This window comes from Copadichromis virginalis, linkage group LG3 (assembly GCF_057382275.1).
Source record: "Copadichromis virginalis isolate Kocher_CV1m ecotype Utaka linkage group LG3, C_Virginalis_male_GT1.1, whole genome shotgun sequence".
Taxonomy (NCBI): domain Eukaryota; kingdom Metazoa; phylum Chordata; class Actinopteri; order Cichliformes; family Cichlidae; genus Copadichromis; species Copadichromis virginalis.
Genome location: NC_140620.1, coordinates 33,368,937 through 33,657,294, shown reverse-complemented (window position 1 = coordinate 33,657,294; position 288,358 = coordinate 33,368,937). Strand labels below are relative to the sequence as shown.

Sequence of the window (288,358 nt, the reverse complement as noted above, 5' to 3'; positions counted from 1 at the left end):
AGTGATCCTGTACGTGCCAGGAGTATGAGAACAGTTGAGATGCATTTTTTCTAAGCATCGTGTCTCCGTGGCTTTTAAACCCCAAAACACTCCAAAACTTGCTCCACCCCAAGGATCGGGTCCCCTGAAACAAACAGAGTAACATAGTGTACGCTGTTAAGTGCCAGGAGGATTGCCAGGATTTATACATCGGGGAAACCACACAACCTCTGGTAAAGCGTATGGCACTACACAGAAGAGCTACCTCGTCAGGCCAGGACTCTGCAGCCTATTTACACCTACAGGCAAGTGGACACTCTTACAAGGATGAGGATGAACACATCCTGGACACGGAGGAACGCTGGTTTGAGCGTGGAATCAAGGAGGCCATTTACGTGATTAGGGAAAGACCATCTCTGAATCGAGGAAGGGGCCTTAGGGTACATCTTTCACCATCTTACAATGCTGTGGTTGCAGCCATTGCCCAAATCTCTGTCAATGGTACTCATGGCCATTGATCAGTGGGTTTTGATCAATGGTCATGAGAATTTGCATATTAATGATCAAGGTGGATAAGAGGGTTTGTTCCCTGCGCCTTAGGGTCAGGGAATGGGTCCTGACTGTCATCTGCGCTTAGGCGCAAGAGTTTGGAGAGGCCATGGAAAAAGACTTTCGGACTGCCTCGAAGAGATTCTGGCAAACCATCAGGCGTCTCAGGTGGGGTAAGCGGTGCTCTACCTGCACTGTGTATAGTGCTGGCAGAGCACTGCTGACTTCGACTGAGAAAATTGTTGGGCGTGGAAGGAATACTTTAAGGACCTCCTTAATCCCACTGGCACGTCTTCTGAGCAGGAAGCAGAGTGTGGGGATGAGGGGGATGACCCGCCAATTTCCAGGGGTGAGGTCACTGAGGCAGTTAAAGAACTCCTTGGTGGCAGAGCCCCTGGTGTGGATGAGGTCCGCCCCGAGTTCCTGAAGGCAAGTTATTGTAAATGACTGAAATGAATCTATAAATCTATAAAGACAAATTGAAGACAACATTTGTGTAAAAAGTTAAAACATGTTGTATCCATGAAAACCTTCTCTTACAGTGGCTGACAAAACAGTGTGAGCCAGGGGCGATTCTTTGGTCCAGCAACCAGGCGATAACAGCTCGGATGGCCAACTACTTCTCTAGTAGCGACGGTGAAGCTGATCCGGTGGTCGACCGTGTAGCAAGCAGTCACAGCGCGGTGTCGGCAAGCCGAGGCTCACAGGCAGCCGGGTGCGCATGCAGCACGCGAGACCACGAGGCGCTACAGCCTCTGGTGGAGGTGAGGCTGGTCTGACCCGCCGGCCGACCTCGGGCTTACGTGCAGGCTCCCCTGGCATGGGAACCTCCATTCCTGAACCTCCGGCTTCTCCACTGCTCCTTGCTGGTGCAGGTCGCATGCACGGTAGTTACTCCACGGCGCTGGGATCAGCGCAGGCACCTGCTGGCCACTAGCCTCTCCCACCCGTGGAGTGGGGACATATATAGCTGCAGGCTGCGTCTTTGCTGATCGCACACTGCGGGCAGGCATGGGTGGCCCTCCACCGCCAGAACTGTTGGGGAACGCCGGTGGTAGTGGCGGCGGTGTCAGCAAGGAACCAACCCAAACTGCCAGACTTGCCATAAACTGCAGGTGGCGCTTGGATCAGTCCTATGGCTCTTCCCCCCAGCAGCGATACACCGCCACCTGCTCCTTGTGTGTGGCCACCAATTCGGCCACCTTTTTTGCCAGCTCCTCCCTTTGCTGGTCTGGTCCTGGGTCTGCCGCGCCCCCCTCCTGGGTTTCGGCATCACTGTAATATATCCATGGCAGACCAAATCACATTTTACTGCTTTCCAGCATACTTTATGCACGGTTGCTGTTCAGAAACACACACACGGCTGCAGCATTTCAGCCGCCAGCTGACCAAATATCAACAACAACAACATGATAGGACCCAGTACAGATTTTAAGTCCACGGATGCCGTGCAGGTGTGTTCGCCTTCCCTGTATGGCACTGCAGACCAGTCCCCGCCGAAAGGATACAAGCACATAAGAGAAGAAACATGCACAACATTGTTTTATTAACTAAACACAAAGAGGCAGTGCCGCAAATCTTCAAGCAATTAAAGTAGAATACAGACAATACAGACACTGGAAAATCACCTTTCCACTCCATACACAAAGCAAACTTGCCCAGTAAGAGCGCTGCTTTTATATGAAAAAGAATAGATTTGTAGTAGAAACCAGCCTATTCAAGCCATGCTTAGAGTAATATGTACCCTGTTAAATGCTACTATTCATATCATAAGCTACTGGAAACCACAAAAATCATCCATGAAGTGCATGGATGCAGGCTGGAGATCCATATTTAATAACAGTGTAAGAGACTACTTTATAATGTGAAATCACCAAAAGGGAATGCAGGCAAACAGAAGCTACATTGGCTTTATTTTATTTTATTTTTTATTTTATTGATTGGATGGCCACTATATTTTTTTTGCTCCCTCTCTCTCTCTCTCTTGCTGTCATCATCCATGTTTTAAGGTTTCAAGTGACAGTGTCATCAAGCTTATTATTATCAAGTATAAAGTGACTTGTCTGCATTGTTAAATAAAAGATAAAAGAAAATAACTAACAGCAAATATCTAGAAAATTTTATATGACAAGAAAAATAAAAGTAAGATAAAATGTGATCTTTTAAGCTCTGTTTGTGACTAAAACATAGCACACATATAAGCTCTTCTATCAAAATATATGTATTAATGTAAGTATTATACTATAAGCATTATAGTAGTATTATAAGTATTTCCCGTGTATATTAATAGTGCATAAGGCTGCGAAGTGAATGGTGGCTCTAAAATAAACAAATGTTTTCTAAGTTTCAGTTATACCAAATAATTTTTTAAAAAATCCCTGAGAGAATACTTGGAATTAAGCCAACAGCAGGTGGAAACACTCGCTGCTGAAAACAGCTCAATATGGGACTTGGTCAAGTCTCTAACTGAGAATGTGACCCATCTTGGTGAAGGAAATAAAAAAAAATTAATGAAGGAGACTGTCATTGATCTTCAGGCCTGTGGCATGAAAGATAACCTTGTTTTTTTCAGATATCCCAGAGTCTCCTGGAGAGGACACTAAATCAACAGTTAAAAAACAGTTAAGAACATCTGCTTCAACAGAGTCCATCGTATCGGAGCTAAGAGGCCGGGTGCTGGGAGACCACGTCCTGTTGTGGCCAAATTTAATCTTTTCAACCAAAAGGAGCAAGTGAAGAGTCGCTGCAGGGAGCTGAAATGAACGGACTTCAGCGTGAACGACCAGTTCCATAAAGAAATCCTGGAATGACGCATGATCTGACACATCTAAATTCAGAAGGGCTCAGCAGTGTTACATTAATCACAATTTCTTTTTTTATGTTTCATCTCTCCCACTTGCCCTTTTTCACAGGTCTCTTCCCTCTCCCTTTTTTCACTGCACTGATCACCTATTCTCCCACGCAGTGACACACAACACCCTGGATCTTTACACATTTGCATGGCATGATCACACATGCACTCAGCGTCAGCACATCCACTACAGCCTCACAGCACACGCTGACATATAGGACACACACACACACACACACACAAGCATGTACATGCTAGTTCATATAAGTTAGCATGCACACACGTCACATGTAGCATCCAACATTAGTTAAACACAAACAATTAGGGGCACATTAAGGATTGTCTCATGTGAATATGCATGGAGCCGGCTCCAGAAAGAAGAAATTAAAGATATTTAACAAGCTTAAAAAAACTATAGGCATATGTTGTTTTATTACAAGAGACTCGTAGACCTGCCAAAGCTACAGATGAACTTAAAACACCTGAGTTTCCTAATGTGTTCTCAGCCTGCTATAACTTTAGGCAAAGAGTATTAGAAATCTTAATATGCAAAAATATTAATTTCACAGTACTCAATACAGCTGTAGACACAGAGGGTAGATTTGCAATCATTAAATTATCTATACTTAAAGAAAGTAGAAGATGATCTGGCTAGATGGAAATCTCTACCCATATCACTTGGGTCGCTACAATAAAAATGATGGTCTTGCCAAGAATAAATTATTTATTCTCAGTGATCCCAAGTAAACCATCGCCACACTGGTTTAGTTCTCTGGAATCGTCAGTTCCAGTTCCAATTCCTTTGGAAAGATAAACCTGCGTATTTTAGTTTAACAATGTGACAAACGGCCAAGGATAAAGGAGGATTTGATCTGCCTAACTTTCAACACTACTTCTTGGCCAACAGGCTACGATTTATCTCAGGGTGGTTAAAACATACTGTGGCGGGGTATGATTTGTGGCTCAGCTGCAGGGGAGGGGTGGAACAGTGGGTTCAGGGTGTGGTGGGGAGGCTGACACATGCCTGAGCTCCATCAGCTCATCATCTCTCCCCTATAAAAGATGTGCTATTCATCAGATCCAACATCAAAACAACATGTATGTTTTAAAAGCATCAACATCAGCTCCTCTCTGACAGCATGTTGGGAGTTTCCATGACCAAGTTTCAATTATCCCATGCAAACGTACACCCATTTGGAACAACCCTGACATACTACAGAACAATAATGTAATTAACTTCCTATTTGGAGTTGTAAAGAAATAACATATTTGGAGCATATATTTGAAAGAACAGACTTTATTCAGTTTAACAAATTAGTTATACAATATGGGTTTAACAAGAATAGATTTTTAAAATATCAAAAATTAAATCCATAGTAACACCCAGAGCTGAGTCATTCGTGAATAAAAGCGCACTGTCATATCCAACTTGTGCCAGCGGATCCTCTTGCTTTGGCTCTGAACTTGTCTTTCCTGCTTGGCTTCTCTTGTCTAGTCTCGTCTAACTTGAATCCTCAGGGAGTCTCTCGGTCTTGTTCTCTAAAACCTAAAGAATATTGATTTGATTAACTGGTCCCTCAACACAATTGGCACCCCTTTCTCAACGAGAAGCCTGGGTTCAGGAGAGCCCGATTCTTGATCATGAGACTGTGTTATGACTCTCTATGCCCATATCCTCCCAAGGTCACCTGCATCGGCTGCGGACTGTTGACTTTCACTTTACTGGTTGGAAGGTCACTCTGTCAAGCTGAACACAGGACACATACACACATGCATGCACGTACAGAGTTCGGGCGATCGTGGCTCAAGAGTTGGGAGTTCGCCTTGTAATCGGAAGGTTGCTGGTTCGAGCCCTGGCTTGGACAGTCTCGGTCGTTGTGTCCTTGGGCAAGACACTTCACCCGTTGCCTACTGGTGGTGGTCAGAGGGTCCGGTGGTGCCTCGCGTCTGTCAGTGTGCCCCAGGGTGGCTGTGGCTACAATGTAGCTTGCCATCACCAGTGTGTGAATGGGTGGATGACTGGTTGTGTAAAGCGCTTTGGGGTCCTTAGGGACTAGTAAAGCGCTATACAAATACAGGCCATTTACCATTTACCAGAGTTACGCACTCACCCCCGTCCCCCATTCCAAAGGCCTCTGCTGCTTGCCCCCTACCCAATACAGACGGCAGGTCGACTGGACCAGCGCAGTCATGCCGCATGACTGGATGCTCACACTGATCCCCTATCAGGAGTTCAGTCTGAGTAGAGTTATCATTTTTCTCCTCGACTCCCCTATTCTGTTGTACATTTTACTGTTTTTCTTTAAAGCTGACCTGTCTACCCAATGTATGTATGGTTGGAAGGTCAACAGTGTGGAGTCGAGCGATGTGTCATTATAGTCCCCTGATATTATAAAAAGGGCTCTCAGAGATTGGGTTTGCAGTCTGCTGACTACAGAGAGTCACAGACTGCCTCCCCGCATGCTAACAGCTAACAGCTCAATGTATCTGTTGCAGAGCTATTCTTTCATAGCGATGTACCCATGGTTACACCATCTGTCATTTAACAAACACTGCCAGTCCCCCTCCTTTCCTCTCACTGCTGTCTCTCGTCCTGTGAACCGGCAGCAGCTGGAAACCAGGCAGCGCCACATTCATGTCCGGTGTTAGCCAGGACTCTGTTAGCATCGTAATGCTACACTGCCCGTACTCCCTCTGTGACTGGGTCATTAGTTCCTCAATCTTATTAGGGATTTCCAATGATTACATAACGTCTCCTTTTCCAGCAACAACACCCCCGTCTTTTCATCCTCAGCTTACTTGGGATGTCGGTTCTCTGTCACGAAGCTGCAGGGCCTCCAAATATGGGTGGAAAAAGTGGAGACAAAAGAAGAGAAAAGTAAACAGAACTAGCACGAAACGGTAGTGCATGATGGCAGAATATTATTGCTAAGATGTAAGACGTAAAGTATTCTGTCGTTTGTTTGCTTGATCATGTGTTAAACACATCAAAATGCATAGTAGGATTATAATACAAGTGAATACTGGGACAAGCATTGGTACCGAAAAGGTAGCAAGGCGAATCTGTGATGAATTAGTGTGGTCTGCACTTCTTTCTTCCTTGATTGGGTGAAAGGAGTTAAAAGTAATTGGATGAGGGAACCATGAGGAGTGCCCTGCATAATTTCAAGAAAACGGCGTTTTAAATGGCGTCACAGCTGATACTGAACAAATGTGAATGTCTGTGTGTGTGGTGATCATATATGTGTGGTGATTGAGGTGTCTATAAACAACAAAGCAAAAACAGCTGTAGATTTCATTTTAATTGTCTTGGTGAAGGCCATCTTAGGTCACATGATCCTGTGGGTGGAGCTGAGCAGGTATATGTAGTAGATGAAGTCAAAGTTAGGTGTAGTTAACATTGGTTCTTCCACGGATGTTCTGTTTCTCTGTGATCATCATTCTCTTATGCAAAGGTGAGGAAGACTGACATTTATTTGAATTACTGCACATTTTTCTTATTACCTAGCTTAAACAAAGAATGGGCAGAGTAAAACAATAATCACAAAAACAAAAGCAGACTTTATCACTTATCAGCCCAACTGGCATCATACTAGTAAGTTGCTGCAAGATGGGAAAGGTGATCAAAATGGTTCTAAATAAAATGAAAATGCAATATCAACAGGAGTGGGTCACAAAAGAAAATATCACCTAGATCAGGGGTCTGCAACCCTTAAGACCCAAAGAGCCATTTGGACCTGGTTTCCACGCAAAAGAAAACACTGGGAGCCGCAAATACGTCTAAAATGAAGATAACACTGCATATATTGTTTTTTTACCTTTATGCTTTGTGTGAATAACTAAAGTGTGTTGCTTATTAAATCCATGAAGTGCTAATGAGAAAATTACATTTTATTTATGTAATTAACACATTTTGAACTCTTAAAGAAATATAACAAAAGGAAAGACACCCAGCTGAACTAAAATGATCCATGTAGCAAACAAAAACTGTTGTGAGCCGCCACCCTTATATCGCCTTTGGGCTTTTGGAGCCTTGACCTGACTTTTAAAAAATAATTGGAAAAAAAGCACTATGCTGCTAAAAGATGAAAAATAGATATTTGCAAAATTCTGCCTAAATATGTATTTTACCTGGTTAATGTGTGTGGCGGGGGGGCTGCAGCGCCGCTGCATGGGAGTCGGACGCACCTGAGCGGCACCCGCAATCATGCCTCGCCACCTTAAAGTCTGTGCTCTCTCTGCTGTTGTGTTGGTGTGTGTCGGGCAGTGAGCTGAAAAGCTACAGCCGACTGTATGCGTACAACAACCGTGTGTGAAAAGTGGTCAATAAAGAGATGCTGAAAAGCACCGGGTCTGCAGTGGTATGTTTTCAATGGAACTTCTGCTCCTGAACCTCTGCGCACAGCGTCTGCAACGAAGTCACTTTCATCTTTACGCAGGACTGTAAGCTGTCGTCTATGAGGCGTGAGTGGTGTTTGTTTTTAACATGGTTCACGGTGGTGGCTGCTGACGTAATGTGGATCTGAAGATCCATAATTGGCCTACCTGGGGTTGAAAGTCTCGATAAATGCATGGCGTTTCGGCAGGTATACTGGCTTCCGCAAGTGTGACGCTTATTTTGAGCGAAATACAATTTTATTTTTATATTTCAATATCACAATAATCTTCCAATTTAGAACTACAAGTTAAAAAAAAGAACTAAACACAAATAAAATACACTTCAGCTAAATACTTCTAATTTATTTTCCCAAACCACCCGGAGCCGCAGTATAAGGACAAAAGAGCCACATGCGGCTCCGGAGCCGCAGGTTGCCGACTCCTGACCTAGATCAAGGCACGGTTAGTTTTGATCGTCACCATATTCCTTGCAACCAACTATGTTTCTTTTAGTTTTGTTTTCTATTATCATTTAAATATCAAACCAGTGATACATTAAAATGAGATTAGTTACTTGGGATTCTTTAGGTTTTTGCCTTTTCTTTGAAACGTTAATGCATATCCACAAGTGGAAACTCAGTACAGTTAAAATAGTGCTAAAGTCAGTAACATATTTAACCCTAAGTTATGTTAATAATGGATAACTTCAAAGTTACATTTCCATTGAGACTTTGTTTGCAGTTAATAATTTTTAATAACTAGTGAATAACAGTAAACCAGTGTTGTATTTATGAAAAATGTGTGGCATATCTACAATATTATTTGAACACTTGTTATAATGTTGAAACTAATGTTTATATCATTAGCAGTATGCATAGACTGGCAGGGCAGAACTAGTGTGAATGACAAGAACAAACCAGTTATTTTGGTAAATTTCAGTTTTAATTTAAAATATTCTGGTTGGATGATCAGCATTACCAACCAACATTATTATTAGTTAAATGAAACTAAATTAAAAAGTAAAACTAGATGTGAAAAGGCCTTTTACTAACCTAAATATAAAAATGCCATCTACAATTTGAAAAAAAAAAACTGAAAGAATTTTGTGAAGTTGGAAAAAAGGGTGCATTCGATCCTCAGCTGTAATTGGTCCAGCGCAGAGTCAATCATGACCAATTGGCTCCTCAACCACCTTTCATTGTTATACCGTTATAAAAAGAACAAAAAACATCGGCCCATGAAAAAGAAAAATCACAATTGGCCCACCTGGCAAATGCCCTGTATATCCGATGGCCAGTCCAGCTGTGATCCAAGGCCCGCTGTTAGAGCCAAAAGTAAAAACGTGTATATGGTGGATTTTTCACCATAATTTGGTCTTTCATCAATACAGGTTTTGAAAGAAGTTTACAACATATGTTGTACAGTCCCGATCAAAAGTTTAAGACCACTTAAAAAATAGCTAAAAATCATATTTTGCATAATTGGATCTTAATAAGGTTCCAAGTAGAGCTTCAACATGCAACAAGAAGAAATGGGAATGAGACAAAACATTTTTTTGAGCATGCAATTTATTGAAAAGAATGCGTGAACTGAGACAGGCTGTTTTACAGCTCATCAAAAGTTTAAGATCACATGCCTTTAAAACGCCAAATCTGTGCAGAAATGTGGATTCATAGCCTGTTTCTGTTTAAGGGTTGTTTTCAAGAAATTGCATGCTTAAATTTTTTTTGTCTCACTCTCATTTCTTGTTGTTGCATTTTGAAGCTCTGCTTGGAATCTTATTTAGATACAATCATGCAAATATGATTTTTTTGCCATTTTTCACGCGATCTTAAACGTTTGATCGGGACTGTATGTATGTGCAGTATGCTGTTTTCACTTGTGGCACCAATTGAGTTTGTCAGTATTACAAGCATGCCAAGCCTTAATGAAATTATTTTGCCTTAATCTAAAAAACCCCAAAAACAAATGAAAATATCAAAACGTACTTGCTTACTTATTTTGCATACTAGTTAATGTTTTAAAGCCATAAATTATGCATGTTAGGTTGATAGATTTTATAGTAACACCAACATCCACCTCCAGGCTGGAGAAAACAACCTCCAACCACAGCCTTTAGAATAGTTTCTTCTCTTACATAAAATTTCTATGAATCCCAGTGTGTATTTCCAAGAATGTGTGAATCATTTGAGCTTTTATCAAACATCGGCACACAGACCGACTTATTTGACTTGTTGCTTTATCTTTTGTTACTATTGTTATTTCAGTGGTCATTGGGGGGGAGGTCAGATCTGGGTGCATCAGGCTGTGGGTGAAACCAACAAACTATAGCCAGCATAATCAACAATGGCCCTCCAACGGTTCCTGTGCTTTTTCTCTGTGATGATCAATCTTTTTGGCAAAGGTGAGAGAAAAGTTTAAGTTGTATTTGCATTGTTAAACATTTTTCTTATGACATAGTTCACATGAAATGTGAACTATGTCATAAGAAAAATGTAGTTAAACTTTTAAAATCTGTAGTTAAACTTTTCACATTTCATGTGAAAAGTTTAACTACAGATGTTAAAGAGTTTTATACTCTAAAAAATATATTTCTGGATACTATGAAATGTATCCTGCCTGTACATTTCTGTAAGATAGGATAGATAATTTTTTGACATTTTTAAGTTCTGCTCTTGTCACCTCTATTTCATTATCTAATTTCTCTTTTAAATTTGTAAGTAATAGTAGTTAATGATACTAATTAAGTAAGTACTAATTACTTACATAATTTTTTTTTTTAAAGTGAAGTAATTTCACATTAGTTGGGTTTAAATAGAATTTCAGTAGTAATGACGTGCAATACCACTGGTTTGATATATCGGTCTTTGTGTTCCAATTTTCAGATGTTCATTCACAGCATCCTGGTAAGCATCCAAGAACAATTTTGCACGATTCCCCATTTCAGATGTGCTGTAAATACAGTTAACAAACATTACTGTAACTCATTTGTTTCAGCAAGAAAACAATTTTGGCTGGGTCTTTTATTTTATTTTTATTTAAACCCACACCTGTTGTTGTCTGAGCTACATATGTCCCAAGATGGCAACTAAAACAATGAAAAGCTTTTTTTGAGTAGTTGCTGCTTCCCTTCATAATCTTTTGAAATTTACAGTGTAAATGGTATTAGTAATTTACAGTTCCAGGCTGATCATCGTATTCACTATTGAACTTTTGTGTCTTCTTCTGTCAGCATGTGGCAGAGCTAATAAAAATGGCAGGATCGTAGGAGGTGAAGATGAAGTCCCTGGAAGTTGGCCCTGGCAGGCATCTTTAGCCAATGCTGGCTTTTTTTTCCTGTGGAGGGTCCCTAATCACCGACCAGTGGGTGCTGACAGCTGCTCACTTCATTACTCCAAATGCAGTTACTGTGACACTTGAAAACATCATCTGCCATCCCGACTACAATGCTTTAACATATGAGAATGACATGTGCCTCCTGCAGGTGTCGACTCCTGTGAATTTCACAGACTACATTCAGCCAGTCTGCTTAGCCTCAGCAGGCAGCACTTTCTACAATGGCACCAGCAGCTGGGTCACTGGCTTTGGTGACCTATCAAGTAATTTATAAAATATATATTTTTCTTTTATATTAGTGATACATGTAAAAATGCTCTTTCTTTTAAAATTTCTCAATTAGGTGGTGGTTCCACCCCAGAGACTCTGCAGGAGGTGAATGTACCAATAGTGGGAAACAATGAGTGCAATTGTGACTTACAAAACTTGGTTGCAATAACAGATAACCTGATCTGTGCTGGATTGAAAAAGGATTCATGTCAGGTGACTACCACTTTGTGCTTATTTGTAATGTAAAGCCTAATTGACTGCATTGAGTATCAGCTTTCAACCACTCACTGTTTTTCTGTAGTGTTTATGATTATTAACATTATAGCCCTTTTCCATTAGCAGTTACTTGACTCAGCTCAGTTTTCAGGGTTTTCATTAGGTGGTAGTACCTGGTGCCAGGTACTTTTTTTGTACCTACTCAGCCAGTATTCCAAGCGGGGGAAATTGATACGTAAATGTGATGTCAACAGACTGCATGTCACTGATAGGCCAGTCAGTGGTGTAGGTCGATGAGTCATGAGAGGGACTCCTTAACAGTAATGAAAACCGCCGTTTTTGAAAGAGAAAGAGAAAAAGCTAAACAGAAACCAGTGCCATGGTCCCTGAGTCTGACAAAATGCCATAGACTGAGCAGCAGGTATACCATCGCCTCAAAGTAGTGGTAATAATAACAATAATAATAATAATAATGGATTGCATTTATATTGCGCTTTTCGAGACCCTCAAAGCGCTTTACAATTCCACTATTCATTCACACACTGGTGGAAGCAGCTACAGTTGTAGCCACAGCAGGCTGACTGGCAGAAGCGAGGCTACCATATCGCGCCATCGGCCCCTCTGGCCAACACCAGTAGGCGATAGGTGAAGTCTCTTGCCCAAGGGCACAATGACCGAGACAAACAGAGCAGAGGATCAAACTGCCAACCTTCCAGTTGCAAGATGAGCTTCCCATACTCCATTGTTGTGTTTTGGTTGTTTTTTGGCCGTGATGTATACAAATGATGTCACTGGACTTTTGGCCCCATTGCTATAATGACCCAATGCACAATCAACTGTACGACAAAATGACCAAAACTGAGTAGAGTCGAGTCCACACTGAGCACGAGTGAAAATGAGGCCTTTATTTGTTCAAGTTCATTTATTCATACATCATTTCACTTAGATTTATTTCAAGTTTTGTGATACTCTGTCAGTGACTAAAAACGATTTAATCATGTGAAGGTGAGAGTGTTGGATGATACTATAACTAATCAGTACAAGTTATGTGTGTCTGATTGACGGTTAACACGAACAGCTCCAGAACCATTTTATGCATTTAGTAGAAATTAAGTTCCATGAGATGTTCAACTGATCTAAGTCTGTTTTAAGAACTTACACATTTTTTACAGGAATACTCGGGGGTACCACTTGTGACAAAAAATAATATAGGTATCTAGATCCAGAGTGGAGTTCTGAGTTTTGGTGATGGCTGCACCCTACCTAGTAGAACAGGAGTCTACGCTCGTGTGTCCCAGTACCAAAACTGGATCAGTGCCACCGTGACCGGAACACCACCAGGCTTTCCCATACGGAAAAGAAATAGTAAAAACTTATATGTGATTACTCATGAAAGTGGCCACTTTCATGAGTAAATCATATAAGGCTTACATGATTTACTCATGAAAGTGGCCACTTTCACATTACTTTCATACATTGTTTTAGTAAGAATCCAAAACATACAAGTTTCATTATATAATTTTTTCTAGGGGTCTACATTTATGCCTGTAGTACACTGCCGTGTAAATAATTTGCATTTACTGAATATATACTGAGTACCACTGTTCAAAAGTTGAATAAAGAAACAAACTAATTTTTGCCTCTTTTTTTATTAAAACCACCTTATAGAACATCACATCAGTTACAATGTAGAATCCATGTCATTTATAGTTTACAAATGACAAAATGTTTACACAAAATCATGAGTGTTTACATGATATCACCCACTACTAACATTACTTTATTTACTGTATCTTTTGAAAAAATACAGCAATTTTAACAGCACAAGACTTAAGAACATTTAACAGGAGCAGGTTTCATTTTCCCTGGTTTTATTATCACACTGTTCACCAAACGCAGCAAACCTTCACCATCTTATCCAGAAGGGTCACCTCTTCACCCTCACATGGAAGAAGTAATCTGATTGGCATGGTGGTATGTTTGAAGCAGGTCCCTTGTGTAGCGCTGGAACTCAGTCACGATGTGTTTCATCTATTTCATAGGCTGGTTTGCTGCAATAATGCCAAATAATTAGCATCTCTATAGATAGAAGGTAGTTCTGCAAAATCACTCAGTAGGATGTTTGTTCTAATTTGCTATGAGCTCAGAGCGCATAGAAAATAATACTAATAGGCTATAAAGAGTGATATGAACATATTTAGAACTTACCGGAATGAAAATGTCTGGAGCACCAACAGATATTTGGAGATGGAAGAATCAGAATCAGAATCAGAATACTTTATTGATCCCTGGGGGAAATTATTTTTTGTTACAGTGCTCCATTTTAAACCAACATTAAGACAAGACAGACAATACGCTAACTAAGAATAGTACAATATATACATATATATACATACATACATACATAAGTCACTTATAAATAAATATTTGGAAAAGAAACATGTGTAGTTGTAGCAGCAAACAGTGTGTTAAGTGGATGCGTTGTACAGGGAGATGGCCACAGGCAGGAATGATTTCCTGTGTCGTTCAGTGGTGCTTTTCGGTAATCTCAGTCTCTCACTGAACGAGCTCCTGTGACTGACCAACATGTCATGGAGTGGGTGGGAGGTGTTATCCAACATTGTCTTTATCTTGGACAGCATCCGCCTCTCCGACACCACCTTGAGGGAGTCCAGCTCCATCCCCACAACATTGCTGGCCTTACGGATCAGTTTATTAAGTCTGTTGGCATCTGCGACCCTCAGCCTGCTCCCCCAGCATGCAACAGCATAGAGGATCGCACTGGCCACCACAGACTCATAGAAAATCCTCAGCATTTTCTGGCAGATGTTGAAGGACCTCAGTCGCCTCAAAAAATAGAGACGACTCTGGCCCTTCCTGTAAAGTGCTGTGGTGTTTTTAGCCCAGTCCAGTTTATTGTCAATGTGTACTCCAAGGTATTTATAGTCCTCCACAATGTCAACACTGACCCCCTGGATTGAAACAGGGGTCAAGTGTTTCCTGGTCTTCCTGAAGTCCACGATCAGTTCCTTGGTCTTTGCCACGTTGAGCTGCAGATGATTCTGCTCACACCACGTGACAAAGGAGTCGACCACAGCCCGGTACTCTGTCTCATCATCCCTGCTGATGCATCCAACCACCGCAGAGTCATCAGAAAACTTCTGAAGATGGCAGGTCTCTGTGCAGTGGCTGAAGTCTGTGGTGTAGAGGGTGAAGAGGAAGGGGGAGAGGACAGTCCCCTGTGGTGCCCCTGTGTTGCTAATCACCTTGTCAGACACACACTGTGGGAGACGTACATATTGTGGTCTTCCTGTCAGGTAATCAACAATCCAGGACACCAGAGAAGCATCCACCTGCATCGCTGCTAACTTATCACCCAGGAGGGTCGGCCTGATGGTGTTGAAAGCACTGGAAAAGTCAAAAAACATGACCCTCACAGTGCTCGCCGGCTGGTCCAGATGGGTGTAGACACGATTGAGCAGGTAGATGATGGCGTCCTCTGTTCCGAGACGAGGCTGATAAGCGAACTGAAGGGGATCCAGATGTGGTCTTACTATGGGTCGCAGCTGGTCCAGGATGAGCCTTTCCAGGGTCTTCATGATGTGGGAGGTCAGTGCCACGGGCCTGTAATCCTGGGGGCCACTGGGACGAGGCGTCTTTGGTACAGGGACGAGGCATGATGTCTTCCAGAACTGCACGTCAGCTCTTCTCACAGCTGCTATCCAGGCTGGACGCCTTCGTTTGGTAACATCAATACACGAGCTGCCTCATGTTGCTTCCAGGTTGGGAAAGAATGAAAAGATAAACCATTTTCAACCTTATTCTCTTGCCGGTCGTGTGATCGAACATTGCAGCCGACCACACAGCAAATACGAACCATGGCTGTTGTGTGTGCCTTCGCTCCCTTTTCACTTGCGCTAGACCCCCAAAATGGCGGATCGGGCCAAAATCCTTTCCACGCCCACCCCCGTGACATCACGCTCCAAAGCCCTATAAACCTAGTGGGAGTATCCCCCCCACAGAGGGACAAAAGGACCCCCTGATGATCCCCTAATCGCCTGAGCCAAGGTGTGAAACTGGGTGTGGGTGCCAATCAGCCAGGGTTTCGGGTGCGCTCATTGTGAAACCTGGCCCCACCTTATCATGCAAATTCCTGAGGTCAGATGGCCCAGGATGTGAGTGGGATACTCCCACTAGGTTTAAATCTGGGACTCCCCATCATTTGACCTTAGAACTGAAGAAGCTTCTCGGATGAGAGGTGAAACATCTTCAAGCAACTTAAAGAAGTCCAGACGCTTTTCTTTGCAAGCTCCTTTGACTACGATAACCTGGATGACTGAGAACCTTCACAGACATTACATTCTGTTCAGGGCCAGCTGTGGACGAATGAAGCCTCAATACATCTCCTCTTTAAATGGGTGTAACATTTCAAACATACATCATATTATTTGTTTTTCCTTTTGCAGAATGGCAATGCATTCGAGATTATTTTTCTCAGAAATTCTATTCATGACATCACACAAGAATAGACAAATTAGTTTGCATCAAAGTGGTTATATAATGTAACATCAAATATTTAGACTAAATCCAAGCCCATTTCTTAAGTCCTGAAAAAACACGTCATAACAACAGTCGTATGTTACAGTAAGTCCTTCCTTTTGACAGAAGAAATACCGTAATTGTCGCGCTATAAACCGCTAATTTTTGCACAAGCTTTGAACCCTGCGGCTTTTAGTCAGGTGCGGCTTTTCTATGGATTGTAAATGATTTTTGTCATATCGTAAGACGATTTGTTTTGTTTGTTCCGCTGTTGTACGGCACTACGTTGCCTGGCGGAAGGGCATGTGATCAGACACACAGTATTGGGGTTCAAGAGTAGTATGTTGGTCACATGTCCATCCGCCAGGCAACATAGTGCCGTACAAGTAGCGCGAAAAACAAACTTCAAAGTAGCGCTACACCTTCAGCAGGAGGCGTGGATGATGAGCGGCCATAAACTTGCGAAAAGCAAGTTATGCTCAACTCCACCGGTGGAATCTGATAGCGTGGAAAAGTGTGAAAACATCCACGATCACCAACGGATTTCGAAGGGCTGGACTGCTGCATGATGGAGAGGAGGACACCGCCACGGCCCTTCTGAAGGTGTTCGACTCTGACACTGACAACGAGGATTTCTTTGGTTTTGAAAGTGACAACGAAGGAGAGAAGCGGAGAGTGGATGACGAAGCCACCCTGAGCCTGTTCGTATCCGACACTGGAGAAGAGGACTTTGGTGGTTTTAGTGCGCAGGAAGATGGTGGTGAATGACTTGACTTTTCTTCTTGTTAAAGCCGTGTCACTGCACCTGAGCCTAAAAGGTAGTCTGAATCTATTTTTCTGGTGTGCTGTAGGTTATTTTTATGTACTACATTTGTTATCCATTTATGAAGCACGGTACATACGTACTTGTAATTACCGCTACTTGTACATATACCTAAAAAGTTATGCAAATATGTACCCATAACTTGTTTTTCAAAATATTAATAAAAGGGATGTGTCTCCAAACAGCCATCTCTTTCCTGACAATTCCCTTTGTGCATATTCTCTTACATATGATAAGTCAACATTGAAACACCTGCGGCTTTTAGTCAGGTGCGGCTAATGTATGTACAAAACAGGATTTTCCCCTGATTTTAGCTTGTGCGGCTAATATACAGGTGCGCTTTGTAGTCCGGGAAATACGGTAGTTCACTTTATTGAGCATGTATCTGTCATGGTCCTGGGCCATGTGGGCCCAGTATTCTTAGTTTTCATGTATTTTTGTATTTTGTTCTTTATTTAGGCCATGCTTCCTGGGTTGATCTGTTACGTTGTTCCTTATGTGTTTTCCCTTCGTGACTCTTACCCCCTGTGTGCCCCTCTGTGTATTTATGAGCCCTCGTCTCTCTTTGTGCTTTATTCTATGTTTTCCCCAGCCCGTTATGTCTGCGTTCTCCCCGTGCTCTCTCTCCTCCTGTTTGAACCTCTGTGTACTTCCTGCTTTACTTTGCCCATCTCCCATCAGTGTTACGTTCACTCCTGCCGTGTCTTGTTATGATTATCAGTGTCACCTGTGTTCCCCGTGTGCATCCACTTCCCCTGATCATCCCTCATGTGTATTTAGTCTCTGTGTTTCGTACAGTCTGTGTCGCGTCGTCTGTGTTCTCACCTCTATGTTTTCACGGTCAGTCCTTGCAGTGATCATCATAGTCTGAGTTTTCTTAGTTTGTCGCAGTATTAGTTTTCCCAGTTTAGTTATAGTCTAGTCACGCCATCCCTGCTTTGTTTGCTTTGTTTGTGCACTTTGTCTTCAGCCATAATAAAGGCTCGCTTTCTGTTAAGTCCACTCCCGTCTACTCACTTGTGTATGCACCTGGGCCCATCACACACACCACCGCACGGCCTGTCTCTGCAGACCGTGACAGTACGACGCGACCATGTTGGACCCAGCGACACAAGAGAGGGAGATCCTCCAGACGGTGGAGTCACTATGTGGTAAATGGCTGCGGTGCTCCGGAGAGGAGGAACGGGAGGAGTTAGCCCGCCAAGCGGGAGTATGCGTGTCTGTGTTCCCCTGGCTATGGGAGGCACTACACCCGCTGATCACTGACTTTCTCATCACCGCTCTCCAACTCTGTCCGCAGCCACGGCTGCCTAGTGTGCGGGCGGTGCCGCCAGAGCCCTGCTGTTGTCCCGTTTCCCCGCTGCTTCGCGAGCCGGAAGCAGTTGCGGTTGGAACGGTGAGGCTCGCCACCGACACACCCTCCGCTCGCGCCCCGTCGGCTTCCGCGTCTTCACCGCGGTCTGGCCGCACGGCGTGGCACACGGAGACGACGGAGGCCATAGACTTTGGCGAGGAAGAGCGGCAGCAGGTGTTACGGGCTTATCGGGAGGACGAGCTCCGGTGGAAGCCCTGGCTCATCCCGGAGGAGGACCTCTCACCTGCTGCACAGCCTACCAGCCGCTCGCCGTCTCCAATCCGCTTAGACTTTACTTCGCCTGCCTCATTTCTGGCAAGGATGTGGGCGGACGACCGGGAGATCGCCGCTACATCACCCCCTGCATTGATGCCATCAGCGCCCATCGCGCCAGCTACCAGAAGGGGGCGGCGCCGGCGCCGCCGTGGCACCGCATTAACTCCGGTGAGTGACTGCGTTTTCGTGCCTCACGTCCCCTCTACGAAGCAGAGTGAGATGAGCATTGATTTGCCGGGGCCGGACACTATGACTGAATCGTGTTCGGAGACTGACAGTACAGTGTTTAGTTGTTTAGAAAGACCTACTAAGGAAATCATGAAGTCCGGTCTCTGTGAGCAGCAGCAAGCAGCTTGCACCCACGTAGAGGAGGAGCTCCGGGGAAAGCCGTGGCCTACCCCCGATTGTCAGCACATCTTTCGGGGAACACGCCTGGCTCTCGGGGGCCCTCGGAGCCACCAGGGTCTGCAGCCTCTCACAACTCAGTTAGCTCCCTCGCAGCCCTTCACAGCTCAGTTAGCTCCCTCGCAGCCACCCTCAGTTCAGTTAGCTCCCTCGCAGCCACCCTCAGTTCAGTTAGCCCCCTCGCAGCCACCCTCAGTTCAGTTAGCTCCCTCGCAGCCACCCTCAGTTCAGTTAGCTCCCTCGCAGCCACCCTCAGTTCAGTTAGCTCCCTCGCAGCCACCCTCAGTTCAGTCTCCAGTGCCGCCTGTAGCGCAGCCACCCTCAGTTCAGTCTCCAGTGCCGCCTGTAGCGCAGGCCCCAGTAGCTCCAGTGCCGCCTGTAGCGCAGCCACCCTCAGTTCAGTCTCCAGTGCCGCCTGTAGCGCAGGCCCCAGTAGCTCCAGTGCCGCCTGTAGCGCAGGCCCCAGTAGCTCCAGTGCCGCCTGTAGCGCAGGCCCCAGTAGCTCCCGTGCCGCCTGTAGCGCAGGCCCCAGTAGCTCCCGTGCCGCCTGTAGCGCAGGCCCCAGTAGCTCCCGTGCCGCCTGTAGCGCAGGCCCCAGTAGCTCCCGTGCCGCCTGTAGCGCAGGCCCCAGTAGCTCCTGTAGCCCAGTCCCCGATAGCAGTACGGTCCGCTGGTCAGCTTAACATCCAGCCAGGGGTCTCAAATCTCTCTGGCTCTGCATCAGCTCCTGCTGGGAGCTCGGATGAGCTCATCCAGGACTCCGCGGCTCCCACGCCGCCACCTACCTCGTCAGCTGGAGGGTCCGAGGGGCCCGTTCAGCCTTCTGTCTCCGCTGGTGGGTCCGAGGGGCCCGTTCAGCCTCCTGTCTCCGCTGGTGGGTCCGAGGGGCCCGTTCAGCAACCTTCCTCGTCAGCTGGGGGTTCTGGAGAACCGCACCAGCCTCATGCCACGTCAGCTGGAGGGTCCGAGGGGCCCGTTCAGCCTTCTGTCTCCGCTGGAGGGTCCGAGGGGCCCGTTCAGCAACCTTCCTCGTCAGCTGGGGGTTCTGGAGAACCGCACCAGCCTCATGCCACGTCAGCTGGAGGGTCCGAGGGGCCCGTTCAGCCTTCTGTCTCCGCTGGAGGGTCCGAGGGGCCCGTTCAGCCTTCTGTCTCCGCTGGAGTCCGAGGGGCCCGTTCAGCCTCCTGTCTCAGCTGGAGGGCCCGAGGAGCCCGTCCGGCCTCACGCCTCGTCTGCTGGAGGGCCATAGGAGCCCATCCAGCCACCTTCTGCTACGCCTGGTCCAGCCTGTGCTTCGTCTGCTGCAGCTCCGGCCTGTGCTTCGTCTGCTGCAGCTCCGGCCTGTGCTTCGTCTGCTGCAGCTCCGGCCTGTGCTTCGTCTGCTGCAGCTCCGGCCTGTGCTTCGTCAGCTGCAGCCTCAGAGCCGTCATCCTCGCCCGGTCCGGCCTCTGCATCAGCTGCTCCTGCTCCGCCTGGTCCGGCTCCGGCTTCAGCCTCAGAGTCTTCGTCTGCTGCAGCCTCAGAGTCTTCGTCTGCTGCAGCCTCAGAGTCTTCGTCTGGTCCCGCCTTGACTGGTCCTGTGCCCACCGGGCCTCGGCCAGTACGCCTGACACTGGAGAGCCGCCGCCGCCTTGCGCACTGCCGGCCCCCTGAACTGCTTCGCCGCCGCCTTGCGCACTGCCGGCCCCCTGAACTGCTTCGCCGCCGCCTTGCGCACTGCCAGCCCCCTGAACTGCTTCGCCGCCGCCGTCCGCGCGGTCGGCCTCCGGATCTGTTCTGTCACCGTGGCCACCTTTCCCGTGGCCGGCCTCCGGAACGGTTGGACTGGACTTTTGTGTTGTCGCCTCCCGGGTTGGCCTTCGGGCCTCTTTGGACATTCGCCTTCCTGTTCTGGACTCTTTTGTGTATTTGTGGACTCAGTTTTGTTCTCGTGCTCCTTGTTTTTGGTTCGTTTTGTTCCCTCCGTCCTGGTCCCCCGCCTCCCGCCCTGGGTGGGGTGTTTTCTGTTTCGCTTGTGTTTTGTTTCTCGGGTTTGGGCTGTCGGGAGCCAGCCCTTTAGGGGGGGGTGGTGTCATGGTCCTGGGCCATGTGGGCCCAGTATTCTTAGTTTTCATGTATTTTTGTATTTTGTTCTTTATTTAGGCCATGCTTCCTGGGTTGATCTGTTACGTTGTTCCTTATGTGTTTTCCCTTCGTGACTCTTACCCCCTGTGTGCCCCTCTGTGTATTTATGAGCCCTCGTCCCTCTTTGTGTTTTATTCTATGTTTTCCCCAGCCCGTTATGTCTGCGTTCTCCCCGTGCTCTCTCTCCTCCTGTTTGAACCTCTGTGTACTTCCTGCTTTACTTTGCCCATCTCCCATCAGTGTTACGTTCACTCCTGCCGTGTCTTGTTATGATTATCAGTGTCACCTGTGTTCCCCGTGTGCATCCACTTCCCCTGATCATCCCTCATGTGTATTTAGTCTCTGTGTTTCGTACAGTCTGTGTCGCGTCGTCTGTGTTCTCACCTCCATGTTTTCACGGTCAGTCCTTGCAGTGATCATCATAGTCTGAGTTTTCTTAGTTTGTCGCAGTATTAGTTTTCCCAGTTTAGTTATAGTCTAGTCACGCCATCCCTGCTTTGTTTGTGCACTTTGTCTTCAGCCATAATAAAGGCTCGCTTTCTGTTAAGTCCACTCCCGTCTACTCACTTGTGTATGCACCTGGGCCCATCACACACACCACCGCACGGCCTGTCTCTGCAGACCGTGACAGTATCTACAATATGCAGCTTTTCAAATGAGAAAATGAAAATGAAATAATCATACCTAAAAATAATCAAAGTATTGAATGATGTCATAATTAAAACATTACCTTGGTTTTATAGTTTAGTTAATGTTTTATCTCCATAGATTTTCCATGTCATGACATAGATACGGTCTCATATTCACACCTGCTGGTTGAAGGAAGTGTTTCTCAGGAAAATAATCTGGGTAATTATTTCATTCATGTTCACTCATCCATTCATCTTTTGAATATGAACTTTGTTCTCATGTAAACGCATTGTTATTTATTGTATAATGCTTTGGTGCCACTGGGTTTTAGCATGTCTCAATGTCTCACACCTTATTCATGCCTTTAAACAGCTGGGTGATTTTATCTGATCTCCCACAGGAAGAGTCTTTTGTCTCTTCAACACTGTGAGAGGTAACAAGAGTGTGTGAACTTTTCTTTGGGGGAGGACTAAATGTGTGAAAACAGCACTGTACTGCTTTTTGTTTCTGTAGAAGGCATTTAAACTCAGGACTTTGCTGGGTTCAGGAGAGACTCTGCTAGTCATTCTTCCCGCAATGGCTCCTCTCACCAAGCTTGGATTTTTGTTCTTTTTTGATTAAAGGAGGTTAGCTTCCACTCACCGTTTGTCTGCAGGCTTTATTAAATGGAAACTTCCACAACAGCACCAAGCCCAACTTGTTTGACCTGGTTCCTTGTCTTTTGTTGCTTATGTAGGTCCAGTGGTCAGTGAGGGCAAGGACAAGTGTGGAGGCATGATCTCGTGGGTGGAGCTCACCAGGATTTCCATATTTAATACTTGAAGTCAAATTAAAACCGGTGTACTTAACAATGTCTCTCCAACAGTTTGTGTGCTGTTTCTCTGTGATCGTAGTTCTCTTATGCAAAGGTGAGAAATTGATTTTATTTGCAGTACTACACTATTTTCTTATGGGCTATAGAAGAGCGAAAGATTAATACAGAGATACAAAACATTAAACATTAGTCACATTTTTTCTGCCAGGTTACTATTAAAGGGCTCACTTGGCATATTCCCTGTAAGGACAGGAAAGTCACATTGTGTTATTTTATATAGACATTTCCAACTTATTCATCAATAAACTGGCAAGTATGTGTTTAGCACGTGTTCGGCAGAGCTGAATTCAGTAACCTAATAAAAACCAGTGTTTATAAGGGAAGAGACGATACTGGCACAAGTACAAATGACAAAATCTTTGATTTGATTGCTGTTGAATAAATAAATAAAATTGAATTGTTAGCAGACAAACGATATTAGAAATTGAATTTTTAAATTACATGGGCAATATCATAAGATGTAATATAACATAATATAGTATAATATAATATATTTAATTTGCTATTGGAAAAAACACTTTTAAATTTCCTGAAAGGACTGTTTTAGTTTTTAAATCACTCACTTTTCCTAAAATTCTGTGAGCAGGTCCAATTTCAATTTTTACATATTTGTTTCCTCTCTCTCTGACACGTGCTGACAAAAGCAAATCGTGATGTGCAATACACTGTTTTAACTAGTTATCGCTGTTTCAATTTTCAGATGCTGATTCACAGCAGCCTGGTAAGCATCCAAGAACAATTTTACACATTCTGCAAGCTTCAGGTTTCAACATGATTATTTCCTCCTCTCAGCTGCAGACAATAGACGATACTCCTCCCATTTGTTTCAGCAACAAAGGAGTGCTCGGAGTCTTTTTCATTTGACATTAATCCTACAGTCTACACCCTTGGATAGACGTTTTGTTAAGTTAAATATTAAATGCCAAAGTTATGAAACTATAAACAATGACTAAACATATTGGTTTTACAGCAAGGACAGGATACGATGCCAACATATTTTAGGATTGAATGTCTTGTCATGTCTCCCTCCCCTCACTCTCACCCACTCGTGGCATATGGCCGTCCTTCCCCTAGCCTGGTTCTGTCGGAGGTTTCTTCCTGTTACTGTAGGGTCTTTATCCTTACAATACAAAGCAACCTGAGGCAACTGTTGTTGAGATTTGACTTTGAAAATTTTAATTTGGAGAGGACCGAATATCCGTAATATACTGACCAAGTCACAGCTTTGATTGAAGTTACCAAACAGAGCAAATATATTTGTCTAACCCTACTACATGAGTTAAGACATGATCATTTTTACACCACCAATAAAATGTTGCATATTGTATTGCATTTTAAATTACAACTGGCTCTCTCTGAAAATCTGAAGAATACTGCAGGAAGTCTACCTAAAATATAGTATTATTAAGCCCTGTTTGCAAAAAACAAGAATCTTCACAAATATCAGCACCAAACTGAATAAAAAGCTGCAGTCTGGGGAGGTTTGAAAGTTGACTTACAGTCAGTGGAGTTTGTTGTACAATCAGCATGTTTTAAGAATCTTTGCATCTTTCTTAGTAAAGGCGCTTGCAGGCAGACACAATCAAAAACAACATGACAGATAAATTGCCAAACATTACGCCTAAAACAATAAGGAATGCTCTTTGCTTTACCAGTAAGAAACCAAGATGGCGCCGCGTATGGATGCCCTGGTGCTTCAGTGCGTTACTTTTGTCTTGTTTTTGTGCATTTCTTCTGTGTCTGGGCACTCCTCTGGATATTCTTACACCAGAGAAGAGCTCCTTAACTGCAGGACTACAACGCCTGTGGATTTATTTCCAATATTTGTCGCATCTGCGGCAGATTTACTGCTGACTCTGATCAGGAACGTGAGACGTCGAAAGAGAGGTAAGCGAGCCGGCGTACTCGTGCGTTTGAGGAAACGCGGACTGAGAACGGCCCTTCCTGGGATCTTCCTTTCTAATGTACGCTCACTCTGGAATAAGATAGACGAACTGGCCCTGATGAGAAGCATGAACAGAGACTTTGCCTCCTCCTGTGTCTTATGTTTTACGGAGTCGTGGCTCAGTGAGGACATCCCGTGAGTGAGGACATCAGATGAAAGCTGGAGGGCTTTCATCTGCTGCGCGCGGACCGGCAGGCCGCTCTCTCCGGTAAAACCAAAGGTGGAGGTGTCTGCTTCTACATCAATAGTGGCTGGTGCACAGATGTAACAGTGATTGCTCAGCACTGCTCTCCCTCTCTGGAATATCTTTTTATTCACTGCAAACCGTTTTATTCTCCGCGGGAGTTTGCTTCATTCATCCTGGCCGCTGTTTACATCCCGCCAGACGCGGATGCGCAAGCAGCTCAGTGCGCACTCGCAGAGCAGATTCTCCACACGGAGCGGACATACCCGGACTCTCTCATCATTGCTCTTGGGGACTTTAACAAAGCCAATCTGAGCCATGAGCTTCCGAAATACAAGCAGTATATTAAATGCCCGACCAGAGAGGAGAGGACATTGGACCACTGCTACAGCACGATCAGCGGGGCCTATCGCGCGGTGCCGCGCGCTTCACTCGGACTTTCTGATCACGTCATGATCCACCTAATCCCCGCGTACAGACAGAGGCTGAAGCTCTCCAAACCTGTCGTGAGGACCAAAAAACTGTGGAGCAACGAGGCTGTGGAGGAGCTTCGCACGTGTTTGGAGACCACAGACTGGGACACAATGAAGGCTGCTTCTAACAGCTTGGACGAGTTTACGGACACTGTCACCTCCTATATCCACTTCTGTGAGGACAGCATTGTGCCATCACGCACCAGGGTGAGTTATAACAATGACAAACCCTGGTTTACCCCTAAACTCAAAAAGCTGTGGCTGGAAAAGAGTAAGGCGTTCAGAAGCGGAGACAGGGACTGCTACAGAGAGGCCAAGTACAGGTTCACTAAGGAAGTGGACATTGCCAAACATCAGCACTCTGAGAAGATGCAGCAGCAGATCTCAGAGAATGACTCGGCCTCTGTGTGGAAAGGTTTTAGGAATATTACAAACTACAAGCCTAAAACCCCCCACTCCACTGATGACTTGCTCTTAGCCAACACCCTTAACGACTTCTACTGTCGTTTTGACGAGCCATCAGGCAGCCTTCACACCTCCAACGACCCCAACAATAGAGGCACTTTGGACACTCATTCCCCCACCTCTCCCCCCTCCATAGAGCCATCACCACCTTCAAACTGTTCACCTGCAACACCCGCCCCCTCACCCCACACAAAAGAGGATTTCACACCACCTCCTCCGACCACAACTCTTCATATTCATGAAGCAGATGTGAGGAAGCAGTTTAAGAATCTGAATGCTCGGAAAGCTCCCGGCCCAGACGGTGTGTCTCCTGCCACCCTCAGACACTGTGCAAACGAGCTGGCCCCAGTGTTTTCTGGCATCTTCAACTCCTCACTGCAGGCATGTCATGTGCCTGCCTGCTTCAAGTCCTCTACCATAATCCCTGTCCCCAAGAAACCTAGGATCACTGGACTAAATGACTACAGACCCGTGGCTCTGACATCTGTGGTCATGAAGTCATTTGAGCGCCTAGTTCTCTCCCATCTCAAGACCCTCACGGCCCCCCTCCTGGACCCCCTGCAGTTTGCATATAGAGCCAACAGGTCTGTAGACGACGCCATCAACATGGCCCTACACTTCATCCTGCAGCATCTGGACTCCCCAGGAACCTACGCCAGGATCCTGTTTGTGGACTTCAGCTCTGCCTTCAACACCATCCTTCCAGACCATCTCCGAGGCAAGCTTTCCCAGATGAATGTGCCTGATCCCATCTGCCGGTGGATCACTGACTTCCTGACGGACAGGAAGCAGCACGTGAGGCTGGGGAAGAATGTCTCGGACTCCCGGACCATCAGCACCGGCTCCCCTCAGGGCTGTGTTCTTTCTCCTCTGCTCTTCTCCCTGTACACCAACTGCTGCACCTCCACCCACCAGTCTGTCAAGCTAATCAAGTTCGCAGATGACACCACCGTCATTGGGCTCATCTCTGACGGGGATGAGTCTGCCTACAGGAGGGAGGTTGAACGTCTGGTGTCTTGGTGCAGCCACAACAACCTGGTGCTGAATGCCCAGAAGACAGTGGAGATTATTGTGGACTTCAGGAAGCACACAGCCCCACTCCCCCCCATCATCCTGACTGACACCCCCATCACCTCTGTGGACTCATTCCGCTTCCTGGGTACCACCATCACCCAGGACCTGAAGTGGGAGTCCACCATCACCTCCGTCATTAAGAAAACCCAGCAGAGGATGTACTTCCTGAGGCAGCTGAAGAAATTCAACCTGCCAACACGGACGATGATGCAGTTCTACACCGCAATCATCGAGTCCATCCTCACCTCCTCCATCACCGTGTGGTACGCTGGAGCCACTATCAGGGACAAACAGAGACTGCAGCGTGTTGTGCGCTCTGCTGAGAAGGTGATTGGCTGCAGACTCCCATCTCTGCAGGACCTGTACACCTCCAGGACACTGCGGCGTGCAGCCCGGATCTCAGCTGACCCTTCTCACCCTGGACACAGTCTGTTTGACCTGCTCCCCTCAGGCAGGAGGCTCCGGTCCATTCGCACCAGAACCTCTCGCCACAAGAACAGTTTCTTCCCCTCTGCTGTTGGACACATGAACAATAACCACATGACTGTCCCCGCCACTAACACATGACCCTACGCTGTGTCACTGCATCATTTCATGTCTGGCACTGATCACCACCTGCACTCATGTATATATCTTTCTACGTAGCACTCATAATTCTTATTCTCATGTATATATGTTTGGCACTGATCACCACCTGCACTCATGTATATATCTTTCTACGTAGCACTCATAATTCTTATTCTCATGTATATATCTCGTGTATATCTCATGCACATATCTTTCTTTCTACATAGCACTTTAATTCTTATTGTCTGCACTGAAGCACCGCAGCAATTTCCTAATGTTGTAAACCTCAACATCTGGCAATAAACCCATTCTGATTCTGATTCTGATTCTGATCTGATTCTGATTCTGATTTTTATTGTGGCTTATCAGCGTACTCACCATTTAACTTGCATCCATTTTTATTTATCAGCATGCGGCATGACTGCAAAACATAGCAGAATTGTAGGAGGTCAAGATGCACCCCCAGGAAGTTGGCCCTGGCAGGCAGCTTTATCCATTTTTGGCAGTTTTTCCTGTGGAGGGTCCCTCATCACCGACCAGTGGGTGTTGACGGCCGCTCACTGCATTTCATTGTAAGTCACCATTGTAAGTTTCCATTTTTAGTAATAATAATGTTCCTGCATGGTGTTGCAGGAGTTAGCACTGTTTCCTGACTTCAAAAAGTTCTGGGGGGTTTTTTAGACTTGTGATTTGTAAGAAAATGGATAATTTTGCACTTGTCTGGTTATCATGTGGTCCCTTTTTTTAAGCTATTTTTTTGGTTCTAATGACTGATGGCTAATACTAACATGAATAAAAGGCCTTGAAGAAACTGTTGCTGTTGCTTTGATTTGACTCTATATAAATAGCACATTAAATCACAGCCAGATGAGAAACTTTCCATCAACTGGAATATATATATATATATATATATTACTGCATTTGTTACTATGGTGACTGTTATAATGGTCAACATAAGATGCTATGAAAATAACTATATATATTTTTCCGTTTTTTTCCGTTTTGTCAAGACTTGAACTCTCCTTCACAAAGGTCCATCTGGGTCGCCACAGCCAGTCAGGTTTAAACCCAAATGAGGTGACACAGACACTTGAAAACATTGTTTGCCATCCCAACTACAACCCTTTAACAATTGAGAACGACATATGCCTCCTGAAGCTGTCGGCTCCAGTGAATTTCACAGACTACATTCAACCCATCTGTTTAGCCTCTGAAAACAGCACTTTCTACAGTGGGACCAGCAGCTGGGTCACTGGTTTTGGTAGTACGGCAAGTAAGTTACAAAAAATTTAGTTTATTTTACTTTACTTACTTTATCAAGGTTCAAAAAGAATAGTGAATAGTATGATGTACAGTTTGGAGATGGTGGCTCTAACAAGAAGACATGAAGCTGAGCTAAAGATGTCTAAGGAGCTTGTAAAGAAAAGCATCTGGACTCCTTTAAGTGGCTTGAAGACGTTTCAACTCTCATCCGAAAAGCTTCTTCAGTTCTAGAGTCCCAAATTTAAGTCCTGTGGCAGTGTCCCCCCAAGAGGGACAATGGACCCCCTAATGATCCTCTATCTAATCACATGAGCCAAGGGGGGACACTCTTGAGGGGTTACTCCCACAAGGCTTAAATCTGGGACTCTCAATCATTTGACCTTAGAACTGAAGAAGCTTCTCGAATGAGAGGTGAAACCTCTTCAAGCAACTTAAAGAAGTCCAGACGCTTGTCTCCACGTTCCTTAGACTATGATGACCTGGATGACTGAGAACCTTCATAGACATACTGAGCTAAAGATGTTTCGATTTTCATTCATGAGACCATCAGAGGGACAGCTCAGGTTGAGCGGTTTGGAGACATAGTTAGACATATGGTTTATACAGTGGAGAAGAGGTGCACAAGAAGGAACATGGTGGACAAAGGGTATTGAATATATGGAGCTGCCATGCAGGAGAGAAAAGAGCAAGACCACAAAAGAGCTTCATGGGTGTAGAGGAGGACATAGCAGGAAAGAATGCTAAGAATAGCATGAGACTGAGGCAGATGATCCACAGTGGAGGGAGAAGAAGATGGTGCTGGCTTCTTTAATAAAAGCTCTTGCATTTGAATTTTTTCCAATTAGGTGATGGTTCACTTTCCAACATCCTGCAGGAGGTGAATGTACCAATAGTGGGAAGCAACGAGTGCAAATGCTACTATCAAGACTTCAGTGAGATCACAGAGAACATGATCTGTGCTGGGTTAAAAGCTGGAGGGAAGGATTCATGTCAGGTAACACCCACTGTTTGTTTACAAGATAGAGTGGGATGTTAATAAAACAAATGCTGCTAGTTACTTTTTAAGGAAGTAATGCATCATGTTACTTCATTAATTCATGTAGAAATCATTTGTTACACTACTTGTTACATTACTGCACCATGGCCTCTTACTCAGACATGCAAATAATCTGTTTCATGTTGACACGATCCATACTTCACCAGGATTGATCTTACTGAGACAAGTCAGGACCTCTACAGGACGCCTATCTGTCTTAACTTTTATCAATTTCTTTTTACAGGGAGACTCCGGGGGACCACTTATGACAAAGAAAGAATCAGTCTGGGTCCAAAGTGGAGTTGTGAGCTTTGGTTATGGCTGTGCTGAGCCTATGAGACCTGGGATCTACACTCGTGTGTCCCAGTACCAGAAATGGATCAGCGACACCATCACCGGCAAATCACCAGGCTTTGTTACCTTCACCTCGCCAGGCACTGATAGTGATTTAGACTTCACTTGTCCGATAGATGACAGTGTGTTTGACAGTGGTGAAAACCTGATCCACTTCACTCACTTCACCTCTCTCTGTGTTCTTGTTGTGTTGCTCCAAGTGTTTGTTGGAAGTGATGGAATTTAACTCATCACATTTACTCAAGTTCAGCATTGAAGCTTGAAATAATTTTTCTTTATGAAACTTTATAACCTAGAGGTGAAGGCTACACTTTTTATTCCAATAGATTTATGGGGGAGCTTCAGTTTCAACTTACCCAATTTAGGATTTGAGTATTTGAGAATACACAATCTAAAATTTTTATAAATGAAGCACTAGGTATGAAAGTAATGGGAAATACTAAAAAAAAGTTGAGTCAGTGAGCATATTAGACATTATAACACAGAATAACTTTTTATCTGAAAATGTAACATGTTTACTTATCTCTACTGTCTAAAATATGGTGAATTGCTTTACTTTGTCTTACTTCATTTTAATCATTTAAGACATTTTAATGATTAAAGCAGTGGCTCCCAAACTTTTTTTGCTAGGCTCCCCTTTGTTTTACAAGAAAAATGTTCGCGCGCTCCCACCATTCTCGCACGCACAAACACATCCTCCAACCACACACACCCACATTTTGCTCCATTGCGGTTTCTTTCACACCTCAAACATTTAGTAAACAGTTAAACAAATACAAGTAATCTGGAATAAATTACAGGTAGTAAGAAAATAAACTACCAGGTTTTAGTTTTTACCAATTGTTTGCTAGTTTAGTTTAGTTTTTATTTTTTGAAAATCCTTAGTTTCAGTTTAGTTTTGATTAGTTTCAGTTATAGTTTTAGTTGTGTTTGCAATAATTAAGTGTAACAAAATCCCAGTTTCATCATATCAGTCATTCTCTTCTGCTTATCCTTGGGTATGTTGCTATTCCAGCTACCATACCCTGCACCCTGGACAGGTCACCTGTCTGTCGCAGGGCTAACACGCAGAGACAGACAACTCACATTCCCACCTATGGGTTCTTTAAATAAATAAATAAATAAAGGCAGATGAAAAACCATTGATACCAGGCAACTATAAAATGTATATCTTGGCCCCAATGAGACTATTAACTCTTGCAGCACCGGGTGTTCGTAATTTTGGTTCAAGTGAATTGATAAACTTTTTGAAGGCAATTGACTCACACAGTTATGTAGATATCCCCGTCCTGTTGTCTCGGGATGCATCACGCTGCCTTGCCTGGGGTTAGCTTCTGTTTCTGGGGATGAGAGTTGAGTGTGCTCCCTTACCTTCTCAAGGTAAGCTAGGTTAGCCTTCTTGTGTGAGCTTTTCAAGTGCACTTTGAGGTTTGTGGGATTTTTTTCCCTTTAGAAATGTCCCTCATAATTTGTCTCTTTCCACTACAAGACACTTGCTTTATCCAAAACACAGTCATATTCAAAGTAATCCCAAACTGGACTCTGGCGCTTTCTCCCGACTTTTCCTGACATGATTCTGCATATGGACGGAGCAGCAACACAGACGACTCGACTAACGTACTGCCACCTGCTGGCATAATTAGACAGCAAGAAAAAAATCTGTAAACTAAACTTCATTTTCACCCTTGACTATTGTATGACACGCACACATCAATGAAAACTAAACATGTTTTTGCTATAAATTCAGTTACTTTTAGTTAGTTTTGTGAACACTCATTACAGTTTTAGTTAGTTTTCCTTTTTTTAAATTTTTTATTTCCGTTAACGAAAATGTTTTTTCACATCTAGTTTTCGTTATTTCGTTAGTTTTCGTTAACAATAATAACCTTGCAAACTACTAACTCTTTTACGCTCTGTTCACACCTACACGGGTATTTTTGAAAACGCAGCTGTTTTGTCCACACGTAAACGGCGTTTCGAATCACCGAAAACTGAGATTTTTTAAAACTAATTTTTTGCGTTTACGTGTAGACGAGGAATACAGAGTTCATCACCCAACGTCAAAGGTATGTGCCTTTTTTTCACGTCATGCTGTGCGCCACGTTATTGTTTACATGAGATGAATTTCAGAATGGCAGATAGAGACAAAATACTGTTAATCTGACTATCTGCAGGTTTTACAGCTTACATATAAACACGCAGTTACTGTCCCTCCATTTAAAAAGGCAGAAGCGTCACGGTGTGATTATTTTACGTCTAGTTGTGTTTTTTCATGTGTAATAATATTCAACATTGCTATCAATGCATGTTTCAAAAAATGCCTCTCTGTGCAAAATGGGTTTAAAAACATAAACAACTGTGGGATACTGTTTGTCCGTGATTTGAACCGGGGAACAAATTGTGGCAGGATCAGCCTGATGTTATTTGTATCCCGCTGTAACTTTATTGTATAAAGAGCTAACATCTCCAAAATGTGTCAATCAGTGTCAATCAATGAACAGATGATGGATCAGTAACTACGACTGGATTGTGTTTGTTCTCTCCATCAGATTCCTGTCAACTCAAAATCGACACAAACACAATATGTCATGGTCCTGGGCCATGTGGGCCCAGTATTCTTAGTTTCTTGTATTTTTGTATTTCGTTCCTTATTTAGGTCATGTTTCCTGAGTTGTCCTATTATGTTGTTCCTTATTTGACTTCCCCTTGTGACTTTTATCCCCTGTGTGCCCCTCTATGTATCTGTGAGCCCTCATCTCCCCTCCTTGTTTCATTCCATGTTTCCCCAGCCCACTATGCCCGTGCTCTCTCTCTCCTCCTGTTTGCACCTCTGTGTACTTCCTGTTTTACTTTGACAGTCTCCCGTCAGTGTTGTTTACTCCTGCCATGTCTTGTTATGTTTATCTGTGTCAGCTGTGTTCCCATGTGTGGCCACTTCCCCTGATCATCCCTCTTGTGTGTTTAGTCTCTGTGTTTCATGTAGTCTGTGTCGCGTCGTCTGTGTTCTCACCCCCATGTTTTCACGATCAGTCTTTTTGTGATCATCTTCGTCTCAGAGTTCTCTTAGTTTGTCACAGTATTAGTTTTCCCAGTTTAGTTATAGTTTAGCCACGCTATCCCTGCTGTGTTTGTATTCCTGGTCTTCAGTCATATTAAAGGCTCGCTTTCTGTTAAACTCACTCCCGTCTACTCACTTGTGTACGCTCCTGGGTCCATTACACACACCACCGCACGGCCTGCCTCTGTAGACCGTGACACAGTAAACAAAATGGTAAATAAACGGTAAATGGCCTGTATTTATATAGCGCTTTACTAGTCCCTAAGGACCCCAAAGCACTTTACATTTCCAGTCATCCACCCATTCACACACACATTCACACACTGGTGATGGCAAGCTACATTGTAGCCACAGCCACCCTGGGGCGCACTGACAGAGGCGAGGCTGCCGGTGTTCTGACAAACCATCCTACTTTGGCAAAACGTCCTACCAGTAGGATAATTTTACGCTGCCATATGACAAACTGTCCTACTTTGGCAAAATGTCCTACTGTATGTAATTTATGCACATTTCTGCTGCCAAACAATAATTCCAGCACAAATTTAAGTAGGTATGATGGTTTGCCACTTAACTTTGCCCATCAGAGTATGTTTGTAGCTGATATTCAGTTCGGTTTGACACTTCTTTTTACCCATTAAAGTGTGCTTGTAGGTCACATTCACAAAGGTAGCATGTTTTGGCACGTAATTCTTCCTGTCAGAATTATGCTTCTACTTTATAATAACAAAGGTAGCATGTTTTGGCACTTGTTTGTAGAAGCAGTCTGCATGCCAAGGTGCTTAAGTTATACAGCTGTCACCACTGAAGTGATTGGAACACCTGACTATATAAACTTTGACAATGAACTCACTCCATTATAGTTACAGTATATATTTACTGAATATATTTACAGATACATATATTTGACATTTATAGATCCAACAGAACACAGGGAGAAAGAACTGAAAAAGAAACAGTGTACAAATTATGCACATTTGTCGCACAGGTACTTGACCAGGCTGCTCTCATATTGAGCACATCCAAAATGTGCCCATCTGGAACAAAACTCGCACTGCACCTGAAGAGGGAGAGGGGGGGGTGTTATATAAGTGTGTTAACCAACATTATGAATTTGATGAGAAAATAATTATTACAGTGGCTTGCAAAAGTATTCGGCCCCCGTGAACTTTTCCACATTTTGTCAGATTGCATTCACAAACATGAATCAATTTTATTGGAATTCCACGTGAAAGACCAATGTCTCTACCAGTCTCTAGCTGGTAGAGACAGACCCTAAAAGACTGGCAGCTGTAATTGCAGATAAAGGTGGTTCTACAAAGTATTGACTCAGGGGGCTGAATAATTATACACACCCCACTTTTCAGTTATTCATTTGTAAAAATTGTTTGGAATCATGTATGATTGTTGTTCCACTTCTCACGTGTACAGCACTTTGTGTTGGTCTTTCACGTGGAATTCCAATTAAAATTGATTTGTGTTTGTGGCTGTAATGTGACAAAATGTGGAAAAGTTCAAGGGGGCCGAATACTATTGCAAGCCACTGTATATTGCATTTGTGGTTTATTTGTTTTACCATTTCAATCATACTGGACTCAGGATCGGCTTCCAGCATGGAACAAACTACACAGCATTACCTAGAAACACACTGACATTAAACCTAACAGTTTTAAACAAAACTGAAAGTACTATTGCAATACAAAAGCACATGACTCAACTTACTTTGATGTTCTAGCAGTTCGCAAGCAATTTCAGTGCGGTGCAGCCCAATGGCTTCTGGAGTGGACAGCACCCTAGTAACCTCTCCACTCAGAAGGTAGTGTTCGGCAAACTGTAAAATATGTTACAGTAATTGCAATTGATTAACTTAATTCTAGTTAAATACATTAAATACAATTGCTTATTAAATACCTTCAACACTAAAACTCCACAACTGCTGGAGTCCATCTGCTTGTTGTGTGGCAGAGTCTCCATTTTCCAATCCACTCGGGACTCTTCCTTTCCTTTCATCTTCAGAAAATTCCTAATAAAAACAAAACAAGTTTTTAAAATGTAGCCAGCATTTTGCTCTAAATAAAAAGAAAAAAAACCCCACAAACCAAACAACCTAAAACAGATAATTAATGAATGATGAATACCTCCAGTTACGCATAACTTTCCTTTCATAACAACCTTCATTTCCAAGAGGGTCTAACAGCAGTACAGATTGTGAGGAGATTTTGACAACCTAAAATAAAAATTGTATTTAGTAGAATATGTGTATTACACTCACTTATAAGAATATGCTGCTAAAAATAACAGTAAAACAAAAAAAGAGAAAAAACACATGAGGTGTGAACATGTACCACAAGGATCCAGTGTGCACCAGAGTTCAGTGGGCACAACCAAATGTCCTCAGCCGGAAACAACATCTGTGGAATATTTTTAAGTTTATAAAAGGTTTAGATTTATTTACATAGCATACACTATATAACCAATATAACATCTACATTACCTTGCTGACACATTTAAACTTCCCAGAAAACAGAGAGGTTGCACGGGTTTCTGAAAAATGCAAGATTTTTTTTTTTTTTAAAAAGATTACAAAATTGTATAAAATACCTTTGTGAAATAACCGGCATACGTTCTTACTTGCCTTTTGTTTCTTAATGAGGCAGTGCAGGTATGCATCAAAGACCTGTTTGGATTAAAAGAAGATTATTTTTACAGACCACCACTAGGACCAAAAATGATTATTTCACTTACCTCATCAGAAAGCCACCCACTATCCTCCAGTGTGCGAAAAGAAGAGTCATACAATTTGTATGGCCCAACGACTGCCTCCACACGCCCGGTGTCTTTTGCAGCCCAAAGCCACTTCACTACAAAACAAAATATGATAAGTTTCTTTAGTAATAACAGTTGCCATTTGAAAATCACGGTCAATGGCCAACAAGCAGACAAGGGCCAACAGGCCACAAGCAGACAAGGGCCAACGGGCCAACAACATAAACATGCCAGAGGGGAGTAGCTTTATGTAAATCAGAAATTAGCCAAAATTGGACCAACAGGTCAAAATTAGCAAGAAGGGAGAAAAAAATAAAACATTCTATCCATTTGACTAGCCAAACTGGCAACAATTGACCAACCGGTCAGAATGAGATTTTTAGCTATGCCACCTTTTTCTTGCGTGCTGGGTTTCTGGGGGATCACTGGTACAAGCTCTTCTGGTGCTTGGACTGATTTTACCTGAGCTATTTTTGGTGCAAACTGAATGACAGAGGATCTGTTATTTTGCAGCGCTTCATGTTGATGCTGAGGACTGCAAGGCCACATCTCAGAAGATGGGCTACTCTCAACAGATTCAGTTGGAGTTGAGACTTGGACAGGGTGGCTTGTTCTATAGGGTTTAATGTGGTCAATACTGTATAGACCTTTTAAAGTATTTCCCTCAGCGTTTTTCAGTCTAACACATTTTCCACTGAAGTCATCAATTGTGTAGGGACCTGAAAAATCCGGTTCAAGTCTTCCTCCTTTTCGCCCACGTTTCCTCATATTTAGAAGCAGAATTTGATCCCCTACATTGTACACAACATTTTTGTACTTTTTCAGGGCCCGCTTGGCGTATGCAACCTTTTGCTTGTCTTGTGACTTCGCAATGTTTTCTTGTGCAGTTTCTTTAACTGCATGTTGTGCTTCACTTTCAGACTGTACATAGTCACTGTACCTTTTGTCGTCTGGCAGAATGATGTTGGAAATCTAAAATTTTGTAGATATTAGCAATTAAAACAAGATGATATCATATTCATAAAGACATTACTGGGTTTTTTTCTTAAATGGTTTCAATTCTTTGTTCTAACATAGAAAGAATTTGACAAACACTCACCGGCACTTCAGCAGGCACTTCTGATGGAAATACTGCTTCTCTTCCATACATCAGAAAAAAAGGTGTGTATTTTGTTGTGGTGTGTACTTTTGACCGAAGTGAAAACAGGGTGGGCTCTAGATACAGATCCCAGTTATTCTGCTGGTCATTCACCAGTTTTCGGAGGGCTCTAAATGCAGGCATAGAAATATGTAAACACAGTAAGTAAGACAGAAAGTTTAATTAGAAGTAAAGAAATTAATAAATTATTAAGTAACAATTAAGTTTGAATAACATAAGTAATGTTATTAAAAACTGATAGATAAAAATTAGGCATACCTTTTTATGTTGAGATGAGATGAAAAGACCAATGACAACATACCATCCACAGATGGTCTGTGGATGGTATGCTGCTGTGACACTTCTTTCAATTTGCAATAACTTGCAAAGATCAGAGTTGAGCTTCAACAGATAAGGACAAGGTTATACTTCTTATACAAGCACACAAGAAAAAAATCTTTGACCCCAGTGAAGTAAAGTTAAAAAATGTAACTGAAAATTATTTAACACTTACTTCATTCACAAACTCTCTGCCTTGGTCTGACAAAATCCTTTTGGGGCAGCCATGTCTATATATAATGGAGCACAAGTGCTGGGCTACCTCAGATGCAGATTTTGTTTTTAATGGGAAAGCTTCAACCCATTTTGAAAAGTAGTCAGTTGCAGTAAGTATATACTGGAAGCCGCTTGAAGTTTTAGGAAGAGGTCCAGTAAGATCTATACCAATAAGTTCCCACACTTCAGACACCTATCAAGGACAAATAAATAATTTGAATAACAATTTGTATAATGTACACATTAACATTGATGGTTAAAATTAGTTGGCAAAGCCTCCTGCCTTTATGAATATGAGCTACAAGCATAGTTTGATGGGTAAACGGGGCATAATATTTACCTGAATACACTGTAACGGTTGCACAGCAGTCAGTGGTTTCCCAACTTTTTGACACTGGTCACATTCCAGAATCTTTAAGGTAAAAATATTTATGGAGTTCACGTAAATGTTCAACATTCTCATTTGTAAAAAACAAAAAATAAAAAACACTTACCGGTAATGACATATTCTCTAACGAACAAAATATTTAGCAACAATAGTTTGTGTGCGTGTCTTCAAATCTCTGCCAGGCCTACAGGTTATTACTGTAATGTCACTAATTAACCATATTTATTTATATTTTGCAAGTGTACAGTTTCTCTTTTAACTGATATCAAAAAAATTGCTTATTTTAAACACTATTTAACAACAGTACAAACAGTTAATACATACCCATGTTTTAATGTCAACTGTCATACCAAACCAGTAAAATCTGGAATACACTGCATTTAGCGTTTTGTGTGTGCCAGTGTGTCCTCCAATTGGAGATGAATGAAACTCATGAAATATCTTCCTGGCATCATCCATGGTTTTTACTACTCTTCTGGTTCCAACAAAGAGTTCTCCATCTGCAGTAAAACAATATATATTTAGAAATTAATTTAATCACATATATGAGTTGTTAGTATTAACAATAAATTACTGACCCTTTTGTTTGAATTTTGAGGCATATCTTCTGAGGTTTTGCCTCTGAGCCTGGTCATATCCTGAAGGGTAGGAGCCCGCAGAAATGAACGCGTAAATCTCTTCCCACTTCTTCTCCATATCTACGAATGTCAGTAAACATTTTCTTATGAGCTTCAATATGTGCAGTTGACAATGCAAATAATTTAACTTATTAAATAACGACATTACCGAAACAGCCTTAAAACACCAAAGCTGCGGACTCAAAAGTGTTGTGCAAATACCACGTGTCCAGTAACTTGACAGCAGACTTCACCGAATCTGCAAATTCGACAGTTTTGTGCAGAAAGCAGATAGCGACTTCACTTTAATATTGACAAACAATCACAAAGGCTTAAAAAAAAAATCAAGTATCAACGTCAATAAAAAGTACTAATACTTACTACTTACCTATTCTCCTGAAAATATGACAATGGAGTAGCGTGAAATCACAGCCGGATGCGCTTAGCTTCCCTTTTTGTGTTGTGCGCATGCGCGCACATGCTCAGGAACAACGGGTAGGACGGTTTACGGGGTAGGAGAAATTCCCAGAACACCGGACACCACCACCAGTAGGCAACGGGTGAAGTTTCTTGCCCAAGGACACGACGACCGAGACTGTCCAAGCCGGGGCTCGAACCGGCAACCTTCCGATTACAAGGCGAGAGGCTGATGGAGAGGGTGCTCGTGGATATCCCTCATAGCCGCTGCGTTGTGTACCTGGATGACCTGTTGGTGCATGGTGGCGACTTCGACAGTGCACTGTCTCACCTGAGCGAGGTCTTGAGTGCCATCCGATGAGCTGGGCTGTGGCTCAACCCCGCGAAATGCCGGCTGTTGGCGAGAGAGACCACGTTCTTGGGCCATGTGATCGAGGTGTCGCCACTGACCCCGCAAAAGTGGCTGTGGTCCGGGACTGGCCGACTCCCGCGAACGTCCAAGAACTGCGGAGCTTCCTGGGCCTAGCCTCCTACTACCGTCGGTTCATCAAGGGGTTCGCGACAATGGCCAGCCCCCTCCACCGCCTGACTGACAAGGGGCAGCTGTTTGGCTGGGGGGGAGCATGGCAACGCTGATGCCCTCTCCAGACGGCCCTGCGTAGCCGTCGAGTGCCGCTACTGCCTGCGACAGGAGGAGCGGGCCCAGGAGGTGCTGGGGGTGGCTCCCATTGACAACGCAGCAGCTGAAGCGGGAGCAGGAGGCCGACGCGACGTTGGTTCAGGTGGGGGCCTGGCTGGAGGCGGCGCAACGCCCCGCCTGGACGGGGGTGTTGGGACAGGAGCCCCAGGTGAAGGCCTACTACTCCCACCACAACAATCTGGAGACCCACGACGGCCTCCTGTACCGGAGATGGCGGGCCCCCGGTCAGGGCAGAGGTCTCCTGCAGCTGTTGGTGCCTCGGTCGCTGTGGTCGCAGGTGCTTGAGCTGGTCCATGGCACGGTGGGGGCAGGACACTATGGGAACGCCAAAACTCTCCGCCGCCTCAGGGGACGGTTCTACTGGCCTGGCTGTCGACGGGATGTGGAACTTCATGTGCACTGCTGTGACACCTGCACGGCACAGAAGGGCCCAACTCAATGCTCCACTGCCCCCCTTCAGCAGTACCTGGTGGGGGCCCCAATGGAAAGAGTGGGAGTGGACGTCCTAGGGCCTTTCCCCGTCACAGAGTCAGGGAACCGGTATGTGTTGGTGGCTATGGAATATTTCACGAAGTGGCCAGAGGCCTACGCGGTGCCGGACCAGAGCACAACGACGACGGTGGAGGAGATGTTCACCCGTTTTGGGGTCCTGGCTGAGCTCCACAGTGACCAGGGGCGTAACTTCAAATCGAAGGTCTTCGGGGAGATCTGCCGACGACTGGGGGTGGAGAAGACAAGAACCACACCGCTCTGCCCACAAAGCGATGGCTTGGTTGAGCGCTTCAACCGCACGCTGGCCACCCAGCTCGCCATTCTCACCAGCCGCCACCAGCGGGATTGGGACCGACATCTGCCCCTGGTCCTTTGGTCGTATCGGACTGCGGTGCAGGAGTCCAGCCAGTGCACACCTGCCGCTCTGATGTTTGGACAGGAGCTCCGGACACCTGTGGATCTGGTGTTCGGGTCCCCCCCGAGCCGGAGATTGATGGTAGGCCAGAGATGGACTACTACAGGAGGCTGAGGGAGCGGCTGCAGGTGGTTCATGACTACACCCGCCAGGCCCAGGCCCAGGCCGGAGTACGACAGAAAAGAGCCTACGACACCAAGTGCCGAGGGGGGGTTTTCATGCCTGGCGACAAGGTTTGGGTGTACTGCCCGGTTCGGAAGAGAGGAGTGTCCCCCAAACTCTGCAGTCACTGGCAAGGGCCGGCGGAGGTCGTGGAGCGGCTAACAGACGTGGTGTACCGTATCCGCATGTCGGGCCCGGGGCGCATGGTGGTGTTGCACCGTGACAGGCTCTCAGCGTACCGACCGCTCGCTCCGGCAGACGCCGGGGCAGGGGATGATGGTGGCACCCCATGTTCTGACCCGAGTGACTTTTCCCACGCCGGTCGTGACCGGCCGGTGCACCAAAAGAAGGCACCTGGACATTTGCAGGACTTTGTGTGGGGTAATGGGGTCGTCGGGGACGACTGACCCCTTAGGTGGGGGCTATGTAGCGGGTAAGGGCTGTTCGGGGTTCTGTTTGTACAGTTATGTTTTGTTTATGTTGCCATAGTGACGGGTGACGCCCTCTCGCTGCGACGGCATGTCCTTCCGGGGTCAGAGGGCACCCTGTGTGTTGTTATTGTTGTTGCTGTGCTGTTGCCGCGCTGAGCAGTTAGCTAGCGGCTGTGTTCTTCTGCAGATGTCAATAAACGGCTGTGCTCCCTGGCTAGCTCACGGGAAGCAAGACCAAACAATACCTCCGTCTCCTCCTTGTCTGAGCTCGCCACAATATAATGCCATCCTGGACATTTGTTCCGACCATTCCCTAAAACAACAGGGGCTAGATGACTTCCAGCGCCTCAGTATTATCCTGCATCCTGTTATGAAAGGCAAACGCACCCATAGTCTCTGTTTTCTAGTGAGAATACTGCTGTCAGGTAACAGACCCAGGACACACAAAGCTGGAGACTTAGAAAGGTTAAGATTAAAAAGATTGTTCACAAGGTTAATGATCCCATACCACAAGTAATCATTTTTCCAGTATGCATACAACATGTGAACTAGGGTCCCGGCTTCCTCCTGATATTTCCAGCAGGTGTCATTGTCAGCAAACTTCAACCTGACTAGCTTACTGGGAGTCCAGTAATTTCTGTGAAGCAACTTGTATTGGATAAGCTGAGACTGTGCTTCATGTGAGCAAACACACCACGATTAAACCAGCTTCCTCCAACTATCCTCTAAAATCTGAATTCCCAGATCCTTCTCCCAGCACTGCCTCAGTCCTATGGGTTCAAATTGTGGTCATAAATATTTTGTACTTGTAAATCAGTTTTATACTTGCACATCAGGATTTATATGTTTAAAAATAATTTTTGACCCTTTTATTTCATTGGTCAATGTCATGTCAATCACAAATTTAACTATCCAATCAGAGAATTGATGGGTTTGGCTGTCGGAGGGGTGCTTTTGAACTGCAGGTTCTTGAAGGGTAATAGAGTTTGAAGCTGGAGGATCTCTATATAAATATCCCATAGAAGCTAGGTCCCCTAACTTTCAGTAGCTGCTAAAAGGATAAAGTTGTGGTATATCAATGGTTAGAAATACCATTATTACTTTAGGATTAGTTTAACACAAAGTCAGGGCTGACCCGGGAGTAGGGCTGGGACAATGTGTCGACGTAATCGATTACGTCAACGCGTAAAATATGTCGACGTAAAAACATTAGTCAGGCAGTCGCAGTTGACTTAAACCACTCCACCCGAACAGTTCTACAATAAGGGGATATTTTAACCGAAAACAAAGCAAATCAGTCATTTGCCGGCTTTGTGAGGTGGACATGGCCTATCATAAAAGCACGACGGCTATGCACCAGCACCTCAAACGATGACATCCAGGAGCAGCTTCTGAAAAAGACAAACCACCATAAGTTTTCAATTTTTTTACTAACGCTGGTTTTTACCCTTTAATTCATCCAGACACCCCCCCCCCCCCCCCCCCCAATCCACGTAGACATACACTCACTCATAGACAGAGATAAACACCCAACCTCCGTAAATGCAAAAATCATTTAAGATGCTTAGCAGTAACATGTAGCAGCTGCTGTTTAGTTGGTTTTTATTTCTGGCCCATGCTGGCAGGCGCATTCCGACTCGTTTTGATCATCCCTTATCAAAATCGGAGAAAGACAAAAATGTGAGACAGCGAATTGGCCACAGGAAAAATGTTAACAAGGATAATACACCACCTGCTAAACGGTGATGGTGATTATCATTAATCTCTTACTGTTATGCTATGAAGGCACATGGCATAACAGTGAGGCACATACATGGTATAGATAGATAGATAGTAGGGTGCAACGATACACAAAATTCACGGTTCGGTTCAGTTCGATATTTTGGTGTCACGGTTCGATATTTTTTCGATACAAAAAAATGTTCATGCCTTTTTAATTTGTCATTTATTAAAAGTATAAATATATATTTTAACTCAAAGGTACAGTTTTTAAATTTAATGTTGCTGAAACAACAAAATAATAAAAAAATAAATCTATCTGATCGAGAAATCACTCATCTTTGGAAAAGAGAGTTTATTACAGAGAAATGGCTCTTTCCAAAATAAAAGCTACACTATACGCTTTTGACGTCTGGAGGACTACTGTCAGAGAAGAAGTACACTATGCACCCCCCAGGAGGGGGCTGTACTTACCGAGAGCGTCTTATCTATGATTTTAAAAGACATGAGACCACTTGCTGTGGTTGAAGGTGAGGAATTCAAAGAAATGCTGACCACTTTCCAACCAGGTTACACTCTGCCGTCTAGGCGTCATTTTGCAAGCATGATAGAGAGAAAGTATGAAACTTCTGTGGAGAAACTAAGGAATTAACTAAAAAAGGCCACATCCAAAATCTCCCTTACCACTGATGCTTGGACAAGTCTGATCACAGAGTCCTATTTAGGGGTAACTTGTCATTTCATTAATGACAATTGGGATCTTCTCTCCTTCAATTTAGCAACACTGCCAGTTGAAGAGCGCCACACTGCAGAAAACCTTGCCTCCTGGGTGGAGAAGGTGGCAGAAAAATTCCACATTTCCTTGCATAATGTCCTTGCCATTGTGCATGATAATGCAAGTAACATAGTTTCAGCTCTTCACATCCTGAAAGAGAAGTTTGGAGTGGTGTCCTATCGGTTTGCCGGGCATACACTTCAACTGGTTGTAAATTATGCACTGAAAGACCCCAAGATTGATAAGGCACTATCAGCTGCACGGGGCCTTGTAAAGCACATCAGGAAAAGTGAGCCAGCTAGCACCAAACTTAAGCAGAAGCAAAAACAGATGGGTACAGCTGAGCATAAACTAATCCAGGATGTCACTGTCAGATGGAACAGTTCATACTACATGATTGAACGTCTGTTGGAACAGAGATGGCCAGTGGTTGCGACGCTTTCAGATCCAGAAGTCACACAGCGTGGGAAACAGTACCTAGATCTGAAAAAATGATCAGTGGATTCTTCTGGATGAATTGAAGGAGGTGCTCAAGCCTTATGAGCAAGCCACTAATGTTCTCAGTGGACAGTCTTATGTCACAGTCTCTGTTCTTCCCCCCCTGCTGAAAGGTCTCCTGAAATCCACCCAAAACAAATCATTTGATTCTGCTGCAGTGAACTCTTTCCAGAACTGTGCAGAAGAGGAAATCTTGTATAGGTCGCAGCCAGAAGTATCTGCATTTCAAGCAGGTTGGAAAAATGTGTCACTCATTGCTGCTGCCCTCGATCCACGTTTTCGTAAACTGAAATTCCTTTCTCCAGAAGATGCTCTGAAACTGCAAGCAAGAATACAGAGGGAGGCACTTGATCTCAAAAGGGAGCAGAGATCACAGTTAGAGCAGGAACATGTGGGACAGGAAGCCTCAGCAAGTCCCCCAACAAAGAAGAGATCTGTGTTGGACACTTTATTGGGTACAGATTCTGAGGAGGAAGATTTTAATGAAAACACTGACCAGGTTGGGGATGGAGAAAATGAGGCAGTGAGGAAAGAAGTATTGTTGTATTTTGGGGAAGCCCCTATTCCAAGGGATAATGACCCCCTTACATGATGGAAGAATAATGCAACAAGATTCCCCACACTAGCTACTTTAGCCAAATCATATCTGGCTGTACCTGCCACATCAACACCATCTGAAAGGCTTTTTTCAGTTGCTGGAAACATTGTCACCAAAAAAAAGGGCAAGCCTGACTGCTGAGCATGTAGAAATGCTAACATTCCTCCACTCCAATGCATAACTACTTCATGTGATGAACGTGATTGAACACACACACAAAAATAGAAGAGAAGGCAGCAAAATGGATATTTTGTTAACGAAGAGCACTTTTTTTGCAGAGAGCAAAGTGAATGTTACATTTTATTTGTTCAAAGACGCCATTGTTGCTGTTTATATTTTATTAATTTTTTGCTATGATTTCCTTTATTCATATTTGTTTTCCACAACATTTAATTTTTTGTTAAAAACAGAAGATTGTACTGCAATTTTACTGTGGATTTTATTTTTATTAAATCTCCAATGCATAACTACTACAATCCATAACTACTTCATGTAATTAACATGATTGATGATTGAACTCAAACACACACACAGAAATGTGAGAAACGGGAACAAAATGGATTTTGTTTTGTGAATGAAGAGCACTTTTTTGCAGATCTCAAAGTGAATGTTACATTTTGTTTGTTTAAAGACACCATTGTTGCTATTTATTTTAAATGTTTTGTTAACTTTTCCTCAATTTTATATATGTTTGCATATTTCATTTCTTGTTAAATGCTATCTCTTATATAAGATTGTACGACTACTACAACTTTATTTTAGTAAAGTGAAAGTAAATGTGAAATTGCTATACAAGTCAAATAATGGGGAAATAATTGATAATCGAATCAAATCGAAATCGAATCTGATTGAAAAATTAATCGTTAGATTAATCGATGCATCGAAAAATTAATCGCTAGATTCATCGATTAGGAAAATAATCATTTTTCCCAGCCCTACCCGGGAGCATTGCTGTGAGTCACAGTGCACAGCATAAAGTCCTTTCACATCGGACGCAGCATGTGCTGCTAATGCTAACTAAAAGCCAAGGATCCAGAATTTGTTGCGCTGGCTGCTGAGCTCTGTGGGTTTTTGCAGCAGCTCTACCTGTACTAGATGCACCTGCTCCTTGTCCATCTCTGACTTTATGTCCTCTACAAGAGTTTCTGTTTTTTTTTGCTGGTTCTTCAAATGCTCAATAAAAACATGTATGCTAATTCATAAAGAAGAAAGCTTTGTAAGTATCCCCACTAGTGAAGACTGTCATTTCTACGCACAAATTATTTTTACACACACAAATCTTTTTTACACACACGCAAATTCCTTTTACACATACAAATCCTGATTTACAAGTACAAAATATTTATGACCACAATATGAGCCCATACAGCCCCTCCAAATTGGGAGAGTGTGCCTCTCTGAAGATCCCATAGAATACCATGAGCTGCAAACACCTGAATACTAGATGAAGGATCTGGGTTATTAACCTCCATATAAACCTCCAAATTTCCCTTGGATCCAGAATAAATTCTTGTTTGATTGGTTGCCGCTATAAAAATGATGGTCTTACCAAAAATAAATTATTTATTCTCAATGATCCCAACTAAACCACCACAAGATTGGTTCAGATCTCTAGATTCATATATGTCCAAATTCCTTTGGAAAAATAAACCCCCACGTATAAGCTTAAAAACACTACAAAAGACCAAGGATGAAGGAGGACTAGAACTGCCTAACTTTCAGTACTACTTCTTAGCTAACAGGCTTCAGTTTATCTCAGGATGGCTAAAACATACCCTCTTAGATGAACCTTGGCTAGATGTAGAACAAGCACTTTGCAACAATCTAGAGATCTCAGACCTACCATTTATCAGCTCAAACATCCAACGACATGAATGCTTTAAAAGCATCAACATCAGCTCTTCTCTGACAGCGTGGTGGGAGTTTCTAAAATTGACGGCGTCTTCATTAATCCCATGCAAACGTACACCTATCTGGAACAACCCTGACATATTACAAAACAATAATATGATAAACTTTTCAGATTGGAGTGGTAAAGGAATCAAATATTTAGAACATATACTAGAAGGAACAGAATTTATCTCATTTGACGGACTAGTTACACAATATGGGATCAACAAGAAAAGATTTTTAGAATATCAACAAATTAAATCCATAGTAAAAAATAAATTTAAACCCGGTCAAGTTGAACTACAAACACCACCAAGTGTGGTTCAATTTCTTACTCTTAAAACCCCCAAATTACTATCCAAAATATACAGAATGCTTTCTAAAACAGATGAATCAATATCACTTCCTATTGCAAAATGGGAAGCGGATTTATCAGTTAACTTAGACCTAAACTTCTGGTCTCAGATTTGCTTAAAAACCTTTCATCTAATTAGAAATCCCAGTCTTCAATTAATTCAATACAAAATATTACATAGAGTGCACTATACAGGTCATCGGATGTTCAAGATGGGCTTTACGTCTACCAACAACTGCTCACACTGCCAAACCAATTCACCGGACAATTATATCCACGCTCTTTGGTTCTGTCCACCAGTTCAGAAGTTTTGGCGCGAGATATGTGAAGACTTATCGAAGTGTCTGAAATGTAACATTCCAACTTCCCCCTTAGTGTGTTTGTTGGGCAGCTTAGATAATGTCACTTCAGAAAAGAATATCGCCCATATGGTTTTCACTGCCCTATGCACAGCCAAGAAAACAGTCCTCATGAACTGGAAAAATAAAAATAATCTTAATTCTAACCAATATGGAAATTATCTATTAGATTACATTAGTCTTGATACAGCCTCTGCCACCACGTCAGATCAATTGCTCTGGGCTCCTTTGATCAGCTCCATCACCTAGTGGGGGTGGGGGGTCATAGTTTGGTCCCGCCTTCACTGTTGTGATTGGTGTGGGGGTAGGGACAGGTTTAGGGCGTCGGGGGGTTCCCCGGAGGCATCTTCCTTGGGGGGCTCAACCCGGGGTAGCTGTTATGTCCGGTTAGGGGCTCTGTTGGCTCTCAGGTGACTGTTTCCTTGCGGCTGCGTGCAGCGGGGCTAGGGGAGGGTCTGTGCTGACGGACGTGGGTTACTGACCTGGTAGCCTGGCTGCCCCTGGGTGGGTCCGGGATGGGCGTGAGGTTCTGGGGGCGCTCTGTCTCTGGGCTGGGGCCCGGGCCGGGCCTCGGGGGCTTGGGTCCTGGTTGGTGTGTTGCCGGGGTTGTGGGCGGGTGGGTGCATGGGGGCCCAGCCCTGGAGCAGGCGAGCCACCTGGGGGGCTCTTCAACTGGTGGGGGAGATTATCACATCTTGCAGGAGCTTTCCTCTCTTCAGGAGCTCTCTCTGCAGGAGGGGGAGATACAGGAGAGGTGGAGGAAGATCTCAGCCTGGGTGTTTATTGTCTTATGTAGTCTGGAAGATGAGTGGATGGTGGGGTGGGTGCAGTTTTCTCTGTGGTGGGGTTGGGTGGACTGTCCCGGGCTCTGTGGGGCTGGGAGGCGCTGCTGCACTGGGCCCCGGTCTGGATGGGCCTGGGCCCCCTTTCCCTGGCGGGTCGCGGAGTATGGGGGTGCCTACTGGGGTCAGCGGGGGAGCTGGCCCCAGGGAGGGGTCACTTGCCCCTCCCTTCCTTCCCTCCCCATCTCCAGCTGCCTCCCTCTTCCCGCTCCACCACAACCACCCACACATGCAGGACCTTGGAGTAGGGGTATGTCACCAGGGTGAAGAGGAGGCTATCCCCCCCTCTGTCCCCTTCTGGCTGCCTCTGCCTCAATTTTATCCCACAACTTAGACATTCACATTACTCACACTCTCATTACACATACATATAGGATCTTGGGGGTGGGCACGATACACGGAATCCAAAGTACTATCAGGGTGTACACCCCACCCCTGGCGTCGTTGCCCACCTCTCAATTTTAAATACACGTAGACATTGAGGGCTAGCAGGAGGGACCATGCGCTTACCTGCTGCTCTCTGGCAGGTAGCTCCATGCCCCCCTGGGTTTTAAATGCACCTTAGAACACACATGTATCAACACTACAATGAGCGGGTGGAGGGAGGTTTGGAGTCTTCTCTCACCCCCATTCTCTGCGGCCTGCTGGAGCGGGGGGGCTAGGAGGAGGAGTTGGCCGTCCGACTGCGGTCTGGAGTGTGGGGCCTCCCTGCTGCTGCGGAGTCGGGGCAGTCTGCCTCCTCCCACCGCAGGGAAAAGGGTAACACCACCTGGGTCTGGGTGCAGTTCCCCCCTCCAGGGGCAAGGGTACCTAGAACCGGTTTGTAGAGTACGCTTGGGGAGTGTGATCGTGTGTACAGCGTCTCTTTATGTCTGTCTCCACGTTGGTTGAGTGTGGAGTAAGTGCATATGAGAGCATGAGGGTGGGAATGGATGTTTGTATCTGTGTGTGCCTGTATGTCTGTGTCTATATGTCAGGTTGGGTGTCAGGCGCCACCTCTCTGGGGACATCTCAGGCCCTCCAAGGTTTGGAGGCCTATCTCCCCCTACCACCACTTCCCCTGCCAGTGGCGGACTCCCTCAGACATCGGTGCGTTGGTGGTTCTTTGTGTCCGGGGATGGGCGTCCAGGTACACACCGGCTCACTCCTTGGCGGCTGCTTATCGGGGCCTGGAGCCTGGGGCTCGCTCGGGCCACTTCGGAGGTGGGGTGCCCCCGGCCTCTCGGCCTGGGGCTCGGTCACTCAGGCACGGCTGGCTACCGGTGGAGCTCACGGGCGCGTCACTGCAACTCCCCCTGGCTTCTGCTCCGCGGCTGCTGAGTGAGCCCTCATCTGGGACTCTCCCAACCCGTTCTCACTCCCAAAGCGTAACATTTTACACTAGGTGACAAATCGTCACCATATTACGTTTTCGGCTACCCACCACGTTCCTAAATGACGACCTCGGAAAAAGAGGAAATATGAGAACCGTCTGGACTGAACCTACACATGTTCGCTCTTTTTCTTCAAATCGCTTAGAAACACGCTATTTAACATCATTAAAGTCCTGGTTAAGGTCAGGAATAAGGTTATGGTCAGGGCTAGGGATAAGGTTAGGTTTAGGGCTGGAATACAGGTCTGGAACGTCTACTACCACGGGAGCGTCATTGCACTGGATTCCAGCCATAACCCGCCGCGTACCATAAGAACGCCGAAGGTCTCCTTTCGCGTTCCTCAGGAACGCCGCGGGACGTGACAAAACGTCCACATGTTACGCCTCGGGAGTGAGAACGCTCTGGACTCTCCTCAGCTCTTTCTGGGACAGTGGTGCGGCTGCCCCTCTGTTGGTCTTCCTTGGTCTCTTGTGTTCTGGGGGCCTCTGGATGTCTGGAGTTTTGATCTCCTCCATACCTGCTTCATGCCCTGGAGGACGGGGCTGTGGCCCCCCCCCCCCACCCTCTAGCAGATCATTACATGAAGGAACCTTTTTAAAAAAAAAACAAGCGCAAACATGCTCACAGGTGTACACACGGGTGATCACACCCACAAACTACACCCTTTTTGGCTCCTCCCTCAAAGCACACTGTGTTCTGTTGATCTTATGTGCTGCACGATAATGTTTAATATTTAGTATTTACTGTCATATTCCCATATATCATTGTGATGTTGTTTATTCTAGTACTCTTGTTCTCTTCTGCTTGTTTTATTTTTTCTTTCTCAGCAGGTGATCCAGGTGATTGATATATGCTTTTTTTTTTCTGCTCATTCTGTTGGTTTTTGTCTTTTGCCCTTCTCCCCCGTCCCTCTTCTCAGCTGTTTCTCTTTCCCTCTTTCTTTCTCCCCTTCTTTCCCCCAGTCAAGTCTGTCCCGTATTCAGTAAGTGAAAATAAAATAAACAATAAAAGGTGAATCAAATTGACCATTACGGCAAGGCTGGGATGGTCAATTTGGTAAAGTAAATCCTTTGGGCATCTTTCTTTGCCTTTAGACAACAATTCTGATGGCAAAAGAGCCAAACGGGACAGGCAAAAAAAAATTTAAAAAAATAAAAAATTCTTGTTTGATTTCCGCAAATGGTTTCATGCCACTCTGCCCAAATAAATCACCCACCCACTTGATACCTGCCCTCACCCAAGCCTCCCACCTGAACGGTTTCTTACCAATTAATATTTTCTTATTATACCAGATAGAGGTTCTAGAGGTAAGATAGGGGCTAGCGCGGATAAATTGGTGAGCTCTAAACCAGGTCTCTTGTATAAAAGCCAATACTGGATCTTTAAACGGTACTGGTCTTCCCCTCTGAGTGAGGAAGGCCTCTAAAGATGAGGGAGCCACAAGACTTTCCTCAATCGCAACCCATGATGTCTTCTCCGTAGGGGAGTTAGTTATCTTAACTACCTGAGAGAGAGAGAAAGCATAATGATACCATTATCTTTTGCAGCATATAATTTGGACCGATTAAAGGATGGCTTTTTGCCTGCCCACACAAAACCCTCCACACATGTATTATAAAGCTTTAGCAAGTTATGTGGGACTGCTATAGGTAACATTTGGGGAAAGTACTGGAATTTAGGAGCAATAATCATCTTCACCAAGTTAATTCTGCCCAGAATGGACAGATTCGTTTTGGCCCAATTCTGCAAAAGCGGATGAATGTTTTGAGTTACTGGGGAGATATTTACTTGCATTATGTTATCTAAACCAGGGGTCAATTTAATCCCTAAGTAGGTCAAACCCTCGGGCATCCACTTGAACTGCCATGAGCTTCTAATGGCTGGAGGACACAGTTTAGAAATGGAAATAACTTCGGACTTGGACCAATTTATGGTGTAGCCAGAAATTGCAGAGAAAGAATCAATAATTGAGGAGATTGCAGGAACCACCTGTTCTGGGTTACTTGAAATCTATAAAATGTCATCCGCGTACAAAAAAGTTTTATGTTCTTCTTGACCCATATCCACCCCTCTGATCTGCTTACATTCACGTAGTGCAATAGCCAGAGGCTCCAAAAACAGGGCAAAAATGAGAGGTGATAAGGGTGAACCTTGTCTAGTGCCCCGACTTAACGAAAAGGAGGGTGACATTATCCCATTGGTAGTGACTGTAGCCATTGGATCTGTGTATACCACCTGCCTGAAAATGGGACGAAAACCCAATTTCTTCAACGTATATAACAGAAAGGGATACTCAACTTTATCGAAGGCCTTCTCTGCATCTAAGGAGAAGGCGACGACGGGATCTAAATTATTCCTGCTCTTCCAGAATATATGCAATATCCTACGTAAAGTATCTGCAGAACATCTGTTTTTCACAAAACCAACCTGATCCCTATGGACCAAGCAAGGAAGTACCTTCTCAAGCCTCAAAGCTAGTATCTTGGAGATAATCTTTTTGTCCACGTTGAGTAATGAAATTGGGCGGTAATTCCCACATTGCTGTGGGTCTTTCCCTTTTTTGTGTAATAACGTGATCACTGCCGATCGCATACTAAGTGTTAATCTCCCCTTTTGAAGTGCATCTTGATACACCGACAGTAGTCTTGGAGCTAATTCGTCTACAAACACCTTATAAAAATCTGAAGGAAATTACCTGGAGATTTGCCCAATCTAAGAGTACCAATTGCCTGCTTAACTTCAGCTAGTGTGACCTTACCTTCTAATACAGTTCTTTGGTCTTCGGACAGTTTGGGAATTTTAATAGAACAAAAGAAATCTGACAACCTCTGTACAGCTCCTGATAGAATTAAGTAAAAGCATCATTAATTTCTTTTTTACTGGTGGTCAACTCATCTAGATCGATCTCTAATCCCTAAATCTAACCAAGGAAGGAAAATGGCAGATTAGCCTGGGTAAAAGACCGAAAGTTGAGACACACAACGACGTGTGCTGCTGGCAAAGTTTCTGGGCTGCCTTTCCTCATAACAGCCATCCCTCAAGAGTCTCTCAATCTAAAGCAATGCATTATCAGGGACTGTAACATCTAGTCCTTTTAACTGAATTATATAGTTTTGCATGTGGCTCCTAGTTCCCATTTGTTTTTCCCACCTAGTTTCCATTTCACTGCTATTCTCGGTACTCCTCCATGCCGAGTGATTGGCAGGTTCATTAATTAGCTTTGGATATTTGTATGCACAGAGTCATGTCACTAAGGAAAAGTGTTACCCTTCCACCCCGACTGCTCTTAACTTTCTTCTGAGCAGACTGTGCTGATTACTGTCTGCCATGATGCCTTCGTGACTGATTGATTAATGGGATCCAAAGCATAGTTCATTTCCTGAAAGTGCTAGCCAAGAAAAAAGCTATATTTTTGTCGGAACATTTTTCCTGCCAGTTTGGAACAGGAGGCATGAAAGTTTTGCTTAATATGCTCATAAACTATTTCTTATGTATTCACTTTTATCTTAATATCACAATAATGGTCCTTAGTTTGTAATTCTACAGCTTTTCTATTTAAGATGAGTGTCTTGTCTCCTTGCTGATAAAGTGAGTGCACTGGAGGTGATATTGTGCAAAAGACGTAATTTTAGGATTTCCTTTAGTCTTCACGATGGGAAGTGGAAGAACAGAAGGGAGGTGGAGTGAAGTGACCGTGGAAAACAAACATATGCTCATTCGATTTGTTTCAGTACAATGCAAAGAACAAGTATTACTTCATAGGATAAAATCCCATCTTTTTGTTGAACAGTCTTTGTTTTTAATTATTATTTTTATTTTTTGCTTTTGAATGTTCTTAACTGAGTGAAATGTCACTGTGCTCTGTGTAACCAGTGCTATACCCTTCATTGTTTCTGTCTTCCATCTGGTTTCCATCAAGGCTCCTGCTGGCACACCTGCAGCTCATCATTTGCAATATATCAAGCCCGGCTTGTGAAACCACCCCTCGCCACCTCAAGTGTCAGAAAACATTGTTGGGCCAACATAAGTTTAGCGTCTTGTGCTTACCTCCTTTTTTCCATCTTTCTGCTGTTTTTGCTACCTGCCAGCAGCTCTCTACTTCTTGGCCTACCAGTTTATCCACTTGCAAGCATCACTCACCTGCCAACTTCACTCTTTGCCACAATTCCCTCTGCCTCACCTCCAGCCCCCCTCACGGCCCTCCCAACCACTCGATCTTCATTACTATCCTCTAAAATATAGACCCTTTAAACCTACTCCTGTTTGTGCCCTGTGTTTGAGTTTGCTCGCTGTACTTAACAGTTTTTAACAAGTATCACCCATAGCAAATACTGACTAAATACTTTAAATTCTGAAGAAATGTGTTTGTGTGCTTGTTTTTTCTAAATATCACTTGGCAGAATACCCTAGACCCTTCCTTGAGAAAGAAAATGAGATAATGCTGTCCCACATCTCCTTGTGGCAGCAGTGTTTAAGGCAACAAACACATAGATATATGGACACCACTTTGATGGGAACACCTGTTCAGCTTCCATCAAGTCAAATATCTCATCATCCAATCCCTTGGCAGAAACTCAGTGCATTTAGGCATCTATACATGGAAAGATGAACTTCAAACTGAACATCAGAATAGAGAAGAAAGGTAATTTAAGTGACTTTGAATGCAGTATTATTTGAGTGGTATGGTGTATGACAGGCTGGTCTTAGTATTCTAGAAACTACCAATGTCCATGTACCATGTACTATCTCTAGTGTTTACAGAGAATAGTCAGAAAAAGATAACATATCCAGTGAGTGGTAGCTCTCTGGATGAAAGAGTCTTGTTGAAGTTGGTGATTAGAGGACAATGGTCAGACTTCTTAAAGCTGATATAAAGGCAGAAACTCAAATACTCATTACTACAAAAGTATAAGAAGAAGAGCATCTCTAAATGCAGAACATACCAAAACATGAAGCAGCTGTACGACATTATCTGAAGATCACATCAGGTACTATTCTTGTCAGCTAAGAACAGAAAACAGAGACTACAATTCACACATGGTCACCAAAGTTAAAAGAATATTGCAAAAAATGTCTGGTCTAATGAGTCTCGATTTCGGCTGTGATATTAAGACAGTATTAACCAACAGCACAGGTCCATCCTGCCTTGTATCAACAGTTAAAGCAGCTGCTGGTGTTGCATTTTTTTAGCAACCCATGAGAAGATGCATCCATCTTCTGATGACTGTTTCCAGCAGGATAACACACCATGTCACAAAGCTCAAATCATCTCAACCTGGTTTCTTGAACATGACAATGAATTCACTGTAATGTTGAGGTAACACCATGGATATTCAGCTAAAGATCCTGCAGCCGCTATGTGCTGCTGTCATGTCAATATGGGCCAAAATATCTGATAAATGTTTCCAGCACTTTCCGTGTGCCACAAAGAGTTCTGAAGGGGAAATGGGGTCTACCCTGGTACCAGCAAGGTGTACCTAATAAAGTGTCCAGTGAATGTAACTTTCTACACTTTGTTAAACTATTAGCTTTGTATTATTGTAGTAAGATCTTCCTGTGATGATGTTGCTGACTATCACTCCTTTGTAAGATGGGTTTTGAAAGACGATTTTAAAATGATCATAGTGAAGTTTGTACCATGCTCAGTTTGCATTAGTCATGCACTCATTTTGAGCTTTGTTGTATTGCCAGCCAGGATCATATTTTTTAGTTGTTGTGTTTTTTTTGGCCTGTCCCATTTGGCTCTTTTGCCATCAGAATTGTTGTCTAAAGGGGAAGAAAGATGCCCAACGGATTTATTTTACCAAATGGACCATCCCAGCCTTGCCGTAATGGTCTATTTGATTCACCTTTTATTGTTTATTTTATTTTATTTCACTTGCTAAATACGGGACAGACTTGACTGGGGAAACGAAAGGGGAGGAAGAAAGAGGGAAAGAAAAACAGCGGGGAAGAGTGACGGGGATAAAGGGCAAAAAACAAAAAACAACAAAATAAGCAGACAAAAAATACATATATCAATCACCTGGATCACCTGTTGAGAAAGAAAAAAGAGAAAACAAGCAGAAGAAAAAAAAAGAGCAATAGAATAAACAACATCATGATGATCTATGGGACAGGTTGGAATATATCCCTGGGCTCTCTGTCCTGGTCGTTGTGTCCTTGGGCAAGACACTTCACCTACCGCCTACTGGTACAGCTGTGGCTACAACTGTAGCTTGCCTCCACCAGTGTGTGAATGCGAGAGTGAATGAATAGTGGCATTGTAAAGCGCTTTGGGTGCCTTGAAAAGCGCTATATAAATCCAAACCATTATTATTATTAAAGAGAAAACAAGGAGGAGCCCAGAGCAATTGATCTGATGTGGTGGCAGAGATTGTATCAAGTCTAATGTAATCTATAAGATAATTTCTATATTGGTTAGAATTAAGATTATTTTTATTTTTCCAGTTCGTGAGGACTGTTTTCTTGGCTATGCATAGGGCAGTGAAAATCATATGGGCTATATTCTTTTCTGAAGTGACATTATCCAAGCTGCCCAACAAACACACTAAGGGGGAAGTTGGAATGTTACATTTCAGACACTTCGATAAGTCTTCACATATCTTGCGCCAAAACTTCTGAACTGGTGGACAGAACCAAAGAGCGTGGATTGGATTGTCCGGTGAATTGGTTGGCAGTGTGAGCAGTTGTTGGTAGACGTAAAGCCCATCTTGAACATCTGATGACCTGTATAGTGCACTCTATGTAAGATTTTGTATTGAATTATCCCTCTCGAGGCAGGCGTTGCCGATTTGCAACAGTTAAAAACTAACAACCTGATTACCCCACATACATATTTTATGAGGTTTTTTTTACTCAGAAGTACCACTGCAGGACTTGGTTGTGCATTAGCAACAAAAAGTTTAATTTGAGCCTGAGAGGGTTAATTGAAGACTGGGATTTCTAATTAAATGAAAGGTTTTTAAGTATATCTGAGACCAGAAGTTTTGGTCTAAGTTAACTGATAAATCCGCTTCCCATTTTGCAATAGGAAGTGATATTGATTCATCTGTTTTAGAAAGCATTCTGTATATTTTGGATAGTAATTTGGGGGTTTTTTAGAGTAAGAAATTGTACCACACTTGGTGGTGTTTGTAGTTCAGCTTGACCGGGTTTAAATTTCCTTTTTACTATGGATTTAATTTGTTGATATTCTAAAAATCTTTTCTTGTTGATCCCATATTGTGTAACTAGTCTGTCAAATGGAATAAATTCTGTTCCTTCTAATATATGTTCTAAGTATTTGATTCCTTCACCACTCCAATCTGAAAAGTTTATCGTATTATTGTTTTGTAATATGTCAGGGTTGTTCCAGATAGGTGTACATTTGCATGGGATTAATGAAGACTCCGTCAATTTTAGAAACTCCCACCATGCTGTCAGAGAAGAGCTGATGCTGACTAGTGATGGTAAATTAGCTTGAGGGATATACAGGGCCTGGTTTTAGCAGGAGATTAATGTTTGCAGAATTCATATTTGATGGAAGTCTGGGTATCAAAAACCGGTTCTTGTTGAGAACCGGTTCCCACTGTTTCAATTCCTTGGAATTGTTTGCCATTTTTGCAATCGATTCCAGTTGCCCTGAATGATGTCACCACATTGCAGAGCATCATTTACCTGGCAGGAAACATGGCGCCTCAAACGCTCATAAGTTTGGTTATACTTTACGAGAACGGATGACAACAGGGCAACTTGCAATACTTGCAAAGTAGATATTTCATTTAAGGGAGGAAACACTACGAATATGCAAAAGCATTTGCTCACAAAACACGTGATGACCTTAAATGAATGTCGTGTTTTTAATTCCGCTCCGGAATCTCAACCCAGCAGCAGCGGTGGTAACGTTTGCACGTCCTCTCCCGTTAATGCGGCAGGTAAATAATCAACTAACAGTGCATATTATGTTAGCGCGATCTGCCTTATTACAAAACCTGCCATTACTGTGCATTTAGGTGACCATGATGAGAGAGACAGACAGAGTCTGGCTCAGATGCTGGCAGTTCTCGCTGCAGTCTGCCGGTAGCGTCTCCTTTCAGGCCAGGATAGACGAATGTCACCGAGCAGTGACTAAGTTTGTGGTAAAAGGCTTGCACCCATTTGCCACAGCAGATGCCCCGATTTTCAGTAAGTGAATGTGTTTAATTGTAGGCAGGGACATTACTGGATATCCTTGTATAATTGCTGCAGAATAATTTATGTTATACTTTGTTATTGCTACAGAAGAATATTTATTTTATTATTTTACATTTACAATGTTTTTTCCTGGGGACCCTGTGACACCCCATTGAAGAGCCATAGGGTGGATCTCTTAAGATCTCACTGCTGGGTTTGCAAGGCCATGTTACTCCTAAATTTCTATCTTGTTCAAAGAGAAGATATAAAACAAAGTTCTAAGCTATTCGACTTCAGTGTTCTCTTTTTTTAAAAAGAATCGATAAAGAATCGAATCGTTAAACAGAATCGAAAATGAAATCGGAATCGTGAAAATCTTATCAATACCCATTCCTATCCAGGAGTGTCATTATAGTCTACATATAGAGTCCATTCTTTTTTAAAATATTTAATAAAGTCTTCATCTTTAAGTAGTGATATATTAAATCTCCAGTTTTTTCTTGGCGTAGTATTATTCTTGTTCATTAGTGTTAAAGATACAGGAGCATGATCGCTGACAGCTACAGTGGGGCAAAAAAGTATTTAGTCAGCCACCGATTGTGCAAGTTCCCCCACTTAAAATGATGACAGAGGTCAGTAATTTGCACCAGAGGTACACTTCAACTGTGAGAGACAGAATGTGAAAAAAAAATCCATGAATTCACATGGTAGGATTTGTAAAGAATTTATTCATAAATTAGGGTGGAAAATAAGTATTTGGTCACCTCAAACAAGGAAAATCTCTGGCTCTCACAGACCTGTAACGTATGAATGGCACCTGTTTTGAACTCATCATCTGTATAAAAGACACCTGTCCACAGCCTCAAACAGTCAGACTCCAAACGCCGCCATGGCCAAGACCAAAGAGCTTTGGAAGGACACCAGGAAAAGTATTGTAGACCTGCACCAGACTGGGAAGAGTGAATCTACAATAGGCAAGCAGCTTGGTGTGAAAAAATCAACTGTGGGAGCAATCATCAGAAAATGGAAGACATACAAGACCACTGATAATCTCCCTCGATCTGGGGCTCCACGCAAGATCTCATCCCGTGGGGTCAAAATGATCATGAGAACGGTGAGCAAAGATCCCAGAACCACACGGGGGGACCTGGTGAATGACCTGCAGAGAGCTGGGACCAAAGTAACAAAGGTCACCATCAGTAACACACTACAACGGCAGGGAATCAAATCCCGCAGTGCCAGACGTGTTCCGCTGCTGAAGCCAGTGCATGTCCAGGCCCGTCTGAAGTTTGCCAGAGAGCACATGGATGATACAGCAGAGGATTGGGAGAATGTCATGTGGTCAGATGAAACCAAAGTAGAACTTTTTGGTATAAACTCAACTCGTCGTGTTTGGAGGAAGAAGAATACTGAGTTGCATCCCAAGAACACCATACCTACTGTGAAGCATGGGGGTGGAAACATCATGCTATGGGGCTGTTTTTCTGCCAAGGGGACAGGACGACTGATCCGTGTTAAGGACAGAATGAATGGGGCCATGTATCGTGAGATTTTGAGCCAAAACCTCCTTCCATCAGTGAGAACTTTGAAGATGAAACGAGGCTGGGTCTTCCAACATGACAATGATCCAAAACACACCGCCCGGGCAACAAAGGAGTGGCTCCGTAAGAAGCATTTGAAAGTCCTGGAGTGGCCTAGCCAGTCTCCAGACCTCAACCCCATAGAAAATCTGTGGCGGGAGTTGAAAGTCCGTGTTGCTCGGCGACAGCCCTAAAACATCACTGCTCTCGAGAAGATCTGCATGGAGGAATGGGCCAAAATACCAGCTACTGTGTGTGCAAACCTGGTAAAGACCTATAGTAAACGTTTGACCGCTGTTATTGCCAACAAAGGTTATGTTACAAAGTATTGAGTTGTATTTTTGTTATTGACCAAATACTTATTTTCCACCCTGATTTACGAATAAATTCTTTACAAATCCTACCATGTGGATTCATGGATTTTTTTTTCACATTCTGTCTCTCACAGTTGAAGTGTACCTCTGGTGCAAATTACTGACCTCTGTCATCATTTTAGGTGGGGGAACTTGCACAATCGGTGGCTGACTAAATACTTTTTTGCCCCACTGTATAGGGTGAATCTCAGTGTCTGAAATGTCGTTCAGCAGTGAGCTGCTGACCAAAAAATAATCCAGACAAGAGTAGGAGTGATGGACATGTGAGAAAAAAGTATATTCCTTACTGGTGGGGTGAAGGGAGCGCCATGAATCGCAAAGGCCGTAGTCGCTCATATACTGTTTGATTATATTTGTGGACTGCCAATTACGCTGAGTTCCCGCTGTATTGAGCCTATCCATGTCTTCATTTAGTCCAAGGTTGAGGTCGCCTCCAAGAACAAGTGTGCCATCTAAGTGTTCAGAGAGTGCACTGAAAAAACCGTGAAAGAATGAGGGATCATCAACATTTGGACCATATACACTTACAATACATAGCTTTTTATCAAGTATAGATAGTTTAATGATTAAGAATCTGCCCTCTGGATCTATAACTGTATCGAGTACTGTGAAATTAATATTTTTATGTATTAAAATTGCTACTCCCCTTTGTCTAGAATTATAACAAGCTGAGAACACATTAGGAAACTCAGGTGTTTTAAGTTCATTCGAACCTCTAAGAGGTCTGTGGGTCTCTTGTAAAAGGACAACATCTGCTTGTAGTTTTTTGAGTTGGTTAAATATTTTTAACCTGTTTTCTCTGGAGCCAGCTCCATTTATATTCCTTGTAACAAACCTTAGTGTACCCATAGATGTCTGTGTATAACTAGGGGTGCACACTGTGTGCGATGCTTAGACAGGTGGAGAGAATACATCACTTGTTCGTAAATAAAGAGAAGGAGAGAGAGAAAAAATGTGTGGCAAGATGCTCCCTGAGTCTGACTATGTGTTTGCATATTTACTAATATGAGTATGCTTGGCTTAAGTGTGTGTATCCTATATGTCTGTGTGTGCTGTCTGACTGATGTAAATGTGCTGCCGTTGAGGGCATGATTTTGCGTTATCGTGCTGTGCGTATAATGTCGAAATAAAGGATGTTGTTTGTGGATGAGTCTGGAAGCAGGTGATTGAAGCAGTGAAAGAAAATAAAAAAGAAAGAAACCAAGGACAAGGGTGAGCAGCATAAAAACAAGAGGGGGAAAAAGAGGATCCAGGATCTCTTTTGGGAACTGGTCGTTCACGCTGAAGTCCGTTCCTTTTAATTCCCTGCCGCGGCTTTTCACCTGTTCCTTTTGTTTGAAGTGGCCGAATTTGGCCACAATAGGACGTGGTCTCCCGGTCGCAGCCAGCATGGGGCTGATGCGATGCACTCTATCAAAGGCGATGTTCTTCACCGTGTCCTCCGGTAGCTTCAGGTGAGTTTTGATTAAGCTTTTCACTGTCTTGTCCAGCAGCTTCTGGAATACCAGAAAATACAAGATTACCTTGCATGCCACGAGCTTGTAGATCAATAACTGTCTCTTTTATTTTTTTATTTTCTATATTTAGCTGGGTAACGTTGTCTTTGAGACATTTCACCAACTCCTTTAGCGTGGCATTTTCAGCAGCGAGCGTTTCCACCTGCTGCTGGCTGAACTCCAGGGATTCTCGCAAGGATTTAAATTCCCGGTGAAGAATCTCTACCAAGGACAGCCTTGCATCGAAACTGGACAATCGTTTGTCGATTGACTCCAGTATGTCAGCAATATCTTTGCCGGCTGGCAATGTTGTGCCGGGGGAATCTGCCGGGCGACATCTTTTTGACGACGGAGTCTCAGATTTGGCCGGGGAAGATGCACTCTGAGCCTTCTTCATTACGAGATCATGGAAGCACTGATCAATGTCATCTTGGAGAGCCTCTAAACTCTCCCCGTTGTTCTCCAGGGTGTTGGAGATGATTTAGACAAATGTTGTTAGTTATAAGACAATTGATAAGTGTATTTGGTAATACTGAAGCTTAAAGGAATTTGTTTAATTCTAAGCTACCATTTGCTTTAATTTTCCGCCAAAATCTCCGGCGTCTGAAGTCAGTTACAACATGAGTCGCTTACCTTGTCTGTCACTTCTGTCACTTACCTTTTTTAGTATTATTTCAAACCCTTGTGTTAATAAGGTTTGACTTTGATCACAATCAAGTGTTTCATCAGAGTCACTCATGTTATTTGTTATAAACTGTTAGATTTGTATTGTTTATTGTCATTTATGCTTAGAAATATTTAACCATATATGCTTAGAGGTGTATAATCGATTGTGTAGTGATAGGATGTGGGATCTTTAGCAGTCTGCAAAGGCTTGGTGTGCATTCCAGAGTGTTCTGGCATTCAGACCCACATTCTGGGAGCATGGGAGAGGGCATACCTTCTCTTATTGTTTTATGGTAGGATAAACTGTCTATATCTGTTTTAGTCTAAGTGCCTTTTGTTTAGATGATCTGTTGGACTTCCAAACCAGCAGGGTTAGGGAAGTCGTTTATGGGGTCACACTCTGACCCCCCACACACACACACACATACTTACACAACGCACAGGCAAGGTACCCTTTGTTTGTATGTAGACGTCATATGTTAATGAACCTATGTATATTCATGTAACCTCAATAAGCAGTGTTACGGGGGAGCGGACAAGAGCGACTGGGGTCGAGCAAAGGAACGGCGTTTGTCCAGTTCTCTCCCGTGCACAAGAAACATAACGAACTTTGCCTACTCGTGTCTTGCTTTGCTGTGTAATTAAATTATCTTGAACGTTCCAGCGAATAGGTTTAAGCTACAAACCTATCATAAACTTTTTTTCATATTTGAGATAAAACTGAAACAGCAGTTTGAAATTAAAAATTTAATAAATAAATAAATAAATAAATAAATAAATAAATAAATAAATAAATAAATAAATAATACAAATCTCAGATTTGCCAGATGGAGGAAATTTTAAAATATCCAACTAATATTAGTGAAACAGACTCTGTTCAGGTTGTTAGGCTTGACATAGAAGTGGCATAGCAGACATACCACTGAAACCTCCTATATAGAATTAATTAGTTATCTACACATTTAATTAACGATTTATTATTTGAAGCAACAAGTTATAAGTAATGTCTGTAGCAGACTGTAACATTTAGAGTTGCTGTGACATCAAGGTTTTCAGTATGTATGTTGATATTAGCAGTCCCCACAACAGGCACAGGCAGTGTTGAGGAAATGGAAAATACCTGAATGTGGTTGGAAAGCATAATGACAGTCAGACTGCAGCTTAAGCCCCATCCTCTTGGTATAAAGAGCTTTCAAAAATGCACCTCCAGCCTGGCGTAGACAATGATAAGGAATCCATGCTTTCCACAGTCTCCCAACCAACGCAATACAAGTCCAGAAAGGCTCAAGTCCACATTGGCCTCCCTCAAAAAGTACAGTGGAAAAGAAATAAAGCATCTACATGGGAAAAATAAGCAGATTGTTTGCTTTTTCCATAACTTCCAAGAATTTAAAAATGAAATATGATGTCCTGTTTAGTATGGAACGCCAGGACTGCCATAATGAATTAATTAAATACACCATTAAATAATTAATTAAATGTGTCAATAATTAATTAAAATTGGAATTAATTAATTAAATAAATAGTTATGACACATGTAATTAATTAATTATTGACACATTTAATTAATTATTTATGTATTTCACATTTTAATTAATTATTGACACATTTAATTAATTAATTATTGACACATTTAATTAATTATTTATGTATTTCACATTTTAATTAATTATTGACACATTTAATTAATTATTGACACATTTAATTAATTATTTAATGATATATTTATTTATTTCATTTTGGCAGTCCTGACGCCTGGCTCTCGTCATGAAATAATTTTATCTGTCAGCCTCACCCATCAAACTCAGGGGGCGGGGTTAACGCTGCCCATGCAGCTTCTCTAACATTTGATTGGTTGCCGTGCAAAGTAAGTCAAAACAGGTCGATCCTAGATAATCGATTGCTTGTGTAGACTTGGGGCAGCCAGTTATCCCAGAATGCAGATCAAATCACAGGCAGCAATGGTGGTGGTGTAGTTTTAAAATACCCCGTTTTTCTGTCACCAGCTACACTTTTAACAGTGTTTTAGCCGCGAATGTCGCGCCGTATGTCTGGTCAGGTTGTCAACATAGAACATGCTTGCAAAAGTGCTCAGATGTTTTCAGAGATTTCACTAGCTCTGCTAACAGTTAGCATGCAGAGTGCACCGAGGGGGTTACGTTAACCGGTTTGTTTACATATTCCACTCTCCGTGTTCCACATGTTGCATTCGCAGATTCTCATTTTCACCGAACGATCGTCTCTTTCCGCCTGGTCTTGTGTCTCTGTGCTTCTGTAACATAAAGAACGAGCTGACATTTTTCTCACGAAACCAGCGATCAGCTCAGCAGACCCTCAGTTTACCTGCATGCATCCTCCTCCTCATCTGTCAGCTGTTTAACACCTGCTGCTAATTCAAGAAACACGCCTAGTTACCTGGTGATAGTCACAGTTTAACTGGGCAGCCGGTGCTCGATATAACGCAATGTCAGCGCATTTTTCTGCACAAGATAAGTAAATATAGTATTTTCCCCGAGCGCAGAGCTGCTGGAGCTTGTTTCCTTACAGAGCACTTTATAGGCGAGCCAGCTTTATCAGCGGCTGATGTCCAATCACCAGCACACAGCTTTGAAACCTCAGCTGAGTTTTAGCTCTCAGTGGTTAAACGCTGGACTTCATTCACTCAGGTTCTGTCTGTCGGGTCACGTTTACTTCGCTGTTTTATTTACAACTGAGCAAATCGGTTTGGCTGAGGTTAAAGTTACGTTTCATAACTGCATAGTTTCACAGACGTTTAATGGTTCACTGGCACATGTGTTAGACTGAACTATCATCTAAATATCATCTGTTTTTTAATAGTTATTCAACTGTATTCTAAGCACCAGCTGTCTGTTAGAATGTGATTTTTTTTCTCTCTCTGTTGGCAGAGGTATAAAAATGCGCAGGAAAATCTGACGTGCATGGCGAACTTCACCGACGATATTTAGGGAGGAATAAACACACATCAAACATAAATGAACCATTTGCCTGTCTCCATAATTGAGAGAATTTTCTCTTCTTATGTCAACACTCTCTCTCTTTTTTTTTTCTTTTTTTTTTCTTTTTCGGTCATGTTATGTTTACCTGTCAAAGGCTTGTTACAAACTATGAAACACATTGTGCAGACTTCTGGATGTTAGAAGAAAACGAATACTGCTCATGAATGAGACTAAAGGCAGGAAGGTGTCCTTTAAAACTAAACATGTTAATAGGACCTCCCTGTTTATATCATAGTTTATGATATAGCATGTGTATTTCAGTAATAGCCTGCTGAGGCCACTATACGTGCTGGCCTCATATCAAATGTGAAGGCAGACTGAGTGTTGGGTCTAAACTCAGACCCCGCTGTATCCAAGACTTATTCCCATGAAAGAAAAGCAAGGCAACAGTGTTCGATCGATTTCTTGCGCAAGGGAGGCCTCTCGTCTGTGACCAGCACGTTGAAATGACCACACTGGTGGCCTCCTCTCGCCGCCTTTTATTGACAAACTTCAAACAATAGTTTACAAAACACCTCCCCTTGCAACCCCCTTTGGTTACAAAGACAAGGCACTGTATGTAAGTGTGTGTGTGTGGGTGTTATGTGAGAATGTGTGTGTGTGTGTGTGTGTGTGTGTGTGTGTGTGTGTGTGTGTGTGTGTGTGTGTGTGTGTGTGTGTGTGTGTGTGTGTGTGTGTTTGTTGGTCAAAGGGTCATAAAACCTAAAAGCAGGAACAACATCCTTGGTCATAAAGAGGGTAGTCTTCCCCCACACCCAATGTATGGTTTACCAAAGATAACACAGTGAAACCATACAAAGGGTAGGAAGCTCTACCAAACATCAAACAGATCTTCAAGTTAGGATGTATCTACAATAAAACCTCCCCCAGCACAGAGTGGCTGGAGAGGTGGTCAGGATCAAAGGAATGGCTTTGATCCTACTGCTTAAACTAAGACTATACAAATTTAAGAAACACAATGGCGACATTCAACAATTAGACTTAACATTTCCCTCCTTTTTGTCATTGTATACTTAAATTTCAACTTATGCACCCTTTGTTTGACAGTGTCAGTGTAGATTTCATTCATGCACAGTAAACTACATCCTATACATAAGCAAATCAGTATCAACAGTTCAAAAACAGGAATTAATATTTTCAAAAGAAGATGCCACCAAGGACCAGACGGTAACCAAGCTATCCAGCCTTGTGGCGGATCTACTCCTGTCGTGCAATTCATTATGTATTTCTTCAAGTACACAACTGAATGTCAAAGGTCAAACAAGAATCATCATCATTCTCAAAAATCATATGTCTCTACAATCCAACTGTATACAGACATAGGTATTTAAACGCATCAGTTGACTTTATTGTTTGTCCATATGGCTCTCAGCTAACTTCAAAGCTGCAGCAAGTCAACACCCTTCTTTATTGACTCCTATCAACCCCCAAATCTTCTCACTGTAGGCATCCTGTGGGGGTTAGAGTCAACTTGTGAATTATCTGCATTTACAACTCTTCTCCTGTCCTGTTGTCACCACAGAAAAAGCTTTGTAAAGGAAATTGGATCAAGCTGTTTTGATCTTCTTGGCTCAAAACCTCAAGTGTTCATGATGTAAATGTAGACAAAAGGCTTCTCTGTTTACATCCTTCTTGCAAAAGACAAAAGAATAAGTGATGTTGCCATGTTCCATGGTTAATCTCCAACTTGGGCTAATCCATTGTCCTTCGTACACATAGGCAATTGGCCTGTTTCCAGTTCGTTTAACTGTATAATGTCCTGCAACAAGTCATATTCTTTGAGTCAGATGAGCAGGTCTGTCTCACCAGAGCAGTTCACCTTCCCAGCTACTGGTGAATCAACCTTCCATTCAGGTTCAGAGCAGTTGAAAAGTTGGCAGTGTTCCTGGATGTGTTGCTAAAGCAACCAAACAAACTGTCTCGCTCTCAGTGATGCTACAGGGCCACAGTCCAGAAGAATGTGTAGCCAGTGGCATCACAAGCATAACCATTGGTCTCGTTGTTTATGTGAGCGGTTGTGTTCTTAAACTGCCACCAGTAGTTGGTTGAAAACCCATGCGGGTACTGGGTGTGATTTGCTCTGTCCCAATGCGCTCCTGTCATCCCACTCAGGGTCCACAGGCACAAGAAGATGCACAGCACATTCCCAGCCATTCTGATGAGTACCTGTGGCTCAGTTGGTTTCTTCACCGGATTGAGACGAGGGGCCCTGGAGGCTTTCCCCCCCCTTTGTTCCCGGTCTTCCTGCCACTTACTCCGAGCTGGCCTGGATGTGTGTCACCTTCTTGCAGTGCGCTTGATATATCCAAGTGTTCCTTCCGGCAATCTTCACTGCTGTGGTCGTCGTCAGCAGCATCCGATATGGACCTTCCCATCATGGACTGGACCAGCACTTCCTCTCCATGGCCTTATCATCATCCAATCTCCAGACTTCAGGCTCTGCTCCTGCGAAGAAACAGAATCATCTGGCAGATCATTTGTTCTCATGACTACTTTACTTTTAAACATTTTCAAGCATCTAATCTGCTAATATGCTCTCTCTTCTGCTTTTCTATCATCACTACAGAAGACTGGAACTCTAACTCTAACTCTAAATCCTCTAACATGTGTAATCTCAAAGAGTCAGACCATTCTCTGTTGGAGTAATCCTCGTGTACTTATTCTATACAGTCTAACCATGTCCTGCCTGTCTTCCTAAATCCTAACTTTACTGTTCCATTAGTTCTCTCTGCAAAAAAGTTTTTTTTTTTAAAAGTATTTAATAATCCTAGAGTGAGTATAACGACTGCTCATCTCCCTCCTGTTTGAGACATGGTATAGCCAATGGCTCAAAATAGCAGCAGTCTTATACAAATTATTAGGCAGTACTGGTTTATCACACAGATAAAAAATCATCCTGCAAGCTTGCTCCCTCTGTAAGTCACAACTATTGTCCTGCAGTAGGTGAGTGGGCCTGCATGTCTGCTAATGCTGTACTGATAAAAGGTTAACACCATGTTTAACTAAAGCTGCCTCTTTTGCGATCTTATCTGCAAAAACTTTCCCTAATGCAACCGGATCTTTCCCTCACATGTGTGCTGCACATTTACAAACGGCAATTCCACTGGTTAACAACGCTGCCTCCAGCAGATTTTGCAAGAGTTTGGTGTGTTCTGCAGGTTTCCCTGTTGAGGTTGTCATACCTCGTCTCACTCACTGCACTACAAAGAAATGTACAGTAGCAAATGTATACTGCCTATCAGTGTATATTGTCTCTCTACAGCTTTACACGCTTCCGTTAAAGCTAGCATCTCTGCTGCTCAAGCAAACATGAAACATGCTAGTTGTCCTACATAGATAACTCTCTCTCACTGTCTGCTACAGTAAAACGTGTTCTAGTCTGTCCCTCTGCTGTTGTAAAACTCAAATCATCAACAAACCAAACCTTTCCCTCAACGAGTGGCACATCTATTAAGTCATCCCTCAGCTTACACGTCTTCTCCTCGCGCTCTCTACACTCATGAGAAGTGCCCTCCTCCGTTGGCAAAAAGGGTTTGGCAGATTCAGAATTCTGCACCACTTTATGGTAATATGTGTGGTTGTGAGAGTAACAGTAACATTAAAGACAAGTGTCTTGTAGGTGACAGAAATGTAAGTTTAGTCTGCAGTAGTAGACATCTACCTCGTGTGGAACTAACAATTGCAAAAGGTGAAATAAACTATTGAAACATTGTACAGCTTAAACTGCTGCACATACTGATCTCACGCATGGAGGTAAAGCACGAGCAACTAAAGCTAATCTTTTAGGATAGTAAGTTACTGGCTTCACTTGTGGAAAAAGTGCTGTTAGTTATTTTACAGTCACCTTGCATTTGTGCTGTTCACAGAACCACAAGTCCATCGCTGGACCTCCTCTGCGCTATCACTTTTTGGAGCTTGGCACGCTCCCTCAGGTTCCATTTTGTGGGCGATCTTCTCAGTCACTCCTTCTCATCATGGCATCTCACGACATCTACAAATTGAAAAAATGACACTCCTCTCGCCACACGGCTTTCGCCATGTGTCAACTCCCCAATGAGACATGTACAAGAGTGTTGCACAGTCTCCCTAAAACAATCTCCAGGGTTTGTCCCTTGGAGCAGCTTCACTCCAAGCTGTAACCCTGTGTAAAAACATTAATCAGCACTTAAATGTTCAGCTTGTTTAGCTCCCAGCTCCTGTATCACAGAAGACAAAGTCTTAAATTTAAAACAACTTCACATTCGCAACCAACTGTAGATCATAAGAGTAATAAAGTATTCAGCATCACAGAGACAAGTATCATTGCAGGTTTATTCTAAACTCATTAAACTCCTACGTTTTCCCATAATTTATTCCAAATTATTTAACATCTCAATGTTATTCCACATTGTAATCAGTGAACTTCACTTATAGGCCATCAAAGCCTCATCTGAACATGGATGCACCACTTGCATAGGTTTAATACTTGTAAATAAACAGCTAATCACACAAATCACTGCAACAATAATAGAAAACATTGTTTAATATTAATTCTGGACCCCACCTCTTGACGCATGGACACTTCTCATGCGTCAACTCACCAAACCTGGATCCCTGTCTTAAAAACTGGCTCCACCAGGAGCCTGCATACACAAAATCTGGAATAAAATCAAACTTCACACGTATAAACAATTATATCAAAAAAGTAATACGCATTCAGCACGGGCGAGACAAGTGTCATGTGCAGGTTTTCTCAAATCATTAAATCACTATCATTACCATAATTCGCCTCAAACATGGATCATCCCATGTGCTCAGTTAACATTAATGTAATCGGTGACTTCTCTTAAGCAAAGTCACTCCACTCATATATTATTATGGGTCCAAAAGTGGCCAGCAAATGAGCCCATAATAAACTATTCCATAAATATCGTAATCTCTTATTTGTTTTACTCATGTCACTTGTCCACTTCTGCTGAATGCTACATGCACTCTTAAAGAAAACAAAACCTGAAATAAAGAAACAAACATCCACCAGTTGTTCTGCTAAAAACCACATCATCAAATCACATGAAAAACTGCAATGCTGTAAGAAAAAATGCAAATGTTAGCGCTGCGCAGGTGTGTACACACTTTCTCACAGTAACTTCTGTGAGTACCACAAGCACACCTCTGATAGATTCACAAACATAAAAATGGCATTTAAAAGGTTAAACCATCACGCAACCTCAGATGTTGCTATCATCTTTCTGCTCCTGTAACAGAGACACACACAGAGATACATCCACACCTTTGTCAAGCGGGGGTTGACTTCACACAATGGTGTTAAGTCAGTCAGTCAGTTCCCCATTTATTTTAAAATTCTTACTCATTCACTCAGTGATTCCTTCTTTTGCTAATTGTGGAAATTATCGTCGCATCCGTTTCCACGCTCAGCAAAACAACGTCATTTCAAAAAGAAAAATAATTTAGACTGGATTTCCTCGTTGAATCCTTTTGGACAGGAACTTGTTTCCTGATTGTCCCAAATAAGAGCCCATTTTAATTTTGGAGAAGCTCACTTTGCAACAGTTTTCTCGACGACGCTTCGATTCTAATCGTGCAGATCTGCTCAACAGAGATCATCAAACAAAACTTTCAGTGCACCATGAAAGTAACAAAATAAAAGAAAGAAAATAAAAGAAATCAAAGAAAATAATGGAAAGAAAGGCCTTGTTTAAGTCATGACACGTGTTCTTCATGCCAGGGGGATAAATCGTAACAACCCAATTGGCAGGTTCAACTTTAGTAATAAAGACAATCAAACAGCCAGTTTAATCTCAAACATTCATCCAATCAGCCATACACACAACATACAGCATAACCCTGTTGTCTTAGCACATAATAAGTTTTAGTTCTCATGTAACTAAATGTGTGCCATGGTAAAACTTCTTCACACACCAGAAACTCACAATCAGCTCACTCAACTCACTCATTTAAGACCTCTCATCAGCATTCTGTTTCCTCCTCTATGATGCAACCATCTGTCCTCCTATAATATTCAGTCCACTAGTCTATGTATCACTTTCATCTTACTAGTGACTTGGACAAGATGACAAACAGAATCTCATGCTTAAGATGCTGTCTGGTCTCATGAGTATCATTGTATGTGTATATGCATGTGGGGTTAGTATAGTTAATGCATTTTCAGTATGTTTTTGTGTTCATCTCTCACCACACTTCCATTATTCTCATCACTGCTTAAAACAACACACATCTCTCTCTGTTTTTTTTCTTTAACTGTACTTTTCTCCAAAACAGAAAATAGCATTACAGCTGTTTCAGACTGAGAAACACCAAACACTCTTCGTGCCATCATTCATCCACACAACTATTTTATTTCTTTTTGTCCACTGGGCAGGTGACCTGCAGAATCACGTCTGCCCCAGCTGGATACCTTTCACACACACCATGACGTCAGACACTCTCACACTCGCGGAATTGATCAGGAGAAAAACTTTCTTCATCTTTTCTGTCTCCTCTCTTGCCTAGTCTGTCTTGGACTCAATGCTGCTCCTAATATGCCTCTAATCTCTCCTCCACTTCTGCCTCTGCTCTCTCACGCTCTTCTCTGACTCTACTTTCTGCTAACATTCTTGCTCTTCCTAATGCTTTTCTACGGTGTTGTTCTAGAGTAGTTGCAGTGGATTGAGCTGTAGTTTCATCCTCAGGTTTCACAACTACTTCTTGCAATATTGCTCTTTTAACATTCTGTGCTTCTCTCCTCTTCTGAGCCTGCTCCAGCCACAACTTAGCAACTGCAATTCCTTCCTCTGCTTCGCTTTACCTGTTTTACCTGCTACACTTACAGCTATTCTTTCTACCAGCATTTTACACTTAACTTCCACTAATGTCCCTTCAAATCCACATTTCTTATACCAACAACCTACATACTGCGTGCTGCCTGGTAAAACTTTCTGCATAAATTTTACATCTCCTTCTAAGGCAGACTTACACATTTTATTCTCCATTACAAGACAACAATCAGCCACACTCACGCAGACCACGTCTGGCCCGCACACACACACAACATAGGCCTATCGCTTGCGTCTGCACGCACAGCTAGCGCTCTCTGTTGAAAACTCTCAAACGCCCCATATGGCGGAGAATTCAACCTTCGGACACTCTCCAACGCCCCAAATGGCGGAGATTCCGGACTCTGAACCTAGGTTCTCTCCACGCCCCAAATGGCGGAGAACTCTCTACGCCCCAAACGGCGGAGAAGCCTGCGTCTCTCTCACGCGGCTAGCGCGCTCCCGGACTCACGTTTAACGCACAGCCCGTAGCCGCTCTCTATTGTTTTGGGTCCACGTGCGCTCTCGTGACCAGCGCTCCCCGGGACTCAAACGTTTCACGCAGAATCACGGTGACGCGTTTCTAGGATCCCACATTCATTCACGCGGTTATAGAGATGCTCTCTAAGGCCTTCTGTACTCACTGTTTGTTTACGTTCATGGGAAGAGTCTCTGGATCCCGTCAATCGTCATCCATCCCGAGGGGAGGTCAGGCGCAAACTTCCCGGCCTGGTGGCAAGCCAAAAACACCAGGGCTTTACGTCAATCATCCCAGACGTTGCGGTGGCGTCCTCTCCCTCTCCTCGGTGGATGCAATGTGTTAGGCTCCGGCTCCGAAGGACCAAATAAATGTTGGGTCTAAACTCAGACCCCGCTGTATCCAAGACTTATTCCCATGAAAGAAAAGCAAGGCAACAGTGTTCGATCGATTTCTTGCGCAAGGGAGGCCTCTCGTCTGTGACCAGCACGTTGAAATGACCACACTGGTGGCCTCCTCTCGCCGCCTTTTATTGACAAACTTCAAACAATAGTTTACAAAACACCTCCCCTTGCAACCCCCTTTGGTTACAAAGACAAGGCACTGTATGTAAGTGTGTGTGTGTGGGTGTTATGTGAGAATGTGTGTGTGTGTGTGTGTGTGTGTGTGTGTGTGTGTGTGTGTGTGTGTGTGTGTGTGTGTGTGTGTGTGTGTGTGTGTGTTTGTTGGTCAAAGGGTCATAAAACCTAAAAGCAGGAACAACATCCTTGGTCATAAAGAGGGTAGTCTTCCCCCACACCCAATGTATGGTTTACCAAAGATAACACAGTGAAACCATACAAAGGGTAGGAAGCTCTACCAAACATCAAACAGATCTTCAAGTTAGGATGTATCTACAATAAAACCTCCCCCAGCACAGAGTGGCTGGAGAGGTGGTCAGGATCAAAGGAATGGCTTTGATCCTACTGCTTAAACTAAGACTATACAAATTTAAGAAACACAATGGCGACATTCAACAATTAGACTTAACACTGAGTCTATGTTTGACGTTTGTTTATATCTAATCTTCCTTTTCAAACATTTAAACAGCAGCGAGTCTGCAGCTGAGGGAATACAAATTCAAATTGTCGGAACAGGTTTGCTCGTTTCTTGGATTCATTTGGTGATTTATTAAATGTATAACTGTTATTCTAATCTGCTGCTGAGTCTCTTACACTTTTCTTTATGCTGTATATTTTCACGTCTCTGGAATAGTTGGCAGTTAGATAGTCAGCTGGGAAACTTTGTGTTAACTCATGGAGCTGAGGATATCGTGGATATGCTGACCTCGCTGCGTGGTGTACAGAGCGAGGTCAGCATGATTAATATTCACAATAAAAATATTAGCCGAACATCATGAAGTCTGTATGTGTTTCATAGTGTCGAACAACCTTTGTACAGTTAAAGCCAGCAGTTACTACATGACGGAAACACCAACGTTATCTCTTTTATGTGTTTATACACAGGTCACGCTGATTACTGAACAAAAACCCAAAGATCAGATGTTAAACAGATTTATTTGCTCTCTCTCCTCCTTAAACATGTTTTTAATGTTAGTTATAATTCAGAATTGGCGACTGAAACACGTAGGACACATAAGAACATCAGGAAATAAAACATCGATAAATATAACCTCAGTAAAAGAAGTCAGCGGGGGTTACTACAGCTGTGTACCGGGGCCTGCGCTTTGTCGGTGGGATTGCTTGCGAGGCGAGCGGGTCTATCCCACGCTTTGCCGTGAGACTGGGACGACATCTCCGAAATCATCGAAACACTTTTGCAAAGAGGCTGTATCTTGACAAACCGACCAGACACATGAAGATTAAACCACTACATTCTCGGCTAAAAAAATATTAAAACGGTATTTGGTAACACACAAACAGGGTTTTTCAAAGCTCAGTTCTGTTAGCTTTCTGTTGTGTGCTAGAAACAATGGCCACCAGGCCAAAGCAATGGTTTTGACTCGATCAGCGTTAACCCCGCCCCCTGAGTTTGATGGGTGAGGCTGACAGATAAAATTATTTCATGATGAGAGCCAGGCGTCAGGACTGCCAAAATGAAATAAATAAATATATCATTAAATAATTAATTAAATGTGTCAATAATTAATTAAATGTGTCAATAATTAATTAAAATGTGAAATACATAAATAATTAATTAAATGTGTCAATAATTAATTAATTACATATATCATAACTATTTATTTAATTAATTAATTCCAATTTTAATTAATTATTGCCACATTTAATTAATTATTTAATGGTGTATTTAATTAATTCATTATGGCAGTCCTGGCGTTCCATAGTTTAGTCGGGGTTAAAGAAGTAAGTCCAAAATTTTCCCAGTGCACATAGCACTGAAGCACACACTGCACAACAGGGACTGATGAAATGAGACTGGGGACAGTTTCTACAATGAAGTCACCATCTGGTGAGTAACAGCCTCTGACAAACATTGCACTGGCAAGGTCAGGAGAGCCACGAGGGAACTCTGGTGTATAACATTGACTGTGCCGACCAGTTGAGCACTAGAAGGATCTTTGTGTATTTCACCCTCTCATGGGTTTCAGCCTAGACAGGTGGCAGCTAAAGCACATCTTTCAATAAATCTGCACCATCGCTATTTTCTGTGGTATATATATTCTGCTCTTCTCCTGTTAATGCAAAACTAGTGTGCTGTTTGCGGAACTTTTTTCATTTTTCAACCTAATGATGTATTATTTTGGTGTAAGTCAGCACACCAACAGTAAACCTTTAGATATGCATGAACTATTTCCGTTATGCTTTAATGGCATGTTCATTAGAGGCATGCCCTGTGTTCGAAACCCATATGAGGATCCTAATGACGGTGAACATGATGCCGTGAGCCTTCGCGCTTGTACCCTCCTGCTGTGATGAATGCCTCCTTGGTTTTGCCGTAAAGTGAGATGCTCAGCACCATCATTTTGCTTCATGTCTGACATTCCTCAGCTGCTGTTTTGTAGAACAGATTTCAGAAAAAGGCTGTTTGGCCCTTGATTTTCTGATTTCTCAGAAAATCCCCTGCCTGCCCTTTCACTGAACATAACTCCACATTAGCCACACTCATGTAAATGAAGCCTGGTTACATTATGAAATGCCAACACTGAATTTTGTTCATAATTTTTTTTTGGTAAGGTTAACAACTTGCAGTTGAACAGAGACAAAGTTGACGAGGAATCGGTTTTCCCAAGGGTCCACATAAGAAGCTCGGACTGTTGTGTAGACCCGTTCCGATAAGCTGAATTCAATATTATTTTAAACGTTTTATAACCTTATTGGTTAGTAACATCAGTCCCTAAGGTTTATTTTTCATAAAAGACTGATGGAGCTCAGAGGGTTACTGACCAATCTCTAGATCTCTATGAATGAGGCTTTAGCAATAAATTTCACAACAACTGCCAACAACCACTTGAAACTAGTCAGGAAATACAAATTTTTCCCATTTTTCATCTACCCCCATGGGGCTGACCATGGGATAAACTGAAACATTAAGCATAGATAAGACACTAATATTAGACATTATTACTCTCCTGCACCAGAAAAAAAGAGTAATGGAAAGTGGGTTAAGAGCTAGCCGGTTAGTGATTACTGGTTGGAATTACAGCAGGTTCAGCCTCAGTCTCAAACCAAGGCAAACTTCAGGAATTACTGGAAGCAGACAAGAGAGCAAGGATACCTGGAGCACAGAGCAAAGCTTTGTTTTTAACATGCAGAAGCCAACTTACCACAGTCTTACTGAGGATGGATACACAAGCCAGTCTTTAAATACTGCTCTACTGCTGGAGTATTCAGAATGTGCAATCATTGCCCTTGAGAGGGTGTGACAGCTGAAGCTTGGATAAAATAGAGGCAGGAAAACCCACAGGACTGCCTTGACCGTGACAGGAAGAATGAGGAGGAGGAAGAGGCTGGATGAGCAGGAAGTGGAGACCAACATGGTTGCTTGAACTGTTGTTAAAATAGAAATATTATATATAGTAATCTCTTAAATGTCTGTTAATTGTATTTACACTCAAAACTTCACACTTTAACTCAAACCTTTCTTTCCCTAACTTTTCTCTTGTGAACCAGTGACTCTCAGTTACTTCAGGACTTTCTACCCCTAGCACTCTTCGATTCCTTCTTTGGTGCAGATTTTCCTGTCATTACAGGCTGCTTACATCATCCCACAGTACAAAGGCCTGACACATCCGCTTAGATTCACAGTAAACGGATGATATGTGTGAATGTATCTCTTTAAATATCGGCTAAAGTGGGAAATTAAATTCTGGATTAAGGATTTAGGCCTTTCTTCCTCCTCATTCATCCCTCATCTTCATCCTGTAATCTTTTGTTCCCTCCTTTTAAAGCCCAGACAGCTGAAACCATCCTGCTCCTAGGCTGCTTCTTACAACCTAAAATGAAGGAATCATTTGTCTGTTCAAACTGGAGCACAGAATATATATATTAAAAAATAGATAGATAGATAGATAGATAGATAGATAGATAGATAGATAGATAGATAGATAGATAGATAGATAGATAGATAGATAGATAGATAGATAGATAGATAGATAGATAGATAGATAGATATCGTCATAGACGATTAAAGTAAATGCTGTCATGCTTTTTCTATATGTTATAGAATCATGACCAGATGTCTTGGATGATTTCAACCTGTGTAAAAATGAAAATGAAAAGCCAATATCTAATAAAAGCAAATAAAATCACAGCACAGCAAATTCAGTGTACTCCCAATTCCAGATACATGGGGAGGGTTGTGTCAGGAAGGGCAACCAAACGTGCGGATCATTAGGAAATATTTCTGTACCAGATCAGGAGGTGACAGTTGGGACTCTAATTGGTAAAGGGAGAGATTTAGCCAATATGAAAGCAAAAAGGACGGTAGCTATATTGTGTGTGCAGGAAATCTGTGTCAAAGTCCTGCTGGTTAAGACAACCTCTGACTTATTTATTAAAGTCTGGTGCTGATACTCTGTACTTGTGAGACTTGCTTAGGAGACAAAGTCAAAAGAGTTAGAACAAAGACACTTTGACACTGTCAGAGAAAAAATAAAATACTAGCAGGAAATTGAATTTTTAATGGTTTGCGTTGCATTCCTACAGTTGCTGTGTGTCTGTTTTGTTAAATACACAAATGATCACTTTTCATCCTGACATTTCTTGTCTAGTTAGGAATTAAAAAAGCATATCTATGACAACTAAAAGTACACATTGTTATTGTTTATGAGAAAAATGTTTTGTAGGTCAGATTTAAAGCCGTTGTCTCTCACTGAGCCCTGAAGGTTTGATGACATACTGCCACATCAGTCAAGAAGCTTGAGCTCAAACTGTTTGATGCTTTGGCTTTTATGTCAAAATCTGGGCAGGCCTGACAGCTGGTGATGGAAACTTCAGGAGATGATGCATCGAGCGATGGGGACAGGATGGCAAGATTTTGAAAGAAAGCTGAGACTGGGACAGACCAAAGGTAGTGAAGAAAAAAGGGATAAATAGCACGCACACACACAAACTGCTTCTGTAGTTTACATATATGCACATTCACAATTTAAACCATCCTCAGGGATTTGTTCTCATTAAGAAAACCAGCAGTGTTCGATGCAGTTGCCTTGTAGCATGACCAGACATGATTGTCCCACTGGACTTGTGCCGCACCCGTGTCAAGCTGAACCTCAACTAGGCCTGCTTGAAAAAGCAGAAAAAATCCTTGGGTTAGGAAGATATCACGGTTTAGATTCATATTCTTTCGACTGAGGTATTTTTTTATTAACCATAAGGCCTGTCTTTCCTCCTCTCTCTGGGAATCGCACTCCCAGATACACTCAGATTTTTTTCACTTGTCCAACTTTCAATCACCATTACCTGAAAGCTGGGCCCCATCTCCATTATCACCACTTGATGTGCAGGGACAGCAGAGGTCATCTGGAATTAGTGAGCTCTTCACCCCATGAAGAAAAAGGCCAGACACCCAGAGAAGCCAGATTTCGGCTCATTCTTGTATGGGCAATCGCATTTTTCTGTCGGTGACTCTTCGACAAGAATTATAAAGAAGTAGGGGTGGGTTTTGATAATCGATTTATCGATTAAAATCGATTCTGGCTTCGATAATGTGATATTGATTCATTAAAATCCTGAATCGATTTTTAAATATAAATTTATTTTGCCCGAAATGCCAGAATCTCTGGTGAAACCTCATAAACTTCGACAACCACCCAAACAGCTAAAACAGTAAATGAGAGCAGGTACACAGATTCTACACAAAGACGCAAACACAAAGCGCGGACCCGCGGATCAGAATCAGTGAGATGTCGCCTTTCTCACCCGACGGCATGGACACGGTCGGGGCTGAAAGCCGACAGCTCGCTGATTCTGATGTTTCCGCGCTTTGTGTTTACGTCTTTTGCGCTGATTCTAGAGCTGATAGTTTGATCTCTCTCCAAACAATACTGACTGAACCAGCAGTTCACAAAAACATCGTCATGAATTCACTCTGACTTTTGCTGTTTTGCTTCCACCACAATAAAATCACACTTCATGCACAGCTCTCTCTCTCTCTCTCTCTTTCTCTCTCTCTCTCTCTCTAACAGTTTCCCGTCTGAAAATCTGTTTTCTTCATTATTCGCTTGCTTGTTACGCACAAGTCTACCGTTGTTTACAGCGCGGTCGGCCGACGTTTTTTTTTCCCTTTTACTTACTTCCGAAAAGAAAACCTAATTTCTGCTGTTCAATACTGAACAAATTTAAACTTTTTAAAATGATGCAAAATGCAAAACGTTAGCCGTGTCTCTAATAAAACCGCTGTAACTTCAGAGGTAATGTTCATATGTTGATTAATGGTTTTCTTTCATTTTTGATGTACTGCAGAATATTTTTATAAAACCCAGGCCAGGAAAATCACCTTCATGTTTTTCTGTTTTATCTTCAGCTACTTTGGCACAAAGGCACCTGCTGTGATGCTCACACCTTGGATAAAGTCTGGAAAGTGTCAGCTTCCTTTTTATAGATACAAAAATATGTAAATGTACTGATCTGAATTATAATATTTCTGACTGTCTGAGGCAAAATTTCCCAGATTCGATTCGAATCGAATCGATTCTAGAAATCAGTGACGATACCCAGCCCTATAAAGAAGTCCCCTAAACAGAGATCTGCTCTGAGTCTCTCTGTTCACTCTCTATTCAAAGACATTCAAGCATTATAAATTATTCTGTACAGGAATAGTAATTAGATGTTTTTTCTTGAAAAGGCAACCTATAATCTTTGACACACACAATGTGGAGGACATTACACTGACTTATAGTCTCTTTTATTATTATAGTATATTTAGTTGTTGTTTCTGTGTCACATTCCTAAAGCCTTCACCAAGTTTTCTGGCATTCCGGCTAATCTTTCTGGGTTTGATGCTCATTCACCGAATGATTTGTGAACATCCACACAGGAAAACCAGAAGCAGCTTTCTTTTGGAGGAAGTGAACAGTGCCATATTGAAATATCTGACAAAAGATATGCAACAAAAATCAATTCATCTGCATGAGAAGCTTTTTGTTTGAAAAAGAGAACATTTTCATTATAACACAGTATGTGTATGTGTGGGTGTCAGGGTAAAAGATAAAGTAACAAAAAGAATAGCCTCTGGGTATTAAAGTGAAAAAAGCAACCCCACACTTGCACAGCATACACACTGATATGTTAACACACACACACAGTGAACTTCGCACAGGTCAGTGTCACTGAAGTTCAAAACCACCAGTGAATAACTGAGGAACCGACAAAGCTCCAATGTGATGTAAAACACATTAATGTGTGAGTATGACGTGAACGCAGGCAGAGTGGAAGACTATTAAATTCGCATTATTGCCTCATAAAGTTTATTTGCAAAGATGTTGCTAATGATTGCAAGTAAGAGTTTCATACAGACTTTTTTAAAGCCTGAAAGCTAACCCACCTGAGCCTGAATAAAACCCACTCTTTGATGCTGAAATGCACTCAGTATCCCTTGCTGACAAGACATTGATTTGGAGCTTTGTTATTGGTGTCATTTAGATGATTTTGAATGAAATCAAAACGTTGGCAGCTAGACAGTGTAGTGGCAAGACTACACACCTTTAGAAAGGGAGTTGTAAGTTTGATTCCCACCCAGTATACAGTAAGGGTCCTGGTTAGAACCCCCATGCTAAAACCAAGCCCTGGAATGGCGCGGCTACGTCCACCGCTTGGACTCAAGCATTTTACTACATGTTGTACTCTGTATGATTGTGTGACAAATATAGGTTTGTTGTTTGTTTGGACGATTTTGAATGAAATCATCTCAAAGATAATAATGCCTGCTGTGAGGCACTTCTTCTTCTTCTTCTTCTTAAGTCCCTTGCCGAATGGTGTTGACAAACATGGTCCTCCAAAAATGCCGTTTCTTCATCCAGTCTTTCATTCCAGCAGTGATGGTTTCGCTCCTTCTGCCTCTGTTTCTTTTCACTTTCATTTTTCCTAATGTAACATCATATTCCAATCCTCCTCTTCTCTAAAGAATCTTATCTCTGATGTTCTTATACACTGATCTTTTGTTGTTTGCTCTTTTTTGTATATCAAAGTTTTTTAAAACATTCCTTAGTCTTTTGGTGTATGATTGCCATCATCTTCATGATGAACCACATCTCTGCTGCATTAATGCTGTTGTTCATTTTCCAATCTCAATATGTGAGGATAGGTGTAATGTGTCTGTAAGTTAAAGGAAAATCTTTGCTGGATCAGAGAAAGCTTTGTTTGCCATTGCAATCCAAATCTTGATTTTATGCAATGTTGCTGTGAGATATAGCCCAGCTAAAAAGTCTGCGCTCTAGTTTTAGTGAGTGAAATTCTAGTATTTTTTCTTGTATGCTTGTTTGCACTAGTTGCCATGTATTTTTTTCTTTTCTTTTAAATGTTCCTGCACAACAATCATACCTAAAGCAATATGAAAGCTTAAAGGAACAAATGTTCATCTGCACATACTCTGATTCCGTCTCAGATGAACACACAGTTGCTCTTTGCAGCCACCTGATGTATTGCTGCTGCACACATATAATAATAGTTGCAGCATCTAAGTGGAAAGGAAAATACTTCTCTGAGTAATGTCTTAGTCTGACACAGTCATCCATCATAATCATGCACAATCAGATAATCAACATCTGGAATGAGATGGACATGAGTGCAAGTTGACCGTTTCCTCTGGGTTTTAAGATGTCTAATCAAAAAGTTTTTCATAAAAAGTCAAGTTCAGCTTGCACAATTGCTCCCTCTGCAAGCTGCTTTGCAACCCACTTCCACTTTAACCCTTAATGTTCTAACATTCATTGTTGTGACTGTCTTCGATCCCCGCCCAGTACTTGCTGCTCTCTCTGCTTTCCTCACTAAAGGGTGAGCTGGTCCCAGAAAAGACTAAAGATAGTAGTAAAAAGAGAGAAAAAAGAAATCTCTTTTGATTAAAGATGCTGACTGAAGTAATAATAAAAAAATACGGTCAGTTGTTCTTTATACAACACAAGCAGAGAGGGCAGGTAAATTGATTTAAAAAGGCAGCCTGGGAAGCATTTCTCACATTCACTGAAAGTATCAGTAAATCTGATATTTATGTAGAGATCAACTGTGAGCATAACTGGGGAAAAAATACTCAGGGGCTTCAAAATCAGTCGCCAAGACAGGAAATATTCGGAGGCTAGATGAAAGAACTAGAGTGGAATACTGAAGTTGTGAAATGCTTTTGAATTCCCAAATCTCATCCTTTACAGCATGAGCTGGTGCAAAGGTAGAGTTAAGTAAATAAGAACAGCGATAAAATGAAGAGGGTCAGGTCTGTTCAAAAGCATCTAACAAAGAAAGCTAAGAAATGGCAGTAAAACGAATATGTCTGGGTACACAGCAAAAAGGATCTTGCAGATGTAGTCACAGAGGCGAGAAGTGAGACAAAGCACTCTGTTTGGTAAAGATGAATGACAAGAACAGATGACTTGATTAATGTTGAGCTCAGAATGAATTACCTCGCTCCCAGGATGATGTGCATGCGTTTAATCATTTTCACCAAAATGTAAGTTGGTGAGATTTTAAAATGGCCAGATAGAGCTGGTGGAGAAAACTTTAACAACAAAAAGAAAAGACGGGGCAGTAATGAGAAGTGTTTTGCACTCTGATTAATGAGTCCCATCAGGTCCCTCTGTTAAAATATTCTTATTCAGTGGTGATGCAGTTGGAAGGCAAAAGATTTGGGAGTGGCTGATCTCCACGTGTACATATGCTAATTATTTCAACAGGAACAAACTGTTGACTGTCAACATGAGACTAAGGGAAACTAATGAAGGGCTAAAAACCCCAAACTAATTTCATACCATCCAAAAAAAACATTTGTTGACATGGGGAATAGATCTCTGATGCCCTTATGTTTAAAATCTGCATATTAATCTTCTCTGTATTTGTTTCACTGATAGACCCAACTTCAAATGGCCTTTTGTTTATAACCTGAAAAATTGCATTTTCTATCATCAGGACTGGTAAATTTGGATTTGCATGGAAGAAATATTTCAAGTTAGTACTCCAAAATTAATTCAATTTCTGAAAAAAAAGTTTAAAAAATCAATAGAAGTCAAAGGACTAAAAAGCTGAAATATGGATCAATTACAGTCTTTGCCTTCTACAGTAATGGTCGATTCAAGCTCTAAAGAAGTCCAGGAACAATGAATGAAATTAGCACAGTAAAGCAGTTTAAACGCATGAGTCCATTAAGTGTAAAATGTGTGCTCAAGCAGAAGCAGTTTTTAAAAAGGGTTTTTTGTTAGCTACAAATTTTAAAAAAGGAATGGAGGTGAAGTTTACCTGATAGGTCAGATGAAGTATTAGCAAACAAAATGCTGCAAGCTAATATGATGAAGGTCTTCCCATGAAAAAATAACTGATCTCTTCAGGATCATCCCCTCATACAGCGCCTACTTTGAGAGCTTCTGCCATTATAAAAAGTCCATTTGTACTTGTGCATCTGTGATGTGCTTTTGTGTTACTTTTGTGTATTAGTGTTGAAACATGTATTCAGTTAGCCTCCTCTGTGTATGTCACCAAGTTGAGAAGATGGTATAAGAAGTTGTATGCTAGTTTGAACTGTCAATTTGTCAACCGTGCCATGTTGGAGTGAGGACCCAAATGCAAAGACAGAGAGGCAGGGTTAAGCCTATGAGCCTATGCTAAACAAGGCGCTTGCAAAACACAGAACCTCTAAAATTAACCGAAACATAACAAGGCAAGATATGAAGACTTAATATCTTCACACGGGGACTTTTTTTTACAGACTGTTTTCATTACTAGCTAAAGATCAGAGTTCCAAAATTCAGGAAATTATTATTCCCCTTCACTGTCACCTTTTGCCTCCCTGCAGTCTTTGTTTTCCCCGCTAAGAAGTGTTAAAGTGACCTTTAAAGATATTGTTGAATTTTTAAACTCACTCGATCAGTCGTGTCTCTGATGATAGATCCGTTGGCCTTGCAGCTCCGACTGCTGCATCCATATTCATGCAGCTTGTTTCGGTTCTCAATCATCTGGCACTTACTCACACACACAAACACAATCGCTGGGCTCAAAAACAGCCTAAACCAAGAAGGCTCCATTGTTTTGGCTCATTCATTTTTCCGCCTCCTGCTCTGTCTTGCCACCCTCTATCCCTCTTTTCTCAGACAGGATGAGGTTGCCCTTTCCTTTTTGTCCAGCTGGGGAATGCTAATGGCAATGCAACGAGGCCAAGAAAATTAACCAGTAAACACACACACACACATACTATGGCGTAAGCAAAACTCAAACATGTTGTGCGTCAATGGACAACAGGAAATACACACTTGCAGGCTGAAGCCCATGTATAAAAGGAAACAATTGGTAGTGTCTAGCTTTTGTTTCTGCAATTCTGAACTTCAGTCCAGGACAGTAAAATAGAAGCGAGAGGTAGAGACAGAAATGTGAAGAAACAGATAGACTTTGCTAGTGCTAACTGCATGCACAATGAACGCTAATTTGATTTGTACAGGTTAGCTCATGACGGAACATGCAACACCATCTGCTGCACATGTAGCTCCACAGCCTCCCTCAAATCAGTACACTGTAAACTGACTGTCCACCAATCAAGTAAATTCCATTTGACCAGATTCCATTAAATGTAACATTTTACACTATGTAAGTAAATTACATGAAAAGATATACATGTAATTAATTAAAGTCAGCATTTTGGGTTAATTTCTAATAACCTTCACTTTTAAGGGTAGCAGTTGAAAACTAACCTGGGTAAAATACAAGCATGTTCAGCTGAGCAACTCAACTGCACAGAAAATCTCCCTAGGTGTTCCCATAATTGTTAAACTTAGCCGATTAATGATTTATAACAAATGCATCTCAGTGGTCTTTATGGTGATCTGAAAAAATCACTAAAGGCCAAGTGAGAGAGGGATCCCCCACCGAGTAATAGCAGATCTAAAGGGCTCTGGGGTGAGTCTTTGATCACCTTCCCTTGAACCCACAAAATGCTGTTTTTCACAGTTTTAACGTTGGGGGGAAAAATTAACTTTTAGATTATAATAAGCTGCAAAAGTAGATGGTATTCTCTGTATATCTATATATATATATATATATATATATATATATATATATATATATATACAAAATACACACCTGTATGTGTGTATTTGTAAAATACACACCTGTATGTGTGTATTTTGTATGCAGAGGAATTCATCACAAAACTACATTTACTTCTGACACAGATCCTCACCAAGAGTTTAGGATGTGAAGAAATTGCACATTATCTTATGTCCCTTGAGACCTCCAACCATCTCCAGAACCACAAACTTCACTTGGGTCTTTTCAGGAACACCGCTTGCAGGTTTTCCAGTATAAACCTGCATAAGTTTTCCTGGCATCACATGCTGTACATATCTTTATGCTGTGTTTAGACTAGAGATGGCACAATACCACTTTTTTATGTCCGATACCGATATCATAAATTTGGATATCTGCCGATACCGAAATGAATCCGATATAAAGTGTTTTTTAATCAATAAAACTGTTTTTTTAATATCTTGCTGCATTTTGTATAAGTTCATACTCAAGTTCAAATAACAACAACACTAAAGCTATTCTGTTATACCTGTATGTAAAAAATACACTGCACCCAAAATATTTCATAGTTCAGCAACACTGATCAATCTAATAAACTTAAACCTGCTCCATCCTGCCTATTCTGGTATTTTAAAGAGTCCTTAGCAGAAATATTAAACAACCTAACTAATAGGGTTGCAAGCTTCCAGCAAAAAAAAAAAAAAATAGGGAACCACACCCCACCCTCCACCTCATGATGCTTAATCAACGTAATCAACTTTAATTTGATGCAGCGTGAAAAAAATGCACAGAAATGAATTTTTTTTCAAGAATAATTAAATAGATTCAACATCTTTCTTCAACAGAATTGCAGACTGCACAGATGGTATCTTCCCAAAGGAAAAAGTACTATAGCTTACTAGGGTATATTAGACTTAACAGTTACTATATACAGTAATGGACTTCTATACATTTTACACCAGATTAAAACTTTGGGTGTAAGATTCAGATAATTATTTATTAAAAGCTAGACATTTTAAATGAGATTAAGAAAGAAAACTATGTCTTTGTGCCCCCTTTTCCCTGTTAATGCCCTATCGGCCCTCCTGGCTAAACTTTGCTAGATCCGCCCCTGCACAGTTACCAGCCGTCAGCTACTTAGAAAAAGATCCTGGTGTAGAAAGTGATATTAAATAAATTCTAACAACAGCTTATCAAGCTTAAACGTGCTGCTGTTGTTCAGCCGCTGGTTTCCTCTTTCTGGCTTGAAGTGAGCGATAAACAAACAAGAGACGGGAGTCACGACAGAAAAGCCGATCAGCTGATCATTGATCAGTTTCATGATTGAAGTGGCAGCAGGAGAGAGGGAGAGAGAGGCAGCCGCTCCATATATCGGTTGTTAAGCTTAACGCGGGAATGCTTTACAAACATTCAGAGATGAACTTACACACTTGCTTTACTTCTCTCTGGGAAAACTTCCTCGGAGATGAAATGCTGGTTTGGTAGCGAGGCTCCAAAAACACACAGCCGCTCTATCACGTGAGCACACTGCTCCTACGTGCTACGGTTATGAGCCGAGTTACGCCTTTTCACAAGTTTTGTGAGGTGCTTTTTTGATATTTAATGGATGGATTACATTTTTTTTATTTCTCGACCGATATCCGATCCAGTAATTTACGTCAGTATCAGACCGATACCGATACGTAATATCTCTAATTTAGACTGCTTGTTTGCTTGGCATATACTGTTCAGAAAGGAAGTATCCCCTAAAACCGATCAGATGCTCATCAACTGTGATGTTTGAACATGGGTTATAGATGAGTTGCTAGCACTCCACACACTTGTCCCAAACCTCTCTGATCTATGCCAGTTTGTCTTGTGGATGACAACCTAGTCTATCACGGCTGTCAAAGCAAATCAGCCGTAACAACATGTAAAACTTCTGCACTGACATTGTGGACCAAAAAATTGTCCATCTAAATTCTGCATCCCATAAACTGTTGGTAGATTCATTTCTAAATCTATACACACCACTCAAAATCAAGACTTGTGTGTGCTTTGATGTCTTTCTGGGTTATCTCTTTGCTATTGCCTTTGTAGGTACGTTTCCCTTCCAGGTTAGTCCAGGTTCTTTACATTTTGCTGTCAACAAAATTGATGTGAAGCTTTCTTCTGCCAACTCGATAGCCTTCATCCAGCTGTTCTACGATGCTAAGCCTGTCAATAAGGTTGCTATTCTCCAAGTGGCTACTTTTCTGTTAAGTATTTTAAGTTTGGGAATTCACTGTGGTCCACAAGGCTTTGATACCAGGACTTTGAAGCAGACATGGAAAGCACACCCCGCATTCAGTTAGTCAAACGTGTTTTTCATACAGCTTGACTGAGAAGGTCCATGTATATGTTCCACCAAAATCCATTGACTGCTGCTGAATGTTTCATTCTTGATAGTTGGGTCCATGCTTTTTAATTCTCTCTTTTTCTTCGACCAATGTAAACGTAAATGTTGCTGTAAATAAACAACTGAATGTAACTTTAAACTTGTTTGTATTGTATTGTTTCAACAGCACTCAAAGTTGCCATCCTGAGTCAAGAGCTAGCTAACAAGAGATGACTGTTGTTCAAGACAAGAGTGCCTGTGCTGTGACTATATGTGAATGATGTGAATTGCGAATTGAGAAGTGTCAACACAGGAGTTATTCGCGTGCACGAGAGGCTCTGCTGCTGAGCAAAGGTTTCCATAGTGGTTGCCAGGGAACCGAAGATGTGACATCACCAAGACTATACAAATGTTGAATGAAAGACAAAAATCTATGCAAATTAACCGAATTTATTTGGCATGTTCCTTTGAAGTATGTCAGTGATTTTCACTTTTCAGCAACAACTGGCACAATCACAATCCCACAAGCTCTCGTTATTGTTTAGATTAATATCCCTGTCCACCAGGAAACTACTGAGGCCAGGTACAATTACACAGAGTTAGAGGAAGTATGAGTGTGGGAGTATCTTGCTGCAACACTGAATCACATCACTCAACCCAGGGGTTTAATTATTTTGCTGTAGTCATCTGTCTGAGACATTCTCCAAAATGATTGCTCGAACAGCACACAGCTCACACATTCTTACATATACACTTATACGTTTAAGTGCACGTGTTTTACTCATCAGTTGTCTTAGACATATTGCATATTTTAATTAACAGTGGGCGTACAAAAAACATATGCTTGATTGTTATTCTAGTACTCATGGAGTTTCCTTGTCTTTGTCAAATGAACAAAGCAAAAACACAAAGTGTTTGGGGTTTTTTTTAATGTAATTTTGTTTAGTTTGTTCAGTGGCAGAAACAAATTTCCATACTAATCAGTGCCTTATGTTCATGTAGTGCTGTTTGACTTTTCATATTTGTAAAAGCAGATGTTTTAGCAACATGTCACTCATTGAGCCTGGATTCTGCTTTTATAATGGATTTTGTTCAGTTTCTCTACAGTTGAGTCGTTATTTATAGGTCATGGTGTTGTTCCCCTTTTTGTTGTCGAAACTTTTTCGTCAATTTGAGCCACAGTAGCTCATCTGTTGGATGGAACAACAAGGGCCATTGCTCCACCCTGTCACTGGTTCACCACTCTTCAATCCTTGGACCACTCTTGACAGACCGGGAACAAGAGCTGCAATTCAGCCCTTGTCAAACTCGCTCAAATCGTTACGTTAGCCCATTTGTCCTGTTTCTAACACATCAACCTTGAAGACAAAATGTTCACTTGCTCCCTAATATATCCCAACCACTAATAATTGCCATGATAAAGAGAGATAATCAGTGTTATTCACTTTACCTGTCAGTGTTCATAATGTTATGCGTGAGCGGTCTACGTCTGCCCGTGTCTTCTAAACTTTTCATGACAATGCTACAGGCCTACCCTGTCTAGCCTCAAACTAAATAAGGGAAGTGATAACTAGTATTTTCTATTGAATATTCAATGCAGATATCTGCTACATTAGTGGTTTAACATTAAATATCACAGCAATATAGGGATCATCAAGTTCATATGAAAAATCCAGTCTTTTTGTAGGTTTAATCAACCACACTAAATGATTTTAATCAAGTCACATCTCAAAAGCAGCCAGTCTGGGTGCATAAACACTTTACTTGAATTTGTTTCCAACCTCTAACCAGTTTTCCCATTTCAGTAGGAAGCCAGCATTGACTAATTCAGCCAGAACAGAGTTAGTCAAGTATATTTGCTCACATTCTTTAACAGTGATACCGAAAATACGAGAAATTCATGTGCTTCAATGATGTAATGTGACTGTGGCTGAGAAGGAAAAATGGGAAATCCCATAAAAGCCGAGCTATCTTTTTACTCTCCTCCTCTCTCTCATTTGAAGAAATCGTGCTGCAGCTGCAACTCCGAGGTGAGCACCAAAGACTGCAAAGCTGCCAGCTCTCAGTCAGCTCCCTCTGATTGTGCAAAGCCAACCGACTGAAAGCCCGTTTCCCAGCCCTCCACTGATCAATAGCTCATATACGGTTTGGCAGCGCCAGTTTAGCTGCGTATCACCCGGCCCAATGGGCAGTATCTGCACCAACACAATTTAATCAGCCTCAGTTATTGGTGGGTCTGTGACTGTGAATAGAACTGTGGGATGCACACACTTACACACACAACACACAACACATACACAATCAATTGATCAGGTGAATAACAAAGGAAGAAGATTCTGGAAACACATGCCAGTGTGTTCCAGTGGACTGTGTGTTTGTATGAAATTAAATTGGCAGGGATCTGTATACAGTATGTCTGTGTGAGAGTGTGCATAATAGACTAAAAGGATAAGCTTATGACTGAGCATGTGTATTCTCAGGGTACGGTTATTTTAAATTCACAGCCCACCTGTAATTATCCCCTTTTCTTTACTCATCAATCTGTTTCTGAGTTTAACTTGTAGACAGAAAGTAAACTAAGGTGTAGACACGTGCTCAGTGGTCCAGATGGTGGCAGGTTTGATGCAAATCTGTGTAGATGTACAAGAAGGCTTAACTACCATTTTTTAAAAATCGCCACAATCAGGTGTTCATGCTTAAAAAAAGTAAAATTACCTGCAAATCTAGACAGATGAGTCCCATTTGCTGCTTGCATTTACATTTCCACCTTAAATAACCTGCATTTCCAGGAGAACTACAAATGCATTTTGAGGAAGTGGTGCTTCAGAGACAGTAATGAAGCGAGGAATCCATCATTCAGAGGCGGATCTGCCGATTTCACAAGTGGCACCAGCCTTAAGGGACTGCGATTCAATGCAACATTGGGTTGTTGTCATTCAGCGATGATGTAGACGCGCTCCACTGTGGCCACTTAGACATAAAATCCATATCTGAATGCAGCACTACTCGAGTCCCACGCTTGTGGTTAAAAAGTTATTTGGGGAAATGTTAAGACTTAATTGAAGTAAAGCAGGAGAAGGCAGGTTGAGGGAATAATGAGGACATGCCCAGGTGGTTGAAAGTGGAGAGCTGTAGCTCGAGAGCCAACCTGCAACATGTGAGCTGCTGTAAATAGAATGAAGGCATGTAGCATGTTTGCTCTCAGGAGAACAGAAAAATGAAAAAGTACACTTTGCTACGGTCAAAAGTGGCACTCAGTCTGTCCCAGCTCCATCTGAAGACACAAAATCAATTTCCACACCTCTGCCCCCTGTTGCAGGCTGTCACTCGGCCACTGAAGGTGTCTGTAGGACGAAACCGAGCAGGAGGATTTTTCTTTTTTAGAAGCAGAGCACTGAACTTATTGATCTGGACAAATCTCCAGAGCTCAACTGCTACACTGATGACCGCCATCTGAGGATTTTAGGGGAGAAAAGCCGCAAGAGGCTTCTGGGAGTAGAAGTCAGGGACGCAAACTTCAAATTAAGGTTAAGATGCTGCATTCTTCACCAGTGGCTCGCATCTCAGTCATATGCAATTAACCCCTTAAACCCCAGGAGGCTGTTTGACTTTTCAAACTGTGCAAAAAGGTTTCGCTCTGTGGAGGAAGAGAATTTTGAAACACACTAAGTCTTCTTATCTCGACCTTCAAGACAGAGAGAGAATCGACAAATTCCTCCAAGTAGTGACAACCAACTTTCTCTTAATGAAAACTGTAACAGTGAGGCGATGACACTGATGTTATTGAACCAGTGCTAAAAAGCTGTCAAGAAATGACACGTTTGATGCAATAATCGAGGCACTAACTCCACACTATGTTATTTACAACTTCCAATAATGTTCCCTAAAGCAAGCTTGTGGTACAAAAGGTGCACCTGGATAAACAGGAAAACAAAAGCCTAAGGAGAACCTGGCTGTGTGTTTGATTATGTGGCATGGAGTGACCCTTGTTTCCAGAAATGGGAAATTTGACACGGAAGCCAGAGGCTAATTTCAATCCATCCATCCATGTGTGCTCTATGGCAGAGTTTCCCAACCTTTTGGAGCCACATATTTCACATTAGAAAAATCACAGGGCACACTACCAAACAAAAATGTCACAAAAAGCATATTGATCATTTTACCCGTGCACCAGGCATAACAGAATTGGTTCAGTTTGTCCTGGTATACCTTTTTTGCTTTCTTCTGACCAATACTCATGTTAGGGCCTTCATCTGGGTCGTAATTTTCTCCAGGACCATATTTATCTATTGCTATTACACGCTGCGTTTTCTCGCAGCATGACTATTATGTAATTTCTTTTTCGTCTTCTTCTGTTTTACTGGCAGTTGGCAACCCATTTAATTAGAGTAGGTAGTTATGTCTCTGGTAGAAGACAATGCAATTATTCTGTCCGTTACTCACACCGATCACTTACTCACTACTCTTTTTTTGGGTGGGGTGGGGTGGGGGGGGGGATTGCATAGGTAATGACTGAAGTGTGCTTTGCTCAGGTCACAAAGGATGTGTCTCCTCAGGGACAGGAGTGCCTTACCACAGTGGAAGAAGTCTGTAATAAGAGTAATAAAGGCGGGGTCTAGTGATTTCAGCCACAGATCCTTAGGTTTTGGAAGTAATCTCAAACTCTGACCTCGGACAATGTGGACTGAACAACTGATGGACACTGTTGATTGTGAGAAGATGTTGGAGAGGCTTAATTATAAAAATGAGATGGTTAAAGAGCAGTGGGACAGATTCTGTGAGTTCTTATCTAAAGACGAAGCAAAAGCTTAATTTGACGTAAGTCCGATAGCGTCGAATGGATGTTTAGTCAAAATGTTTTTCTTGTCTTTTCTTTTATTGTGTAGTGTTTTGATGGTTTAGCAATTAATTCAATAAAAATCCTTTAATAAAAAAGGCAGATGCAATAACACTTAAGGTAAAAAATGCAGAGGTTTGCTGTGACATGATGATCCACAGTGGTGACTCCTAAAGGCAGCAGCTGGAAAAAGAAGATGATGATATTTTACTGTCATATGCTTTGTTGTTTTTTGATGTTCTTATTTCAGTTTTTTGTAGCTCTTGCACATTTAAAGTTGTGCTTGATTTCTGAAAAGAACCTAAGCAAAATAACTAGAAGTTATTAAAGTATAAAACCCATAATATTTATGCAGAGATTTACTGGTTGCAGTTTTAACTGCTTCAAAGCTTTGCTCATCCCGAGGCTGCCGGCTTGCAGTTGTCTCCGAACTTTGGATAGCTTTAGCTTTAGCCACAGTCCTTTTTGTTTCGACTCTTCTCAATATTACATGCAATAGATACTTCACATAACTATAAAGAAGCATAAAAATGACAGCCATCAGCGTTAAACACACTCTGAATCATACTCTGACTAGACAGAATGCAAACACTAAATATAATTAGTCCATAAATATTGGCTCAGACTATGACACCACCACCATCTCCTCCCTAAATTCTCATTCGGTACTCCAATCTTTGAGAACGACCGATCTAAATCTTCACTTTTTTCTTTTCTAAATGCTACCAAAGCGCCCTGTGGTCAGCCTGGACGCATCCTGTCTAGACTTTAAACATCTGCTGCTCTCCGTTTCTGAACATTAATCCTTAACTCAAGGTCTGCTGAATTAAATCACACTAGAGATTAGAGGAGTGGATGAATTATTAATTATATTTGTTTATATTACAACCACAGCATCAATCAAAAGTCACTGTTTGGCCCACGGTGTTGAAAACACGCAGTTCTTTGAATCTTTGGGCTGAAGGAGGGACAATACTCGGTGTATAAATGCTCAATCAACAATCATTTATTTCCATACAATTCAACAGTCAGAGCATTACAACGTCCGGACGGGAGAGATGCTACCAGAGGGTCAGGCACATGTCTCAAAATGGTGACGGGTTGCTCAGCTTTTTATAGTCTCTAGTGGCCCCCAGCTAGTCGTAAAAGCCAAAACATCACATTTTTTCTCTGTTACAGCGCCTAAGTTATGACCTCGGCAGTTGTTTCTCTGCTTTCTGTAAGGTGGGGGTGTGGAATGTGGTCTGTCTATCTCCCCTGTCTTTAGACACAGAGTCTCCTGCTTACACCCTTCTCTTCATGATTCAACAATTAAGCATGTCAAGAAAACAGTGTAACACATTCCCAGCAGATCAAGGATGCACCTTTATCTAATGAACTAATATGTGAATATGTTCTGTTAACTCAAAAGTATAATGAGAACTAAACTACATACAGATCACACACTCTATTTTAAAGGGTATAATATGATCTACAACAATATCATAATTCAACTATTTTGATTACATCTATAAGGTAACATATAATAACAGAATAATATCACAACGGGCAAAACAGGGTCGCAGTGGACTAAAAGAAACATTTGCAATAAATCAAATGTTTGTTTCATGAAGACAAACCCAGCAACTCTTATTTTAATTTATAAACAGTCTGAAGCATCATCCCTGAAGGAAGAGTGGGGCCCCTCATGGCGCACTACTGGCCTCTAGTGGTAGTAACACAAAATCCCATCCTGCACGTCACAGCAAGGATTTCAAACTCCGTTTGATCTCAAGTAGGCTGGAGCAATAACATGTAATATCAACCTAATTTTCTTTTAAAAATAAGCCCAATTTCAACAGCGTGTCTCATTTCGTGAGCATTACAGATCAGAGCAGATCTACACTCAACTCAGTCTCCACATGAACTTGTATGAGCCGGATAATTTCTCGAGACTTAAAAATACTTTTCCCAGATAGATGCACTCATGTGGAGTATGGCTGCCATGATCTACTTTAAATGATCCATAAAGACTTTCAGTGTATGTAGGCTTTTAATAATTATCCTTTTATTTTTAAACAAATAACTGAAATAATTGTATAAAGGACCTTCCTAAGAGGGTGTATGTGATAATGTGGGTTGCTCTTGGTCTTGCATCACCATAATTAATGTCAAGCCCAGGTTCAATATTGCACGTGACCAATCAAATTATTGTGATGTCATAGTTTTTTTGATGTAAAAAAAAAAAAAAAAAAAAAAAAATTTCAACGTCCATTCAGGAAAAAAAAATTTTTTTTCGAAAACGGGGGCGGTTAGGGTTGGGACTTTCTGTTAGGTGTATGTGATGGTGCTTTCACATCACAAAACTTGACATCAGAATGAGATTAGTCACTTGAGGTGCTGAACCTGGACCAACACTACCTTTCATGATCCAGGAACACCAACACGGGGATATTAGATTGTGTCTTCAAGGCGTCAGCAGTTCGCTCATTGTGCATTGCGACAGTTAATCACTATCACACATTTCAGTCTCTCTTTTTTAACACTCTCATTAGTAATCACTTTCCTGGCTATCCTCAAAGTTGACTGGTTGATTGACTTCCTATTGCTTTTCCAGTAGTGCCTCAAGCATTTGTGTCCTGGACGAGCATCAGTAAAAAGAGGTTTCTTCCTGTCAAAATGGAGTTTTTCTTTCCCACAATCGCACTTCGTTTAAGGAAGAAACAAGCTGCATATAGTAAAGAGCGTTTTTATTAAACATAAAAGCAAAACAGAAACACTTCTTTATTTTAAGAGTACGCATGACAGCCACTTAAAAGTAGTACGGCATCGTCTGATCGTCTTTTATACAAATAATTTGCATAGCAATAGTAACATGATGAACACTGTACAATGCATGAACACGCAAACACACGCATACTTTAACTTGAAGAACATGGTAACATACAGAACTTGTGGGCCTGTGCATAATACGTCTTGGAAAGTAAGATTTACAAACACATTTTAAATCCAGTAAAACACACACACACACACACACACACACACGTTGACAAGTTAATAATCAGGATGTTTTTTTCCCCCCTAATCTTTAAAAATGTATAAAATACATGCTATAGTTTTCTCAAAGGTAATTAACGTCTTGCAAACAAACGCCCACATTAAAAACGCCTTTACATCAAATGGGAATTATTGTCTTATTATAATATTATGGTATAAAGGACAGACTACACAACACATAAATATTAAACATATTCACATTTTATATACATGTTTCCTCTTGAGGGAAATTTGAAAAATACTTTCACTCATCTTAAGCTTCATTTTCCCAACTTCTGAACCAGACACGTCACTAAGAGCTCAAGGCTTTCTCCAAAATGTCGATACTGAGCAATGGCAGAGACGCAACTTCAAAAAACACCCTGAAAACATATTAAAAGAACCGATCGTTAGCCAAAAACAACATTTTGAAATTATTCTAGCGCCTGTAATCTTTCATGAAGACTTACTTATGTGAGTATTTGTTCTTGATGGCTCTCAGTTTATCATCAGGAGGTGCTGAGAGCATCGAGTAGATTCTCCTGACAACGGGCGCCAAATCTGACGCCTGATAGCCCGAGTGAAACTGCAGGATGGGAGACTGCAGGGAAAAAAAGAGCAGCACTCATTTAAAAAAAGAAAAGCCAGCCATGTTGAACCCCTTTAAAGTTATTAAAATCCAATACAACATTACACAAAGATAATATTACTTCTAAATTGCCAAAAGCTTACAGGAGATGATTCTGGAAGCCGGCGCAGGCAAGAAATGAAATTACCCACCACCCCTAACAGCAAAATGGAAGCAATAAGGGCTCAATTTTACATACAAAAAACAATTTATATTTAAATTGGGAGGACTGTTCAGGAGACAGAGCTGCAAATGAGAGGCTGGTAATGTCGCACGAACTGACACCGCATCAGATTTAACAAAGTCTACATTTAATGGAAAGGATGGAAATAACACGAGGAAGAGAAGCTTCTTCAGTGCTGCAAACATTACACATGTTAGAACAGATCAAGTAACGTCATTAGATGGTGTTTACTGTAGAAAAGAGTGCTTTGTATAAATCATTCTGAGAAAAAAGGTTAAAAGTTGCCAGCAACCAAACCCTTCCCCTGCTTCATAGTCAGCTATAATAATGCAAGTTGTTTGTATTGCTCAAAACTTTGACAAACAAAAAGCAGTCCAGGTGTCTTTATTTCAAATGCCTTATGTTACCTTTACCAGGGTGACCAAGAACATGCAGACAAAACACATGTTCACATGTCAGATTTCATCCACATTTTCCAGTCATGTGACCGACTCACTACCCTGAATGGGCAAAACTTTCCTCCATAATAACGGGCAATAGTGGACAGTCTGTAGTACTGCAGGACAAAAGCATTAAGCTTATTTTTCCACCTGACTGGAGCCAAGACTACTTGGATCATCCATCCGTGGAGGAAAACAAATATATGAAGTGAAACTATGGGTTTTTGGGGACTTGGGATCCATTTTTATATTTAAATCCCTGAAAGTGGTTGAGTGACATCTACATGCATCTTCTACAGATTCCCTCACCTTACCTTGCTGCTAGGATGAAAGCATGTACTTTTGATCTGGATGGGTTAATAATGCCGGCACGTGACAGGTGAAGAGCAAGAAATTGTTCATTGTTACAGCAAAAGCAAACGCTACATAGCTAGCTTAAAAAAAAAAAAATTCAATTCCATATTAATAATCTAGTACCAAATCACAACAAATGTTTCCTCAAACTGCTTGACATTATAGGAAAAAGACCCTACAGTAATACAGAGAAAACAGAAAACACCCCCAAAATGACCCCTTATGAACAATCAAAAGGTGATAGAAGAAAAAGTCCCTTTTAACAGGAAGCAACCTTTGGTAAAACCAAAGCTCAGGGACAGGCAGCCATCTGTGAGTGGGGGTGAGGGGAAGAAGAAAGCACAAGAGACAAGTGCAAGTATGGGACTATTAATTTGTCACATTAATGTGGTGTCATAACAGTAAAGCTGACAGAATTTTTCCAATGTTGGGTAAATAGTGTTTACGGTGTAAATGCCACTGACAGCCTTGGTCGCTGTTGACAGCAGGGATTGGTGCAATTTGGCTTGAAAGGGAGGAATAGGACAGGTGTGTTCAGATGTTGGTGCTGTACTCATTTCTGTAAAGAAATCTGATAGTCCAGCAAGCTTTGGCCAAGTTAGACTCAAAGACTTCCAAGGACTGGGCTGGAGGGCGCCGTGTGGGTATATCCCAGTAGCTCTGACATCGTGTGAAAACTGTGGATTGTGGTCTTCTATTTATAACTTGAGTATCTGGGTATTGAGAAATGGCCTTAGTAAAAACTCAAAAAGAAAGAAAACCTAACTTGCCAAAAATCAACTTAGGAGAGCGAAAACACTAAAGATCAGTGTCAGACTTTAGGGAAGTATTTTAGACTGGTCCGTTAGTCTAATGCAAGCAAGACAAGGAACAATATGGAGGTAACCTACCCATCCTCCCAGGTCTTTGGTGACCAGCGCCATCAGCAGGCAGGCCGAGGCCACCAACGAGCCTCTCTCTGGAACAAGGTCCATCTCCATGAGACTCATCTCGCAGTAGTAGCGAGCCAGAGTCAGCGTGTCCATGCTGGCGCTCACGCACTGCAGACACAGCCACAACAAACATTCTCGTGAGATGTGAACGCAGGTCGAGTCACACAAAAACAAACAGAGAGCTGCAGTCAGTGGTGGAGTAACCTCTCCTGGTCATGCACACCTTGGCATAGCGTCTGAGGAATCGATACGGGATGGGGATGTTGATGTCAAAAGACAGCGTCTGCAGGATGCTCTCCTCCATGGAGATGAGCTCCTCCCTTTTGTATGCGTCGTCACAAATGTACAAGAAGTCGTCGACGCAAGGCGGGCTGTGCTCCTGCGGGATGGTTAAAAAACACGAATAAGCATTAGGTTGAAACCTGATTGCAATTCGACCGTCCCCTTTAATGCATTTTCGAGTCCTGCAGTCATTTCACTGCGTATGCACAAGGTCAGGTCTCACAGTCCGTTTGATCTCATTTCTGTTTCATGTTTTGAGCCTCTGGATAGTTGCTCCCCTTCAGTTTTCTCTACGTGCACTTCAAAATAAAAGCCCTAGGCTGTAACAACTTTTACATGCTTGATCTAAAGCTGGAAAAGCTCATGCCAACTGTGCCCGACATCAGAGGAGGCTGAACTTCTACTCTGGCCGCGGTTACGACAGAATAAATAACACTTTTCACCCATTTCTAAAGACGTACAGAGCTTGAAAGCACCGAATGTCAAAAGTTTATGTTTTTTCTGAAATTCAGTACGTCCTCTGACAACCTTTCTTCTCTGGCTGGTCTTCTATATGTACACTCTGGCCACTTCATTAGATAGGGCTTTCACTCCTTACTTAGACCCCCAAAATGGCGGATCGGGCCAAAATCCTTTCCACGCCCACCCCCGTGACATCACGCTCCAAAGCCCTATACACCTGTTCAACTGTTTGTTAATGCAAATATCTAAAGTGTGGGCTTGGGGGGCCCCTGGTGGGCCGCAAAGATACTGCAGAGGGGCCGCAGTTTAAAATTAATTAAAAACTGTGTACAGCTACATAGTTTACAGATGTATTTTCTTATGTAAAAAGGGAACTTAAACTGGTAATAGTAGGTGGTTAGTTTGAGAGATAACTCATTATGACCTAAACTCACTGCCCTTGTATTGAAGTTTGCATCATTTTTTTGTAATAACATTTTCAAGGAAATCCATCACTGTCTCATGTTTTTTGATTAGATGGTATTTTATGTTTTTTTTTAAAGCACTCAGCTTTGTAAATGGCTGATGGCATGTAAATAATGGTCAAGACGATCTGCTGAGAGTCAAAACCGAGGATCGGAGCGGAATTAGAAAACCTGCAGCCACGCTGTAAAGAAGTGTGCACTGAGTGCGTGTCTCTGTTACATCGAGGAGCCCTGATAGGTGCAGTTAATCAACCTGGGATTGAGACTCCGTGACTTGCCTCCCAGGAGCACTTAAGAGCTGAATATCTCCGTTCACGTGTGCTTTTTATCCTCACAGCCTTGTTTTTTTTACTTTTCACCATTTAAATAAAAAAAATAAAAAAAACAACAACTATTTTTTAGAAACACATTCACCTTACAAGCAAATGATTGCGCTCTGTTCCCATTAATAGACTTGTATACTAGTTTAATACCTTTCTTTACCATTACTTACCATAGCTTGTGAGACATCCTATGAGAAATTTCAGACTCCCATGTGCCACAGTTGGGTTCTCACCTCAAATTTGGAGGCTACGAGCATGGCGGTAGAGCCAACGAGCTGCAGCATCTCCCTGTGGACCGGGGTTTTAGCCAAGTAGTGGTCCGTCATCTTTACCGCCAGGTAGAGGGTCTCATGGTACAGCTCGAAATTCTCCTAAATAAAGGGAGAAACAAAGTGTCACTCAGAGCAAGCAAGTGTTTCTAACACAGCAGGAATGCGACGTTTAACTAACACCTCACCTGTACTTCGACCAGCCAGTCAATCAGGATGGCCCTCATCTCTGAGTTGAGGCTGGGCTGCGTGGGCATGTAGTTACAGAGGACAAACTTCTCCTGCGGACGATAAAATTAAAGAGAAAGGAAATGTAAACAAAACCTGTGTATATTTAAATTTATTTAACTCACAAAAAAAGAAAAGAAAAAAAGTCCAGTGCGATAAAGGCTTTACAATTTGTCTCACCTCTCTGTTTTTAAGGTAGTCAAAAATATCCTTTGCATACTCTGGACACATGTAGCAGTCCTCAGAGTTCTCAGAGTCAATGTCAAACTCCTTTGGGATCTGCATGGATGGGTGAAAAGAAAAGGAAACACAACTCAGGAAAAGCTTTTCACAGCGTCTCTAGCTTTCTATAAATCTATAATTTCCCTTACTTCTTGTCTCCGAAGGTGTGCCGGCACTTCACGGGCAGCAGGAGACGTAGCAGCAGCAGCCTGCTCTTCTACAGGAGCTGCCACATCGACCAACGTGTCCCCTTCCTTCTCCTCCTCCTCCGTATCGGTCCTCTCTCGCTCGGATATCGTTCCCTCTGAGCTCACAGACGACGACGACCTGCACGGAGGGAGAGAAGAGGGGAATTAAAGAAGTCTGCCACCGACTGGCGCAAGGCATGAAAGGGGAACAAGAAATTTAACCTGAGGGTTATTAGAACAGTTAAATGGACCTACTTTTTCAGGTTAGCTAGGTTGCTTGCAGACGCTGAGGTGGAGCTGGTTTTCTTTGCAGTCTTCTTCCCTGGTTCCTTCTTCTTCCCAGGAAAGCTGATCTGTACCTTATGAGCCTGGGAACATGACGAGAATTAGTTTTAAACATGGATCCAGTTTGTGATACATTTTACTTCAGACTCTTACAATTTGTCCTTTTATGCATGAAACAATTTCAAAATGTGACTCGAGTCCAGACAAATATTCCACACAATCGTTCTCTGACACACCGCTGGTTTGACAGCAAGCGTTCAGGTGATTGTGAGGTGAAAAAAAAACAAGCAAAATGTTTGTTTCACACCCCCGCCAGGCAGCCGAGGACACATTCACACCACAGTGCAGATCCATCACACACTGACGCACTAAAATGTAGGATTAGAGTGTCGCACAGGCTTCAGACACCACCCTGACGGAGGTGGGATCGGTGAAAATGTTTAAAGTGGATTTTGTTTGAAACTTCAAATTGCCCAGCTTTATTAAAACATGTTTTGTTAAGTGACACACTTTCTCATTTAAGAGTTTGCCATTTCTTTTTATAAGAATTTTTCTTTATTAAGAAACCACGCATGTTTCAGTTTAAGCGTCGTTTTCAATGAATTGCATGCTCAAAAAAAAAGTTTTCTCACTCCTATTTCTTCATCATGTTGAAGCTCTACTTTGAACCTTATTAAGATCCAACCATGCAAAATATGATTTTTTTTTGCCATTTTTCAAGTGATCGTAAACATTAAATGGAACTGTATCAATACGCCCTGTGATATCTGGGATAGGCTACAGTCCCCCAAAGACCTGAATTAAATAAGTGGAGAAAAATAAATTCAAAAAGTCCTCATACATGAGAACAGAGCTAGTAGCTGTCTGTAGAATACACCAAGCAAAGACTGAACACTCGAGCCAGGCTGGACTAGGCTGGAAATGGAGTATTTGAATTAGTGACACCACGTCTCCTACTGCTACTGTGTGCTAACTGTGCTCAGACCACTTTGATGGAATCCGTATCTGACGACTGTACCTTGTGCAAACCGTAGGTGCATTTCTTGGCTTTAAAAAAACGCTACGTTGCCGGGTGTTTCATCAGATTCGAGGTGTTACCTCCTTTGCACAGTATCACCTTAAAGTACTTGTTGCAGGCTGCTGAGTTTGCATCTTTGGCTGTGAAGTACAGCCAGACTTTTGACAGCTTAGCCTCCTTTGGGCATTTTTAATGTGTAGCTAAAAGAACGTACGTACCTGGGCCCGCCTACTATGCTTGCAAAGGTAAAATGATTGGCTAGAATCTGAAGTGTATGACATCTGAGGAAATAAAGCACCGAAATGTGCGCTGCGTTTTGGTCTGGTTACTACCGTTTACGTCAGAACCGGTGCTATAATGGCACCGGATACCGGTACCCATCCCTAGCCAGGAGTTTCATCCCTCTTCTGAGTCCTCGCTCATTGTGATCTGATGTTTTGGGTTGTAATATATTTGTCCCTCAAGTTTTTTCCCCTCCATCTTCTTGTACAAACGCTCACATCACTCTCAATAAATTTTCTCAGTCTCTCTCCCTCTCCGTGAGTTTGACATTTGTGAGTCTTTACATGGATGCTGTGATTATTATTCATTGTACTGAGAAACTGTTTTTCTCTCACTGATAAATTCAAAAACTGTGGCAGAATGAAACAGGAGGAATCAATGCTGAACAAGCTGATCACAATGGTTGGGCCATACCACACATTTGTGTCGAGAGGAAAAGAAGTCAAGGATCATTTTATATTTGACGTTAGCGTGAAAACTGAACTAGGCAAAACAAACAGTCCCACTGAAGCAGGACTTATAACTTTCTTATATGTCAACACAATCAAATGGTTAAATGTTGACAACTTTAACCTTTCACATACTTTTTTGTACGTCACAAACTAGGAGCCCATGAAATCCTACGAAAGGTGACATCAACTGTCAGGAAGTTCAATCCCGACGCTTGATGAACCATCTTTGCGATAAATATGTCTCTTTGTGTGCTTATTGAAGCTCTGATCCTGCTGTTAAAGCCCAAGTCACAACCTTTAAAAAAAAAAAAGAAAGAAAAAAGTACTTACATTGGTGATATCGATGAAAGCAGTCCTCTTCTTGGGAGCTCCACGAGGAGGGGAGGAGGACCTCTTAACCTGTGTCGCGTCCTCCTGTATGCACAAACAGAAAACACACCACATATATAAAGTTTTGCACAGTGCATGGGCAAAAGAAGCCTCGTTGCGTTGCATTGCAAAGCAGGCATCATCATCATCTCCATCCTTCCCATGCAGCCTTCAGGTGCAGCACTACCTGCTGTGTTTACATCAGAGCGAGCCACCAGAAGACACATGAATGCACGTGCATTTTACCTGGTTCTCGGACGCTGTTGCATTCAGTTTGGGTATTTTGCTGCCAGCGGCCGCTGTGGGTTTCCTTCCCCTTGGAAAAGGCATGGCTCACTCCCTGACGGTTTCTTCCTAAAAACAAAGCTCTGCAGCCGCTGCTCCGTGTTCTGCTACAGCAAAGAAAAGCACGCAAAAATAGCGGGATGATTAAAAGGAAACAGTAAAAGAAAAACAAACAGATTTAAAATTGTTTTGAGATAACGTATATGGCTAAACATCACATGCAGAAACCCTGGTATTAAAGCTTTACGCTAAGAGGGCGGAGTTTCTCAGGTGAATCGGTTGTGTACTAAAATTTTAAAAAATAGAACGCCAAAATGGCGCAGATAAATTTGTTTATCCTACCTTATGGTATAAAACTTTCTTCTTTAGTCCGGTGACTTGTTTTAGAGAAGCAAAAATGCATATAGTTTGGGTTAATAATCCGATTCAACTGTGTTGTTACTAAGACGAGAGCTCAAACAAAAGTGGTTCAGCCGAGGATCAAATCTGCTGCGCTTCGCTCTCATTGGATAGAATTTGAGTCTGGCGGACCAATCAGGACGTCGCTAAGGATGCAGTTGCCAAGGAGCGCTGGTTTTATGTTAACAGCTACGCCCGGTGCGTCGACGGATACAATTTCAAAATAAAAGAGTTAAAAAGATCATTGATTGTTTAAAAAGAACAGGCTCTATTTTATATTTTAACTAAGGTTTATTTTTAAAATTGGTATTTTCCTATTTAATTAAGGAAGCAAAACTTACGGTTAGCAGTTTAAACAACTACAGCTTCTGTGCCGCCCAAATCTTTTTGACAATATCAAGCAAACTCCAAAGGAGGAGCTTTCGCTATTTTCAAACCACCAAGCAACCAATAGGAGTTTTAAGCATCGAGGCTTGTATTTTATTGACATTCATATGGTTGAAACACGCTTTTGATCTTGAATTTGTACGCTAGTGCATATACTCAACACACATATATACACACATACCATTTAATATTCAATATTTGTTTTAATTCAAAACATCTTTCTACTATAATACTGCTGGGGTAGCTGTGAATCAGGAAGTATACTGAACACCATGTTGCTCTTTGATCCCTTCATTGGAATATGAATGTGTATAACTATTAGAGAGAAAGCACTTAAGCAGAAGAATAATTTGTATGAATGGGTGTAAATGAGTAAATGAGGCATGTTGAATAAAGTGCTTTGAAAGTATGATAACCTGTATAAGAACCAGTCCATTTACCATAACAGATTAAGGCCAGTGTTATGCATTTATGTCATGTAGCTGAGCAAAGGATGCTGAGCACATTTATATTTCAACTTTAAGTGCTCAAATTTTGATGTGTTGGAAGGCAAACATGAAATCTAAACTTACAAATAAACTAAGCCATGAAAGAAAAGTAGAAAGAAAAGTAGAAGTGTTATTAAATAAGTAGAAACCTATAAATCTTTATTGCCTATGAATGATGTGTGGGTGGTAGGGTTGCCAACTCCCTGAAAAATAAATAAGGGACACCTCATGGCCAGGGCCGGGCAACCTAGTTGTCTTCACCCTTCCCAGTGTGGTAGCTCTTTTTTGTGTGTGTGAAATTATTTTTTAACCATTTGACTTGAACTTTATTTAAGCAGATGCATATTCTTCCTCTTCACTCTGCTGACCCATGACTGCACTCCATCATACAGCTCCAACCTCTTCATCAAGTTTGCGGACGACACAACGGTGGTGGGTCTCATTAGCAACAGGGATGAGACCGACTACAGAAGTGAGGTGAGACGCCTGGCCACGTGGTGTGCTGACAACAATCTCTCTCTGAATGTGGAGAAGACGAAGGAGATTGTTGTGGACTTCAGGAGAATGCACACCCAACATGCTCCTCTGACCATTGACGGAGCGTCTGTGGAGAGAGTGAGCAACACCAAGTTCTTGGGTGTGCACATCACAGAGGATCTCTCCTGGACGTACAACACCACAGCACTGGCCAAGAAATCACAGCAGCGTCTCTTCTTTCTCCGCAAACTAAGAAGAGCAGGAGCACCAGCCCCCATCATGTACACTTTCTACAGAGGCACCATCGAGAGCATCCTGTCGAGCTGCATCACTGTGTGGTTTGGAGCCTGCAATGCGTCCTGTCATAGAACCCTCCAACGCATAGTGAGAGCTGCAGAGAGGATCATTGGTGTCTCTCTCCCCTCCCTCCAGGACATTTACAGCACCCGTCTCACTAAAAAAGCCCTTTGCATAGCGGCTGATCCCACACACCCAATGCAAAGCTTCTTCAAGCTGCTGCCGTCGGGGAGGAGACTGCGGAGTCTCCAGGCCAGGACCAGCAGGCTGAAGGACAGCTTCATCCATCAGGCTGTCAGGAAGCTTAACTCCCTCCCGATTCTGCCCCCTCTCCCCTCTCTCCTCCACGGTCTCACTGAACTCTGTCACACACACACAAACACACACACTCTCTGACTCACTCACTGGCCTGCACCAGTTACCAGTCACTTTGTGGAGCATTGGACTGCCATTACCTCATAAGACTTTGTTGTTACACTTTCTCTTACCGTACACTACTAAATCTCCATTTGCACTATTTGCCTATTTGCACTACTCTGCCTGGTTTACACTCAATGTCACTTACCCATTATATTGTATATTATATAGCTTTCTTGTTATATGTAAAATTGTATTTATTTAAATTTTTACTTTTTAATTATTTTACTTGCATTTTTTAATCACTTTTATATTTAAATATATTTAAATGTTCATTTGCTATTTATCTAGGGATTGAAGAGTAACGCAATTTCTATTCTCCGTATGTCCTGTACATGTGGCAGAATCGACAAATAAAGTTGACTTTGACTTTGACTTTGACTTTGACTTCTTTGTGATATGACCATATGGGAAACAAATGATCATTTAGCCATTTATTTTTAGCTCAAAATCACAACATTAACACAGTAAAACAGGTCTCTTTCTTAAACAGAAGCCTGTCATGCTTAACTTTTGAGAATATAAGTAAATCTTTCTTTAAAAGAACTCTGTCCTGCTTAACTTAAAATTATATAAATTAATAGAAAGCAATAGAACGAAAAATATTCTTGTAACTGTGCACATTTAGTGCATTTAGTACAATTGGCTTCAGTTGAGGTATTATTTCAGCTTTTCTAATGCTAATCAGCTGCTCCTGTTTGTAAACCCGCTTGTTCCCATGATTACGCATCATAACTCATCATCATTATTAAAATATGTATTACTTTTATGTATTAGTCATCTATTTGTTGTAATCATCTATCCTTGCAGTTGTTTATTACACAAAATAAATGATATTATCACACTTCTGGCCACATAGCGCTGATATTCACTGCACATGCCCATATTAACCTTAACCAGAGGGTTTAAAAAACAAACCAGTGTTTACATACCATATCTGCTTCTGCCGTGGCCTGGTGGACAAAAAATTGGTTAAGGGTTCCCCGAGCTTTCACGCCCCTCGTGTTCTTCATGTGCCCACCATTAGAAGCATGCCTATGGAAAAAGTGCGCCGACACACAGTGCAGTGCGCTTTATAGGTGTTATGGTGACCTTTCCCAGCCAGGTGTTTCCCTTTTCCCATTCCTCCCTGTGCTTTTGCAGCCTTATTTTTCCTTTCTCTGAGCGAACAAACATTGCTGCTCTAATGCTGGGCTTACACTGTGCGATTTTTGGCCCATTTTGAGACGATTTTTGAGTCGTGCGACCGATTTGGTGATCGGCCCAATTTTGGCCTTCATCGTGCATCGTGTAGTATACGTGGGGTAACGAGAAGCGATTAACACCTCGAGCAGCTCCCGATCATCAATCGCTCGTGAGCCGCTCACACTGCTCACGCGCAAACACGTAAACGTCGGTGAAAAAGACGGAGCAGCACAGCTGTGCAGCGTGTGATCTGGACACAAGCGATGGAGGCACAACTTGTAGAACTTTGGAAAGCTCATCCGAGCCTTTTCGATGTGGCATCACAAAATTATCACGACCACAACAACCGTGAAAATAGTTGGATTTACATCGCTGCTCATTCACAGCCTGATCAATGTTTTTCATTAGCAATTTAGCAAAGTTGATGGTGGTGTGTCTGTGTGAGTGAAAGACAGAGAGGGAGGGAGAGCGACAATTTTCTGTTATAACCTTCATGTTATGGAGGCACAGTGTGAGCACTCAGGTCGCATCAGAGCCCTGCATCGTGACCTACCAACTTCTAACCCCTGCGAGTCAATCGTGCAGTTTGAGCAGGAGCTGAATAACGTGACTGAAAAAATCGCACAGTGTCTGCCCAGCTTTAGGTGTACTGTCGTCCGAGACTTGCACCGCAGTGTCGGCGTTTGTTTCCCTGTTGGCCATGCTTCTTGTTGTGGTCATCTGTTGTCTTCCGGTATTTTCTCCGCAAGCGACCTTTCCTCGACCAATGAGATGAGCGGTAATCTGAATTGTCATAAGTGTGCTGTCAGCTCATTGGTCACAAAGCAGGAGAGGGGCTGGGAATTATGCTTTCAAACAAAGCGTTAATTCCATTAACATTTATAGACTACTTTTGATTCTCACTGTATTACGGGACAAAGTGCGTCCCTTATTAGCTCAATACGGGACGTGTACTTTTGTTTCGAAATACGGGACGATTCCGTTTTTTTAAGGGACGGTTGGCAACCCTAGTGGGTGGGCAAGCTGGAGGTAGTAGTGCTAAATATGTTAAGATTTAAACTGGGAGTTACCAGAATGGACAAGATTTGAAATAACTATGTCAGAGTGACAGCTCAGGATGGAGACTAGAGGCTAGGCTGAAATGGTTTGGACATGTGCAGAGGGGGGCAGTGGATATACTGGCCAAAGGATGTTGAAAATGGAGCTGCCAGGCACAAGAAAAAGAGGAAGACCACAGAGGAGATTAATGGATGGAGAGAAGGAGGAAATGCAGAGGACTGGTGTGACAGAGGAGCATGCTATTGATAGGGTGAGATGAATACAGATGATCTGTTGTGGTGACCCCTAAAGAAAGCTGCTGGAAAAAAAAGAAGAAGAAGATTGGTTTAGTTTTAGTACAAAAATAGTTTTAGTTTAAAACTCGACAGCTGTCTGAATTTGCATCGTGTGAGAGATAAGCTTTGAACTGACTGCATTATAGAGTCACTGACATTGTGTTCCACATAGTCTGGCCCGGTGCTCTTCGGGAATCTGTTTCTGTGTGTGGCACACCCAAAATGCATGGCCACTTTTGTGTTAATCATTTAATTTAATTTATTTAATTTGTTTATCAGTTATTTTCTGTGGCTATTAATATCCAAAATGACTTTGACAACATGACCAACCTAACCAGTGCATTATTTTGTCACATAAACTGTATAGAAGGTACAAAGAAATGGAGCAACACCCCAGGTGGAACTATTATTGGTTTAAAATGGAGCACTGTAACAAAAAATAATTTCCCCCAGGGATCAATAAAGTATTCTGATTCTGATTCTGATTCCAAGACAGGTGCAACCCGGTTGCTTTAGGGGGATGGACTTCCGCCCACGAGTCAGATGCAATCTGAGAGGCAAACCGAGTGCACTGTCTTCATTGCTCCTGAACTTTACCTGTGTTTGCAGGTTGGTACCTGGTAAAGAAATACTACTACTGTTTGTACATAACAATGTTTTATCTCCATGTTAACTTGTGAAGAAGTAGAACAGTACCTGTAACACTTATGGGCACTGCCGCGCGGTCGACTCGCATCAGTGTGAGACAGCGGCGTCAGGCTGCGCAGGCCGCTAGCAGAAACGGCGCGGTAATGTTTTGTATTGTGGGTCGTTAGCGCCCAGAGCATTGTCTTGTAGGAAGGTCATTCATATCGATTTCTTTTCTTTTCATTATGAAGGTTGGTACTCCCGCACACTTTACTATTTTATATAAAGCTTATGATACAAAGATGTTTTATTGTTAAGTGTCATTGAGGTTTGAAAAGTATATAGCTGTTTAATATGTGAGTGTTAATGACATGTGAAGTAGAAAGAAGTTGTCCATGTTATGCAAAAGTGAATTTCATCCTCAGTGTGCTGTAAATGTGTGTCTAATTCTGCTCAATTTCAGTATTCAGAATCTGTACAGTCGTATATTGCTGTAAATTCATTGTAGATTACAGTGGCTTCCAACTACTTAAGTAAGAGCAGGTGTGTACTTTTGTTTTGCTTAGACTGAGCGATCGCATGAAGTACATGTAAAATAGTGGAACGTGTAGAGTGTGAATTCATTTATTTTTCTACTTGTGACTTTGGGGAAATGGACAGATATGGACACTGGGACTGAAAAAGTCATGCACACGTGGATATTGTTAATGCTGTTCATGTTTGTTGAAACTTGAATAAGAGATGCAATCTGAGAGGCAAACCGAGTGCACTGTCTTCATTGCTCCTGAACTTTACCTGTGTTTGCAGGGATTTCTTCTTTGTTATTGAGGCACCATTCCTGGGGCCCGTAACAAATTGTGGGGGCTCGTCCGGGATCCACTTCCTGTTGAGTCTTCTAAGGAAGAGGGTCCAGAGATACTAGAACCAGAAAGTCAACGTGAGATGGCATCGCTGTAGCCGAGACGACAGCTGGTGGGTGTCCACACAGAGAAGTCAAGATCTGTACGAGGGTCTTCACTCCACCAACGGAACTGCACCTCTGTGTCTCATTAGTCGAAGCTCATCATGGCAGCAGCGCGCAAGGAGCTGGTTTGGAGCATCAAAAAGAACTTGTATAAGCTTTCAGGTGCAGAAGCCTATCAGCTCGCAAGGGACCTGGTCACAGACAGCCAGAGTAGTGAATTAGAGTCCACTGATGAAGAAGGTTGTGTGGATTGCATTATCAACTACATGCTTTGTTAAATTCTGAGGATGAGGGAATGAGTCAGTTGCTGGTGCTAAATGATCTTGTATGCAGTATGGTTGAAAATCGTGGCCTATTGAACACTGCTAATGGGGTGGCGCAGCCACTGGAGTCACCAGTTGTTAGTGCTAAGACAGTCGAGCGCACTACAGTGACACATGCTACCTTAGGCCAGTTACCACCAGTTACTAACACTCAACAGCATACCACCCCCTTACTTTCCATCCCCAGAGAGCCTACAACATCACAGCAGACTGACTTTGGTGCACAGGCTCGCACCACCAATCTGAGTCCAACCCAGCCTAGAATCATAAATGATGAGCGGGGTGGAGAGCCATAGCATTTTAGAAATGCAAGTAACACACATCCTAGTGGGGCACACAGTATAGGTGACCCAGTAACACATGCAGCAATACCTCACCCCTCATCACATGTAACCACTGAGAGAATGGTTTCCTTAAAGGACCTCTCAGACCATTAGTGTACTTGTTTTTGACAAGATGGCGCCTGTGATCGGCAATGCCGCTGTCAAACTCTGTGTTCTTCTTCTGTTTTATGTTGCATTACCCATTTTGCTGCTGTCTGTGGATAAGATTACAGCTACCTATGTTTACGATCGCCACACTCTACTTCGGATTAAATCAACTATGGAATCTATGGATGAAACCTGGAAATATTTTCGAGGCTTCTCTCCACCCTTCGGGCGATCAGCTGTTGCCCATTACGTCCCCTGCTTGCCTGGGCCAGGGAAAAACCGGAGCCGCCGTTCCCGGACAAATCACCGTCAGAGAAGACGAGGAAGGAGAGCGGGCATCCAAGTGAGATTACGGAAATATAAGAGTACCGCTGATTTAACGTCCTGCTTGGAGCTCTCAACATTGGATGTTTTTGCTAAGGCGGACCTCCAGCTTAATGCACAGTTTCCTCGCATGGGCTTCATCAGGACGCCGTGTCTGAAAACAGTTTTCCCAGACCATGTGAGTGACCGTCCTATTGTCCCACGGATTATACTAAACGGTAAAAAACCCCGAGGAGTATGCAGTGCGAACCTGCACCAAGCCCCTCAGGGTGTAAACAGTGATGCTCCAGCACCGCCGATTAACATGGCTCTATTAAATTGCCGCTCGATCTCAAATAAGGCATTTGTTCTCAACGACCTTTTCATTAGGAATAATTTGGACTTTATGTTCCTAACCGAAACTTGGCAGCGGAATATGGAATTTGTCCATTTTAAAGAACTGTGTCCAGCAGACTGTAAGTGCTTAACCACACCGCGTCTCTCAGGACGTGGTGGTGGGTTGGCAGTTATTTCTAGAAACTCCTTTTTCTGTCGGCTGGTAAAGACCCCCTCCTTTAACTCCTTTGAAATCCAGATGATGAAGATCAATAGGACTCATCCCTTCTATGTGATTTTAATCTATAGGCCACCAGGACTAGCTAGGAGTTTCTTAGTGGAGTTTGGGGATTTTCTATCCTCCACCATTAAGCTGGAAAAAATTCTTCTGCTGGGGGATTTTAATCTTCATGTTGATGACAGTTCATGTCACGCTGCTTCGGATTTTCTTACTCTCTTAGACTCTTTTAACCTTGTCCAACATGTGACTGGGCCAACACACAGTGGTGGCCACACCCTGGACCTGATATTATCACTGGGTCTGGATATCGGCCCAGTTCATTGCAGAGACATTTTTATTAGTGATCATAAATACCTTTTATTTGATCTCTCTTTTACTTATGACACTCTACCCTCTGTTTATGAGAAGCGTTCACGATTAATTAACGACTCAGCGGTAGAAGAATTTATGGAATTGTTTGATAACAATTTATCTGAAACAGACGATATAGATCAGCAGATGGCCTCCTTCAATTCACAATGTCAAAAAATTCTAGATAAAGTGGCTCCTCTTAAAATCAGGAAAGGCAGTACTGTTAAATGCCCGCCCTGGTTTACAGAAGCTATCCGCAGCTTTAGGCGAATATGCCGTAAAACCGAGCGCCTGTGGAAAATCACAAAACTCGAGGTTCACAAGCTCCACTTAAAAGAACTATTATCTACCTTTAATGACATGGTGTCAGACTCAAGAGCCACTTACTTCTCTCAACTACTTGCAGTAGGAAAAAGAAATCCGAAAGTTGTCTTTGATACAGTGAGTAGCATTGTCTCCCCCCCAACGCCATGTACACCCGTCTCTTCAGATAAGGACTGCAGTGAATTTTTAAAATTTTTTCAAGATAAGATTAGTTGCCTAAGACATAACATAACTCCCTCAGGAAACCCCACCAACCATGATCGTCCACACCCCATAATTATGGAATCTTTCCTCCCAGTTTCTTTAGAGGATTTATTGGAAACACTGACTCAATTGAATCCTTCAACGAGTTTAGCTGATGTCTTACCTACTCGTTTATTCTGTAAAGTTTTTGAGACCATCGGGCCCTCTGTGGTCACGCTGATAAACCATTCATTGCTATCTGGCTCTGTCCCCAGGTGCTTTAAACAGGGGGTTATTCAACCTCTGCTGAAAAAGCCTAACCTGGATCCAACACTTCAGTCAAGCTACAGGCCCATCTCAAAACTTTTTTTTATCTCTAAAATCCTAGAAAAAGTTGTTTGGCTACAAGTAAAGAAAGCGCTGGAGAAGCATAACATTCTTGATAAATTTCAATCGGGTTTCAGAAAGTTACACTCTACAGAAACAGCTCTGCTGAAAGTCACAAATGACCTCTTGATGGCTGCAGACAGGGGTGATTGCTCAGTCCTGGTTCTTCTGGACCTTAGCTCAGCCTTTGATACCGTTGACCATCAGATCTTAATCCATCGCTTAAACTGCACGGTAGGGATATCAGGATCTGTTCTAAAGTGGTTCACCTCATTTCTGGAAGATAGGACGCTTTTAGTTGGAAGATTGGAAGTTGGGAAACTTCCAATCAGACGTGGCTAAGTTTCTATGTGGAGTTCCACAAGGTTCGGTTTTAAGCCCCCTGTTATTTTCACTATATATTCTTCCCTTAGGCCGGATCATTAGCGGTTTCAAAAATATTTCCTATCATTTATATGCGGACGACATCCAATTATACATTTCTTTTAAATCTTGGGAATTAGACAAGCTATCCACTCTTATGGACTGTCTTAAGGAAATTAATCTTTGGATGACAAACAATTTCCTGCAGCTGAACGCAGACAATACCGAGTGCTTAATCCTAGCCCCAGAGAATATCAAGCCCCAGATTAGTCAACATCTGGGTGCTTTTTCATCGTCGATAAAAGCCACTGCTCGGAATCTTGGGATAATTTTCGACCAATCTTTGTCCTTTGACGTTCATATTAAATCCGTGACCCGCTCCTGCTTTTTTCACTTAAGAAATATTGCCAAACTCAGGACTATTGTCTCCACAACCGAACTGGAGATGCTTGTCCACGCCTTTATTTCCTCCCGGCTGGACTATTGTAATGCACTTTTCTCCTGCGTATCTAAGGCCTCACTAAATCGGCTCCAAGCGGTTCAAAATGCTGCAGCAAGGCTTTTAACCCACAGCAATAAATTTTCCCATATCACTCCTATACTAAAATCCCTGCATTGGCTTCCGGTTGAGTATAGATATAAGTTTAAAATCCTCACCTTTACGTTTATGTCTCTACAAGGTGAGGCCCCCATCTATATCTCGGAGCTTCTCCAGCCCTATTCTCCAAAGCGGACTCTTAGATCCACTGATAGCGGTCGTCTATCTATTCCACGGACTCGTCTGAAAACAAAGGGGGATCACGCTTTTCAAACCCTGGCTCCAATACTGTGGAACGGTTTACCCTCCTCACTACGCACCATCGACACGGTGGCCTCTTTTAAAAAACAGCTTAAAACTCATCTGTTTAGACAGGCATTTGGGTAATGTTAATGCGTAATATGTTGTTTTATTTTATATTTATATTGTACTATTGCTTGTTTGATATGCTTTTATACTTCCTTTATGTTGCTATATTGTTTGTTTGACATGTCTTCTTGTGAAGCACTTTGTAACAGCGTTTTTGTCTTAAAAAGTGCTATATAAATAAATTTTACTTTACTTTACTTACTCTTACCTCCAACGGAGGGAATTTAAGGTACATGGTGGCCAGATTGGGGACCACAATGCTGACATAACTTATAGCAGCATGTGTAAACAGATAGATGAAGAGAGGGTTTCACAGAGACTGAGGTTATCCGGGGTGTACTGAGAATTGTAAAGCCAGGTGTCTTCAAGGATATGCTCATCAACAAAGATGAAATCACTGTGAATGAACTCAAGGGCTTTCTCAGATCACACCTGGGTGAAAAGGCCAGCACTGAATTGTTCCAAGAGCTTATGTGTGGAAGACAGAGTGAACAAGAAACCCCACAACAGTTCTTGTACCGCATGATTGGACTCAAACAGAAGATCCTGTTCCAATCAAAACAGGTCAGTACAGACATTCGTTATGAACCCAAAACTATTCAGGAAGTCTTTCTTCACAGTATCCACCAAGGCCTGGGCACAAAACATACTGACATCAGACAGCAACTAAGGCCACTCCTTTCAAACAGCAACGTCACTGATGAGGAGATTCTCAGACAGGTTATGAAGATGATTAGCGATGAAAATGAACACCAGCGTAGGTTAGGTCATGCCCCCCGTCAAAAAACAACACATACACATAGTGTCCAGGTGGAAGGAGGGGATGTGAGTGCAAACAGTGGGGATAATGATGCGATCCAACAGCTTAGTGCACAAGTAGAGGCTTTGACTAACATGGTTGCGACTTTAATGGGCCAACAAGCGGCAGCTATTCATACAACCCAATCAAAGACTGCACCTTTCCAAACGCCAGGCCAGGACCAATTCCATGGCACCCAACCTCTTGTTAACCAGGCACTCACTCCTCCACCAAGTCAACCTTCAGCTGCAAGGAGAGGTAAAATACCCAGCTGCACCAAATGTATGCAGCAAGGCTCAGAAAACTGTAATCACTGCTTTGTGTGTGGGGATGCCGGGCATAGGGCAATTGGCTGTTTAAAACGAACCAACCAGCCGGGAAACGGGAGCCGGTCTCTGTTTAGGGACAGACAGAGACCATCCCAAATCCCCAGTCCCACTCAGTAATGCCCACTAGCAAACTGAGACGTCTGAAGGGAAAGGGAAAAAAACGCTGCAAAGAAGAAAGCCAGCCCTCCCCACTGAAAAGCCAAGCAGTTACTGACAGTACAGCCCGGACAGTGCCATTGATTGGTAAAAAGAGCCTACTAAATTGTTTTGTCAACGGCTATGCTGTGACAGTACTATTTGATACTGGCTCACAAGTGAGCATCATTGATAGATCCTGGAAGGAGACGTTCATTCCCCAATATGCAGTGAGGCCCTTACAAGAACTTCTTGATCCTGGGGAAAGCCTTGACCTGTGTGCAGCAAATGGACGGCCAATCCCATATGATGGGTGGGTGGAGCTAACAGTTAATCTCCCGGGGAACACCGATCCCAACCTTACAATGGAAGTACCCTTCCTAATCAGCCAGCTCCCCCTCCCCCAGCCACTACTGGGAGCCAATGTCCTCCAAGGGATGATTAATAGTCATAAGTGTGATGCAGATGCACACACTATGATCCTCAGCCTTCTCCGCAAAGCCCTAGGAGTGGGGGAAGAACAGGCAAGAGCCATGGTCAACTTTATCAATCTGCAGAAAGAGTCAAACCACAGTATAACCACCATTAGGGTAGGGAAGGAAAATGTTTATGTTCCACCTGGTAAAACGGTAAATGTGCGATGTAAAGTACCATCTACCTTTGACATTTCCAACCCTGTTGTCCTGTATGAGCCACTAGAGGATAGCGCCACGCTAGAGCAGCTGAGTGTGGGGGAAGGATTGTTGGAAATCAGTAACACCAAACAACCATTTGTTAGAGTGCCAATTTCCAACCACACAAACCAAGTAATCACTCTGCCAAAGAGGTCCCAACTTGGCTCCATCCAACATGTTGCCAAAGTTCTGGAGCCAGGCGAACAGGACGTTGGAGATGGGGGTCCAACACAAGCTTGTGTATTGAAGGCTGAAGTTAATGTGGCCTCTCCTGGCACTCCCCCTGCTGACCTGTGGCGACCACCGGTTGACCTCAGTCACCTTAGTTCAGAACAGCAGAGAATAGTCGAGAAAATGTTGAATGAGGAATCAGCTGCTTTTGCACGGGACGGCAGTGACATTGGATATATACCCTCTCTCCAAATGTCAGTTAGACTCAAAGATGACACCCCAGTCCAAAAGGCTTATGCATCAGTCCCAAAGCCATTGTACAGGGAGGTTAAAGAATATATACAGGAGCTGCTTGTGAAGGGGTGGATTGTAAAATCACACTCGCCATATGCTGCCCCTATTGTTTGTGTGAGAAAGAAAGACGGATCATTGCGCCTGTGCATTGATTACCGGCTTCTCAACAAAAAGACTGTGCCAGATCGGCACCCCCTCCCCCGCATACAGGACCTGATTGACTCACTCGGAGGCTACAGGTGGTTTTCCATCCTAGATCAGGGCAAGGCTTACCACCAAGGCTTTATCGCGGAGGGGTCCAGGCACCTGATTGCATTCACCACCCCATGGGGCTTATATGAGTGGGTCAGGATCCCGTTTGGCCTTTCTAATGCACCAGCAGCCTTCCAAAGAAGCATGGAGGAAATGTTGGACACACTCAGGGATGAGTGTTGCATCCCTTATCTGGATGATGTGCTATGTTTCTCCAGGTCCTTTGAGGAACATGTTGAGGTCTTGCGGCGTGTACTTCAAGCTCTGCAACGCCATGGAGTTAAGCTCCGCCCTGAGAAATGTGAGCTACTTCGCAAAGAGGTCAGGTATGTAGGCCGCCTGGTGTCGGCAGATGGAGTGAGGATAGATCCAAAGGACCTAGAGGCAGTACAGGCGCTAAAGCAAAAAGCCCCTCAAACAGTCGGTGATGTCAGGCGGCTACTGGGTTTTCTGAGCTACTACCGGGCTTATGTGCAGGACTTCTCCCGCATAGCCAGGCCGCTTTATGAATTGCTCAAGACAAACCCCAGCCCACCTCTAACTAACCTTGTAAGAGAAAAGGGGAAGGGGCCGCAGTTATCTTCACGGACTCCAGTAGAGTGGGGCAGCCAACACCAACAGATTCTTGAGCGTCTCATAGACATTCTAACAAGCCCACCAGTGCTAGCCTACCCAGACTTTGATCACCCTTTCATACTGCACACAGACGCGTCCCAACAGGGCCTGGGGGCGGTCCTGTACCAGAAACAAGATGATAAGATGAGGGTGATAGGTTATGGGTCACGCACACTGACCCCAGCAGAACAGAATTACCACCTCCATAGTGGGAAACTGGAGTTTCTGGCCTTGAAATGGGCAGTATGTGAAAAATTTGTCGACTACCTGTACTATGCGCCCCATTTCACGGTCTTCACGGACAACAACCCCCTGACCTACATTATGAGCACAGCCAAGCTCAATGCTGTGGGTCATCGCTGGGTGGGGCAGCTTGCCGATTTCCATTTTGAAATCAGGTATCGGCCAGGCAAACAGAACATTGATGCAGACACGCTTTCGCGCTGTCCACTTGATATCAGTGTTTTTATGGATCAGTGCTCAGAAAGACTACCAGAAGAGGCAGTGTGTGCCACCTGGGAGGGAACTAGGACTGCAGAAAAAGGGGATGTAGCATGGGTGGCAGCCCTCAACATAACATCACAACACCAGACACATGCAGACACTGGAACATTTCCAGTCATCAGCTGCAAAGAGCTCTCAGATGAGCAGCGGAAAGATCCTGTTATCAGCAAAATGTTAGAGTTAAAGGAGAATAACAGAGATCTAACTGATGAGGTTCGTAGAACATTGGACAAGTCCACAAGGAAATTGTCACGAGAATGGAGTAGGCTGCAGGTGGAAAATGGCTTACTCTATAGGAAGACTCCCAGCCGAAAGCAGTTAGTCCTGCCTGCCATCTACAAACAAACTGTCCTCTCACACCTCCATGACAACATGGGACATGTTGGTGTGGAAAGAGTCCTTAGCCTAGTAAGAGATCGCTTTTATTGGCCCTTTATGAAGAGAGAGGTTGAGGAATATATCACCAGACGATGTCGTTGCATTAAGCAAAAAAAGCCAGCCTTACCTGACAGGGCACCTATGGGGAGCCTTACATCGAGCTCGCCCCTAGAGCTCGTATGCATTGACTTTCTGCACCTTGAGACCAGCCGGGGTGGGTACGAATACATACTGGTTGTAGTCGACCACTTCACCAGATTCGCACAAGCATACCCCACTAAAAACAAGGCTGGAAAGACAGCTGCGGAGCGAATCTTCGGTGACTTCATCCTACGGTTTGGCTATCCAGCTAAGCTTCACCATGATCAGGGCCGGGAGTTTGAGAATGAGTTGTTTAGGGCTCTCAGACAACTGGCCGGTGTAAACCATTCTAGGACTTCCCCATACCATCCACAGGGCAACCCTGCAGAGAGGTTCAATCGGACTCTGCTACAAATGCTCAGGACGTTGGGCGAGAAAGAGAGAGAGAACTGGAAAGATCACCTGTCTCACGTTGTGCACGCATACAACTGCACCAAACATGAGTCCACTGGGTTTTCTCCATATTACCTCCTTTATGGTCGCCATCCACGTCTCCCTGTCGATCTCCTCTTTGGGTTGGTAGCTGAGGACGAGGCCGACACTCCCAAGTGGATGTGCAAAACGATGGAAAGAGAAAATGATCGAAGCGTACAAGATAGCCAGCACGAACAGCCAACATTCGAGTGCCAAAGGCAAGCACTATTATGACAAACGGAACAGGGGTGTAACCCTACAACCAGGTGACAGGGTTCTTGTTCGCAACGTTGCAGAAAGGGGAGGTCCATGCAAACTGAAACCCTATTGGGAGAAAACTATCTACATTGTCAGAGAGCAGGTTGGTGACAACCCAGTTTATAAGGTCAGCCCTGAAAACAGAGGTCACCATACTCGCACCCTCCACAGAAATTTGTTGCTTCAAGTTAATGATCTACCAGCAGACATTACAGATGATCGCATGCCTGATAGACCGCCAAGGGCAAAAGGAAAGTCAAATCAGCCACGGGAAACGGTCGACCAAATAGAGGCTGGTGATGTAAGTGGATCTGAAACGGATGAGGAGGCACCTTGTTACTGGCTGCGGGTACCCAGAGAATCATTAAGGACCAATCGGGACATTCCTAATCAGGTCCCAGTGAGCGGGTCATTGGTTAGTCCTGAGACACCTGGTGACATGCAGGGTGGCGATGTTCCTATGGGATCAGAGTTTGACCGAGTGAGTGTAGGAGAGATGGAGCAGGAGAGAGAGAATGACATTTCGCCCCCTGTGGAGGAACCAGAGTTTGGCGAAGAGCAGCTGGCGCCCCAGACCAATGACTCCAGTGAAAACACTCAAGGGTCTCAACCTGGACCTCAGCCCGTACTAAGGAGATCTACAAGGCAGAGGAGACCTGGCCAGATACTGACCTATTCTTCCCTTGGCCAGCCAACGTATCAGCCACGTCTTGCTGTTAGTTCTGTGGGTGTAGAGCCAGTGTTCTATATGCACCAGTGTCCACAATCGTACTGGCATTCAGTCCAACCCATCCATATTATGCCTGGTGTACACTCCGCTGTCACTTACCCGATCTGCTGCTGAGTTTAAGACGGGCATAGGACCTTGGGTACATATAGTGTTGGGTATTCAGAAAATGTAGAAAATCATTGCACACCTATATGTATTTGTAATTTGTGAGTATATTGAGTGAAGAGTTAAAGTTTGATTCAGAGTTAATGGAAGTTTACACTGTTAATTGCAAGTGTCGGGAGCCACTTTTGGTTTGTAGGGGAGTGTGTGGCACACCCAAAATGCATGGCCACTTTTGTGTTAATCATTTAATTTAATTTATTTAATTTGTTTATCAGTTATTTTCTGTGGCTATTAATATCCAAAATGACTTTGACAACATGACCAACCTAACCAGTGCATTATTTTGTCACATAAACTGTATAGAAGGTACAAAGAAATGGAGCAACACCCCAGGTGGAACTATTATTCCAAGACAGGTGCAACCCGGTTGCTTTAGGGGGATGGACTTCCGCCCACGAGTCAGATGCAATCTGAGAGGCAAACCGAGTGCACTGTCTTCATTGCTCCTGAACTTTACCTGTGTTTGCAGGTTTGTACCTGGTAAAGAAATACTACTACTGTTTGTACATAACAATGTTTTATCTCCATGTTAACTTGTGAAGAAGTAGAACAGTACCTGTAACACTTATGGGCACTGCCGCGCGGTCGACTCGCATCAGTGTGAGACAGCGGTGTCAGGCTGCGCAGGCCGCTAGCAGAAACGGCGCGGTAATGTTTTGTATTGTGGGTCGTTAGCGCCCAGAGCATTGTCTACTACTTTTGATTCTCACTGTATTACGGGACAAAGTGCGTCCCTTATTAGCTCAATACGGGACGTGTACTTTTGTTTCGAAATACGGGACGATTCCGTTTTTTTAAGGGACGGTTGGCAACCCTAGTGGGTGGGCAAGCTGGAGGTAGTAGTGCTAAATATGTTAAGATTTAAACTGGGAGTTACCAGAATGGACAAGATTTGAAATAACTATGTCAGAGTGACAGCTCAGGATGGAGACTAGAGGCTAGGCTGAAATGGTTTGGACATGTGCAGAGGGGGGCAGTGGATATACTGGCCAAAGGATGTTGAAAATGGAGCTGCCAGGCACAAGAAAAAGAGGAAGACCACAGAGGAGATTAATGGATGGAGAGAAGGAGGAAATGCAGAGGACTGGTGTGACAGAGGAGCATGCTATTGATAGGGTGAGATGAATACAGATGATCTGTTGTGGTGACCCCTAAAGAAAGCTGCTGGAAAAAAAAGAAGAAGAAGATTGGTTTAGTTTTAGTACAAAAATAGTTTTAGTTTAAAACTCGACAGCTGTCTGAATTTGCATCGTGTGAGAGATAAGCTTTGAACTGACTGCATTATAGAGTCACTGACATTGTGTTCCACATAGTCTGGCCCGGTGCTCTTCGGGAATCTGTTTCTGTGTGTGGCACACCCAAAATGCATGGCCACTTTTGTGTTAATCATTTAATTTAATTTATTTAATTTGTTTATCAGTTATTTTCTGTGGCTATTAATATCCAAAATGACTTTGACAACATGACCAACCTAACCAGTGCATTATTTTGTCACATAAACTGTATAGAAGGTACAAAGAAATGGAGCAACACCCCAGGTGGAACTATTATTGGTTTAAAATGGAGCACTGTAACAAAAAATAATTTCCCCCAGGGATCAATAAAGTATTCTGATTCTGATTCTGATTCCAAGACAGGTGCAACCCGGTTGCTTTAGGGGGATGGACTTCCGCCCACGAGTCAGATGCAATCTGAGAGGCAAACCGAGTGCACTGTCTTCATTGCTCCTGAACTTTACCTGTGTTTGCAGGTTGGTACCTGGTAAAGAAATACTACTACTGTTTGTACATAACAATGTTTTATCTCCATGTTAACTTGTGAAGAAGTAGAACAGTACCTGTAACACTTATGGGCACTGCCGCGCGGTCGACTCGCATCAGTGTGAGACAGCGGCGTCAGGCTGCGCAGGCCGCTAGCAGAAACGGCGCGGTAATGTTTTGTATTGTGGGTCGTTAGCGCCCAGAGCATTGTCTTGTAGGAAGGTCATTCATATCGATTTCTTTTCTTTTCATTATGAAGGTTGGTACTCCCGCACACTTTACTATTTTATATAAAGCTTATGATACAAAGATGTTTTATTGTTAAGTGTCATTGAGGTTTGAAAAGTATATAGCTGTTTAATATGTGAGTGTTAATGACATGTGAAGTAGAAAGAAGTTGTCCATGTTATGCAAAAGTGAATTTCATCCTCAGTGTGCTGTAAATGTGTGTCTAATTCTGCTCAATTTCAGTATTCAGAATCTGTACAGTCGTATATTGCTGTAAATTCATTGTAGATTACAGTGGCTTCCAACTACTTAAGTAAGAGCAGGTGTGTACTTTTGTTTTGCTTAGACTGAGCGATCGCATGAAGTACATGTAAAATAGTGGAACGTGTAGAGTGTGAATTCATTTATTTTTCTACTTGTGACTTTGGGGAAATGGACAGATATGGACACTGGGACTGAAAAAGTCATGCACACGTGGATATTGTTAATGCTGTTCATGTTTGTTGAAACTTGAATAAGAGATGCAATCTGAGAGGCAAACCGAGTGCACTGTCTTCATTGCTCCTGAACTTTACCTGTGTTTGCAGGGATTTCTTCTTTGTTATTGTGGCACCATTCCTGGGGCCCGTAACATGTGGTTTAAAAGATGCTCACAGACAAACATGAACTTGTTCAGAAACATTGTGCAAAATTGTGACATTTCTGTATCTAACTAAAACTGGTTGTGTAACACTAACAGGTTTTGGCAGCTCATAGCTACACAGCAGTCCTATAAATGTTCTTTTCCCGGCTTATATTTTTCAGGTTTTCAGATTTTTTGTGTGTCAGACACCTCTGGCATTTGTATGATTTTTAAAATGGGCAGCCACACAAGATCGAAACGACCCTTTAAATTTATTTAAATCATCGTGTTGAGCAATGACCTCACTGACGCAGAGAAAAGTATTTCCTGGATTGGAGGGGAAAGAGCACAGAGGGCCTTCTCGGGCTCACAACACAGCGTTACTGCAGTAACAGCATGGGTAATAGAGTCACAGGACTGTGGATTAAATGGGTTCAGGATGGACAGTGGGAGTAGCTGGCAGCTAACATCCACCCACACGCCAGGAGTTGGGAGGGTGTCATCTATGATTCTTTTCTGAATAATGGGAATTGAGGCCATAAAGTGTATCTAAGAGAACAAAATAAACTCATTTCTAACCAGGGGACCTCAGCCTCAGCCACGTCATCCTCAAATCCACCCTCTGATCACATCATTACATATCTCCGGACACCCTCATCACCACCAAACTGAACAAACATTCCTCGGTTTTCATTTCAACGCCAAAGCCAAGCACACAAGAGAGCAGATTCAACAAAATTTTTAAAAAGGCCAAACAAGTCCCTCGGCTTCACCCGTTTAAACATTTCCCCCCATGCTTTCAGTTTATTTGAACAGGACACACTAAAGCAGCTACAAGACCTGCAGTTCAAACATGGAATTTGGTGTCTAATGAAGTCAACAGAGAGATATCATCTCACGACACAGTTTTTATTTCATCTCCTCTCCATGCTGTCCTCCTTCCAAGACGAAAAGTCTTCCAGATTGCTTCCATCGGAGCTTGGAGGAGTAGTTTGTATGATTCTGAGGATTTGGTTAGAGCTGCAAAGAAAAGAGTGGAGTTTCAATGTTAAATTCAGGGTCATGGAGGTAGTATATCACGTAATATTATTCAAAAGTGATCAGACTGTGGGCTCAGTTCCAGTGGTTGGATGTACAAATTCAGGCACTTGGACCCTCTTTTTATGATTTGTCATGTTCTTTCTATGCAATGGAAAATATTGCAGTGCTTATTGCTCATTAAAAAATGGATGGTTTCCTCACGTCTCCAACTAATATTTATCATATACACAACACATTTATTAGACTACCCCCCAATGTAATGTTCATACATTAAAAATTAACAGCATTTATATGTTTCTCTAATAGGTAATTCACCAGTATGTGCAAGCTATTTAATCAAAGTGATATTTTTAAGGCTAAAGTGTCTGGATTTTTACTTGTTACAGATTAGCTTCACATAAAGGCTCTGAATTTTTCCATCACCAGTAAAATCATCTGTGTCTTTTATCTGCTGTTTGCCCAGACCAGGGGTGCCCAATCCCGGTCCTCGAGAGCTACCGTCCTGCAGCTTTTAGATGCATCCTTGTTCCCACACACCAGAATCAAATGAATGGCTTGTTATCAGGCCTTTGCCAAACATGATGGCATGCTGAAGAGGTAATCAAACCATTTGATTCAGCTGTGTTGGAGTAGGGATGCATCTAAAAGCTGCAGGATAGTAGCTCTTGAGGACTGGGATTGGGCAGCCCTGGCCCAGACTTTTCCTTATCTTCTTTTTTCAAGGTAGATGTAAGTCAGGCGGTCGAGAAGCTAGCTTATCAATCAGAAGGTTGGTGGATCAATTTCTGACTCCTTTAGTGCACATGCTAAAGCATCCTTGGGCAAGATGCTGAACCCTAAGTTGCCCTGATGCATCCACCGCAGTGTCCATGTTAGAAAGCACTCAGACATAGATTGTATAGTATTGTGTGATTGGGTGAATAACACTTGTAGTAAAAACTGCTTTGAGTGTTTTAGAACTAGTCCACTTACGTCTATAAGACCAAAAGTGCTGTTGTAACCACAGCCATTGCTCCCTTTGAGGCCATTGAAAAGAATGCAGGCACTTTTGTTTTGGCTACACGTTTCAGACCCATCTATAATTATTAATAAAGGTTTTTATTTATTTTTTTAAACAAAGGTTTAAGCAAAGTCATCAACATTTGTAAGCATTGTAAACAAAAGATTAAAAAAAAGGTATTGCAGCAATGTAATGTGTTTTCTGAACATGCGACTGTGTAAACCTTCTAGACAAAGCACAAAATAAATACAAGCCTGCAAATGAGCACAACATGGTGAGTTTTCCTTTCATACATAAAATTGTTTGACCGTTGCGGTGCACCAAACTGTAAATAAGAGTACTGTATTTTTAAAAGAGTAAATGGTGAGCATCTGGAATGCTTTACCTCCTTCATAACCTCTCCTCCTCTGCCCTTCATCTGATCCTCTTCTGTTTTAACTCATGAACAAAGGAAGACGATTAAGCTGACAGAACCGTTTTATATCAGACCCAAGGTTCATCTAATGCCCATGAATGTGTCATTTTTTGTTGTGTCAGTGAGTTATATTTATGCACAATGGCTGATCATCTCTCTCTCTCTCACTCTCTCTCTCTCTCACACACACACACACACACACACACACACACACACACACACACACACACACACACACACACACACACAGGAAGTGAGTAAAACTTCTGAACTTCTTTGTCAAACCACTTCCTTGTACACTCATTTGCACTGGCTGCATTAAAGCGTCAACTGTCACTCTTCTCCCAGCTGGTAAGTTTCTCTAAATGTAGGCAGTTTAAGTTGCCTGATATTTACTGCATCTTGTTTATTTTTATTTTTATACAGTTCTGTAGTACGTAACTTTTGAGGCATGTAACTTTTACTTTTAATCGTATCCAAATGGCCTTCAAGATTCCTCCTGAGTCTTGCCATATACCTTTAAAAATCAGAAGCTGGCCATTTTGAGCTGCCGTACTTCATACATTGTACACTGTGAGTTGATTCTGGTTCTGTTTGGGCAGAAGTCTAGTTGCATGAGTAAATTTGTAAATCCTTATTTGTACGGATGTTCTTGAGCTTTCAAAGACTCAACCTAATTCAAGATAGGTTGAGACAAGATACAAAGCAAAAGAAAAAACTTTGGATTGTAACACTGAAACTGGAAGAGGAAGAAATAAAGGTTAAACAGAAGGTCATTGTAGGCATCGGCTCTTTTTTTTAACCAGTAATTTGCATCTCTGACCTGCCTTTGTGCTGTTAGCGTGGGCGCTAGAGAGAGTAGGCGAGGTGTGTTAGTGTAATCAAATTAGGGACTCACAGGATTGTGTAACACAGCAATCACAGGCCCAAATGTTCCTGTCTCCATGTGGAGGTCCAAGTCATATTGCCAAGAGAAAAACATTTTTTGTTTTAGCTGCAATTTACTCCACATCTGCACTTCATTCCCAGTCTCAACCTCATCTTTGGGCTCTGTCCATTTTGAACAGAGGATGGTGGTAAATTTATGGGTAATGACAGGATAATGGTGTGACACACCATATTAAATGTGCAACATGTATGCCAGTAAAGTAAAAATCATTTTACATTGTGGCTACATGAGGAAAACAATGGGAAGGAGAAAATTATTGTTTTTAATTTATATTTACATTCAAGAGGTAAACGATCCTCTAAAAGCTGCAACTGAACCAGCCAGCCTAGAAGGCCAATAATGCCAATTCTGACATTCACAGCCAGATTCAGAGACCGTAAGCTAATAATAACACAATAACTGTGATGAAACTAAAGTTAAGGAAGTCGTTCACGGTACTAATTTTAGTTCCACATTTCTGACTCATTATTACAATTCAACTAGAACCGAGGATTGGTTCAAAATTCTTATTTTTATTAGTTTAGAAAATACAGTTTTATGCCATTAATGCATTTCTGTACTAGCAAAGTAAAGCTGTGTTGAGAGGAGTAACTATATCGTTAGCCCCCTCTCTTTATTTTTGTCTTCCATCTTGCCTAATCTGTTTTGTAGTTCCTCATTCAGAAAGCAAACTAAAACAACAACAAAGTCTCTGCCAAAAAACACCAGAATTGGTACTTCGTGAGGAATGGTTGCAAGGTATTATTTTCAGTAGTTTAGATGAGAACATTTGATTGCAATTATGTTAGCAAGTGCTAACAAATTCAGTAACACACTGTGGGCTTTGCGAGCGAGAAGACATACTTAAAATACAGGTCTATAGATCTGTTGGTTACCATCTGAAAACAACCATTTGAAAAAAAGAAATAAGTATTCAACAGGTCTGTAAACACTTGCAAACTATTCCCAAAGCTGTAGTTAAACAGTAAAAAGTAAGACATGAACCAGAAACTTTTCATATTTTGAAATGTGATTGTTACACTGGTAAGGCACAAATGTTATTTTCAAGGTGAATGTTCATCATGTCTGGTTTCCATTGCGCTTTTTCAAGTTTCAGTACAGCTCACAGAGCTAGTTTCCAAGTCTGTCTTGTGTTTGCAGAAAAGTCATCTTACGTGTAAACTGCAGAAACTTTCGAGCTACCAAAGCAAACAAAAGCAGGTGTCAAGTGCAGCACCCTCTTTACAGTCGATGTCATCCAGAGACTCCCATTAACAATTTGCCAACTGAGATTACACATTTTCCCATAGCAACCATAGGTTGCCACAGACTTACGAACCAGTCTCCAGGCCTACAACTGAGACCTTAAATAAGCTCATCTCATCTGCTTTCTAATCCCAATAAACAACCAAATTAACACAGAGCAAGGACTGATAGAAGATATTATTTTCAGCGGCTATAACTGCTGTTTGAAGGTATTAATGTCTTTGTAATCTAGTTAGATCAAGCTATACCGAAAGCAGTTTAATCTGCTTTGTAATTTCTGAGTCAAAAGGAATACTTAGCAACTATCCATCCATCCATCCATCCATTTGCTTCCGCTTATCCTTTTCAGGGTCGCGCGGGATGCTGGAGCCTATCCCAGCTGTCATAGGGCGAGAGGCGGGGTACACCCTGGACAGGTCGCCAGTCTGTCGCAGGGCAACTAGGAAGTATTAAAATAAGATGCATTTTAAATAAGTGTCTTTTTATCTTTCTATGCCAGCCTAAACATACCTTGAAACACAACCTAACTAGTACTCAGTGATAAGTAGTTAAAAGGTGTTATCCCCCCAGTATTTTAGATGAAATAATTTGATGGAAGTAATTAATTAGTCAGCCAAAGTTACACTAATACTAATAAAGCACAGGGAGCAATTCGCACATCTCACATCCCTTTGAAGCTCACAGGTTGTTGTTAGTGGTCATTTCAAGCTTCACTTCAGTTCAGTGTATTTACTGTCCAATCATAGGCCAGTCACCAGTGTCCTATGCTCCTGTTGGTAATTGCTTCAATCGCTCATCTTGAAGTTAAAAAAGTGTATCTCCACCTACTTCACATTGTCAGCAGTTTTTTTCACCCATAAGTACTGAAATTCATTGACTTTCTCTGGTGTCTGGTCACAACGTTGCTGTGGTTGCTCCCTATATGGATGCAGCTTAACGCCTATTAAGTTAACCAGAATTTCACACCATGTGGTCATAGGCCTACTACACTAAGTGACACACTGTGGTGACACACATCTCACAATGTGTCACATTGTTTTTGTAGTTTCTGAGTCAAGAAGCATACTAATAGTAAGGTATGTTTAAAATAAGATGTAACTTTAACAATAAGGGCAAATCCCATTACACAAGCCTGTTTGTGCTCTCAAATGTCATGAGTAATGTTTATGTAAAAGGCCACATTTTGCCAAGAATTACATCAGAAGATCAATAGCTCATCTGCTCGCAGCCAGACAAATAAGAAAGAAAAACATTCCCCTATAACCCCCATAAAAAATAAAACATGCTGTTCTTAATTGTCATATTTTGAGAGATTTAAACAAATAATCAGAATCAGAATCAGAATACTTTATTGATCCCTGGGGGAAATTATTTTTTGTTACAGTGCTCCATTTTAAACCAACACATAAATAACACATAAAGTTAATGATAAGCTTTAGAGATGGTGCCAGGCAGACTTTTATTACCACCACAGTGTTTGGATGTTGTTGGATGTTGTTGGTAATTATCTTCTCATTGAACTCTCAAAAAGAGGAAATAAAGAAAGGCTTAGTGTCTTTTACAATATTAAACTATTAATTTAACATAAGAGGAATTAGTAAAACAAAACAGGCTGCCTGAAATTTATTCAATCTGACTCTTTAGAACAGTGGCAGCTGTAGGACATTTTATGCTATTTAATCTCAATAATGCACACTCGGAGCCTCGAAATGAAGCTGGACTTGAAAAACAAAGACCTTCTAGAAAATTATTACGCCTGTCAAAAGCTATCATCATTTGCTCTCCGGGTAACAAACCTTTCTCCATTTCTGTACAAATTGTGCATCAGCTGTCGGGCGAGTTGGTGCTACTTGAGACCAACAGAGTGTTTCGTGCTAATCTAATAGCAAACCGAACTTCCTGGTTGTCACATCCTGGCTGGCTGACAGCTCATATGGTGACAGGCTGTGGTTGAGGCCTTAATCTTACTTTCCATCTCATTCTGCAAGGGGACTTCCTCTATTATTTCTGTCTCGTTATTCTTTCTCTATGCTCTCCTTGCTAGACTTTCTTGTTTGATTTTTCTTGTACTTGTAGCATTCTTGTAATCTCATTTTATTTCTTGTCTAATCTGAAACAGCTGAGGGATAAGAAAAATGTTTCTTTGGGGGATGAAAGGAGAAAGCATACACCAAGGGAAATATTGACATCGTACTTAGCTTACACTGAGCACGCTGGCAAGTAATATTCAAATAAAAGTGCAAAAATAAACTAATTTTCCAAACAAGCAGTCCAAACCAGAGGTTATTTTTCTTTGCTTTCCATTACCTTCTGTAGCTGAAAAGAAGCTGCAGGAAAATCAATATCCCCTGCACTTTCACGGAGATTATTGTTTTTATCCACACAGGATCCAATGAAGACAGAAAGTGCAGATTCGAGGATGCCAGAGCCCCCTCCACAAGACCCTGGTATTCCCGAAGGCCTCAAAACAAGCCCCCTAAACACAGAGGCTCTCGGGGAGTTTGCCCAAAACATGTCAGAGCACATACTTCGATCAGTTTTTAGCCAAAAGGAAACAGTAGAACCTGAGGAGTCCATTTATAACCAAGAGCACGAAATGCTAGCTGAGGCGCTAGCATCCGCAGTGATTGAGATCGCTCTGAGTGAAGTGTGTAGAGGAAGAAACTTAAAGGACCACATGGAGGGTGCTGAAATAGAGATGGAGAACAACAAGGGTGAACACCAGTGTTTTGAGGATAAATCTAGAAGAGACCAAGAACACCAGACTTCTACCCAGCCTTGCCATCCACCTCTATCCCAGACAGGGCTTCCCGCTGTGGGATCCCTCGACTACCCCGACGCCCCACCGACCACGCCTCTTCTCCCAGAGCTGGAGAGGAGCAGAAGCAGCTTCGCCCGTAAGCTAAAAGGAGGCCTGGCAAAGGTTTTCCTACCCTCGCCTCCTCCACCAACGCCAAAGGACAAGGAGGACAACGGAGACGCTTTGATCAGCGACCCTCATGTGGAACTGATGGAGCATCTCATGCAGTCGCTGTCTACAGATGATTTGGGGAGAGGCAATTTCGAAGTAGCACCTCTGCATGAACCAACTATAGAGACTTTTGCACAGGCTCTGTCATGTGATATTACTAAGTGGGTTCTGGCTGCCAAAAAAAGAGAACAGATGTCACATGACAGTGATCTCAACCTACTGGCCCAACAGCTGGCTGAAACCATTATCACGTCCTCCATTGATGAAGCTAAAGTGCTTATCTAGGATTTAAAGTGATTCATGGAGTCAGGTATGATGAATAGCCTATATATATGCACACACAAGCTCAGTCCATGGACTATATATACATAAAAGGTGGACATAGCCACCATAACACAATCAGTTTAATTGTCTTTTGTAGCTATCTTAGTGTTTTTAAGTCAGACACGAAAAGTGAACCACTTATTGGTTAACAGCTTATGAGTAACAAGTCATTAACCAATTAGCATTTCCTGGTTTATCCACCTTTCTGACTCAAATAATGATGACAGATTTACAAAGGAATTTCATACTCTGTACACTATGATGTAAAACTAGCAACTGAGCCTCAAAAAGTTACCAGGTATTCAGTGACATCAGAGAGTATGGAAGTACATCTATAATAGCAGAAGGCTTTTTAGAAACCTGAGTAATCGCCCCCTGTTGGGCATCAGAAAGAATGCAGGTAAAAGCAAGATAGATAGACTATCTCTAGCATATACTTCTGTCCTACTCCACATACTCCTTCGCTACACGATGACATGACAAAACATTCTGTTCTGCAGCACAGGGAGAGAAGATGCCTGCCACTTTGAGTTCTCTAAGCCACTAAAACACTGTGGATTGTGGACTATCTTTAGAGTTGGTCTATATATACCCTTTCTGTGCAGCTTTTGACTACAATCCTCAGCAAGTCCATAGTCCTACCCATTACCAAGCCAGTACTTCTCTGTTGGTCACTCTGTAGACTTAGAAGCTAAATCTATCATTTATATATAGTCTGTGGGGTCTGTTACTGTTATTTCCTCTAAAGTAGGCAATACACATTATCTTACTCCAAGATTTGGGAATTTCATTTGTTACAGGAGTTAATATGATTCATTTGCATTTGATTGTAATATTATATTAATGCTATTTATTAATGATAACATATTATTATGAGTTCAACTGTGTATTCGTTTGTGTTTCTTGTTCAGAAATGAACTTGTCATTGAGGTTAAGTGGCATTTCTGCATCCTGAAAACTGCTGGATGATAAGTAACTGTTACATTTCATGATGGATTAAAGTACACTGGATCTGACTTTTATTTCTTTCTTACAAAACAATACTTGGCTCCAAAAGCAATAACCACATTTGTCCTTTGGATGGCAGCACAGTAAAGAAATTTCAGCATTTTTCAGCATGAGCTCAGCAGTGCTGACCTACTTGGGACATGACAACAACTGGAATTAATTTTGTTTTCCATTTAGGAAATCATTTACTTTTAAATGGTGGTCACCTGTCAGTAAAATTGTTTTGTTTTGTTTGATTTTGCTTCTATGGTCAGGTCCTGCCAAAAGGGAAAGCCCTGCTAAATATAATGCAGGGTACAACGACTTGCAGACTGCTATATCTGTAACAGAAGATGAAACTGGACAGCAGATGTTCTGTAGATGAACTTGTATCACACTGGATTATAATCAGACATAACATTGGCAAATTGTTTGGTTAGTTTTCTTTGTAATCACCCTCAAAATCTTTATGTATCCAGCATGACTCATTCAGCCCGTACACTGAGCAACGATACTGGCATTTTGGACAAATTTGTGTTCTGGCTCAAAGAAAGCTCGTTTTCATACTCACTTCGTCCTTGATGTCAGACCTTGGAAGAACAAAAAGAAAAAAGAAAAAAAAACAGGGCGCCACAGGTCTTAACCAAACACTGATGCAATCCTGGAATCGAATAAAAACTCTGTTTTCTTTTTAAATCAGTAACTACTTAAACACAGTTGGAGATTGACAAATTTACTGCAAGAAAATCTTTGCTGAACTTTTAAAGTGCTGTTTTGAATAAAGAGTCTCATTGTTCCTCTTAGTCACCGCTGTTTGAGTTCACACACTTTTTTGGTTCAAGAAACTAGGTAAGTGGGACACACAAACAGACTCAGACCCCCTTCCGCCCTCCCTTTTATTTTGCACAAACACAAAACACACACACAAAAGCCCCACCATACAATAAACAACCCAAACATGTGCAGATGATATGAAGCATATTTCTCTCTTTCCACTAAAAAAACCCCAATTAGGTCTGTATGTTAATACTTACAGACTTGTCTGGATGAGGTATAAACATATTAACAAAGAGTTCGAGCACAAATTACTAACATACAGCAGACATAAGACTTAGTGCTTTTATCATTTTCAGTCAACACTAGTAAGAAGGCAGTCAGTCGCTTCTGTGACGATGGAAATATTTGAAAACCAGTACGTCTTCATTCCTGGCAAGTCATAGTCTGCTCTTATTTTCAAATACAATGCCCTCTCTCAGACATGCACGAGGTGTCCTTTTTCCATCAGTGCCATGTTGTCTCAACAGTGAGAGAGGTCTCCCTCCCAACTTATACATTATTCTACAGATGTCATGATCCTTGTGTTTTGTTGGGTTCTTTTGTTGATTTTCTGGTAATAATGAAGTTTTAGTTATGGAGTTACTTAAGAGAATGGAACACATTGTCATTGTACATGTACAATGAACTTGTGAGTGCTCCACACCAACTATGCTAGAATAAAATATAAATAGTAGACAGCAGGAATAAATAGCAAGCAGAATAAATATATATGATGAAGAGGGATAGATACAAAACAAGAGAAATATATACAAAGAAAAAAAAGCCTTGGTCTGAGTGGAGTCTGTGTGTGAGTGATGAGGGTTACTCAGACTATGCCTCAGATGAGTGAGGTGGGTGGGCAGTTGTAGGGTGTGGGGGTTAGTGTTTGTTAATAGTCTTAATGGCGTACGGGAAGAAGCTGTTTGTGACTCTGGAGGTGTCCTTTCACTCTAGTATTCAGAGTCTACTTAGAAGAATTACTATGTTTTGACATTATTTATTGTTATATTTATTAATTTATCCTCTTCTTTTAAGTCATCATCTCTGTGTTGTTTCCTTGTTATGTTACTTGCTGTTTTATTTTGATAATCCTTTGTCTCACAGATCTTTATTTTAGTTATATTTCCCTTGTCTCATCACTTTATTTAATGAAGCCGCGTCTAGTTTCCCAGGTGTCTCCACTCTCAGCCTCAGTTTTGTCAGGTTGGGTGTTTTCACGCAAAGAAAAGTCAAAGTGAACTCCAAGCAAACTAAAATGCAGCTCTACAAACCACGTGAGAATGTTCAGCCTGCTAATTGGCCAGATGTGTCTGGGGCAGGAGCAACAAAAGTAAATAGAGGAAGAAGGTGCTGTGTTCTGGGCTATTGGAAAACACAGAGAACTTACCTTTATTTCATGGCTAGCTGCTAGCCTTTACAGATTATTACACATCTGTAATAGCGTCCAACAGTGAGAATACAAAGCATTCTAGGCTTGTAACATACAGTAATTAGTTTGGATTGGGGTCGGATCACATTCACACCACAAAAGTGATATTTTGGCAAGTGTGAAAGCACACTTTGGTATGCTTTGTGTGCTATATGTGTTTGTAAAGACTTTTGGAAACAGGAATTTATTTCCTGTTTTGGAATGTGACTTTCTTGGTCCCCTGTACTGAACTTTCTTAAAGTCCTTTTTTTTGTGTCATTCTTCAAGTCTGTTTTGTGAGTCCTACATTTGGGGCCTTTTGTCCAGAAATCATAAGAGTAGAAAACATTTTTTCCTGTGAAGGGGTATTTTTTAACCAGCGATGGGCACCTAAAGTCTCAAAAGTTTAAAGCTTTACTTCTGTTTTTGGCAAAAAAGATCCAAAGTTTTGAGGCAAAGAACAACATCTGGTGGCGAAATGAAGGCAAAGCAACCTCCAGAGCACAACTGAACCACAAGCATACCTTATTGTTTCAATCTCAGATCATGAATAAAAGCTCTGAAAAGACTAATGAATGCATCACTATTATGCATTAAAAAAATAATTATCTGTTGTAACTTTCATTTCTGGTAAAATGTCAGTCTGTAAATGTACATTGTCGTGCATCTGGAGGAATCCGAGACCAACCACCGTAGGGTCTGACAATGGGTCCAAAAATTTGTCTTTAAACATGTCAGTCATCAAGGTACAAAAAAATCAAATCAAAAAATCAAAGTTGATTCTTTACTGTCCCAGAATCAACTATATGGGTCATCCAGATAACTGATGGCAGTCAAGGTGCAGTTGCCTAGAACTGTAGAATCTCATCTGTGAAATGCACAGGGTGCCAGTGTTGGACCTGCCAATTTTAGTATTCAATAGCAAATGTCAAATGGGCTCCGTGGTACCAAGCAGTGAGCAGCAGAGGATGACAGGCCCTCAGACACCCTCGTGTTCCTGTTTTGGTCAGAGACATTCTCACCATTGGCCTACTGGAGGTCATTTTGTAGGGCTCTGGCAGTGCTCATCCTGTTCCTCCTTGCACAAAGGAGTAGATACTTGTCCTGCTAATGGGTTAAGGGGCTTCTACAGGCCTGTCCAACACTCATAGAGTAAATGCCTGTCTCCTGGATTCTCCTCTCAGATATGATGCTATACTCTGATTTGAACTTTTTTGAGCAGTGTATTTTTATCTTCCAAAGAAAATGTTTTTGGTATGAGTTACAGATTTTTGTCAGGGCAAGCAAAACAGCAGTGCTTACTAGAGCAGGGCGATATGACCAAAAATATTTATCACGATACACATTTGAAAATTTGCAATAACGATATAACTGACGATATAAATGACACTAGACAAAATACTCCTCAACTTTATTAGTGCAAAAAAAACAAAACAAACAACCATCAATGTATTTTCACTTAAACAAGCAGCTTTTTTATGTGCATTAAAGTTATATAAAAACGTAACAGTGCAAATTCCTTGCTGACAGTTTAACCAAAAGGCATTTCCAGTGGAAATTGGCTGACATATCCTCAGCATAACTATGTATAATATCTACAAAACTTAAAAAGAGGTTATACACACACAATACGGTAATATTATGTTGAAGCACAGTACGTATCACTCCGCGAGGCGCCGGCCTACGATAGCCGTAATGCTCCGACAATCCATCAAGCGGTGCGGCTTCGTAGCTTAGCAAAGTTGTACTAAAACATTTGACAGATTTTTGAGCACCATGTACCACATAAAATCATTTCGAGGTCAGTAAACACAACCAGAATTCATACATAAGGCGCACGGGATTATAAGGGGCACTGTCGATTTTCAGAAAAATAAAAGGATTGATTTTAAGTGTGCCGTATTTTCCAAACAACACGGTAATAACGACGGCCCGCTAGCATGCTCTACCAAAAATAGTGCTCTGTTGTGTATCTGACGGACGAAAGCTAGACCAGTTCCACACCAGTGAAGTTGCAGCATTTTTACAAACCAATTCTGGTTCATCTGTTTCATTCAACGATCCGCTTTCGCTCTTCTCATTCTGCGTCGCCGCCATGTGCGTATGTAAACAAAGGCACTGCGCATGCGCGTTTTACCCATATTCTATCGCGATATTTCCTTTTCTTATCGTTGCCCAACATTACACCAGTATTACCGTGAACGGTATGATACAGCCCAGCCCTAGTGCTTACCCGTTTAAAAATAGACATCGATTAAAACCTACCAAAGCTCTTTCCCTGCATGTCAAACAGCACTCTCTTATAAACCTGTTTGTATGCATTTAAACTCAGAGGTGTGGACTCGAGTCACATGACTTGGACTCGAGTCAGACTCGAGTCATTCATTTTATGACTTTAAACTTGACTTGAAAAAATGTTCTAAGACTTGTGACTTGATTTGGACTTTTACACTAATGACCTGGGACTTGAATTGGACTTGAACCGGTTTACTTGAAAAGACTTGATATTTCACCCCAAATATAAAATTTAACATGCATATTGTATAGAAAGTGTGCATCATGTATTCAAACCACACGCGTACGTATGTGTGCGTGAACTGTAGCACAGCCAATCAAATTAACCAGATTTTTTTTTTAAAGAAAAAAAAAACGCTTAAAAATTTTATTTTTTTCAGGTACATAAACTATGAAGTAGTCAACAAAAAACCGAAATGCAATATGCAAAACATGCAAGAAGAGAATCACAGACAGATATGGAACAACTTCCAACTTTCTCCGACAGTTGAAGTTACATAAAGAACAGGAGGTGGTGCTTCTCTTTTGCTACAATGAGATAGCTGACTTCATCTAACTAGCAAATGTTGTCCAGGCTCCGTTGGTGATACAGTTTTTTTAATGTGTATGATATTTTTGTCATGCTATTTTAAAGCCGGTCCTACAAGCGCATCCAAGAATAACATGCAGCGTATCTCAGAACTGTCGGTGAAAATTATTCTTGGAGCTAAGTTAAATTGAGCTGCATTTTATAGAGGTGCAACTTCACAATTTGTGTATATTTTCTAAGTTCACTATTTTGTCATGTGTTGAGAAAAACACAGATTTTAAAATTACATGGTCTAATATTTACATTTAGCATATAACTGCAACATTCTTTTTTCATTTTTTTTAAAGACTCGAAAGGACTTGAAATTCAAAGTTTCAGACTTGTGACTTTACTTGGACTTTTACACCAGTGACTTGAGACTCGACTCTGACTTGCCTGACATTACTTGAGACTTGACTTGTGACTTGAGGATAAAGACTTGAGACTTGAGGATAAAGACTTGAGACTTACTTGAGACTTGAGGATAAAGACTTGAGACTTACCTGAGACTTGAGGATAAAGACTTGAGACTTACCTGAGACTTGTGGATAAAGACTTGAGATTTACCTGAGACTTGAAGATAAAGACTTGAGACTTACTTGAGACTTGAGGATAAAGACTTGAGACTTACTTGAGACTTGAGGATAAAGACTTGAGACTTACTTGAGACTTGCAAAACAATGACTTGGTCCCACCTCTGTTTAAACTACTGCAATATTGTGGCCACAGCTGGCTACAGTTTCTGGAAGCAGGTTTTTCCTCTGCTTAATTACAAGCTTTTGAAATCTGTAGCATCCATCAGTGTCATGGGTATGTCCGTGTTTTGTTATGAAGGTTGGAACTGGGCAAGCTGAGGTAACCTTTCCTGGTTTGCAATGTGAGGGTTCTGTCTGCCCAGGCCAATGAAAATTGTGAAGAATTTTATTGCTGTGTCCCCACCAGAGATGGGCAGTAACGCGTTACTTGTAACGCGTTACTGTAATCTGATTACTTTTTTCAAGTAACGAGTAAAGTAAGGGATTACTATTGCAAAATCAGTAATTAGATTACCGTTACTTTCCCGTAGGAACGCTGCGTTACTGCGTTACTAAAACCGTGATTTTTTTTGCGAGAATGTCTCATGACAGTGACGTAAGCAAGTGCGACGTTGGTGACAGCAGCTGTGTGCAGATCAACAATGGATAATATATCGAGTGCGGGAGAGAGTATGAGCGTGCAGCGTTTAAAGTGTGGAAGTACTGACCTTACTTTGAGTTTGATTCCATAAAAAGTGACAAAAACATTAGCGTCCATCGTGCGTGGGAAGAAAGCTTCTTTTTACAGCGAAAAAAACCCCTAAACTTCCGAGCAAGCACCGAGTAGCTACGACGTGATGGGAAACTCAGAGACACTCGCGCGGATTCTTCAACTGACCGCAGCACACCTGCACCAGGGTAACCCTCCGCCTACCCTGCTCCTGCTTTACAGGTGAAAATAGAGCAAAAGGACCGCTGAGTCTTTGACTTTATTTATTTTCTGCTGTGTTTTACTTGCATCTGTTTGAAAGAGTGAGTGAAAACACAAAAAATATTTTATTTTATGTGCTGGAATGTGCAGAAAATAGGTTTAAATGTTAAACGAATTTATTCAAGTCAGAGAATGTTGCATATAATTAAATGTTTTGCTTGATGCATAAAGTTAAAAGATTAAAACTGATAAAACAAGTTAAAAAAAGAGACTTTTCCATTTGATTACATTTTGTATGATGGATTATGTAGAAAAAGTAGAATTGGGCTGAAAGATCTATCACTTTATCACCTCTTCAGGTTGTAAATCGTGTTTTTAAAAAGTAACTAAGTAACTAAGTAATTAATTACTTTTGAAAATAAGTAATCAGTAAAGTAACGGGATTACTTTTTGGGGGGAGTAATCAGTAATTAGTTACTGATTACTTTTTTCAAGTAACTTGACCAACACTGGTCCCCACTCCACAGAGATCTAAAGTCCTCCTGAGATGACTAAGGTAGATTAAACCTTTTAGCATATTTTGTTGCCTTAATGTCAATTTTAAATGCCTGACACAGCTACTACTAAAGTCTCTTGGCCTTGTTGCCTTGGTGATATAGCATTCAAGCACATCAACAATAAACTCCTCTCACCTCTACACAGCTGGCTAATCTTTCTGTGATGTTGAACAGTTACAGAAATGGACATTATCGGGCTCCTTTAATCAGACACTAGGGATGTATTCGGTCATCGAAACAAAAATTTTGGCCTTTAAAAAACGGAAACTGAAGATTTTGGACCTAAAAGGTGCAAAGCATACTTGCTGGCTTAAGGTAGAAACACATTCAAAGAGACCACAATACACACACGCTGGCTTGGCTGCAGCAGTATGTGATAGTCCCTCAGCTCTGATACATAATATGTCATGGAATGCTTACTCTGAACTTTTAACTCCCACTGCTGATCACCATTGTGTTTTCCTACCACGGGACGCTAACTGACTGACACACTCACAAATATACACACTGACACACAGGCGCATAGATAAGCTGCAGGGCTGGGTGGACAGCTGTGGTGTCAGAGGAAACACACACATCTGGAGAAATGCTTGTTGTGTTGTCAGGTGGTTGGCTGCCAGAAAGACAAAGGGGGTGGAGAGGGGAGAGATGGAAAAGGGAAGAAGTGTAATGATACACATAGGAGGCATAGCAGGGGGGTTCTGTATACCCTAGTAGTAAATAAATTGCTGCAGCTGTCTCAGTCTATGGAAGGTAAAGCCATTGCTCATATGAACCCTGAATTAAATTTAAAAAAATAAATAAAGAGAGCACCAAGATAAGCATTTTAGGGAAAACTAGGAAAAACTTGGGGTTTTACACTGTTATCACATTTCTTATGAAAGAAAATCACCAATGAGTTCGTAAGATTTAACACCAAATACTCAATGTATTCATAAATCAAGATAGATTTCTCAAAATCAAGCCACACAACAGAGAAGTTTCAAATAATGAGGTCTGTATATGTGCAAGTAATAATTCAGCTGCTTGTTTCAGATAGTTTGTGATCATTAAGGCCAAGTATAATTAGATAACATTTATTTGCAACTGTCACGAATTAAATTTAAAGCAATAAATGAGCATTTGATGCCTTCAGTACACACACATTGCTTTCTATGTGATAAATGTGATTTAATAAGCAGAACACCTTAAAATTCTTGGTCTCAGAGGTTTCTCAGTATTGCACGTAGAAAAGGAAAACTGCTGATCTGTGTGCTGATCTGACCATCCTCCATAAAGCTTTGTGGTCCAGAGCATTACAAGTGCCGTACCAGGTCGTGATATAACCAGACAGAAATCTCTTGATGGTGCATCAATAGAAGTTGGTGAGTATTCTAGAGTCCATGCCAAACCTCTTCAGCCATCGCAGGAAGCAGAGCTGTTTCGCTGCTTTTGTGATCAAATCCATGTAATGTGACCAGCTCAGGTCCTCACTGATGTTGACGCCAGAAACCTGAAGCATCTGATTCTCTCCAACCCTGTCCTGTCGATGTGAATGAGGGTGTGCTCTCCACCCCGCAGTTTGCTGTAATCTGCAATGAGCTCTTTGGCCTCGCTGATGTTGAGCAGCAGGTTGTTGTCCCAACACCATGATGTCAGGGCTCTCATCTCTGCTCTGTAACCAGACTTGTCTCCATCTGAAATGCAACCAATAATCGTGGTGTCATCTGCAAATTCGATGCAGTTTGGACTCTAGTGTCGAAAGGGCGTAGCCATGTTTTTTTCTCCAATTTTAAAATTAAGAAAAGGAAAACAAAATTGCAATAATTAAAATCTTTTATATCTTTAATAATCAGATTTTTAGATTTATGGAGTACTTGAGTGTATATTTCAATGGCAGAGACTTTCATGAAAATCTCTTAGAGGATTTTAAGTGTTTCTTGCATCACCAAAGTGTTGCCAGCTGCGTTTCTCCCTTTGCTCCTTAAAGTACCTGACTACTCAAAGACCTTTTTCACCAGTCCTCCACTTGATCTTCTTTGATTTCATTTCAGCCCAATGCCAGGACCGCACAGTGTTGCCATGTGGATGGTACTTTTTGTTTTAAATAAGAACACCATGTCTTCTGATTTAATCCTGATCAAAAACACTGTATGAAAATCGTAACATTTGTTTTCAGTATCTTTCCAGTTAGTTATTCTATCATTTCACATAATGTCAGTTTAGATTAAATGGATTTGTTTTTTTTAAAAAAGACCCTTAAAGCTCTTTGTCGAGACCTACATTGATCTGATTGTGCAGCAGCAGGAGAACTTTATACACTGACTTGCTGTACTACTGGTTTCACTGCTTTGACTCACTGAGAAAGTGGTGTCTTTTATTCAACTTCAATTAAGTTGTTTGTTAAAGTCTTAAACCACCAAATTGTGTGCTGAATTGAATTTCTTAAAACAGCCAATAAAACTGAAAAACTAAAATCTCAAAATACAATTGAAGCAGGTATGAAGACAATTTTTCTTCACTGCCAAAATAGCCTGCAAAAACCTGCGCAGTGTACAGATTGTTCTATTTTACGAGGGTAAAACTGGCTCAGCATTCATAAATCAGAGTGAAGTGTAAGTTGGACACATGCTGTGCAACAATACTCGTATCGATATTGAACCGTTCGATACAGTGCTTTCGGTTTGGTGCGCATATGTATCGAGCAATACAACGTTTTTAATTTAGTTTATCAACTTTCCTTCTGACGATGCTGTCTGTGTTGAGCGCTCAGTGGATCTGCGCTCGACAGTGCAGCCTAGGCGGAGTAGTCGAACGCAGATTCACTGAGCGCAGGGCAAGCTAGCCAGACAGAAGTTAAGCTCTCCTTGCAACATGGCAAATTGAACCTCCCCCACCCTCATTCAGATCTGGCGTTTGGAACTATTTTGGTTTTCATGTGACGTATGACCCTGAAGGTAAGCGCGTCATGGACTAAAGTAAAACAGTATGTTGGATGTGCCATGCAATGCTCAATTACATTAGTGGGAACTAGTGTGTTAGCGCAGTTAGCTCGTTAACGTGTTGGCCGTCCAGCCCCATGCACGGGGCGATCCGCGGTAGCTCGTTAACGGAGATTTGCCGTGTTGTGGCGTTAACGTCATTTCAACGAGATTAACGCTGACAGCACTAGTGGGAACACAACGAATATGACTGCACATTTACGCCGACATCATCCTAGTGCAAAGACAAGTGGAAGCAGACAAAAACAACAAGCAAGCATGCTACAAACGTTACCCGAGTCATTTAGACAGCCGTTAGCACATGATTCTCCTTATGGGGACCTGATATGTTTAATATGCTGCTGAGAATATAGCCCAGAAGAAGCGGATAGTATAGCTTTTATTTTGGAAAGAGCCATTTCTCTGTAATAAACTCTCTTTTCCAAAGATGAGTGATTTCTCGATCAGATAGATTTATTTTTTTTATTACTTTGTTGTTTCAGCAACATTAAATTTAAAAACTGTAATTTTGAGTTAATATATATATTTATAATTTTAATAAATGACAAATTAAAAAGGCATGAACACTTTTTTTTGTATCGAAAAAATATCAAACCGTGACACCAAAGTATCGAACCGAACCGAACCAAACCGTGAATTTTGTGTATCGTTGTACCCCTGCTGAATAGGGCTGATAAGTTAAACAGCTTTTCATCAGAAAAATGTACTGCCATATTTGAAAAAACAACAGACAATTTAGCATGGTATCCACTGATGCTTAAATACTTTTCTTTTTCCTTTCCTCTGACCATCTGGTTGTGAAAATACTCCAACTGTTTGGAAAGTTGGCACTTTGTTCCTCTTTTTTCCAAATTGAATAAACATATCAATTTTCTTGCTGACTTGTCCAACAGCGGGCTGGAGTCCATCCCAGCTTCCATAGGGCAAGAGGTCCTGAACAGGTCATGAGTCAGTCATGTGGCTACTACAGACAATCAGACATTTGCATCTATTTTGAATCACTGGTTAATCTAACATGCGAGTGTTTGAACTGCATAAACCCATGAAGGCACAGGGATAGCATGCAAACTTCACACATAAAGCGCCCAACTTACTTGTTGCGCAATGACAGTAGTAATCAATTTAATTCAACCCAATTTTATTTTATTAATATAGTGCCAAAACACAACAACAGTTGCCTCAAGGCATTTGATATTGCAAGGTAAAGACCCTACAATAATACAAAGAAAAACAGAAAACCCCAATAATCATATGAGGAAGCACTTTGGCGACAGTGTGAAGTCAAAACTCCCTTTTAACAGGACAAAACCTCCAGCAGGCTCAGGGAGGTGCAGCAGTCTGGACTCACCTTGATTCCTCACAAACTGTTTGTATGAGGTTACTGCTGAGTGTAATCTAACCTGCTTACATGAATGACAATTGTGAACAAATCAGAGCTAAGGAGTTTTCTAAATATGTAACATTAAATAATGGTCAAATTTAAAATTTCACCTGAAGGAGCAGACATTGTCAAAGTTTGGATCAAGCTGTAGACTTTTGTGATCACTTAGAAAGAATAACCTGAAACTAAAGAGAAATGCTGTCTTGTTCTCTGAATATACATCATAGAATCACATGAACTGTGGAAGAATACATACAGCAGCCCATTCTTTCCTTGTCATGCTTGCAGGCTGCATTAAATGCTCCCAAGGGTCACTATTAAAAAATAAATGCAAAAGTGAGTTGAGACAAGGAGGTCCAGATCGCCTTTCTCTGGAAACAGTTAAGTCCACCTTAATGCATCATGACGTTATGTCAGAGTTGTTACCAAATTAAATGAAGATATTTTTAGAAGGTAAAAAGATTAGATATTGTTTTGTAACTGTGACAAAGTCCCAGTATTAGTTTTTTTAATGGTAGTATTGCATAAGTTTAAACATTAAGCAGATATTAGAGAACAATAAGGGACATTACCACTTTTTTTGCCCTAACTGACAGTTATGGACAGTTTTTCTTGGCTTTTCTGGCAAAGTTTAACTTGGATTTTAAGTGATTTGAAAATATCCATTCTACACTGATTGTACTGCATGCCAGCCACATTGTTTCCAGGCTGAATCACTTGCACATCTCAACACTTACAACTTGTCCGAGACTTGCATGTGTATCAGTGCAGGTGCTGTGTATTACATGTGGGGTCAAACCCATGACCTTGCAGTGCTGAAACATCATCCAGTCAAAGACACCTCCCACAGTGGTGGCAGAATCAGCCCACCAGGGGTTAACTTTTAAACCCAAAACAGTGTCCCCTCCATCATAACAACCATTTTTGTGGACATGGAAAGAATCTGGCTCTTCTTTCACCATCTGTGTTTTTATTTCTTTCATTCCAAATTTGATTAGGTCTCACCTGCAGAGTACATCACAGTCTTCTTGGACACTGAGATTTTAAAGTCCCAGCAAGATGTCCCAGTTGGAATGAATAGCTTTTACATCTGGTTCTAAAACCTCTGGCACTTCTGTATCACACCACAACAACTTCCAATCTTCAAAAGGCTTTTCCCAGAAAAAGTGGCATTGAGAGCAGTAAACGCTCTCAGATTGTACTGCTACAGAGTTTCACGCATAAAAGTATCACCTATTCTTCAATGCAACAAAACTGAAAGAAAAACGAAACACACGGGGAAGTGCCTCCGACTCTGGTTTCTCTGGTTTAAACATCCTCGGAGGCCAGTCCTGAAAATGTTTCAGTTTTTCTTCAGACTAAAGTTTTAAAAACAGAAGTGTTGCTCTCCAACTGGCAGCAACCCAAGGTTGCCTCCTTTGTCAACTCATTGCCTCCCATCATTGATAAACAGCTCTGATGCTGAACAGACACACGCAGCTGTTTGTGGCAGTGTGCAAAGGGCGTTGTTTAGAGCTGAACTGCAAACACTGTTTCTGACTGTCCACTAAAGCTTTAGATATGCACTAAATCATGATTTTATTTCCAAAGACAATAAGACAACCAAGACATTGGTGATTTAAAGCAGGATGGAGTCTTTATGCAACATTTTGACTGCAGACCCTAATAAAATCATCCCCAAAGGTCACATCTCTGAAAAGACCCAAACGCTGCTTTGTGATGTTTTTGGAAACTGATGTTAAAATATATAATTGTGGCTGCACAGATAAACTGGGGGGCGTTGGGTAAATATTTGCTCTCAGACAGGGTAAAGATTTAGAACAGACTACAGACATGCACACAAATGTGGCTCAGACAGCCGCTCAGAGAATACAAAGATTACAAGACAGAAAAGGAAAAACATTATTTCATCAATCTGTTTCAGCATATTTATTAGTGAAGACTAAGTAATGGGCAAAAATTCAGGTTTGAGAAGTTGGAACCACAAGATTCAGTTGTGTGTGTGTGATTATTGAAAGGTTTTTGTAAACAGCAATCTGATTGGTCTTTCCAGATCTCAACAAGCAGAGAACCTTCATGAGATCATTAGAAAGACTGCGTATTTAAGGCAACAAGATCCTGTGTTGAATGTCACTGCATTTTTGTGCTACTCTGCATTTAAATACTAGTATATATTAATGTCTGGCTCTCTTCCACAGCATCTTTGTCAAGTCTTCCTCACACACAACCAGTTGAGACGGATGGATGCCCCTCCCAATCCTAGTTCTTCTGGAGGTTTCTTCCTGTTAAAAGGGAGCTTTTCCTTCCCACTGTTGCCAATACCTTGCTCATAGTGTCACGGACTGCGATGGCAGACCGTGGGGATGTGGGGAAGTAGGACCCAAACAGACTTTGTGTGATGAAAGCTGTGAGTTTATTTACAGTGAAGTAAATTATATACAACAACAATAAATCCCCGTGCTTCCCCGACTCTCGTGCCGTGTCTTCTCCCTAGTGACCGTTCACCCCGTGCTCGCTACCCTCTCATTTTCGCAGTCCTCCTGAGATAAATCACAGAAGCAGACGTACGAACACTCTCACAGCGACAAGCTTACACTCAGACTGACTTGCCGGGAAACTGACGGGAACTCTCACGCAACGATCCAGCGTCCAGGGGAGCTGAGCCACACTGCTAAGTAGCTCCCCCCGATGAGGCTGACCAGCTGAAAGTGTGTGTCATCATCCTTGGGTGTGGCCAGCCACCTGGAAGGGTACACTCGCCGGGCCTGATGGTGCTTGTAAACCGGCCTACCGGATACACCAGCACGCACACCTGCAGCAGGGACACGGGGACATCAGCACAATACGCACACACCTGCCATCAAAAATATAAACAAGTCCAAAAAACACATGAGCTCTGGGTTCCCAGACTCAGGCCCATGACACATAGTGTTTTGATTGTTGGGGTTTTCTTTGTATTGTTTTGTATATTGTAAGGTAAAAACCCTACAATATAAGGTGCTTAAGGTGACTATTGTTGTGATTTTGTACTAAATAAATAAAACTGATTTGAACTGAATTAAATGTCTTGCACGAATGAAAGTGTGACCGTTTTTAATGACAGATGGATGCTGACACAGCAGGCTACAGCTGGTAGTTCTCTGCTAGGTTGTGACTCAGGATGTACAGCAGGTTATCTATTTATTGGAAGGTTAATAGTTTGATTTCCAGCTCATCTAGTCTGCATGCTGATTTTTCTGTTTTGTGCCCTGCTTTTAAGCTATGGAGTCTTGTTTATGTTCCTTATAGTTCAAGTTGTTTTTGAAATTTCAAGTTATTTCTCATATGTTTGAGTTAATAAATCAAAATGGATTGGTAAATATGTGGAGTACACATGCTTGTTTCCACAACAGCAAGAACATAAAATATATATAGATATAATCTTTATTTTTTATTTTTGCAGTTATGGAAACAAGCTTCCACAGTAATCTTAACAAGTCTTTTGTTGTGATTTTTTTAATAGACTATGGCACTCAGACTCCTTTCACTGCCTTTTTATAGAATCTGGCTCACTCTATACTCACTCTATAGAAGTAATCCTACTTACTTTCAGAAGAGATGTTTGTTGCCTAAGTATCTCTTAAGCTTTTGACACGGTGTTGGCATTAACACAAAACAATCCAGCTGAAGCCAAAAGGCAGGTAGACTTTTGCAGGAGCTCCTATTGACAGCCTTCTTTTTTAAAAAATCTTTCGGAGATGAGTCACCAGTCCACCAGTGGTTTTTGTGGTTTGCTGCACACGGCAAAATAATGTGTTCTGATCATCAATCTCCCCGTTGCTGTCAAAATGTTTTTTTTAATCACAGGATCTTCATAACAAAAGACCAGGGCACACCTTTCCTCACAGCACACCATTTGTGATCCACTTTTGATGAGTTGAAATGTGTTGTTTTAGTTGTACTTTACACACAGTCAAAGCACACACAGGTAAAAATGCACAGGCCAAAAAGTGTGTTTTATGTTACTTTGAAATTATATTAAAAATACAATTTTTGATATAATTTTAAGCTATTTAAAGACATGAATCGCATCACACCAAAAGTCAATTAAAAACAGCATTACTCAAACTCACTCTTCCACCAGTAGACAGGATATTTAAAATGCATAGTGGAGGAACAATAACCAAACCCAGTGCAACACACTTCAATCTGTGACAGGTGGTTTAAATCAACTTTGCAAATTCACATCTGAACTTTAAGCAGCTTCGCCTACCGCCTCCTCCTCATCAAACCAGGAACAACCAAACCAGCAGGCAGCTAACACAGAAATAATAAGAAACGCAACTTAAACTACATAACAAGATAATGTCAACTAACATTTACAATACAGTGGAATATAATAAAATAAAGAATTATTATTAATGTCTGATTTATTTATTGATTGTAGGATGACAATGCTAATAATAATAATTATTGTTGTTGTTATTATTACCTCATGTGTTATTATGTTGTCATGTTGCTTCAGTTGTGTGGATGTGGATTCAGCTGTAGCCAACACCATTAAACAGCTGTCTGTGTCTGTGTGCAGTGCACGCCATACAGTTTGAGTGCAGGTTACTAACCCAGCTGACCCGTTTGTTGATATGTCCAAAAACTTTTTATTTATTTATGGCCTTCAGCATTGTATTGGCAGGTGTCCTGGTCCTCTAGATCAGCGGTCTCCAACCTTTTTTGCGCCACGGACCGGTTTATGCCCGACAATATTTTCACGGACCGACCTTTAAGGTGTCGCGGATAAATACAACAAAATGAAACTAGTACCGGTACCGAAAAAGAAGATTTATTCATAACACACGTGAAAAGACCCAGGAAAACCGAGTTAACGATAAAAACGATAACAAAATAACACTGAAAACCCTGAAAACCATACATTTCACACCTGAGCCTCAACTCTCACGGCCCGGTACCAAACGACTCACGGACCGGTACCGGTCCGAGGCCCGGGGGTTGGGGACCACTGCTCTAGGTGAAACAGGAAGCTACTTACATGTACCAGCCACAGGTTGGGTTATCTATCATCTGTCACCTTGTATAGCATACTGAAGGACATCAGTGTAAACATCTTGTATTCTTCTGTTACATCATTAGACACAGTATTCAATTCACATTTTATTTATACAGCCCCAAAATCACAACAACATAAAGGCCCTACAATAATGTAAAGAAAACAGAGAAAACCCCTACGATCATTTGCCCACCTATGAGCAAAGCTTTGGCAATGGTGGATTGGAAAAACTCACTTTTAACAGGAAGAAACCTCCAGCAGTACCACACTCAGGAAGGAGCGTCCATCTACCACGACTGGTTAGGATTAAGGGAGGAAGACAAAAACATGCTGTGGAAGAGAGCCAGAGATTAATAATAACTAATGATTAAATGCAGAGGTGTAGAAACACATAGTGAGTGAAAAAAGGTGACTGAAGAAGAATGCATCATGGGAGTCCCCCAGGAGCCTAGACCTGCACACATAGGGACACCACAGATCATTAAAAATGATGTGGGCGTGTGTGAATGTTAAAAGGTAGATTTTTTTAAAAATCAGTAAGAAACAGTAAATTTAAGGAAATAATGAACCCTTGAAGTTGAAGTTAGTCTCTCTGTTTTAGTTTGTGTTTTTGAAACATTTGGCAGCAGAGTCCGCGCTGAAACTGAAAGAACAGTGCATGGGAGAGAGAGCGAGAGAGAGAGCGAATTCCTCCACAGCTCCAGGGTGATGAAGAGGTTAAACCAGCCCCTCTCCGCTGTGCTCTCTGCCTCCTTTTGCGGCTCCAGTCCCGCTTTAAACGGCAGCTGAGCGCTGAGCGGACATGGACACATCCGAACTTTAACTTTCAGGTCTTTCTCCTCTCTTGCCCGCGCTCCTCTCCTCTCTTGTCCTCCCTTTCCGTCTCCCGCTGGGCTGAGCTCCGAGTGAGAAGCTGCGCTGGCAGCTGCCGTCTCATGGAAATCTAATTTTGCTCTAATTTTCGGTCAGTCGCTCAGGTCTGTGGAGGCTATTGTCGTTTCGCTGCTCCCTTGGTTTTAATGGTTCACTCATGCGTCGGGAATGCCATGGCCACTCCGAGCGCACAGCAACAGGATTATTTCAGATCGGTGAGCAGCGAATCAACCACCTACATGATGGTCCCGGCAGGCGGGCCGACCGCGGCAGCGCGCCGGGAAACGCCGTCCAAGATGTGGGTGGCTATGGTGGTGATAGTGGTGGTAGTGTTGCAGATTGCTTCGACCACGGGACTCTTTGTCTACCTGAATATGTCGATATCACAGGTGAGAGCTGGTTTCCACTCACTTTAACCTTTTCCCCCTCTTTTGTTTGTTTGTATTTGGAGCCACATGTGGTTCCTGTGTTGGCCCGATTTACCAGAAAGCCTCTCGTGAGAGGTCCTCGCTGGGCTCGGAACTTCCAAGAAACAGATCCAATGTGCGTTCAAATTCACAGCTCAGCGTCACATGCACACTCTGAATATTGTTGCAAGGCTGAAAGAAAACATACACAAACACACACACACACCAAAATCTGTGCACAGTATTTGGAGTATTGCAAAATAAATAAGTAAATAATAATAACAGTCACAAAAAGTCGAGGGAAACAAGGCATTTGACAGCAGAGCTGCTGCAGGTGATTAAGAAATGTTATAGGAGCATTGCTGCTGGTTTATTTATTTATTTATGTATTTGTTTATTATAGAGTTAAGCGGGTTTACACATTTTTTTCTTCATTTATTTCTGGAATGAGGTTTATGAGTAAAGTTCGCCCCGGGAGTTTGACTTGCCGGGCGCTCGGAAGGCAGATTTGCCTGATCGGACTTGTTAAACAACGGAACGCGGAATTTACAAGCAGTCAAGGTAGACGGAAATACACGAGCTTACCCGCGTGTGTAAAAAAAAAAACCCAACAAAAACAAAACACACACACACATTGGAGGCATTTGGTTAGGGCGGCAAGTGGAGAGAAGCTGTAGGGCAAGAATGTGTGCAGAAATATGGACGTCGCTGGTGCATGTGTGGATGTGGGCTCCTCTTCCACTGGGTTCGGTTTTATTTACGCGTCTAGTAATCAATAAAACGCTACTGCAGCGACTTGTTCTGTTGCACATGTGCTCCTTAGAGGAACACAAGTGGCGTCAGTGAGCTGCTGCTCATTTAGTCCCAGCAGGGGATAGTACACGATGACAATCAGAGTCATTGCTGATGGTGCTTGAGTGTAGGAGGGGGCATAAAATACGGGAGAGATAGGCTTATCAGTCAGAACTGCTAGTTACACAGCAGAAGTTTATTTTTGGCATTAAGGAAATGTGTTGAGAAGCGTTGCCTGTGATTTCTGATACACTGCAGTGGGAGGTGCACATATATTGGTCTGCAGGGATGAAGGAAACTGATGTATGATCCTGATGGTGCATGAAATCTGCTACAGTGGTGCGCTGTGTCTATCTCTATATGAGATCAACAGCTGTAAGCGTGTGACGCATAGAAGACGAAAAATGACATTTTGCATTGGATACGCTTCATGGCCACTTTTTTCAATCATGATATTGCAGGTTTGCATTCAAAGTGACAAAGAGAGTCAGAGAAGTTTGGCAGGACTGAAATGGTCCTATCTGTGGTTCAAAGATGACATCATGTGAAAACATAAAACCATTATAAAACCATGTATTTTATTGTTTGTCCCCATCAAGTCAGAGAGTCCAGCTTTTATTTCATTTTAGTGAAAAGTTTAATACCAGTCGTGAATAAAAGTGGATGTAGAGACGTTAAAAAGACAAGGATACCCCGTAGTGATGGGGCAAGGTACTCACTTGAAACACATGACATTGTCTTAAGATTAGCAACGGGACCTATACACTATTAGATAGGTGGTTTTAATGCTGTGACCTGATCTGTGCTTATCCAACTTAGACTCACTTGGCATAAAAGTAACAATCCTGTATCAGAAATTGAGCAATTTACCATAATCAGGATTTATTGACTTTTAATGTCAATATAGAGATTCTTGTTATGGGTTTAAAAGGTTATTTTATAAGCAGTTCACTTGATTTTAGTCTTTCTGGAGTTTTTTCTTTTAAACTTTTTTTGTTTGACATGTCAGAGGTAGCAGGAAATCGCACAAGGAATAGTTTAGAGATGATACTGGACAGAGACTAAATGAATTGCATGTGGGGAATCCCCCGGTTCTCATGCGAAGGCCAGCTATTCTGGAAACAGGCCCTTCTTTGAATTGCAACAGAGTTACACCCCATGCCTGTGCTGGTTGTTTTAAGACAAAAGATGTTTGCAACAATAACCATCGTACAAAGAGGAATTCTCCAGCACTGCCTCACATCTGTGGCATTCACATACAAGCAAACAGACACATGTAAACACCGAAGCTTCTGAACTCATGGGTGTGTCGCGCGCCCGCGCTTCGTTTTGTGTCCTTTGCTGCTGGATCAAGCACACTTAGCAAAACAGTGAATCGCATCAGGCATAAATATACATGTTCTCTGAATGTTGGAAGTGTTACTTTGAAATAAGCAGCATTTCTTAGAAGGAGAAACTCTTTTAGCAGAGTCACATCCTAAAGAGTTAACATGTAAAGACATAAACACTAAATTAAAGCCTGTTCAGTGATTGGTTAGAATGCCACAGTACTCGTCTGGGCCGATACATCATTCAAACCTCAATATTGGCCAGTATCGGTCTCGATGAGTAATATCAGTCAATCACCATTTACCAGTGACAGTGGACAATGACAGTGGCTTGCTAAATGTCCAGAGGTGGTGTGATAAAGAGCTTAAAGAACTTAAAACATTTTAGATATTTAGTTCTAATGAACATTTCTTTGATTACCAAATGCTGGGATTAAATAAATAAGACCAAATGTCTTTTATCAGAATTTTCTCAGTTTATGCGACTTTGGTTTTTAACAACCTATTAGTGTGTTAATCAAGAAAAAATTTGCATATTATTTGAGAAACTGGCTTTTAAGCCATTGTTTGTATTTGTCGGTGTTGTGGTTGGTTAGGTCCTGGTAAGAGTCCAGCAGACATAGCTGTATCTGCATTTATAACTGTTAATAAATGAATATTTAAAACGGTAATAAAGAAATAGAAGAGGCATCCCTTCAACCATAGTATGTCCACCAGAGGGCCCTTTGTAACTTCATTGTTTACAATATGTTTGAAATGTATGTATGAAATTTATGTAAATCTGTTTGTTTCATGTATCGGAAAGAAAAAAAAATTGCTAATATATCTGATTTTTAACTCACCAAATATCAGTATCACTTTTAGAATTCCTATATCGGTCAGGCTCTAGTCCGAGGGTTGACTCCACCAGCCCGCTGGGCCCTTCCTGTGTGGAATTGGACCTGTGTCTGGAGTCCAAAGGACATGCTTGTTAGAGAGCCTGATAATGTGGAATTGCCCATAGGTGTGAATGTTTACCAGTTTCTCCATGATAGCCTTATGATAGACTGGCAGCCTGTCCACGGTGTACCACACCTCTCACCCTATGACAGCTGGGATAAACGCCAGCTCCTTATGACTGTGAGTGGGATAAATAGGAGAAAATAGATGGATTGATGGGTGGCTAACTGAGCTTCACCTGCTCTACAAATTACATTAACCTCCTAAGACCCGAACTCTTCCACAGCATGCATTTTTAATTTCTCTTTGATATTTGGGCATATTGGGGCCCGATGAATGTAAAAACAAAGAATTACCAGATTTTTTTTTACCCTATTTTTGTTTTTAGGAAAAATAAGAGCCACGTATTAGGATATTCATTTAAAATTTTGAAAGAACAGTAGCAGTATAATGTCCTCATAAGTGGATATCAGGCCCACATATGAGCAAAATTTAGTATTTTGGTCTAAATAACCCAAAATGTGATGTCCACATATGTGGACGCCAGGTCCTAGGAGGTTACATACATTTTTTAACAGCAAAATCATCTGTGTTTCATCCAGTCAAGAGATAAAAGTTAGCGATCATGATGACGTATTGAAGACTTGGTTCTAAAGAATTTCACAAAAACTACTAGTGGGTTCTTCTTAAAATGAGGAAATTACTTTTTTGTACAACAAGTAATTTGTCATATATATTGGATATCTTTTAATGACTTTCTGAAGTTAAAATCTTCACTTCCGAGAAAGAGGTAGAGATTAGATTAAGCTGTGCTTGCTACGATGCAGTGAATTACAAGTCTCATATTTTTGTAAGGAAACTTCTTTTATCACACACAAGCCTCCAGATCCGTATCCTGTAAGACTGTGGGTTCTCATGCCATTTCTGTAAATTTGTGTGAAATTTGGGGCTTTTTGGCGTTATCTGTGCTTTTGTGTTTGACTGACTGGCATTCCATTCCTTAAACTTCACTGGTCCACTTTATTATTGTTTGGGTTCACTGATAGGGTCTGACTCACCCTTACATGCAACAATAGAGCCGGTGTGTGTGTGTCTGTGAGTGTGTGTGTGTGGCCAGATTTACACAGATGTCGTTTTTACTTATTGTGGACGGTTGTTAGGGTGTGTGTGTGTGTGGCCTGTTCACCCCCAAAGATCAGCACTTTTTGTAATCTGTATTTGTGCGATTTAAGCGTGTCTTTTTATGTATGTGTTCTCATGATTTTATCTGTGTTATGAACAGATGGGTTCCAAGCTCAGGAAGAAAGAATCTTCAAAATACTGAAAAATCCACGGCCTACAGCGTACCCTTCACAGTTTTGGTTTCAGGTGTAGAATTACTTTACATTTTTGATTAGAGATTAGTGTTAGGTTACTTTATAGGTTAAAGGTCAAAGCAGAAGCCAAGCCAAGAAGCTGGCTTCTGAGCTGAGCTGTTTGACATCTTGAAGTCACAATGCAAACAAACACCCGCTCAGATGTTTTTGAGGGAACGGCTAAATTTAAAAGCAATCTCTTCATTTTTGTTCTTAGATCGACTTGTTTGAGATATTCAGCATGGGAAAACGTAATAAAACTGCAGGTGATGGACATATTTACAGGAAGTTAATCAGAAACCGTAGTGCTCCACACATTTATTAGACCACCACCCAGTGTAAGAGTGGTGCCCTAAATGAACACTGTTGCTAATTACTAAAAGTCTTTTTTTTTTAATTCACCAGTATTCACAAACTTTGGAATCAAAATTCACATTTTTAATGCAAAAATATAAGTATTTTTGTTTTCCGCAAATGTTCAAATTTACTGTTTTAAAAAAACGCAAGAGAAAAAATAGTAGTAAGTTTCTATATTACTACTAAAATTATATATATATATATATATATATATATATATATATATATATATATATATATATATATATATGAATAAATAATTTTAGCGGTTGAATCTTACACTTAATTGATTTCTGTGTGTCGGCTCAAAATTAGGTATAAAAAATAAAAATGTGAATTAAGTTTCTTATTTGTCTAATAAATCATTTTTAGTTTCAAACAGTGATTTGGGATTTCTGGTTTTTATTTCTGTTTATTTTTATAACATGAAAATTGAATGTTGGTGATGTGTTTGTTGGTATTTTACAAAGTAGTGACAGTGATACAAACCTATCTTAGTTTTTGATGCTATTTTTAAAATGCCTTAAACCTGCATTCTTTTAGATAGCCAGTAGGGGGCAACTCCATAGAAATCAAATTCTGTAGAAATCCATGGGAAAATGACCCTACTTTTCACTTGATTTATCACCTGAGTAAACATTTTTCTAGCAAATTTATGATCTCAGCCATTAGGTCCATTAGGTTTATTAATGTTCATTTTGTAAGCCACTGCTGCGTTTGGAAAAAAAAATTGATCCCACAATTAAGACTTCAAAAGAGAACAAACCAATCAGTAATATCAAAGTAGCTGTTCCCATCTTTTAAATTGATTAAAAAATATACATTTCTCCCAGCCTGTCTCAGAGAAAAAATTCTCAATTTAACAGCCGTAAAATTTTCTTTATAACACGGTGAAAGTAGAAGAAGCAGACTGGACAAATCAACCAGTTTAACATTCACTCGCACCAAAATTAAACGAGGAATCTGGTAGCAAGAACTTAATGTCCCTTCAATTTTAGAGTTGATTTAATATGGGCTCCGCTGTGTTTGATTGCTGTCTACAGCTCACACTGTTGGACTGCTGGATATCTGACTTCTTGCAGATCTCTGCACAGGGGAAGGCCATTTAATTCACAAATAACATCCCATCAAAGATGCCTGTGGCTCTTCAAGTGCAACCGATCCACGGGGTTTGTTTGGCAACTTGTTTCAAAAAGCACTTCACTAGACAAGCAAAAGTCTCGTTACCTCCCTGTGTGGCCTCGGACGTTCTTGCCAAGGACTTTCTGACGCAAACTCGGATCACAGGATTGAATAAGATGAGCCAGTTGTTTCACTGGTACATAAATCAGCCGTATATTTACCCCAGCCTTTCACACTGGATTAGGTTTTATTGGTGAAGGCCAAGGTTAAAGTTACCATTAAAGAACCAGTGGTTGCCCTAACGAGAATGGAAATACATGCATGTGCAGAGGGGGTGCAGCACGTGTGCATAACAGGGGGTTAGGTGTCAATGTGTGGGCAATAGTGTGTGTGTGTGTGTGTGTGTGAGAGACTGACATTCAAGCTTTAACTTCTCTTTTGCACACACTCGCATGTTCATGATTGGCAAACAGTTTTGAGAAAAATCAAATCTGTCACTGCAAATATTTAGATTTAATTCAAAGCTACTAGTAACTAACCACCCTACACCAGGCTCCACTGCCAGAATACACAAATCTCCCTCTCTCTCTTTAACCTCCTGCCCCCTCCGTGTGCTATGCTTCAGGTCCACATCGGGGAATCGAGTTACAGTCAGTTTCAGGACTCAAGGGTGGGATGGATTTTTCAAGAGTGACACAAGCAGAGGTTTTCTTTTTGCCTTTTATGAGAATTGCAAGTTAAGTGATTCTTTGGCAGCTGGTGTGTGTGTGTGTGTGTGTGCGTGCATCTAAACAGGGCCTGGGCACAACTCCAAAGTTACGTAAGGTGTTTACAGTGGTGTAAAACATAAAACGAGAGAGAGAGAATGAGGAAAGAAGAGGCTTGCATGCACATGATTACTTCAAGAAGGTGGAAGACGAATATAGTTGGCGTTGCTTTTAACCTCATGTCTACGTGACTTAAATTAAAATGACAAGGTCCCAGTGACGTCTGTTAAATAACCTCTTGACAAATATGAATCAGACGTGTTGGCTGGAGCAAATAAACAGTTCTGGCTTTTTTCTGTCAAGAGTTGGTTGGGCTTAATAAGATACCATGATCATAAAATATTTTTGTCTTTTTTGATCCCATAAGAGAGAAGCTTTAAGAGAAAAAGGTGATGCCTCTGCTTTCTATATCACACACACACACACACACACACACATACACACACACACACATTGGGAGACTTGTGGAGACATGTCCATGGAACACAGTGTGGCGTCAGTGCCTGGATGTGCACTCAATGTTTTCATGGCCAGGTCAGTTGGAGCAGGATGAAAAAGAAAGCAAGGATTGCAGGAAGATAGAGGGAGGCAAGAAGAGAAATTGGACCTGAGAGTTGACAGAGGAGGATTTGATTTGAATATTTAAAACCGTTAACCTGCCGTGAAGCAGTATATACACAGAAACAAGAACAATAGGCACACTTCCTTGACATCCACATTGTAAACACAAGTTAAGCTATGAATTTTACCAAAAAAACTCCAGGGTTATTTTTGCTGTTGCCCAGTGAGAATATTGCCATTTAAGGCATCTCATTTTTAATATTAAAGGTAGAGTGTTTGTCCAAGGAGACAGAAAGTATGAATGTGATACTGTCAAACTCTGGGTTTAAGCTTTGAAGATAAACACGGGGGCCAAAGTTTAGCATAGCATAATGTACATAATTCTTTTTTCCCTTTTTTTGGAATTTGAAATTCTTCAAATAGCAAGTTAGATTTTTAAATTCCTGTTATTGTGCCAAAAAGCATGTTTTTTTTTTTCAACTTTGTGAGTGAGTTAAGCATCAGTCATGGGCCTAGAGGCCAGCTGGTGAGCCCCCTGGGAACCTCCAGCCAGTGGGGAAAAATCTGTGTTCCAACAGACTGCCATAGTCACACAGGTTGAGATGGAAGATGCCGACATGCCTACAAACACAGTATTAAAACCTGATACAGAACCGTAGAACGTTCACCTCCAAAGTCAAAGCTGCACCTTATGAAATGTGTTGGTTTCAACAGCGAGGCACAACTCTTACTTACTCTGCGTGGCACAGTTTTGCGTGGAGTAGTTGGTGAGTGTTTACAGAAAAGTCTGCAATGCCATGCAAACTACTGGCAACCTGCTAGTGACCAAAACAGTCATATTTAAGGTCTACCATTTTGTGCCAAATTTCACACTAGAAACTATCCAGCAATAATACATACAGAGAAAAACCCAACAATCGTATGATCCCTATGAGCAAGCACTTTGGTGAAAAACTCCCTTTTAACAGGAAGAAACTTCCAGCAGAACCAGGCTCATGGAGGGGCGGCCATCTGCGAGACCGGTTGGGGTGAGAGAAGGAAGGCAGGATAAAGACATGCTGTGGAAGAGAGACAGAGGTTAATAACAGATATGATTCGATGAAGAGAGGTCTGTTAATACATAGTGAGAAACGTGAAAAAGAAATACTCAATGCATCATGGGAATCCCCCGGCAGCCTACACCTATTGCAGCATAACTATGGGAGGATTCACGGTCACCTGGTCCAGCCCTAACTATATGCTTTAGCAAAAAGGAAAGTTTGAAGCCTAATCTTAAAAGTAGAGATAGTGTCTGTCTCCCGAATCCGGAAGAAGTTTCTTCAGTTCTAAAGGGTCAAATGGTGGAGAGATGACTGAGAACCTTCACTGGCATAATTTCGAAATATTTTATCGTTCAACTGTGAAATTTTTAAGTAGAACCAGCACAATTTTCAATATCATTAAAGACAAATCAAGCAATCAGGGGGGAAAACACTGCTCTTTTTCTTCTTTCTTTATGACAAATGCTTTAATGTGTCAACCTGCTAATTATTGCCATGAGGCAGCACAAAATTGTGTTTTTGGGTTCGTTTAACAAGTTTGTGGTTTTCATTTATACTTCCAGTCTTTCCCGCTTCTCACTGATGAGTCTGGTTTCACTACATGTGGCCATGCTCCTTAAAATCACTGTGATCTTAAATTGTAAAACTTCTAAAGCACAGGGGGATGCCTGGTTTCTTCACCAAAACATGTGGTAAAAAAGGTGTCTCTAAATTAAAATAACTAAAACGAGGAAGGAGTTGTGCTAAAAGAGGCAAATGATTAATAGAGTGATGTGCCGCATAGATTATTAGTAAGTTCAAAGGGAGCAGGACAGGAGTCTGCTGCTATACATTATGCTATCTGATTGAGTACAGATACAGAGACCCACCACACTCAGACACACACGACCTTGGGTTGACAGCTTGACACTTAAAAAGAGGATATTTGTGTTCCCACACTGGAATGCTCATTAGGCTGTGGCTACAGCTGTGTGTGTGTGTGTGTGTGTGTGTGTGTGTGTGTGTGTGTGTGTGTGTGTGTGTGCGCGCGCGCATGTGCCAACAGCTGGTGCAGCACTGTGTGTTATCACATTGTTTGCTCGGTCAACATGGCTATAAAGTTCTGATAAATGTTGCTCATGAGATTTGAGGGCATTGATGCTCCTAACAGAGCTATCTCATAACTGTCATCCTTGCTGCTCATGTTTATAAACCTGTTTCAGTTTTTAAGAATCTCAGCTTAACTGCAGCGTTAGCTTTCGGTTTACTAAATTAATATGTTCACATGAGTTTTTCTATTAATTATTGATGCCTGATAACAGGCAGTACGTATATCAAACCCCCAAAACAACAACAGCAACAACAAACCCCTACAATTGTTCTATTAGAAGTCTTCTAAGAGAAACCATGTTTTTGGCTTTAGATTAAAGACCATTTTCTTTTAGTAGAAGCTTATTAAATTATACAAATGTTGTTCATTAACAGAGACCCCCCCCATCACATGGTAACTAAAGCCTTTTCATTATTTTCTATACATGTGTCATCAAAAGAGACCAAACCACAGCATATGGTATTGGAGTGGTTGTATAGGATGAGTAATTTTGGTAATGGTAAAAGGGTTTCTGAAGGATGAAAGTAATGGCAATGTAAAAACGAAGTCACTGTCAAATGTGAGTGTATTGTATATACAAAAAAAAATAAAGATAAACTCAAACGGAACGGTAAAAAAGAAGCAGATCGACTTAACTGGACAATAATGAAAGCTGGAAAAGAACAAAGAATGGAAGTAGAGCAGGGCGATATGGCGAAAAATATTTATCACGATATATATTTGAAAATTTGCGATAACGATATAACCGACGATATAATTGATGCGAGACAAAATACAACTCCACAACATTACTAGCGCAAAAAGACAACCTTCCATTTATTTTCACTTAAACAAGAAGCTGGTTTTTATGTACATTAAAGCTTTATAAAAATGTAACAGTGCAAATGCAAATTCCTTGCTGAAAGTTTAACCAAAAGGCATTTCCACTAGAAATGGGCTGACATGTCCTGAGCATAACCATGTATAATATCCACTGAAGTTAAAAAGAGGTGCTTTGCAACATTAAACTGCAGTGTGCAGTACGCATTTTTCGGACCATAAGGTGCACGGGATTATAAGGCACATTAAGCGAAACAAAGCAGTCAGATAAATCAAACTTTATTAAACTCATTCTTCTTGCTTCCTCCATTTCTGTACCATTGATTCATTAATGTTGAATTCTCTGGCAGCTGCTCTATTCCCATGTTGTTGCAGTATAGTAATGACTAACCTCGTATTGTGGATGGATTATCTCAGTTGTTCTCCTGACTGAAGTTTGGTCCATTTACAGCATCCTGCCATGCGATTGCATTTGTCTCTAACCATGAAGAACCTTCACGTTAACTTTTATAGGTGGAAAAGTGTTAGTGTTCGTCCTCCAGCTTCACTGTTTATGTTATGTTAACATAGCTGTGTCGCTAGCGATCACGTAGCACATCATTATATACCAGCTAGCCCAACTTCAGTAACCCTACAAACGTCACTGCTGTTTAGTTTCCTGTCTTCATTTATGTTGGAAGTGATAGCAGAGCTGTACGTTTGATTTTTTTCAGAAATCTCTCAGTCAGAACATGCTATATCATGCTTAGGTAACTAGCGAAACTAGCGAGCTAACTTCCGCTAGCTTCCTGCTAACTTCTAACTCCGTTAAATGTAATAACTTTTGTTTTCATGGATGCCTGGAAGTTAAACTTCATAGTTACACCTGGTAAAGCAGCAATGCTGATCGTTTTATTAAAGATGAAAGAATTTAGACAGTTTTTAACTCTAAGTGATGCTGCAGTGTTGTTTGACCTGAAGCATACAGAGTTTAGGACCCAGATTACTCCCAGATTTAAGAGCATCTTAGTCCGACAAATACGACAATAACAACGGCCGCTTGCATGTTCTGCAAAAAAATGTGCTTTGTTGTGTATCTGACGGACAAACACCAAACCAGTTCCACATCACGGAAGTTGCACCATTTTTACAAACCAATTCTGGATCATCTGTTTCACTCAACAATCGGCCATGTGCGTATGAAAACAAAGGCACTGCGCATGCGCGTTTTACTCCCATTCTATCGCGATATTTCATTTTCCTATCGTTGCCTAACATTATACCGGTATTACCGTGAACGGTATAATATGGCCCAGCCCTAAATGGAAGTAAAAGCACAAGAAACCAGTCTTCAAAGGGGCAAAACAGAAATACAGACAGAGGGAAACCTTATATCACTACTTCTTTTTAAATAAGAAAAAGTAATAGGAACAATACATGGAGAATAAAAAGACTACAACAGAACAATACACCTTTGTTTTTGAAAACCCTGCAAATTTTTATTGTACAAGTTGTGCTATAAAATGTGTCATATCAGAAACTCCATGGTTTCAGTTCTGTGGGGAAAAATCATTAAGTGACTGATCAGCAAATTAAAAAAAAAAAATCAAGCAAAAACAACAAACTTTTCCAAGAATGAGGCGCTCACCTAAAAAGGCCTTTCTGCTCGTCTCTCCCTTGAGTGATGATAAATTGAAAAAGACAAAGCAACAACTGAAGTCACTTGAAGTGAAATCAGGTTTCATATTGACATGTGTTGTTCCTTTGCATGTTGTGTTCAAAAGGGTTAGATTTTAAGTACCGGGAGCTTTCTGGTTTTCATTTACTGTAAGTTTGAGCAGGCTTTATGGAGGAAAGCAGTCTTTTTTTATACACTTTTTTTCATTTTCATCATGGAGCAGGAAGTCTTGGACTGGATAACCGCTAGCCTAACTATTACCCTTGAAATATTGGACATCATCCCCAGAGGCTAGGCCATGTAATGATAGTCGATGGGTTCCCAGACTGTGTGTTAGCTGATTAGCCCTTGGTTCATTAGATGGGAAGTTCTTAGCTGCTTTTACATTATCTGTCCTTGGGAATCGACAGATATATCTCTCCTGGCATAAAGAGGAGACCCTTTTAGTCATTGCATAAAGGTTTTCTAAATCCAGTCTTTTCCTTCCTCTCTCTGTCAAACACACACATACACACACTTATTCTCCCTCTCATATCAACATTTTGTTTCTGAGCTGAGTAATAAGGCCAGCCTGATCTTCTGTCAGCTCTCATTCCTTTACCAATTAAACAACCACTGAACTCCTTTCTGCGCTTTGTCTTCTAATCATTTCCAAATTTCTCCAGCTGCTCAGGTCCCACTTCTAAAAACAGTTACCTCCCTAAACCACAGTGTTGTCTATCCTTTTGTTTTCCCCCAGTCTGTCACTGACTGTAAGGAATACTGTGGTTTTGGCTTGTGATCAGAGCCCATCGTAACCTATCATCATTGCTTTTTCAGATCAACAAACCACAAAAATATTATCGCCGCTGTCCCACTTCCTTAGCGCCTCACTGAGCTATAAACCAAAAAAATATTTTTTTCCAGCTTCGTGTTTCACAAAATAACACTACTTCATTAGAAACCTCTAAAATTCTTGGACAGGCCATCCATGAATCAATGAATCAACCTCTGAGCGCTGATTTGGCTTTGTCTGCAGCTGCTGGACGAAAAACCCTCAATATATAAAGCTCTGGGAAAAGAAGTGAAATCATGAACCTGTCAGGCAGCCGCTTTCCCTTCGGGCCTTGACTTGTAACTAATGTTGTCAGTGCGGGTAGATATTTTTGTCTGTTAAAAGCTGGAAGGAAGGAAATTTTGGAAAACAGATCTTGGTTTGATTGCTAAATTAGAGCACCTTTAACACTGACCTTTTAGCTCTCAATGTAATGGGACTTTGGATGAACAAATCAGATCTAGATCAAGATGTGAAGCCAGGTCATCAGAATACAAGAACTAAAACATTCCTCTGGCATGTATGTAAAAAGATTGCGATTCAGTGCTTTCATTTAAGGTTTCATTGACCTTATTTTCAGTGCCTTAATCAAATTTCCCAGACTTTCCAGAGGCGGAAAGAAACATTAACATGCTGCAGTTGTTTGGACAAAAAAAGACTTGTTTCCAAAAATAGCTACATGGATGTCTTGGCTTCTTGTAGGGGAGATCTTGCCTGAATATTATGAAAACAAGACCAATGTAGAACTGGGTCTTCCAAAATATTGTGAACAGGAGGGGACGCCAAGAATTTTATACTGAAGACCCTTGTAGCCAACACAGAGGGGCTGTTTTTGCTTCTCCAAGAAGTCAAGATTTGTAGTTTCACCCAGTTTTTCTTAAAGGTTATCAGGATGAAAGCAGTAGTTGACATAACAGACTTACTCAAATATTGAGCTGGTAGAGCTGCATAGTCAACAGTAAGAGTGTCCGTAAGTGTTACTATTCAACTTAAGGGGAAATTAAGGATGATACCAAAGTGCATTGTACTACATCCTGTTTCTGTTCAAGCGTTTGACTTAATTTCACCTCAGGGTGGTGATAGCAGAGGGAGTTTATCAAAGGTATTAGGGTTCACTGTGTGGCAATCTTGGACACCCATTGGCCTCAAGGAACCTTTTGGTACTTCCAGTTTCACCAGAAAATATCTGGACTAAAACTTCCTGTTTTGTGTTGTTGTCACTGTTTATGAAAGTTGATGCATTTCTCCATAGGGACTGTTACTTGCATGCAACCAATGCGTAACTGGTCACTACTAACAGATATGTACTGGGACCACAGACAGAATGCAAATAAAACCAGAAATCTACCATTGGCATAGAGATTAATCATAAGAAGATTACCTATATCTTTAACAGTCTAGTCCTCACTGATAAGCTTAACTCCCAACCCTCATCTTCTCACGTAAAGGAAGGTTTTTAGTTGTCAGCAAGAGCTGGAGTAACTTCACCATCTTGCTTTGGATTCCAGGAAGCAGCATAATAGTAGCAAAGAATCACATCAGTTCACATGTCGAACAGGTTTTGGGAGTTGGCAAATTCTCGAGTTGGCAGCTTTAATCTTCTCATGGGGTGTTCAAGGTGTTTCTCAACAGACTGCACAAATACACAATGATTGGCTTTAACTGAATGGAGGAATTGGAGCGCATTGACAAATAGCAGCCGCGGAATAGGTTTTAAGTAGTGCCACGCTGGTGAAGCTTTGTATTGCAAGTCATACAAAAGATCTCAAGTGGTCTGGTTTTATTTAATAATGCCAGGCTGATTCAGTTCACGGCTAAAACGAACAACACGTTGAAAAGAAATTCTGAAGAGAACGTGTCGGAGCTGTGCTCTTGTAAGCAAAGTGCAAATGTACTGCACTTGTAGTGAAATCATGAAAGCTCTCAAGTAAGAAATCTGAGTATATTTCAAGGATCTGAAGCCTAAGGTCAGTCATGGTTTTAGCGACAGCTCCTGATAGCCTTTGACCTAGCAAGCAGGGAAATAAAGCAGACAGGATTTACTCAGTTATCCAGTGCTATAATGTTACATCTAGCAAATGTTTAAACTGTTCTCTGCAGGGGAGAATTTACTTTGGGAATTCTTCTGTCAAGATTTAAATAACTGCAATGTGTGCCAATTTGCTTTCTGTCCCCAAAAGTGTCCACAGTGTGGTATCGGAAACACGTTTATGTCTCCACAACATAGGTACTATAAGGACACACAAACAAACTGCACCATCCAAGTAGTAGAGTTTTGTATACGACAGTGTAGCCAGAGCGGTCTGTGAGGTCAACTGTGTGTTTATTGTGGCGGCTGGTAACACTAACAGCTACTCATGTCTGAACAGTAGCTTCGTAGGCAGGCAGTCATCTATGCATGAAAACAAAAACACAGAAATGGTGGCAATGCATTTTTACCACCAGGAATTCAGTTGAGATGTTTTCAAAGTCATTCAAAGAAGGGACACAAAAACTAACTTACTGATGAGGAAGTATTCATTAAGTACTAAGTAACTAAAGAACAACTGCTAACACAAATACAAACTAAAAACATAGCAAGAAGGGCTTCTTGGGGTTATTGTATATTACAAGAATAGTTACCCCTTTAGTGAAACTAAAGGTTTAGATTAGGACCAATCAGCAACACCTAAGTAAGAAAGTGTAAATGAATTTACTAAAGTTTGTAATACAATTTGCTCTGAAAGAGAGGTCACATTACTTCTGTGTTAGTAGCCCTACTTTCTCTCCGTGGACAACATTTAAAGCCTTAAATGATTTTACTCCTGCTTATTTGGTACATATGTTGGATATGTACACTTCCTTAATGACTAATTAATGATTCATTAATATTAGAATTTCAATTGTTTTTCTGTAAATAGTAACTACCGAAAGACTTGCTGTTGCTAATGTGTTCCTCATTTGTTCTTCAAGGGCTAATAATGTTTTTCGGAGGGTTGGTAAAAGTTGTCTAATCCTAAATAATTTTAATTAAAATAGTCATGGAAACAAATTTAGTGCCACTTTTTCTCTCTACTATTATTTAATTAATTTTGAGAATTAGGGCTATAGCGTGTTCACATCACTCCCATCTTATATTCTTTACATTGGCTCCCAATAGAGTTTAGAATTCGCTTTAAAATTCTTGTTTTAACATACAGAGCACTAAATGGCCAGGCTCCAGATTACTTATCCAAGCTTCTTATAAAATACACTGCTGCTCGTCATCTCCGCTCACAGACTCAGAGTCTCTTAGTTGTTCCCCGTACACGATTGAAGACAAAAGGGGACAGAGCCTTTCAGTCTGTTGCACCAAGGCTGTGGAACAGTTTACCACTACATTTATGTTTGCTTGACTCTGTGGATTCTTTTAAAAAACAGTTAAAAACTCTTCTGTTCAAACAAGCCTTTTGTTGATCTACATATTTTACATTTTTTACATCATTTACATTTGATCTTTTACATTGTTTATAATGTCTATTGATTTTATTGTTTATTTTAATATTTTAATATTTGTGTACAGCGCTTTGTGATTGTCTGTCTGTGAAAAGCGCTTAATAAATAAAGTTTACTTACTTACTAAGTTTACTATATGAAAGGAAAATGCACTTCTAACACAAAACCCTAAGATAACTCAGACTTTCCATGCTTTTTCCTTCTTGTGGAGCCGCCTGGACATCAGTAGAGAAAACACATCAGCTACAATTTGTACCATTATAGTAACACTTGCATAGACTCCTCTTGAATCTTACTTGCTCAGCACCTCTACACAAAAACACATTTAACTTAACACCCTTTCCCACACATGGTGGACTTGCCCACCCAGAAGCATCTACAGGACCCCACAGCAGCATTCTGACCCACTCTGGTTCCCATAGTGACATTTTCCCCACACTTGCTGTGTATTATTTGGTCTAACAGCTGCTTTTAACTGGTCGTATTGCGCACAGTTTTAGCATTCTGTTCACTTTGATTTTTCCCAAGTATGATTCATGATGGGACGGTACAGTAGTATAACATCTAATCTATAATTTGGGTTTTACTGCATACAACAGAAATGTTAAGTGGTTCTTTGGAAGAACTACAGCTAAACAGTTTAGGGTTACTTCAGGTAAAAGTATACATGTGGGCTGCTAATGATATCCAGCTGTTTGTCTGATTGAAACTGGTTGTCCCCACAACCAGTACACACATGTCAGCTGGTGCTTTCCCACATCGGGGCTTGTGTGTTCAAATATCTACACAGACTGTGTCATGAGTCTAAACAGATCAATATAAATGAATCTTTTAAAAAAGTAGAATGAAAATCATCTTTGTAGTAGTTCTTCTAACACAAAGCTCATTACGTTCAAAGACAACAAAAACCAACCAACAAACAAAAATATCTTCAAACCTTCGAACCAACAGTTAAGCAGAAACTGAGATTTTTAATGTTGCTTTTGAAACACTAGATTATAGTCAGCAGGAAAGTTGTTCCACAGGAAAAATAAAATAATCCACTCGATGACCTGGATTTTAAATAGTGAGTTAGATGGACATATGCCAAGGGGCCGGAGCATTAAGTGCTTTATGCGCTATTAAATGGATTTTAAAAGTATTTTTATTTCTGTAATTTACTGACAGGACTTAAATTGTGAAGTATCCGGTTTAAATTAGGTTTAAATAGCACAGGTGCTAACTTGTCTTGTATACACCATTTTCTAGCATGTGCTGAAATGCACCAAATCCTTTGCGAGAATCTCCATGCTGATCAGAATAAACATTTTTTTGCTTTCGCTGAGACTCGACTCGACTTTCATATCAGGCATAATTAACACATTTACTGTAAGTGTTTCTGTTGTCATTTGTGCACAGGTGCCTGAACCAGAAAGTCCTGATCTCTTCTCTTCCTCGGCTTCGCTTTTGTCACAATGTCTTTTTCCCTTTCTTTCTTCTCGGAAAGATGATGAAGAAACAGAAACTTAACCCTTGTAACCAAATCAAGCAGCAAAACCAACTTAGATAACGCAGCTCGCATAACCATAGCCTTGCATTACAATAGGCCCTGTGTCCTTATCACAACTAATCTTAACAGCTCTTTCTTTCTTTTTTTAGTTAAACAGCAATATTCTCAATTGTTTTACTAACAAGGAAGTTAAAAAAGAAAAAGGGGACAAAGCCAGAAGAACAGCATGCAGGTCCGCCCTGCTTTTGTATGTCTTTAAACTTTATTTAAACTGGAGGTACTCCAAAACAGCAAAGCTGACAAAGAAAGGTCATAGTTCCACACGCTAAAGCTGGGAGTGGCGTTCTGCGTTCTCGATGGGGGTTGCGTACACTGTCATGCATATTGGCAGGGAAAGGCGTGCATGAATGCATACGCCCGAATGCACAGAGATGCATGCATACATTTGTATTGTAGCCGGCAGGTAAACTAATGATCAATAAATATGTCAAAGGCCTCAAAAAACCAATAAGAGCAGAAGGAAGTAACTGCCTGCGCCTGATGTCATTAATGCCTGCAAGCAGAAGCAGCCCGTCTTCTGGATAGAATTAAGAAAGAAGCAGCTATAGCCTTATTGACATCTTCCAAGCATGTATAAAATCCAGACTCTTTGTGATTTAAAGCTCAAAGAGAAACCTTTGACTTAACAGTGGGAGACGAGCTTGTTCAATTGTGTATTTATGGGCTTTTATTGGTGCAATTCATCTCTTGAATATTTATCGAATCAGATTAGGTGAAGTTTCTCTGAACATGTGTGCTGTCTTTTGTTAAAATCATGTTCGCACATGGTTACCTTCAATTTGTCTTGATTTGGAGGAAATGATCTAGTTCCTGAGTGGATCTGGCTGCGGCTGAGTATCTTTTCTCACCAGGAAACTCTGCAATAAAACACTCATTGTTTGAATGTAGCGATATATCCATCCGCGCTATACCTGCTTTTATTCTGGAGAAACTGTGGGCAGCTGGAGTCTGTCCTGGGTCCTGGGCGCCAGCGGGGTACATATAGACAGAGAGAAAACCACATGCTTCTCATGGTCAAATTCAAAGGGAACCTGGAGAAACTGCACGGCTACAGGGTGCACTGGCAAAACACAGCCACCCGTGAACCCAGAATAGTCTTGCTGTGAGGCAATGACTGTGCTGTGCATTGCAAAGCACTGCACCACCTGTAGTAACATCTTCTGAAGCAATTATACACATGCAATGTAGCCCTGAAATGTTCTTGACATTACTTGATGTATGTGAGAACCAGTTTAACTGGACATAACACAGTCTTTAACCAACCAGCTTCCTAGTACAAAATCTGTGTGAAGTCCCACGTAAGAAAAGAAAAGGTCACTGTGTGAATTCAGTGACAGAGCAGACAAACAAGTGTTTCCAGTAGTGAGAACACATCTGGAGCAGATTTCGGACACTGATGTAACCTGAGTGACATTGTCCGAAGTTCCTTTCTGAATAAGTAGCACTGTGCCTGAATATTTGACGATTCGACAATTTGTTTTTTGGCATTTTTACCCAATACCCAACAGCAATCATGATATTTCAGTTCACATAGTAACTCTGCCACAAGATTCAATAACTTTTCATAGCTTTTTGTGACATTTTTTTTTAGACAAAACCATCCAGGACTCTGTTATACTCATGTCACATGGATCTGTGTACTCTTAACTTGTCTTTGAAGGATCACTATTATTCTCACAGAGCCTGACTTGTTCTTTGATTGTGATTAAAAATCAAGATTTTTCAGGACCTCCCTGATTAATTTATAAAATTGCCCTTTTGGCTGCAATCAGTGGAGCTTTTTGTGTAGGAGCTAGCGGCTAAATACACACTCATTAAAGGCAAATAAGCAGAAATCGAACTTCAGAAAGATCAGAGTCAGAGAGACGTCACGGTGAAGCAAAGGTTGTTCTAAATTGGGGAAGATTATGGCAACAGCGTGATTGAAATTTAATGCAGAAGAAATTTAGGCAAAGTCGTGTGATCCGTTAAACCGATAATGGCTTTTACATAGTATTTGCGGCTCATAATGAAAGCGCTTTCAGTGCTGCACTAGGGCGACGGGGTCAGCTAAATGGCACCGAAAATGCGGTGTGAAATGGCAATATTTCCTTATCACAGGGCATGAGTGGCGATCTTGTTATTTGAACTCTTCTTCTGTTTATTCATGTCATCAAAAAAATTGTTTTGAAAAATATGGTCTCGACCTTGACAGAGTCCGCTCATCTTTACATTTTAAGGCACCTGCTGCTGCTGTCTGGGGGAAATTTGCAAAGACCAAACACTGACTCCCAAATAATGACTGGCATGTCACTGCAAAACAAGCGAGTCACCGAGATGGGGAAGAGGATGTAGAGTTTACAAGTCGAGGATTGGTTTTCGTGGTTTTTAATCACTTCCATGCCAGAACTGGCACTTCCTCATGTTTTCTGATAAACAGTGAATCAAGTTCTTTTGGTCACAGTGGGACCTGAAGGACGAAAGAAGATAGCTGCCTTCCCTGAAGTTAGTTCAGCCTGAGGTTTTTCTTTTTCCTGTTTACTCCATCGATCGTTGCCAAACCGTTACTCATAGTGGATTGCTGTGTCGTTGGGTTTCTTTCTATAATGTTTTAGAGTGTTTAAGATGTTGTTGTAATTTGGATTGGTTGGAAATAAATCTTATGCCACCAATAGTCAGAATTTTAAATGATGATTGCAAATGTAGTTGCATGTTGATGCACACTTTTTTCAGTTTATCTTCTTTAAAAATGTCGGCATTTCTCCAAGACTTTCCCGGGTTGGTTACTCTCCTGAAGCAAACTGATGTTGGCATGTGAGGCCCGGCTGGGACTCATGTGGTTGCATGAACCCATGTTAAAAATGGTGATTTCTGCTCCCCGGTGCTCTAATGATTGTGTCTTTGGCTCGAGTTTTCAAAATACTCCCCTGGAAGCTGTTTTGTATTGTGTGCTGCAATCTGGCAGGCCTCATGTGGGGGAGTGTCGGCCTTTTCTCTCCAGACAAAAACTTGGCCCGCACATTGGAGTGAGGTAGAAACTCGCAGTTTACTTCACTATTTACAATGAAAGCAGCCTATATTTTTATTTTCCCTCGTAAATACCATTTGTGCCTTATTGGCAATCAAGAGCTCCTTAGCAAAAAGATCCTGGTGTTTAACGTGATGGATTGCTGAAAAAATGGCCGGCCATTAAACGTGTAACGGACAACGCTGTCGAATAAATCAGTGTCAGCACCACCCTGGCTGCCTGCCAGATACAGCAGATAGTGAAGCTTGCACACAGTGTGCTAATAAACCTGCAGACACGCATGCCTTTAGACTGAAAACCGTCTCAAACCTATCTGTTAAATATAAAACTGCTCTTTCCCACCCATGCACAAATAACCAGAAGCTTGTACACCGATGCAAACACATGACTACATTCACTGCAGCTTTTAACGATTGCTCTGGGCCTTTTACTTAACAAAGGAAAGTGAGTAGTGGATGAAGAGTCAGACTCTCTTGCCAAAGGCTCATCTTTACAGTGAGCTGGGTGTTGCTTTTAAGTGCCGAAGTAATAAATCACCACAACGCCTACAATACTCCAGTGTTTATGACTGTATAGACTTTCTCTAAATTAGTTAAACGTGTACTTTTCTGAAGGTGTCACAACCTCCAGAAACATACGTGCTAATCATAGGTCTGAAGTATGTAAAAGCTATTAAAGCTAAAACATGTTGCCTGTTTTTTGCAGCATTTACAGATATCCCTTAGTTTCTCATGTTATTGATTTTCGTGTGCGTGACTGACCTGCTGTTTCATTGAACTTTATTGTTTCAGTGTGGTATGGTGTTCTTGTTTAGCTGTTTGTATTCAAGGAGGCGGCTTATTTCATTTTCCTTTGCATAAACCAAACAGTGGAAAGTGACATATCCATTACTTCCAGTTTACCAAACAGCTGTGGTTGCAGTTGCTAGAAACAGTTTGGATGAGGTAGAAACAGATTTCACAGCTGTGATAAGCTCTTTCTTTCTTGAGGTTCATCCTAGCTGTGGAAACGGCTTTTTGTATAGTTAGCTATTCAGCAAGACGAAATCATAGTGTATCTTAATACTGCCAAAACAGGATACAGGCTACACTGTGAAGTGACATAAAAGAGATTTTTAAAGTTGATAAATTTACTGTTCAAACATTTTGAACGTGCGTCAGTTAAATAATAACCGAATGCACAGTTTCACTCAAAACTTTCCCTCTGGCATCTTATATGATTAAAAAAAAGAATATTTTCTTTTATCTAATGTGAAATGATTGTTTAGGCATTTTTGTGAGTGGCAAGAAAATGATTGATGGAAGCATTGTCAATTAGAGCCCCACCGATATATCAGCTGAAACTAGCTATTCACCAATATATCAGTCTTGGCATTTATAATGGCCATGACTTGTAAGACTAAACCAAGTTTATTTTTTAAAAGCATGGTCGTGTTACATGTTGTAACACGTGTTGCCAACAGTGGACAAACTGTGTAACATCAGCACCCATAAAATGGCTAAAGGGCATTTTCCATATTTTCTTTACTTTTTAATGTTTTTATGTATCTATATCGATACATCAGCAGATTGCTAATACTGGATGAGCAGGACGGGCTCTGCCTCTATACCTCACCTGTTGAGGCAAGCAACCATACCCCGAAGGTTACTGTAGGAGCCTTGGTTCACTTCTGCTTCAGAGCATTTCCTTCAGAGGCATTCACGAATGGTCTTCAAATTTGACATACAGTTTAATGAACCAGTGAAAGGCTTTTTTTTTCCAAGTTACTACCTTCTTGTGTACTGTTGCTACTGATTCTCCTTCTGCCTAAAGACACGGATCGATTTGATGGTAATTTGTAGTGATACCATGTAGATTGCTCCCTAAAAACTAGACTCTTCCCTCCCACAGCCACGGGCTGGGGTGTAACTAAACATGATGAAGCTCGTTCCACCGTGTTGCACACTCAGTATGTTTTATTTGACTCCCGCACTCGTGTGTCTCCCTGCCGCTGTTTTTGGATGAAGTGATTTATGTGCAGTGCCACTGTGAGTGAGGCCTCAGCGGTTATTTCACCCTGCTCTCTGTCTTCCTCTACGTTAGCCGTTCATCTTGCAATGCACACACACAGACACACACACTCTTGGATCGAGACCTCTGGCCTGCTGGATTTGAGTTACGTGGTTGCCTTCTCCTCTTCCTAATCCCCTAAAATGAGAGTTGTGGACTGCAAAAGAACTCCCAGACACACACATACACAGTGAAACACAAAATTGTAGCTTGGTTTCCAAGTGGCCCTCTGAGATATTCTTTTCAGGCTTTGGTGTCCCACCGAGGGCCAAGCATACACACAAACGGTCATGCACATAGACACACATTCACTCAACTGCACATATGCACACACACACAGATGTACATGCACACACACAAAAACTCTCACACAGGGGAGGAAACAGTGAAGCATTGTTTGCTACTTCCTGAGAGAGCCGGCATCAGGATCACAGGAGCTCTGTCAGCCTCTCTCTGAAGCCCAGGCATCTAATTGAGTATGGACAGCCATGAGAGACCACATGTCTTTTGGCTAAGCACGCTTAAAAAGCGCATAGATCACTCATAAATGCATGTGTTTGTGTGTGTGATTTTCCACTCGTTGCAGCGAGGATCAGTTCCAAAGGCAGACCAATGGGGAGTGTATCCCAGTTTAGCTCTTGTGTCTGGAGAACAGTAGTTCAGGTTCAGCAGTAAAATAACTTTTTGACAGGCTGAGAAATGTTTTCTTTTTTCCTGTCTTTGTTTTTAAGCAGTCTGCTGCTGTACCACAAAACTGGCAAGAAAAAAATATGATTTGGATGTTGGTGTGCAGAGATATTAGTCAAGCTACAGAGTCGTTACATAACTTGTGCTTTATTACATTTTAAAGGGAAAAGTGTAGTTGCACCATGTCAATACAGTTGTCAGTACAGTATACATTTCTACTGAGTTACCAGTCTTAGATATGAGATGCGAGCAATGATTACTATGCCATCTAATTTTAATTTTGGATTGTGCACTCATCCCAGGGCATCTACTGAGGTTTAAAATATACTCCAATATATTCTCTATACTACAACCACAGGCCTGAGGGACAGAATGGAGGGTTTTAAAGGGTCCTGAAGTGGTGTCTATGTACGACAAGTCGTGCATTTCAAAAATTTGTCAACAGGACCAGAACGAGCATTATCTGGTGGTGCAATATTTAGCAGAGCAAAAAGTCTGTGTTTCTGTGTCTTTGTGTTTGACTCACAAGGACAATTAATCTTCGCTTGACTCATAATTCTAAACTGATCATACATACATAGAACTGTCCCAAAGTCTTGAGCCACCCCTCACTTCTTTATATTTTGGTTGGAAAATGGGAAATACATGCAGTGATTTATTACTTGGTAATACAGTATATAGGACACAAACAGAGCTTGTATAATTCCAACAACCTTCAAAGTCAGTATTTGGCATGACTACCTTTATTATTTAACACAGCCTGAACTCTCTTAGTCAACATATCTTGTAATTTCTTTAAGTAGTCTTCAGGAATAGTTCTCCAGGCTTTCTAAAAGACATTCAGAGTTGTTCTTTGGATGTTGTCTGCCTTTAGATGATCCCACACTGGTTTAATAATGTTGAGGTCTGGGCTCTGGGGAGGCTAATTCATGACTGATAGTGTTTCATTGTGTGTTTTTCTATCCACGTCGGTTTGTGTAGGAGTGTGTTTGGGATCGCTGTCGTGCTGAAAAATTAGGCTGCTGCCAATCCAAAGCTTCCAGATGGTATTGCAAGTTGGATTAAAATCTGATGGTACTTTTTGGCATTCACAGTTCCATAAATTTAGACAAGGTCTCTAACACCACATGTAGCCTCAAACCATGACACGGCCACCACCATGTTTTACAGATGGCTGTATACACTCATGGTTGTACCTAAATTAAAATGACTGAAAATGGAGCTGGAGAATTATTGCTCTCTTTAAAACTGTGGAAGCGACATATGAAGAAATGATGGGTGGCTCAGAAGTTTTGCAGAGTACTGAAAATTCCAGTATATTCAACTTAATTGATGGTAGATTATTTTTTGCCCAATGTCCTCGACTAAACTACCTAACAATTCAAAAAAATCACCAGCCTTGCCATTTTATCACAAAAACAAGCAGCAGTTACAACACAAACTCAGAAAAAAAGACTCCATCTGACCATTTGCGCACAGGAAAATGATTTTTTAATTGCTCCATTAAAATCGTCAAAGTCAGTTTTGATATGGTTTTGATGTACTAAGTGTGTGACACTGGAAACCACAGTTCATGTTGTGTCTGATAACAACAGTTAAAGCTGGTTTGTTTTAGTCGTCAGAGTAATTGTTTTCTAACTTTAGCTGCCAAACTGTAATCACAATAGAAGCACAGGGTCCAACGCACTGCAAGTACGTTTTGGAAAGACAATGATAATGAACCCATTTTTCTGTTTTTCTACAAACTTCTGCCAAAGAGTTTAGCCAGATGTTTCATCTCTTAGTCCTCTTAGCAAGGCTGCCTGAGGGTGCATTACATCACCATGTAACCTGGATTAACAAAATATAGTTTTTATGATCCAAATATATTAAAATTAATCTTCATCGCAGTTTTCAAATGTTTTGCGGAGAAAAAAAATGGATATGTCGCGATGCAACAACTGTCAGGGGTCTTTCCAAGGAAAACAACATCTACAGACTCTCATATCTATTTTTCTTTTCTTTTGACAAGCTAGCCAACATTATACAGTTATATTTGAGCAAGTTTAACAACACAGTTGAGGGTTACAAAAGATTTTTGCATGTTGCAAATGCTTTTAGCTTTTGTTGGTTTGGATTGGGCTGCGGAGGGGGCCCGATGGACTCATTGCTTAGGAGCCAAGGGAAGGATAAATGATTGATGTCAATACACTGAGAAAATACTTTGCTCAGGGGATAAGTGCAGCAAGACCAGAATTTAAGACTGTTTGTGTAAAATATATCATATGGCTTCAGAGAAAATTAAAGTGTGCGTTCATAAAATAATAACAGCAAAACTGCAAAGCAGATTACATGCTATCAATAAGATTAGAAACCCTCTTTAGACCATTGTTTAAGAATTAAAAGTAATTAAGTCTTTGTCAGAAGATATTTCTGCAAATTGTAAAGAAGTAATTCTGTCCTCTCACCAGCTTATTGATTTGTTCTTGTCGAATCACAGGGGTGTAACTTATTCCTGAAATGATAGCTAATAAAGGCAGTTTTGCAATTTAGGGGTTTTGGCAAAGAGGATTCAGGAACTGGCTGACAAACTGCTGTCAGTGGAGAAGTCAGGATGGATGAGGGGAGGGACCTCTTCATAATGCTCATGCTTAAAAACCTGTGGAGCCGTTCCAGATGGATGTTCTCAGGGCATGGTAATGATGTAGGGGCTGATTCCTCCATCTCTAGAGGCTTGCATGTCCACACTGGCCTACAGGAAAAAAAACACACTCACATTTTCTTTGCTTTTCCAACAGCTTTAAAAGGATTTTGAGTTCTGGAAATGACCGATGCAATCGCTTAAATGAAGAGTTCGTTTTAATATTATGGTTTCAAAATGAGTAAATCAAAGACAAACTGCCAACCAACAGATCGGAAGAATTTGGTTTACACGGACAGATCAGACAATTAGATTAAGTATTTATGGAAAGATCATCCAGGGGAACCAAACATGGAAAGCAAGAAAGGCTGTGCTTGGCTCTGTGGTGGTGCTGGCTCCCAGCTGAAGCCAGACACCAGCCAGCTTTTGCATTGTAATCATGAGAGCTACAGCACGAAGACTCTAAATAAATGTGACAAAATTTGTTCCTCCAACCCATCTCTCAGTTGGGACTGGAAGTCATTGGGTTGTTTGTTCAAACAATGATCTTTTAGTCAGATTGCACAGCATTGGGCAAAAATCAGCAATGTTGGTTTGCTAGCTGGTCAATCCACTATTGGTCAGGTTGGTCTTCACTAATGTGTCTGAACAATTTTGTAGAGACAGCCAACATTAGCCAATGTTTCAAAGGTTTTATTCCACACATCTGCATCACCTACTGAACGTGTAGGTATCAGTCAGGTCGGACAGGTTGTTTTTTCCTGTACACTGGGGAAATTAAAGTACCCTAAACAAAGTATCATAGCTTGCATTTCCATGACTTCTGTAAGGTCCCTTAGATCTAAGTGGCTAAAATTTTGTTAACAATTTTCTTTTTTTTCTGACTGCAGAGATTTGTCTGTGGAGAGGTATTTATTATTTATACATAACAGAATTCCAGCTGAGGTAGTCAAAGCTTCAGTGGATGGTTCATATTGTCCTGCAATTTCATTGTATGTGTACAACCGAAAACCATCCATCAATCCATCTTTTTCCAGTTTCCCAATTCTGGGTCAATTACCCAATGCCAATTGACACAGAATCAGAAGAAAATGATCACAAATTAAGAAAAGCATATACAATCATAATTGGAGGTACGTAAATATATTCACAGTGGTAAATTGATGGTAAGTTGTAAGTGCAATTTAAATACCTTTAGGTTATTTCACATTCAGTTAGTTTACTGCAAATTACAATTTGTTTCTTTTTAAGTATTCAAAGGTTTAGTCCTAATTAGTGATGATGTCATCATTTCTCCACTGAGAGGACGTAGGATGTTTTTTTCACACTTAACTTACTATTAGTTTAAATTCAGAAACAAATAAGTGCATTAACTTTGTGATAATGTTTCTGTGGAAGCTCAGTTTGGCCTCTGGCCTCGTTTCCATCCACTAATGGAGCAGAAAGATTACTTCTAATCCTGTTTTTAGCTCTGTGCACTGATGTGCATGGGCTTTATCTCTTCACTAACATGGACAAGACTGTTTCCCATAATAGATCAAACACTCCCTACCGGCCCTGTCAAAACTTAATGGACACACATGCTTGCGTGCAAACACACTTGCAAAGCATGGTCTGTAAAATCTTTTATTTTTATATACAAAGGAACTCCTTAATAGCAATTAAATCCTTCAACCAGATCCACCAAAGCAGGGAGTGTGTTTTGGCAAAGGCGCCAGAAAGAAACGCAACTCACTTTCATTCTGTTTCGTGTGCTGAGTGAGCTCAGATCCACTCATGCATGTGTGAAACTCCCTATCACTTCTGCTGTCATCACTCCTCGCAATGCACGGGGTGTCTCTGCCCATACTCCACTGTCAGCAGTTTTTGTTGGGATGTATCCTGCTTGTATTCGGATGATCTAAAATGACCTGCTGTGCTTCCTTTTCTCTCATCGCAATGGTGAAAAACAATAGAGAGTAGATAGATGAGTGAGTTTAAGTCACTTCTCAAAGAAAGACGTTTTTGAGCCAAGTCTTCAAGAGTGACGCCAACAGTCACAAATGACCCTTAAAGTTTCACAAAACGCTTAAAATGAGCGTGTACTCTAATTAACTCAGCGGTATGTAATTTTGTGTGCGATTAAGTTTAACCTCATCACATGCAGAGAATACCATTAAATGCCATTAAGTTAAAGGATTTGCACATTTTTACCCTCTGCAGGTTTAAACAAGGAATACGTGGGACTTTTTTGGTAGCTATTTTAAGAAGACCTTTTATGCATTTCCTTATTTTCTGCCTCATATATATACTAGTACAGCTCTCAAATAACAGGGCCAGCATATAAAATTAATTCCTGCGAGCCACAAGCACCTACTTGAGGCTGCTCAGTTTCATATAGTATAATATATAAATAAAAAGCTGTACAGATAATCTTAAAATGCTGAATTAGACAAAATGTGGCTACTTTGAAAGAGTTTGTTCTGTAGAGCTACAACTTAAATAAAAACCTTGTAGATCTATGTGATAACTTCAGATGTCGACTTGTTTTTTACAGGAGAAACAGTCAAGTTGCAAATGCTCTCCCTAACAGTAATGTATCCAGTGAAGACTCAACTTTCCATTAGATATTTTGTCTTCTTGTCCTTCTCCCAAAAAGCTGTCGGGTTCATGCTTGTGTTGCTACTGACACCGTCTTATATGAAACACAGGTTTTTGGGTCATGCAAAGGTCAGATAGGTCAAGAAAACCTTTTTGTCAGCTTTGCACATTTTGTAAATTTGACTGTAATGGATAATAAGAGCCTCTCAAAGTTGACCTCAAACTAGACATAGACTTGTAACTGGAATGTGTACCAACATGTGTGTCTAATTAGACTCATTGGGATTTGTCCTTGAATAGAAGTGAAGTCATTAGAGACGTGAGTCATCTTTTGTCAGGGCTGGGCAGCAATGTTGAGATGTGGCCCCGGTGGTCTTTCCCGTAAGGGTTCTGTCCTTCTCACTTGGTTTGAATTAAATTGCCCACACAGTCGCAGGAAAGGGAGACAGACGTTTGCATCAGCATGAGCTGGTGTGGGAAAAGAAAAGGCAGGGGATGGAAAAGAACACAGAGGAAGAAAAGGGGTTTCATTAGAAAATGGAGGTCAAGCAGAAAGAAATTAATAAAAATACAGAGGAGGGTTGAAGGAGGGCAGGACTGTAATCTCTCTCCTCATCAGTGCTTGTTACAGAGTCATTAACAGGGCTTTCAGATCGTGATGCCGACAACCTCCCTGAAAGATATCCACACACGGATACACACACTTACACATCTGTGTGCATAACTCCAAAGCTAGAGCACCGTAGACAATCTGGTTCCCAAAGATGTTTTATTTGACCCATGCTGCCTAAAATTACATGAAAACATTTCTTATTTGGGATGGAAGTCGCTGCCAAACAGGAGGCGTAGCAAAACAAACAATTTCCCCTCTGCCCACTGAGGAATTGTTGATTCAATTGTCTCTTATTAGACTCCATATGTGTGTATGTCTGCACACATGATAAGAAATGTTCACACTAGGAAAAACCCTTTACTAAGTGTTGTTGCATAAGTACCTGCATTTCAGTGGTGCACCTGTGCCAAAATATTCTCGTTACGTTTGGTCTCAGCCTACAAATAAATCCGAGACGAATGCCATTTCCCCCCCAAACACTTAAAAAAAATGCACAAATTCTAAAATAATCCTCAAATTATTATTTTATCCTAGTTGTTATTGCTTCTGATTGACTTTTATTTACTTAAACCTGCTTATATCAGTTATTTCCATCCTTGAAAACCTGCAGAAAGGTTTGGTGCCTCAAGATAATGTTGCAGAAAAAAATAGCAGAAATTAGAAACACGTGCTCAAGGAAACTGACAGCACATGAGCTGATGCTCTGAAAATGCTGACAGAGTGATGATACACAAGAGTATGACTAACTGACGTGCATAAATATCAAGAGTAAAGGGAAAGAATAAATCAATTTAAGGATGTTTATGGACCCATGTAAGCGATCAGAAATGATTAATAAGACTTGATTTTGGGATAGTTATTGTGGAAACAGTTGTGATAACGATTGTCTTCTAGCTACTGACAAATATTATATGATACGCTGGATCTTTGGGTTCCGCATCTCATGAGGATCAATTTGCATCAAGAATTACTGTCATTTAACAGTCGTTTAACTTTCTCTGTTTTTGTCTCATGTTTGTCCTATAGGTCCGTAGCCAGGGAGTGACAGAGGAGTTAAAATGCCTGAGTTTACTAAATGCTCTGGATAAGGACCAGGACATCCCAGATCAGCTAGCCCAGCTCTTTGGCGAACCCTGCATCAAACTGGCCGAAGGCATCAAAGCTTACATCTCCAAGGTAAGAGATGGAAGGAAAGGAACATTACATTTACCATGCATCAACCAAATGAATAACAATATTATTAAGCAAAACATGTTTAATAAATTGATTTAAAAGATTTAATTGCCTCTCGTATTAGGGCATTGTTTTTAGTTTTAATACAGCCTTCAACATTGGAGGTCTATTAGTTTTCCAGTGCCGATATTATCTTGAAATAATAGCTTCACACACACTGACGTAAAACTGCCTCAGTTTGCATTCTTCCATTAATACAAATCCAAAAAGTGCACTGTGTGCAATATGTAGCATGTATTTTGGCAGAGTAGTGTTGTCTTAAATCAAAAAAGATTGAATGATAAGTGCAATGTTTGACAGTGACTCAACCTAACTACTGCGTGTATCTCACAATTGCAATTTGTCAAACACCTGAACAAACACAACACTAGTTCTTTTACATTAACCCTCTGCAACCCAATAAACTTCTAATAGAAAATTCCAGATTCCCAAGAATTCTGAAAGAAACTGGAAATCTGATTGTCACTTCAAACACCTAAATATATATATAACAAAAACTACTGGAAGCTATCACAAATAGCTTTTTCAAACCATATCTGACCACGTAAGATTTGTGCCTTTGTATGTACATCATCTGAGTTTTTCTTTAATAAAGAGTTTGATTAAATTCTAATATCAAATGAGAGTTAATTGGCTAATTGCCCAAGTCTGACAGTGTTAGATCCACTTCAAATAAAGTTCCAGTCACTGGTGTTAGCAAACACTAGCTAAGACCAGAAGCAATAAACAAACTGTTGCAGAAACCTTTCTGTTGTCAACAGCTGTTATTGTGGTACAGAGTACAGACGGTAAAGACTGCAATGAAAACTGCATGAACCCAAGTAATGCCACAATATGTTAAAAGTTCATATTTAAAAAATATATATACTCTTGAATGCTAGCCAGTTAGCATTAACTTAGCTAACTAGCAAACATCATTGTGATGACATCACCAACATGACGTGCACACTCTTAATGTGCTTAATATAAGACTAGATATCTTTTTGAATATGCACTCATGTGCTTAAGAAGGGCAAGTACAGAAGTAGAAGGTTTGAGATACACTTAACATGTTATAAAATTGATTTCAAGAATGCTAATTTAGTCAATGGCTATTGTGTATGTCTGGTACTTTGTATAAAAAAACCCAACAACGAACAAAAGTTAGAATGTAGTATTGCTCATTCAAGAAAAAATATTGCAAATATACTTTTTGTAGACTGGATGGTACATTAAATGCATCTTTACCAGCTAATACTCATACAGTACTTTTCTGAATGATTATCTTTATATCCCATTAAGTTAACTGATGAAATCCAGATTTGAATTTTTAAAGCCCTCAACTAAAAGTTTTTAATGTTGCCACTAATGATGTGAGCCCAGACAACTCCGCTGACCCTGGGTTAAAGACCAGATGGAGCCTGGTTTCAGCATGAAGGAATCTGCACAGTTACAGTGAATTTAGAAACATCTGCAGTGACTGATGCAGAACTGGAACTCTGGCTGGAAGTAATTGGGTGTATTTGTCATTATAATAGAAAAAAAACTTCAGCTCCAAGGGAGAATCACTCAATCATCAGATAACTATATATGTGTATAGGACATGTGAGTTGAATTAAGAGGAATGGACAGTTTCTAAAGATACCATCCAAGGTTTTTGTCTGAAATATACACAATGTCCCACAGCATCTGACAGCAGTCCACTAATATACAGTATGTGTAATAAATGGGTAAATGGCTTTTACTGAGTGACAAGTTTCAATGGCCTAATAGCTGTATCCAGAACAGATTATTTAAATAAACCAATCGTATGTGTGGCTCTTGTGAAAGCTTTCCGACTCTAAACTTTTTTCATGGTTTAATTGGAACTCATTGGTTGTTCATTGTACTCTCTATTACTGAAAATGGCAGGATGTTTTGCCATTCTTTCAATTTTACTTCATGGTCTTGGCTTTGTGGTCAAGTGTACCCTTTCAACAAAAAAAGAAAGAAAGAATACCATATCAGTCATATAAATGTCTTGGAAACCCAGATGTTTATGATGGATTAAGTGAAAGGGAATCATTATTAGTACTAGAAATGAGAGCGCTGTAAGTAAAACACCTAATTTTTCTAAGTTTGTGCTCAACAGTCAGAATCCCTGCATGTTTTTTTTTATAGTTTGGCTTATTTTCTTTGATTCTGTGGCAAGTTTATTGATAGTATTAGTAGAGATGAACCTTTGACCCAACAGACTGTCAGGTGTTTATAGAGTCATGCAGTCATCACAACACCAGTCAATAATTGACTGCATCAGGTGTGCCACTGGAGCCTTAATCCATTTATAATCTAACACCGCTGTTTTGCTAGACGTTACCATATGTAACCTCTATCTTACGCAATTCTGTACTTGTCAACACAAGCTTGATTTGAAAAGCTTGATTTGCAAATGTGTTTTTTTTTTGCATGTGTTTGCCTGCCAAATGTTTGGTTTAAACCTGTTTGGCCTTTATCATTGTAATCTGTAAAACTGCTCTCTTAAAGCACTTGGGCCAGTCAAACAAATGTGGGCAGTGACTTGCAGGCAAGATTCTTCATGCAGGGTTGTTACAAATTCTTGTGTTACTGAAAAAATTGTGGATTTTGTGCAATGCCTGATGGATTTTGTGCAAAGCTTGCATTCTCTGGTCATCATTTCGAAGTTGTAAAATGATGTTCTTTTGTTTGCAGATTGAAGAAAGGTGTGTTGTTTTTTTTCTTTTCCTGGACCCACAGCTCAGGCACTAGAGGGTTTGTTTATAGAACTGATAAAACTTTGTGGGAAGTCTTCAGCTCTTTCAACCATATTCAGATTTTAAAATGTGGTCTTCCTTGACATTGACTTATTAGAAGTGATTATACAATTGTAGTTTTATATTTTAACGATGAAAAAAACTCTCAGTTTGTTTGCCTGCAAGCTTCTCCTACATGATCAAGAGTTGAGCAACCAAAGCTGGCACACAAGTTCATTTTAGGCCCCTAAGGGTTCTTATTTTTATCAGATATTAAGACAGCATCATGTTTCCTAGCAACCAACAGGCTAAAGTTAACAATTTCTTTGCTTATGGACCTAAAAGACCATGGAAAAGCTTAGTATCATTTCGTTTCATGGCAGTAACTTGTCATTTATATTCACAACATATGAATTCTATTTACAAAATATTGAATTATGCTTAATATGATATGACGTCATTGTTTTGCCTAACAACGACCTAACGACAGACTAACGTGACATGCCAGAAAATACTGCTGCACTCACATGTGCTAGTTTGTGAAAAACCTCACACGTGTCATGAATCATGCTTTTTTTTCTACACTAAAGCATTAAAACTACTGAAGGGTGAAATGAAAAACATTGACCAGATGGGAAACCTTGCATACTGACAGCTATGTAGATGTTACTTTGACATACACCACCCACCTAAATATTGGTGGAGACCTAGTACACTGTGACATTTCAAGTGAACTCCCCGATGGCACTGGTCTCAAGCCACAGTACAATGCATCCTGCTGCGATCTGATGCACTGACCCTGCTACAAACTACCCAGACCCCATCCTGAGTTGTGCCAAAACAAGCCAAAGATCGAAACCCTCAAACCACAGGGCCCAAAGTAGCTGCTGTTAACCTTCTGGCATTGGATGCCCCAGGACACACCGGAATGTCATATGTTTATACCCCAATGAATATGATCTGTTTTTTTGACACAAGAGGGGGGGGCTGCACAGTATTTGTCCAGTAGTTTTCCCACATGCCAGTCGACCACATCGACTGGCATGTGGTTTCCTTGGGGCTCAGAGGTCCAAACTTGGCCACCGCATAAGCAATGTAGACCACCAATGTAAGCCCGCAATACAATTACCCACACAACATCCCTGCTGTAGGTAAACAAATTGCAGCTGACACACATTAACGTCACACTCGTCTCAGTGCATATGTTGAATCAGCTTCAACATACCAGTGACTCCAGAGAGCCCTTCGAGAATCCCACCACTGCTCTCACACACACACACACACACACACACACAGTCATTCATAAACCCACTAACCCACTCCACTGATATAAGTCCTCCTCTTGCAGACATTGCCAACAGGACTTTTCCCCTCAGTCTGAATGTCTGGACGCTCACAGCAGTATATCTTCAGCCCCCTTAGTTCCTGTTGCCCCCACTCAAAATCTCTTTTTGTGTCTGGCTTACATTCTACCTTTTTTTTTTTAACCTCTTCACCCCCTCCTCTCTCTCTGCTCTACTTGTATGAAACAATCAGAGAGTGCTGCTCCATGCCCCTGTGGTCCTCAGTGGACGGGAACAGGAATGTCTAGTTTTTCTCCAATGCATAAGTGGATAACAGAGAAAATGCAGGCGGGCAATCGCTGGTGACAAACACTTAAACATGTTTACATCTCATTACTTCCCTACAAATGCTCACACATGCAGACACACGTACTATCGTGCTAATTGAAACCCCCCCGGAATTTTCCTTCGGTTCATTTGTAAGCCATTGGAAGCCTGTCCACTTTTACTGATTCCTTCGAGCTGGTTTTGAAACTCAACACGTTCTGTTCTTCTTCAGCTCGCGTCACTAGATTGACTTTTTAAAGAGTGGAACTGGTACGCGAAAAAGCCAAGATGGTGGTTAAATCAAGCTGGCAGACCAAGGAGGCGCCATCCCTTTTCTTATAAAATGTTCCAGTGAAGTGACCGGAGAACCAGAGATGAAACTCCAAAGTTTTGTTGCCATTTTTTTAACAGATGAATGGAGAAGCTGGAAAGCAGTTATACATTCTCAATTATGACAGCTTTACAACAGCGAGAATGTCATATAACAATCAGACTGTGTCCTTGAGACAAACTAAAGCTAATCAGTAGCTTTCACAGGAATCACAACACAGTTGACTCAGAAAAACAAGCGTCCACCCCATCATGCCAGACAGTTTAAGATGAAAGCAGGGTTAAGCCAAGAGCTCTGATGGGAACGTCGTGATCTGTGTAGCACAGGGCAAAATATACCCACTTATCACCTGACTGTCAGTACATTAAGAGGCTGAGAGCTCTTCCGTTAGTCTCAGAGTCAGTTTCCCATGCTAAACTAGTGATTTGCTAAGCCTTTGCGATTCACACAGTCTGCTTCACTGAACTGACTAACATTGAGACGTTTATTCCTCCTTCTCCTCCTTCAACTGATGACCACAGCAGGTCTTTGTGTAAGTGGAATAAAGCAAAAAGTCACTGCCAAACAACAAGCACAATTCTATATGACAAAAATAGGTCACGTCTGACCACAGCCACTTATAAGGCATGTTGTTGGTGTCTGTAAGGCACACCAGCTGTTTGCAGCTAACAGGTGCTGGAAGCGAGGAGCTTATCGCGGATCCTCACTGCAGCCACTTAAAACCATTTGGTGCTGCACTCTTTTGCGACATGTTGACATTTTGTTGACTTTTATTACTGTGCTTGCGTGAAAATGCGTTAGTGGGTGATGTCCATTTAAGTGCATAATTTAACAAACAAACGCACATGGCAAGAGGACATGGTTAATCTTGGATAAAGATTATTAAAGAGATATTTGACAAGTCCAAGGTAAAAAAAAAAAAAAAAGATCTCTAGTTATCCACATGAAAGCAAAAAAGCTATCTAACCTTTCACTAATAATTTTGAGAATTCACTTCTTTCTTCACAAACTCTCTCTCAAGCACACGCAATGGCTCTGTGCCTCTTAGATTTGGCACGAAACCGACAATCCAACAAGTCCAAAACAGATGCTTGGATGGGATTCACTGATGAACTATGTGTGTTGGATAGGCTTGGGCTTGGCCGTGACGTTTTGGTTAGAAAAGAAAAAACAGACTGATGAGTAGAGTGTGAGAAGGACAAAGTATTAAGAATGAGCTTGAGAGGAAAGAATGTAAAACTAATAAAGAGGCGACGATAAAAAAAAAAAGTAGCATTAAAGCAGATCTGGCTCGTCGTTTATCTTATAAAATGCGTTGGTTTCACATGGAGATTCCTCATCCATGGAGCGCATGGACCAAATGCACATTCCTACAAACTGTGCATGAGTGATGCGGTGATGATGTAACAAATAGAAACCGGTAAGAAAAACGAGAAGCCATCAACAAACCCAACCAGGCAGAAACAAATGGAGAAGGGGAAAAATATAGATGAGAGGCTGAAGAAGAACGGAAAACAGGCAGGAGAGAAAAGAAATAAAAAGCACACCATGAGATCAGACATTTTTCGCTTCTGACTGCCATTAAATCTCATGACCATTTAGACCTCTTCTCTTGGTTCATTTCAACTTGCAGACACTTAAAACCTGCCTGCGGTGTTCCTAATCCATCTTAGTCAACACTCTTCTTGGCACTTTCAAATTGGAATGGAAGTGGAAGCGATGAACATGGAATAAATGGAAACTAAAAAGCAAACTAATTTCAGACAACACCATAAAAAATGTAACTCTACCAACGAAACATAAGAGAAACATAAGTAAATTTGAGCACGGCTCATCATATGCACTAAATGTGAAGGATATTTACTTTACTGGTTGCTGTAATCACTTGTCTACCACAACTCTTCAAAAAGACATTTCATTGATTACAATCTCATGGGTCCATTGCGGTTGCCGCACTGGTTGTGTTGCTTGCAAACAGTGACACCGCCATAGCTTTGTATAATGTATATCAACACTTAGACCGTGAGTACACGTTGCAGTATTATATACTTTATGAAGGACAGGTGTAGCCATAGAGAACAATCTTCCAATCTACTAATTGGAAGGTCGGTGGTTAAATCTTTGGCTATGCTAGTCTGCATACCCCAAGTTGTTAAAAAAGCGCGTAAGTGTAGATGAAGTGCTTGGGCGAATGTGTCATGTTGTAGAAAGTACTTTGAGTGCTCAGGTAGCGTAGAAAGGTTCTATATAAGTACCAGTCTGTATACCGTTTACTTTTTGGCAGTAGCGTATATCACAATTATTTTAAAAAATCACACTGATTACTTCTTATCGTTATGGAGAAGAGTTATTGTACATGAAGCTAATTTTAAAACTGTCTATCTATCTCCAACTGCAGATAAACGTGTTGTGTATTCATCCATGAGTGTAGATTGTAAAAAATAAAATTATTTCGTAATTACGTTGAAACAGCGAAAACTGAAGCAGTTGGATTCCATGAAAACAAATAGTGATAACTGCTAAATGAGACATCTTCATGTGTAGCAACAAACATGTTTCTTTCTGTTATTAATACCACATTTAAATGTGTCAGGTCTGCTTGATTTTATTTTTTCAATGTACCGTAGGAGGAAAAAAAACATTTGCACAAAAATACTTTTGAAGATGGATTTTCCTATTTCATACAGTTGAAGCCTCATGTGTACTTCAGCTGCAGTAAAAAGTAAAGAGAGAAGAGAGGGAGAAGAGATGTAGATGCAAACAGGAAACACGTAGGGGCTCTGCAGATGAAAGAGGAGAGAGAGAAGCTGACCCAGAATCAATAAAACGTCTCACAGCACGGTTTTAATAACATACACATTGTGTGGAGGCGAGGAAAGGGGACCAAGTTAAACTTCACTCTAGATAAAATTATTTAGTTGACTCTAGTATATCTGTCTAACACTTTTATTGCACTGTGCTTACCGGTGTATGCATCTAAATAAGAGACCAGATGGTTCATGGCATAAAACAACCTTGCCGATATCCGCGCATCAGTTCACAGCTCAGAGTTTGCAGTGATTGATGACGCTCAGGGACTGGGTTGGTTTGAACTCAAAACACAGCAGGAAACTATATTAGACCTCTGCATGGTCTCAGCGCTACTCTATCTTTATCTTCATTGACTTGCAGACTGGCTTCTTGTCTTATTTTGCTAACTTCTGAAAACTGAGTGAATGAAACTGGAAAGATGAATACAGGGATTGAGGAGAAGTTCATTTTGTTTGAGGGGGAATTTTTGTTGCTCGCTCTGCTATAGGTCAAAGGGTCAAAACCAACTCGTCTTGACTGTTCAGAGCAAAGGAAAAGGATTTACCTTTCAATTTAGGGCGAGTGAGTCAATCCACACCCAGCTGTAGAGCTGCAGATTTACTAAGACTTTTCTGACCTGTAGCGAAACATTATCATAGCTATCCTCATATGACCTCAGCTTCTATTTAACATGAGCTTTCATGTGGTGTTATCAGGAGACAGGGCTGCTTATTGTCATGGAAAGGAAGACGTTTTTACATTTCCTTTCTGTCATCTCAAAGTCCACATAAAGGAGCATTAACCTTATTATCTAAACCTGCTGCTTTATCTTTGGCCAACATGGAGGGAGTCTCAGAAAAAGTGAAAATCTGAAACCCCTAACTTTACAACTGGGATGATGGAAAGCGCCCATAGAGACATTTAATGACCTTCAGATTCTTCTGTTATTAGCTTTGCATCTTGGCCATTGTATGCAAGCAATGTGTGAAAAGTTAACAAAAAGAGGAGACTACATTAGAAATCCCATTTACTTATGTTCCTCAGATCCACCTTTGTGACCGTTGAACAGCTTCGCTTTAATGAAATGTTACCAAATATCTGATGGTTACCAAAGTTCACAAAATATAACTAGGCTTGAGTATCAAGAAACATAGATTTTCTCCAGACCAAAATGACAGATGCTGAAACCTTCCCTGGAGCACAGTTTGGGACAAATAGCCAAAAGGTCGTCTGACATGAAAAAAAGTTGTCTTGGTCTGGATAAATTCTAACCAAGGTTTAGTTTAATGTTCCAGCATTTTCTTCATGTTTAAGACATTGAGACCTACAGTAATCCAGGAAAATGGGAACCGATCAGTTAGTATGCTGATTACATGTCTGAGGTCAACAGCTAATATATCAGGGATTCCAGTGTGGTGAGGGGATCCCAGTTTAAGACTTCCTCTGCTGGACGTTATTTAAGGTTTTGCACATAAATTTTAAAAAGCCAATAAAGAACTGAATCCTGATTGGACAATGGCCAGTGTTCTTGCACTTAAAAAAAAAGTTTCATATTTTTGCTTTCCACACGGAGTATATCAACACACAACCATAAGCCAAGCACTGGCCAGTACTCCTCTAACTAAAAATCTTATCTTTTGCCAGCATGTTCACCTGCAGATATCAGCGCTTACACAAAGTTTAGCCAGGTTTTAGAGGTTATAGCATATAAATGGGTGCCAGGAACACCCAGTTAAAGGAGCAGGCAGAGCCTAATGTGAAAAACGGTTCAATGTGTTAGAAAATAGACAAGAATTTCTCAAAGGATGAGGGAGAGAATGGAATGGTTATGCCACATAAAGCATCAACAGCATGTGAGGCGTTAAGAAAAGGATGTTGTTCATTCACTTTATTTGATTCACCCAATTGGCAATAGTAGGCTACCTGCTGAGCTTACAGCATGCTGAGGTCAGATGAACGCCCATCTGGGAACCCATCACTGTCAAGTAGGTGGAAGCATATGGATACTGGATACGTGGTGAAAACAAGAAAAAGAGGAAGTTGTGGTGAGAATTTTCCACACACGCCTCATGGACATGAATGTTGAGATAATTTGAGGGTTTTAATGATTTCTTTGAACTGTTCTTTTTGGGTGGGTGTAAGTAAACTACTACCACTACACCAACCTTAGATATTTCAAATAAGGTTTAGTGTGCACACATGACATCAAAGTGAAACCACACCTAACCATATGAAATGTGTACAGTTTAAGACGAACATTGAACCTGTTTTGGTATAAAAGAAATAAAAAAAAAAACTATGTAAGTAAAATTTAAAAAAGTTTAAAAAAAAGTAATTTCTCGCCTCTTTAATTCTTTTTTTACTCAATAGTTATATAATAATAATAATAATAATAATACTAATAATAATTTCAGAACTGTTTCAGATGACAAATATGAAAGTTTGTGCCTGTAGACACGTTACGCTCCAGTGTATTATTTGCAATCGTAGCTCAGTTTCCTTAGGAAACAAAGCTCCGTTGGTCTCTCTTTGTGAAAGCATTGTTATGTTATATCTCTAAATCTGCCCCCATCTCAAAGCGGTGATGTCACAGCAAATATTTAGCTTTTGGCTGCTGATGCAGAACAGCTGCTTTGACATCAGTGTTTAGGGTGTGAATAGACGAGCTGCAGGCTTCAAAGGTTTAACCTTCATGCACCATGCAATGTAGTATTAAATTACTCTTTGAAGCTTAATTATTCACTGTGACTTCTGCTATTAAGACAAGAATGTGGTCTTGTTCAACAGCTTTATTATGCCACACCAAAACGTCTTTAATTATATTAACCAATAACAGAAAAAAGTGTGTCTTTGATTCTCTGCCGCTCTCGTCTTCTTTCGACACTTGAAGTCTGAGCGAACCCTGTGTCTGAAAGATGTTTGTGGTTTATAAATGCACGGTTTAAAATCTTTGCTGAAATAACTCTTTTATTGCACTCAAATAATACTCTACACATAAAGGAAAGTAAGTGGAGTCAAACTTAACAACAAACAGTATGTTATGAATTCACAAAGCCCTGATAGACGTCAAAGAGTCGGACCCATGACTCACAATTTATTAAGCATGAACATTTCATCACCATTGTGAGTTCTCAAGGCAAGGCTTTGATGATGAAAAGGTCCTTAAAATAAGTTTTGCCAATATTAAAGTCAATGGTCCCAGTTCACTTTAGGACTCTGATGAAGACAGTGTAGTGTTAAAACGTTGGTGTTTACCGTTAAAGGACGTATTTGTTAATGTCCTCCGGTCCCTTTGTTGTCCTCAAGCTGAAGCACCTGATTTGGCTGCATTTTGCTGGAGGAGAACCCTGACTTTTATTTTATCTTCTAAGAATTAGCATCAGTCAGAAAACTCTTATAAAATAATGTAATGGAAGTTGGTCAACAGGATTCGAAATGGGCAATTTGCCTGCTAGCATTTGGTTGCTAGCCACATGCTAGCTGAGAATAAATACCTTATCGTGGTTCTGACAAATTCAGCATGAATAAATTCCAAATAACGTTAAATACATATAATGTCACACAAAAAAATCCTGCTAGCTTGATAACATTACTTTACTAAGACTAACTAGCTAATGCTAACTCACAGCATCAACAATGTGTCCTCGTTCTTCTGGCTGAAAACTGGTTGGTGGGCCTTCACCTTCGATTTTATATGTAAAATGATGGCTGATAATGGTTAGTGTTCCAACTTTTTGACTGTCACAAGTACACAGGTGCTTGTAATGCATTTCGTAGCCTTTTTTAAAAATATTCTTTCCTGCTAGTGCACTAGCAGGAAAGAATAGCAAGTGTGTGCACCAATGATACTTTGTGTAATTGTAATAGGTATTTCCTTTTAAGTTCCTGAGGAAAAAAGAGGCAGAAATCACACTTTATATTTTATCAAGAGCTTCATTGTTATAACAGTGGGCATAAAAAACACCAAGTACCACTGTTGACAAAAAACAGTAGTGTCTTGTTTCTCATGAAAAGTGTCACAATACACAACTGGTCTATATTCCACATGACAGACCTCGCAAAAACACATTTGCTCTTACAGTACCTTAACTGTTTCTTTGGCTGTCAAATGAAATAGATCAACTGTCACGTTATTCCATGGAGACAAACATGTGGTGTCCTTTAGGGACATCGTTGTCTTTAATAAACAACTCCCAGTAATGATTTGTGGATTTTTATTTGCTTTTTTCAACCAGGGAAAACCCCACAAATGGACCTATTTTAATTCTTCCTTCAGTTTACTCTAAAATCTTGCTTTGAGTTTCTCCTCCTTGTAGATGTGTATGAAGTCAATGTGTGTGAATATACTCAATGTGGTCAACTCAGGACAGCGCAGCCTGGGCTGATGAATAATGCAAGAACGGTTATATTTCAGTAAAAAATATGAACTTGAAACTAACATAGTAAGTTGTTTCAACTTTGTCAAGCTAGAAACAGTAATACTTTCTAATAAGTTAGTGAAAAGGTTATTGCATCCAAAGAAATAACGTTTTCTGTATTCAAAAGAACACTAATTTGCATCTGGTAGCATGGTCCTGCTCTGGGACTCCTCGGTCCTTCCACTGGAAAATATGGAAAGCTGTGCAGTTGTTCATGAAAACAGATTCGATTTTGATGCTGGGTTACAAAGTGGCTTGCAAAATACTCACAGTGTTCAGTATCTTGCAAGAACATCTCGCTCACTGCTGTTGCTAAATAATTTTTTGAATGAGCGTTAGTCTCCATGAAATAAGATGAGGTCATTGTTGGGTTTGATCTTTGGACTTTTTGACTGTGAGAAACATGGAGAACATAATTTCATTAATTCATATTTCACTGAAATGTAAATATATATTTTTTTAAAAACAAAAATTAGAAGGCACTTGTTTGACCTTCATCTGTGATGAAGAGATTGAAGGCAGCATGATGTAACTGGAGTGACAGACTCTTGGATTTGTCTGAGGATTTGTTTCATGCCAAGGGAACAAGTTGGCTTTTGAGCAAAACTCCCTTATCTTATTCTGCTCTACAGTTGGCTATTGAAAAGCAAATGTCAGTCACTGACATACTGTTTATGCACTAGCACACACACAGGGTGGAGTGGTGGGCTGCTGTGTTGTTAGTGATTTCCAGCTGATAGACAAACACAAAAGACCTCTGTGTCTGGCGTCGACCACCCTCCCTCTCTCTCTCCATTCATTCCTTGGGACGTGTTCCTGTCCAGCAAACCCCTGAAAATCCCCCTTACCTCCATCTTCACATCCTAAATACCTCACTGTAGCTTTCACATTTGCTGAGTTTCTTAAGCATCAGAAAAGCTTTCATATTGTCACGAAATATCCATTAAATGCTCAATTCCAGACTCACGTTATTTTTTTCCCCAAAGCAGAAGTTTTTCCTCACATGACCAATGCATCCATCATTTATGTATAGCACATCCCTAAAGTATTTCAACTTCATGTAATAGATTTCATACAAATTTTACATTAACTTTCAATGCCTTAACTTAAAAAACAACCAAAAAAATAGCCTACAGTGACCTTGTACACTTGGTGCTAACAAAAAGCAAAGCTTACAAGATGTACAGGTGCTCCAATCAATTTTTCACTCTTTCCAATAACCCATAACAGATGTATTACTTTCTCTCGGGCTCTTGTATTGGCTTACACTGTATGCTCTCTGGCCAGCGTTATGAAAATGCAAAATATTTTGTGGATCTCTGCAGGGTTTTCACCAGAAACCAACAGACGTGGGTTTGTTGGTGAGACCATGGCACAGCTGTGAGTCAGTTTAGGCTCAGTGAATCCTGTTTATATACCCAGTCTGAATATCCTTTAAAGTTGTTGTGTTAGTCTTTTTCAAAGGTTTTCTAGAAAAACAACGAGAGAGAGAGAATCTGATTTAGTGCAGAATATCGATAACTGCTGCGGGGATCTCTAACCCCTTCTAGTTAATAACATGTTTCAAAATGTCTGAGTTTATCGGTTCCTGGCATCATTTTCTGACAGCTGCACCTTGAAAAAACAATGATGTCAAACTCATAACAGCAGAGTTTTTGTATATGCAAACTTTTCCACTGTTTCTCCATTGTGAGAGATACTGAAACAATTGGATGGCTGCAGAAAACCAGTGCAGGCATATTTTTTTCTACAAGAACCAATAAGTAGAATCAGTAATTAGCAAATAGAAGTCAGAAGGGTTAAAAATGAAACTTGGAACGAGTAAAACAAACGTCACCCGATTGCAACACACTCAGCTCACACCTGGGGATCAAAAACACACATAAATCTTGGTATTACACTTCATATCCAGTGAAGGTTGATTGGAAGAGCTTTATTGGAAAATCACTGCAATGAGTGGATTCACTGGCATACTGCCAAAAAAACAAACTGTCAACAGTGACTTTCAAGGGAACTAAATGTCAGACTTCAGTAAATGGAAAAATTCAGACTAAACAGAAAGAGGCTGCAAGAGCAATTCCGACCAACTCGAGTGAGCTATTATGCTCCGAGCTTGCTAGCTTTAGTTAGAGGTTTTCTAGTGTGGTAGCAGGTGAAGATTCCTGTGGTTTCAGAAAGCCTGGTGAAAGTCAATGAGAAAACTCTTCTGCTGATTTTATTTACAAACTCATTGGGCGCCCGTTTCGCTGAGTGCGTTGAGCGGGCAACCACCACATACGGCCGAGAGCGGCCGGACCGGGTTTTAGTCCGTCCCTTTGCCGCATCTCTTCCCCCCCTCTCTCTGTCTGATCTACCATTTCATTAGTTTAAATGTTAACGAAAATCGTCTTTTTTACAACACTTTTTTTTACAAATGTTTAGGTTCTAGTGCCTTTTGTGGTCTTATTATCTTGCTTTTTTTCACAGAATCTGATTTAAACATATCTTTGAGGGTAAAACAGGCAAGTTGCTCTAATAAACCCGTATAAGGATCTAAAGCCTCTGGGAAACAGCCCCTCCACACACACACACACACACACACACACACACACACACACACACACACATATTTGTTGATGGAGCGTTCACAGACGAAACATTGTTAGAACATCAAAACTGGTTGGTTTCCTCTCTTTGGCTTCTAGCCTTGGTTAAAAATTTTACAGTTTGTCTTTTGGGATAAACAGTATCTGTTTTAAAACATACTGTCTGCTTTGTTGCATCCTTAAAAATGTGACATTTGAGTCGGGTCTGATGAAGTCATGGTTTCATACTCACAATCAAGGATGCTCTTGTTGAGGGTTTATTGTTTATTGAGTTTCCTTCAGGGGAAATAACAGTCACAGGAAGAGCTTCTCTGTGGCTTCTCTGCTGTGTACTATGGTTTTATCATATATTATCTGCAGCCCTTACTTTTATCTTTTTTTTAAATTTACAGCATTTCTTTAGATGTTTTTTGACCTCTTGGAGCACACTCTGCCTTTTCTGCTATCGGCATAAAAATTAAAAATGGAAAAACTGGCGTAAATGCAAATTGGAGATGAAATAGTCACAGCATGGTAAGAAAGTCTAAAGCCACTTTTGATAAATGTGTCCTTTTTGGCAGGATAAACAGAATGAGTTAGAGTTTCACCACCTTCCAAGTCTGGAAAGACCCAACAGATTTGTTTTTTTCATATGAGATATTTTGCTTAAGGGCTTGGGTTTTTTTTCACGGTATTAAAAGAAAAAAGCTGTCATGTTAACCTGAGAGCTTTGTTTTAACCTGCCAGATGTAGCAAATGGGTGGGGTCACTGGACAACACACAGAGGTGAGCCAAGTTAGAGAGAGATATTCATCTGATGAGTCAGTGTGTTTATGGTGTGCTCTTATTTTGGATATTTGCCATAGTCAAGGTGCAACAAAGAAGACACACAATCGTTCTAATTCATACTAATCACTGAAGCAGCAGCTGAGGAAGGAAATCAATAACAATCTGGTCGAGACTTTTCAACTTTGGAAAAAATGTCAAATGTTTTTATCCAAATGTCACATCTCAGTCCAGTCCATTACTGACTTCCCTTCAGTAGTTTGGGGCGATCGTGGCTCAAGAGTTGGGCGTTCGTCTTGTAATCGGAAGGTTGCTGGTTTGAGCCCCGGCTCCGACAGTCTCGGTCGTTGTGTCCTTGGCCAAGACACTTCACCCGTTGCCTACTGGTGGTGGTCAGAGGGCTCGGTGGCACCAGTGTCCGGCAGCCTCGCCTCTGTCAGTGCGCCCCAGGGCGGCTGTGGCTACAATGTAGCATGCCATCACCAGTGTGTGAATGGGTGGATGATTGTGTATAGTGTAAAGTGCTTTGGGGTACTTAGGACCAAGTAAAGCGCTATACAAATACAGACCATTTATTACAAGTGCTACCCAATAGTTACCCTGTAGTTTTTACCTAAACTACTATGGAAAGTAGGGCAGGTGATAAGCACAGATTCTGGTGCATGCCCATGTAACAGTATTGTTTGGTCTGTTTGTGCTGTTGGCAAACTGATGTACTAAGTAATCACATTGAGAAAAAGGAAAAATTAAGGGTGATAGATGCTTCATAGAAAATAAAAAAAGTGAAATATGGGACTGAGTGCTAGGCAATTTTTGCCTGTAATGCCCCTGCTCTACTGTAGTATATATAAACTTTCAGAGGTTAAGATGTACCTAGCCAACTGGCTGCTTAACTCTTGATTGTGTAGGAAGACTCAAGGAAGGACAAACAGAGAGACGGGCAGGAGATTTAGTGAATTATAGTAAGACTACTATATGCTACAGTGTTGCTTGATCTGGGATTTTAGTGGCGATTGAGAGGTAACAAATGACATCATACTATATCATACCCAAAGTACATTTTTATACACATGTATCATAACTTTATAATATCACTTTAATTTCACAACAATAACATCTAATTTATACAAAAAAAACTTTAAATGTAAAATGGTACGCAGATAAAGATGTACCCGAGCCCTAAGTTTGGTTGCTCAACTTCTGGTTATGTAGAGGAGTTTGCAGACAAACAGGAAAAAAAATTATTTTGAGTCTTTCTGCTGAATTTTCTCTCTAAAATCTAATCAGGACATTGCAGTAGAACTGCACATTGTATTACCATGGGCAATGAATTCTTGGTGTGCAACACTGTGAATATCAACAAAAGAAAAGGCCAAGCACAGTCCTGTTTACGCTCCTTACTTGGCGCATTGGCTCCTTGGTCGTTAGAAACTGTGGACTCTTCACCCAAAAACTGCCAGTGACTGCTGGGTGGTACATCAGTTACAGTTTCTGCACAGAGGGTTGGTTTGATGTAAAAGTTGATGTCTCCACAAGTTCAGAACAGCAATTTAAAAATAGCAGCCACATTAAAACAGTCCAGAGTTGCAAAGAAGATAGAATCAGAAGGAAAATAAGCTAAACATTTAACGGTGAATTCACAAATGTTGATATGGTGCCTAAAGCTGTATATTCAACCTGTGATGCAAATTCAGGCATCCATACTCGGTCACCTGCAGCAACTTTGTTTTTAGTTTTGTTGGCCTGTAAAATGTTTTTTTTAAATGTTTTTATCTCCTTTCTCTCATCCCCGTGATGACCAACTGTCCTTATGGGTTGGTGCCAACTGAGGAGCCCAAAGTGCTTCCTGAAACAAGAAAAGTGGTTGCAATGGGAGATATGAGGATATCGTGCAGGTCAATTATCATGCACAAGTCACTGCTGAGCCAGTGGTATTAGTTTTAGTGCTTTATCATGTCATAGTCAGAAATGCTTTTTATAATTCTTGCTGGGAAATGACACAAAGCAGCACTGATGACTCCAGCTGTGTGCGTGCTGCAGTTCTGCTGAGATTTTTTTATTGTTTTATTCCCTCAATTTGATGTTATGGGATGTTTATTGGGAACACAAAAAGAAAATGCTTTTTTCAGAAACACGTGTCGCATGCAAATTCTTTTTGTCCTTTATTAAAGAACAGAGATCTCCCAGACACTGCTGTCTTCATTATGACATACCTTATAATTACTATTTGCAATGAAATGAAACCTACAATACTGAGTCAGAGAAACAGAAGACCGAGGCTGTAAGACAACTCTGCCTCTGGCCTGTGTTAATGTTGTTTGCTTCTTTAGGGGCGATAACCAAGTTTTAAAAGAGATTACGGGGTGACTGACAGAAAGATAAAGAGATGCAGGGAGGGAGGAAAGAGAGTAAACTGCTTCCTTGAATGCAGCCCTACAGTTGATTAGCTCTTTTGCAGCAAAGCCAGAGAGAACAATACAGAAAGAAAAACACACAAACACTTATAGGAAGGTAAATACACATAAGAAAGAAGCGATAATGCACTATTTCTAGCGTATAAACAGTTTTATCCTGTTTGCGTTCTTGGTTGTGAAACTATATTGTGAAAGTTATTGAGAACAGCAGGGCTAATAACTCAGAGTCCTCTTGATGTGACTGAAACTAAACTCCAAAAGCAATAAAGGGTGATACCAATCTCCCGGGGGTTTTTTTTGTTTGTTTTTTCTTCTTAAGCGTGTACAGTCAATGGCTTCCTCAACTGTACACAGCATTTTATCTGGCAGGAACCTACCATGCAAAAGAGGTCAGTAATCAGTTCCTGGCATCGAGCTGGTCGCTGGTGTGTTACCTGTCATGAAACCTTTCCTTGCTGCTTTTCAGAGATAAACCTAATGAACGACTCCTGTTTAGTTGCACTGGGAGTAAATCACAGACGGACAACTGTATGCAGAGACCTTAGACTACCGCTCCAAGTTAAATAGAAATATAAAAAAGGTATTTATAGCATACTCTTGTTTTAATGTCAGTGAGGCAAACAAAGGGGATTTTAAATGCTTGAATAACAACACAAATTTAAGACAGCGTTCAGCCTCATCTCACGGCGTTAATCAAATGAATTGTTGCTATCACGTGGCTGGAAGGTTTTGGAAAAATTCCCAGTAAGAGTTCCTTGCGCCAAGAAAATCTTGTCAATCATCCAATTCTAAAGCCAATAAAGAACATTAATTAGGAAGGAATGCATTAAAGAAGACCTCTTATGGTTTCTCTGCTGTTGTGTATGTACTGTTACATTGGTGGTTGCTCTTATTAAATGTGACCAAACTTAAAATAATGAGGCCAACTTATGTGCAGGTAGGGCTGTGAGCCAAAAGCTCAGGCTTCAGACTGATGTAAACACTCTGTTTCCAACTGGATTTTATGAGGTCAATAAGACCAGTTTCCATATGTAATGATCTCAGGCACATGGCTCTGGCTGTGAGAAGAGGCAGCCAGTCAGAAGAAAGCTAGCTTAAAGGGAGCAGAGCTAAGACCTCAGTCACATGGGGTTAGAGACCAGTTGGAGATGGCCTTGCAACCACCGATCACTAGGGAAAAATATATATTCCCTGACCAGATGTGGGTGGTTGCTGGCAGTCAACGTGAAATCGATTGCCAATGCCCCAGCCACACAAGCCTGGAAACCAGTCAGTGACCTCCCTGGTAACCACCATTCACCAGGAAAAATGTGTATTCCTTGACTTGCTGTTGCTAAGTTCACAAGAACGTATACGCTGCTTCACTGAAAACATCTGTGTGCTTTGTTTGGATGTTAGCACAGCACAGCACAGCTACCCACCAAGCAGCAGCAAAACTACAAGAAAAAAAACACAAACTGGACACAGAGACAGTTTCCCATATCACTTCAGAGTAAAAGTTGCACCTCTTGAAACAGGTTTCAGCAGTTACGCCCAACATTTACTTTGAAGTCAGACAGCGTCAGGTTCTGGTTTGCATCATATGCTCGGTAGTTTGTCAAGAAGTGTTTACAGATATGTGAATGTTTTTCATATGGTGGCAATCTGCTAGTGCAGTCACAAGGTTTTTGGTGCAGCTCTCTCTTTACCCAGAAACTAGCAGCAGCCTCAAGCAATCACTTGCCAACCAGTCAGGGATTACCGGGATTTACAGGGAGTAGAGGTTGCTGACTAGAGGCCTAAAGCAGATTTTTTTTAAGATTGCGAATAATGCAGAGCTACTCTAGTATTCGCTGGAGATAGTTTAAGCACAGAGAGGAAAGTTTTGTGGAATACGACACATGGAAACCTTCCTGCCTCCTCTACTCTCATCTGATTATGCAAAGGAACCACTAAAATGTTGGGTCTGCAAGTTCAGGCTCCACTGACTTCTCTACAACAAAAGCAGTGAATGATCTTTCTTTTTTTTTTCTTTTTCCCTACACTTGGACTCAACTGGCTGGAAACGTTCCTGTGGCGATGCTGGAAGTACCCGTCCTGACACCACTCCAGACCAAACAGTCCATACATTAAATAAACCATAAATGGAGCTCATGTGGATTAGAATAACACTGTTCTGAGCCTTGATTCATTTCTAATGTTATGGCCCATTATTCCTTTATTGTACCATGTTTGACTCCACTGTCGAAAGGAAGAAGTGTGTGGGGATGTTTAAGCTGCTTTCAAGTTGTAACTCTGTATCAACATTGCTGATTTGGAAACACCTGTACGACTGTAGCGCTAAAGCCACATCTCTATTGATAAATTCATTTTTAAATGATTTTTTAATTTTTAAGCAAAAAAACCAAAAGCAAATAAAAAAAATATTTACCAGTTTTTCAGCAGATACAGAACATCAAAAGGTCAGGCAATGAATCCAAAGGCCAAAACTCAAGTAAACTGGCAGTTACTCTATTTACTGATGAAAAACCAAAAGTATAAATCCTGCCATCAAATGTGAAAAATATCTTCATCTGTTCAAATTTGTGCATGGCCCGTAATGTGGTCGGATTTCTTTCCATGGAGATTACCCTGTCAAGCATAAATTTGTGGTTTGGCTCGAGGGAGATTTAAGAAAGGAAAGACTGTCAAAGAAAAACAAAACATTGTTGATGCATACCGACTCCTGACACTGAGGTGTTTGGTTTACATTAAGGCAAATGTGAAAAAGAAACACCTTCAAAGCATTCAACCATAAAATGTTCATTTGTGCTCTTATCGCTCTGGAACTGGCGCTAGTCTTGAACAGTATGGCTTTACCAAGAAGACCAAAGTCACAGAGTCACCTTCGACCTGGCCTTAAATGACATTTGAGTTACAGATTAATCTTTTACCCACTTTTAAGGAGGCAGCCCTTGGGTACATAAACGTGGTAGTTCACCTCTGTCTTTGGTTAATGTCATTTTTTTATTGCACTCAGACAGTGTGGTATGACTTGCTTCCTAGACCAGATTAGGGCTGATAAGAGTTTGTAGCTTCCAGAAATACACAGTGAACCACACACGCACACACATACTGCCAGTCCAGGCCTGTCGGGGTCGAGCAGCATATTAAAGTATTGGGTTGCAGCTACTGCTAATCTGCAGAAGAAACGCTCCTTCATGTGCATACTTGTCCCTCTTTCACTCTCCTCTTTTCCCCCTCAATCCCCCCTTTCAGTTCCCCTTCTGTTCTTTTTTTTCCATACTTGTCCACTGTGACTCTCCTCTGTGTTTTCCCAACTTCTCCTTCTTTTTTTTTTACCATCATTCCTCTTCTTCTCTCATTTCCCATAATTGTCGATCCGTTTCCCTCTTTTCCCACCAGTTTCTGATTTTTGGCACTGGTGTTTCGCCCTAACAGCATCTGATTTTTGTCGTATTTCATCCTATTTGTTGTTCGTTTTGAAAGATACAGTCTTGTCTTTTTCAGACTGGATGTGGCCATATTTGTACACCAGGATGGATCTGGGGAAGGGCCAGTACTTGCTAGCTAACTTGATCGGCAGGTGCATCCCGTGTGGACCTGCTAAGTGGTGTGTGTTGTTGCATAAGAAAATTTTTGGTTAATGAAGACAATTCCACTACTCATTCACTCTCTGGTGGAGGCAAGCTACAGTTGCAGCCACAGGTGCCCTGTGGCCAATGCCAGTAGGTGAAGTGTTTTGCCCAAGGACACAATGACCAGGACAGACAGAGCTGGGGATTGAACCGGCAACCTTTTGGTTACAAGATGAGCTTCCCAACCCCCTGAACCACGATCGCCCCCTTTAAGCCTTAATATATGTAAGTTGTGGTAATATTCCTCTTTACAGATTTCCAAAATGAGGAAATTTAGTCATAAAGACCCAAATTGTGGTTACCATTGGTAGGGGGGGTCACAGCAAGAGTGTCCTGGGTTTAAATCCACAGGCTTGCTGGGGCCTTTCGGTGGGAATAAGGGGAAGAAAAACTGGTTAAAAAACCTGTTTATTTATGGTATAACGGAGGGAGTCTAACATTGGGATTGACTCACTAATGGAGCAAGCCTCAAGTGGCCATTAGTTACTCCAGTTTTTGGTCTCCTCCCCATTAGATTCAGTTTTTATCCCAGAAAGAACAGCAAGGGTGCTTTTCAGTTAAAGTGGCATTTTCAGTGATTCCAGCTGTCTGCCTCTGGTGTTAGTAAGCCAGCTTCTGGTTTCACTGCTGCCATGTCCAGGCTGCGTGTTTCCTCTGTATCACTCTTAATACATGCAGCTACTTCTGTACTTTAACTCCCATTATTGAATGGAGACTTTAATGTAAGCTCATCGATTGAACCAGTAAAATTGCCAGTTTATTAAGAAATATTAGGACATATTAAGTAGATTTTTTAATCCATAGGCATAAGATAATATGCATTCTGACAAATTAATCCAGCAGATTATTTAAAAGTTAGAACACCCTTCTGGACTCCCTCTTGACCAGTGTTCCCCCCATATCGGCAGTGCTGACAGAAAGCAGAGCTTCCAAGAAGACATTTTTAAGGATTTACTCGCTATCTTGTCTCTTTCTCTGTCTCTCTCCTTGTACAGTAACCTTAAATTTTTTCCCTCGATTTCTCCATTTCTTTCTTTTTTAAGCTTTTGGCCAGACATAGCATGACGTGAAGAAATCCAGTTATTTTTATCTCTGTCTGTTGTTCCAAACAGGGTGAAAGAGGAAAGTTCAGGGCTTATTTGTTGTTGTTATTGCAGCTGGACGGGGTTCTTTTGGACTTGAGCTGTTTCAGGCTTCCCTAAAGCTCATGCATATTTGCACAAATGCGCACACGTTCGCAGACGCACCACAGCAAATGCCCTCAGGTCGGTGTAATCAACATGCACTCGCATAAGGTCACGTTGGCAGTGAACTTGAACTTTGAGGCTTGTCACATCAGAGCCTCCATAGTGATTTACTGGAAACAAAAGCAGTTTCCTTAACGAGGGCAGGAGTGCAGTCTTTCACCATAAACCACCAGCACACAGTGGCTGATAAAATCCTCATTAAGGGTAAAGCCACAAACACATAAAACTTACTTCCTTGTTGCAGAAAATAAGCCCAAAAGCATTCACTTCATGGTGAGAAAGGTTTTATTGAGCCCTTTGGTAAGGTTAGATGAATTATTGTTAGAGTTATGGCAATTATTTAGTGTTTCATCTGGGTTTCATGCATTGATAGGCATTCTTTAATTTTCACTGACATAAAGACTGTAATTTGCAATGAGCAAACAACATTTGACTGCAAATGATCCTTCTGAAGAGCAGCGATTGTGCTTATTATCAGCTCCAGCTCCATATGTAGCTTATACTGGGTCTTGATGCGGCCCCTCGGTTTCTCTTCTATCTGAAAGAAACAGTTTTAATCCTCCTCTGACAGTTTTTATTCCTCAGCACAGTCTGAACTGTCTGAAGCAGCTTTCTTGTAACTTCTTTAAGTATTTTTCAGGAATAGTTGTTTTTTTAATGGCCCTGCACTGCTTCAAAAATGTTGAGGTCCGGCCTCTGGGGAGGTCAATCCATGACTGATGGTGTTCCACTGCGTATGTTCTTCCATCCAGGTATGCTTTTACTGCATTGGGAGTGTGTTTGGGATCATTGTCAAGCTAAAAAATGAATCCATCAGCAATCAGGCAAATTGCATAGTGGATCAATGGTGGACCATCATGTTTCAAAGGTGGCTGTAGACACTCATGGTTTTATCTCTCTCCTGACATCTTCCGTACATATTGACAACAACGTGGACCAAACATTTCAAATTAGGATCTATCACTCTGCTGCCACTGCTTTTCAGTCCGGTTCTTTGGTAATTTGCCATGCTTCAGCCCTTTCTCCATTTCCGTTCTTTAGGAATGGCTTCTTAACACCCATCCTTCCACTGAGACCATTTCTGGTGAGGCTTCAGTGAACGAATGAAGGGTTAGATAGAGGTTTTCGCTGGAGGTTTTTCTGTTTCTTAAGCACATGACTTTCAGGTGCTAGTTTCTTAGGCCTGACACTTACTCTTTTGTCCTCCATTTGTCCAGTTTCCACCAATTTCTTGAGGACACCATGGTGAGTTATGTTGTACTTTTGTCAAACTGTGTTGTTGGTGGTATTTTTCATTAGCTTCAACTATAGAAATGGGAAGAAATGATGTGCTTTTGTGAAAAGCTGCTGCTAAAGCTGCTGTGCCTAAAGATACAATTTAAAATTGGTTCTTCGCGAAGTTGTCTGTTGTGATACTACATTGATTCATCCTTTCATAGGTCAATGTTAAGTGGCTTGAAGAAAACAAAATCTCTAGAGATGGTCAGGTACAATAAGGGAAAATGAGTGACAGACCTTTAGAAAGCCTAGAGAACTATTGGTCAGAACAATTTTATATAACTGCTACTAAGTATCTCTGGCTGATTGTTCCTTTCTTTCCTGTCATTCTTCTTCCTGAATGGCACAAAAAAGTTCAGTAGGGTGAAAAGGTAAAGAATTCCTTTCTCAGCATTGGCGCCTTATCTTTGAGCCTTTCTTGATGTTCTCATTTTTAATCTTGACATATGAAGCTGTAAAACAAAACATTAGTGTGAGTGTGGAGGATAGTGTGTGCATGTGTGTGAAGGAGGCACTTAGAAGGATTGTGTGTGATTGATTTCCAAGGACATGAATGAACAGTTTAGAAAAGACAGCTTAAAAAAAAAGCCTTTTCCGTCTTATTAGACGAGCAGGCAGCTGACATGAGAAGAAAAAATCATTTAGAAGAAGTGAAGAGTCCTAAATTTAAAAAACTGTCAGGATACACCATAAATGAATCAATGCAAACAGTTCTCAAATACCAAGTGAAACATCAAAAGTAAAGAAGATAAAACCCCTGAAAATAAACAACCTCACCTGAAATGCAGCAGCTCCAATGCGTTGTCAACGCAGCCTTTAGTCATTTGCGGGGAGCCATTTAAGTGGCGAATGACTCAAATAACTGTCTCGACCTCCGACACGCAGTAACTCTTTCCAGGCTTCAGATTTTAGATGGGCTCCATGGAATGCAAAGTCCAGTGGGGTTCAGTGGCTGGAGTGTAACTCACAGGAAACTGATGTGCATCAGTGAAGACTTTTATATTTTACTTCCAGGCAAGAAGTCCAATGTGTTATCCTCATTTACGGTACTGACTTTATGACTCTCTGCTCTCCAACAATACTGTGTCAGACATACATGAAGCAAAAATAAATAACAGATAGATGCAGAGCTGATGATTTGGTGTAACTGACATTTTTAATGAATGACCACCACTTAAAATTGTGATCCCATGGATGAATAACTATTTATACCTTTCTGGTTGCAGTTTGTAGTCCCAGTAATATCACTCATGTTTGACCAGGCTTTGGTTGCATGCAGATATAAAACATGAGAAGGAACCTATTTGCTGAAATGTAAATTAGACTAGAAGCTGTCTGATTTTCTATGACCATCATTTTGCTGTTTAGTTGCTTTTGTAAATTTATTTACATTTGTAAACAGCGATCAGTGGATGGAACAGGAAGTCTTGGTCTCGCAGGTCCAAAATATTGGCTGAAGCAATCCTCAGATAAATGGCTAAGATAAGGTGGATTCTTAGATTGCTCAGAAGATAAACAGGCAATCGACTTAGTGCTTCTCTAGTGCCGCAAACAGGTTGACATTTTTGTTTTTTAATGAAATGTCCATAAAAATATTTTACCTCAACCTTTAAAGCACCAGCATTGTCATGCCTGGTATGTTTGTACCCACTCACAACAGTCTCCATGCAAAACTGATGAGTATTCATGCATATTCATTTTTCTTTGTTTGTGGACATGGGCATGAAAACACACTTTAAAGGCCATTTGTGAATTGTTATTGGCAAAAACTGGCTGAGCAACAAAGTCTACAAGATGGCAGCAGGCCATGAATGAGCTGGCTGGAGACCTCCAGTGTGGTGTGTGGCATCAGTATCTTCTTTCAGCTACTTTGCACGATTACAAGAGGTTCTAACTTTGAAAACATATCACAATCTTGATACGTCTTCTTCTATACTGATGGGTCCAAGTCTCTTTTTATTTCTCGTTCCAACAGTGAAGCCTGAAATGGAAAAGTCCCCTCACTGGAGGTCTGCTGCCAAATTAGGAAAACAGATCAAATTCAAATAGTTTCCATAGTTTCATACCAGGAATGACTTCCATGTCAGTGTCACACTTAGCATGTTAGCATGCTGGAAATATTTCACAATGTCAGTCATTACAGCATCAGTTCAAACTAACTGTGATCAAGCATGTGCCCTTTAGCAACAATCAAACCTATTTGAGAATGTAAAGAATTATTTTTATTTACTTGTATTTAAGGCCATAACAGCCCTTAACTCAGCTAAAGAACAGGTGTTCATGCTGAAGTTTTCATATCCCGTGGATTCAAGACCAGGATGGCTTTCTGTGCAAAACTTTTCCATGTTTTTTATTCAATTAAAGTATGTCCCAGAGTAATCCAAATGCAGCTTCCAGCTTTTAATTTAATCGAGTTATTTGTTTTTAAAAGTGTAATTAAATAATTGAAATTGTTTTACTCCTACAACAAACCCCTATTACCTAGAATTATCTCTTGATCCTAGCCATAATTAACCTTTCATTAAAAGGGCAGAGTAATGACTTCAAGCTGCAACCAGAGGGGAAAGTTGGAAAATCAAAAAAAAAGAAAGGAAGAAAGAAAGAAAGAAAGAAAGAAAGAAAGAAAAAAGTTCCCTTTATTACCAATTCATCATACTGAAAACAAGCCATGCAAGTTTCCACTGAGGTATAATTCATGCGATCGGCTCACCTGAAGGAAATATTGTGTTTACTTATGCAGAACAACACTTAGATGTGTTTTTACGTTATATGTTTAAGATGTCAGAACTCATTTTCCTTCCCTCACACTCCATTTTTCAGCAAGTGTTTCTTAACTCTCATAGCAATGGACTTGGACAGTGCAAGAAAAATCATCCTCGCTCAGAACATGATTTACTTTCACTGCGGCCAGTTGTGTGTTTTATATTTTTTATTCCTATTTATTCTATTTATCCCCTTTGTATATTTTATTTATATTTGTCTCTGTATTTATATGTGTGTGTGTGTGTGTGTGTGTGTGTGTGTGTGTGTGTGTGTGTGTGTATATATATATATATATATAACAATTCTGTAACTTCGGTCGTTGCTGTGCTTTTTGGAAGTCGAATTTCCCAGAGGAACCCACCCGAGGGATTAATAAAGTTCTATCTTATCTTATCTTATCTTATCTTATGTCTTTATGGAAAATCCCGCAGGAATCATTTTTATCTAAAATGTGCTTTATCTTTTCACATCGGGGCCTGCCATTTATTTCAAGCAAGTTTGACGCCTTGTACACAAAACACACAACACCCACTCAAGTACACATTCTAAAATAAGACTAAAAGTGAGAATGTGCTTTATATGTATATGTGCAATATAGTCCAATATATTGTCCAATATGATTAAGTCTGTGTGAACTGTAGCCTCAGTTTCCTGTTCTTAGCTGACAGCAATGGCACCCAGTGTGGTCTTCTGCTGCTGTAGCCCATCTGCTTCAAGGATTGAGCTGCAGTCTGTTTAGAGACACTCTTCTGAATACCTTGGTTGTAATAAGCGATTATTATTACTTCCTTCCTCAGCTTTATTTCCTATTTGGTATTTGAAGGTCGTATTGACCATGCCTATATACCTAAATGCATGCAGTTGCCACCATGTGATTGGCTGATTGCATTAGTGAGCGGTTGACACCTTGTACCTAATGAAGTGGCCAGCGAGCATATGTTACTGCATACAGAAGGTTGTAAATAAAAACCAGATGGCAAATGGCAGTAAAGGAAACAAAGCACTATAACTCCAAGTGACACTGGTTTCACATTTAAAAGTGCTGCTGGTCCAGAATCTTTCAGGATGCCACTGAAACCTTCCAATCCTGTGTGCAGCATTATGCATGTAGCTGATGTCACGCTGTAGCCATCCCATAGTTTCCCAAGCGAGAGCTTAAGCATCAGAGCCAGCAGACATAATGAAAACATGTTGCTCCAGAGTTGCCCTGAAAGAGCTTGAAAGCTTCTGAAACACTGTGTTTTTCTGGGTTGTTTTTTTTCCCCTTTCTTTCTTCAACTGCAGCCACATGCAGGGCAGAAAGTCTGTTGGCAATTTTCTCTCTTTAAGTGTGTGTGGGGGTAATTTTCTGGTTTCAGGACCCAAGGAACGTTAGGCAGAGACAGGCACGCTACGCCGAGCGAGACCAGCCGACACTCTGTGTTGCACTTTTCTATATTGTGTTCCCCCCTTAGAGTACATAGGATATACACAAGCCGTGGTGTCACGCTGACACACACACACACACACACACACACACATACTGAACCCCAGAGCAATCATGCTCAATTTGCAGGTTGAGCTGAGTGTTCAGTGCAGGAGAAACAATCCCACTGCCAAGAATAACATCACATGGGCAGCTGGGTGACCATTAAAAATGGAATTAATCATATTCAGGATATTGTGGTATTTCTGCAAATTAATCGCAGAGATTTATTTCAATAGGAGCTCAGTGCCCAGCTTCGGGGCACTTCAGATTGACCACATGAGCCCAACAGGTGGGCAGAGTGGGCAGACATGTAGTAGAAAGGGGGGAAAGGGAGAGAGAACAGGCAAAAGGGGGGAGAGAAGTAAAAGGAATTATAAATTAAAAGCTCGCTAAGTAAGTTAAAGCTGAGGGAAATCTATTTTATGCACAAAAGGCAACTGAAGCTTGATTTACAAAGTGGGAGAGACAAAAAAAGGAACACGTGTCAGTAGAGAAAGCAGTGTGTAGGAGAAGAAGATTTACTGAGTGTGTGTGAGAGACAAAACGCATCTGTGTGTGTGTGTGCACGCGTGACAAATTAAAGGAAGAACTTTGACCCTTGACCCTTGCCGTTATGGGGTCTGGTGGCTCTGTTAGGGGTTGGCTTTCTTGATTCCTTAGAGGAAAAGATCAGTTTAAAACACTTGTATTCTCATGGCAGACTCCAGGATGACAATGCCACCGAGTGGTTTGATGAGAATCATATGCTTTCGCTTTAAGTCACCAGCTTTCAGTTCGGTTTAACACCAGTGGGAGATCTTTGGGCCCATGCTTTGGACAGCACTCTCCACCACATCATCAAAACACTAAATAAAGGAATATCATTTGTTAGATTGATGTTCCAGAGACTTGAGGAATCAATGCCAAGGCACACCGAAGCTGTTCTGGCAGCACGAGCTGCCCAAACACTTTACTAGAACATACTTTGTGCTGTTGAGGGTCGGCTTGTTTTTTTGGCTGTTTGTTCTTTATTCTTTGAATTTGTCAGTTGTTTGTATTTTGGTCCTGGCTGTGTCTACACCTGGGATGAAACAAAAGCCACTCCCTGGGAACATAAATGATAGAGAGGAGCAGGAGAAATAAACCAGAGACTGGACGACGGGGAAGTGTGTGCTGTTGAGGGAAGAAAAGGAAAGTTTATATTTAAGAGTTGAGATGATGAAAGAAGGCAAAAAAGACAGGAGAGTGTAAAATGAAAGAAAAAAAGAGCATGTAGTGTATTGTCCAATTTTAAAACTAAGCTAAGTCTGAAACTTCTCCACACATTCTCTGCTGATGAAAATGTCCTGAATGTTCTTTCTCCTGTAGTCATTATTCATCAGGATCAGGTCCCTCTCCCTCATTCTCACTGAGAGAAGTGTACCAAAGTTAGTTGAGCTATGCTAAAATAATTCAGATTAATTATACCAGTTCACAGCAACACTCATCTCTAGGCACTTTGTTGTGACGTGAAGACCTGCAAGGTCTTAGAGGAAGAGCTCCACTAGCACTTTACGATGGCGGGGAGGAAGAAGCAGAGCCAGGCTCAGGGAGGGGCAGCCATCTGCTGCAACTGGTTTGGGAGTGAGGGGGTAATAGACCATAGGCAATAAACAGGACAAAAGGCAGTCTGGGACAAAAGTTAATGACATGCAATAGTGGTGTACAAAGGAAGAAAGAAGGGATTGGAGGAGTAATGGCATCATGGGAAATCCTCCAGCAATCTCAGTCTTTAGGAGCGTAACTAAGGGATGGTTCAGGGTCACCTGGTCCAGCATAACTATACGGAAAACTTCATCTTGAAAGAGTCTGTCTAACAAACCTTAATTGGAGCTGTTTCCACAGATGAGGGGCCTGAAAGCTGAAGGCTCTTTAAGATAAGATGGGGCCTGATTATTAAAGACTTTATATTTTAAACTTGATTCTGGATTAAACAGGGAGCCAAAACTAAGCCAAAATGGGAGAAATATGCTCTCTCTTTCTAGTCCCAGTTAGTGCTCTCAGTGCAGCATTTTGGGTCAACTGAAGATTTTTCTGTGAAAAAAGAAAATATCTTTTACCTTTAGCAGCTAAACTTAAAAAACCAAATATTACATCTTTATCTTTATCTGATATATTCACAATGATTCGTGTTGTAATTTCAATACTTCTGCTTTTGTCTTGTCCCTAGAACATGTTTGTTGCCTTAAGGTTTCCTCTCTTAGCAAACTTTCTTTTCCCTATGTGAATCAAAGCTGGGACGGTGTCGTAAACATCACGAAGCTCAACCATGACACATTGCTACTTTAGGGCTGTACAAATATTACTTAACTATAGAATCAATAAATTCATTACAGAACAGTCGACACAAACAAAACAACTGTGTCCACTGCAGCCACTTCACACCCATAAAACTGGCTCTGGCTGTCTGAGGAGCCCAAAGAAACAACTGCAGGTTAATGATTCACTTTACAGTCAGAGTTAAATAACACCTTCGACTCTCACTCTAGCTGGACAAGCTCATCTTTATTAACAGTTACAAAGCTGTAAAAATGGACTGACAGACAACACTTACAGTACAACACAGTGCCTTTATCTTTAAATTGACTTTCATACACTTAGTGTTTTGTACTTTATCCAATTACAGACAACATTTGTGGGGGAGTGATTTATGGGACCAATAATTCACAAGTTCAAAACCTTATTGTGGTGCTGTTTAATTGCTTTAATGATTAATTAAAGACTGATTCCGTGCATAGTTTAAGGATGTTGTGCTCCTGTGGCTATGCAATGTGACTGTGACTGGAGATCCTCTGATTTCCTGAAATAATTCAATCAAGCTATTTACAATTTTCTCAGTTATTTAATATGTACTGTATGTACTGTAGTTAACTTAAAGAGCAGTTTCCCCTCTCTCTGGAACATTATGGAAAGTTCATGTAACTTTGATTTATGCTCGTGTATTTACAACAGTCATCAGACCTAAGTTGACCTCCTGTCAGGCATTAGAGAATTAAGTTAACCATTATATTTTATTTGCTTATTGCTAATGTTTTATTATGCTTCAAAAAGCATTGGAAAAAATAGAAATGTAATAATTTAAATAAATAAATGTATTTAAAACATGTAAATAGTATATAGAGATTTAATTTTAGACAAAAAACAAAAAGTATACAAAATATACAAAAATAAATTAAATAAACTTTAAAAATTACTTTATTTTTGCTGATTTAGTTTACTTATCAACAAAAGTTTGAATGTTAGATTTTTACACAAATATTACAATTTTATATCGTTTTACATGTCCGGTAATTGTGGTGGATGGCATTAGATGAATCAGCTGTATCCTATCCAGCCCTGTGTGAATAATCCTTTGTTATTTGCGTTACTCAGATGAAACAAGCTAGTCTAGCTCACCATGTTACATTAACCTCCTTTTTATCCAGCAGTGAGTTTGCACATTCTTTTTTTTAGGTCACGCTAAGATGTTAAATTTAACAGCATAAAGTGAACAATTCCTTTTTTTTCTTATTCTCACATTTTTGTTGACTTGTATGTTTTTCTATATTTTCTTTTAGGTGGCAGATAGCATCATCTCAAAGCGCATCTTCACTGGTGAGCATCCCTTTGTCTACAGACACACACACAAACACAGACAGACACACACCTTCTCACTAACTTTTTTAATGTTCTTTGATCCCCTTTCTCCCTTAGAGGCGAGAACCATGCCTCACAATTTCAACAACTCAGGGTCAAAGTTTATGAGCCCCGTGACCCAGAGGCCATCTGCCCACTTGACCCTCAGAGACGCCAGTTCTCAAGGTGAGGCATCTGTGTTTAAGCGGTCATCATTAATCTAGGCGAAAGATTTCGGGAAGTCGGAGAGGAAAATGAAAGTTTTGCCGCTGAGCCGTATGTTTTGCATGTGCCGAGCATGCACAAAACTGTGGGTTGATTGGTTAAAATCAACGATAAGCACATAAACAGTTTTGGTTCCTACATGGTGCAGACATCTGGACTGAATTAGACTAAGGAACACTGACGAGCATTGGGAGCAGCTGCTCATGAAGTTTAAAAAATATCTAAAGAAAAAAATCTGAAGAAGCTTCTCGGATGAAAGATAAAAAATCTTCAAGAAACTTAAAGAAGTCTAGAGCTTTTCTTTCCAAGCTCCTTAGATCACAGAAATGTAGCGCTACAGTCCGTGAGTGTCACGCACACCCAGTGGCTATTTTCAGATTTACACACACTACAGTCCTGTTTAGGAAGCTTTGTTTATTAAAATTATTCACAAAGAAATAAAATGTATTATTATCGAGTTCTTTGGTGCACACTGGGGCCTCTGGTTTCCCAGAAACCAAAAACATGTATGTTTGATTATTTATTTAATCAAAATTAGTGAACTGTGATGGAAGTCAACCTGTCCAGCCTGTACCCCACTTTTTGCCCAATGATAGCAGAGATTGGCTCCAGCCCTTCCACTGGTCCTATCTGTATAACCAATTAAAAAAGATGAATGGGTGGATTATTAAGTTATTCCATCTGTTAAAGTTCCAAATCACATTTTCTTCCCCATTTTCCTGTGTAGCATGTTTAGAAGCACATTAAAGTCTACTCTGCTGCTCTTTTTCGTACCACTTCCTGTGTGCCCGAGGCATTTACTAAGAAACACTGAAGTTTTAAGCTGAGTCTGTGAGGTCTACCAGTATGCTGTATGTGGCAGTAAAGTAGATATTTATATAGTTCACAGATCAGAATCACACACGTTATAAAACATGGAATTTAAAGTTGGAATGTGTTTTTCATGACTTTGGTATTGTTTCATCTGAATCGGTCGTGCAAGCTGAAGGGTGTTGACAATCTGGCAAAGCCTTCCTTATGTTATTTCCACTGAGTTGACAAAGGGTAAGAAATGTGCTGTGTGTGTGTGTGTGTGTGTGTGCAAGAGCTAGAAAGACTGTGTGTGTGTAAGAGGGTGAGGTTCACACATTAAGCCTGGATTTCTCATAAGGAAGTACTGGAGGAACTTTGATCCGCGATGGGTGTTTCTTAGAAAGAGAAGTTATCCTACACATGAAGAAAACTGTTTCACGCTGGCACACACAAGCTATGACCCGACTAATTACAACTGAGAGTGTAAAGAATTGAAGTCGTCACCATGACTTTGCCATCTGGGTTTCGACTGTCCGTTTTGAAGCTTCAGAGTTTGCCTTTTGGCTGTTGCCACGTTGGTTTGTTTGGAGCCCTAAGGTACCTTATGTGGACAGCAAAAGCACAGCAAAAGCACAGCATGCTTACGTATTAGTTAATGAAGATAAGCTTGCACACATTTTGCAGACATTAAGAGTTATGCCATGAATTATCGCCATGTTGGACATCACCATTTGCTAGTTGCAACTGCGTCTTTCCTGACCGGTTGTTAGGGTTTCTGATAGTTCCTGGCTGGAAATTGGTTGCACAGAAGTTGCTGCACCAAAAACCTCCAAGCAATCGATTTGTTTGGTAACAAACTGCCTCAGTTTCCTGTTTTTCATGTTTGTCTGCGAATGCTTGCTAACTATTAGCTGAGCAGCAGTGCAACTTGAAAAACTGTACAATAAATTTACTTTTACATTCAAAGTAAAAGTTGCACTGCAGAGGTGCAGCCAACAAGTTTCAAAAAATGCAACTTGTACTTAAAGGCACACCATCTCCGTTTACCGTTTTCCAGTTTCAGTGCATCTTGAAGACCAAGTTGTCACGACTGTCACACAGACAACAGGTCAGTAACACACGTCTTGGATGGTTTGTTCCATACAGTAAGTCATATTATTTTTTGGATAGTACCTGCTAAAACAGCACGTACACAATGGTGCAGTCCACTTCATTGACTAGCAGAGGTGAAGCTCTTTTGGGAAAACTTTTCATTTAAAGTGAATGTACCCCCCCATCCCTTCAGTATCCAGGTGGATGTGTTCTAAAATAAAAAATCACCCAGCATGGAGTTCTTATGAAGAGAAAAGCTAATGCAGTTTTTGGTATCAGGCTGTAAACATGTTTTTTAATGCAAGCCTTTGGAAAGTGACTTGTTTTTGGAGCCTCAAGTGGCCACTAAAGGAACTGCAGTTTCTCGCACTTCTGGATTGAAAATCATTTTTCAGCGTTGGATCAGATGGAAGAGTTTATTCAGTTAAGGTCTCTGTGATGGTTATGTGCTAATAAATCACAGCATTTACATTGTAGTGTTATAGACTTACGCTTCTATTGTTGATGGCAGTGTTTCAGATTTGCACACTAGTCACACAAGTACACGTGGCAGAGGAAATAAAGCCAGCATGCACGAGAAATCACTTGTGTTAAATGTTTAATTTCTGCCATGAGGAAAACTGCTACACATGGTTCTAGTCAGCAGTATTCAGTATTTCCTGCATCTTACAGGACTTTGGCTTCAAGTTGGTGCCTCTTACCGGTGAAACAGGCTTAACCAAAGATTAAATCACCACTTCTGCTTTAAGTGGCCATTGTACAAGTTTGAATGTGCACTTCAGAGTGCCCTGTTACAGAGTACTCAGAAGGAAAATCCACATCGCCTACATTGTCCAATAGACATGGTGGCTCAACTGTGTAATGTAAACATCGTTCACCAAAATTTTAAATAATACTGTAATTAAAAGTGCTTTTTTTAATCACAGGATTTTATCTTTTTTAACTCAGTATTTCAGATGTTTCTCAATATTTTAAGGGCTTTAGGGGAAAAGGCAAACTATTGCTCAACTTTGGCGGCTGTAAGAAAGAAGCGCACTACTCTGGAGTCACAAACTGTATTTATTCAAGGTTCATTTTGCCAGCTGCTGCCGCTTTTGAGCTTTGGGCAAACACTCACTGATATGTGTCTTTGCTTAGTTTTTAAACCTGGTATTGATTTTTTTTTTTATTACATCCAATCTATGATTTCTAGGCTTTAGCTGGTTTGTTTTCCCCACTCCTTTTATTTTCCATCCCCATGTGACAGTTTTTCTTCCCTCTTCTGTTTAGAATTTGTCTCTTGACACTTTTTTAATCTTTGCCAACAGGGTTTTCTTCCTCCCTGAGCATCATGCCTGGTCTTCATCAGTCCTGCCGCCATTTGGTCCGCTCATGGGCCAATCAGAGCCTAGGAGCTCACCTGCACAACATGACCCTGTCTAATGGGAAGCTCCGAGTGCCCCAAGATGGGAGGTACTATCTGTACTCACAGGTGAGAAAGCTATGCAGATGGAGGAGATGCTCCAGGCACTTTGCCATATTTTTGTGTGTTTTAACATGACAAGTTTGTCATTAATTAACCTTGCTGAATAAAGGTGTCTGTGACTGTTGTATATTCAATTTTATTAACCATTAATTGTTGTTTACAACATGATTGGATTCATTATCGTAGGGTCTACCTTACAAGTAGGGTCTACCTGTAAGGTAGACTGCAGGAAACCTGCTTTTCTGTCAAAAACAAGGGCACGTCAAAGAGGAAAAAACATAAAACAAGTCACTGCATTAACTTATTTCCACCTTTGTCCAGGTGTATTTCCGTTATCCATCCCCATCTGCAAATGAGGGGGACCAGCGCAGCGTCAGCCACCAACTGGTGCAGTGCGTCTACAAGAAAACGTCCTACCCAAGCCCCATACAGGTACAGCATCTCTGTTTTCCTAAAACAATCAAAGATCACCCTGAAGTATTTGTACCTTTCAGCACTGTCATTAGCACTGGAATGATTTTCTCTACTTTGTAATTTTTTTCCAGCTCCTGAAAGGTGTGGGAACCAAGTGCTGGGCTCCAGACGCTGAGTATGCCCTACACTCCGTTTACCAGGGAGGACTTTTTGAACTGAGGGCCGGTGACGAGATCTTCGTCTCTGTCTCTTCCCCCACCATGGTAAATGCAGAAGAATCTGCTAGCTACTTTGGCGCCTTCCGTCTGGACCTCTGAGAGGAAAGGATTGGAGAAAAAAAAAAAGAAGCGATGGGACAATGGATGGATAAACAGATGGGCTTGAGAGCTTGGGGCCTTTTGAATATCCACTGATTGGGGGGGAAAAAATGGTCCTATAGACAGAAGAGGAAATGGAGGTCTGGATCGTCAGTGTTTGCTTGGGCAGATGCACTGAAGGATGGAAGAACTGGGGTTTGAAAGATCTACATGGGTGAAGAATACTGCAAGAGGATAGTGGATTTGCCTTTCCTGCTCTCTCGATTAAGAGAAAGCAAGACTTCAAGATAAAAGACATGTGCAATTGTGAAAAAGAAATAAATGTGAGGACTTTGATTTACAGTTGATTCTTAAAGGGGAATTTGCCACAGGAAAAAAATAAAATCACAACCTTCTAGGTGAAGTTCAGAAATTAGTCCACCATGCTATCTAGATCTCAATATAACATGACCCTACATGTGTGAATATGTCAGTGACCTTTTTATGGGAAAAAATTAAACCCTTGGTTTGGATTTGAAGAATTTACACAAAATAAAAACTTTACTCTCCACATCAACGGCTGCAGAAGAAAATGAAACAATCAAACCAAAGCAAAAACTTCTTTTTTAAGTGTGCGATGGGAGTTCTGTACATATGTATGGCTGAGAATGAGATTTACACAATGGACTGTGGTGATTTTAAAAGTAATTCATTTTTATTTTACCTTTGACTGGACTTAAAACCACTTGGGGAATCTAAAGACTTCCTACTTGCGAAACACTAAAACTGTGGATTTTATGTAAAGACCTTTAGTGGAGGAAGGGGATTGCCTCTGTGACAAACTGTAGAAAGAGCCAAGAGCTTTTTGAAGAGGAGTCTGCAAGCCAAGAAGAAGTGAAAACAAGGAGGGAGAAATCTTGATAACGCCAATAAGAATTAGCCCGGCACTGAAAGATTAAAGGACAGAGAGCGATGCTGTGGGTAGTATGCAGCCTGACCACTCTGCGTGGTTGATGTCTTTTCTTTCTCTTTCCCTTGATTCCTTCTCTTATCTTTTCATGTTAACTATTTTATCTATCTTGTCGAACCTGTGAAGCTGCATTATATTTGAGTTCATGGAGCAGTTATGCAACCAACCACAAAGCAACAATGTGAGAAGAAGATGACAGAAACACATGCAAATAGTCTAGTTTCACAATCACAGAGAGCATGGATTAAAGTGACATTTAGGTTGGGTTACATGGAGTTGTTGTTTTCACTGCAATGATCACTGGTTCCATAACATAAAAATCTCATTTTGGATACATGGAGTTAACATTGGTGTTATTGGTGTATTGCATTATCTTTCCAGGGTAGTAGCTCAACTTGAACATGGCAAAATGTGCACTTACCTAAAACAACTGCAGCATTTAGTAAAAGGACTGGTTCTTATATAGTGGACTCAAAGCAGTTCATACAGCTTGCCTCATTCACCCATTCACATGAGCACTTTTTTCTATGCTTTCTTTCACTGTAATTGTTGGTCTAGCTTCTGCATTTGGGGAAAGTTTAAAACCTGTCAAGCCTCTAGCAATGTCAATGCTTCAGTTAAAAAAAAAAGAAAAATCCTCTAGTATAGTAGCTAACACAGAGAAGGTGGAGATCCCTGGGAGGGTTGCATCAGGAAGGGCATCCAGCCTAAAAATCTGTGCCAAATCAAATATGTGGATGCATCCGCTGTGGCGACTCGTTTTAAATAAGGGAACAGCCAATAAAAGCTTTCTCTGTGCTAGCTAGAGTGGAACATATTGTCCTTCTATTTGCTGAAAAATGATTGGTGCTAAACATTTTAACCACCATCTGGACACTCAGAATGCAAAAAATCCACACCTTAAGCAAGAACATGGGTTTAGCAGAAAAACTCAAAGGAACATTTTGATAGTTTGAATACACAGTCACCCACTGGTTTGTGGACATTCTCGAGCTTTGAGTTTAGCATTGTGGTGGTCGGTATCTTCAGCTTGCGTCTGCAAACATTTACTCATCAGGAGATTGTTTACTGAGGTCAGACTTCGACATGATCGGACCTGTTTCTGCAACAAGAGATTTGCCCCCTGCTGGTTATGAGAACGACTACAAATGTAAAGCACTTGACTTGGCAAAAAGGCTGGTTTTTAAGCAGCCTGTGCCCAGGTTAAGGGAAGATAAACAATACTTTCATTATGTAACCTCAGCTATGTTATTATTGTAGACGTCAGTGACAGTGAAAGAAATAGGGTATGGAAGCTAATTTAATGCATCGGTGCTGAAATTGTTTGTTCAGAAACACAAACAGCTGACTAAAATTGGCTGACAGTCACTTAGTAACACTGGTGCATACACATAACAATTGCAAACATTATGAGCAGTTCAGAAACTGTATTCTCAAACACACTCGGATGCTACAAATCTGAAACACAGGATCCCACACCAAGTCAAGCGAACACAGCCCAAGATTTGGAACGAGTGAGAGAGGATATTTGCAGACATAAACCATCCACCGCCTAGCACAGACACAACCCCTACATGCTTTTTTTTCTGTGTGCACATAAAAAAGTACACACATCGCCTCACACTACATCCAGGCTAGCCTGTGCTATGTAGACACACACATCATCCAATGTCACATCCAGCGAGAAACATATGCCCTGATTAATCTGGGCTGTCTAGCCTCCCTGTGCCATCTGGTAATTGTCAGTGATCTGGCATACAGCGAGGGTGCGCACACAAGAATTCAAAGGGCTTGGTTCACATAGATGATTCAGAAAATGCGGTAAAAAAATGTTTTTCACATGTGTTTATTTGCAAATGTGAGCTCCAGTTTGCTTTGTACACTTTGTACACTTAAGCACACATTTGATAGGGTAACTTCCAGACTAAGCCCCTCCTTCCCATACAGCACAGGATATCTTTGTATGCATACCGTGAAGAAGGTTATTTTATGGTGTAGTTTTGTCAGGCATGCTATGAAAACACAGCAACAGAGCTGGTTTATTTTCTACTCAAATCACAAAATGAAAGGCAAATCTCATATTGCATTAAATTACTGTTTTAAGCTCAATTTTTGCTGGGTGGCACGCACCTGCACATGTTTCTGTTGCTCTAACGCTCCCTGTGTGAAGTCAAGTTATATTCCAGTTAAAATAATATATGGTAACTTCAACAATTATGCAACATGTTAAATAATATTATAACTGTAAATCTCTATACCACGCATACAAAGTTTTCCTACCTTTTGCAGTTTAAATGGTTATTCTTTTGAGTGAAAAAACAAACAAACAGACAAACACCTTTACCACAAATACCTTTTGTGGAAAGGTATTTGTGGTAAATCTAAAATTGTACTTTCTGCCAACTAAACTGTTAGCCAGACACAAAAAAGTGTGATTGCTTTGGTTGCTAGCAAATTACTGAAGTTGCCGATAATTTGCAGGAAAGTTGTAGAATTATCTGCAAAGATGTTCCATTTACTGGCCAAGCCTTAGTAAAACTTAAAAATATACAATTCAAACCAGAAATCTAGAAAGTTAACTAAGTAAATGTTGTGCTTTGCTGCTATAACCAATGTGTTTCAAAAGATGCACCTTTTACTTTAATGGAGAACTGTCTTCATGTTGTACTTTCCTTAATTTCATTGCCTTTTGGTGACTAATTGGTGAGGGTTTGCAGACAAGTCAGTGTTTCTCATGCAACAGCAGCAATCTGCTAACAAGGTTTTTGGTGCAACATCCTCTTGGTAGCCAGTTTCACATAGTGACTACCAGTAACCTCCATTAATCACTCAATAACATACTGGAGACTTCACACTTTTACTTGTTGCTGCCACAGCGGTCATTCTCTAGGCCTGTATGACTGGGGTGTAGCTGGCAATAGCTAATAGATAATTAGCTTAGATTAGCATAGGTATCAGAAACAGTAGAATTGATAAGAAGTTGCATTGAAACTTTTCAAATGTTTACTAGTAGCAGCTTTATTAAATTCACAGTATAGAAGACAGGCTATTTGTGAGCAATTAGTGAGCATTGGGAAAAGTCGTGGTAATGGCTTCCATGTTTATTTTTTTGTGCTATGCTAGGCTAACTTAGGTTTTACAATTTGCAGGCAAAAACAATGTTACAAATTTGCTCCAGATTTAACAGAAAGGATTATAAAATAACATATTTCAGCATTTAGCTGTGTTGGGGTCTCTGTGCATAGTGATTTAGTGATTTAAAATGTTTCACAATGTGTCACAGAGTCACAAGATAATAACTGAGAAGTTTATGTCACGTAAAGTCACTTTTCCATCCATAAATGATTGTCCTCTGAGATGTATTCATTACGCTGAAGCCAAAGATTTTCAGAGATCCATATGTTGCAAGTAATTGGACAGTTGTTCTGTTATGATTTGATTTACAGATCATTTCATTACATTTCTGTGTACACACTCGTTACTCCTGCTGGTTGGTTAATTAAATTTCTGAAGCTAAAATGTTTTTCATGTGGAGTACCCTGCAGAGTGAGTGTGTTCATCTCTCAGCATTTCACTTTCTGTTAGATAATGTATAAATAAGGACACACGCTGCTTTAGTTTATCATTTAAAAACATAAAACATGAGCTTGTCAGCACACTGTGGGGTAATGTCACAACAAATCATCCAAGTAACTCAAAACATCAGATGGTGTTTGGTGGGGGTGAAATAAATCCAAGTCATTGGATTTTACTAGGCTGATGAGCAACAATAGTCGGTCCTAAACTCAGAGTACATTACTGGGTCAATAAAAAAAGCTTTCCCCAAACTACTCAAGGTTATCACAGAAATATTAACTAACACGATAGTAATGTAAAACAGTGACAAAAATGTTGCAACTTGAAATGAATCAAAGATTAGGTATTGCCACTGTCTAGTCTTGTGGTTGTGGGTGTTCTTTTATGTGTTGGACATAAGATGGACATAACATTCATGTGCCTTAAACCTACAGTCTTACTAATACCCAGCAGGGGGCGACTCTTGTGGTCGCAAAAAGAAGTCAGATTTTATGGAGGCCAATGAGCAAAAAGTCTAACTTTTTAACTTATCTGCAGCCACTCTAAACACATTGCTGATGTGTTTATGGTCTCAATTCCTACTTTTAAGCCTTACTAAATACAAAATCGTTGCTATTATATTGGCAAGATTGAAAGTATAGTGCATGAGAAAGCGAGAGCATAAAGTTAAATTGATGAGGCGACTTAAAGTAAAACCAAAGTTTATCATATGTAAATGCTGCTCATCCAGCAGATGATCATTAGAAGGGTCGTATTGTGAGATAGGAAGAGTACAAATATATGTGTGGTCTGCTGTGAACCCAACACGTGTTTGGTTAAATCTGTTGGATTGTGAATGATAAAACATCACCACCCAGCGATGTTTACCTTTGTAGTTCAGTTCTTATTATTGAGCAAGGCCTGTTTTTGATGTGTTTTGGTAAAATATTGCTTTTAGTTTGAAATCAGATCTTGTCTGTTTTCCTGTGCGTGTATGTGTGTGTGTGTGTGTGTGTGTGTGTGTGTGTGTGTGTGTGTGTGTGTGTGTGTGTGTGTGTGTGTGTGGTTATGCACAAAAGTGGTTTTGGACAACAGTTGAAAGCATTGCGCTTGAAACTGCCAGACCGCAAGTCAGACATGTCCATCTCTTGCTCTCTACGAGACCTGGAAAGAGAAACTAAGCCATCACCGTGGGGCACTCTAAAATCTAGACCTCATGTAAGTCAGCGTTGAGATCTTTTCCAGTTATGCTCTTTTTTGAGCTCCCATCCAAGATTCATGCTGTGTTTATATTTTGCAAGCAGCGTGGCTTGTGGAACATAGATATATATTTTGAAGGGGAGGGCTTCACAAGTCCAGTTTCACTTTGACAAACTGGGTGTCCAAACACAATAGCTTCTCCAGTCTTGGCTTTACACGGGGTGGGAAAAACACCACCTTCAAGCTCCTGTTTTGATCCCGGTGAGGATGTAGCTGTATTTAAGAGTCTGAGGTCGTGATTCCCCGACACAATAAACCATTTGGACACTAATAAACAAGCTGAATGCATCTTTTCTCATAAAACACACACTGAGAGCCAAATTTTGGAAGAACTTGAAGCATACATTTTAAATTCATAGCAACCATCTACCTTACATATCTTAACATGTTGCCATAATGATTTTGCACAGAACCACAAGTGAGACCATTATATGTTATAATTTGACCACAGTTCCTGCCAGTTAGCTAATTTTCTATGATTCAAGTTGTTCCCCAGGTGCAACCCAGCCATTATATTTGGTTTCAACACCAGCTCTAAGAAACATCTGTTGCTTATTAAATAGCTGCATGTTGCAGGACACTTAAAGAAATAATCGAATTTAAGTCTATTTAACAGCTCGAGTGACTGGCAGATTTTGAAATACACCCCCAAATGTTGGCGGAGTACCACATACACAGCAAATATGCCGCAGTGCTCTGTTGGCACCGACATGAAACAACTAACTCTATCAACTCATCAGGACCAGATTAGTTTTCCTTTTGCCAGTTTTTGCAGGGAACTGACACAATGATAAATACTGTTTTGTATTATTTGGCAAATTTATTGAACTGAAGAGGACAAACACAACCAGATCCCCCAAATGTCTTTATATCTCCACAGGCGTACTTGTCAGAAGTCAAACATTTATATTCTATTGCAAGCACCGAAACAGCCCTCGAGGAGCTGAGGACAGGCAAATTTCCCCCACTGCAGAGGATTGGAACTGTGTACATATTTGAATATCTTACAAATAAAAGACAATCACTGTTACGCAATAAGTCGAACATATGCCAAACAAGCATCTGAAAACAGCAGAGTGCTTTTTTTAAATTGCTGCTTCTATTTCTGACTTTGATGTGCACCACTATGCAGATTTGTATCAGTTGTCACTAAGCAGCACCGCTTGCATAATTAAACATTAAATGTTTTGCACAAAAGCAGAACAAGTGCTGTTTATGCTTTGCCTGCATGCCTGTGTTTTCCAAGGATGTGAAACAAGCAATCTCATAATCAGCTGGCTGTCTAAGCTTTGGTCCAAAACCTCACATATAATTCTGTTCTTTCCAAAAATGAACACATGTCCTTTCCAATGCTAGCTTGACTAAGAGTACAAGAGTGAATGTGCTTTGAATTCCGGTGACCCACTCTACCACCAAATTACACATTTAGAATTTCTCCCAAGAAAGTAATCGCTCCATGGCCTAAAATGATGTAAACATCACTTTTACTAGTCATGGCTCAATAGATATGTAAATTAGCCCCAACCTCACCCTTTGGCTCATGGAAGCTACACTCATTTACTCACTCACAAGATTTCTTTGAACACAAACAAGAACAGCATTAGACCCCACTGTGTGAAGAAAATGCAGGGCTGAATTTGTGAATCAGACAGACCCATAACAGAGATAGTATTCTGTTCCTGCCAGTCAGAGTAGAGAAAAAACTCCCTGAGCGCATGAAAATGTTTACAGTTCCTGTAGCAAACTATCATCACAAGCAAAGAATTTAGGTGGATTAGCACTAGTTGGAAACTTTTTATTACAGTCACAGTAGTGTATTGTATTTTCCTGAAGTCGGCTGCTGTGGTTTTCACTCCTCTTCTCCACTCTGCGTCACAAACACAGTCTAGCAGAGGACACACTCGGTGAAACAGAGAGCAACTAAACAGCAGCAGACTTACACTGAGCTGAAATGAATCACGTGCACACAGACAACATAAATCTTAGACTTCATTATGAAACAGCTTCTAGTGTGTTGTTAGTGTTAGATAAAGCTTGTTTCCAATTCCCCACTCTGACAAATCAGCTACATTGATGACTACACTACAGTCACGAGGCGGAGATTTTCGTTCATGATTGTTTCTGCTCATATATGTCTTCTAGTTTATAAAAAATGACATGTTAATACACTACAAACTGATTCTCATCACAGGGATCACTGAAACAAACAGTTCTCCATTAAAGCGGTTTATGAATGTAGATACTGTTCAACACATATCCTTTTGCTTTTCTTAAAATCACATTTGATACCAACTGAAGAATGTACATGTAAAGTTCTGCTGATTGCCTTGTGCCTTTTAAAAATAATGCTCTTCTGTGTCGTTTTGTGCTCAAATAAAGTGCCTACTGTCAAACAGGAATATTAGTGCCAAGTTGTTTGCTTTAAATAGAGATGTAAGTGACTGTGTAAGTGAATGTGGCATGGTTGTTGCTGTCACATGGGCTGATCTGCTGGGATGTTTCCACATAACCATCTCTAGGATTTACAGAGAATGGTCTGTAAAATGCCTTCTTGATTTCAGAGGTGAGGAGAATCAACACGCTCTCACTCCCAAAGCGTAACATTTTACGCTAGGTGACAAACCGTCGATATATTACGATATATTCTACATTACGAGATCAGAAAAAATGAAAACGTGAGAACGGTTTGGAATGAATCTACACATGTACGCTCAGGAGTGAGAACGTGCTGGGACAATGGCCAAACTCGACAGGAAGGTAACAAAAAGCATTCGTTATGGCCAAGTTATGCAGACGAACATCTTTGAATGCACAAAAAACTTGAAGCAGCCATGCTACAGCAGCAGAAAGCCACAGCAGGTGCCACTCCTGCCTGATAAGATAATAGCAGCAAACTGATGCTTCAATTCACACAGGCTCACCAAAATTTGGACAACAGAAAACGTTGCCTTGTCTCATGGGGGTCGATTTCTGCTGCCACATTTAGATGGTAGGGTAAGAATTTGGTGTAAGAAAATACAAAAGCATGAATCATCCTGTCTTGTATGGATGGTATAGGTTGCTGGTGTTATAATGGGAACACCAGCAACCTATACCAATTGTTCATTTAGGATCTAAAACTCTTACAGTTGATTGTTCGGTTTGTCTTGAAACAACAGACCCAGTTTCTCAAAGCTATCTTGCCTGCCACTATGATCGGCTGCAGACGTAAACTCTTTGGCACTGTAATTACAAGATTTTAGTGTAATTACAACACATGTTTACTGTGTTCAGCTTATGTTTGCCCCTTTTCCTACAACTGCTCCCTCTGTCCAACTGGTTAAAAGGTTAATCCAGAACCAAGGCTCACCTTTGTTCTACGTCTCAACACAGGAATTTTATTGAGGATATCCAGTAATTTGTAATAATTGCTGACTCTATCAGTAATTTTAACCCTCTGTGAATTCAAAATGTCTCCAGTTTGTCAAGTACAAATTCCAACACAAATTGCCCACCATAATTTCCTTACGATGGTCTCTTGATAATACTGATCCTGTGCAAACTGAGCACTTTGTAATTGCAGCTGTAATTTGGATTTTGGCAGGATACTTCCATTTTCATCAAGTGGAATACAGCCACAGAGGTGAAATTAATGACCAAAGGAAATTTTGGTTTTACTTTACAAAGAAATCTTCAACTAAAACTTCTGTATCTGAACATGGCATCTTACAGTATTGTGCAAACGTCTTGGGCGACCCCCTATTTCTTATATTTTACTAGGAAAATGTGTGTGAAAGTTGATATTTGGTATGACCACCTTTATTCTTTAGCTCAGCCTGAACTCTTAGGCAATCATTGTTGTAATTTCTTGAAGCAGTCTTCATGAATAGTACTCCAGGCTTCTTCAAGGACATTCAAAACTCTTTGGATGTTGGCTGCCTTTTGTTCTGTTCTTCGTCAAGATGATCCCACAGCCCTTAAGTAATGTCGAAGTCTGAGCTCTTGGGAGGCCAAACCAAGACTGATAGCATTCCATTGTGTATTTTTCTATTCAGGTATGCTTTTACTCCATTAACAGTGTTTTTGAGATCATTGTCATGCTACAAAAATGAAGATGTTGCCAATCAGATGTTTTCCAGATGGTATTGCACCGATTTTCATTCCAGTTCTTGTGTAATTCGTCATACCTCAGCCTTTTCTCCCTGTTTCCCTTCCGGCTTTTTTACAGCCACCCTTCCAGTGAGACCATTTCTGATGAGAGTTCAGCAAACAGCAGATGGGTCTACTGGAGGGCCAGATGCCTCTCAGCTCAAGAAATGGTTTTCTGTTATGTGTAAATGATTAATAGTTCAGTGTTAACCAAAAGAAAAATCTGAAAAAACATTCCTCCAGACTGAAAATGACCCTATTTTTTGGACAAAAAGCTGCACTTAAAATACTTCAATTTTCTCAAAAATCGACCGTGCGCCTCATGTATGAATTCTGATTGTGCTTACTGACCTTGAACTGATTTTACATGGTACACCAAGATCAGAAATTTGTCAAAAAATGTTTTAGTACGACTTTGGTAAGCTACGAAGCTGCACCACTTGATGGACTGTTGGAGTATTACGGATACTGTAGTCAGGAGCCTCCCAGGTGTAACAATCAAGTTTAACATCCAGGCATCCATGAAAACAGAATTTATGAAATTTAACAGAGTTAGAAGTTAGAAGAAAGTCTGGCTGCTTGGAAGTAAGATATAAAGAATTAGGGACAAGAGATGGCTCAAGACTTTTGTACAATGTTGTACAATGAAATACACTGGTGGGGAAATTATGCCCAAAAGCTCCATACAAATATTTAATATAACTGCTTTTTTATTGTTTTTATTTATCTGTTTCTTACCTTCTTTTTTATGTACCTGTTAGGCATGTTAGATATCACATACTATGTGACTGATACCAAAATGTATTTGGCATGTTTGTTTGTTTTATGAGAAAAGAGACTTTTAAAATTGTAACCTTAGAATCTAACCTTATATAACATAAGCCACTTCAATACCCAAGTTTTGTGCTGTGCTGGTTTGAATTGAATCTTATGTAATGCATTTTTCTTTGACATTATGGAGTAATTTTCGTTGCCGTTTTCTAAACCAACCATCACTGAGCCAGTGAAGCGGCTTGAAAAAGAAGAACAGCAGGAAGCAGCAGAGATGTGGAGCAGGCCAGAATTGCACGGATATCTTCCTGTCAAACTCGATAGGACTTTCTTTGGGTTCATTTCTGTGTTATGTCATAGAGAGATAATAACCAGCAGCATTGTTTCTCTGAACCAATGAACCAAACACACATCCACCAATCCAAATAAGATCAGTGTGTGTGTGTATTTGTGTGTGCTGCTTTAGGACTGTATGGGCCACAAGTACCATGTCAGCACATCACAGAAGGCGGCTCGTTCTTAAGCAGAATATTTATTTATTTATTAAAATTACTTAGTTGATGAGAAGTTATGCTGTGCATGCCCATCTTATCCTCTGGGGATGGCTTTAGGGTATCTAATTTCTGACTGCCCCACCTTTAAGGAAAAAAAGACAACACCAACATTGCCGCGTAAATTTAAAGTTACCAAAGATGTGGTTCTTGCTTGGACCACAAGCCAGTTTCAGTTAACGAAGTAACCAGTGAGTTCTTTTGAACATGAGAAGCAGAAAGAGCTGTTCTCTTTTCTTAGTGGCATTTTTCATCTGAAGCACAAACACATGAACACTTTTGTGATGCTCAAAGCTCTTTGGAAGCTCTTAAAGTTGGTAACATCTGCTGCCTATACATGGGTTCAAACGGCTGATGGACATTTTAGGCAAACTGCTGACAGGCGGATAATGAAGCTGTTCCCTGTTGATGCCCCTCATCTTCTCTGCATGCCACATGAGTAAGGTAACCAGGATGGTTCTGTACAGACCACCAGGGTGAAGCAAGGACAGCCACGGTGACACAAAACACTTGAGGGAAACCGCATTAACATCATGTTCAGTTTACATTGTCTCTGGCTTTGCTTAACGTCCTGCTGATGTTTGAAAGACTATTAGCATAAACCAGAACCATTCAACTCAAGCCGACTTTAGACATTTTTCTTTTCCTGAATCTGAGGAAACCGACATGAAATCAGTCACTCCTAACTCAAGAGGTTTGCTTTATGTGTGTTTTAGTGGGCACAGTAGAAAACTTACCAGACAAAAGAAACCGGTTAAATAACAAAGACGGCTGGTTCATAAAGACGCATAACGAGTAGTGTAAATTCCCCCTGAGACTGTGTGGACAAAGGGACAGTGTGTGCATCCTGGTAAATGAAAGGAAAGCTCAGTTTCATTACCCTGCAGAAGGGCTAAGAATGTGTGTAATTTCAGCATGCTTGGACAGCATGTAGATCCATCAGTGATAACTGGCTCCAAGACTAATAAAGACCTAATCTGAAACTAAGGAAAGCACGTGTTTGACCAGAAGAATGCATTTCAAAGTCAAACATAGACATAAATTATTGCATTGTTGGTGTAGAGTTTCAAGATTGAGCATGAGATTTCACCTGGTGAGGCTACAACCGAACTGAAGCAGGTGGAGGTGGTTTTCATTTTATAATAATAATTGGGACTTAATGATCCTTGATTACCAAGCAGTTCCTGGCTACCTGTCTGACGAGTGTTATACTTTCTGTATCCATGAGTCCACTAGAGTCTGCATAGAGCCATGCCATGTAAATTTCATTATCAGATGGTGAACAGAGGATCCGTGCAGCTTTAGGCCTACCTGCTTAACCCTGACCCTGCCCTTTTTTTTAAACAGACTCATCTGTGGAGAATTTACATTAGAAGCAGACTTCAAAGAAGTATAACAGAAGCAACTACATGTCTGTCGGGTCTCCACCTGTCTGTGTCCAAAACTGAGTATAATTGAACCAATAGTAATACCTAAGTTGTACCAGGAATGTAGAAATTGTAGAAACACTTTCTTTTTGTGCCAATTTTAACCAACAAACTGCTTTTGCCAGTACAGTAACAGGCATACAAGCAGCTCCACAGACCAGACAGACGTTTTGATTAATGGAGACATTGGTCATATTAAACACTTAAATGACTTTTTCTCTGACCTGCTGTGTTTGCATAGGAGTGTTAACAAAAGACCTATTGGTTTTTCTAACCTGCCCCCATCCATAGAGTACCACCCTTCCTGACACACACACAAGCACTGTGCAGTCACCTACTTACTGTTATCTTCATATCAGCATTCTCCTCATACTGGACCCGCTTTCCCTCCATCTTCTCTCTCTCTCACACACACACACACACACACACACACACACACACACACACACACACACACACACACACACACACACACCCATCATAACACTGCAGCATATCAGCAGCGCTGCCGTTCTCTCCATGTCGCCTGTATTATTGCCCAACATACACTCTGTTTTCCTAAGAGCCAGCCAGGAAATGAGTTTTATAAAGCTGGAAAGCAGACATGCACAAACTTATACATGCACACAGACACACACAGAAAATCCCAAACATCCTGAAGAGACTAAGTGGGGCCAGACAAGCGTTCAACCTGACACACACACACACTTTTTTTGGAAGAACAATACTACTGCTTCAACCCCGCTGCCCTGACTACCGGCCATTGGAAATGGGAATTTCAGAATCAGTGGGAGTGGTGCTATCAGAATACCTTACAGGGCACCTAAACAATGCAGTTATTCCTGCAGCGGAGCAACAAACATTATTAGGCCTTTGATAAGGCCTTTAAAGCAGCCCTCCTTGGCACACAAAGGGTTTGTCACAGGAAGCTGCAGGAAACTACCCACAGAGAATGAGAAAATAAAAAGGTGTGTGCATCAGAGAAAGTGCTTTTTCACACAGAGATTATGTGTTTGATATTTTTATAACTATGAGAACAAACTATATAATCTCACAGGACACTTCATTAGTTACACCTTATTGGTATCAGGTTGCACCGCCTTTTGCCTTCAGAGGTGCTTTCATTAGTCGTGGCTTATTTCAGGAAACATTCCTCTGAGATTTTTTTCCATGTTGGTATGACAGCATCACAGTTGCTGCAGATTTGTCGGCTCCACATCCACGAGGTGAATCCCCTGTTTCTCCACATCCCAAAGTTGCTCTATTGGACGGAGATCTGGTGACTGCGGAGGCCATCTGATTACAGTTTAAGAAAGCAGTTTGAGATGATTTGATCTTTGTGACATGGTGTGTTATCCTGCTGGAAGCAGCCACCATAAGATGTCACGCTGTGGTCATAAAGGGATGGACATGGTCATCTACATTACTCAGCTAAGCTTAAATGATGCTCAGTTCATACTAACAGGCCCAAAGTGTGCCAAGATAATATCGCCCACACAGTATCATCTTGAAACTTTAATCCAAGGCAGGATGGATCCAAATGTTCATGTTGTTTACACCAAATTCCCACCCCACCATCCAAACGTTGCAGCAGGAACAGACAAGGCAACATTTTTCCAATTTTCCATTTTCCAAATTTTGATGAGCCTTTGTGTCACGCCCAACCAGCTGCGGCACACGGCCACCCCTCCCTCAGCCTGGTCCTACTGGAGGTTTCTTCCTGTTAAAATGATTTTTTTCCTTCCCACTGTTGCCAAATGCTTGCTCATAGGGGTTGTTTGATTGTTGGGTTTTTCTCTGTATTATTGCAGGGTCTCTACCTTAGAATATAAAGTGCCCTGGGGGCTCAAAGTAGTCTCGCTAGTCTCATCTGACCTCTAAAATCAACAATCAACATTTTCACCCAGAGAACTTCCACTCACTGGATATTTTCTCTGTTTCAGATCATTCTCTGTAAACGTTTGAGATGGCTGAGTGGGAAAATCCCAGCAGATCGCCAGTTTGTGAAATATTCAGACCAACAGGTTTGGCACGAACAACCATGCTATCTTGGCTGTGCAAACTTTGCATTGATGAGAGTGTTAAGGGCAACTGAAACAAGAAAGCTTGAGCTCAACCAAAAACAACCAGCTTAGTGTCTTGATGTGTGCTCAATCATCCGGGTAAGGAAATCCTAAAAAGTTGATGAGACTGTAGAAGTCACCTGAATGAGTGATGAAACATTTCTCCCACTGAGAACATCCAAATGAACAGATTCCGCTTCTTGGGAACCAACTTAGAGACATTAAAATGCTCTGTAACATTTACTTCCTGATAAGGAAGTTGTCAATAGGTAGGTGTCAAACTATTTATGCTCCATGAAGCTGATTTTTTTAAAGAAGCTTTTGAGGAGGACAGGGAGCACCTCAGAATTATGAGCCTGTATGATAATATTTTCAACACAAAAGCATGCCTTACACCTTTAACCCCGGGTTGTGCTGGCAGCTTGTGCAAGTGCTACCATAAAAGTGTGTTATTTTACTGATATTTATGTGCTGAATTAGTCTCTTGCAGCAATGCACGGATCAGATATTTTGTAGCCTCTAGGCTTCTGCTCATAGTTTATCTAATGGAACAGCTGGGTTGAGGTGGCACGAGCCGGCACCTCTTTGTTTTAAGAGCTCGCGGGGAGCAGACTTCTGATCAAAAACACAGGTTAAAGAGGTGAAAAAAAGCTTGATTGAATCCAGAGAAGTGGGAAATGGAAAAGAAATCCTATACGGCCAACACGTACTCTGGAAGTGATCTAAATGTACTGGTGGAACGAGTTTCTGTTCTCTCAGGTAGTTTTACTGAACCCTACACACATAACGTACAGGAATCCTGATCACTGAGGGGCTTGGGTCACGCCATCGTGTGATGACATCCGTGACAAAGCCAGAACATAGACCTGTGGTTGCAATCATGTTGGTTTTTATCCAGCATGTTGTTCCAGTGTTAAACAGTGTGTCGTAATTTTCCTCTCTGGACACTGGAAGCTAAATTGAGGTCACTGAAAGCAACAGAGCCAATTTTTGTCCCCAGGCTAAAATATTTTCCATTTTGTGCAAAAATCTAGCCCTTTGTGTAACTTCATGAAACTCACGCCAGACTTTTAACATACTCAACTACAGCTATTCTTCTTCTGTATTTTATTCTGAATCCCAGAGTGTCAGTATTACTTTTTGTTCTACCAACTTAAAGACTGATGTTACCATTATCAAAGCATGAAAACTCATGTCATGTCAACTTCGAGTGCATTCTTTGAAGATGTAGCAAACTCTTTCAGTCTCATTTATTTATAATTCAATATTTCCATCCATCTATTTATTCTCTTCTGCTTATCCTTATCAGGGTTGTGGGGGGCTGGAGAGGCGGGGTACACCCTGGACAGGTCGCCAGTCTGTCGCAGGACTAACATTTACACCAGGGGTGGGCAACTCCAGGCCTCGAGGGCCATTCTGGCATAATTTTGCCTGGATATTTGACTAGTCTTCTTGGCAGAATTGGTAGAGTTCATTTAAATTACTTGTTGTTCTGTTCAGCTTTTTAAGCTTTTAAGAACAAGCGTTACTGAAACTTTAACAATGGCTCCATGTTATCTAAATGTTTGTCGTTACCAGTGCTGTGACATGGAAGAGTTTAAATGGAAAACATCTGTTGTCGAAATCTGTGCTTTTCAAAAAAATTGAAAAACAAAACCAACAGGGAAATGGCTAAAATTCCTCACTTGAGGCTGGCACCAAAGCAATTTAGCCCCCATAGACTGTCATGTTTAAATGCCCAAGTTTACAGCATCAAAAAACATTTTTACAGCATGGAGGAAGAAAACGTTTAAGCCTCTGTGGTTAGTCTCACCCTGCATAACTTCTGTGCAGCAGGCAAAATATTTAAGATCCATCCGTGTGCGCATTGGAAGGGCTTACAGTTAGAAGCATGGCTGATTTTACTGACAGGTATCTTGACAGAGTCTGCCAAGCCTCACCTTTGCTAATGTGAGTCACTCACCAGTCCTGCAGACCTTCCAAGAAGTTTCTTGTTGAAGTTCAGCTAAAGTGAGAAAAAAATCTATTATTTCATTATGTTGCTGTGCACAAATTATTAGAGTCTTCACTCTAGTTCAAATATAACATCTGGCTCCAACAAAACAACATGGCAACAACCATAACGGTGAAACTTGGGCTTCACAATGTGAATTTATGGTGGCTATGTCCACGGGTTAAAGCCCGTTTCTGTGATGCGTTCATGGTGCAGATGCTAAGTTACTTTCGCAGTAACTTTAAGTATCTAGCTAGCTAAATGAATTTGAAAGATTGTTTTCAAAAGAACTATGCAAGTGACAGGTGCCAGACTAGAAATTGAAATATAACTATCATCATTCAGTTTGTTAAATCAGATACTGAAGCTTTACATGATGGTGAAGTTTATAGAGATCCATATGTTGGACTGATAACAACTGGTGGCGATGTTACATCAAGGATAGCAGACATTAATGTAGACATGCATTTAAGTCAGAAATGTTGGATTTACTCAAATATGCTTGCTAGTATAGCGTCCAGGGACTAGAGAATCAGCCTTACAACTTGTGAAACATCTGCCTATGGGCTTATATATTGTCAAATTCAGTAGAGTAAATCCCCAAAGAGCTGGAGCACAGGTCAGCTGATCATAGACTCACACATTTCTATTATTTCAGAGTAATTAGTTTCCTCCTCCCTCACCACTACATCCAGTGTTAGGGTTCCACCACTTGCCAAATCCCACTTCAACCACTGGTTACATTTTCTTGCTCTGTTCATTCAAACAGGCCTAGCAGACATTAAAATAACCTGAAACATGTCAATCATCTACTGTGACAGAATTCTCATCAGGAAAAACTTTATTTTGAAGATGATTAGAAAGGGAATTTCAGAATTACTACATCTGTGCAAAGCACAACGTAATACCTTACGTTTTAGGAAGACAGCACATGCACTGCTTGCTTTATTACTGTAAAATGAGCAGACTGATGACTTTAGCTCGACACAAATGGACTAAATGAGGTTTAAATCAATCTGCCAAATGCTGATGAGTGACCAGTCCTGCCAAGAGTTCCTCATGTCTAAAAATGTGCTTTCGGTGCTTGTTTTTATAAACAGTTACAAGACAGAAATATGGCACAGCTTAAAAATCTGCAGGTTTAGCTGAATGTTTGGCCGGGGATCAGGATGACATGTTGGCTGTAACATTTTAAATACTGTGACCAGAAAAATACAAGCATCTGCACACTGTAACGCAATCCAGGCCAACACCGTAATAAATATTATACCGTTAGAGAGACGTTGATTTAGCTTTATGGCGATGGTTGTATTAAATTATAGTGCAGCCTGTGCTTTCCATGCCTTCACATTGATTTTGCCTGGTTGAAACAAGCAGCACCGTGTATCAACATGAAAACTGGATGGAAATCGTGTTTAAAATACATCTGTTTGCACTTTTTCTCTACGGAGGGTGTGCCTGCTAAACTCTTAGTAGGCCTCATATGTGAGAAGTGCTGTATTTTACTAAAACAGGTCTCACTGGCGCAGTATTTGTTTCTTACTTTATTTTTTTGATGTGAAGCGGAAATGTTGCAGAATAGATTTGATCAAGATTATGAGCCCATTGAGGTTTTCCACCATAAGCATCTTCAGTTTATTTAGTGCAGGAAATATTGTAATTTATTAAATATATTTGTCATCTCATTGCTCCTCTCTGCTTATTACTCACTGCTGTAGCATCTGTTCGAAAATTATTTCAGACTGTTCTGAAGTTTTCCCAGATTTCAGTTCCACAAACAACCAATGAGCTTTATTTGTGCCACAATCCATCACGCCTGCCACTCAGTTAATGAACAATGCCACTGTGACCAATCCACTCGACCGTGGCACCGCGCTGCCCTTAGCTATTTCTCTTTACAAACATTTTTCATGCTGTAATAATCATACTTTTTGCAATGTGGCTTAAAATCTATGCAATACTTTTTTCTTTGTTTTGCATTGGATATTTTTTCTTGATGTTTTTTCCAGTCTTTTCAATAATGTGAGCCAGATTTACATTGCAGTAACCCCAAGTCAAGTTTATTTTCATACCATACACCATTGTACAGAAACTCTACATGCTCCCCACACACTTCGCCTGCTCCCGGTCTGGATGTTATTTAGCCTTTCCAAAACACTCTGCAGATGTGTTTTAGTAACCTGAAGTCTCGTGATATTTGATGGATGAGTAGTGGCTACGTGGCTTTTTAACAGCAGTCCCATGTAGTCATATCTATAAAAAAAAATTTTGTTTGTTTTGACTTAGATCATAGAGTAAGACCAAGACCTTATAATATTGACCTTATAACATTATAAAGAGAAACCTCTTAAACAAGCATCTGGCTGTGGAGGACTAAAGCTGCCGAAATTATAATTATATATATATATATATATATATATATATATATATATATATATATATATATATATATATATATATACATAAAATACTATAAGGATACAAAATGGAAACAAAAACCAAAGAAAAAAAAAGGAAAACTATAGATAGACATTAATTAGTGTATGAACAAAGATAAAAATATATATATTTTTAAACTATATATAACCTATGTATTAATTTTTCGGTTTAAAAAAAGAAAGTAAATCGAAAATATTGGTAGATTTACATAAGTTAAAATAGATATATTAATTCTGCTATATAGTACTGTGGAAAAGTCTTGAGCCAACCATAATTTCTTTATATTTTGTTTGGAAAATAGGAAATGGGTACATTAATTAATTGAAATATGTGCAAACGTACATGGAAATATAGTATATGAGGCAAAAATAGTTTATATTTTCCTTTGTACATTTCTAGCAATAATTGGTATGACCACCTTTATTCCTTAACATAGCCTGAACTCCTTTAAACTTTTAGCCTTCTTGTAATGTTTTTTAAGCAGTCTTTAGGGATAGTTGTCCAGGCTTCTTTAAGGACATTCAACCTGCGTGCCACATTTCGCAGCCATATAGTGGCCTTCATTTTATGTTAACCCGCTGGCTGGCAGTCTAAGCTAGAAGCGTGCAACAACTACCAATATATTTACAATGACTCTCTAAAGCAAAAGTCAAAACATACAGCTCTGCTGTCACTTCTGACAAAAGTGAAGACAGAAAACTAAACAGCAGTGGCGTTTGTAGGGTTACTGAAGTTGGACTAGCTAATGATGTGCTAGCGTGGTGGCTAACTACACAGCTATGGTTAGCATAATATAAACACAGTGACGCTAGAGGATGAACGCTAACTTTTTTCCACTCAATAAAAGTTAATGTGAGGTTCCCTGATCGCATGGCACGATGCTGTAAACGGACCGGAGAACAACTGAGATAATCCATCCACAATGTGAGGTTAGTCATTAATATACTGCTGCATGGGCTGGGCTGTAGTTACACGATAAGGTTTTAACAACTGAGCTTTAAAATGATTAGCGGTAATAAAAACCGAGAGCGGCCGACAGTGATCACTGACTGTTTTTACAGACAGAACAAAATATAAAGCATTAAAACATGTTAAAAACACAACAGTCTTAATAAACGCAGAGTAGTTTGGACCCGGAAGCAGGTTTCATCAAGTCATCACTTAAAGATTGGATATCCTACCTGCTGTGAATGTTTTAATGCACTACAGTTGTTATTATTACACTTGTCACATCCTGTTTATGACAGTTAAAATAAATAACATTCATATAAGAAATACAATTGTCTCATGTAAACTGTATGTGGTGGTAAATATACTACTGTGAGTGTTAGGGCGGTACTTCAAGAGCCAAATATTTTGTGAGATGGTACTCACTGTGAAAAGTTTGAGAACCGCTCCGCTAAAGAAAGCAAAATCCTCCGGACAGCACCTCTAAACATCTTAACGTTGTATAATTATTACTTTCTTAAAGGTAGGACTCATGTGCTGACTTTTTCAAAGGGTAGGAGAGCAACCTAAGCTAGGCAGGAGGTCACTTTAGCTATGAATTTACAGTACATGCTTCTTGTTCGACCCCCATCCTCAAAGACTACACACAGTGGTATCCATTGCTAAAATATCTTGGCCTTAGCTTGTTTCTCATGAGAGGTCAGTTTGTGAGTTACACATCTTTTAGCAGGCAACTGTGGGAAACTCCACCTGATAACCTCAGGTGTGCCTTGCAGGGCAGCACTGTGGTGCAGATTGGATTGCATACACATAGACACTTAAATCACAAAGGCAGTGATTGATCATAAATATTTGCTTACTTTGTACAGCCCTCAGGAAAACAAACAAGTCATCTTTGCATGCTTCCTTTGTTCCTTCTGCACTGATGAACACAGACCCAGACAGGTAAGGCATAAAAACAGAGAGAGAGAGATCTGACACTTTAGGGTGTAGGATGACAACTCAGTTTGGCCTATTACCACATCAAGATGTTTTTGCTGCTTTGTAATGTGCACAGACACAATGGTGAGCCTGGGAACTGGATGACTGATATGACACAAAGAGCAGTAAATGAGGCAAGGAAGCTTATCTTAGAGGAAAGTAACAGAACACAGGAAAGAAAAAGTCAGAGTTATTACGGAAAAAAAGTAGGAAGGAAAGACAATATAAAAGTATAAAGTATAACCTGTGTGTGCGAATGTGTACGTGAGCGTTTTTCAGGTGTGAGAGTGTAGAAGTCATGAGCAGGCAGGTAACCCGAGCCCCATGTGAAGGCTCAGCCGCAGGAACTGAACTCAAGAATACACTGAGTCATTTCTAGCTGGCTACAATACACTCACATTCCCCAACACACACACACACACACACACACACAGATGCTAAACACTCATGTGCAAAAAGTGAATCCATATGCAGACGCCTACGCACGCATAAACAAATGCTTCCCCTCCATCTTCATGCCTCTGACTTCCTTCTCACAGAGATTATGTGGCCACAAACGAGCTCCGACTCAACTTCGAAGACGCTGAGTCAAGAGTGACCACATGACACCTTTGACACCCGAGGGCCAACGAGGTCATCTAAGCAAGTGGCGCCTAAAGTGGACGGTGACCTCTGGGGGCAGAGGCATCATACATAACAATGTCAGTAAAGTCACGCCTGCAGGTAATTATACCTTTTCGAGTCAAAGGTGGAGTTATTTGCTTAAGTACCCACGACGGCGTTATTTTGTTTAAATACAAACTGTTGCCTAGCAGTTAAAGTGTTTGCTCGCTTAAGCTTTGGCATGCACTTTTCCAGTGTGTAAGGAAAAACATGTAAAAGAACTCTAAATATAAATATTAGACAGAGTAAGAAAGTGACCAAGATTATTAGCTCTCAGTCTTACGACAGTTTAAAACAGGGGTGTCAAACATAAGGCTCAGGAACGAGAAATGGCCTGACAAATCTGTTGAAACGGCAGTTCTTAAAATCTGACATTAAGACTTAATCTCAGGGATTAAATGTGTAGTTAAACAACGTTACGCTAACAGAAAGATGATCTTTACTCATCCAGCCCATTTCATAGCAAAGTTGCCCGAGTATGACCCTCGAAGTAAAATGAGATCAACATCACTCGTATAAAAGATGGATGTAGTCACTGTGACCTCACCCACTGGTGGAAAAACAGTGATCGCAGGCATTTTAATTGTGATTGCCTGGAGACAGGTTGCCTCCCACCCTTAGAACTGAAGAAGCTTCTCGGATGAGAGGTGAAACATCTTCAAGCAACTCAAAGAAGTCCAGACGCTTTTCTTACCAAGCTCCTTAGACTACGATGACCTGGATGACTGAGAACCTTCACAGACATACTCCCACCAGGTGACCTATAAAATTGTCTTGCGATCAAAAGTGGCGGTCCAGAGGTTGAGGGCGTCACGAGGCAACTCCTAATTTTTCCTTGTAACAAGGAGGATGGTGTGCATTTCTTACTCTAGTATGACCGAACCATTGGCGAAGTCTCGTAACGAGTCCTCAGGTTGACCATTTTTTAAAAATGGATGTGACGAGGATCTAAGTGAGATGGATGTAATCTCACTGGATAACAACCTGTGGTTGACAGATTTGCTGGATAAGGCCTTTTTTTTTACCTTATCAGTGCTGCTCTCTTGTCACAGAGTTTCAGATTTGGCCAAGTATTATGCCCTTTCTGATGAAACACCAGTCTTACTTTCACACTCTATCAATGACCAAAATGAACAAAATTTACTTAGTTTTTAGATATCAAATAAGACAAGTGACTAAGAACACTTTAATTATTACTTTATGTACTTAGCAATCAAGCCAGAAGCCAGTTTTCCCGTAGGCTTCTGTAAGAAACACAAGTGTTTTTAAAATTACAGACATCGCCCCCTGCTGACCATTAAAAAGAAGGTGGCGTTGCTGTAGCTCCTGCAGGGGTCATATCCTCGCCCTCTTTTCCTGCGCACTCTACTGACCTGTCATAAAAATAAAGGTTAAATGCCTCAGTACATATTATGAAGGACTGAAATCACCAAATAAACACAGAACTTGGTTTTTAAAAAAGTATTTACAGTACTGTGCAAAAGTTTTTGGCAGGTGAGGAAAAAAAGATGCTGTAAACAAAGAATCCTTTGAAAAATGGAAGTGATAATCATTTATTCTCGTCATTCAACAAAATGCAGTGAAAGAACAAAAGTGAAATCTGAATCAATTCAGTATTTGGTGTGACCAGCCTTTGCCTTTAAAGCAGCATCAATCCTTCCAGGTACACTTGCACAGAGTTTTTGAAGGAACTTGGCTGGTAGGTTGTCCCAAACATCTTGGAGAACTAACCACAGATCTTCTGTCTCTTCATGTAATCCCAGACACACTCCATGATGCTGAGATCAGGGCTCTGTGGGGGCCATACCGTCACTTCCAGTACTTCTTGTTCTTCTTTACACTGACAATAGTTCTTAATGACTTTGTCTGTATGTTTGGGGTCATTATCCTGCTGCAGAATACATTTGGGGCCAATAAACAATCTTTTATATTTCTGAAAGCATTCTTTGTTTTTCTTTGTTTACAGCATTTTTTTCTCACCTCCCTAAAACTTTTGCACAGTACTATATTTTATCTTCCATCATATTTTTTAATCAATTACTGCTTGATTTATAATTACTGATTGCATTAGTTATATTTGCATTTTTCAATCAATTGCCAGCAGTGAAACCAAAGTGGCACCGCACCCATGCAATTTTAAATCACTGTTCTCCAGGACCTATGTGAGTATTTTCAGGAGAAATTTCTACATTTCTCTTTCAAATCTATGAGGTTGTGTCTGGACTGATTGTAAATAGTTAATGCACATTTCCATTTAAAGTAAAAATGCTTAGATGTTTAAAATGTGCATGTCAATAGCGTTTCAACAGATGTGGTATTTTCAGTGATTTATTGCTGTTTATCACCATAGTATCAAAACTTGATTTAGTTCTAAATTGATGGCAGACTGAATCCATCTTATTGTCATTTTAGCACCAAAGTCACTTTGAAGACAATACGAATGAAGGTGTTGCAGACCTGGTCTCAAGCTTCAGCGCTTGTGATGTCAAAGAAAACATGATCGCATGTTCATTGCACACGGCCGCAGTAATTCGCTCTTTTGCCTACTGGGACCTCATCAAATCGTTGGCAGTTTTGGTCCTCCACAGTTATGACTGAGTGAGATGTATGTCAGTCAGTTTCTATTTGTGACCAAAGAAAGCACAGCCAGGATGGAGTATTCTTAAAAAAAGTCAGGCACTTTGTTAATAGTACAGTAAAAACGATCAATTTATCTTAAACCATTGTCTAGCCTGTTGCACAAGCTTTTCTGTCCGCCGATCAATAACCAGCCAGTCTCCTGAAGTTATCATATTTTGGGTCTTGTGCCGACACCATAGACCTCTCCCTACCCACTTCACATCATTTATAAGACAGGAGAAGTTGAAAGTGCTTCCACGTGATGTGAAATGTGGCTCAAATGAATAAATATTGATTTAAATTAATGCGGCTTTCCTACTCAGTTACCATCCAACACTATATATGCCTCCAACATCAATCATCCACACCAGCTTATATATGCAGAGGTAAACCAAGCTACAACCATGTATTAGCCAAAATCCTTTAGAAAGGTAATGCATAATTACTCTAAGGGACTCGTGTATTGTCCAAAATGAGTCACTTTTTGCATCTAAGCCATGAAATAATCAGTAACGAGGTCTCCGTGCTTAGAATTAAAGTCTACAGTTCATTTTCTGGTCATTAAATGCCCGTTTCTCTGGTGTGATCCCCTGTATGTGTCTATTCTGCACTATTTTGCAGGCAAATCGAAGCTCATTATCAGTGACCAGCATGTTAAATTAACTGAAATGGTAGGAGCTTCGAACCTGCCGTCTCTCTGGCACCAGCTCATAAAAAGAAATCAAAAAGCAAGCAAGCAGCAAGTTTCTCTTACAGCTCAATTGGAAACAGATGCATCGATACAGATCCGTCCAAATACTGGCAAATACACGCCAGAGTCAGGTGGGACGTGACGTAGATGAACGCTGGTGCTTTTATGTTTCAATCAGGCTGATTTTAGAGTTTAAATCACCATCATCATCATCATCATGGCGATGATCTTGTTTAGGGTAATGATGTTTAAAAGGAAATGGTCAATCACAATCAATAAAGCTGCTGCAGCAGTGGGCCAACCAAAATACAGTGGTAATGAGACACTCATCTCATCCCTGTATATAACAAAAGCATTCATTTAACTAGTTTTAAACACTTATATAAATGTGCTGAGAGCAATTCGATGAGCTGCAGACTCTGATATACACGGAGTGATAAAGGGATCTCAGAGCTCACCACTCCCTGCAGTTATGCTGCTCATAAAACTGGACAGTGATGAGTAAATCATCCTCCCAGATCCTTCTGGTGGATGCAGGTGAGAGCAGGAGAAGCATTCTGTAGGTTACAGCTGTACATTCATCACAGGCATGAAAATCATGGTAATTTTGGGCATTTAAAGATTGATTTGAACTGTTCTTTTTCATTGCCTTTAACAAACAAGAATTGGGTGCAAAAGCTTGAAGTTTTTTTGGATTTTCTATGATCCACACAGCATCAAAAGACTGCATCTTTGTCTCGACTGAGAAAACGTTTCTCCAGAAAGCATTTGGCTTCTCCATGTGGGCAGCTGCAAATTTCAGTCAAGCTGGAAGGTGCCGATTCTCTGTGGACAGCGATGCTGGCGTTCCAGCCTTGAGGGTGTCTCCGGAGATCTTCCTATTTTATGTAAATCTACCTTTCTCCAGCTTAGATCGTCCCGAGTTCCTTGGACTTTTCCACTGTTCTGAATGTTGGTCAGTGACTGCTGTCAAACAAATCCCTTTCATGCTGACAAAGAACTGTCAGTTGTATGTTAAGTTCATTGAAGTGACCATTGCTAAGATTTGGCTCTATATAAATACAACTGAATTTTAATAGGCATTGTCATAGTTAAACACACACTTTAGAACCTGTATCTATATGCATGTACATTTGTACGATCCTGTGTGGACTGGAAAAAATCCCAAATGAATTCTAAGATGTTCACCCAGTGTGTTTTTTTTTTTTAACATTACATTTTTATGCATCTCTGTCTTTGTATTTCTGAAGGCTCAATAAACATCGCTAGCTCACAGGGTTCGTTCCATTTTAAAGTCCCATTAAGTCAACATAACGTACAGGATTTCTAGCAGGTGCTTGTTCCCAGGACACATGATGGTTTCTCTAAACTTTCACCATTACTTTATGTTTTTACTGGCTGCAGAGAGCAGCCTGTGAGAAAAAAGAAAATCAATTCACCATCTAAACAAAGCGCTCAGAGAGGAGGTGAAACTTTACGAGTCCCGGGCCGCCAACATTTACAGGGTAGCACATGAAGTTCAAACTGACCTGCTGAATTTCTGAAGAGTTAAAAATAGCCCAGAATAATATTATTCTCTGGATGGTGATATAACGTCTGAGATAATATGAGCTGCTTCCCCCTCTCCATTCAGACTCGTATGGAGGACCAAAGCTGCCAAAAATTCAAAACAAAGAAAGAAATGAATGAACCTGTAATTAATGTAATATGCCATGAGACACTTGAAATAAACACCAGTTAGCTCATAAAATGGTTTCTGTTAGCCATTGTTTCCTTTCTATAATTTTGTGCTAAGCAAAATAAAAAAGAATAAGTTTGGAGAAATAAACTGGGTTGGGGGAAATCCGTACTATGACTGGTACGTAGCAGCCAGCCTGCTAATCAAATATACTCGATTAACTGATCAGCAATAAGGAGCATTCAGCCATGTGTTAACACAAAGCAGCGATCTTCTTAGGAGTGAACATTCAGCAAACTCACTCCTGAGATCCTTCACTGTGAAATGCTCTGAGAAAATGTAAAAGAACAAAGAGCCAGACTCCACAGGCCTCAGTTAGTTCATGATTGTCAAATTAGAAAATGCCTGAACAAATATGACTTGTTTGGAAAGGTTGGCAGGAGAAATAATAAATCTGAATAAACCACAACACTTCTGGAACAATGTGATTTGGCCAGATGAGACGTTTGTGGAGTGGAGACGTTTAACCGTAATGAACGGCAACAGGTTTGGCAAAAACGAAACACAGCACATCAGCCGCCAGGCACGCTGGTGGAGGGCTGGTGATTTGGCCTCATTTCGCAGAACCTGTCAAATGTGAGACCGCCTGTCTGACAGCTGAAGCTTGGTTGAAATCAGGTCATCCGACAGGACGATGATCCCAGTCACAGCAGCAAATCTACAACAGAATGGCTGAAAAAGGAAAGGATCAAGGTGCTGCAATGGTCATGTCCAAGTCCAGACCTGGTTAAAATGCTGATAAACAAACCCAAAACAAAACCCTAAAATAAAGAAGAGAGGGCCATGGGATGCATTTAGTCCTGTGAGAACATTTTATAAATTAACACAATTATTTTAAAATGTTGAGGTGGGTTTAATGGCATACAGATTCATTTACGGAGTAATATACTTTGACATCACCGTTAATGCCTAAATTCAGCTTCAAACCTGATTAAACTAAAATTTGAACAATTATCATTTTCCGTTCATTTGAAAATTGTTTGCGTGGTTAGTCATCGGAAGAATTGTGCCTACATGACGTCTTTGAATAGAACAAAGATTCACCTCACTATTACCTGACAGAAGAAAAAAAAAATCTTATATTTCAGAGGACCAGAGCAGCAGCTGTTTCTCATTTTTGATCAAGATTCTTTGATTAGCTGCAGCTGACATTTTCCACTGGATCAGTTTCAGTTTTCCTAAAAAGCCAAAACTGAGAAAAAAAAAAGTAAATTCAGAGAACTAAAATTCGTGTTCTGATCACCGACGAAAACAAAAACACGTTTCAGTGAGAGATTTGCTCGAATCGGAGCTTAAAAAAATATATAAATAAATGAAATAAAGATCAGGTGAGTACGAAATGCAAACAAGACATCAGTCGAAGTGATGAGGAGCTAAAACAAAGAAGACAAAACACAACTTTAATCAGGGGAATAATTTAGTAGAGTGAACAATTTTACATTTACATAAATTAATTCACATCATGATTTTCTTTTAACCCTTCCACAACAGCCTGGAAATGCTCCTCACCTTCTATAAGGAATGACATGGTTTCCGATGACTATATACGCTGTTAACATAACAAAACTGTCTGCATGGCAGGACAGCGCTGCATAGTTCCCAGGCTGGAGCTGTATCACAAAACTCAAACATACGACGAAAAAGAAAAGAAAAAGAAAAGATGTTTCTAGTGGGTTCCCAGGCTGACGTGAAAGTCTTTGTGGAGTGTACGCTTGCTTGTGTGTGTGTGTGTGTGTGTGTGTGTGTGTGTGTGTGTGTGTGTGTGTGTGTGTGTGTGTGTGTGTGTTTGTGTGTGTGTGTGTGTAGTCAATCCTGTTCTCACACTCCTGGATCCTTCACCCTCACGGCTACAGGAAACCTCACAGAGGGAGGGAGGTGTCTGCACATCCATCAGCCCAGCTCAAAGTGCTCTGTCTGGGCTCGCTGTGATGGCCCGGAGGCAGGCACGGAGCTCCCAAAACAGCTCTTCATCTTCCCCAATGTCTTCATTTTCTCCTCCTCCACCCAGTCTCCTCTTGTCAGCACCTATAACAGAGGATTAGCTGTTCCTGCCTCCCCCCCCCTTCCTCCCAGGTGTGAGAATCGAGATGGCAAACAGAGGAGAGAGAAGTGGCCTTTGGGGTTCTCTGAAGGTTTCCTCACTGGTTTGAAAATGAGGAAGGAAATGAGAACAGAAAATGTTGGAAGGTGCAGATGTGAAATATTCCATCGACTTACTTCTGTCCTACTTCCCTCATGATATCGGGTCCAGCACTGTCAGTAAAAGGACGAGTCACTGTTTCTGACAGCTTGTTGTTTTCTTGAAATTTTTTCAGTGGTGTGTGTCGTCATTCGAAGAGCCAAAGTTGCCTTCAAGTTACACAGAAAATAAATTCCATTGTTCTCTGGTCAGCTGTGCAAATGAAGCTCAAGCTTCCTTGGCTCTCTCTCGCCAAAGAGGTAAAGGTGCATTTCATGTAAGTCTACAAGCTGGTGTACCCCCCCCCTTCACCCCACTCTACAGAGGGGCGATTTGGTGGGCGAGGATGAAGAGGAAGGACGGAGAAGATCAGTTGAAGAGGATGGAGTCCGGGTCCCTGTTGGCCATCTGCGCCATGTGTTTAAGTATGTCCTTTTTGGTGATGATTCCCAGCAGCCTCCTGAAAACAGAGACAGAAAAGCAGAACAAAAGTGGATGACTTCAAGTCATTCTTTGATCACCTCGTCATGGAAAACCAGAGAGAGTGACAGAAAGCAGAAACCTTCGCTTAGGCCTGGCCCTCTATCTCGGCACAGTTGATTCAGTTTTATTAAACGGAGCCAGGGCAACTGGCAGAGCACAGCAACATGAAAACACAGAGCAAACAAGTGACTGATCAACAACACGACTCTGCTAACACAAATCTAATTTCCAGTGGTGCTGGTGGTGGGTTCAGAGAAATGGAAGCCGTCCACGACATCCGGCGATTAATTGCGCAACGCTCCGAGGACATTTAATCTGCTGCATATTAGCGACAGATGATTTTCAACAGATGGCATAAGCCATTCCTCTTCTTACAAATTAAACGTTGAGATGTCCTCACATGCCAGTCACCATCTGCATCTGAAAGGAGCGAACCACCATCAGCTCACGACGCTCGCTCAATTAAAACCGTTGCAGGAAATTGCTGTTTTTGTATGCACGCTGTGATCTGTGATGACGTGAGGCAGCAACGCCCTGAGGAGTCAGAGAAATGGGCTGAACTGGCTGCAAATGGCTCGATGAAAACTAGATTTCTTGGGGCCACACTATGAGAATCTCCACTCACAGCTCGCCCGACTCCTTAGCTGTGGCTTCGTCGCCTCCCCCAGCATGAAAATCAGATTAAAGAGTCGCTATTTTGACACATGTTAGTGGTCTGTATGGAGCCCTGAAGCTTAAACTCTTTCCCCCATAAAGACAACATCTGACAACCTCCCAGTATTCTTAATGAGGTTGTGGATACAAGCGGCAGAAATCATCGTCCTTGGGAAGGTGTCTGCGGTGAGAAGCTCAGTCATTTGGCAGGAATTCGAGTACAGCTGGTAGAGGGATGCAGATGAGGTGGTTTGGGCATCTGACTGGGATGCGTCCTACACCTCAGCAGGGCCTGGACATGCTGGAGAAGATCCCTCAACTGACTAAGGGATAGCTTATGCACCCCTCCAGGACAATCTGGAAATCTCTGCTTTAACTGGCGCCCCTATGACCCACACCCCAATAAGCACCGAAATCACTGTTTACAATATATTATATTTTTTTGTTTATCTGTAATATCCTTGATGCTTTAAGCCTACATTTTACTGTGTTATGGAAAAGACATGCAGAGCTGGAGATCTGACAGCCAAGTAGTTGTTTAGTTTAGTTGTAGTCCGTGCAGTCTCAAAATTCAGACGTCTACAAGAACCCTGAATTACTGTTTTTTGGACTAAAGCATAACAATATTCATCATTACATTCAGATTTTTATCCTGAGTCCCTACTACAGCAGCATTGTAAGATTCTCAGTTCAAATAAAGCCTAAGCTTTGGTGCACAACCTCAGCTTACCCTTACTGAAAGAGGCTGTTTTAGCTCTTCGCCCTTTAAGCCACCTTTCGTCTGATTGGCTGTCCCTAGCAAACAGAAGTATTCCAGAGCAGGTGGGTGGGGCTTCTGTGAGATCACTATACCAACATCATGCAGAGGTAAAAATAGAAAAACATTTGATGGAGACGTTGTGTTTAAAGGGGCTTGAAGCCTGATCTTCTAGCTCCCAGGGATTATTTCTAAATACACTGACCTCATCATTAACATTCACAACTGCAGCTGTATGTGAATTATATCATATTATATTTTTTAGATGAAATATAAATATTTAACAAACAGATAATATTGAAAAGCTTAACAGGTCCACTTTAATGTAAACAACTTCATCCTCTGACCAAAACAAAAAAGCCCAACACAAGCAGCTTTTACATCTTTCTTCCACCCACACAAACATCCCAGCGCTGCTTCTTTAATCATCTGTTCAGAGAAACACATGTGACAGGACTGTCTTTCATTCATAAATGCTCGCGTGAAGATGTGAATTTGACAAATGAGAACAAGATCAAAGAAATCTGAGCACAAAAAAAAAAAAAAAAAAATGAAAACATGGCAAAACCAAGTCTAACGAAAACATTGTGGCAGTGAGGATGTTGTTGTTTTGGCTTGTTTTGCAAAATAAACTTAAGCTGACACATGAAAAACAAAAGCAGATCGAGGTTTTGTTTTTTGTTTTTTTAAATTTCAACACAACAAATACAGAGTCAACCAAAAATGACTTCCACCTAACTAGGCAACCTTGAACTAAACATAGCCTGGGAAAATCCCTTTGTTGCAGGTGAGAGCGATAAAATTAACATCTCGTAGGACCGCAGACACCAGAGTTTGCACTTCATACAGCCTCAAGGTCTGTTTTCTGTGTGCAAACCTTTTTTGTTCCCAGACAATGAGTGATTCATTTCATTTAAAACCTCATCCTGCCCAACCAAGCAGAGCAGACTACAGCTTTCTTTAACCAGTTTCAGTCCTTTCTCCTTCTCACCCCTTTTATGTACCTCTAGTTCCCTCATGTTCCTCTAAGTCCCTGTTTAGCCCAACCCAGAAAAGAAAGAAATTCTACTTTGGGCCCATCTGAGGCCAATGTGTCCTTCAGGAGTCTATGCTTGACAAAGTTACCCACAGGCGGCGAGTCAATCTTAAACCGATCTTTTATAATAAGCTGTTGTGAAGAGCAGCAGCTACATGCCTGAGGGGTTTTTGTTGACAGTTGCTGATTTTCATCTCTTCTGCTCTCAAACTTGGTTTGAATTATTGCTCCACACGTCAGACTCAAGTGGCAGCAGGAAGAAACAGTAAAGAAGGGGGTTTTACACAGGAAGGATAAATTGGTTATACACACTGACAAAGAGTGACACTACAAGTATAACGATGTGTTCGGATCAAACCCAAAACAAAGTTTTTGTGTGGTTAGTTATACAGAAAGTACATGCGAAGAATCAAATGGATGCTATGTGAGTAAGAGGTGAATAAGCATCCAAAAATAGTGCAAAAGAAATTGTGTCTCGGGCTGTGTTGTGAAACCTGAGGTTTATTTTTCCTCCCATGCTGCTTAAAATCCCTTGAAAGCACACACCATAACCTAGTGTGTAACTTCATTTAAATGTAAACACAACTCCAATTCCAAGAAAGTATGTATTTACAAATGCACTGCCATCTACTGCATGCTGGTGAACTTGCAGAGTAACACAGACCCACTATACAAAGGTTTAGATGCTGTCGGTGCTGTTGACCCCCCCAAAACAGTTCAGCTTCAGGTGCCACAAACCAGTGGGTGAAGTTACAGTGACATTATCCATCTTAGAAATGACCCATCTTTTGAGACATTTTCAGCTGTTTGACAATCTAGGGTACAAGGTAAGTAAGATGTCACCAAATTTAAACCTATTCATCATGGGCATGAATGCCGTGGTAATTTGGGGCTTTGAATTATTTCTTTGAACTTTTATTTTTCCAGGGCGGACTGAATGTACAGCATACACCTTTAATGACTTTAAAAAACGTTGGGTCTTGTTCCAGACCCCGTCAAACTGTTACCTTACCCTCAGATGACAGAAAATAGGTTAAATATTTTGAAACAACCCAGGAACCACCAAAGCTCCAGCCTGCCATGTACTGGAAATTTGACATGAAATTAGAGACAAAGATTGAGGTATTTTGCCACAAAGACGAGAGGTATGTTTGGAGGAGTAAAGGTGAGGCTTTCAAACCTAAAAACAGTGCACCACCTGTCAAGCATGGTGGTGGTAGCATCATGTTCTGGGCTGTTTAATGGCAGCAGCAATAGCACGAAGTGGCTGGAATAATAATGGGGGAGGAATACTGCCAAATTCTTCAACTTCACCTCAAAGCAACAGCTAGATGTTGGACATGGTTGTTCTAACAGTAAATGATCCCAAACACATATCAAAACAGGTGAACATTATACTTCTGGAATGGCCTTTCCTAATCCCTGTCCACATCGATATTGAAAGTGCATTTAATAGCTGAGACCGTGGCAGGAAACCAATTTAAATGAACATTATACCAACTCTACCAAGAAGATTGGTCACATATCCAGTCAGAATTATTGTGGAAGCTTGTTGACAGATAACAAAAGCACCTGGTGGAGGTGCAACTTGCTAAAGGGCATCAACTATATATACTTTTGACCCCGTGTGGATTAGAGAAAATACAAAATACATTCAAATTTGAGCACCCAGTTCTTGTTTTTTAAAGTCATTACAGATGTGACTTGATCCACACTAAAGTAAAAAGTACCTTGAGCGCTTATTTACAATAAATACTAGATCACGAGGTCTAAAAAGACTTGCTTCAAACAGCCTCTTGCACATCAGCTAACTCACGGGGGTTGCAATGACAAATTCTGAGAAGTCCTCTTTAACCTCATTTGCCAACTCGACTGTATTTCAGCTCGTGCTAAGTTGTAACATCAAATTTTATTGTCCCCCAGGTAGCGAAAAAAACATTTTTTTTAAAGTAGCTCAAAGGTCACTTTGCTGATGATTTTAAGGGAAAGAATTTACGCTTGTCTCCATGTTTTTACTGATTTATAGGTAACACTTTGGATCATTTTAAGCCTTTATATTTAAAAAAAAAGAGAGAGAAATAACAGGAACATTGTAGCTCGCTGCATCTTAACCTCTGAGCTGCATGAGATCCTCACCCTCAGAATTTAATTTGAGCAAATACAGTGAATACGTTGCCTGAATTAGTTGGGCTGAGCCAGCCTTCTCTGCTTCAGTGATCCAAACTGATAAACTTGGCATAATTCTTCCCCTGGCAAACCCACATTTCTTTCATATTCTTACATTTATTTTCCTTCCCTCTCACATTTCATATCTTCATTCTTTTTCTACGCCGCTTTTTGATTCGCTCTTTGCAACATTAGGTGGCTCTGTGCCTTGATGGCAGCTCAGGCCAAGGCTAAACACTCGGTCTTCCACAAAAGGAGCGTTACTGTAGAAAACTTGATACAGTGTGCCAAGAGGACAAAGTGAGAAACCACAAGCTGCATGATTACGTGTGTTTGTTTAACCGCCTTTGTTATATACACCGCATGTACTGTAAATTCATAATATACACAGTCCCACTCCTAAAATCCCATGTTTGAACATGTCAGACCTCGATCTAAACAACCGTGCGCGCACGAGAGACGGACCGAAAGAAGAAAAATGAACCCAACTCTGATTAAGTTTATTGTTCTTCTGTTGCTGAATGTAATTCTGCAGACCAACACTATAGTTTTCCATTATGAAGACAGATGTAAGGCCCGACAGACAAAAGAACAGTGTGTTGTTCAGCTAAGTTGGCCTCAGTGGGGCTGGAGGAGGTGTGGTTGATAGTGATGATTTTAGAACAGAGTAAAGTTTTTGCTAAATATCCCTGAGAGCTCACATTTCAAATGAATGACCAAACAGCAGCTTTAGTCCAATTTCTGCGTCGACTTCGTAGCGGCCGAACTGATGCCAGGTTTTCTACAGCTGAGGCCAAGTTTGATTTAAGCTCTTTAAAACATTTTAATGATGCATCTGAACAAAACTAACTAAAAGAGAAGAAAAAGACATCACTTACTCAGGATTACAGGCGCTGGTTGTTTTGTTTGTGGTTAGATTATAGCGCTCATCAAATATTAAAGCGAATGCAGATCTGAAATGCACGGAGCTAATCCAAGCTGCTGATGCGGTCGTGTTGGAATTGCAACTGCCTGTGAGTAATTGCAAAGTCTGGGAGAGTTCAGAGGGCAGTTAATAAAATCCTTCATCGCATCTCTAATTCTGCAGTCACAGTAGGGAAAACAGTGGTTGAATATATTGCAACCATGTGCAATGAACTTGCGATGAAATGGTCGCTTCAAAGACAGGAACCAAGTCCGGGGCCGCTCACAGTAAGTTGCCATCTTCAAAGTGACAATAAGACGATGCAATCCCAATAAGACCGAGTCAGTCTGCTGCGAGTTTCTTATCAGTTTGCACTTAAATGGATTCAAGCTATAATCTGTTTGTGATAATGCGGCTCTTAACTGTGACAAATCGGTGAAAATCCCAAATCTGTTGCTGTCTAGATACCCAGAAAATCATACTAAGTACTTGCATAAATCCAGCCAAAACCTCACAGACCTGAAACAGCAATTCATCCTAAACATAGACGAAGTTGTTGGAGGACGGTGATTTACTCCGAAATGACAGACAACTCAGCAACCTTCTCTTACATGACCAGCATACAACCAGCTGGCAACCAGTTGAGTCAACTTGCAGACAAATTGCGCTCATCAGTGTAGACCAAGTGTTGCAACCAATCTCTCTGCATTTATAAATCCCTCTGTTAACATGCAAAACTTGGCCAATTTATCAGAGTTATTCCAGCTGCGGCTCCGTTTTTTCTTAGTCACGAAGACGTCGCCGTCCCATTTTCACTCTGGTGACCAAGTCACTGGCTTTTACCACCACGATGCAGCATGTGCACAAACAGATTTTGTAGGAATTTTTTGGATGCATGTTGTTCTCTGGGATTTACTTTTAAGAACATGTTCGTAACGACTTACGTAGTTAAATAAAGGTTATCTTGAACTGATGCACCTTGTTGTAGTACAATAGTTGGGTTGCGGTCACGTGGTTCTGATGACGTGCGGAGGCAGCGCGATTTTTGAGTGGAGGGCGGAAGTAAACATGGAGGACACTGTGGAGAGTCAGGAGAGCAGCTATTGTGCAACTTTAGACCCCGTTTCTCGGGAGAGATATAAACAGATAGTTAAAAAATATATCGGACGTGATCCGTATTCTTTGAAAATGTTCGAATACACCACAGAAGTAAAGGATTTGCCTACTATCGAGGCTGTGGATATCACCAACTACTTGGTCCTCCAGACTTCTTACTACACTAGGCAGCAAATGAAAGCTTTCAAGAGTCTGGAGGCGTACAATTTTTTTGTCAGCGGGTGGGTCCACAACCTTGGAACAAAACGTCTCCGTGATGGATACAGTTTGGTGTTTGCAAGGGTGAGTGTTTGTTCTTATATTGCTTTATCTTAAACACGCTAACAGTTAGCGGTAGCGGCTTTAACGTCAACAAACATGCCACATCCTTAGGACTTCGTTATAGTGACAGTTGTTTGTTTCAAGGTAAACCATTCTCAGCCGTCTGTTGCATATCCAAAATCGCCTCTGCACATCCATGCTGTTCTGCCTTAAGCTTCATTCTTTTCTCTCGTTTGAGAACTGATTCCGATCTGGGTTTTCGTTCGTAGCCGAGATTGACCGTCGGAGCCCAGTCCTCCGACTCTTCGTCATCCAAAGCACTTGGGCAGCCTATAGTCCCAATCAAGTCAATATTAGACTACTAACTTAAAAGCACTAAGTAAACGAGAATTTAACGACAACCTAATGCTAATAAGTTCGTTTGCAAACATAACATTACCTCTGACGAAGTGGTCGCTGCAGACACGGGCATTGGCAAACTCTGCTCCTCCCGACTGTAAACGTAAATTTAAAATCCATTTTTTCCTACGTTTTTCGGTTAGAATTTTCCATTTTTCTCCTCTTCGTTGGGCTATTTTTGGTACCCTAAAATACCGTTTATCAGTTTCTCTGGTCGACCTACTGGAGCATCCGTAAACACAACAGGACATAGGCATTTTGCGTACTGTCTGTCTGTGATTTTGCGCTTATCTTTTTCACTTCCGACCGCCAGTCAAATTTCGCGCTTTACGTCTACGTCAAATGAAACCTAGCTATTTGGTACTACGTGAAAGTACAGCCTAGCCCTAGTGCAGCTGATATCTCTTTGGTACGATACTCAGTTGTCTTGGACATGAAGTCACTTATTTCTTCACATTTTGTCGATGGTTTTAGTTTTTGTTATTTTTCGTATAAACATTTTTTTATTTTTTTTTTTTAAATGGCAGAACGGTGGTTACGGTTTCCCCTGTGTTGGTTCTTACTGCATACTCTGTGCATGAAAGGTTTATTGGTGAAAGAGGAAACATGTTAGAAAGTTAAAAAATATATATACACATCATCTGCTAAGTTTCCCAATCATACTACAAAAGCCTTGATCACTGCGGGACTACTTTGAAGACGCAGATTTTAAAAAGTGTCACGAGCTACAAAAGAAAATCTTCAATGCGTCCAAATTGATAGCGTGCCATCATCATAATTCCTCCGCTTCCCTGTGTGTTGCTTTTGCAAATATCAAATACCACGTAGGCTTTGTAGCTCTATCCATGACATGTTTTCCATTACGGAGACGTGCATACCAAAGCCCCAAAAGCCATTATATCAGCAGATGTACAAAACACAAAGTCCTCACTGAAGTTCATGGTATGGAGTCAGTGACAGTTCAGAGTTTAAGGCAGAAAAACACCTTGAGAATTTCCACTGTTGTTCCTCACTGCCACACACTCCATTAACCTTCTGTCTCCCCCTCCCTGACTCCTGCGCTCACCTTGATGCATGACCTGACAGAGGAATGACCCCGAGCTCTCCTACACATTCATCTGTCACTCCTTTCATTCCTCCACAAGCGCAATTTCCTCAACATATCTCAGTTTAATGTCTACGGGAGTGGGAGTGTGGTCATTTTGTGTATCTTTGTTAATATTGCTTGAAACTAGAGGGCTCTGCTCATACAATAAGTCATTTTGGAGACTAAATCCAGCGCAGGTTTGCCCTTTGGACACTAAATACTTGATATAAAAACATTAATTACAAAATCAAGTATATGCATGTGTGTGTGTGTTTCTTCTTACCCATTATGTGTGACCAGACACTGGCGTAGCCCCAGTTTTCTGAAAATATCCACAGTGATGTCCATAGGGGTGTGATCAGTAACTGTAAAGGGGCTCAGGTCCATGATGCACCTCAGCCGGAGGGGAGGCGGTGCGTCGGGAGGAAGCAACGGTGTGTGCTCAGTGAAGACCACTTGGGAGGCACTGACGATGCCATCCTGACGTTTGCGGGCATTGTCTGAAAGGAGCAAAGTGGGATTTGTGGAAACCAAATTGCTTTGCATACAAAAAAAAACAAAAAAACAACAACCCTGTGACTAGATCTTTGTTTACACACGAGCATAATTCATACCTATTGATATGAGCAGATCTCTCCTGAGTACAAATCCCACAAGCCTTTGGGACTCCGAAGAGACAACCACAGGGAAGCCACTAAAGTGCGTGCTCTCCACCAATGACTGCGCATAAACCAAGAAACGAATGTTATTTCTATTATCTCTATTAGGATTCCAAATCTCTTCCCAAGAAACATAGGTGTAATATGTGCAGTCGTACCTCCACCTCCCCCACAGTCATGCCCTCCTGCGTGAGCACAGCCAGCGCGGGGTCCATCCTCCTCGGCCTCATCACGTCCACCGCCAGGCTGCTGTGTTCAAACTCTTCTTTTGGCTCCAGGAACGGGTATCCATTCAGCCTGATGTGAGCCTGCGAAACATCAAGAACATGCAGGTTTTACGTCTCCATTTTTAAAAGGAGGGGGGAAAAAAAACCTAAACAATAAAACACATGAATCCTAATAAAGACAAAAAGAGCGCAAACTCGCTCTTATTGTACAGCAAAGGGTTGGAGGGGACAGACACTTTTCATTAACGTTTGCAGACACGTCACCTCGTAAATTCCCTCTCTTCCGAAAGCATCTGCCACCCATTTGCTGGTCATGGTTGCAGCCATGAGGGGAACAATGTACTCCAGACCGCCAGTCAGCTCAAACATGATGACTACCAGAGATACTGTCATTCGAGTCACTCCACCTGGAGGCAGATATGAGAATGGAAAAGGTTAGACCACAGGCGAGCAAGATTAATAGGCGATTTAATTCCCGTCTGACTCATTTTATCTTCATCTGCAGGCAAAAAGAAAAAGAGCAATTAGAGAACAGAGGGCACATAAGGTGAGCATATAACAGAGACCGCGCTGCTGTTCATCGAGTTTACAGAGGCATTTAGTGGCACATCTATTTCTCTACCCGAGAGCTCAGACCATTCATCTCCTCTCTGTATGACACTGTTGCCACTAACATCAGCTGGTAAAGTCTGAATCCAATTATCATCATCTTCGACCTCAGATGTGGCCAGAAAACCAAGGCTACGTTTTCAACTCTGTGCTTTTCTTCAAAACAACTGCCACAAAACAGCTGCATGTCAAAGACTTTATTACGAGTGTTGTATATCCTTTTTTTCCCCTTTCAGAGGATTAAAAACTTTTCTTCCTGTTTTTTTCTACACATTTAAATTATTAACTGATGATTTTTTTGTGATTATGTACCACAAAAATCTAACAAGATTAATTTCATCACTTCAAGAGGTTTTTCCAAAAAACAAGTAAGATTAGTAATCGAGCTGCAGTCAGGGTGGCGCGCGCACTGTTAGCTAATCCAGATGGCTGCCTCACCTTCCAGTGGCGTGAACGCGTCTGAAGTGGGACTACCTCCTGCTGTTTGTGCTAAACGTGAGAAAGGATTACTGCAGCACGCGTCCTGACCTGATTCTCCTCATGTGAAATGTACATAACATCCAGCTGTTTCAACAACAGAATGAGTCTCACACGTGTAGAAATTCTGTTTCTTTCCAGCCACTCATGCTGTATATGTAGAAACTATATAACACACAAGTAGTAACCATAGAACCAAAACACAGAACAATAGAGAATCCAAATTTTCAGAGCAGTACTTGGGAATGGTGAGAAGGAAGAACTCCCTTTTCACTCTTTATGTTTTGAAAGCCTACTAGGAAAGACCCTAGAAGCTCTCCTCTGAACCCTCCTAAGACCCAAACTCTTTCATGGCATGCATTTTTAATTTCTCTTTGCTATTTGGGCTGATTGGGACCTGATGAATGTAAAAACAAAGAATTACCAGATTTTTATTTTTTATTTTTTTTTAACCTGCTTTTTGTTTCTGAGAAAAGTAAGATCCACATGAGAGGACATTCATTTTAAATTTCAATAGAACAGTGGCGGTATAATGTCCTTCTAAGTGGATATCAGGCCCTTGTAGAGCGAAATTTAGTATTTTGGTCTAGACAGCCCAAATTGCGACGTCCACATATGTGGACTCCAGGTCCTAGGAGGTTAAAGGTTTCTGCCATATTTCAGGCCTGACTAAAGAATAAATGACTGGATTTGCATCAGATATTAGTAAAGGTGGTTTGTGATTATGCAACCCCCCCCCCCCCGGGAAAAATCTGTAAAAGTCGCCAAACCACGTCTTTATTTATGAGGTGTCAAACATCGTCATTGAGGGTACAGGGAAAGTCATCAAATATTGTTTGAGGGAAAAAGTTAACAGGAAGAAAACTCGAGGAGCATTTTCTATCTAGACACTCAGCTGGTTCAGAGTATTTGGCAGTGTGTTATTACTGTGTAATAACTGAAAGTAGCTACCCTTGTTTTAGTTTTGGCTCTACGAGCAATCTCTATTTGCATTGCTGTACCAGATCATCAGGAATGTATTTAGTGCCAGCATGTATTTTGCCAGCAAAATAAGTAAACGTATAGAGATCCAAGTACTGGCGTATGCTGGGTTTGAATGTTTGCAGCTCAAACAGCTCCACGGAGCAGCTACGATGGCACAATCCCATAATGGTGACTTGTGAACAAGAATAACAGCAGCACATGAGAGTCTGAGGCGGTCAAGAGTGGAGACTCCTGTGTGTAAATGCTGTTGCCCTGTGTTGTGAAAGAGACTTTGAGGAAAATGCAAAGAGACAAACCACAGTGTAGTAAAGGGAATGAAATCTCTGGCTTTCTTAAATCAGATGAGATCTCTTTCACTGCCAGATATTTTATTTCATGAGAACTATCATAAAGTGTAGTGTGTGCATATATTACAGAGACATATTTCAGAAACAAGAAACCTCTCTTTAAACTCTGTCCCAGATCTATAAAACACGCGGCTCGCTACCCTCAAACTTTCTTCTTGTGCGAAGAATTAAACATCTGTTTTTAGACTAGACACCTCTCTGTGAAGAGACGTGTTTTTCATGCTTCCACTGGGGACTAATATAAGAAAACACTGCACACATTCCCTTTGGTTTTTGATCAACAGACACCCGTCTGCTCCGTCTATCCATTCATACATTCTTAATTATTAACTGTTATATTCTCTCTTCCACAGAGTTGTGTTTTGTCTGTTTTTCCCCATCACAGCAGATGGATTCCAGTCACAGAGCCTGAGATTTCTTCCTGTTTAGAAAAAATGGCCTTCCTTCTTTCCTGCCATTACCTGGTGCCTGCTTATAGTGGATTGTCTGATTGTTTTATGCAAAGGACTTCAAGTATCTTGGGATCTTATTCACGAGTAATGTGACGGAGGAGTGTCAGTTGGACGGGCGGACTGGTGCAATGAACTTGTTTGTCGCGATGAAGAGTGAGCCGAGTCTTTCGTGAAGCTTTCATCTATGCCCCAACCATCACCTATGGTCATGAATTACGGATAATGAGCAAAAGAGAAAACTTGTGAATACAAGTGGCTGAAATTAGTTTCTTCCTTGCTGTGGCTGGGGCCAACTTTAGAGGCAGGGTGAGGAGTTCAGACATCCAGAGGGATCTCAGAGGAGAACCACTACTACTACTTGTTGAAAGGAGCTGGATGAAGCGGATTGAGGCTCTGGTAAGGATGTCTCCTTTGGATGTTTTCAGCGCATGCGTAACTGAGACGAGATCGGGGGGTAAACCCATATCTTGTCTGGTCTGGGAACAACTTGGGATCCCTCAGGAGGAACTGGAAATTTTAGCTTGCTGCCGCTGTGACCCGACTTCAGGAGACAAGTGGAAGGACAATGGATGGATAGACTGAAGGGTGGATTTAAATTAAAAATGTAAAGCTCCTTTAAGTGACTGTTTGCAATGTCAGGCACCTCGAATCATTTACAGACCATAATAAACTGGATAGATAAAGTCATACACAAAGATTCATGGAATGGCTTCCTCTGGTGTGGACCAAGGAGTCCTTCAGCCTTCTCACATCCAGCTGCTTTCTATATATCCTAAAACATTTCCATGTCAGACTCAGGATGTTGGTAGAAGAGCATGTTTAGAATATTACTACGAAACAGCCTAAATCTAAACCCAAACAGCCTCTGAGACTTCACCGCCACTCTTGCTTTACGCTTTTCTGTCCAGTATCTTCTGTCACTTCTCAATCCTCCCGACGACACCCTTCTCACCCTCCACCCAACCACACAGTGGTTTAAATCAAGCAAACACTCAGGAAACAGACATCCATGTCTCACCTAAACAAGCGGCAGCTCCAACCATGGCGTAAAGCCCCGGCGTGATGCAGTCTGCCCCCTGAGAGCACCACCCTTTAAAGATAACCGAGTCGTGGTTGTAGTAGGCCAGCTGTTCCATGCCAACGCCGAGCAGCCTGCCAGCTATGGCTCCAACTGCCATGCTGGGAATGAAGAGACCAGAGGGAACCTGCACGGACAGAACCAGTTAAAAATATCCATCCAGACCTCTGTGCATCTAACAGTTCAGTTTGCGTTAGCTTTTAATCCAATAAGTCAAAAAGAGGGCCTTCCCTCCCAGATGCTGGTTATGTTCCCAACTTTTCCCCATCAGAGAACCTCATGATGCACATCACCATCTCAGACAAGATTGTCTCTAATTAAAACATTTCCACAGGCATTTTCAGCCAATTCATTTTAGCTTCGTTACCAAAGGGACTTTTGCGTTTTCTAGAAAACAATATTCATTTCTTTCCTCAGCGAGCCACATGACGGGGATTCACATCGCATATGAATCGCAGAAAACCATTTACAGAATCACTTACTTCATCCATCGAAATTCCCAAATGGGTAACACGAGTGAATGAACGCTGGAAACTTGATCAAATGTGGCTTCAGATATATTAAAGGCAGCTGCCTTTGTAGGCTTTTTACATGCAATGTTACACCACGGGGAGAATAACAATAAATGTCTCATTGATGAGGAGTTCAAAGCGGACCGCTGAGTGTCTCTTCACAAACCTTCATGCCAAATGTAATAACAGTGATCATCATCTTGAAGACCAAGGCCAGGGCCAGCTGCCACAGCGCCGTGTAAAGGCCTGGTCCCGCTGGCCGGTCAGCGAGGCTGTTATCTACACCTGTGTCTGACGTGTTGGCTGGCTGCGAGCACGAGTGAGGAGAAGAAAGATACGCATGGAGACAGAAAGAGGGGGAAAGGAAGCAGCGAGAGAGAAGAACAAGAAATATATATAAAGATATATTAGATAGCTCAGCAAGGTTAAATAATCACGTGAAAAACTGCAGTATCCTGATGCAGCGATTTATCGGCTGACCTGTTTGTAGCCGCACAGCTGAGACGAGTCGAGCAGGGAGCAGTCGTTGAAGAGCTCCGAGATGAGCTCGGATCCGCTCATCCTGGTGTAACTGTTGGGGTAGGCGAGCAAGGCGGTCAGCGCGGCGACCACCAGCACCTCGATGACGGGGTAGTGACCCAGACAAGTGGTTTTACCTGTGAGGTGTGTGGAGAAGTTAATTTATGGGTTGGAGACACAAAGGAAAGAAAAATACGTCACAGATATGTCACCGCTACTCACGAAGCCTGCACCAGGCAATGTTAGCCTTGATGAACAGCGCCCCCCAAAGGCCTCCAAAGATCCCCAGCAGGATGAAAGGGGCCAGCTCCACCAGGTGCCACGGCGTGTGAAACTCCACATAGAAGAGCACCAGGCGGCTGTTCCCAAACGGGTTGATGGAGCGCAGGGTGAAGGCCGCCACCAGAGCGGCGAAGAACGAACGCCACAGAGTCTTCAGGGGGAAGTAGTAGCTCACCTGGAGGAGAGAGAGGCGGACAGAGACATTTATTGATGAGAGAGAGGCAAAGCCGGAGCTCACTACACCTCACTACACCTCACCCCAAACCTAAACAAAATAACTACAACTGGACTGAATGGAAAACACAAAGATATAAAAACTAGGCTTAACCAAAAATTGTATTTACAAAACAAACTAAAACAAAATAAGACATTATTCTCCTCGTTTTTAAAGTGTTGTCTTTTTCCAATTTTGCTCAGATTGTCAAAACAACCATCCCAAGAAAACTTTTACTGCTTCTGTTTATGCGAGACTCAAATATCTCAGTCATCTTTAAACATCTTTAAACAATAAAAACAAAGCAAGCTCTGGAAACCAAATTAGACACAACTGAATCAAAAATAACAATTTTAAACTAAATGAAATTAAAAACTCTTGGAAAGTCTAATAAGCATAGCAGACTTAAGCAACTCTTTATTTGAGATGGGATCTCTGAGTGGGGCGATAGAAAGAGCCAATAAAAAAACAGCATGGGCAATTAAACTCCAAGTATTTTTTTAATTAACAAAATGCTCAAGTATTGGCCTTTCCTCTATTTTGTGAGACCAACACTGACCTAATAGTTTTCATTACATTATCTCATATTATAAACTAACCGTGGTTCATCAGTTCAGTGCACGGCCAGGCCGGCTCTATAAAGACACTGGTCATGTTCCCTGTTTTGGGGAAACCCCATGAGGTGATCAAAGTGCCAGTTTCCTTATTCCAGAAACTCTTCAGCATGTTTCTACCCAAGATGGATTTGACAGCTGCCAAAAATGCATTCGCTTCCCAAAGTAAGACTGCAAATAATTTCTCATATTTATTATGTCCCAGCTTGGTGCCAGCGCTGTGCTCGTTCCAGTACGAAAAAATTACACAGGAAGTGGAAAGCAATTAAAAACCCAATTCAAATCAGGTATTTGTGGAGTAATAAAACAGCCGGCACTGCAGGTGTTGTTCTGACACAGAAATACAGATACAGAGAATCTGCAGACAAATGATAGAAAACAGTGGAAAACGCATCATAAGCTCTACCCACCTCCTCCAGACTGAACAGGACTCCTCCAATAGGAGCTCCAAAAGCCACTGACACGCCCACTGCTGCTGCCGCTGATAACACCTACATGTAGAGACAAGAAAAAAAGGGAGAGACTGTACCAACTGTCTTGCCCAACAAAACAATCAAGTGATCAAGCCCGTCAAACTTGATCACGTGCAGATTAAAGGGATAACGGCAGTACAGGAAAAGCACTGCTGTTCCCATTTATGTGAAAAATTTAAAGCTTCAATCAGAAACTTTGTCTTTTCCATCAATTTAATCTAAACTAGAGAATATGTGAAAAATATATTTCTGCAAAGAGAGTAGATATTCTGGACAGTCACATTATTTTTCTCTCATTGAGAGATCTCCTTAATTCCATTTACCCATCCAAAATTATCAGGTGTGAGTTTCCAGGTTATATAAAAAGCTCCTGTTTTGAGGTCTGCTTCCAATTTAAGACTTGCATGATTAACCAGTGTGGTTTAAAATATCATTTCCAAGTTGGACTTTCATGTAACAGATCAATTTATCTGCATAAATGTAAAAGGTCAACAGCCTTGTACTATTGGTCTTTAGCTATTGCAATATTTTGCTTGTACGGTTTTTTTTCTTGATGACCGTCTTTCCTGTCAAGTTTCCCCAAAAACCCGCAATAACTCCTCCAACAACACCGGCGTCACCCCTGCTTACCTCTCGCCTCTTGGCCTCATTCTTGCGGTACTTGGTGAACAGGTGACAGAGTATATTAGCACAGCAGCAGGCGACGTGGACCAGAGGGCCTTCCTTCCCTAAACTGAGCCCGGAGGAGACGGCTAAGACCAGGGTGATGGTCTTGATGATCAGGGTCCACTTCCCCAGGTAGCCCCGGATGATGAAGCCACTGAGGATGGTTTTAATCTGAGGAAGACGGAGGTGAGAGTGGGTGGGTTTGTTTGCATGTGCAAGGAGAAGATGAGGATATGTTTATGTTAGGGAGGGTTCAGTTTAGATACGCCTGTCTGAGTGTATAACCACAAGAAAGCGAGTGTAAACACAGAAGGAGGGCCCAAGGAGAGAAATGAGGTTTGCGTTTTGATATTTTTCTTTCAAATAAGTGGTTAATCTCTCGTGCGTGGCCCTGCTGACCTTTGAGAAACGAGAGTGTTGGGAGAAAACGATTCAAGTTCCACAAAATTAAACAGTTCTTCAACTGAGAGGAGTAGTGAGCAGGATAATATTTGGATTTGGAGGAAGCTGGTGTATTTTTGTTTTCGTTTTTTTCTAGAATGGACGAATCCAGTGAGAAAATGTTTGGCTTTCCAGAGTGTAAGCAAATCTTTGGCTTTTCACCTCCTCAGAAATGAAGAATGAAAGAAACTGAGCGAACAGGAGAGTAAACAAAGGCAGATGGACGGGAAGAACAGGGAACAGGAGAAGCAGAACTAGTTGACCTGGTGTTTATTAAAATTAAAAAGAAAAACACTCTAAGTACGTGAATATACTAAGTTTCCTACAACTGAACAGGAGCAGCATTAACGAGCAACTCTTCTTTGTTGTTGTTGTTGTTGATGTGTTTATGAATGAAGTGTCTAAGTAATTCTTGTTCTCATGCTGCACCACCCCAACATGACAGCTCCCACTTTAACCACTGAAAAGCATTTCATAGGTTTCAAAGACTTTTAGTGGCAAATAAATCAAATTTATGCAAAGAGTCAGTGTTAACAGTTTTGACCCTTCTTCTGTAGTTCGCTTCTCTTCTGGGCCAAATCCTGAGTGATGTCTGCTTAATCAGTGCCTCAAGTCTTCAGCATGGCCTCTTTTTAAAAAGCAGGTGGGCAAGCAGGAGCCCAGTGAGGCTTCTAAGGCTGCAGTGGACTGTCATCAAGATGGGTCAACACTGGAAACACCAACTCCCTGCATAAGTTTGACTTATTTGACTATAAACCACTTTGAAGCTTATGAAATACTCGTACTTGTTCTTCACTAGAACAGAAACGTGAAAAACTAAATTCTGAAACATGAAACTGTAAAGTTATGAAACCCAAAACCAGTGCCGCTGCCAAAACTTTTAGCCATCGTGGTAGATTAGGGGTCGGCAACCCTGGGCACGCGAAGGGTTAACTGATGGCACGACCATAGCTGGACTGGTCATCGGGCATTTGCTCGGTGGCCTGATGATTTTTTATTTTATTTTTTTGTAACGGTATAAACAATGAAAGGTGGTGGATTGGTCAGATGCTGGCCGGTGTGTAAAAATAACTTAGTTGTTTGGTGGTGGCTGTGGTGGAGCTTCCTCAGATTCAGTAACATTAGCAAGTGGTGGAGGCCAGCAGGTGGATGAGAGAAAGGGGAGGCAGGAGGAGGAGAGACCTGAGGCAGCTGCCGGTCCGAGTGTCAGGTGAACTGAACTTCAGGTAAGAAGTTATGACCTGCAGTCTGTCTGGGTCAGATGATACAAACAAAGTTTAGGTGGAGTTTATTTTCGTTGTGCTGACTTTTTACAGTCAGTTACAATAACTCGTACTGCGTACTAGCTAGCATGACAGAGTTTCTATACAGCTGGGTGGGTGCTATGATGTTACTGATGTTGAACTTTAGTTAGCAGAGTTTCCAACCGTCCCGTAAAAAGACAGAATCGTCCTGCATTCAGAGAAATTATTACGCGTTTCGTGTTGAGCTGAAAAGGAACAGTTTGTCCCGGACTTCAGCTACAATGAAAAAGACACACAGCTGGATTTATTCTGCGTCTTTACGCTGCAGCTGCCTCCTCTTCTCTCATCCTCTCCCCCTCCCTCTCCTGTTGCTACTTCAATCATGAAACTGATCAATGATCAGCTGATCGGCTTTTCTCTCTTGTTTGTTTATCGCCCACTTTGCGCCAGAAAGAGGAAACCAGCGGATGTCGCGCTAAACAACAGCAGCACGTTTAAGCTTGATCAGCTGTTGTTAGAATTTATTTAATATTAATTTCTAGTATCAGCTGATGTTTGCTGGAGCCACAGCTGTAAAAGCTGCTGGTCATGATATCGGTTTGTATATCTGGTGAGAGGCAAACATGAAGATGAAACCAGGAGATGTCCTTACTGAATCATCAGAGCTGAACAGGTGATGGAGAAACAGGTTTACCTTTTAGTTAACATGAATGAGCTGAAGTTATGAACTGTTTCTGAGAGACAAATAACACCAGGATCCTTTTTTATGTAGCTGACAGCTGGTAACTGTGCAGGGGCGGGTCTAGCAAAGTGTTGCCAGGGGGCAGGTAGGGCATTAACAGGGAAAAGGGGGCACAAAGAAATACTTTTCTTTCTTATTCTCATTTAAAATGTCTAGCTGTTATTAAATAATTATCTGAAGCTTACAACCAAAGTTTTTATCTGATGTAAAATGTATAGAAATCATTAATATACCAACAAGACTGTACATCACTGTCACAACAGTGTTTGCTTTCATTCAAAGGCTTTATGGCTTTAATACCTGGTGGGCCGGTCTGTAGTCAAAATGCCAGAGGCTGTTTTTTTGTCCCAGTCCATTCCTGGGCACGACACGCAGTGAATTAATCTGAGAGGGTGCATCAAAAAATAAATGGCCAGGCCAGCGGTGCACATCGCAAATCAGCTCACATAGACACATTAGTTGTGCCGCTTCTTAATGACGGTATCTTAGCTAACAACCCCAACTACCAGATTCAACTTGTAATTGGCTAAAAATAACTTCGCCTACCGGTGAGAGGGTCGTTGTTAGCTTTCCACATTCTGACACTTCAAAAGCTTCAGGAGCTGTCCGCTCAGCACAGCATCAGCACCACGGAAACACACGGATACATCCGTAGACTCGAGACACAATGCGTTTTTGGGATTTTCAGGTGTTTGGACCAATGTTTTATTTTCTGATCAAACCAGAAATCTTTAATGAGCAGCTGGGTTTGTCTCACATTAACTGGCTGAGTTAATGCCAGTTAACGCAACATGGAAGCAGCTGGAATCCACAGCTGTGCGTGTTCATGGAGCTGCATTTTCACCTGTTGGACATCACTACCTGACAAGTTTAACTGTCTTCAGAACATTGCAGAGGCCTTATTGACAGTATTTGACTCCACATATCTGTGTGAGCAGATTTTCTCCTCAGGTAGCCGTCTGAATGCTGGACACTCGGAGACCTGTGTCTCTGAGTGGGAGACCAGAGATCAGATTAACATGTGTGTCTCTGTATTATCAAACATGCCATACTGGCCCAGTTTATTTTTCTTATCATTGTTGTGAGGAGACCATAAATAGCATTTGTATTTTCTGTTGTACAGTCCATTTGCTGTTATGGATAAAAAGTCTTTTTTTTTTGTTTCAAAATAGCTGATAACTATTCGCTGATAGCTGCCAACATCTGCGAACAAATATAATTGTATGAAGTGGTTCTATATAGTGTGTAACTGTTCATATAGAGCGTTATTAAATTTATTGCTAATGCAATCATATGGCACACTGACCTCTGAGGAAATTTTAAATGGCACTCGTCATCAGAAAGGTTGCCGACCCCTGATCATGGATATCAAATCCTCACAATTCTGAGCCAAAGGTTTGAACGGTCTTCATTTTTACATTTATTACAAAATCTACATTTAAAAAAAATCTTCTGGGATTTTAAAAGAACATTTCAATAGAAAAACCTGATTTTGGAACCAATCCCAAATTATTTTAATGATATTGAATTGACTGCAGTACCTAAAAGGCCCACAAGAGGGCTGGGGACAATACCTAAGGGATTGCTGCCGTCAATGAACCAAAGAAACTGTGTTTGTTCTTTGTTTAAGAAAAAAAGAAAAAGAAAAAACACTGGGTCCAAAACATTTTCTTCTTTTTAAATGTCATTGAAACAGTCAGTTCAAAGTTTGGGTAACAAGCTCCCTCTACCTTTCTGTAATTTTACAAATCTGTGTCAGATTAAGGAGCTGTGGGTGACGGATTTCACTGGTTTATTACAGCAGTGTGGAAAAACAGAGCTGTTATATGGCTTGCTTTTCTTTACATTTATATGTTAAAGATTTATTAAATATGACATTTTTAGGTTACATTTTTAAATTTTTAGAATTTTCTTTATAGTGAAAGAGAAGAGAATCTCCTGAAGGTGTTTTTTGCCTCTATAGTTAATTATCTAACAGTCTTAGTGGTCCAACTATTCCTGATGTCAAAACAGGCTGTAAGTGGCCTATGAACTAAATAAGAGATGAAATAAAAGCAACAACATAAAGTGGGAAAAAAGTGATTTAAACCATTAATATAACGAGTCAGTTAAAAACTGTGATGGTTTACCATTATTGTTTAGAGTGCAGCCTTACCTCTGGTATTCCTGATCCGCATGCGTACGGAGCAAAGGCTCTGACCAGTATGACAGCCAAGAAGGAGAACATCAGAGCCCAAAATATGTACATCAGGTAGTTCATGATGTAGGCAAAGGGACCCTGCAGAGGCACAAATAGCACGCACACACACACACACACACACACACACACACACACACACGAAGTGACAAATGATTTCTGAAAAATGAATAAATAAACACAACATAAATAAACATAACATAAATAACTAAGCAGGGATTCGTTTTGTGGAAATCCTGAAGTCACAGTGGTTTAGATTTTGCACCATGACAGTTTTCAACCAGTAGATGGAGCCATAGCAGCACTGAAGCCTGAGGAACAGTCAACAAATCTCAAACTCAAGGCTTGGGATTACACTTCATTCACACATTTGGAGCCAAGAAAATCCCTCAAAAACAATTCTGAGAATAACAACTGCTACCAACTAGAAATTGCACGCATCAAAATCAGCAGAAAGTTTTAAAATCTTCTCCTACCTCTGACTTTCCTGTTATGAGCTGAGCCCAGCTCTGCCACTGTGGACACCGGTCCCTCTCCTGGAACGTGGTCTCGTTAGACAACCAGCAGCAGTGCTCGTGGTTGAACCAGAAGCCTCGGAGACACAACCCTCCCTTCACGTCCGTCATCCAGTGGGCTGAGATGTCGATGCCGCCGGCTAGAGCACCTGAAAAAGTTGAGAAGAAAGACAACAAGAAAGAAAAATCTGTAAGATAAAGACCCTAAAATAATAGAGAGAACCCCCAACAATCAGACAGCTCCCCCTATGAGTAAGCACTCGGTGACAGTGGGAAGGAAAAACTCCCTTTTGACAGGAACAAACCTCTGGCAGAACCAGGCTCAGGGAGGAGCAGCCATCTGCTGTGGCCAGTTGGAGGGTTAGGGGAGGACACGAGAAAGACACACTGTGGAAACACTGGCTTCAGCAGACTCTCCATTTGTTTCAAGTCTAAAACAGATCGTGCTCCTCTTCTTCGGAACAAACGGCCTGAGGAGATGAGGCCAAATCCTTGACCTCCTTTAAAGTTCATCTTAAACTCACTTTATATAGACTTGTATTCTGTCCTCTCAATACAAGTAATGCTGTCTTTTACAGCCTTTTATTGTCCGGTTACCGCCTTAACTTGTCTACGTTATTATTTCTGTTCCCTTGCTTGAGGTCTTAGCAGTAGCAAGGGAACAGAAGTAACAGTGCTCTCCATTTTCACTGAGATAAGCTACAATGATGAGTTTTAAAACGAGTTTTTGAGACAGAACAAATCTGGGCTAGAAGATAAGCCTGGTATTAAAATGTAAGTGAGGAGAATTTTATTTTGACTGATACGTCTCACCCACATGATGGTACAATTTACACAAAATGCAGGTTATTGAAGTTTCCTCCAGTGAATCATGAGAAAACATAAAATATCCAGGTCCCCATGTCATAGACATTAGTCAAACTTTGCACAGTTTTGTTTTATTAGATACGCTCACGTTATTGCACAGGGCCTGAAGAACGCTGTGCTTTTCCATGGAATCACACAATTTATTGTGATTGCCTGGTTTGCGCCTTACATTTTCCCTTTATTGTTTTAACAATCTCGACTTTTATGGTTGTTTGAATTTAGCCTCCGAGTACTCTGCATAACTCCGAGTTCTGTTTTTATAGGTGCTATATAGATAACGTTTATTATTTTTATTATGCATATCTGAGTGCGACCAAATGTCAGAGAAGTGGATCAGTGTAATCTGAACAAGTTTACAACCCAAAGGGTCAACAAAAAGATTTTTAACCAACATTGCTAACATTCATTTCCTTTAGATAGGTGCCGCCCCGCATATGTTCAGTGCTGTGCTCGTGCTACGTCGCGGCTCTAAACCCGTTTTCTGTCAACCCATGGGATATAATGTTCAGCTGATGCAGGCAGCAATGAAACAAGAGAAAAAGTCTGAGCAAGTACAAACGCTTTCCATCAAAGTGCTTCAGAAGCCTGAAAGCCTGGGAAGATCAGTTAAATAACTGTGTTTTTAAGAGCAGTGCCCTAAAGTCTGTTGCCACAGCAGATAATCTACCTCCATCTCACCCAATCCCCGCCATCCTTCTGTGTAACACAAACCATCTGCATGTCCTCCTTCACTTCTAATTACTGATCCCCATCTTTAATATCCTTTGTCCAGTATATCCACTATCCTTCATCTGGACAAGCCCAAAGCATCTCAGCCTTGCCTCTTTAACTTTGTCTCCCTACTGCTCAGGACCTGAGGTCCCAAATTCAGCAAAGATATGATAACATTTCAATAACCACTCAGAATTTGAGCTGCTGCACTTAAGAGGGACAATTTATGTGCGAGACACCCAATTCAAAACGGCAGCGTATAAAGAATTTGCATACTTTATGCTGCAGTGTGTTTTTCAATTCACAGCATCTGGAGTTAGTTTGCTTTTCCTTCCTTATGATTGTGTCTACCTGTTATTGAAGACAACTGTGGTAATAAAGCATTAATAAATGTATGTGTGGGGATGAGTGTGTGGAGTACCTGACATGAGTCCCACCAGCAGCATGAGCAGCCACCCTGAGAAGGCATCACTGATGCTGTGCAGCAGGGCCACAGTGGACTGTCTGCTCTTATTGGTGATCTGGATGAACGGAGAAATGAAAGAAATGAGAAAGTGAAAAATTTCTTCCGTATCCTAAAACATGACATTAAAGTCATTTGAATGACGCTGAGACCTCTGAAAATATACAGCTGGTCAAGACAAAAAGTGACGAGTTATATTTAAGTACATTTATCTCATGTGCTGCTGTATTGACGGCTCATGTAATAAGGCGTCAAGTCCAAGCTACATCTGCACATAACCTCCATCGTCCCTGTTTCTACTCTAAAAAGTGTGGCGATACATAAACAACCCACATAATGCTAAATAAAACAAGCAACAGATCGAGATCAAAGTGATTCACAATCATAAACAAATTTAAAAAATAAATAAATCCAGTCCACAGGTATCAAATGACATTGTAGTGCATTTAATGTAAGTTTAGAAGCCGCAAACTCAAACACAAAGCCTTCTTTAGTTTTCAGTCTAGGACCAGGAACCAATAAGAGCTTTGATCAGAGCACCTCGATGAACCAACACCAAACCCATGGATGCAGGAGTTTGCTAATGTAAGCAGGCATATGAACATATCTGTCAAACAACTTCATGGGGAGAGTGCAAAGATGACAAAATAGATCCCCAATAGCATCACTTAGAGGACTGAGTAAGTAGTTGTTCGGGAGCTTTGTGGACCACTTATAAGTGATCTGAAGATGACTCACTGAGGCAACGAACAGTGACGCACCAAACACGAGGAAACGAAGCAGTAATCATTTGTATTTTTGATTTGGACACCATTTGACGGACCCAGATCTACCAAAAGAAAATTGACCTTGAACTGACGCTTGCTTTGGCACCCAGGGAGTACATTCCTCATCTTGTTATAGGTATGATAGTGAAATTCATCTAACTCCCCCCAAAAACATCCTTCCTCCTTACCTCCCTGTGCCTGTCCCGGTCTTTGCTCTTCTCTCTGACCCAGTCGATGGTGTTGAAGTCTTCATAGGTGCCCACTCCAGGCAGCGGATCCTCCAGGGGGTCAACAAGCCTGCTGGGGCCGTTACCGTTCATACCGGCTGTTCTGCTGGTGCCGTTACTCTCCTCGTAAACTCCTGAAAGCAAGGAACAGAAGGTACATTTGAGACAGAGCAATGAAGTCACATTCAAACACCTGTCGCTTCAGCACTTCCTGCAATGAGGCAATGATGGGACCACAGACTGATGTTTACAGAATATAACCTTTCCGCTTTAGCTGTCACAACATCAGCAGGACTGCAAGATTCAAGACATTTGAAGATTTATTAGAAAGCTTTACTCGTCTAGAATAACCAGTGTTAGCTTCATTTACTGAGCAGAGAAACTCAATTTAAATGCACATCAGTATAGGTCTGCCCTGAGGATGGAGGAAGAGGAAAGACCACAGGTTTATCTCATTAGGAGCACAAATTGCAGTAAATCTAAGAGTAGAAATTCAGGTTTCTGATATACAAGCAGAGAAAAGCTGTTCAGAAACATGTACCATCACCATTGTGCCGAGTTGGTGTAACTTGAAATACACAGACACAAACTATCGCTCAATTCTTTTCCCGGGGACCTTCTGCATTCATTCTGACTCTACATGTTTATTCACGTAGTCCAACAGAGCAGCTTTGCATGAATAACTGTTCAAAACAATCCTTGTTTGTCTTACACTGTCAGAAATAAGCTTGTTTTTCACACTTTCCACTGTTTCACTAAAGCTTGGTGAGCAGTTAGTGAGTGTTTGCAGACAAGTCAGCATCTTCTAGGCAAATTACAGGCGACCGCTGGCAACCTGCTTTGTGATCAAAGCAACTTCAAGGAGTTTTTTCAGTGCAGCACTGCAAACCTCTTTGCAACTGATTCACTTATCGACATCAAGCAACCTCCAGCTACCACTTGTCAACCAACCAGGGATCACACATTTTCCTCAGTGACATGCGGCTGCTGGGAGGTTGTCAGCTGGTCTCTATGCCTGTGTGACCCTGAAACCTGATTTAATCCTACATTGCAACCTTCTGGATCATTCAAGTCGTAGTATAGTTACATTTCTTGTAAGGAGCATGTCAAGTTACGGCATAAGGTTAAAAGGACTTTCTGGTTACGTCATAAGTTACAATGTAAGATTTCCTGCTAAAGCATAATTCAGGCCTAAATGTAGCAATGTAGCAATTTAAATCAGCTGTGTTGGATCAAAGACAGCTAAAACCCTGGGAGACAGTAAAAATATTACATTTAAAAAACACAAATTTGAAAAGTACCACAAAAAATCTTAAGTATTTCACATATATTAAAGTCTTCACAGCATTTAAGCTTGAGAGTGACAGAAATGTCTTTCTTACAGAAATAACACTTGTTTCTCAAAGATGAATGCGTCAACAGCAGCAAAATGAGTTCCTCCTTCTCTCAAGCAAAATCTGACTGCTGTATAAAATAACACACAGACACACATAGGCCTAAATGCTAAGAGTGGTAACCCCACGGCTGAGTCTTATTACAAAGCAAAGAAAAAGGGTAAAAAGAAAAAAACATTTCCTGTTGCTCTTTTGTGGGCAAAGTGCATTGTAGCCTGCTTCTATGATTTTGATAACACCAATCCTATACAATGCTGTATTGATGAAAGTCTGAGGGAAAGACACACAAGGCTCTGAGATAGAGTTCTGCTTTATTCTCTCAAGCAGCTCCAGAACAAAAGAGCCTGAGTACGTGGCAGCGTCGGCGCTACAGGCAATCATATCCAGACACAGCAACCAATCAAAAACAGATCCAAACGGAAACAGGAAACAACGCAGGGAGACCTTCAGATTTACGCAGTGAGGAACTGTGTTATTATGAGCCCAAAACAATGGCCTGAGCTGAAATTAAAAGTGTTTTCACTTGAGTATTAATGCGGAGCGCAATATAATTGTAATGACTGGGAAAGCAGAGGAGAGAACTACCCCTGAGAACTAAGGGGGGGAAAACCCACAGTACGCATGAACTTACATTAGTGTTAGGAAGATGGCTCTCCTCAGGTGATCATGAAGTGCAGTGTGGTGAAATTCCAGCTTGTGATTCTGATGTGTGATCAGGAAGCCACGGCTGGTCTGATTTAGGATTACTTCACATTTCTGCGTTTTGTAACACTACAGCAGCAGAATGTTATTATGCGACAACACAAAAGGGACATTCTACACACCCGAGCTGACAGGTTAGACTGGTTTTACAGGGTGAATTAACAGAACTGATCTGTTGATATTTGTATCAGCATGGTTTAGAGGAACACCAGTATGGGTGAGTGAATTAATAAAGGGGAAAAAGAAGGCACAGTTTGTCATGCAGAGGCAAAGTTGTAGCCACAGCTACGTCGTTAAGTATTAACCTGGATTGTTTTGCCCAATCACCAGAAGCCTGGTTTGAGACCCCGTTTGTAAACTTATATAAACTCCTGACAAGAATCCTTCTTGCAGGTGTCAAAATGCCTTGTTCACTGGCACATTTACAGCACTACTGTAGTATGACTGGCAATGGAGGTCTTTATCAGTAGGAAACACTAAAAGCTATGAAAATCCACTTAAAAGTCCAAAATGAAGGCCCTCTGTTACATTATCCAAAGCTGTCCGGTGGGCCGGATTAGAGTCTTTACAAGCCGATTCTGGTCCCCGAGGCTTATGTTTGACAACGCTGATATAGACATCACTGTCTCAAGTTATGCAAAACATCCCTTTCTGCAACGTTAGAGGGCAGCTGAGGGTAATGAAGCCTGTGACATACCTGTGGTAATAATCACTCATCTTTAAAAAAACAACAACAACAACAACAACAACAAGTTCAAGGTTTATCGTACCCACCCTCGTGCCATTTATTAGCCATACTGCACACTGTGTGCAGGAACAGGCCGCAGGCCTCCATGACCCTGATAGTGATGGTCTGCTAATGTGAAAACAAAACATAAATAATGTTCTTGGTCATATTGTGCTCAACGCCCTGCTTCCAAGTCCATCTCGGAGTCCTTCACACGATGTGGAAATGCAACATCTGTGTTAAATTGTTTTCCTTTCCTGGCACTGTGATTGGGTGAAAAAAAAAAAAAAATCTCAGAATAAAGAAAACAACTTTGTTGACAGTTCACACTTTCAAAATCATGAAGTGTGTTATGCTTTGTTCTGCTTGTGTTCAGCCTTGGACACAAACTGTGGTGCAAACCAGGGCCTCGCCCTAATCCTCAGATCTCTCCCAGGCTGAAATGTTAACAATTTGTTTCTGTGTGAAGACATTTTGGTTTTGTTCCTTTCTCCATGTGCACTGACAGCACCAACAGTTTTATTCAGATTGTAAAACAAACACTTCTTCCTGCTCAAAGTCCTGAAGAAGAAAAAGCAGCAGAAGCCCCATTAAACACACTCTTACTGCATTTACACCTTATTTCTATTTGCTTTGCAATACGCCTGTGTTGTATTACATTTAGCTTTTTAGATAAGTTATTCAACATACAATAGCTATCATATTTAATTATTTACTGCATTTACTGTATTTTATTTAGACTTCAACAATTTTATATATTTTTTTATCTTTACTTAATATTTTATTTATATTTTTATTTATTTTTCCTTGAGATCCATATCCATTTTATTTAGATTTGACAGTCATGCTGTTTTATATTCAAATTTTCATCCATCTAAAATGCATTTTTATTATTTAACATTTTATTTACATTTTTATAGATTTTCATATCAATTTCTGTAATGATAAAGTGTTTTATTGCATTTTATTTACATTTTAGTTACCTTATTTTTTGTATTTAATCGAGTGCCTTTGTGCTGTGTAGTTTTTATTTTATTGACATTTTTGTCATTTTGTAGTTTGTGTTATTTTATTGCACTACACATTTACTCTGCTTCGTTTAAGCCATTATTGTACATGTTGTACTTTTGTACGTTTTGGATGCTGTAAAACAGAAACGTCCTAATTTATCCAATCCTATCTTGATCCTGATTACCAAAAACTGACGAAACACGCGATATTCAAACAGACCAAAAGAAGGCATGAAAGTGACAGAGACACCCAATAATACAAACACACTTATTCAGACTGAGTGTAAAAGACCTTAAACAGTCACACACCGAGACATGACCATTGTTTGGACTGCGTCTTGTATCAATTACAGTGACATACACACCAGCACGCCAACCACATGACTCACTGCATGATGGGTCGTAAATGGTCTTAATAATTAAACTCTGGTGCCATAAAGTTCAAGATGTCAGCAGAAAAACAAAGCAAAGCAAAGTCGAGGTTTTAAGATTTAGTGCAAATTTAAACAGTTGGTGTATAAAAGAAGACAGTAGATAAAACACTGAACATGACTGCCGAGTAGTTGCAGTGATTGTGCTGAAACTATTTAACTCTCGGCTCTGTTAAAGCACACTTCTTGTTTATGACAGCGTGAGAGCAGAGTACACTGGCAGTGAAAAGAAAAAGAAAATCTGAGCTGAAAGGAAAACACTCTCAGTGACACAAACTCACCATTCTCAATCAAATCCTCCTCATCCAGCTTCTTAGTCCAGAACTCCCAGTGCATCTCTCCTCAGCCCCCCCTCAAACTCCCAAAACTTAAAATCCACAATCGGTGCTACGACTCAGACTGAAAACTGCCCACAGTCCCTCCTTTGGACTCCAACAGAGCGCCCCGAAGGCTGTTGAAGGAAGTGAATGACTGGCTAATCTGCCTGGGAAGTCTTTAATGACTTGCTGAGCTGTTTTTAAAGGTTTGTGAGCTGTAGCTGCTTGACGAAGGCAGATTACTGCGTAAAAATGAGATCACGTGTGTTTACAAGATCTTTCACCTCCTGAATGCTGCGGGACCCTGATAGCTGACAGGAAGAAAGGTTGTGTGGTACACAGTGCTGTGAAACAGGGTCAGGCTGTGAGTTACATTTACTCTCCATTCATTCTGTGAACGCAGTCCTCTTGAATATCAATTGCCGAACAGCTCGTGCTCTGATAAGCACCGCTGACCTACAGGCAAAACAAAAGCCGTGAAAGAAATTTGAAATTTAAAAAGCTCTTTTCTACCTCAGACGGGGTGCTTTTAAAAAGGGGGGATAAAAGTCGACTAAACGAACGAATGAATTACTACCAGTTAACACTTTTATAGCCTTAACCGTGGACTTTAACTGCACTTTAACCCTATTAAGAGACGCTGAACTAAAAGCGAGTGATGCCAACAATGCTGTGAACTCAGGAGAATTCAGTTATCTCACTGCTACACACAGCCATCACATTTCTATGAGATACACAGTATTTACAGTAGATATGGTTCAACCACACTGAAAATTCAGGCTTTCTAAAGGTCTTTCCGATTTTTTCTTTGGACATTTGTTTGCTTTTTTTACTCATTTGCAGTCCAGTCCAGACCATTGTTGTGTATACACATAACACACTAGGGTTGGGCGATATGTAAAAATTTTCCAGCTGGCCATCATCAGTCCGACAGTCGAGACAGACTTTTTGATGGGCGGAACAATGTAATCATGCACGGACTGATTTGCACGTTTACCACACAGAAGAAGTTCAAACACGGCCGAACAAATCCCCCCCCAAAAAACCCCTGTCAGCGTTAACGGGGCTTAAACGCGGTCATCACGATTAAAATTTTTAAAGCGCTCAACCCATCTGGAACTTTGGATAAACTGCCCGAAATGCATTGACAAAGATGTTTCAGGGATTTTGACTCAGTCTACGCTCCAGATGCGTTAATTGGTAATCGCATTGTCGTGATGATGTCGCGTTAACGCTGACAGCACTAAAAACATGTAAAGTTGCCAAGTTGGGATTTCTTTGGCTTTAAACCAGATGAAAGAGGTAAACCTAAGGATGTAATCAAAGCGGTGTGCCGCTTGTGCAGATGTATAGTGCGAGAAAAGTACTCAAACACGACTAACTTACATGGGCATATACGCGTCCACCATCTGGCTGAGTATGCTAGGCCAGCGGTCCCCAACCCCCGGGCCTCGGACCGGTACGTGAGTCGTTTGGTACCGGGCCGCGAGAGTTGAGGGTCAGGTGTGAAATGTATGGTTTTCAGGGTTTTTATCGGTTTTCAGCGTCCGTGACACCTTAAAGGCCGGTCCGTGAAAATATTGTCGTGCATAAACCGGTCCGTGGCGCATAAAAGGTTGGGGACCGCTGTGCTAGGCTATCACCAGCTTCTGCAGCTCCATCAACAAGCATTTGGGCGCACTCTGACGAGGGTGCATTTACTCGCAGATGAAAGAGGGTGCTATTAAAAAAGCATTTTTTTCCCCCTGTTGACAGCTTCTATTAGCTCTATCATTATTAGCAAACTTACTCATGGGCAAATAAATAAATAAAAACTATCGATGATATCGTTGATAGTCGATATATTCCTCCAATCGCCCAACCCTATAACCCTATAACAGACTAGGCAAAAATTATATATTTTAAATAACATCTTTAGCTGACTCTATGAAAAAGTAGCTTGACAGGCAAAAAAAAAAGCTATTAGCTGAAAACAATATTTGAGCCAAAACTTAAATTTGGACTTCATCACACCTGTTGCCACTGTTGAATGTCCAGATGTATGTATGTACAGACAAAGTCGAGCTAGACCTTTTTTTGTTTAGATAGGTAAACAGGCTGTTACAGTAGTCAAGTCTTGTAGAGACAAAAGCATGTATTATCATCTCGAGTTCACTTGTTGACCCGATGGATCTATGTTTTGAAATGTTCCTCAAGTGAAAAACGCTCCAATGTCCCTCCAAAGAAAAAGCTTCAGCAAAACAAACACCCAGGTTTCTAACTGGTGCATCCCTGGTGAAAATGGATATATGGTTCACAACCAAATGGAAATGGATATCTCTAAAAAGGTATGCTGACCACTCAGCCACTCTAAAAAAAACAAAAAAACAAAAACAAATGCACACGTTACAAAGACAACCTTCAAAGCACTGAGCCAAACATGTTCCATCGAAGAGCAAAGAAACACACTAGCATCCCGGCTACACATCCATACCAAAAGCCAAAGAAAACATCCAATGCTTCCCAGAAACTGGGTTAACAACACGAAGACTCCACCAGAGCAACACTGCTGGTTTCCAGCAAGGGACGTCATGCTGAGTTCAGCACTCGCTGTGTGTTCGAGTGTGCGTCCTGAGGGAACCAACCAGACTGATCATCACAGCGCGCGCACACACACACACACACAGAGAGAGAAAGAAAAAGGGCTCTGGTAAGGCTCTGAACCTTGAACTCTTCAGGTCTTGTCTCTATGGGAAATGGCGTCTCATGTGACCCCTGTGACGTTTTGATGACTGACAAACAAACTCTGCAACACACTAACATAGTGGGCTGTCATTACTTTACGAAGCTAGAGATCTAAAAGTCATATTTACCAGGTCTGGGGAAAAATAAATCAATTAGGAATATGTGTCTGTGGCTGATTTGATTTTTTTCCTTATATGTAGAAGATCATATTTTGAAAGAACCTTTAAATATGAGGATGTGATGCAATAGTCCTGCTGGAAAATTACTGACAGGCAGCTTTGCAGAAAAGTGGCCCAGACCCAGACATTACAGAAAAGGAGGAACTAACATCAACAAGTCAGCAAAACGTAACTGAAAACTTTGAAGTGGTAAATCTAGGCAGTTACTAATTGACACGATTCTAGGTTGTTGTTGTTGTTTTTTTAAAAACAGAAGACATTTTAATTCAGATTTTATTAAAGGCAATGTTCTTTATTATATGCTTCAAACTGTATGGGGGTGGACCTGAACGTATATGAATGTGCAAGCGGTTACTGCAGTAAAAGGAAGTAAAGGGAAGAATGAGTAAGCTCAGCAAATCTCTGGCTCTGTTCGTGGTTTGAAGAGGACTTTTTACTATTATAGAGGTAAAGCTGTAACAAAGTGGCAGCTGTTTTAACATTTAAGTATCCCCAGATGACCTTTACTTGACCCACTATAGAAAACCTCATCAGGTTTTGTAACTTTCTTGAATGCATTTCTGCTTCATTATGAAAATAAGCGCTTTCATTTGCATAAGTCTTATTTACACATTTACTTACAAAAGGTAATCCCACTCCACGCTTAGTTCACTTATAAAGTAAATCCAAAAGAAAAAACAGAAATTACTTTGGTGAAACTAACGTGAATTTTAAAAAATTCATCAACATAAATAGATTAATACCTACATACATAAATAAACATTTTAAAAAGAACACTAATAATAAAAACAGAAAAACTTAATTTGGCAGGCAAACTAGTGTGCTAATTCATGCAAAAAGTATTTTAAAGTACTTGTTGTATTGTATAATGGTATATTAATTTATTTAATAAACCATTTATTCATTTGCGTTTCATTTGGTCCATTTTAGTACTTCATAGTTATCACTGTAACATGTGACAGGCAACCAAGTCCCTGTCAATCATTATAACCTGTTTTCATAGTTATGGTGTGATAAGACAGTTCAGTGCCTGATGCAGCAGGACTGGCAGTCAATTTGAGCTGCAATGAAAGCACTTTAGATAACAACAGCAGCACAAGTGATAAAGCAAAGGAACACAAACCCCAATGAACTGAAGAAACACTGTAAAGAAGAAAGGGCTAACACAGAGAAATGGATTACTTTGACATATTGCTGCTAAAGGTACAAACTAACTACACCAGTAGTACTTTTTTTTTTTCCCACAGGACCACAAAGAGTCATTTGAAACACTTTTAAAAACTTTAGCTGTCTCTCTGAGCAAAAATAGTGCTTTTCACTTTTCCATCATATCTTTGGAAATCCTTTCAAACTGTTAGAGTTCAGATGCACATTTATTAACTACATGTCTACATAATAAAAGGAGCTGAAGCAACTAGATGCATCATTTCAAGGCTGTAGTTCTTCAATCGTCTCTCCTTTTGTTCCAGTTTTGCTAATACTACAGGAAGCGGTGTCTGAAAAGGGCTGGGAAAATCATCAGAGACCCCAGTCACCCATCACATGGACTCTTCACCCTCCTGCCCTCTGGGAGGCGCTAGAGGAGCCTCCGGACTAAGACCACCAGGTACCGGAACAGCTTCTTCCCCACAGCTGTCAGACTCCTGAACTCTGCCTCCTGACATCTGACCCACGTTAACACATGGACTGAACATACACACACACACACACACACACACACAAAATGGACAACTGTACCCTCAAACACACAATAATAACATGGACTGAACCACCACTCACAACCACTAGCACTTTATATAGCCTCTTAACTGCACTACTGTATAGTTCTGTGTAAATAATCATACGATCATTTTAATTCTATAACTGTTTACAACTTGCATAGCTCCCATTTCTGTATAGTTCTTTATTTCATACTCTGTATAGTTGGGTTTTTTTTATATTTATATCCTGTTCATAGCCTGTACATACTTATAGTTATAGCATATTCATAACATACTTCATACCGTGTACATATTACATACCGTAATAGACCCATTTCTGTAATATACTCACATATCTATATTATTGCTAATATATATTGTAATATATCTATATCATGGCTAAAAGCACTTCTGGATGGATGTAAACTGCATTTTGTTGCCCTGTACCTGTGCATGTGCAATGACAATAAAGTTGAATTCTATTCTAATACAGCAAAGATAAGGGTCAAGGCGGTGTCAACAGTGGGCAGCTGGCACACCCAAGATATTTTCAGAAACACGTGGGATTATAATTACAGTGGAGAAGGTTATTGTGGATAATCGATATCAATTCACACAATTTTAGAATAAATAAATAAATAAATGAAGAAAAAGGAAAGGAAATGGTAAATAAATGATGGAGGACTAATATCAAAGCCATTATAAGGACATGAAAAACTTTGGTAAAAAAGAAAACAAATTAAATTCCTAGATTTCAACTGTAAGTATATTTAAATGAAAGACAAAATTTCAATATTCTGAAATTATGTGAGATGAAAGGTCCAGCAACACTTATAACACCAGGGAACAACTTTATCAACAGACCAACGCTGTTGAGCTTGTGTCCTTGATCGTGGTCATTACAAAACACCAAACAGTTTGTGTTTAACTTAAAAAAAAAAAAAAAAAGTATACTCCAGAGAAAAAAATGAAACCAACTAATCACCCATTAACACGCAAATAGGCTGACCAAGCATTCAAGCTGATGATGCTTGAATGCTTGAACCAAAGTTCAACTAAGCTCTTGACTGAACCATTACAGATTTAAAAGGGATGTCACCTTATACATCTTAAAGTGGTTCATTCCCAGATGTGCAAAAAACCACAAACTAGTTCAAATTAGACGACAATCACAGGAAATGTAAAAATGAATTTCTTTACATTACCATTTTTTTCTAGACATATAAAAACAAAAATCTAGTGAACCACAGAAACTCATTAACAGATCCTTATTAATACCCGTTAATACACTCTTTAAATGGAATATCCGGAATGCCTCAATAGCTTCCAATGCCTACAAAGAATAAAGGCGAGCTACAATGTTTTTTTTATTACAATGGCTTGTACCAGGGCTGGTTAAATCATTCCTCTTAATAGAACATCCGTGTTTGTTCATTTGTTCTTTCAGAGGACGGGAGGTTTCTCCTTGATATATTTTGTTGCATGGAGGCTCTATCATGTGGACCAAAATGTTATTTTTGCAGGTAATAAGGACTTTTACATCAATAATCTTGCCATTTGTAGAGTCTTTAAATTATTTTTTAATTGTATTCCAGCATGAAATAATGTATTCCGATCAGTAGGTTTGGAATAAAGAGAGGTGGACAGATATTTGTCATTTTTTTGGTTACTCTTAAGTCAAGAAAGTTATTTTTTTAGTACTATGATCAAGAGTATAACAAACCTACACAGTGTCCGTTTAAAAAAATTCTACAAACTCCAGTAAATTGGTAACGGATCCCTTTCAAAGTAAAAATTCATCATATTAGACGGTGATTTTGTAGACCTAGTGTGAAGAAAATGTTCCAGTGACTCTAGGCCTGGTTCATGATCAGTGTTTGTATACAAAGATTCAATATCTAAGGTACACATAATTATGAGGGTTAATAGGTGGGAGTTCTTTGAAGCAGAAAATAGGACCTAGTTCAAGTTGTTAATATGAAACTCTACAAAACCTGATATTCTCTCAGTTGCATTTCCAATTCCAGACACAGTAGGTCTGCCAGGTGGATGTTCAAGACAGATTTTTTGTAATATATACAAAAAAGCTCTTAAACGGATGTTCATTAAGTAAAAAAAGTTTTCTCCTTCAGAGAAATGTGACCATAGAAGAAACACAAACTGTTTGGTGCAATGACCTCGGTGAAGGCCACAAGCTGAAACATGTCGGCGTCTTAATGAAGTTGTTCCCTGGTGTTTCTGGAGTTTCCATCTCACCAGTTTATTTTATCTTTCTCCACTCAACTTGGAAGTAGGTGAAGTTGTGCCAGACATCTCTAAAATGTATTAATTTATATTCTCACAGAATTTTTTTTCTCTTATACATTTACATTTTTTTTTTCTGTGTGTGCCTGCACGGTCTAAGCAAATCACGCAATTTGATAAATTCCCTTGTTACTGTACTCAGGAGACATGGAGGAAAGCAAAGAGCTGGGAGAAGCAGCAACATGTTCACTTCCATTGGGGGATTAAAGGATTTCAAGGGGAAAGTGTTGTTTCTTTTGATGAACACAGTCTACACTGCCACGAGGACTAAGAAGAGCCATATACCGCAGGGGTGGAGAACTCCAGGCCTCGAGGGCCGTGTCCTGCGTGTTTTAGATATCACCCTGAGTCAAATGATTACAGGCCTCTACAGAACTTCAAGGCATGTTGAGGAGGTTGTGATTTAAATCCGCTGTTTTGGATCAAGGACACATCTAAAACCTGCAGGAAACCGGCCCTTAAGGCCTGGAGTTCCCTACCTATACAGGACATAAAGGACAACCTTCACTGCACAGAAGTGTTTGACAGAAGGTTCAGAACACTTTGATGTCAGTATTTGGACTAGCAGTGCCTCCCCAACCCAAACTTTCCTCTTCAAACACCGCAGGCTAATGAGTCCATGGGAAACAGGTTACACAAGGATATAAACGAGCCTGCTTGGTAACAGGTTCAAGTGCTCGCTAACGACCGGTTAGGAATGACACAAACACTTTCTACTGCCAAGCTTCACCACGGAAAGTAACAAAAAGAAGGAAGTTTGAGCTGAAACATTAAAATGGCAGGAAACATAAAGAAAGACGAGTTGTCATTTATCAGGGTCTGAGAGTGGGACAGTTTAAGTTCAGAGTTGGATCACTCACTCTTAAGGGTAACCCAGTTGTTACCTAACTCATGGTGGATGCCACTGTGTACGAGACACATGGCTTATACACAATTTTCCTTGACCGATAATAACGCTGGTCAAAGCATACATTGTTATTTTATTAGGTTCACACTTACCACAGTAACTCAGTTTAAATTAGCTTTCTTTACGCGAGTTTTCCACTTGGATGATATTAACCCAAGAGTTTTAGCTGATGTTTCCTGAGTTCCCTGGAGCCAGGCACATAATTATATAATTAGTCTGAAACCTGCATGAAACTCAACTTCTGGTTCTCCTTTATTCTACTCTCTCTTTTATGAGCAATGATCTTCTTTCATAAACCATTGTGTAATAAAAAAAAAAAAAGCTAAAAACAAAAAAGAAAAATATTTCTCTGGCTTCAAAGAGCTGACAGTGAAACACACAGCTCAACAGCAGGAGCAGCAGGCAGTATATCCACTGACAGCAAATCTTTATCTCATCTGCAGACCTATTGTTGGCACCGTTTTATTGTTCTGCTTAAACTGGTGATGTCACTGTGACATCAGTAGTAACCAGGAAGATTAATAACGCACACTGCTGACACTGCCTTCGCCTTTATTTGCCCTGGCAACAGGTACACTCGGCCAATTTGTCTGAAATTTTATTTTAGGGTATGTCAAGTTGACAACAGAACGATCTGAGCTATATCCGACTCTGCTGTACGGAAGCGAGCTGGAAAAATGTTTGCTGCTTAACCTGCAGGTAGAGTCAGTGATGAGGAAAAGGAAGTGCTAAGGATAAACACGCTCAGGCTCTCAGGGTGGCAGCATGAAAACTACTAAGAGAGTGTCTGTGGGTAAGATACAATGCTCTTCTCTTTAGATGAAGAAAGGAAGGCTCCTTACAGGTCAGTAAGTTCTGGAAGAACACAAATCCCTTGAGGAAGATTCAAACTTCTCAATAGGACAAATTAACCGTAATACACTAGCAGGAGTTTCACAGGATTGTCAATTAATAACAGCAACTATGTTATAACATTGCAAGTGGCAAAAAAAACAAACAAACAAAACAAACAAAAAGCAATAAAAAAAAAAAACTAACAAAGCTGTGTAATAAATGACTCCATTCACTCAATTCCTCTGTTGGATCTCAGCTCTAATTGGCCAAATAAGCATGCAGGGAGTGGGGTGATAAGGTCTGATGGTGACAAAGCAAGAATTTAAAAAAGAAAAATGTGTCCACTGCATGCTGAAAGCATGACATCATTAGTAACCAGGCAGTCTTGTTTCTGATTAAAGGAATTTGCAAACATCCTCTTTAGTCCATTTTATTTGTGCATTTTGCACTGAGGTCTTATACTCTCTTTAAAAATGTCCTTCCATGCATGTCTACTTTTGCTTATGTTTAGTTGTTTGATTTAATATTTTGTATGTGATTTTTTTCTTAGGACAAAGAGTAATGGGACTGTTATTGTTTAACTTCATGTGACCATTATTTCAGTTAGACTTTGATTTGTGTGAATATTTGAGGTGTGTTTTTAAAAACTATTGTACAACTGAGAACGGCATAAAGTTTTAGCTATTAACAGGCCACCATGTCGGAGGCTTCAGTATCATAGGTCAGCGTTCGTGTTCATTTACTTTTTTGTTCAAACATAAAATAAAATAAAATTTACTGAAATAAAAAGAATAAATAGTGAGGTCAAAGAGGTCCCGTCTCCAAATTAAATCCTCCTCCCTTCACCTGCAACCAGTCATGGCTGATGGCTGCCCCTCTCCGAGCCTGGTTGTGCTGGAGTTTTCTTCCTCTTAAAAGGGAGCTTTTCCTCCCCACTGTTGGAAGGGCTTGCTCATAGAGGGGTGTTTATGTGGTTAGGGCTTTCTCTGTATTATTCTGTGGTCTTTACCTTACTTGCTGTTGTGATTCCATGTAGGGCTGTTCGATGTAACGATATATATCGGATGACGATACAAAAACGTTTCATTTTACGCTATCGTTTGTTTCGTGTTGTTGCAAAATAAACTGTTTACGGCAATATTTTTTCATTGTTTTGATGGTCACTGTAGTGGCTATATTAATTTCTTAAAGTTCTCTCTTTCTCTTATGTTTAATATAACCACACTACTGACGGACAGGCGATTGTTTTTGTGTGTTGTCATTAGCAACAACGACGGTAAAACCATCGTGTGGCTCCACATAAACCTTTCACAATAAATCTCAAGATCCTGTTGAGACTTTTCAAAATAAACTGAATCAAGTGAAAGAGTATGCAGTGCTTACAGATGAGAAGAAACAAAGAGTCATTAGGTGCTAAAAAATAAACCTTAGACTCGAACGTTAGAACAGGCTTTTCCCCACTGTGTAATAAATACTCACAAAGAAAATGCCGGCCGTTACAACTTATGTCTAAAAATGTATAGCTTCATGCATCGGTTAAAACACTCGACTCCAGGTACACGATGCGCGGCTGGAAACACTTCACACGAGGCGAGCTGCCCGAGAGTCACAGAATTTACAGAAAATGTTAAATGTTTATGATTTATATCGCATTTCGACGATAGACGTCTTATATCAGGATATAAGATCTTGGTCATATCGCACAGCCATGCTATACAATTGAATTGAACTGAGTGGAAGCACAGCTCTTTTATTCTGACCTGCTTCACCCTCCAACTCATCCTCTTAAATTGGCAGCAATTCTTAAAAATCAGAAACCACACACACACACACACACACACACACACACACACACACACACACACACATATATATAAACACAATAAATCTGTACATTTCCAGGTAACTGTTTATTCAGGTGACTCACAAAGCATGTGCCATGCGCAGACACACACACACACAAACTACTGATACCTTATCAGTGTTTGAGAGCACTAACAGACACTAATCACAGAGTACGCAAACACTTCCAGACAGCAGTTTAGCCACATTAGCATCTGCAGTGCAACTTTTTTCGGGGGTAGAAAATAAAATCAGTTGCCAGGCTCTCTAAACTATCAAGTTGCAAAAGGAAGTGTCATTTAATCCTACTACATTCAAACAGCCAGGCTGCTACTGAGTGACAGCCCAATTCCTCACGTACTAGAGTATGTAGAGTCCTGTGTAGACACAGGAAATGTAATGATATCATGTGCAATCAAAAAGCAAATGACTGTTTATAATATACAAGCAAATGACGGTTTCAGAATTTGAAATGGGCCTGAAACTACAAGTAATTACACACCTATGCACAAACTGTCTACATACAGTAAAAGTCAGTCTTACATTATGTGACAGAAGTCTGCATATTTTCCTGTTAGTTCTGACCATGACGGTTATGATTAATACAACTCAGTGAAATAATTTGATTACAAAACTCGTGACCTTCTTCTAATTCTGACTAAGACCTCTTTCTTGGCAAACATTCTCCTTCCTGTTATTAGCTGTATAAGAAAAGACTGTCAAAAAGATGTAAACTATGTGTGATCTGTGATAGACATTTGCTAGCTTCAGGTCTATTCCTTTTATCTCCAGCAGGGGACAAAAATACATCAGTTTTTAACCTTGTCCATCACACTTTGATTGTTGTTTTACTTTTAAACTAGCCGTGTAGTCTAATATTAATTAGTAAAACAAGTCACTGGGAGCATGTATAGCACGTAGCGTTTTCAGACAAGCTTACAGCTAAGGTGACTCAATCCCAGAGTCACCTTAGCTGTGAAACAGCAGCAACCGGTTTACACTGCTGTGTTTAACTGCATGCCCCACACTTCATAATTATTATATACATGTTACGTTGATAGTAAAGGTGGAAATCACCGAGATACCCCACAATACACAATCTTTCACTCACGATGCGATATTACTGCAGTTTTTAACATTTTGCCACACACTTCCTGCCTTTGTGTCACTTCAGTTATGTTTTTGCTGCAAAATGAGATGGTTGACTAACCCTGTCATTAAAGTGAGACGGAATCAGTCTGCTATCAGTCTGTGATTGTATGGGTTCAAGCTGGCAATTACATGCAGTCTGTTTCTGATAGTGCAACAATCAACTGTGACAAATCCTCCAAAATCACATATCTGTTGCCGTCTACACAGACAGAAATGCCCTCAGCAACCTCTCCTGTTCTTTAGGAATATAACCAGAACAAAGCGAGGTGAGTGTAGTCTCCCCGAGTTGCGCTCATTGACAAAGACTCTGTGGCGTTTAGAGGTTATACAGCAATTCTTCGCAAACCGCCAACAATCTCTCTGAGTGACTGCAGTCAGTCCAAGTCAGACTGCAACTGCTTGCAGAAAACGTTGCCTCCAATCAGGCAAAATGAGCCCTCTTGTCCCATAATAATTCCAGAGTACTTGAATGTATTTAATAAAATATCAATCTAAAATCACCATGCACACCCGCCCCCCATTTGTCAGAAGAAAGAAGTCGTGCAGGAAACAGGCTGAAAGTGATTCTTGAATTTAAACTCTTTTTTTGTATTTATTTACTTTGAGGGGGACTTTTAATGCCAGAGTTAGCTGAAGCAAGTTACATGACTTGTGCTTTGAAGCTGCCTCACAACTCCCTGATAAGAGTTTAGTTGAAATGGTTTATGAACTTTAAAAAGCTTAGCACTGAAACCAGGCGTTGGAAAGACCAGCAGCAGGAGCCCCACCTGAGCTGAGCGGAGGGACGTCGTCCGTGGTCGAGAAGTCCAGCGTGGCTCCTGCGATGTCCACCATCTCGTCATCATCGTCATCGCTGGGATGATGAAGGCCGTCAAAGCTCCCGGAGCAGTACCCGGGGTTTTCCATCCCTTCAGAGCCTTTTCATGGGGGAAAGTAGGGGGAAACAAAGAAGAGAGGGAGGGTTAACTTCTACTAGCCCCACGGTAGGTATCCGCTTTTCCGCTTTAGTTACCTCTCTCTCTGTCGGCTGCATGTTTACCACGTAAACTCGTCCAAAAGTTAGACATAGTAGCGCACAGGTAAGAGGTCAAAGACCCCCCCTGCTAACTGTTTTACTGTTGAGACACGGGCACCGACAACAGCTGCTCTCTGTCCTCCTCACCCGCTTCATACCAAACAGCGGCTGCAGAGTTAATGACAGCACATCTGTGTTTACGGTGAAGTTTTCGCAACCATTTCCGCTTTTTTTGCACTTCTCTTTCTGCTACATGCCTGCGGCTTCGGGGCTAAAAGCCACAAGAGCAGCGAAAAACACAGCGCGGTCCCAGGAACAGCGGATTAGCCTCTTTCCTCGTGACGAGGACCGAGCTGTCAAACAAGCCGACACGGTGTAACCGTACGGCTAACTTTCATCAGCGCTGCTGCTTTTAACCGAAATGTGCTTTGCGCCTTGCTTCATCAATAATGAAAGAAAAAGCCGAATGAATCCGTACTTTACCTGGGAGGGAAGAAAGCAGTCGTGCGGCTCACTGAAGAAGGAGAAGAAGTCTTGTGACTCGGATTATTTGCCCCACCGTCGTCTTCTTCTGCGGGAGCTGCTTATGTCAACACTATCCTGTGTAAACTTAACTGAGAAAACCCTGCGTCATCCACCGACACCCCAACACTGAGGTTTTGTGACGCAATATGTACATTTAAGAAGGTCTCGGCAAAGTGTCCCCTGCTTGGACACTCACGCTGGTGAAACGTAGCGATAACAACTGTTTGCATTTGTCGTTTTGGCACTTAAAGCGCAAACGGTAAGCCGTCGTCAAGTAAGCGAAAATTAGCTACGTCCACCTTTAAGTCTTTTAATAAAAAAAAACGTCGTATAAATTAATTGGCGCTTTTACAGTCCGACACGTTTTAAGATTATACTCGAATATTAAATGCATACATTTTACATTTTTTATTGTTTTTATATGGCGTTAAAGCTTTTATTTTTACGCGACGTCGAAGCCCATGGTTTTTATTTTGAAACCCAAAGGAGGTAGTTTCCGGTTTAAGAGCGCAGCCGCTTTAAGGCTGGCACCGTCGGTGCCAGGAAGAGCAGTCGAGTGAAGAACTGTCGTTTACCAAAATTTGGTTCGCCAATAAGTTCGACAACTCGGTCATCAAAATAACAATAATAATAACTTATATGCAAAGCGTGAGTTTTATATTAAAAATCATCCGACAGTCAGCAAAATTATCCCCCACACTGAGCATCACATGTTGAAACATAAACAGTTTGTGCTGTATTATATCTGGATATTTCTATAATAAGTTATATTTACTACTAGGACTATTTTCCAGTGTATTTAATGAATTACTGTAACTTATCCGTACTGTTCTTACTGCCTTTGAGCAACTGTGACCAATTAATTTCCTCTGGGATTAATAAAATATTCAGATTCTGGTAAATTGTCTTGGGGGAAAACTTCTAATAGATACAATTACAGAGTTTTTTGTGTTTCTTTTTTATGTTATATAATATCGGGAAGAAACTTACAAATGTACATGGAGAAATGTTGTAGAAAAGTTGTTTTTTAAAACGTGCAAGGAAGGAAAGAGTGTCAAGTGTTAAAAGAGCCACATTGTTTTATCAACTCATTAGATCACTGAGTCAATACACAATCTACTGTAGTGAGGAGGTGTAACAGTAACTGATACACAAAAGCTACCATTTCATCCAAATTAGCTTTTTATCTGAATGGGCCTGAGTGAAAGGCAGTTGGGAAGAAATCACTGGTAGAAACAGCTCAGGAAGAGGCAGCCATCTGTCGCAAATGGTTGGGGGGCAAACACAAAGGGAAGAGAAAAAAAGACGGTTTCCAAACTTTTGTCCCCAAAGCACACGCATCATAAAAATATCAGCAACTTATCAGCTCTGCCACTTCCAGCTCGATCTCCTAGTTTTTTGTTAGTGCCACCATCTCCGAACCATAGCAGGTCTCATTACATATATAAAACAAATTCTTCAGTCTTACTGCAGAAAAAAAAGAACAGAAATGAAATGAAATGAAAAACGATAGAGGCACTTTTGGGTATGACCCCTATTTGCAAT

General features: G+C 41.1%; 6 protein-coding genes, 2 long non-coding RNA genes and 2 pseudogenes across 14 annotated transcripts; 5 read left to right on the top strand and 5 right to left on the bottom strand.

Annotated features, from left to right (window-relative positions):
- Positions 1-10,102: 10,102 nt before the first annotated feature.
- LOC146714279 (tryptase-like) lies at positions 10,103-12,993 on the top strand (annotated as a pseudogene).
- A 9,586-nt stretch (positions 12,994-22,579) lies between these two features.
- LOC146714278 (serine protease 27-like) lies at positions 22,580-30,190 on the top strand. 2 transcript variants are annotated; one of them, XM_085450752.1, is made up of 6 exons: positions 22,580-22,637; positions 23,304-23,324; positions 27,721-27,883; positions 28,322-28,575; positions 29,420-29,568; positions 29,855-30,190. In XM_085450752.1, exons 1-6 carry the CDS (start codon positions 22,580-22,582, stop codon positions 30,188-30,190), a joined length of 981 nt encoding a protein of 326 aa, XP_085306878.1. The 2 variants fall into 2 exon arrangements, with proteins under 2 accessions (XP_085306878.1, XP_085306877.1); XM_085450751.1 differs by having other exon boundaries at positions 28,322-28,584.
- Positions 30,191-34,688: 4,498 nt separating this feature from the next.
- On the bottom strand, positions 34,689-36,931 carry LOC146714277 (uncharacterized). Its single transcript, XM_085439698.1, has 6 exons — positions 36,885-36,931; positions 35,765-36,029; positions 35,365-35,430; positions 35,158-35,246; positions 34,931-35,042; positions 34,689-34,850 (listed from the first exon to the last, which is right to left on the bottom strand). The coding sequence occupies exons 1-6, from the start codon at positions 36,929-36,931 to the stop codon at positions 34,689-34,691; spliced, it is 741 nt and encodes a 246-aa protein (XP_085295824.1).
- An 892-nt stretch (positions 36,932-37,823) lies between these two features.
- LOC146714276 (uncharacterized) lies at positions 37,824-38,738 on the bottom strand. Its single transcript, XR_014919296.1, has 4 exons — positions 38,653-38,738; positions 38,445-38,564; positions 38,191-38,366; positions 37,824-37,890 (listed from the first exon to the last, which is right to left on the bottom strand). It is a non-coding gene; the product is annotated as an uncharacterized LOC146714276 (long non-coding RNA).
- Positions 38,739-43,423: 4,685 nt separating this feature from the next.
- Positions 43,424-44,871, top strand: LOC146714275 (E3 SUMO-protein ligase ZBED1-like; annotated as a pseudogene).
- A 20,317-nt stretch (positions 44,872-65,188) lies between these two features.
- LOC146714274 (uncharacterized) lies at positions 65,189-73,111 on the bottom strand. Its single transcript, XR_014918787.1, has 2 exons — positions 72,253-73,111; positions 65,189-68,787 (listed from the first exon to the last, which is right to left on the bottom strand). It is a non-coding gene; the product is annotated as an uncharacterized LOC146714274 (long non-coding RNA).
- A 22,064-nt stretch (positions 73,112-95,175) lies between these two features.
- On the bottom strand, positions 95,176-103,177 carry ccnb3 (cyclin B3). Of its 2 annotated transcripts, none has more exons than XM_085450747.1 (12): positions 102,981-103,177; positions 102,600-102,745; positions 102,315-102,398; positions 100,203-100,315; positions 99,909-100,086; positions 99,718-99,816; positions 99,498-99,590; positions 99,274-99,411; positions 97,733-97,888; positions 97,468-97,617; positions 95,442-95,572; positions 95,176-95,354 (listed from the first exon to the last, which is right to left on the bottom strand). In XM_085450747.1, the coding sequence occupies exons 2-12, from the start codon at positions 102,681-102,683 to the stop codon at positions 95,285-95,287; spliced, it is 1,296 nt and encodes a 431-aa protein (XP_085306873.1). In that variant the 5' UTR covers positions 102,684-102,745; positions 102,981-103,177; the 3' UTR covers positions 95,176-95,284. The 2 variants fall into 2 exon arrangements, with proteins under 2 accessions (XP_085306873.1, XP_085306874.1); XM_085450748.1 differs by having other exon boundaries at positions 102,600-102,742.
- Positions 103,178-124,602: 21,425 nt separating this feature from the next.
- Positions 124,603-131,559, top strand: LOC146714272 (uncharacterized). 2 transcript variants are annotated; one of them, XM_085450745.1, is made up of 3 exons: positions 124,603-124,638; positions 128,868-129,762; positions 131,039-131,559. In XM_085450745.1, the coding sequence occupies exon 2, from the start codon at positions 128,874-128,876 to the stop codon at positions 129,735-129,737; it is 864 nt and encodes a 287-aa protein (XP_085306871.1). In that variant the 5' UTR covers positions 124,603-124,638; positions 128,868-128,873; the 3' UTR covers positions 129,738-129,762; positions 131,039-131,559. The 2 variants fall into 2 exon arrangements, with proteins under 2 accessions (XP_085306871.1, XP_085306872.1); XM_085450746.1 differs by having other exon boundaries at positions 128,868-131,559.
- Positions 131,560-148,022: 16,463 nt separating this feature from the next.
- On the top strand, positions 148,023-223,108 carry tnfsf10l (TNF superfamily member 10, like). The gene is made up of 7 exons (XM_085450744.1): positions 148,023-148,521; positions 178,786-178,935; positions 210,583-210,619; positions 210,719-210,826; positions 214,057-214,220; positions 214,536-214,646; positions 214,760-223,108. Exons 1-7 carry the CDS (start codon positions 148,279-148,281, stop codon positions 214,943-214,945), a joined length of 999 nt encoding a protein of 332 aa, XP_085306870.1. The 5' UTR covers positions 148,023-148,278; the 3' UTR covers positions 214,946-223,108.
- A 19,994-nt stretch (positions 223,109-243,102) lies between these two features.
- On the bottom strand, positions 243,103-287,093 carry clcn5b (Cl-/H+ antiporter 5b). 4 transcript variants are annotated; one of them, XM_085450740.1, is made up of 17 exons: positions 286,772-287,093; positions 286,041-286,190; positions 269,012-269,184; positions 268,015-268,114; positions 265,977-266,164; positions 265,459-265,581; positions 260,841-261,047; positions 260,148-260,228; positions 258,850-259,084; positions 258,589-258,764; positions 258,275-258,415; positions 257,537-257,723; positions 253,914-254,056; positions 253,581-253,730; positions 253,378-253,483; positions 253,047-253,263; positions 243,103-244,360 (listed from the first exon to the last, which is right to left on the bottom strand). In XM_085450740.1, exons 2-17 carry the CDS (start codon positions 286,177-286,179, stop codon positions 244,270-244,272), a joined length of 2,457 nt encoding a protein of 818 aa, XP_085306866.1. In that variant the 5' UTR covers positions 286,180-286,190; positions 286,772-287,093; the 3' UTR covers positions 243,103-244,269. The 4 variants fall into 4 exon arrangements, with proteins under 4 accessions (XP_085306866.1, XP_085306865.1, XP_085306868.1 ...); XM_085450739.1 differs by lacking the exon at positions 286,772-287,093 and adding an exon at positions 286,286-286,741; XM_085450742.1 differs by lacking the exons at positions 286,041-286,190; positions 286,772-287,093 and adding an exon at positions 273,596-274,057.
- Positions 287,094-288,358: the final 1,265 nt, after the last annotated feature.

Excerpts from the sequence above, each read along its gene's own strand:
- LOC146714278 (XM_085450751.1), top strand. The coding sequence starts at position 22,580 with ATGTCTCTCCAACAGTTTGTGTGCTGTTTCTCTGTGATCGTAGTTCTC. Across the intron at positions 22,638-23,303 it reads CGTAGTTCTCTTATGCAAAG|ATGCTGATTCACAGCAGCCT; the intron begins GTGAGAAATTGA and ends TTCAATTTTCAG. Across the intron at positions 29,569-29,854 it reads GAGGGAAGGATTCATGTCAG|GGAGACTCCGGGGGACCACT; the intron begins GTAACACCCACT and ends TTCTTTTTACAG.
- LOC146714277 (XM_085439698.1), bottom strand. The coding sequence starts at position 36,931 with ATGGAAGAGAAGCAGTATTTCCATCAGAAGTGCCTGCTGAAGTGCCG. Across the intron at positions 36,030-36,884 it reads AAGTGCCTGCTGAAGTGCCG|CTACTCCCCTCTGGCATGTT; the intron begins GTGAGTGTTTGT and ends ATTTACATAAAG. Across the intron at positions 35,431-35,764 it reads GTGGGTGGCTTTCTGATGAG|ATGTTGTTTCCGGCTGAGGA; the intron begins GTAAGTGAAATA and ends AATATTCCACAG.
- ccnb3 (XM_085450747.1), bottom strand. The coding sequence starts at position 102,683 with ATGCCTTTTCCAAGGGGAAGGAAACCCACAGCGGCCGCTGGCAGCAAA. Across the intron at positions 100,087-100,202 it reads AACCTAGCTAACCTGAAAAA|GTCGTCGTCGTCTGTGAGCT; the intron begins GTAGGTCCATTT and ends CCCTCCGTGCAG. Across the intron at positions 99,817-99,908 it reads CACACCTTCGGAGACAAGAA|ATCCCAAAGGAGTTTGACAT; the intron begins GTAAGGGAAATT and ends CCATCCATGCAG.
- LOC146714272 (XM_085450745.1), top strand. The coding sequence starts at position 128,874 with ATGAAGACAGAAAGTGCAGATTCGAGGATGCCAGAGCCCCCTCCACAA.
- tnfsf10l (XM_085450744.1), top strand. The coding sequence starts at position 148,279 with ATGGTTCACTCATGCGTCGGGAATGCCATGGCCACTCCGAGCGCACAG. Across the intron at positions 148,522-178,785 it reads TGAATATGTCGATATCACAG|GTCCGTAGCCAGGGAGTGAC; the intron begins GTGAGAGCTGGT and ends TTTGTCCTATAG. Across the intron at positions 214,221-214,535 it reads GGTACTATCTGTACTCACAG|GTGTATTTCCGTTATCCATC; the intron begins GTGAGAAAGCTA and ends ACCTTTGTCCAG.
- clcn5b (XM_085450739.1), bottom strand. The coding sequence starts at position 286,340 with ATGTCTAACTTTTGGACGAGTTTACGTGGTAAACATGCAGCCGACAGA. Across the intron at positions 269,185-286,040 it reads CGTCCCTCCGCTCAGCTCAG|GAGTTTACGAGGAGAGTAAC; the intron begins GTGGGGCTCCTG and ends CCTTGCTTTCAG. Across the intron at positions 254,057-257,536 it reads TGGAGCTGCCGCTTGTTTAG|GTGGAGTGACTCGAATGACA; the intron begins GTGAGACATGGA and ends ATCTGCCTCCAG.